At 41.8% G+C, this 284072-nt stretch overlaps 7 protein-coding genes and 2 non-coding genes across 16 annotated transcripts; 5 read left to right on the forward strand and 4 right to left on the reverse strand.

The window, feature by feature from the left end:
• Positions 1-4321: 4321 nt before the first annotated feature.
• HIRA (histone cell cycle regulator) lies at positions 4322-61833 on the reverse strand. Its single transcript, XM_048821487.2, has 25 exons — positions 61436-61833; positions 47111-47173; positions 45364-45474; positions 44464-44554; positions 43842-43936; positions 41709-41804; positions 40482-40642; positions 38567-38734; positions 35162-35275; positions 32657-32727; positions 25912-26017; positions 25069-25296; positions 24131-24216; positions 22713-22907; positions 21424-21594; positions 17253-17457; positions 16248-16352; positions 15175-15323; positions 13056-13217; positions 12101-12159; positions 10849-10954; positions 9184-9306; positions 7247-7410; positions 6276-6364; positions 4322-5295 (listed from the first exon to the last, which is right to left on the reverse strand). Exons 1-25 carry the CDS (start codon positions 61470-61472, stop codon positions 5179-5181), a joined length of 3072 nt encoding a protein of 1023 aa, XP_048677444.1. The 5' UTR covers positions 61473-61833; the 3' UTR covers positions 4322-5178.
• Positions 61834-70380: 8547 nt separating this feature from the next.
• On the forward strand, positions 70381-76599 carry MRPL40 (mitochondrial ribosomal protein L40). The gene is made up of 4 exons (XM_048821052.2): positions 70381-70538; positions 71744-71827; positions 73841-73996; positions 76145-76599. The coding sequence occupies exons 1-4, from the start codon at positions 70465-70467 to the stop codon at positions 76452-76454; spliced, it is 624 nt and encodes a 207-aa protein (XP_048677009.1). The 5' UTR covers positions 70381-70464; the 3' UTR covers positions 76455-76599.
• A 455-nt stretch (positions 76600-77054) lies between these two features.
• C15H22orf39 (chromosome 15 C22orf39 homolog) lies at positions 77055-81298 on the reverse strand. Of its 2 annotated transcripts, XM_048821054.2 has the most exons (4): positions 81149-81298; positions 80169-80336; positions 77938-78059; positions 77055-77092 (listed from the first exon to the last, which is right to left on the reverse strand). In XM_048821054.2, the coding sequence occupies exons 1-4, from the start codon at positions 81170-81172 to the stop codon at positions 77074-77076; spliced, it is 333 nt and encodes a 110-aa protein (XP_048677011.1). In that variant the 5' UTR covers positions 81173-81298; the 3' UTR covers positions 77055-77073. The 2 variants fall into 2 exon arrangements, with proteins under 2 accessions (XP_048677011.1, XP_048677012.1); XM_048821055.2 differs by lacking the exon at positions 77055-77092 and having other exon boundaries at positions 77209-78059.
• Positions 81299-85099: 3801 nt separating this feature from the next.
• LOC125623258 (U5 spliceosomal RNA) lies at positions 85100-85215 on the forward strand. The gene has a single exon (XR_007352942.1). It is a non-coding gene; the product is annotated as a U5 spliceosomal RNA (small nuclear RNA).
• Positions 85216-91595: 6380 nt separating this feature from the next.
• Positions 91596-91711, forward strand: LOC125623257 (U5 spliceosomal RNA). Its single transcript, XR_007352941.1, has one exon. It is a non-coding gene; the product is annotated as a U5 spliceosomal RNA (small nuclear RNA).
• A 3507-nt stretch (positions 91712-95218) lies between these two features.
• On the reverse strand, positions 95219-106942 carry UFD1 (ubiquitin recognition factor in ER associated degradation 1). Of its 3 annotated transcripts, XM_048821050.2 has the most exons (12): positions 106658-106942; positions 105435-105567; positions 104653-104685; positions 104107-104228; positions 103596-103726; positions 102814-102886; positions 101619-101687; positions 100807-100872; positions 100376-100423; positions 98269-98357; positions 96356-96437; positions 95219-95344 (listed from the first exon to the last, which is right to left on the reverse strand). In XM_048821050.2, the coding sequence occupies exons 1-12, from the start codon at positions 106658-106660 to the stop codon at positions 95270-95272; spliced, it is 924 nt and encodes a 307-aa protein (XP_048677007.1). In that variant the 5' UTR covers positions 106661-106942; the 3' UTR covers positions 95219-95269. The 3 variants fall into 3 exon arrangements, with proteins under 3 accessions (XP_048677007.1, XP_048677008.1, XP_074976070.1); XM_048821051.2 differs by lacking the exon at positions 105435-105567 and having other exon boundaries at positions 106658-106941; XM_075119969.1 differs by lacking the exon at positions 106658-106942 and having other exon boundaries at positions 105461-105567.
• Positions 106943-107422: 480 nt separating this feature from the next.
• Positions 107423-127682, forward strand: CDC45 (cell division cycle 45). Of its 2 annotated transcripts, none has more exons than XM_048821049.2 (19): positions 107423-107591; positions 110769-110828; positions 111196-111288; positions 111901-112038; positions 112759-112902; positions 113863-113918; positions 114550-114598; positions 115629-115690; positions 116166-116216; positions 117027-117146; positions 117633-117764; positions 118179-118277; positions 118806-118967; positions 119167-119305; positions 119756-119839; positions 121354-121472; positions 123233-123309; positions 124179-124245; positions 126251-127682. In XM_048821049.2, exons 1-18 carry the CDS (start codon positions 107541-107543, stop codon positions 124241-124243), a joined length of 1701 nt encoding a protein of 566 aa, XP_048677006.1. In that variant the 5' UTR covers positions 107423-107540; the 3' UTR covers positions 124244-124245; positions 126251-127682. The 2 variants fall into 2 exon arrangements, with proteins under 2 accessions (XP_048677006.1, XP_074976069.1); XM_075119968.1 differs by lacking the exon at positions 107423-107591 and adding an exon at positions 108172-108339.
• A 25668-nt stretch (positions 127683-153350) lies between these two features.
• LOC125623172 (septin-2) lies at positions 153351-246391 on the forward strand. 4 transcript variants are annotated; one of them, XM_048822099.2, is made up of 13 exons: positions 153351-153443; positions 193896-193947; positions 195748-195847; positions 198038-198124; positions 198835-198958; positions 208137-208271; positions 208743-208860; positions 214869-214970; positions 215916-216061; positions 218395-218478; positions 219888-219945; positions 230683-230775; positions 245505-246391. In XM_048822099.2, exons 2-12 carry the CDS (start codon positions 193921-193923, stop codon positions 230749-230751), a joined length of 1050 nt encoding a protein of 349 aa, XP_048678056.1. In that variant the 5' UTR covers positions 153351-153443; positions 193896-193920; the 3' UTR covers positions 230752-230775; positions 245505-246391. The 4 variants fall into 4 exon arrangements, with proteins under 4 accessions (XP_048678056.1, XP_048678055.1, XP_074976074.1 ...); XM_048822098.2 differs by lacking the exon at positions 153351-153443 and adding an exon at positions 185140-185268; XM_075119973.1 differs by lacking the exons at positions 153351-153443; positions 245505-246391 and adding exons at positions 185140-185268; positions 240644-241258.
• On the reverse strand, positions 156513-160460 carry CLDN5 (claudin 5). Its single transcript, XM_048822108.2, has one exon. The coding sequence runs from the start codon at positions 160259-160261 to the stop codon at positions 159605-159607; it is 657 nt and encodes a 218-aa protein (XP_048678065.1). The 5' UTR covers positions 160262-160460; the 3' UTR covers positions 156513-159604.
• Positions 246392-284072: the final 37681 nt, after the last annotated feature.

Raw genomic sequence — 284072 nt, forward strand, 5'->3', positions numbered from 1 at the left:
TGAATGCCTAACTTATACATGTTAGTCTACCCTATAGGTTATATGTACATCTCACAACATACAACTGAACATACTTACAGGATATTTACCCACCAAAATCCACATCATTACTATAATACTTTGCATTCCTTTCAAGATTAAATAGGCATTTAGAGACCAACCTGTATCGTCTTAGAAAAACATTGGAGATGCTCTACTCTAATTTTAGGTATTTCAGAAACATTCATACATTTATTTTATCTGGATACCGGTGAAGAAGATCCTCTATGTATTATTATTTTTACCCATGAGGAAATGAGGCCCAGAGGCTGTGACCTGTCTATAGCCTCACCATAAGTTTGGTGCAGAGCCAGGAACAGATCTCTGGTCTCCTTAATCCAGTTCTGTGTTTTTCCTCTATCTAATCAATTCATTCTTGCATAATTGCTGTATCTTGTTACTGAGTTTAATATTAAAGTGTTTGTGCTCTGTAATTTAGCGTTTTACCATTAATTGAATGTGTGATCTTTGATTGTTTTCAGACGAGTTTTCTTACATTTTATTAAGAAATGCTCAGAACTTTGTAACAAATTTCCTTCCAAAGTATTACAGCAGTATTGAAAGATAGGAGACTTCTACTTCTTTGAAGGAAACATCATTGTTTCCAGCTCAGCTCCTATAGTCTAGTTCAGAACAAAGTCAATCTGTACTTTTTACAAGATGGCTGCAGTCATTTGCCAGCCCACTTCTATAGCATATAGATTACTAGTGCTCATATCACCTTTGTCACATTTATTGTACTTTTATAGTTACATTCAGGGTTAAAAACAGTTTCTTGATTTCCCAAAAAATCTTTTGAATCTAAAAATTAAAATGTTTGACATTTTTGTACATAAATTTTAATTTTCAAACTACAGATTGTTTAACAAAAATTACAGCAAATTTCAGATAATCCCTGATCAGTGGTTGACTAACAGTACAAAATTGTGATCTAGTAAATTAAAAGGACACAGAGGCACTCTTAAAAGTTAGTTTAATTTTTATTCTGCATTATTGGAACTCTTAAAATTGAATTACTTCCTCTAATTTTCTTCTCCCACAGGTCCAATTCCGTTATTTCCTCATTAGTAGTCAGGGTGAGCATAGCTCTCAGAATTAAATACATTAGGTCCTACACAGCTGTAGGGTATTTTTTCCCCATTTTTCAAGCAAATAATGGATTAATAAAAGCTATTAAGCGTGATGATAAACCTCAGAAAACAGGCCTTAAAACATAAAAACTTGATTAGTTTTGGGCCCAAACTACTTGACAGTCTCTCAAGCTATGCCTCAAGAATTCGTCAAGGCTGCAGATGCTGGGCTCAGCAGTAAACCTGTCCTACATAGAGGTTCACCTTCACTCCTGAGTAAGACCTTTAGCATAGACAGGCCTAAGCCAACGGATAAAGATCTGGATCTTAAACACCCCAAAATTCAAAAGCTGTGTAGATCCAGGTTTGGTTTTGACAATATATAGCCTTTAAATTTCCTGTTTCTAAATCATTTCATATGCTGCCACAACACTTACCCTGTTCAGATTTTTCCACTTTGAAGACTATTGTCTTGATTCCTACACTCAAGTCCCAATAATGAGCATTCGGCACATACCTTAAAGGTGGATTAACACATTAACAAATAGGAGAAAATTAGCCATTTAATTTTCAGGTATATTAAGACATATTTATTAATTTCTTTACTGATTTCTACACAAGTCCAAGTTGTAATTTTGCACAAAAAGCTACTCTTATGGCTGCTGGGCTAATAGCCAGTAGCAACAACTACTAAGGTAAGCTCCAAAAGAATTTCTGCAGAGATCAGAGAGATTTCCAAAAGATGCAAAAATAGACAAAAGGAAATTTCCCATTTCAATGTATTTTTACATTGCTATAGGAAGTCACTGATGGAAGAACAACAGATATACAGTTACCTGCACATTTGTTCTGTGTTGATGTTAATCTGCAAACCCACCTTTTTCATTGAATTTGTGATGATGATTCCAGGCAAGGAAATTTTCCCAAGTAATCAGCCAGATCTGTGAATAGCAGTTCTCACTGGGCATAAAGCAGCCTTCAGAATTTCTAAAAGTGTGCAGTCAAAAAATAAAATTTAAAAAATGATCTGAAAATAATTAAACTATTTGAAGGAGTATGGGGCAGTGCATACCTTTCCTTCCTCACACACAAAAACTGCAGAGAGAGAAATCAAGACTGAGAATTGGGGCTGGTATTTGAGTGAATCCATGGGAAAATGCAGTGAGCATTTTAGAAAAAAAAAAACTGAATGTTACATCATATTTACAGAAAGCCACCCACTTCCTGCTCTTCAGGCCAGAATTATGGCCATTAAATATTGAGAGCTCAGTGAGCAATCTTACAAGCACAGTAGCAGAGTAGCAGTGGTTCAAAAAGTGGTTCCAGAATTGCTTTTTAAAGGAAACCTAAAAAGGGAAATAATGGTTTTACTCTGTTTTGAAAGTATATCATGTATAAATTAGGCCTGAAGGGTTTTATTCCCCACCATTCCCTGCTTGATTTTTTTTAAGCAAAAAAATATCAGGAATGTCAAATCTACTGTTCCTTTCAGGAGTCTGATTTGTCTTGCGTTTCCCCAAGTTTCACCTCACTTAAAAACTACTTGCTTTCAAAATCAGCACACTATTACTGAAAAATTACTTACTTTCTCGTTTTTACCACATAATTATAACATAAATCAATTGGAATATAAATATTGTACTTACATTTCAGTGTACAGTATATAGAGCAGTATAAACAAGTCATTGTCTGTATGAAATTTTAGTTTGTACTGACTTCGCTAGTGCTTTTTATGTACCCTGTTGTAAAACTAGGCCAATATCTAGATGAGTTGATGTACCCCCTGGAAGACCTGTGTGTACCCCCAGGGATACATGTACCCCTGGTTGAGAACCACTGCTTTAGAGGACCCAGAGAAATGGAGCAAGAGCTTTTTTACCTCTAAAATAGATGGTGTGGGGTGGGAAAATAAAAACTCAAGCCCCGAGCTGAGACAATACTTTTTCAATGGTCTTTTACCTGACAGGGAGTGCAGTAGCTGGAGTCTGCCAGATAGACTTGGCAGATTCTAATAGTGCTTCATTTATAGGGAGGGCTACCCGGGCTGACAATAGTGCATACAAGATGTCAAGCCATTTGTGCTGTGTCTCCTGCACTTCTTCTAATGGGATCTGAAGGGTGTCTGCTGCCCTCTTCATCAGATCTTGAAATTATTTGAAATCATCGTGAGATGGCGAAGGGGATGACAACTTCAACTGGGGAAGAAGAAGAAATATTAGAATATGGAGTAGCCTCCTCGACAGCTCTCCTTTCCTGGGCCTCAAATGTGTCCTCATTGGAGATTGTTTAGGAGAAACAGAAGGAGCTGAAGAATGCTCCCTGGGATGATCCACATGAGCAGCGTGCACTTCAGAAAACAGTTGCTGGTAAATAGCCCAGGGATCCATATGGGGAGAACCATATGGGAATGGTGGGCGCATCCAGGGTTAGTAGTACCAAGTGGATGTCTGGCGGGCTTCAATGGTAGAAGCCTGGAAATGTTCCTAAACAGTCATAGTTCTGGCTAAACAAATGTAGGTAGGCAGTCAGCAGAACCCTGCACAGAAATCTGGGAGTCTGAAGAACTCCCTTTCTTAGTCTGGTGGAGTGGGGGGATGGAGGAGTAATCAGCCGTCTTTCAGAAGGTGTCGAATACTGAGGAGGCAGGTGGTCCTGGAGAAAGGTGGAATAGTGGGGATAAAATTGGTTGTGGTACCAGAGGTCTTGAACTCAGAGGAGACTCAGCCTCCTAGGAAATAAGCAGGACTGCCTTGACCTGGTGAATCCCAGCCATAGAGGTGTGAGGTACCGAAGGCTGGAATCACTGTTTCAGTTGTACTGATGGTCTAGGTACCGATGAGGCAGTGGAAGACAAAGAGTGTACTGCCTTCTTAGTCAAGTGCTTAGAATTGGTAGTATCTTGCCTATATATCCTTGGTATGGGTCACAAGGATGCATATGGTGCATGCACAAGACGAACAGGTATTGCCACTGAAATCTTCCGAATGAAGGTGCACATGCACATGTCAAGTAGAGTTCCCATCAGGAAGTAGCAGTAGTTACAAAAACAAAGTTCTAGATCAATACAGTAAAATCAGTATTAAGATGTACTACTCTGGCACTTGGAGAGAAAAGATCACCCAGATAACATTAGTTCAATATGGATTTCTATACATGTTTAACATGATTCAACCTGTATTACTGTTTACTGCTGCTACAAGAAGACATGAATATCCAGAGCAAGACCATCTTTTTTTTTAATCCAATGCAGTGTTCATTTATTTTTGTACATACAAAAAGAGCCACCCTCTTTGATTCCCCCCACCCCCAAAAATCTCTCCTTTACAAACAGTTAAAAATTAAAAACCAGATGATGACAGGTTAATTTTGGTACAATTATTCAGCAACATAGCTGTCATAATTAGAGTTAAATTTCCTACAAGGTTACTTGTAGGGAAATCCTGATTATTGGCCAAATAAAATTCCATATTACAAGTTAGCAAATTCTAGTACAAAAATAGTCCTTGTGTTAGAACAGCCTTTTATAATTATATTCACAGGTTTGAGTCTATTGGCTGCATAATACCTTAATATTTTATGAAATTTCTTTTTATAGGCTCATTCATCTAATTCAATATAGTGTTGAGCCTCAATCAATCCTCAGGCAAAAAACCCTGAACAGGGTTAATATGCTGCTCAGCGTACTCTGAAGTACTGTGCTTTTCACAGGACAGCCAAAAAATCCCCAAACTGTTCTCAGCTAGTCTCCTTGATATCACAATGAGATCCAGACCCAAAAGGAACCCCTGAAGTACTGATCCACAACCTTCTGTAGGAACACAGGCCACAGCTTTGATGTTCATATTCCACTTGGAAAACAGGTCCAGCTCCTCCACGCAGTTCCACATATGCCTTTGTGAGCTTCTTTAGAAATTAAAGCTTATCACTCTTGAAACATGTGGGGCCATTCTGGTACTGCCCCTTTCAGGAGTGTCCCATTCTGGCCGGGCTCTCTCCTCTTCTGTCTCTGGTTAATGCTGTTCAGCAGTTTCCCTTAGACCAGGCCCTTCAGGGAAAATCTGGGGAAATACTATTTGTCTCTCAAGATGTCTAGCTGCTCTTGATATTCTGTGAAAAGCCTCTGGAAACGGAGGTTCTGTCCGATGACAGGAAGCAGTTCTTTCAGTAGCTCTCTCTTTCGTAAACCCTGCACAAAAACATCAAAAATCCTCAAATTTATTTTACATCATTAATACAGGCATTTGATACGGGATTCACTTAAAATTAGCATGGTCTCTCTTTATCTTAGAGAGCTGTTTATTTGGTGTCACCTCCTGTTATTTAGATGTCAACAGTAATAATAATAATAATAATTAAGTCTTTGGGAGTACATATTAAATGTTCTTGTTGCTGCTTCCATGTGGTGATAGAATGCGGAAGTGTTCCTTGAAGGGCACATGTTTCTTTGGCATATCAGCCCTTTCAAAGGTACATACCTGGTGAATGGAGAGCACTGAAGGTGTAACCTGTTCCATCTATTAGGTATGTTTGACAGCATCAGTGGAGATAATGGAATTGTTAAGTGTTTGTATACAGTGCCAGAGAGAATAAAGGAAGTTACTATTTAAGTAATGGAAAGGATGGATTAGGTATAGAATGGTTCCACAATGATTAAAGTCTTTGGAGATTACTTGCTTGCTACTCAATTTGAAGTATACTTGAGGTTAAAAGGGCTATCAACCTTCCCAACAGTTAAAAAGTTAGACAAATTAAGCAGACATTTCTTCTTCCTTAAGAAACAGTGGCTGGACAAGGCTTGGCTCATTCAATTTACTTCCTTCCTTGTGAATCAGCACCAGGCTGGCATAACTTAAATACTGTTTCTAAAGCTAAGTGAAAACTCCCTTAAAAAACCAAAACAAAAAACCATGGAACCCCAAAACAATTACAAGAAAGCCCTAGCAGTGAACTTGTAAAATAAAAACTGAAAATTACTTAACAGATGACACTTTTAAGGGTAGATCAAATTTTGGGTTCTCAACTTTGGCAGTGTTCTTTTAAATGTTACCAAAAGAAACTATGAGAGGAAATGTAAAGTACATTCAGCAATTTAAATTAAAACTGTCTGGTTTATACACAAAAGGAATGGCTCCCCTAATTTACTTAAAAACAAAAACCAGCACTTACCACAACTGTTGATTCCCACTGACTTCCAGCTGAGTAATGGACTGGACCCAGTAAATCCTTGCATAATTCTCGCAGGCGATATTCAAACCCTGAGAATTACCAGAAATAAAACAACATGCATAAACATAAAATTATACCCACTACACAATATAAATCACATATAATTTAAGACAGAGTTACAAGTATCTAGACAAGAACAACATAAGGACAAACCTATATGATTTCTGTAAAGGCAAATTATTCCTCCCTAACCAATAAGAATTATTTGAAACATTAAAATAGTGAATAAAGACAGGCTGATGGATTTATTCTAGAACTTCCAAAAACTTTTATCTACAGTTCTCCACAAAAAGGCTGTTAAAAGTGATCTACAAAGGAAAAACAATGGTATGATTATCACATTTTTTATTATAAATACAACTTGAAAGACACCCTTCCTTTCCCAACCTCTCCCCCCAAAAAAGTCAGCTTGCTTTTTATTGTTATACATGTCTTGTCTGCCCTGGTAGACTACGGTAACTGTTGAAATGATTACACACCACAAAAAAGTCAAAGAGTGAAAGTTGAGTAATTGAGAGGAGAATTACGTTTTTAGGAAGACTGTTTAAAATTTAGGGTTTTTGAACAACACATATTTAATGCCAATACCTAAAACAGCTTGGAAAAAGGCTGTCTTTGATAAAGACTCAACATCCCTGCCTGCTGTATTAAGGTGAGAGTATTTGCAATAATCATGTTTCCAGATCCTCTCTAAGAGAACCTTCAGCAAAACTAGGAAAGACCAGACTTGACATTCTTTATATTTATCAGATAAAAAACCAAGATGAAAACCTTTAAAAAATACACACAAAAACTTATCCAGCCAACTTTACATCAGAAAGTAGCAAAAAGGGCAGAAGCCCAATTTAAAAAAAACCAACCTTTTGCAAGAGCACTTAAGGTAAGAAATAACATTGCATACCATAGCTCACCTTCATTAACTAGGTACCGTGCATAGATAAGGAGCCAATGGCGGTATTCATGACTGGATTGTAACATAAGTGCCGCTGCTATCTGATTCTCCAGGTAAGCCAGTGTTGTTTCTTGTTGTACTAAATGAGGCATGGAGAACAGTCTTGCAGCTTGCCTTCCTGAACTATAAACCAAACGTGGTAAAAAGTCAGAGATCAATTAGAAAAAAATTCCCACAGTGCAGAAGCCATTCTTCTAGTCTTTCACATATCAAGGGTATTTGGTGCGTTCCCAGTTTGGACCTCTACTGTCAAAGGCCACTGCCTATAAATCTTCTGTACCCCTGACAAATGGAAAGACCCTTGGACCTGCCTACATTAGCACCAGACCCAGATTGAACCACCAGGGCACTAGGTTTGTCAATCCCCCAGTCCCTTCAGACTTTCCACATGGGGAGCAGTAACCAATAGGAGCCTCCACAGCCTCCTGAAATCATCATTCACTCAGCTTGGAAAATGGATTTTACTATATTGTCATTGATTACTTCTCTCTTATCACCCATCCCTCTCCTACCACTGCAACCTCTCAGGTGCCCTCTCTTGCCCACTGGGGTTCTCCACCACCTCCTTTCTCCTCCTCACTCCCATAACCCCTTCCTCTTGCCCACTTCAATCCTGCGTGTGCACCACTCCCCTCCACCATAGCAAAGTTCAGTTTATATAATTTCATTTATATTATAAAATCAAATATATAAGCAAATGAACAAAATGGAACTAACACAGTAAGTTCCTATCATCATCCTGATCACTTTGCTTGTATACTTTTCATCCTCCCTTCATCTGGTTTTTGTCTTTAACATTGTAAGCTCTTCAGGGTATGGGCTGTCTTCTTGTATGTTTATATAATCCTTTAGAACACTCCTGAACCCCCACCCACAAGCATGTGAAAGCCAGGCAACTAAATGAAGGCTAGTTTTATAAGTGGTCTTTGTAAAAGGTTGGAAATTCTTTTTTTGAAGTTAACTAAAATGTTTTAATAAAGTTACTTTTTGAAGTAACTAAAACATCTTTACAAACCTTAACTAATTTTTCCTGCGGATATTTTCTTTTTTAAAAAATAAATCCAAACTGTTATTTCCATTCTTTCTATTTTTAAATCCTAATTTTCCTGACTTTTTTTTTTTTTTTTTAAGGAAAGAAGGAAAATAAGTCCCATTACCCTACTTACAGCCACTCTCATTTGGGCATATACATTAGTAAAATAAAATCAAAGTTGGCTATGAGAGGGTATATAAATTAGAAGACAGGAATGTGAGTGGCAGGTGAAGATGAGCCACTGAGCTGTCTATGGACACTTCCACTGGCTCTTGCTATTCCCTGGTGGTATGATCAGAAGTTAAAAATGTGCAGCAAATGACTAATTAGACATCCAATCTTCCCTAAAATACTCAAAGATTCCACAGAATAAGCCAACTAAGGAAAATTGAATAAGACAAAGTTGAAGCTTGTAGACCAAGCCACTTTTGGGATGATGGTCCAATAAGTAAGTTATAAAATCACAATGCAAAATATAAGAAATCCAATTTAAATAAACAAAGTGATATTCTATAAACCTAAATGAAAAAACTGCACCATAGGTAAGGAAGAACTATAAAAGTAGAATTACTAAGCATAGAATGCAGCCACCTTCTTACTACCCAAATATTCTCTGAGCTAAACAGATACAAGGTTACAAAGGTGTAAGGTTTAAACATACTCTCTGTACAAATCTGATTGACAGATTAGCCCTCCAAGCCACTGATATTTCTGAAAATAACTAAGTAATTCAAACATTCAGTCATCTTGAAACTAGACGACACAACAGAAATTAACACCGGGCAATTTAGTTGACTGTATATGAAGCAGAAAGAGACCACTTGGCTGATCAGTAAACACAAATAAAATGCCTAAATACATACTTTGATGTTCGTCCCTGTATTATGGCTAAGGGTCCTGAACACAGCATGGCTTCTTGGGATGGTAAACTATTCCTGTAGTCTGCACATTGTGCTAAGGAGTCCTGTTTGTCAGAGACAAGATTCCTGGGGGGGGAAAAAAAAAAACAAGAACATATTAGAACACAGCGAATGGTGCATCAGGTGGCAGATGACTCTGTTCTATTCTGCTTTATACTCTATTTGCATTTTCACAATAAAAATTTTATTAAAGTTAATGTTAAAATTATATAATACACAGGTTAAGAAAAGAGTGTCTGTACATCTGGGTATAGTGCTTAAATTATCCAAAAGTACAAAGGTTGGTTCAAACATCATACAATACATATAGTACATATCAGCAATAACCCAAATTTAGATTAATACATTTAATGATACACACTGGTGCAATGTACAAGGCTTTGGGCCAAATCCTGCTCACTTTATTTACACAAATGGTCCCACTGAAGTCAATGGGATTAGTCACATAACCTAAACAGGATTTGGCTTGAGCTCTGAAAAGCATAAGAGAAAATCCACTGGCATATTTTACAAGTTGCCATACTTGGAACTTGCATATTGAAAACAAAAATTCACATCCACAGTAGGACCCAGGCTGTACGGAACCTAGGTAATTACTTTCTCATCATGAAACTAACTTTACCCTAAACCCCTCCACACATCAGACCCTGCTCTGAGACTGCTGATCAGCCACTCTGGAAGTTCTCTTACACTGAGGATATCATGCCACCTTCATACTGACAGGGGAGAGTTGACAGCTACAGCTCCCACTTCCCACACCTAATTAAGGCTATCATCTACAGGCTGGGGAATTGGTTGCTCAAATGAATGCCATATATATGCTTACCAGACAACTAAAGATACACAATGGCACAAATACTTACAGTAAACTTGCTTGTTTAATCATGGTTAATTTGAGCTGGTGACTAAGGGACTATTCTTTTATATAAATCTAAGGATGTGGCACAAACAGAAAAGTGACAGGAAATTCAGATTCCATCCTCCATTGGTTTAATTGTTGTGGAGAAAAAGACAGCAGCATTTAAGTGCAGGGTCAGCCTTAGCTGTGAATAATATCAAGGCCATTACAGACATGGACTAGACCCAGGCAGTAAAAATGAGATTTTCTCTGGGGTGTTTTTTATTTAAAGGAACCCATCATCTAAACACACAAACTACCATCTAAATATAAAAGAGCATCCAAGTTTCCTGGCAGCTGTTCCGGACTAATTTTTCCAAAGACTATTATCTTTTACATTCAGAAATCATGAACGTCTGAATGACCAAACCATTTTAAATCCATGTCAACTTTCAGGCAGTTACAAGCAACCCTATGACAACAAATCAGAGTATATATGTAACAGGTGGGGAAAGAACGGTAAGGAAACAAATTTCAGTCTAAGTTTTTAATTTACAAGGCTTATTTTAAACAATACTGAATCATAAAACATGAAAGGGACTGGCCCAGCCATCCATGTACTAGTATGTGGGGAGCAAAGTGGAAGACAAGCCCAGAGTGTGTTTCTGCTCTGGTTAGTTTTCAGAGCACAGAATTAAGGGGCAGTAAATCAGAACCGGCATGCTAACACAACCAACTTTATAAATGGTAAGAAAGAATGTGCAACTTACCACGTAGAAAGAGAAGGATTAAAACAATATGCCTTTCCATCAGACAGGCTCATTACTGGTATACCATGCTGAGTCAGCAAAATCTGAGAGACAGATGTATCGCTTCCTACAGATTAAATCAGATCTCATGATTTCCTCTGAAGTAATCATTACATAACATTTAAAACTCTACACATTTAAAGTGTTGTACAGCCATTAATTAATCCTCGCAAGAGCCCTACCGAAACAAGTTCTGGCAGGGAAGCTGAGGCAAAGAGGTGAAGTAACTCACTGAATGCACGTAAGCAAGTCAGTAGCAGAGCTGGACTTAGAAGCCAGGACTCTCAGCACTGAGCTCAATGCACTATTACATGTATCATTTCTTTGTAACTATCATTATATAATCTTGAGAAATTGCAAAATACATAAAGGGTTGGTTAAAAGGGAAATATTAGCAGTATCTCAGCGCAGAATATTCACCCCATTATTTTTCTGTCATCTTTAAAACTAAACCTTTCAGTTTACAGATATCTCCATGCCAATCTCCTAACAAACTACGCTTGGGAAGGTGTGGATAAACATGCTGTAATGCTCAGATATTAATTGTCTCCTGCTTACCAAAGTGTTCTGATTCTACAGTCCTTCAGAGCATGTTTTGAGCACAGGACCAATTAACCAGGGTTTGTGGCTGTCTGTCTGAGAAGACTTCTGCAGTCTGCTGGGTTCATACCACACACACATACAAATACTTCTCAAACTGCCTTTGATTAATACTAGTAAGATTAAATCCAGATAGGAGGCCAGTGTGTTTCCTGTAACACTGATTTTTTTTTTTTTTTTTTTTTGCCAGATACTGGTAAGGGCAGAAAACAGATTTGTTAAATTCAGATAATTTCTGATCAATTACGTTTTAAAATATCTGATTATATGCAAGATATGCATTGGGGATTGCGATAGTGTTACGGGATTTATACACCAGGTTAGAAAGTGATTCATGATAACTCTACAACACTGAATTTCCACATTTAAAAAACAAAACAAATTACAGGATCCTTAATAGTCTGCTATCTCCTTATATTTTTATCTTGATTGTTTCTGTGGTAATGAAACATTACCCAGTGATTTCCATTTAACACCCAACTACATACAGAAGAATACCTATTTATTTTTGCATTACAGGGGTAGGTAGAATTTTAGCACACTCGTTAATGGCTCAAAATATTACAGGAGGGCTGAAAGACTACGGTTGGCAGGTAAATGTGCCCTTTCATACCTGCTAATATTGTTTGCAGAGACTCGTCTTTGACAACCACTGACTGTTTATGAACATCCCTGAAGGGAGAGAAAAGAGGGGGTGGGGTGCGGGAAATCTATACATTAAAAAGAAATGAATACTCCAATCATATAACAAAACAGTTTCTAGAACGTTCCTGATTAAAATTTGTAATTTAATATTTTCTTCGTTATTTGACAACACAATTTTGGCAGGGCAGAGCCATATGCACCCCTGCTTCTGATAAAGATTATAAGAACTATTATTTGCACTTCTATGGCCCTTTCTGTTAGAGAATCTCATCACACTTTGCAAACATTAAGCCTCACAACACTTCTGTGAGATAGGTATGAATCATTTGCCCCATTTTACAGATAAGTAAACTAATGTAGAGAGAGAGGTTAAGTGAACTGTCCAGGGTCACAAAGTGAGTCAACAGCAGAGTTGGGAACTGAACCATGACTTCTGACTCCTAGGCCCATACTCTAACTGTTAGACAATACTCCTTCCAATGTCAATGTTGGTTTACTAAAAATGAAGATATGAATGATTTCTATGTTTCCTTCTTTCCCTTAATTCTACAGACTAAAATCACTCTGTCCTAGGAGGTGGCTCAAACAAATGACCCTTAGTTGGATAAATCATCCACTTTCTAGGGTGAAATTCACCCCGTGCAGAAGTCCACTTAAGCCTGCAAAAGAGAGTAGCCAGGACTCATGTCTTGCATGGTGGGCCCTCTATACAGGGGTGAATTTCACATCCACAAATAAGACTCAATCGAAAGGAAATCTGATTTGAACCAGAGCATCAGCAGGCACATACCAACCCAGCCACGAGAAAGAAAGAAAAAAAATCTATCAGCCCCAATCAAAGTCATTAACTGGAAGCAGTAAGGTAACCAGTCAATCATAGCCCATGCTTATTGGCAGTCATGACAGCATAATTTAGTACTCACCACACAGACAGCGTAGCAATAGTGGTGAGAGCCATGACGTAGGAACCTGTGCAATGTAAAGCGGAGATAGGCGAATGCAATATAATAGGTGGGAGAAGGCGACGACCACAAGCTGAAAATACAGATAAGGTCCTCTTCTCACAGGCTACACTCACCACATCACTGAAAATGATCAAAAGGAAACATTTAAGCTCAGTGAAAAGAAAGAGGCAAGAACTCTTGGGTTATCATACAACTTGAAGGAGGTCTCACTGGTAAATTGTGAGGATTCAGAAAACTTGGCTCCAGAAGGCAGAGGCAAAAAACAGAGAAGAATGTGGTTTTGAATCCTAAATTCAAGTCTCTCACTCTGCAGATGGTGGTGAATGCAACATATCATTGGGGAAGGAAAGGAGGAGTGCCTGGTCAGAATAAGTCTAGGCATATGAAGAAGAGGTTGGTTTTTTGAAACAAGACCGTTTCCACACACAGAAGAATGGTCTGTCAAGACAGTGGAATGATGATGCTCTCTTTGGAAGGCAGGGAGGAAGTTGTGCACTGTCAGGCAAGAGCATTGGAGAGGTGAAAGTAGGGAATTGCTAAATGACAAAATATAAAAGTACCTTTCATGGCGATGTGAGATTAAAGATTTGAATTACCTTGCAATCAAAGCCCTGGGTGCATGTTTCAAAGGTGGTGTTGGATAGCACTTCTGTCAGTGAGGAAGGCTTATACTGTAAAAGGAGCACTTCCTACCTCCTTCATTAAAGAGCATCAGAAATTTTGGCCCAAATTTTAACATACTTTTTATTTCTATCCTGCTCTAAGGTATGCTTTTAATCTAAACACTGAATAAGGTATGTGAATGATCAGGAGTTTGCAGTTTCCTGTTATGGATGACAGGGCACGGTGTGAAGGTGAGCTCTGATTACAGCTGTACGTAACTTTATAACCAACACTCTTCCTAACAAGCTTGAAACTCAGGCCAGACTAACCAAACCTTGTGGTGGACTTGGGCTGAAGTTTGAGTCAACTTGAGCCACTGTGAGTTTTTGCAAAACATTACAGCTCAAAACATAACAGCTTCCACAAAAAACATGTAAAACTTGTCAATTTCAGCTGTGATTTATTAATTTGTTCCAATCCAAAACTCAGCCTAACTCTTAAGGGTATAAAACCAGAAAAAGATTCAGATGAATTCCTGTGAACCAGACTTGTGGGTACTTATGTCACAGTTTGGACCTCAACAAGATCACACAGTTTAATTTAAACTTCTGATGCAAAAACTAAAAGCTGCTGTTGAGGAGGAGGAGAAACTGCAGGTATCTCTGAGGAAACATGTACCCCACAAAAATATTCTATTTAAAGTGTTCTTTTAAACCTTCAGTCATTGTGGCATTTGCTGTTTAAACAACTGTTGCTTCTAATCATTCAGTCCACTCTAATGGGGGAATTTAATGGAAGAATGCAATGTCTGGCAAAGGAAGTATTTTAATTGGCTAATGGGGACATGGGATGCTATAAAGCCTGTGGTTACGTCAAGACCCTAGGGGCTAATTCACTCGTGAGGTTGCCATCAGGTCTACATACAGTGCATATTATATTTATTCATCTAACATGGTTAATACCAAAGCATTGTGTACAGGTTACAAAAGAAGTAACGAAAAAACCAGCAAACCGCAATGACCAGCAAAGCCAATGCCCCCTGTTACTAATGCTATAGGAGGAGAAAAGAGAACATACATGTCCTAGAGTGGGATAGCAGGAAGAGGAAGAAGAGAAAGGTCTTAGGAAGATGTTTTGCACTATGAAGAATCACACAACTCCATAAAAATAAGGGATCCTGTCATGCACTGTAATAGTGAACTTAATTAAACATTTTGCAAAAATATGCCATGCATGGGGGGTTAAAATAATAAAGACAAATGGGTAGCAATATTCTCTGAAGCTATCAAAATTTGGTAAATTTTAAATACCTATATATTTTATTAATGTCATCAGAAGTTCTCAAAGGGAACCTTGAATAAGATTTCCACTAACAACTTGTTTAATAGTGTAACAATACAGCCCTAAATGCTTTCTCCTGCCCAAAAACTATCCTTTTCTGGAGGCTCCTACTTCTACAAGCAAATTCTCTTACCAGCTTCCAGCTGCAGTAAGAATTCGACTGGTGAGAACAGTCTCCCATTCTTTGCCTTCCCGATTACATTTTAACCTGCTCAGCTTGGAACCTCCCACTGTGGTCATCTCATTCTCCACCTCAATGTACATGGAGGGATCTGAACTTACCTGAAAAAAAGTAAAGGAAAATCTTTTTACACAGAGGAAAACTGCTCAGGGAAGTGTCAAGTAATGTAGGTCCAAAATAGGGCCCAGTTAAACCTTGGCGTCTGATAGAGAAAACACTCTGGAGTTTTTTCTTTAAAATTATCCTCAAAATACACCAAATTACTTCAAAAGGAAGAGATTCCAAAGGCAACTGGTCACTCAAGGCTACTCCCCATCAACAATTTCTGTGTATTTTGAGCCCACCAATTTATATTTTCAGTCATCTGTTCTTCTTAAGTCCTGGACATCAAATCTAGTTCAAACAAGGCTGCTGCTGCAGCCTTTCAGGATTCCTGCAGTCAAAGCCAGACTTCTATGGTAAAAGCACACAGACAAGGGATTACGCAGGTACATGAGTCAATGTTATGTTAGGCCCTCCAGGTGCTGAGCATGTCACTTTACCATGTGAAGAGACCTCAGAGGAAATGTCCAGTTTATATAGAGAGCTGGCTGTGGCGCATGTGTGAAGAGAAAGCATCAGCCCTGTCTGGAGCTGCTGCTGCCACCACTTCTCTTGTAACACCAAGGCTAAATAAAGGAAGAAGGGAGGGGGTGCCTAAGAGGAGAAAATATGTTTGGCTTTGAAGCCAAGTCAGGTGAGAAAAGAAGGAATGAACTGCTGAAATGGATTGCCTCTGCAGGTGAGGTAGGAAGTAAGGAGGCAGAAGCCAGAGGGTGCATGTGACTTACTTGGGTCCCGAAGCGAAGTCAGGCAGGGGAGGGGAAGAGGCAGTTGGGAGGCCTACAGAGGCAGGAAGGAGCCAAGTGAGAAAGTCTTAGAAGAAAGTGAGATGGGTAAAGCTCCTTCTTGGACAAGTCAAAGGGATTCTGCTCCAATCCCCCAAAATGCCTTTTAAGTAAACAATGTTGCTGTCACCCACTTACTTGCAATGTAAACGATTTCTGTGGGATTGGGGTTGGCAGTTTAAGTGCTAATGCTGGTGCAGAGATGCAAGTGGCATCCTTCTCAGAGGCCAGTGCAGCTGGGGACTGAAAAGCAAAAATTTCAACAACAGTAACAAACAGAGCAATTAAAAACAAAAAGAAAAAAAACTTATGAACAAATGGAAGAGTGCAGGGTTATCACTCACGAAAGCACCTCAGTACATATATACCGTAGTCCAGATTGTGTTGCCAAGAGGGAAACCTCAACAAATATGGATACACGCATCAGAAAAACCCTGTGCAAAAGCTTTTTTTTTTTTTAAATACATATTGCATAAATACTACTTCTTCGTTCTCTAAACTAGCTGCTAAGAATTTTCAGGAACAATATGTGGTCATTGAGGTCTGCATTAGGCCATCTTTGACACTTTCCATCTGTACTAACATAATGGAAGCTCCGGTATGTTTCAGGGCAAGGCCAGCTTTTGAATGTTGGTAATGAAAAGGGCTATTGCAACTGAAGGATGGGAAGTACTGCCATAATGTACTAGCTAGGTATGTACTCTACTGTCCTGTACTGAATGGAAGGTCATACCTGCTCAAATGCTTATAATTACTTCACCCTCTTGAATCATACTGCTGACAGCTGATGGAATTTATCATGTAGTTCAAGCAGCAGAAATCTGTGTTTTTTGAAGCCAAGTCCTGCATCTAACTCCAATACTACATACATACTGTTTAGCTAGTGACTGCAATATTTGTATGCGCACAGAATACAGATTTGTTACATTATGTGCACCTTCATTTTAAAACCTTAAGAATTAGGTAAAAAGCAAGCAAGAGGACTAGCTTCAAAATTTTGAGAAACCTTAGCACTCCTGGTTTCACTTGACCACCTTTTGTCTGATTTAATGCAAGGACGACATTTTGCTTTAGTAAATGAATAGTAGAAACCATAAATACTAATACTATGCACATTAATTAAATTATTGACATACTGATTACCTGAACAGTTAAAGTCACAGGTACGAGTCTGGAGTCCTTTCGAGGCCTGCCTTTTTTCTTCTTTTCTACTGTTTCTGCCTCAAGTTCTAGTTTACGCTTGGGCAGTGACAGCGGTTTAGTAGCTGGAATCTTCTCCTCACTGTCACTGCTGCTCTCCAGGATATCCTTGGGCTTATTCTCTTTAATTAAATTCTGATCTTTCAATCTGCATAAAAAGTAAACTATTTGTTTAATAATTTACATAAGCTGTACTCAAAGCTGCCACCCATCTACCCACTATTTGCTTTCAAGCTAAGCATCAGATGCATTCTTAGGCTTGTTTGAATATATCTGAAAAAGTGCAAAGGAAAAAAATTAAGGTAAGAAAAGGCTACCCAATCCTTTATGCAAGTGCAAATATGGAACATACAAAATGCAACTTCAAGTAAATTTTCTGCTTAAAAAGCAAATAGTAAACTAGGGTATGGTGGCTTGCACAAACACATTATTCAGCAATCCGAGATACTTTTTTAAAAAAAAACAAAACTTTTATTTTACCATTTAATGGATACTGTACCACATGAAGAGCAATTATAATATCCAAATCAGATGACACAACTAGAGTTTTGCTTAGAGAGACTGGTTTCCATTACAGCTAAAACGGAGCAATTCCATTAGGGGCAGGAGGATGGGCAAAGCGCTAGAGGTGGAAGAGAATAAACTGACAGTAGCAAGCTTGCAAATGAAAAGAACACAAGGGCTATAAATTAACATGTACAGCATGCTTGACATCTCTGAAGCAATGGCTTTCAATGCACATATATACACACATTATGATGAGCATCAGGAATCACAGTTATTGTTAAGGTTGTAATAAAAACCTTTTTTGCAGCCTCTCCCTACCTCCCAGCTTTCCAAGATGTTTACCTGGGAAGGGTGGGAGGAAGGGAATTTTTCATCTTGTGTTGATCTAAACATGCAAGGAATTTTAAGAGTAGTTCTCCTCTCTTTCTTCTCCACATAACAGAGAAATGAGTAAAAGATGGGGAGTGATTTCTATTCCCAGTTCCACTGCTGTTTGTCCATAATTCTTTGCATTTAAGTAGCACATAGGAAACATTAGATAGGCTTCACAACACCCCCTCAAGAGTAAATATTGTTATTCCCATTTTACTGGCTGGAAAGAGACTCAGAGAGGTTAAATGACTTTTGTCCGACATCATACAGAACATCAGTATCATGATGAGAACTTAGGTCTCCTGATACCCAGTCCTATGCCATGATAATAGATCACAGTGACTCTCAGATAAGTGACCACCTCGTTGTCCCTCAACCTTCCCAAGCTGTAAGTTGGGATACTACTGTTTACCACACTCACTCACAGGGGTACCCAACCAATGTCCCTTCTGACTTTGGGAAGTGGGCAGAAAAGACAATGTACCTCACACCATACATGTGGACCAGTTTGCCATGCAACTGACTCTCGGCAAATATACCCATTAAAGACACAGGAACTGCCCTACTGGATCAGACCCAAATTTTGCTAGTCCAGTGTCCTGTCTCTCACAATGGCCAGAACCAGGTGCTTCAGAGGAATGTTTAAGAACCCCACAGTATGCAGATGAGGGGTAATCTGCCCCCCATAGTATGTCATCCTGGTTTCTAGTAGTTAGAGATTGGCTCCAGGCCTAAAACATGAGGTTTAATAGCCTTTTCAAATTTTTGTTATTAATTTGAAAACTCTGGATACTCATGATATCAATACAAATGTTGACTCCCTTTTTGAATCTTGCTAAGTTCTTCGCCTCAAAAAAATCCTATAACAATGAGTTCCACAAGCTAATTACATATTGTGTGTTTACTCGTTTTGAATTTGCATTCTTTAATTTTCATTGCTTGTCCATTGCTCTTGTGTTAGGAGACAGGCAGAACAAGAGTTCCTGATCTACCTTCTCTAGACCATTCGTTATTTTATATACTTTTATTGTGTACCACTTATGCATCCCCTTTCTAAGACAAACAATCACATTCTTTTCAATCTCTCTTTATATGAGAATTTTTCCAAGCCCATGATCATTCTTGTTGCTTTCCTCCGATCCCCAGTTCCGCAATATCCCTTTTTGAGATAGCGTGACCAGTACTGCACACACTATTCCAAATGAGGCCACAGCATTGATGTATATAATTGCATGATCATAGTTTCTGTGTAATTGCATTATAACATCCTCCATATTATTCACAAGCCCATTCCTTAGGTACCCTAACATCTTGTTTGCTTTTTTGACCACAACATCACATAAAACAGGTCTTCAATGACTATGATGAAACCCAGGCCCCTTTCTTGAGTTGATACAGATAATTTAGAACCCTGGAAGGTGTCAGAGTAGTTTAATTATTTTCCTCCAATGTGCATTACACTTTGTATTTACTGACACTGAATTTCATTTACCACAATGTTGCCCATAGACTCAGCCTGTTTAGATCTCTCTGAAGGTCATCACAATCGTGTCTGGTCCTAAGTATCTGAAAATAACTATGGCTCACCTGCAAATTGTTCTACCTCATTACTCACCATACTTCTTTCCAGGTAATTAATACATATGTTAAACCAGTGATTCTCAACCAGGGATAAATGTACCCTTGGGAGTACGCAGAGGTCTTCCAGGGGATACATCATCTAGATATCTGCCTAGTTTTAAACTGGCTATATAAAAAGCACTAGTGAAGTCAGGACAAACTAAAATTTCATACAATGACTTGTTTATACTGCTCTGTATACTATACACTGAAATGTAAGTACAATATTTATATTCCAATTGATTGATTTCATAATTACGTGGTAGAAATGAGAGCGTGAACAACTGTTAAGTACTAGTCTGCTGGGACACTTTTGTACTTTTATGTCTGATTTTATAAGCAAGTAATTTTTAAGTGAGGTGAAACTTGGGGCACACAAGACAAATCAGACTCCTGAAAGGGGTACCCTAGTCTGGAAAGGTTGAGAGCCCATGCTAAACAACACAGGACCTAGTATGAAACTTGAGGCACCCACTTCAAACCTTTTGCTATGGATTACAATTGACCATTTAATCCTAATCTTTGTTTTCTGTCTTTTAGCCAGTTTTTGATCCCTGACAATACTTTGCCTCTCGCTCCATGACTAGTTAGCTTCTTTAGTAGCATCTTGCATGAAGGAACTTGTCCAAGGCCTATCAGCAGTCTAAATAAATTATATCCACTGATATTCCTTTATCCACTACTTTATTGACACATGCAAAGAATTTTAAGATTAGTGAGATACAATATTCCTTTGCAGAAACCATGCTGGTTAGACCCTATCATATAATGATCTTCCAGGTGTTTTATTATTCCAGGTGTTTAATTATTGTTTCAAGCAATTTGCCAGGTATAGATGTAAGGATTAGGTCTATAATTCCTCAGATCACTTCATGAGCCTTTTTTAAAATACAGGTACAAAATTTGCTACCTTCCAATCCTCCGGAATAGTGGGGGATTTTTTTGGGGTTTTTTTTTTGTTTGTTTGTTTTAAGCAAAAGGACAGTTTTATGGGAGGAAATATGGGACAGGAAAAAAACCGCTGTATTTATTGTAAATGAGGTGACTACATAGCTCGCTGGCAAGACACTGACCTTCCACACAATTTCTTAAGTGGTCTGTCTGTGCACACTCACATCACCAAACTGAAAGGTTTTCCTTTTCTCGACTCTGATCACGTGGCTCCACAGACAAATACTTGAAAAGAAAATGTATCGCCTGTACAAGGTTCTCAGCACAAAACTGAAATATGTCTGCAGCCATTGGGATCTATTTTCTATGTAATGTAATTTAGGTTGAGATGGAACTCCCTGGTACAGGCAGGCTAGATTTTATTGTCTTCCATGAAGACCTCACATGCAATGATTTTATCTTGAAACAAAAGTTTTAACTAAGGAAGATCTGAAGAGTTTTTTTGGTCCCATATGTTTCAGGCTGAAAACATAAATATGAGTATCCATGGATAATGTTACCTCAGAAAATCTTTCTTACTAGTAGCTCTTTTTCATTGCCCCCTTCTATAGAGATCTGAGTTAATCTCCAGAATCCCAGCACTGATGCATCCATACCTCAGAGAATCATATTGTTTTAACACTGTCTACTTGTGTGCCCTCTCCTGCCCTGTACCATCACTTACCTGTCTATGGCAGTCTGATTTGTATTTATTACAGCAGAAGTCCCTGAGGTGGCTTTGGATCGTTCTGTGAATCTCGAGTCAAACGCTTTCATTGGTTCAATCTTAGATGGAGTTGTTAGCACAGAGGAAGATGATACAGGGGGAGCAGCTGAAGCAGAGGTAGCATTTATACTATTAAAGGAGGAAAGAGAAAAACAAAGATTGAAAATATATTTAGAATTGTGTAGTACTCAAAAATACATCAGCATTTATCAAAACCTCCCACATGGACTACAAGTTTCATTAAATTGGCCACTCTTGGACGTGTGTGAATTAAAATACACCACATCCTTTCATGTGTCAATATCCTCTACTCTCAAAAATTGTTTATAATAGATCTGAGAGTTGAAATCTTAATGCTGCTGCATAAAGTCTTTTCATCTAGCTATATCCAACTGATTCATTCTTTATAATTCTCATTCCTTGATTAAAAATACATATTATCTGTAGTGTCCAAGTACAATAAATTAGCGATTATGTATATGCAGTGGAACAGCATGAAATGATCTGTAGGTCTCCACTGCAAATTTATTTTGCTGTAGCAGACTGAAAATTTTACACACAAGCCTAGCTGTTGCCTACACTATAGTTCAAACCACATAACCTGGTTCTTGCAAACACTCTTTGAACCACACAACAGAACCTTACATCACAAAAAATCATCTAAATAAGGTTTGCGGACTTTTAACATACTCAATTTAGAGTGAATAAAGATGTTTTAAGGAGGCTGCAATCTCGTACTAATAGCAGCTCAGTGTTTGTAAGGATGATTTAGTAGTTACTCCAGTGGATAACAACCAAAATACATCTTACTTCACTGGGGAAGAGCATTTCCAGTGCATGCCTAGGGATTTGTTCAGCCCTGGGAGGGTTAATTAAGTAAACTGCAGCGTTTTAAAGCTACTAGTTATATCCCAACTCAAAGTTCAATCCAACAATGGATGCATTTCCTCAAGGAAAACAGAAGCGTTCATGCTAGTTGACTTCTTAGTAAGTGCCGCATAGTGGTGCGCACTAGATGTTAACAAGGATAAACTGACTTCACAAAAAACATGGGTTTGGTATAATTAGTTCCCACCACTATTAAAAGAGTAACTGAATATTAATAAAATCCTGAAGTATGCAAGACAATATTAGATTCTCAATTAATATTTTCTGTCAGGAAATCACTTTAGCAACTGCTCATTTAGAGAAATATGAAGGAAAAGTCATAGAGGTTAAAAGAAATGAAACCTCTTGCAAATACTGACCCATCTTTATTGATTGTGTCATCTGTTGGTTTTATACTGGCTGCCAGTGGTTCTAGAGAAGGCTTTGAAGTGCAGAGGGAATTGGTTGCATTGGAATCTAATGACATCAGTTGCTGATTACTTTGAGAAGACATCATTGAGCCAGCCAGAGATCCAGATATCGGGATACTATTGAAGAATGCTGTTGAAAAATCCCTATATCAAAAAAAGATTAAAAGCAAGTACATACGATTTTTTTAAAATTAGTAGTTTTTAAAGAAGTATTTTAATTTAACTTTAATATCACTTGTGTGTGTATACATAGACACACTTAAAAACCCCTCCATTTTTTCAATATATTTTTCTCTCATCTCTACTGCAATGTAGGCCAGTGTGGTGCTTTGCAGTTTACCTCTGTTAATTAGTGAGGCAGACGGAATATGCATTGCTTTGGGGTAATATTTGTTTGTGTACAGCTGAAGAACAAACAAAGGGAGCTCTCCCATTTCTGGTGAAAACATGTTTTAAGTTAAAGAGTTTTTATAGTGTTAGTTGACAGATGCAAAACATTAGTTTAGTCCTGTTGAAGTTAACAGTACGAGCTGTTTTTTTTTTATGGGAGAAAACCTATGTCTTAAGACAAACCATTCCAGACTGGCTCTCAAATCTTACTATTAAGAGAACACTGGGATAAATGCAGATTTTCACAACTGTATGCAGGATATTTCCAGCAAAAGCCAGCTACCGAGTTCAAATCATGACTGGCATGATTACACAGGATGTAGACACATGCTTCAGAAATTGCTTTGGACGACAGAAGTATAACAAGTCCTTGGAAAAGGGAGTTTATTTTTCACTCGTGGCTCTGATTTTGGGATCTTTTTTCCATGACCTTCCCTCTTCCAAAAACAATAGCTAAAGCTGCTCATTCTGAGGACACAAATCCAGATAATCTAAAACACTGAAGGATTCAATACACAGTATATTCCTAGAAGAGGAAAAAACATTTTTTGGATGAGACAGGAAACCAAGGATGGGACCACTCAGTCATTCAAGATCCCATAGCTCTTGGAATGTGCTGGAACAAAATTGCAATCACATACCAGCCAAATTCCAAGTGGGATTATTACATTCTTCTCACCTAAATGTCTGTGTATTTAATTTGAAATGATTTTCACTTCTCTTTCTTTAAACTATTCTGCAGTATTATTTTCACAGAACCCAGCTGCCACTTTCTACCCTAGAAGTGGCTGCATTTTAATGGTAGGTAAAGTGATCATTTTAAAGCACTTTGAAATCAATTCATCTTAAAAGTTCTTAAATATAAGGTATTATAATATGCAATGGGTTTAAGATGGACCTAAATTTTGCCAGTGTGAACTGGAATAAGTAGATGAAAAGGTCAAGGGAGATAAGAAAAGTAAAACTTCGAAGTATACCCAGTGTCCAGCTGAGCTATGCAGAGAGGTGTGATCCGCCTCCGGCCATCTGCAGTCCGTGTTTCAACTTGTTTCTTTAAAAGATTCTGTTGGGGGAAGGGGAGAAAATAATGTTAAAATGAATGCTTTCTCCAGTTGACACAAGACTCTGGTTAGGTGCAATGAAATGAAAAATGGTCATCAATAATTATATCCTTTATTGTAGGGAAGATTTTTTTTTTTTCAACTGTATTTCTGAACCAAAGAGGCCCCAAATATTTGCACACACACTCACTCGATCTGCCTTCCTGTCATCACAAACAAATGGGGCTTTTAGGACCATAAACTCCATGGAGCAAGGATTGTCTTTTAATAAGAGTTTGTTTAATCTCTAACACGATGGAGCCCAGATCTGTGATTGGTGCTCTTAGACACCACCATAATACAAACAATAAATCAGAGCTAAATACAAGGTAGAACACTTTTCACAAAACCATCACTTCATATCTGACCTCTCAGTACTCAACCTCAAATGAAACCTGCACAACACTTTCAAAAGATGAGCCTGGGAGTTTACATTCATAACTTTGTTAGACACTAAAAGATCATGGCCTTAATAAAGACACTGGATTTATGGCTCATTACAACAATCTATAAGCCACTAACCCTCCTTTGTCCTAGGACTGCAGAGGTCATAACTGCTCATTTCACTGTGAATAGTCTCTTACACCATATTAACTTCATACGCTAAACAATCTGCTCCACCTTGTATTTAGCTGTGGCACTCTGAGTACCTTTCCCAGACCTGAAGAAGAGCTCTGTGTAAGCTCAAAAGCTTGTCTCTCTCACCAACAGAAGTTGGTCCAACAAAAGATATTACCTCACCCACCGTCTCTCTCTAATTAGATAATTATCAAATTTGTACTGGATACTCTAAAACCACCATTCAAAAGGCCTACCTTTCTAATGTCCTCCAAACTCTCACCATTAACCATGCTCGCCACTTTGGGAGCTGCTGTTGCAGTCCCTGCTGCTTCCCGTATTGCTGCATTCTTCTGCTCCATCTGCTGCTGTTGCTGTCTCTGTTGATACTTCAGCATCTCTGGATTCTCAATAATGGTAGTAGACAACTGAGCCTCAGTCATTATTGCTAAGCTTTTACCATAGGTGGACTGATGAATGTTGCTCTATGGGTGTTAAAAATGTAAAAACAAAACCTGATTACAACTGCTAGCAATACATCAGTGACTGTGCTATATAGACATTACACATTATCTATTAGCATCAATATGCAAGTGCCTTCAGTACTATTTACACATCATTCAAAAAAAATTCTCTCGTTATATTTTTTAGATAACATCCAACTCATTAACTAACTTAACTCGGGTAGCAAAACTTCTGTTGCTAGCAGCGATAAGGGGGAAAATCCAGCTGATAGCAAAGTACGTTAAAAAGACTTACATACAAGCTCATAAGAGTAATTTTAAACCATAATTTTGAAATCAGGAAGTCACTCCTTACTACTTAGGCCAGACAAATGTTTCAAATGTATAATGCAATGTAAGCAAATGGGTATTTGCCAAGACAGTTTCTACTCTGGAAAGGATACTTAATACCGCAAGTTGTTTCTGAACTTGATGGCTGACTTTACAAAAAAACTCCCTGGTTTTGGAAAGCAGACAAGACCACATTTTTCTATAATATGAAAATCAGTCAACTACAAGCTTCTATGAACACTTTTGAGAATATTATTGTAATGAAAAAGAATGGATGATCACATTTGTCCTGAGAGCTCATAGTACCTTCTCCTCCTCACTAAGTGGATCTCCAAGTTCATCCTGGGAAAAGTCCAAAAAGGCCACTGATCCGTCCATGGAACACACCAAGATCCCAAGTCCATTTAAGGTCCTGAAAGACAGTAAAGATCTTTGTTTTGAATCCATGAGTTTTAAAAAGTTTTCTTTGCTGCATTTATGCAATCCATAGATGTTTTACTGTAAAAATAAATGGTTAGCATAAAATTTATTACACCAGAAACTACTGAAGTGATCACAGAAGTGGGGCAACATGGGATAGTCAAGGGACTATGTTTGATAACCAGTGACTACATACATGCATGTGTTTTTGAACATGGTGCTCACCCACATTAATGACCAGGACTGTGAAAAACCAAGACTAGGGATAAAACTGGAAGAATTTAAAATGTTAAGTACTAAAGGTGAACCAAAAAGCAAGAATACAAATCTATTTGCTTCAGAAAGTATGTGCTAAATATGCCCACTAATTGGGCTAAGGGCAGCATTCAGCACATAAGCAACTAAAAAGCTTCTCTTTTTAGGCACTGAGAATCACAGTACTATGGTAATGTGTAGGATTCAATCAAGAATGGGGGCCACTATGTAAGGCAAACAGAGTGGTAGACAGTCACTGCCCCAAAGAGCTTACAATCTACATAGAAAAGACATACAGAGAGTGTGGGGGAGAAGATATACAAGCTGAATGATGACCAGCCATCTCTGCTCCATTGCGATTCCATCCCTCTGTGGTGTCAGCAATAATAGAAGCCAGATGGAGCCTGGAACTAGCGCAATAGTCTCTGGTTTAGGCCAGAGATTTTTGTTTTTCTCTTTAGTATACTGCACACAGAGGCCTCACTACTCTGGTACACAGCATATGCACTATACCAGCATTTTTCTGGGGGCCTCAACAGTGTCTGTAAAATATTTTTTTTTAAAAGCCCTTGTGGCCCTTATAAGGCAATAACCTTCCAAATGTGGCCCATTATTTAGAGACTTGGGGTTTTTTTTCCTAGAAGAGGCCTTGACCACTGATCCAGTAGCGTCTAAATTCAGTTTTCCCCCTAACAGGTAACAGAAACTTACAGATGATGCGCCACAGATTAAATGAAGACAGCAGAGCATTGATGGCAGAAGTCCTGCTGAGTCAGCCCAATTGCAAACAATTTTTTAAAACCATGTATCATGGCTGCATGAGAGACAAAGAAAAGTTTCTTTGTCTTTACCATAGGATCTGCAGTGCCACACCCAGTCATATTGTCCCAGATAGTAGGTAACTTAGATAACCCAAACTCCCAACTGGAAAGTGAGTCAAGTTTCTCCTAATAAGTTTTCTGCTTGCTGGACAGATAAAAAATTCTTGGATTCAGACAAACATTGGGATAGTGTAGATATCCACTGATGATGAAGATAGTCAGTGCCTCTGTCTGAGGGTACAATGCCAGATGAACATCAGGAAGGCACCAGTAAAACCATATGCAAGGATCCATCACTGGACATTGACAATGTTACTTTTTGTTCTGTGTTTGTACAGAACCTAGCAAACTTGGGCTCTTAAATGCTTCCACAATAAAATAATATAGACCAATGTCTTATCTCCCTTTTTGGAAAAGATTATGGAAAATGTAATGGTGCTCAGACAGAAGAGTGATAGGTACAAATTTACAACTCTAAAATAGAGAAAGCCCAGACAGTTCTGGCAGTATGTACATTTCAGATTTCCTTGATCCAAGTCAGTATGATTTTAGACCCGGGTACAAGACTGAAACTGCACTTCTGGGAATGGTTCCGTATTACTAAGATTTTAGCCAAACAAATTTGATTTTCTAAACAGGATATAAAGCAAGAAGCTTTCTGCTGATCACTTACTGTCTCTCTCAAATATCCCACAAGAACATTTACCCATACACTCAAAAATGTTAACTGGATATTGCTTCTAAAGACTTTATAACACTGAAAAAGGTGTAACTTGCAGATGAGGCAGCCTTTTCTTTGAATAGGTAACGAAACTACACAAAGCTGCTGTATACAGCAACACGAAAATCAAGGCTCTCCTTTATGCAATTATATTACTTAGTGCACCACTTAATTCATTAATGTAAGTAAAATGTTTTGAAGTCTTTTGATGGAAATCTCTACAGGAAATATTATTGAATTTGACAGTAAGATCCACGGAGAAGGCATACAGACACCTGACCAAACTGTACATATTCTGCTGCCTTAGTAAACAGCTTTCAGGTCTATTATAGGTATATCAGTATGGGTGCACAATTCCCAGTGGTCCTCTATACCATCTATTATGGGAATACTACTTATTACCTACTTTACAGGGGTGGTGGGAAACTGAACGAATGTCAGATATCCTCAAATGAAAGGCTCAATAGAACTGCAAGGTATAAAATATATTGCATTAAAAACTATCTTAAAAGAACATTAAGGTTGCAAAGTCAAGCACTCAGAAGTAACTATGATAGAATTAAGGTGGCCTGTCCAACCTTAATTCGGCCCTCTCGTTCATATGCATTACGATAGTCTTCAATTACATGTTCACATACTATTTTTTCCCCAGAGGACCTCCTGCCTCATTCAGTGCATAGATTGGACAGCGCTCACTGAATGGGTAGCTATTCAGTACTCCTTTTTATCCTCAACATTCAATATGTGGCCCCATGCTTATTTTATTATTACCGCTTACTATTCAAACCCTGCTCTGAAGACAAAATTATTATTACTATTATTATTAATTTCCTCATTTTTATGGCACTCATCACCATAGCATCTGAGTAGTCCACAATCATTAGCGGATTTATCCTCAGGATACCACCCTAGGGTGAGTTGGTATTAATATTTTCAATTTTACAGATGGGGGGCATTATTATAGCACTTTATATGTTCAAAGCACAGCTCCCAGTGACTTCAGGTGCAGCTGTAAGTGCTCAAAACTTCTGCAAATCAGGCTCAGTGTGCCTCAATTTGGGCACCCGAAAACTGGGAAATACATACTGGCCATCTGTGAAAGTTTTAGTTTAAGTGACTTGTCCAGCATCACATAGGAATGCTGTGGCAGAGGCAGGGATAGAATCCAGTTGTCTAGGGATTTAACCATGCGACCAACCTTTCTCTTGCCTCATTCACCACACACCTTCCAACTTCTGCAATAAATGAGACAAAGGTTCTAAAGACAACCACCTCATTCACTATACAACCCTGATACATGCCCAGAGCACCACCCATCCTATGAACTGAATGAGGCAGGGGTCCTGTGGAAAATATAGTAGGGGATCATGTAATTAAAGACTGCATCATAACACACAAGAAGGCTGAATTAAGGTTGTATTTGCAACTTCAATTCTGGTATCTCTTGACTTTGCAACCTTAACATTCTTTTAATGTAGTTTTTAAAATGTAATTTTCTAGGTTTAAAAAAACAAAACTAAAAAAAAAACAAATTCCATCATGTGGAAACATAATGATCCCCACACTGGTCATCAGCAGGGTTGAACCTCCAGGTTTACAGCACAGACCTTGACCACCTGAGCTAATGAAGTAGTTGATAGTAGCAGAATCTTTTATCCTCTGTAGGGGCCAGGCACTAGAGAAGAATGATATACATTTTGCCAGTGGGTTTCACAGATACTGCTGACAGCAGGATTTCTGTATCTCAGCACTCCTCTGGGTTCAATTCTAGGTTCTGAGGGGAGTGCCCTCTAATGGTTACAGACCCTGCTGCTCCTGTTCTTCACCATCCCCCCGCAAGCATGGCCCTTCCCTGCCCCCAATGTTTCTATCTCCCTCTGCTACTGCCCCCTGCAGCCAGTCCCATTCCCCCCCTTCTCCTATAACTGTAGCCTGCTGCCTCCAGTCTATCCCTGTGCCCGTCTGTTCCTCAACCCTTTGCTTTAGAGTCAGGCTACTTCTTCCTTTTCCTTCATGCTGCCTGGGCATCAGCAGGGGAAGACAAAGATGAGTGAGGATAGCTAGTAGCCGCCAGGGAGGGAGCCAGAGGCAGGAAGAGAGTTTGTTATGGAGAGAAGAGAGCTAGGGCTGTGGGGGGAAGGTGTTGAAGAAGCTGGAGGGGTGGGGTGGGCTGGGTTGCAGTCAGCAGCAGCCTAGGGACTTGTGATGCTGTCCAGCGGTGGAGGGAGCCTGCGTGAAGGAACCTGGGACAGCCTCCTCCATTCTGCCCCTGCCCCTTTTCCTCACCACCACCACACACCTCTTACTGCCTGCCGCAGCGAGGGCTGGGGCCGCTGGTGGCTGCTGCCATCTTGGCCTCTCTCCAACAGACAGCTAGAGGCTGGCTCACGTCTAACAGTGGAGAATTGCGAGCGCGTCTCCCTACCCCAGCTGTCGCACTACAGCAGCCCACGGTGGACGGGATGAATGATGGCAGGGCGGCAAGGTTGTCAGAAGACATAATGGCGCTGCTGAACGCAGGTCATTCCCAAGACCTAACATCGGGCAGCAGTGTGTGTGTGTGTGTGTGTGCACACGCGTGTGCGTGTGCTTTGTCACCACAGAGCAGGGGTGGGCAAACGTTTTGGCCCGAGGGCCACATCGGGGTTGCAAAACGGTATGGAGGGCCGGGTAGGGAAGGCTGTGCCTCCGGAAACAGCCTGGCCCCCACCCCCTATCTGCCCCTCCCACTTCCCGCCCCCCTCAGAACCTCCGACCCATCCACCGCCCCCTCCTGGGACCCCCACCCTTAACCGCCCCCACCGGGACCCCACCGCCTTTCCAACCACCCAACTGCCCGCCCCCTATCCACACCCCCGACCCCTGACAGGCCCCCCAGGACCCCTGATCCATCCACCCCCCCGCCCCACTCCTTGTCCCCTGACCGCCCCTTCCTAGGACCCCTGTCCCTAACTGCCCCCCAGGACTCCACGCCCTATCCAACCCGCCCCTCCACTGGAGTAAGGGAGGAGTCAGTGCTCATGAAATGGTCACAGCAGGATTTTTAGAATTGCCAACTTTCTAACTGCACAAAACCAAACACCCCTGCCTTGTGCTCCTCCCCGAGGCCCCGCCTCTTCTCTGATGCTCCACCCCCACTCACCGCTGTCCCCCTCCCTCCATTGCTCGCTCTCCCCCAGCTTCACTCACTTTCACTGGGCTGGGGCAGGAGGTTGGGGTGTAGGAGGGGGTGAGGGCTCTGGCTGGGGGTGCAGGCTCTCGGGGGCAGGAGGGGGCTTAGGGCTGGGGCAAAGGGTTGGATTGCGGGCTCTAGCAGGGAGTTTGGGGGCAGGAGGGGACTCAGAGCTGGGGCAAGGGGTTGGGGTGTGGGCTCCGGCCGGGCGGCACTTACCTCAGGTGGCTGCTGGTCTGCAGTGCAGCGGGGCTAAGGCAGGCTCCCTGCCTGCCCTGGCTCCGCCCTGCTCCCGGACATGCCCAGCATGTCCGGCCCCTAGGCGGAGGTGCGGCCAGGCAGCTCTGCAAGGTGCCCACACTCGCAGGCACTGCCCCCACAGCTCCCATTGGCTGCTGATCTCGGCCAATGGGAGCTGCAGAGCCGGCGCTCAGGGTGGGGCCAGCACACAGAGCCTCCCTGGCCCCAGTGCCTAGGGGCCACAGGGACATGTTGCCACTTCTGGGAGCTGCACAGAGTCAAGGAGCCTGCCTTAGCCCCGCTGACCAGAGCCTTCAGGGTCCCTTTTCAACCGGGTGTTCCAGTCAAAAACTGGATGCCTGGCAACCCTAAGGCTTCTTGCAGCAGGACAGGGAAGTGGGATCTGGGCTGGAAGATAGCTGAAAAGCATGATGTCCCACACAATATAGAACTCTGGACAAAACCCACACTAGACTACATGCCCTCGGGAAAAACACACCTGCTTGGAAGGTTGCTATGTTCTATGCTGTGATTGGTGGGCGGTGTTATAGTACTTTATAATTTCATTGTTTTCTGTTTGATACTTGCCTTGTGATTTGAAACTCTCTTAACTTGACCCTTCTGCTACACTCGGCCACAAAGGAATGCATACCTTCTTACATAGCACTGCAACACTTTTGATATAACTAAATTATTTATTAAAGAATAGAGCAGCTATGTCGAATTTTCTGAATGAAAAACTACCAGGAGGGTCAGATAGATAAGCAAATATGGACACTTAAAGAACTTCAAGTTAAAAAAAAAAGGGAACCATTTTGGAGATGGGAGCCATTGTGGATTTTTTGGGAGGGGAGAAGAGGCATTGAGATGACATACTGGAGTCTTCTCGCTTGCATCAGTGTAAATGAATAACTGTATATAAGTTACATATGTGTAAAATCCTTCAGGCCCATTAAGTTTTACAAAATAGTAGCAGCTTGCTCAAAAGAGGAAATTCTAACAAGCTGAACTTATTCTACAAATGTCTTTGTACATCATAACACTGTATTATGATTATATTTTATATCCTTTAGTTACAAAGACACTATTCTTCCCCTGCAAGGAGATACACATACACTCCAAACACATAAAATTTCAAATGTAAATAGTTTCCCTGTTCTGTAGTACATTTTCATCTCATCTAGAGACACTAAGGGCCTATTTGGTACACGGAATAATAGAGTTGAGTCAAAACTAATGGAGTTATCAAAGATATTGCTGCAACTTCAAAAACTCCAGGTCACACTGATGTGGTGCTCAAATTATGCTCAAAATGTGAGCAGTGTTGCAATGTACTAGAATAAAAACTTCCACTGAACAGATAAGTACAGAAGTAGACAATATTTTGTTTTAGCTTTTATACAAAAGAGAAAGCCATCTTACCATGAGATGTCCATGATAGACTTGTCAAACAGCTCATGTATGACAACTAAAGGTCGTTTCAGACATGTGAGCTTAAAATGGAAAAATACAGGAGACAGAAATTTAGAAATATTATACACAACCACATAATCCCATCCTCTTCCAGAATCTAATAGCATTTACCAAATCTTACCTCCTGCAGGAATGCTATCTGTATGGCTGATGATGTAAGATCTGGAGCGTACCTGGAGTTAGTCATTTCTCTATAGAGCACAACCCATTCCCTCAAAAGTTTGTATGACATTCAAGCCCCACTTTTTGAAACAGATTGACTCTTCTGACCAAAGTAGCCCTCTCTCTGTTGCAGATATAGAGCTCTCTACCAATTCAAAGTAATTCCAGACCCTGGAGAGAGCTTCTGTTCCAACCTTAACTAAGATAAGGAGGTTGCTCATTGGTAACATAAGAGAAAGGCAGAACATAGATCAGGGTAATGCGCTCACTTTCAGACTATCAATGTGTAAGTAAGGAAAGCCAGTCAACAACAAAGGGAAATTACCAATTGTTCCTAAAGAAGGGCAGCCAACCCTGTATTTATGGATCAACTTGATACGACAATAAAGAACTGAATAAGCAAAAGAATTTCCCATAACTTGTTCCAAAACAAAGAGGTGCAGTACCTCTAATTCTCAGCCAGTATACTTAGCATCCCAGATACCTGGCTCTAACAGAAGCTGAAGTAGGAGAAGGTAGTATGGTTTAGTGAATAATGAGGTTACCTGGGATTCAGTAGAGCTGGGTTCTAATTTTGGATCTACCACAGACCTGCTGTGTGACCCCCAAGCGAGTTATTTCACCTCTTTGTTTCTGTTTCCCCTTCCACCATCTATCGGTCTTGTCTATTCAGACTGTAAGGTCTTCAGGGCAAGCACTCTCTCTTACTATGTGTCTTTGCTGTGCCTAGCACGAGATCCCAATCTCTGCAAGGCCCATTAGGAGCTATAATGGGACATACTTAAGTGACACTTTGATTAACAAAACACCGGTTATTTGATATTTTTGCCAGAAAGATTCAGTGTTATACACCTAAGTGATTGATGGATAAATATCACACTTAGGCTGCTTAGAAAGGAAACAGGGAATTACAGGTAGCAACTGGCATGTTCTGGCATATGTCCCTCATTATGAACCCATACACTTTGTTTAAGCCGATTCGCTGCCTTATTACAGCTTCCAAACCAGTCAATCTTACATTAAAGTGGAGGAATAACCATTTTTATCCTCAGCCACAATTTGAAAATATAATTTTACTTTAGACTTTACAATAAAAGTCAAACCAGATGTTCGAAGACTTGGATTTTTTTTTCTTTTTTCTTTTCTTTTTTTTTTAAAAGTTCTTTCTACCCTGCCTCTATTTCCTGGCTGAAAGCAGAAGCTGGGGACTGAGGCCAGTACAAAGCAGGCAGGGGATCAGTCAATGCAGCAGCAGCTAGGCTGTGCTAACTATGTTCCTTGCATTCTGCAGAGCAAGCTCAGGGGAAGCCAGATTCCATGGTAGGGTATGCTGAATATGGGATAGGAGGAAGGCTATTCAATACTCCTTTTTAACCTCATCATTCAATATGAGGCCCCATGCTTATTTACTGCTTACTACTCAAACCCTGTTCTGAAGACAAAATTATTATTATTATTATTAATTTCCTCATTTTTATGGCACTTATCACCATAGCATCTGAGTAGTTCACAATCATTAGCAGATTTATCTTCAGGATACATCCCTAGGGTGAGCTGGTATTCATATTTTCAATTTTACAGATGGGAGGCATTATTTACAGCACTCTATATGTTCAAAGCACAGCTCCCCTTGACTTCAGTTGCAGCTGTCAAGTGCTCAGAACTTCTGCAAATCAGGCTCAGTGGGTCTCAATTTGGGCACCAGCTCCTCTTCTCTGACAACAGCAGCATATTCTATCACTGACTCTCTTAGTCCCTCATGTACCATTAGCCCTTGGAACTGGATTCCCTAGGCCCTTTGCTTCCCGAGTTAGTTTCACAGAGGGAGAGATAGCATAGATTTGTTAGTCTCTAAGGTGCCACAAGTACTCCTTTTCTTTTATCCACAACCTAGTTTCTTCTGGGTCTCTGTACTGCCTACCTTGTTCTGGGCCAAACATCAGCAGAGACCTCAGTCCCCAAAACTTGATCGAGAATAAATCAAAATGTAAATTACAAAAATCAACGGGAGATTTACCTGAATATACTAGAAATTGTGGCTAAGGATATAATCAACTCTTCCTATAATTTTTAAAAACGTTTCAGTGCTTATTTCTAAAACAATTCAGGATAATGAAAACAAACTTATTCCAGTGCAGTGTTTTCCTACAATCCCCTGACAACAGGCAGAGTGGCCAATAAAAACGCTATCTAAATGTAAGATCCTAATTCTGTACACCCTGATCTCTGTGCTAAGTCCTTTAGTTGTCCAAGTGATCACGTCAGCCAATGAAAGCAACAAAGGAAACTCACCCAAACAGAGAGGGACCGATCCTTACTGCCGACAGCACAGCAGCAATAGGGACAGCTTGGCTTGGTGGAGCTCCCATTCTTTTGTTTCTTTTTAAAGATTTTTGGATTGAATTTCTGAAAGGCAGAAAAAAAACAAGCCAAACATATTACAATCAATGAATTATTTTTAGGAGGTATTTGGAGTTTTTTAAGTTAATTTAATGCTCATAAATGACGTCAGGCTAACCTCTCTAGCCCGCATCACACGTTCAGCACAGACAAAAGCAATGTTGGTTTCCTCATACTGCCTACCCAATGTGTCTCAGCCTTGAGCTGGAAGGACACCTTCTATGGGTCAGAGTGTTTTTGTCTCCATAGTCAACTCAGTCTTTGACATCTCTGACAAATGCACCAACAGGAATACCACACTGTATTGGTTTTGTGATGTGAACATCAGCCTGTTTGGAACCAGACTGATTTCAAAGAAGCCACTGAAGAGGCTTCGGAAGGTAAACTTTTGGCCACTCCCGAAGTGGGCTGGATTTGAACTAGTGACCTAGCGTAGGGGTTCTCACAACAATTTTTCGGTGACAATTTTTCCTAAAATACTTAATTAACTTTAGGAAAAACAAATAAACATGCAAAATATACATGTCCAACTCATCGTAAGTTATTTATGCAGAGATTCTTTTTGCAGACTCAATAATAAATATAACGTAGAGTTGTCTCTATTCTTTACTGGATCTAAACAGAATAGAAACACAAATAAGGTGCTTTGCGCATTCTTGTCTTTTTTTGTTGTTTCTTTTGCTTTTTTGATTGCTTTTTTGGTTGCTTTTTGAAAAAAAGACTTGCTAGTTAGTAAGTCTGCTGCTGTGAAAAGTAATATTTGTTAACATCACTTTTCACAGGAGACTTACCAGCTAGCTGTGAGGCTGTGAAAAGTGTTATTAACAAACATACAAATATTAATTTTCACAGCAGACTTACTCAACCCTGGCAAGCCAGGGGACAAATTAAGCCCTCGATGGAGAGGTGGGTAGGCAGACAGCGGGGGCCAGGGGCAATGTGAGGGTGGGGGTGAGCCAAGGGCCAGCACCTGCTGCCACATGGCTGGGGTCCAGGGGTGGAGCGCAAAGCCCCTTGACTGAAGCCTGCCACCCCAGGGCTAAAGCCAGAAGCTGGAGCCTCACTGCCCCTGGGTAGGTGGGAACTCACTGGCTGCCTGCTCCTCCGGTGTTCATGGCTTCACAAGGGGTCAGGGTCCAACCCCTGATGGTGGCCCTAGGGGAGGGTCCACTGCTCCCTCCCACCACCCCTCAAGTCACTGCCCAGGAGGCTGTGGCCACAAGAAAAGCTCCTGGTGGCTGCATGCAGCCACTGTGGTCTCATTTGAGAAACGCTGGAGGGGGGTGAGGGTGGGGGGACAAAGGGGGCAATTGCCCAGGGGCCCAGGTGATTTTAAAGGGCCTGGGAGTCGCCAGTCACCACCACTGCAGCGCGGCCAGGAAATTTAAAAAAAAAGGAGGGGGGAGGGGTAAGGGGGGGGAGAAGAAGCCCTGCCTGTCCCCTCCCCCACCGCTTTCTGCTCTCAGCCCACCCGCTGGCCGACTGAGGGGCAAGAGGGCTTCTCTCCACACCCTGGGAGATCAACAAGGTAGGGGCTGGTATCGGGCAGTGGGTGCTGAGAGGGACTAGGAGCCGTGCAGATTAATGCACGGGCCAACAGCGCCCATGCCCAGGGTGCTCCCAGCCAATTTGGGGCCCCCCAAAAAATGGGCACTCCAGCAGGCAGACAGCCCAAGCCACGGGGCGGAAGAAGCCCCGAGCTCACCTGGGCGCCCTGACAGAAGCCACGCCGGGCAGACGGATGGGCAGGTGGGAGAAAGACCTGGCCCAGGCAGATGCTGTGGGGAGGGGTAGAGGGAAGCCCTGAGCCCCAGTAGAAGCCACGCTGGATGGGGAAGCCCCAGAGCTCCGGCAGAAGCTACAGGAAGAAACAGGTTCCATGACAAGTCCCACTGATTTCAAAGGAGATTTGGCCCTGAGTAAAGAATGCAGGCATGAGGGAAACGGATTAGTTCTAGCCTCTCTACCTTTTCTTTGGGTGGGGGAGGAAGGTGTTAAATATGAAACTAGAAGAGAGGTGATGAGGAAGAGATGGCAATTGTCAGTTCTCTCCTGTTTCTGCTTTCTAGCAATTGTACTAATAAGAATGTTAATAGAATTGGGTCCGAGGCTGTACCTGAAGTTAGCAAAGGATACGTGGGGAGTGTAGAAGTTCCACTTCTTTATGTGGGCAGCCCTTTTCTAAGAGCTCAGTTGTGAGCTGCCTACATTGTGCCCACAGTGAGAAGTAAGAGATGAGAAAGGCATCACCTTACAATTCTGCACATGGAGAGAGAGGAAGGGGGGTACAGGGAAGACAGCAGGTTTGGGGAAAGTAAGTTGTACCAGAAAAAGGGCTTGTGCAGCTTACTTCCCCTAGGGAGCAAGAGGGAGGGGAGGAAGAGACCAAATAGTGATTGAGTCACAATTCAGTAGCCGATATGAACAAGGGGAAGCACAACTATGTGTTGTCCCTCACTCAGGGTAAGTGAGGTGGTGTTATTAACTAAGCGACATTATTAATGTCATTGAGGTGCAAGTGTATGAAACCAAGACCTGCAGATCTTCCTCTGGAAAATATAGATAGTGCAAAGACCTAATAGGAAGCAGTTGTTTTAAGTTCAAGTCGGGGGTGGGGAGGCTGTGTGGCGTGGCCCCTAGGGAAGGGACATACAGGTGGGCCAGTGTGCGTCTGGCAGCTGCTGGTTTGTAAACAGTGCCCTCGCACTGGCCTGGGTGGAGTGGGGCTGGCCCCGCCATGCCATGCCCTGCCCCATTGCCCCTGGCCAGTCCCTCACTCCAGGTACTGACCTCCCCCTGCCATGCTCCACTGCCCCCATGGGGGACTCACAAATATGTTTGGTGCCAGGCCCACAAAAGGTTGATCCGGCCCTGGCCAGAAAAGTGCGCCCAGGAGCACAGCTGGCAGCTCACTGGGCACCAGCCAGTGCAGGCGCAGCACTGCCCAAATGTCAGGTGGACCGCATCCGTGCGGCTTGTGCGTGCATCAGCCGCCGCATGTGGTCCTGCTCCATGCTATCCCTTTCTAGGGGGCCCATTCACTGTTCTGCCCTGGGGCCCAGAATTGCTGTCAGCAGACCTGCTTCCAAATCCATGAAATAAAAAAATTGTATAGGTGAAAGTCTACACTTACCTTCAACTGACAGATTTTTAAACATCCACGTATCAATTAATAACTTTTATCATATTTACATCTACCTATATCAGCTGTTTCCCTCTGTTGCACATAAAATATCAAGAGAGCATATTTTCTCAAAGCTATACTTTAAGGAGACGTTACCCTTTAAATTTACTCACCACGACTGTCACTGCCTTGCGGTGCCCTACAAAATCCATGTTGGTTTTCCATCCATCTCTCTCAATGATCTGAGCAGTAGGTCCAGAATTATTCATGGCATGAGCAGAAACCAGATAGTGTCCATCAGGCGACCAGCTGAGACGCAGAACATGTGTTGTCCCTCCACACTGAGAAGAAAAAAAACACATTAGGCCTTTAAAGGGGTCTAGATTCATTGAACAGAGGCATTTATGACAACTTTTGAGGGTGCAGAAAAAGGAAAGTTAGATTTTACAAACTGTACGAGTGATTTCTTGTTTCTTTCAGGAGTATAACACAATTTCAGCAGTAACATTTCAGTACACTAAATTCTCAGAGCTTCATCCCTATCTACATTGTTGGTCTAATCTAAGTTCTGAAGCTGTAACCTAGGAGCTAGAAAGTGAATAAGAGTATCTGGTTATTGTCAGAAAAGATGCAAAAAAGGAGAATGACTGATATTGAAAAGAGGCTCTCCAGGACAATTTTTTACATGGAAAGAACACCTGAAAATACCATTCTTTATATTCTGCAAGAATGCAGAATTCTATAAAATACTGTACACCAAATATTCATCATCCTGGTTAGTGAAATGGCTGCAACACATCAGTTGCAAATTATGAGACCCAAGTTTGCAAACGCACTACCTCACAGACTCTAAATGGCTGAATGCAAATGAGTGACTATGAAGAACATTGCTAGCCACATCACAACAAACTTACTGCAAAACAATCTACTCATTAGCCCCAGACCTGGAGAGGTCTGATTGCCTTCCTAGCCAAAGTAAAGTAACCAGGCAAACAAAACAGATTTTGGTACTTGCCTTCATGTTTTTACAGCAGATATGCAAGTCTAGTCAAAGTCACTGTACTACATTTGCATCCTGCTCAGAGGCTAATAGACAAACTTACTACGTCTGCAATTCATAAAGCTATTAGCACCTGGCAGATCACTGACTGTGATTAACCTTCAAAAATATTCGATAAAGCTAAGACTACAGTATTTTGCATGTGAACCCTATTAAAATTAAAACTACAAAGGCATCAGTGCAATGAAAAACTGGGAAACAGCACCCCCACCTATTGTTGGCTTTTTATCTCAATTGCCTGGAGACACTTCTCACCCTCCAACCCCTAAAACAACACATCAAGCCACAACACAATGCCCTTGGCAATCATATTATAAAACGCTTAGTGCTGGTAAGGTGCAAATATTGCTCTTCAAAGCTAGGACTTTAACAAATACAAAGACTAAGTTTTGTTTGTTTATTTATCTACTCCTATATGGGCAGAGGGAAGGTATCCTGCCAGAGGGAAGACACCTGCTGCAAACAGGGGAGCAGGATTGATATGCTCCACAGGCAGCTCTATCCAGCCCTTGCAGCTGTGGCATAATGTGCCTCTTTACAGGGATATGGGAGGGCAGAAGCAATCATTTGGGTTAAGACACGCTATTCACAAAGGTTTGTTGATATGGTCTGAACTCAGTTATTTCATGTTCACAAATAGTTGAAACCCCCTTTTTGGGCAGAAAGTCACAGGAGAAGCAGAGAGCTAACTTGTACACATAGGTGGTACTAGCCCATTGGGGGCCATATGCAGGAATATTTTTGCATGCACGCACACACACGCATAAACACACCACAAAATAAAAAGCAAATGGGGGGCCCCTTGAGCTGCTCAGGGTCCTAAGCAATTGCTTAGTCTTCTTAGGCCTAGTGCCAGCTCTGCTTGTACAGTGGGGAACTCCAGGTGGGATAAGAGTAGGCACAAACCACACTGTAAGCATTTCAGTCCTGTTTCATTAGCTAATATTTGTACAGGGCTTTGAAGAGCAGAAGTATTATAACTGTTTTTTAATTTGTTCACTACGTGCTCCTTAACACACGACAGATACCTCATCAAATGGTTTTGTGATGCTGGTTTCTAACTGCCAGTCCATGGTCCGCCACACCTTCAAGCTTCGATCATCAGCCTGAGAGGCTATATATTTCCCAACAGGATCCCAGGTCAATCCCTTCACCAAGCCAGAGTGTCCCTTCAGAGTGGCAAGAATTTCTGCGTACAGCAAAAAGTTAAGAGATAACACTTGGATGCTACCATTCCCTTAAAAAGGTTATTTAACTATAGACAAAAAGTCTAGTGGAGATTTCTAGGGTCCATCTGAAGCACCATATTAAATGCAGCCTGACATTTTTGTTGGATGGTCAAACACCAATGTACCAATCAAGCTCAACCTATGTTCAAATTAAGCTTCTTGTACAAATGAAGCAAGAAACAAAAAGGGGGTATTCTGACAGCATAATGAATGCAAGTCATTGTGCAAGAGATCCAGACCAGCAAAAACCAGTTTATTATGAAACTTTTGTCAAGCACTGGAAAGTAAACAGCAGTTTAATTGGAACCTAGTTAAAATATGCACTTATTCCTCCCTCTGTTCTCACTAACCATCACAACAGCTTCAACGTGGTGCATTTGTGTACATGATCTATGTCCAGGTTACATATTAAATACTGTTTAAGCCTGACAGGCCCACTAACCTAGGGACAATGATATCTATACCACCCTGTTGGACAGTGTTCAACTGCCACTCCTGATCTCTTGCCTCTCAGATTGTTTAAGGGGAGGCTGGGAGCACTGTATAACAGCATTTTTAGCTTGGGAGGGTATCACCTCAGGTCAACTCTTCTAGCCATTTAAAAGTGAGGCTTTGATGGGCTTCCAAAGATGGTAGCTGCTATGTGGAACAGGCACAAAAGCAGAAAATAGGAAAAGAAGGAATTCTTAGAACATCTTCAGGATTTGAAAGATATATATATGTTTTAAAAACAAGCCAAAAGGGAAAATACTAGTAACGGTGATGTTTATGCAAAATCAGCAGCACAATCTGAACATAACCGCTCTTTATAGTGGTGGTGTGATCCACTTCTCATTTTCAACAGCTGTGACAACAGCTGAGCAGATTCCAAGGTATTAGTCACTATAGTAAGGGCAGGATGCCTGCTCTAAAATACACCCTATCTGTTCATAGTCAATGAAAGACACTGACACAAAAAGCAGTTATCAGTTTTTGTCACTGATAATTATATTTGTATATACATATCTGAATTAAAAAAGTTCCCACCTGGGAATTTGACAGCATTCCAGATGACAACGGTGTTATCCACACTGCAGGAGGCCAGCCAGGCATCATGAGGAGACCATGCCACATCCATGACATCTATTAAAAAAAAAGTCCTCTATCTATATGAAAAATTGCACTGGAGCTGCAAATTAATGGCCAAATAGATTTAACTGATTTCACCAATTAGTGCAGCCCGTTTCAGAGATGTACTTGCTATGCATGTTACATGAACACTATCTAATTTGAGACTCAAAAGTAAAACTATCACCACTATGGTCCATATAAAGCAAATGAACCAAGGGAGTGAAAAGGAAGCCTTCCTTTGACTGAGCCACACGCAGAAGGAGCTGTGCTAAGTCACAAACTAATATTCCCTTATATCACAACAAACTATTTATATTATTTCCATATTTAATATCCGATTACAAGATGGTTAATAAAAACCATAAGCTATTTCACCTGCAGAACCATTTTTTATTGTTCCATTCCCCTCAAGGTATTCTTTAGTCAAGGCTTATTTTTTAACTTTAGGACAGATCATTTAAATAAGCACAATCAAGTTATATTATATGTAGCTCTGTTACCATCTGGCAGTTGATAAAATACCTTTTTATTTTGCTTTTGACAAAAAGCAATAAATACAGAATCAGATTATAAATTCAGCCATAATAAGATTTCCCATTCTGGTGATTTTTCTTTATTGAAATTTGGTTTTTCCAGTTTCCTCTAATCTTTGTGTCATCTTTAATATGGGACCCAAAAGGAAAATAGAGACTTAGAAGCAGCTTTACTGCCATCTAAGAAAATGTGCCAGGTTGCAATCCATGCGGTGTGCCATGGATGCTGAGATCCTTCTACATACTGTTAGTGTGTCCCAGCTGGGCTGCCAGCATTTCCACAAGAACACTAAAGGCTGGTAGCCCTAGAACAGTTATATCTCCTTTCCCCCATATTTCACTAAAAGCCTCCAAATCCTTTAAAGACAAAGTTGTATTTTTTATTATTTCAAAATTGGTCACAACATACTGAAGGGGAGGAAAGGTGGTCTTGTGGTTAAGGCACAGGACTAGTTATCAAGACCTCTATTTGATAGCTTGTGCACCCTGCTCTAAAATCTTAGGGAAACTAATTACAGACATTCATTACTTGCAAGTTTTTCTGCTTCTACTTCAAAGCTTTTATGCAAACAGGAAGAATAGTCCAGTGGTTAGGGCATTAGCCCAGGATTTGGAAGATCTGGGTTCCAGTCCCTACTCCACCAGACTTCCTGTGTGACCCTGGGCAAGTCACATACTCTCTGCCTCAGTTCCCCATCTATTAAAAATTGAAATTATAGCACATCCCTACCTAACAAGGGTGTTGTGAGGATCAGTACATTAAAGATTGGGAGGCACTTGCAGTTATATGGCTTAATGGGGGGCTGTATAAGTACCTAAGATAGAGAGATATAGAAACATGATGGCCAAGGTGTTTACAGGAACCAGAATCTCCTCTGTCCAAAGGACTTGATTTGCACTTAGTGAAGCAGCAGCAGGAGATACCACAACACAATATTATTCCAACCCAGATGGAAAAAAATATCTCACTACCACAGTCCACTGTGAAACACTGATGGAAACCACACAGCCCCTTCGGACAACTACAAAATTAACACATGCTTGTCATTTTTTATAACCAACTTTTTATAATTCATGTCAAAATAACATCATTCCACTATAATAAGATAGTAAATAGAAGACACTGTTTAAGATAATACTAACAATAAAAAAGTATTATCCACATTTTACAGTTGAGCGCACAGCCTTGCAGAAGTTAAGTTATGTGCTCATCATCACAGAGCACAATGGTAAAGTCAGGAACAGCATCCAGGAATCCTGACACCCAGTCCCCTGTTCTAGCCATTAGACACATTGCCTCCCTTAAATAAAAGCCATCTTCTTCTCCCCCCTTTTAAGGCTCCTGACACTTGATGCTATTTCCTCATAACCAGTTTTAATAGTTAGTGATCTGCTGTGTAGTGAGGAGTTCTATGACCAACTGATTATATTGTGAACAAGAAAAATATCATGTTAATGTATACAAAATATTTTTCAATATACTCTATTCAGATTTATTCTACACCTTTTCACTTACCCCCTGAATGGCTTCTGAGAATTGAAACACATCTCCACTGTTCTACATTAGCAAGTTTACTACTGGAACCAAACACAGTGCTAGGTCCAATATACCTAGTTAAAAAAGGACCAGAAGAGTTATTCACAGAAACCACCTCAACAAGTTACTCATTAACTGTTTGTTTTAGAATATAGTATAGCTGTACAAGTCTACTTTCTGCTCAGATATTATCACAATGGAGAATGACACGAAAATAGCAATATTGTTTTATATGAAAGTGAAACTTATAATACCTTTAAAAGCTACATAAATATACTCTATACTACTATGCTTCCTAAAGCAAGTTGATAATGCTAAAACGTAAAATATCTCTTTGAAGAGTATAATAGTGAAGCTGTCTCCAAACCCAGGGAGAAAATGGCTCACCTCCTACCCAGAAAAGAGAACACACTAATGGAAACAGACTACTGTTCAAGACACAGGTTATCAGAACAAACTTCCAATGTTACTGATCTGCAACTGTGACTTCCTCCCTGCATGCTCTTAAGGCAAGGAGCTAGCACTGGGGGAAATTTTGTGAAAATAGACAGAGATAACTGTTAAAATTAAAATACAAGTTGAAAAGGAAAAACATGCTTACGCAGCTCGTTTCCACACCATGATCAGTTTGTCATCGCCCCCTGAAGCCAAATAAACCCCATTGTTTGACCACCGCACACAGTTCACACAGGCTGGAAAATAAAAAAAAAAAAAAAAGTTTATAAGATGAAAAGCCAAAAAAAACCCCATAGTTTCATAATGAGAGCAGATTTCATTTTAAGCAGAGTTTGGCAGTAGATGCTTGGAATTTGCTAAATATGCTCACTCCACTCAAAGCAGTTCCATTTATCTGAAGCAGATAAAGTATCGGCACTTATCTTTCAATACCAGATGAATAACTTATCTAAGTTTCAACAACAACCTATTCTGTCTAAAAAACATTTAACAAAAATATGGTTTAAAGGGGAAAAAGTAGCAGTTGTCTGACTAAGGAAACTGTTTGTGATAAATGAAATTGGATTAAATTACAAATGCAACCTGGAAACACTATATTTTCAAGAAAATCAAGGAGCATATTATTCAGATGAGCTCATTTCAAACATTTTGCATGCATGGTACAATATATTTTAAGACTATAATCAATATATTTTATTTGGCATCTCTTCTATCTTAATTCCTTCTCCTGCCCTTCTCTATAATCCAACTGGTTTTCAAAAATGATCTACAAGTTATTTTTTGGCCCCACCAAATTAGATGGAAGAGACTCATATGCAAGGGATCTCCAGATGTATCTGAAGAACTGTCCAAAACATATTCTATAGCTTGACAAGGTTTTCTGCTGAACATCTAAAAAAGGCATGTAGCTGAGGTCTGAGACCCTCTGCAGAACATCACATATTCTTTACTGCTGAACAGAGACTTATATTTTTTCATTACAGACAGACGTACTAACAGGTAATTTGCCAAGGCTCAAAGTCTACAGAGAACGCTTTTATGTTACCTAAGTGATTGTCCATCTGACAAAGCATCTTGGGAATATTTTCATTCTTTTCATCTTCCTCTTTGAGGACGGGAGCCATACTCCAGATCACCACCTTCCCAGAATCCTGTCCTGAAGACAAAGAAGAAATCAATATTTTATAGAGAACAAAAATTTGTCTGAACTTGTTTTCAATTTCATAGAAAATACTGGCTCTCTGATACTGCAGCAATAGGTGCCCTAGAAATCTTTAACACAAAGATATACTTTTAGAGTTCATATTCATTTGCTGGTACTCAAACCGTGCTTTTCTTTCATTTACCACAAAGCTATTAAGATGATCACATGTAATTTTTCATAAATAGTAAAAGTCATACTGTATATAAAAGTAATATTTTGACTGTGATTTGTCATGTACACAAAAATTAAATTTAAGTTCAAGGAAAGGGGGCATTTAAACTATTGTTAGCCAGTATTATATACAATATCAGTTTTATACAGAACACCAAAATTATACTTAATATCATATATTGTATTAATGTTTTGCATAACTATGAAGTGTATTAATGTTAAGCTTTTCTCAAAAGCCTGTATAATTATGCTAAGACAAAATGTACGATCCATACTTCCAGCATCCTTTGTACTTAAGCCAAGCCTCTTCTTGGTACTGTAGGGACAAAACGTGCTAAGGTACAGAATGCTAAGGATAGGTAGTATGGAAATATCTCAGAGTGATTAAAATGAACTCTTGTTGATTAAAAATTACAAATCAACTCTTGTTGATACCTACCCAGCATGCATCCTGTACCCAGGTATAGCTAGTATAAGATGCTATAAGTTTTGGTGACTTCTGGAAAACTGTGTTCAAAACTGACAAGAACTGGTGAGTAAGTCTTAGGTAATATTGTGAAAGTCATAACCCTCTGGGATATAAATAAAGCAGAAGTCAGCCCATGATTTCAGAGCAGGTTTGAAGACTCTGTGGAGCTTCTATCCAGACTTATGAGATATTAACCCTTGCCTTTGTGTATTGTGCTGATCTATCTTTGATTAATAAACTCTAATTGAGCCAAGTTACCTGAGGTTTTATTATTCAATAATTGAAACTGAACCCTAACACTACTAAATTCTATTTGTGTATATTAATATACAAAATATTTATGTTGTGTACAAATATATATATAATTTTATTAAAACGTTTAATCCCAATTTCCACCAGCTATCAATATAAAAGGCCAAACTGCATGTTTTACCTCTGTCTAAACAAGATTTCTGGCAAGTAATTTTGGGAAATTAAATACCAATATTAGTAGCAGCAGACACAATCAATGTTCCCTCTAATTTTTGAAAGGCCATGTGTACAAAAACAAAAATTTCTTCTGTGCAAACTGTTGTGCTTCTGTGCAAATTTTTGTGTGCACGGTGTTTCGCCGTGTGTGCGGGGTTTAGGATCCGTGTGCGTGCGCGCACAGCTTAGAGGGAACAATGGACACAATACAATTACTACAACTGCTATTCTCCACTGATGTCCAAGAGAACAAGCATATGGCCACGTCAGTAAGCATGAACTTGCCACCGTAAGCGTAAAAGTCTAGTTTATCCACTGCAGCATTTTTACATATGCATGTTCAGGGTCTTATATCTCCAGGGAATAGATAATTTTCCTAAATGATGAACTTAAAAGAAATGGATAAAATGAGAAAAATGTGGTGAGGGCATGAGATTATTATGGCCCAGAACTCCTTCGTCCATTAGTGTGCAAACATACCTTGTCCTCCAGTTGCAAACTTGGTCCCATCTGGGTGAATATCAACTGAAAATATTGGCTTTCCTGGACACAGAGAAAGAAAAACACACACACTGAGATGGACCCATGTTCCTGAGAATACAGTACTGCCAATTAAATCTCAAATGTTCTGTTTAGTCAAGTAGCAATTTTCTTCTTCTAAAAGTTCTAATCAGCATATAACAAATACAGATGACTAGAAAGTATAAAACATCCAAATCATAACAGAAACTACAGCTTACCCAGATTAAAAACCTCACAGGAATATAGGATTTCTCATGCCAGAACATATCATATCCTACCTCCGCAGTAGCATAATGCTTCAAAGGAAGATAACCTCCTTCACAATGCACCTGGCCAATTACGTAAAGCTTGGGAAATAACTTCTTTCTGACTCCTATCAAACTGATGACCTGAAGCAAGAGATTTGATTTCCCCCTATTTCAGCTTGTTTAACAACAAATATTATTGTTCATATGACTTAGTTCAATTTAAATCCTGCTTTAAATATATACAATCCTGTAACACCCAAAGGCTTATCAAGTTATTTATATGGCTTCTATCACCACAATAACAAAGCACCCCATTAGGATACAGAAGATTAGGAACTAACCAATTCAATCTTAAATACTTCAGTTAAGGTACCCTAACACATCTACTTTCAAAGACAATAATCCTAGTTTTTGTATCCTCTCCCAAGGTTGCCCAAATCACTGGCAGGGCTGGAAACAGAATTTGGGAAACCAACAGCTCCCAGTCGGCACTGCTCTGCCTGCATCCCTGCTGTAAGCACTAAACCACCCTCCTCCACCATACTATCAAACAGTTCTAATCACCTTTGCAGAGAATGTTTTTTAACTTGCAGCCTCCCATGAGGCCAATGAAACCAACAAGGATTAGCTGGAGGAAGCTGAATAGGAAGTGGAAATTCAAGCAGCAAAATTCAACAAAAACAAACAAGAGTAACAAAGGATTTATATAGTCAAACAAAACTTCATACAGCAACTGAAAGATATCTGAACTTTTTTAAAAACTAAAAATGCTGCCACATGTCAAAATCATCAGCATCCCAGTGGAAAGGAGGGCAATTATGTCATAACCACTCTGTAAACGCTAACCAAGAGTATTAGATTTGGACATCTGAGCAGTTTCCCATATTGGTGAAATGGTTATACTGTATCTTCATGATATGTAAAAACACAAAACGGAAAACTAGAGGGACTTGACTTATCTGTCTAAGGTATTTGAGTTATTACCCGACACCATAGTATTTGAGTGCCTTTCACATAAAAATGACAGCAACAGCAGAGCCCACAGTGGGTTTTGTGAAGTTTCTGATATTTCTGTTGTTGGGGTAAACACGTTGCTTGGGGTAGGGCTGTTTATTTGTGTTTGTTTATGATGATTTGTTTCAGGGTAATTTTTTTAATTATTTATTTTATTCTTATTGAAATGCTGACATGATCCCAGTAACATCCTACAGGCAGCGAAGCTGAAGTACAGTAGGATGGCACCCAACTTGCATTCTTTCAAGATCCAAGTCCCATAAAACACATGAGCTGTACTTTAAAAACTGTGGCTCTTCTTCAGAGGGGCGTGCTGCATCTGTCCTTTACTCTGCCAAACTTCACGTAAGTTTCAGAGATAACCCATATATTCTGGGAAGCAAAGGCAGCAAACAAACTTCTGTAAAAAAATTAAACAAAAAACGGATCTTCAAGGCTCTAAGATTAGAGAACTAGGAGACTAAACTATTTAGACCGTGCCCACATGAGAAAGTTGCAAAGGTTTAACTTAAGGTGTTAGTTAAACGGGTGCAAACCACTGAATGCTTATTTCAGTTAAAGGGGTTTGTACCCGTTTAACTAACCAAGTTTAAAAACTGATTAAGCTAAATTGATGCAACTCTCTCAGGTTTATAAGTTCCTATTCTATTAAACGAATTGTCAGCAACACTTCGCTTGCCTCTCAAACCTCCATCCCCTGCCCCCAACACGCCCCCAAACGAAGGATGGACACATGATAAGAAAATTAGAGTTACAGCCAAAGCAGACATTGAAAAGTTTTTTTGATTGGCAGTTGTGTTGCCTCCTTGTTTAGATAAAATGAATATGTTAGGCATTCTGGTGCATAATTATAATATCTACAATTGTGAAATAAGCTGTTATACCTCTTCCTTTGCTGAAATTACTGGCATCAATATATTTTATATTGTGCTACATAAAATTACCAGATAAAATGTGTTTCTCCTGAGGAGTATATATGTGAGAGTATGCATGAGCAGAGAAATGGTTTATCATGAAAAACTATCAACCTGCAGAGTGACCAGTTGTGGGATACAAAGTCAAGCTGCAGCCTGGAGACACTATTGCCCGTGAAAGGTAATTTTTTCAAACACAAAGGACAATAGTTTGAACTAAGCACTTTTTAAAAATGGAGGAAACAGGATACAATTCTCTCCTTTTCCTTCCCCTGTCCCCTTTGCTGCTACTTAAGCTATCTTAATGTTGCCAATTTCTGCTTTATCCTTAGAAGCAGGGTTTCTTAAGCAATAGCAGCCAGTTTGTGTGTTCAGGTACAGTTTTGCTGCCAAGCTCCACGCAGCTTCATGTGTGATGTTTATGCAAATTATTTAATGAGCTATTTTGCATATATGGAGCTATCTGCATATATCTAAACTTAAAAATGGTGTGAATTTCTTTCTGGTGAAAATCAGCAATGGTGTATGAAGTCATCAGTTTATCTACAAAGTAACAGCAGGCTCATCTCTGGTTTGGAGGAGAACTTCCTCAGTGACCAATAGGAGTAGTTCAGTCTCCACAGCCCATTTACTGTTGGCTTCTCTGCTGAGTCTGCCAGTTACTACAAAGCACGACAACGAGTTTGTGATGTGGGAAATGGAATGGAGACCCATGAATCTCATACAGGAACCAAACATCCATTAGTTAGTACAAATTAAAAGTTGTTCCCGAGTTAGCTGGCTTCAGATTGGTTACCTACAGGCAAAAGGCTGTGAAGCTCATTAGCAAGGTTTAGAGGCATCCAGCCTCCGAATAAGTGCTAACACACTTTCCAAAGTCAGGTTTGATTTATGGAAAGATGAGTTTATTTGATCAAGTTCTAGCGTTTTTGGAATTTACACAGGCAGATAGGCAAGAAGCAGACACCACCACCAACCACTGCTGTTGCACCAGAACAGAAGCAACCAGCTCACCGCTCACTGGACATAGTGGTCAGCAGCCAAAAGGGGGAGAGCTGAGGCTGCGTTCTTCACAGCACCCTGCCTGCGGGGCTAGGTGAGGAAGCATGGGATATGGGGAGAGGGGCAGACAGAGCAGGGCACACAGGGCTGCTGGGGAGTCATATAGACGGGGGCTCAGATGGGCTAGTGTGGGGGGGACAGACTGGAGCAGGGGTTGAATGGGAGTGGGGGTGCAGGGACACACTAGGCAGAGCAGATGTGCCTGACTGATTGGGAGAGGCTAGAGGTCAGCCAGGGTCTGCATGGGGGAGACTCTCCAACTTGCTAAAAATCCCCTTGCCCCCGCAAAAAAACCCCTGTTCCATACTACTCCCACCCACATCTAACAACCTCCCAGCTCCCTCCCAGCAATTACTTCCCTCTCCCTCAGCTCCTTGTTACCCCTGACTCCTCCAAGCCTTTGCATTGCTTCTGAGGAGTGCGGGAAATAAGTTTCTGTATTGCAGTTTAAATGAATTATTACTCAAGTTCTGTATTAATATGCCTAGTAAGGAATCTATTTGTTAAAAAACATTTCCTGAATCTTTTTTGTTGTCTGTATTGTTACAAACTTGTTGACAGGTATTTTGAAATAAATTACCAAAATAATTGAAACTGGTGTGATTATATTGTGTTATTTTGACAAAATATGGAGAATTTTGCAGAATTTTGATATTTTTGGTGCAGAATTCCCCCAGGAGTAGTTAATGCGTGTACAGCAGGAAGGACGTTACAGAAGTCAGGAGCAAATGTGTCACAAATTGCAGGCACAGGTATGAAGAGATGCTTGTCAATTGTGCTGGTAGTGGTGCCTGCTTCAATCCACTTTATCTGTGTGGTCAATTTTTGGAAAGTGGTGAACAGCAAGGACCAAAACATCTGTCGCAGGTGACCTAATGACTGTGGTCCCTTCGACACCAAGACACCCCAAAGCCGTGTTGGCACATGCAGCATGCAGAAGCATCTTTGTGTCCGTTTCCTCTTGAATATTGTACCAGTCTTGGGCTTCTTCAACTCCTCTACTGGTGATGGACTTTGCTACTTCACCTTTGGAAAAGCATCCAGTAAGGAGAAGTGTTTGTGTTGGGTGTGCTAATACACTCTCAGGTTCATTTTTAACCATATATTCACAGAGGAATTTTACAAGTGACTATTGGTTAGACGCTACATTTAGAAACTTTTTCCATGGAGGCACAGGGCATCCACCAATCACCTGGTGTTTCTTGCATCCAACCTTAGATCCTGTCCCATGCTATCTTTCTACAGTTTTCACAGAGTTACTCTCATCACATCTGCGTCAAAGACTTGGTTTATAGAATTAACTTTGTCAAATCCTTTTAGGACCTGCCTCAGGTACTCCGCAGCCAATTCTCTAAAAGTGTGGAATTTGTTGCCAGCTGTTATTTTATGACAGCCATGGTATCTCTGACGTATGCCATGGTTTCTTTGTTGCATGCTCTTAGCTCATGGATTCTTTCAGCTTGAGCTTCCAGCTGATGCCCTAATTCAGCTTTGTATGTTCTTCTCATCGTTCCATCAGCATGGAAGAGGAACATGGGGGCAGGTCCTATTAGGTGACTAAGAACAGTTTCCATTGAAACCTCATTTCTGCATCTTGACAAGGATCTGCGGGAAACAATTTCTGGACTAGTAGCTGCTGTGAGTGTCCTTCCCTCATACACTGCCCCATAGCATAAGGGAAGGTGCATTGCCTACAAGCCTAGAGTCCATCGGTTCTAATTCCAGCTCTTCTATGGACTGTTCTCAATATTTGTATGCACTTCATAGCCCTTATTAACCAAGGCCTCAGTCGCTTACTTTAGGGAGTCCGCTATTATTCACCCATTTTACAGGTAAGATAACAGAGGTTGGACAAGGCCACTGCAAGCAGAACTGGAAATAAAACCCAATTCTCTAATATGAGAAACCCAGTTTCATCCATTTTGCCATGCTACCTTTTGGAGGGAAGGGTCCAAATTATGTGCTATTTAATCCATGCTAACATGGTGGGTCTTTGTCCCTCTCTAGTCTAGACCACATATAAAGGTTTATAAGTCTTCGGCTGCCTCCCTGCTAACGTGCATGGTGTTTTAGCTCAAGTGGTAGAAGCTCATTATTTTTAAATCCAAAAATCGTAGTTTCTCGTACTCGCACACAAATTTATGACGCCTCACCAGGAATGCATAACACACATGAAAAATGCATGAGTGTCACATCAGGTCTGGACACAACTCTCAATTTTTTGCATGGCAGTCCTAGCAGCCCCTTTAAAGATCCACATAAGCACTACTATGGATTCTGGAGTGGCCATAGGGACTAAGCAGCTCCTATCACAAAGACTCAGTGAGGAACGTTCTTCCTGACATGTATGTTTTTTGTACTTCAGTGAACCATGAAAAAGTGAGTGCTCCTCGCAGCATAGGCCACCTCAGAGCTTCATAGAGTTGTTTAGTCACCTGACACTTTCTTAACCAACTGGACTATGTTTGGTAATTGAAGAGTATTAAATATACATAAAAAAGTCAGTTATGAATGCCATACAGAGTCTGCAGCAGCAAGCATTATACAGCGGCTGCAAAGCCACTTGCATTCTAAATCTCCCTTTTCACTTATTTGAACCGAAACAACAAATACTTAAACTCAGACCAATAGGTGAATTTTTTGGAACATTTCAGAAGAATTCATTCAGCTCTGAGTTAGGCCAGTGAGATGTGGAGGAAATATACCCCTTTTAACTTGGAAAAGCTGTTCCAATTTTTTTCCCAAAATAATCCCTTACAAAATGGTTGAATTTACTGTGGAAAAATGGTTCAAAAAATATGAGAGGCTGTGGGTACAGAAAAATTCACACACCAGTTACAAAGACAAATAGATACTTAGATGTTTAGTTCCCTTTTACATTCAAGACTTAAAGTACATTCACTTGCAAAAATAAAAATAAAATAAAACTAGCACACCTGCCCAATATTTTTAATATTACCATTTAATAGACATGCCTGGTCTGTTAAATATGTGTAATAAGAGATTTCATTTAATTTAATGAAATCATTAGACCCAACATGCCTTTGGTGTTGTAATGATGCTCACTCTGTAAGATGGTAACACTTTGTTAATCGGAGAAATCTGCTTACTATACTCCTGTATAATGTATCATTAAAAAAGAGCTCACTGTTGTAATGATTATTATTTTGCCATCTTTTTACATGGCAAAGAGTTGTAAACCTCTCAATACTTCCTAAATAAATAGTACTCAAAAAAAGGCTGACCTTTAAATATGAACTATGGCTAATCTTCAGTAAGGAGCCATCATTTTGGCAAGTTTAAAAAAGAAACACATTAAAGTTATAATTTATTACAGATTTTAATTGGCACGATATGAAATTACTGCTAAGATTTTAGTTGGATAGTCATATGCACAAGTACAGTTCGACAAAACAAACGTGCACCTTCGGAACTCCAAAACTAGAGGTTCAGGGTCAGCACGAGCAAGTGCTGTATTTCTGAAGCATTATAGAGAGATTTTCCTTATCAGCTCAGCAGCACAGTTCCAGGGCTATGCATGCTCACAACTGCCAGACTGTTACTATGTTATTCTTTGATGAAACTGGATAAAATCAGTACTAAAATTGCACACTGTGAATGTACATTAATTCCTTTACCAAACAGAGATCGCTTTTAGATAATGGTGTCTTATCTCTGTTCTGATGAGTTAGACCCAGTACACTTGGTTCTTCTCTATCCCTTAAAATATGGAACACTTCAACAATCATCAGATTCTCTATCTTCAGTTTTCCAAGCATTTCAAGAAGTACATCTGCTTCCAGTATTATGAAGTTACAGATGTAAAATGATTAAAAAAAAAGAAAAATGTATAAATGTAGTACAGGAAGGAAACTCAGCAAGACAGAGTTGTTACCATCACCATGCTCTATTTCTTTTGTCTGTTAAAGTTATTACTCACTTTAGTGGGCGCCATGAAACAAAGATTAAAGCATTTAAGAACTGCTTCACTGTATTTGTGAACAGTTTACAAACCACAGATATGACATTCATCTTGTATCATTTTGTCAAAATTACACAAAAAAAGAGCCATTATTAGATTTGATAGTAACTGCTTTCTTCCTGAATTCTCTCTGAATTATTTTGTTATATCCTGTTGGAATGAGCCAAAAGGTAAAGTTCCTGTTTGCAAGTGGATGAATGTTTTTCCTTTTGCCAGAAACTCAAGTAACTGGTGGGAAATTCAGGTCTTCTCCATTAATTAAGCAACAAACCAAAACACCAGGGACATATTAACACAGGGGAATATTTAAATTTGACAGACTAAGTTCCAGGATATTTTTTATACAGTTACAATGATCTCTAACAAACAGTTTAAACAATCAAAGTCCCAAAATCACATGGTGTTAAGAGCCAGACTAGGCTTAAATAAAAGATCTTTCCTAAGGATTTTTCTCAAAGGATAAGGAGTCCAAAACACGACAATACAACTTAGAAACTTCAAGAGTCAAAAGGAACTTGGAAAATCTTATCAAATAGATTTCAGTTTGCCCTGAACTTAAGGGAATTTAAATTACAGCCACCACAGCTGAAGAAAATACACTAAATTGTTTGCAAACATACATGTCTTTTTTGTTGATAAACTTTAAATGGGCATCTTTTTATTTGCTTATTGGTTAGCTTGAGGCACAAATAAGTGAAATTTAATGTTGTCAACATCCTCTGTGAGCTTGTACCATAATATGGGTGAGTTTACATTAATTTTGTTTCTCTCCAACCCTTTTAATATATAACATCCAATAAGACTCACAAATCTATTCAAATATTTACATTACGTATTTAAATTCAGTGAGGTGGCTTGAAGAGGTCATAAATTGTATGCCTAAATTGAACAAAAGTAGGGACTGGAGGAGGACGGAGATTATGAGCTCTGTTTTATGCATGTTGAATTTGAGCTGACAGCAAGACATCCACAAGGAGATGTTAGAGAAACAGGCTGAGATTTTAGTTTGGACAGAAGATGACAAGTCTGGAGTAGAGGGGTAGATCTGAGAGTTGTCAGCATAGAGATAGTAGTTGAATTTGTTTTTGTGGATAAGATTACCCAGAGGTAAAATGTAAAGGAAGAAGAGAAAGAAAAAGGGATCAAGGACAAAGCCCTGCAGAACCCTCACAAGGTTGTATGGGGGGGATGAAGAGTATTCTCCAAAGGACATGCTGATGGATCGATTAGAGAGAGGAAGAGGAGATTCCTGGTCTCTTGCTTCCCCAGCAACTGCTGTGGAAGGAGCTCTTCTGATGGTGGGGAGGAAAAGGTAAAAATAGGCATCTAACGTTTCTGATATATACAGCAGAAACAATTTATGCCTCCTATCCGACAAACACTGACACATGTGAGTAGTCCTGTTAAACTCACTGGGATTATTCACATGCCTCAGTGTTTGCAGGATCAGGGTCTTAAAATTATATTTAGGTTGTATAAGCTACATTTGTAATACTAACCTAGCAGAACTTTTTAAAAGGAAATCAAGCCAAGTATCTCAAATGATAATACTTTCACTTTCTTTCTGATCAACGTGATCTTTCATTTAGAGGATGTTTGCTCAGTCATTAACCATTTCAAGATGAAAGTAAATATTTTTAATGTACACTGATCAAAAGTTAACTTTATATTGCGGCTACACTCATGCAAACACTTATCCACATGCTTAATTTTACTACCATTTCCATTTACTTCAATGGACCACTCTCAGTACTGACATTACATAAGAATGTCCAGACTGGGTCAGAGTAATGGTCCATCAAGCCCAGTATCTGGTCTTCTAACAGTGGACTGTGCTAGATGCTTCAGAGGGAATGAACAGTACAGGGCAATGATCAAGTGATCCATCTCCTGTTGTCCAGTCCCAGCTTCTGGCAGACAGAAGTTTAGCGATACCCAAAGCAAGGGGCTCCATCCCTGAGCATCTTGTCTAATAACCATTAATGGATCTATCCCCCATAAACATATCTAATTATTTTTTGAACCCAGTTATACTTTTGGCCTTCACAACTTCCCCTGGCAATGAGTTCCACAGGGTGACTTCATTTGATTTGCTTCAAACCTACTGACTATTAATTTCACTGAGTGACACCTAGTTCTTGTGTTATGTGAAGGGGTAAATAACACTTCCTTATTCACTTTCTCCACACTACTCATGATTTTGTAGATCTTTATCATATTCCCCCTTAGTCGCCTCCTTTCCAAGTTGAACAATCCCAGTCTTCTTCATCTCTCTTCATATGAAAGCTATTCCATACCCCAACTCATTTCTTTTGCCCTTCGCAGTACTTTTTCAAGATGGGACGACCAGAACGGCATGCAGTATTCAAGGTGTGGGCATACAATGGATTTATATAGTGACAATATATTTTCTGTCTAATTATTTATCCCTTTCCTAAAGGTTCCTAACATTCTGTTAACTTTTTTGACTGCCACTGAACATTGAGCAAATATTTTCAGAGATGACGCAAAGATCGCTTTCTTGAGTGAAGGTAACTAGTTTAGACCCCATCATTTTGTATGTATAGTTGGGATTATGTTTTCCAATGTGCATTACTTTGCATTTATCAACAGTGAACTTAATTTACCATTTTGTTGCTCAGTCACCCACTTTTGTCAGATCCCTTTGTAACTCTTTGAAGTCTGCTTTGGACTTAACTACCTTGAGTAGTTTCGTATCATCTGAAAACTTCACCACCTCACTGTTTACTCCATTTTCCAAATCATTTCTCAATATGTTGAACCACCCTGGTCCTCACAGATCTTTGGGGGACCCCGCTATTTACCTCTCTCCACTGTGAAAACTGACCATTTATTCCTACCCTTTGTTTCCTGTCTTTTAACAAGTTATTGATCTATGAAAGGACCTTCCCTCTTATCCATGACTGCCCACTTTGCTTAACAGCCTTTGATGAGGGACCTTATCAAAGGCTTTCTGAAAGTCCAGGTACACTATGTCCACTGGATCACCCTTCTCCACATCTTTCTAGTCCCCCACAAAAGAATTCTAATAGATTGGTGACTCATGATTTCCCTTTACAAAAACTGTGTTGACTCTTCCAAAGTATTTTGTTCATTTATGTGTACGATAATTTTCATCTTTACTATAGCTTCAACCAATTTGCCTGGTACGGAAGTCAGACTTACTGGCCTGTAATTGCCACAATCGCCTCTAGAGGCTTTTTAAAAAAATCGTTATTACATTAGCTATCTGCCCTCATTTAATACAGAGGCTGATTTAAGCAGGAAGTTATATACCACAATTATTAGTTCTGAAATTTCATATCTGAGTTCCTTCAGAACTTCTGGGTGAATACCATCTGGTCCTGGTGACTTATTACTGTTTATCAATTTGTTCCAAAATCTGCTCTATTGATACCTCAATCTGGGACAGTTCCTCAGATGTGTCACCAGAAAGAATGGCTCACATGTGAGAATCTCTCTCACATCCTCTGCAGTGAAGACCCATGCAAAGAATTAATTTAGCTGCTCTGTAATGGCCTTGTCTTCCTAGAGTGTTCCTTTAGCACCTTGATCATCCAGTGACACTACTGATTGTTTGGTAGGCTTCCTGCTTATGATATACTTCAAAAAAATTGCTGTTAGCTTTTGTCTCTTAATAATTGCTCTTCACATTCATTTTTGGTCTGCCTAATTACACTTTACACTGGACTTGCCAGAGTTTATATTCCTTTCTATTTTCCTCCGTATGATTTGACTTCCAATCTGTAAAAGCTGTCTTTTTGTCTCTAAATACCTATTTTACTCTGTTGTTTAGCCATGGTTGCTTTTTTATTTTTCTTCCCATTTCTTCCTTTTTGTAGTTAAATGCTACTGTGGTGGGCTTCTTTGTTATTCTCCCTTTTCCTCCCCACCACAGGATGTTAAATTAATCACATTATGGTTGCTATTACCAAATGGTTCAGTTACAGTCACCTCTTGGACCAGATCCTGCGCACCACTTAGGACTAAATCAAAAATTGCCTCTCCGTTTGTGGGTTCCAGGACTAGCTGCTTCAAGAAGCAGTCATTAATGGTATCTAGAAATTTTATCTCTGCATCCCATCCTGAGGTGACATGTTCCCAGTCAATACAGGGTTAGTTGAAATCCCCCATTATTAATGGGTTTTCTGTTTTTATAACCTTTCTAATCACCCTGGGCATTTCACAATCACTGTCACCATCCTAGTCACGTGGTCGGTAGTATATTCCTACTGCTATACTCATATTATTCAAGCATGGAATATCTATCCAAGTTAAGCATGTGTGTAAGTGTTTGCAGGATTGAGGTCAAAATTAATCATAAAACCTACAATCTAACTACAGTTTTATGCTAACTTAGTTAAAAGACCAAAAGAGCTCTGTGTAGCTCAAAAGCTTGTCTCTCTCACCAACAGAAGTTGGCCCACTAAAAGATATTACCTCGCCTACTTGGTCTCTCTAATAAACCATACAATAAACCAGCTTTAAGAACCCCAAAATTGTCCAATCTGAACAATACTCAGCTTACTCTGGATATCAGTCACCTGCAAGAAATGAGTTCAAGTTTCTAAAAGTTTATATTCTGGTGTAAATTGCACTGTCAAAACAAAGGTATATGCAGAACAAATTATGAAAAAGTACCTGTATATGGGCAGAGTTTGAACATGCAAAATTAACTCTTTACATGACCAATACTTGTTCCACTCACTGTCACTGTGATGTAATAATTTAGACACCAAGTTGCTTGTTTGCTACTGATTGTACTCTGATAATACTCTGCACATTTAAAAAAATGTTGGTAAGAAATTACAACATTCCTCTGCAAATGTACATTAATTTATATCTCACTAGGAACACTTTATTCTTGAAGATCAAGATACATCATAACTCACAAACCACTATGATAAGTAATTACAGAAGTGGCAGACAAGACAGTATAAAAGCAATGACTTCCTAATCTTAGTATAGAATCTGATGTTACTGTTCATGTGCATATGCATTCTGAAAAATATATAGTGTGTGGGATAATATATTGGGATAATATTCTTCCACAACTGTGTATTATGGGCTGAATTACAGGAAGTATAATGGGCAAGTGCAGCAGCTCAACACATCTGGAGACATGAATATACAAAATAACTGATTCAAACAAAAATTATTTTGGTGGCCTCAGGTTAGTACCCATTTGCACAGAACTTCTATAAGTTCCAGCACAAGGCCCAGAATGGAATAGAGATAGGTGGAAATCTGCATCTCTCTTGCATGCTAATTCAAAGTATGCTTTGTTCAAGCTACTACTCTTTCCTTCATAAGCACTAAATTAACAAATATTTGTATTGAATAGTTATAAGCAGCTCAGGCTTCTTACAATGCAGCCACTGAATGACACCATTTCACTATCCAGTGTGAAAGCCAAGAAATCCACAATTTGGTGCCTTTATATTCTTTTCACTGTGTCAAAGGTTTCCCTGAAGAAAACTGCAACTATGTTTGTGAAACAAAATAGAGTTCTGCCCTAAGTGCATACGAGACAGCATTTGCCCAATGGTACTCACATTTATTTACTTTTCACACATCATTCTATTCTTTACAGCAGTGGTTCTCAACTAGGGGTCCGGGGCCCACTAGAGGGCCACAAGCAGGTTTCAGGTGGTCCGCCAAAATACAGAGAGGAGGGCTGGGTTAGACTTGCTGGAGCCCAGAGCAAAAAGCCGAAGCCCAAGCCCCACCCAGGGCTGAAAACCGAAGCCAGAGCAACTTAGGGTATGTCTACACTGCCCATGTTACAGCGCGGTTGCAGCAGCATTGTGATGTGGGCAGTGTAGACATGCTTTATCACTGCGGGAGAGCTCTCCCAGTGATTAAAAAGAACCACCCCGAATGAGGGGTGGTAGCTTTATGGCTGGGAGGTGCTGTTTATACTGGTGCTTTTCAGTGCTAAAACTTTTGTCGTTCGGGGGGGGGGGTCTTTTCTCACACCCCTGAAGGACTAAAGTTTTAGCACTGAAAGTGGCAGTGTAGACACAGCCTTAGCTTCAGGAGGCCCCCTGTGGTGTGGGGCCCTGGGCAATTGCCCTGCTTGCTACCACCTAACACCGGCCTTGGCTTTTAATCTACTGGATATGTAGAAAAAACGTTGTGGAACAGATGGGCTGTGGAATTTTTTTTTAGCATGTTAAGGGGCCTCAGAAAGAAAAAGGTCGAGAACCCCTGCTTGACAGGCCAGTTCACAGATCTCCTGGCAGACATTTTTGCGAAGCAGAGTTGCAAGCCAACGTCTGTATTTTGGAAACTATGCTTCTCTAGCAAACAGTTTCATTTTATTTTCATTCCATTTACTTTTGCAAACTATCTGTACCGTATTTCTCTTTGCCTTCCCAACATATAAAAATCCACAATGAGCCAAGAAAGGCAGATTTCCAGACACTTTAGGCATGCTAAAGAATGTATCCTTATCTTCTTATTTGGAAACAAGTTATACCACGTCTCTTCATATCTGCTACAGTGTTGCAGTTGCTAAAACCAGACGTGGTTAGGGATTAGTTTACTCTCAGTAACGGCTACATTTCATTCGCTTTGGAGGAAAAACAAAATCACAAACCCCATGGGCTGTTAAAGGTACAAAACGCTTGTCAGCGTTTAACTTTAACTAAGAGTCACAAGAAAGGAGCTTCAAATCTGCCCCGTGCATTCGTCTTTGCACACGTACACCCTCGCGAGCAAAGGCTGGCATGCCCCGAAAGCACGAAGTTCCCATCACAAGAGCTTTCCCCACCACACCCAATTGTCCCTCATCCTCCGAGGAGCGCGTCCCCCTCGGGCGCAGGGCAGTGGGGCGGGAGTCAAGGGCGCTGCTTTGGGACACCGGGGGGGGGGGTTACTTTCAGCAGGGTCACTGCGAAGTTCACGCGCGCAGAGCCCTCCCCGGGCCCGGTGCCCAACGCGCCCCCCTCCCCCAGCTCACACCCACCGGACTCGACCCTTGGGGCGCCCCGGCTCCGGCTCCGCCCCCCGCACAGGGGCGCCCGGGCCCCGCACTCACCATTGTGATTGACCCAGGTCGGCTTCAGGAGCTTCATTGTCCCCCGGCCCGGGGCCCCCGCCGGCCCGTGCCCCCGGGACCCCCGGGCGGGCTCCGGGCTGCTCCGAGAGGCGGCGGCTCGGCTCGGCTCAGCAGCCGCCGCCAGCAGCCATGGGCTCGCCCCGCTCCCGCTCTCCGCGCTGCCCGGCCCCTGCCCCGGCCGGAGCCGCCTCAGCGCCGCGCCATCCCCCGGCCACGGCCCCGGCCCTGCCCCAGCCACCTCCTCCGGGCCGCATCCCCCGCTCGGCTCCCAGCGGCTCCCCGGCAACGCCGGAAGTCTGCACCGGGCAACCGCCTAACCGGCCCGGCGGGAAACAGCCGCCCCGAGCCCGGCTGTCCCCGCCCGCAGAGGGCGGGAGAAACCAGCGGCCCCCGGCCGCCGCTGCTCCCGCGTGGGGCCAGGGGTCGGTCTGCGGGAGCTCGGCCCAGTGCCCCGCCGAGCAGAGATAGGGCGGGTCCGGGTTGAGGGACCCCCTCCCCCAGCAGAGATGGGGCGGGTCTGGCTTGAGTCACCCCCCGGCAGAGATGAGGGAAGGGCTGCGTTGAGTTGAACACACACAGACCCAGAGATGGGGGAAGATCTGGGTTCAGTGACATCCCTCTCCCCCTGCAGAGATGGGAAAAGGTGTCGATTGACTGACACACACATCCCCAGGCAGAGATGAGGGAAGATCTGGGTTGCATGACCCACCCCTAGGCAGAGATGGGGTGTGCGGAGGTCTGGGTTGAGCGACTCCCCCGGTAGAGTTGGGGGAGGATCTGGGTTGAGTGACCATTGCATTGTGGGGATTGTTAGTGACAACCTGTAAGTGAAACTGACTAATCTATTTTCACTGCCTACGTTGAGAGAAATGCAAAAAGTAAACCAACAACATGAACAGGAAAATAACATTTAGATACTAAACGGGAAATAACTTTCAATAACCTGGACTCCAGTTCTGCAAACGCTACACTCCTTCAGTTCACTGGGACCACAGGTGTGCAAGTGTTTGTAGGATCAGGGCAATAGGTGAGGTATATGTTGTATTTTTAATTATGTAAAACAGTGTCCCTTTATGGGTCTCTAACTAGGTAATTTAACAGCACTAGGTAAATATCCCTGTAATGGGACATTCAGTACCCAATGTGAAACTTTATGCTACCACATACATCATTATGTAACTGTATCCAGAACATAATAAACTTGCCAGTACAAACTCTATGTCTAGACACAAGATATATTTTATTACCTTTGTAGTTGATGCTCATATAATTTACTTTCCTACAATGTCATTTTCTCTACAGTTATTTCATAAACAAAAATATTTGTTAGATGAATAACTACGCTTTGCATTTACTGTTCTTTTTACATAAGCTAGGGCAATTCTACTTCCTTTAGGGAAACTTTGTGATTGTCTATAAATTTTTCATAGTTCTAAGCATCAAAAAATCATAGAAATCGGAGATTAAAACACCCAGTAGATCATCTAGTCTACCCTCCTCTGCTTGCCTCTCTCTTCCCCTACAAATAATGTACAATGCTGTGAAGTTGGAAGAGTCAGGTTGTTTACTTTTTCATGAGTGGCCTAAGTAGCATATTAATCACACTCACTTTTAACTCTTTTATAGCATATTCCCATTAATGTGTTACCCTGTTTTTGTATGATAAAAACTTTGGAATCGTGCAAAAATGTACATCATGTGATAAGATTCTAGATTTATCTCCCTTAAAGTCCTGCATGAATAGGTATGTATGCTGTATTTATTGGTAACTGTCCAGTACTAGGTACTGGTATTGGAATTCAGGGGTGAAATTGAAGTCCCCATTGAAGTCAGTGGTAAAACTTCCATTGATTTACACGAAGCCATGATTTAACTCCAGGAATAGGATTGGTCAGACACATACCAGATTAGTGGTTCAGGGGTTCTCAAACTTCATTGCACCTTCATCACCTCCTTTCTGACAACAAAAATTACTACATGATCCCAGGAGGGGGGACCCAAGCCTGAGACCAGCCAAGCCCCACACCACAGGGAGTGGGGGCCCAAAGCCCAAGGGCTTCAGCCCCAGGCAGGGGGCCTGTAACCTGTGCCCTGATTCCCTGGGCTGAAGTCCTTAGGCTTCGGCTTCAGCCCTGGGAGGTGGGGCTTGGGCTTTGGCCCAGCAAGTCTAAGCCAGTCCTGGTGACCCCATTAAAATGGGATTTTGACCCACTTCGGGGTCCCAAGCCACAGTTGGAGAACCATGCGCTGACTAGTTTAGTGTGTGATCTCTCACATTGGCCAGTACCAGATGCTTCATCAAAAGGAGCCAGGAACCATTTAGCAGATAACGAAATTACCTGACTATAGGTGAAATGTTCCCCTAACCACCAGTTATTGGCTGGTGTATGCTCCAAAGCGTGTGCATGTGTAATTGATACTGCCTTCTTAACATATTATTTTTCTTTCCACAAATTTTACATGGACACACAATTCCATTGGCATTTCAAAGTATTTATATTAACATTATAATATCCAAAGGACAACAGTTCAAACACAGTCACTTACAGAAGGAATGTCAATTATTTCAGCCATAGCAAATACATTAACCTAGAATACTCAACTATGGTCAACATTTGCCCTCACCTTGAATAGCTGATTTTTGTTTAATAACATAGGAGTCACAGAGACACAATTTAAACTTATGCTCCAAATTCTGTATTTTCAGTTATCTCCATTTCAGCTAAAGAATCCTGCACAATGAGTTTCCATGAAGTATTTTGAATTCTTCCTTTTTATATTTAAAAAGGAGATGGCATTAAAGCTGAGAGCATTGTGTGGAGGAGGAAGGGAAGTGGAATTTGAATACTTATACATCATCATCCAAATGGTAGGAATGAAGTGGGGGTGTTGGAAGGTAATATGTCCAGCTACAGGATTAAAGAATTTGTGTGTCAGCCAAATCAAAGGGAATGGAGGATTATATATAGCACCCCAGCATTCAATTCTCTAAACACAGATGCATGTAAGTGATTATGTATACACTTAAATGCTTGCTGGGTCAGGCCCTATATTTGGTAACCAGTAGCTCAAATTTGATCCCTTCACTGGCTTACTTCCAGAAAGCCAGTTTGAAAACTGCTAACTAATTTCAGAAAGACCTTCAATGAAGGACTTGAATTGTTTGAATATTTTGGAAGACCAGTTGAAGGAAAACGTTCTTTTTATTTTGATATTTAGGATAAATTAGTGGCCCTATCGACATTACTGTCAAAACTCCCATTTACTTGAAAGGGGTCAGGATTTCATCTTCGGGAGTCTAATCTAAGCATCTTTCATAGTCAGCTATTTAATTAAGAGTTTTTCCATGCAAATGTATTAATCCTCTTGATTTTTTTTTAACTCATTCCACCTCCCTCAATCTTTCTGCACTTTTCAGATTGTCATCTGATTCCCCACCCACACCCCCTCCTTGGACTACAAGGGTAAGACAGGCTATATCCTACTCTCAGATGGGGCAGCTACAGGCTTCAGGAGTTGTAGGGTGTTGTAGCAACCAGGCAAGGTACTAACAAACTTCAACAGGACTTTATTTTTAAAGTGGAAACCTCTTTACCAAGCTGCTGCTGCACCCTTGGTAGCTCTCTCTCAGCCTCCTCAACTCCTCCCCCCACCCCGGCCCCGCTTCCTGTTTCCTGTCTTTTCAGACTCCCAACAGTCATTGCTCCCAGTTCTAATAATTACAAGTAGCATCTAAACACCGCATTCCCTCCTCTCTTAAAAAACTCTCCCAATTAAAATAAACATTGTTATTCTAACCACAGGAACAAATATGAAACAAGACACTATACTGTTGGCAGAAATATTACACTGAAAGCACTGTAGATACTACATAACATAGTCTCTAGTCCAGACAGGTGGTCGTCTGGGTCTGACAGGCCGTCTCTCAAGCTCCGGTTCCAGTGCAATGTCTTGTTGTGTTGATACTATAGTGAAGTCATCCAATGCAGACTGGGGGTTGGCATAATCTCCTCTTGGTGCATAGACAGATGCAAGATAAGAAGCATTCCATACCCGCCCATCAGAAAGTCGACAGGTGTAAGGTCCCTTCTTCTCTATGATTTTAAGAGGAGCTGTGAATTTATGGTCCCCTTTGCGTAAAATTCCAGGTTTTCATATTCTAACGAAAGAACCACACTCAAAACTTTGGTTCCTTAGCACCCTGCCGCTTGTCTGTGAAAGCCTTATACTTTGCTTGGTTCTGTTCAACTGTTTTTCTCACATCATCCTGGGTTGGGGCATCAGGTCATGCCTTTAACAATCCAGCAATTTTCAGTTTAGTATTCAACTGTTTCCCATGCAGTAACTCTGTGGGTGATCTTTGCGTTGTGGCATGTCGTGTAGCCCGGTATTCTTGCAAGAAATCAGTAGTGAAGGTTATCCACAATCACCCTTCCAGTTTATCCGTTTGCAAACTCCCTTTCAAACTTCTGTTAAACTGTTCGATTTCCCTATTGGCTTGAGGGTAATATAGGGATGATCTTCTGTGTAAAATGTTCCTCTCTGCTAGAAAGGTTTCAAACTCCAGGGGGTAAATTGACTAACATTACCTGAAACCAGTTCTTTGGGGTTACCCTCCCTGCTAAAGACTGAAGAGAGGAACTTAATTACTGTAGCAGAAGAGATTTACGATGTAAACAGGCCTGATGTAAACAGGCCATTTACTGAAATAGTCTATTAAAGTGATGGCATAACGGCAGACACCTGGAGCAGTATCAAAGGGTCCTACAATGTCAGTCACCACTTTTTCCCATGCAGATTCAGAAAAAGGAACAGGCTGCAATGGAAGGGTACAGGTCACTGCAATCTTATGCATTTGGCAAGTGACACAGGATTTTATGGGTTTCAGAGTAACAGCCGCGTTAGTCTGTCTTTGCAAAAAGAAAAGGAGTACTTGTGGCACCTTAGAGACTAACCAATTTATTTGAGCATGAGCTTTCATGAGTTACAGCTCACTTCATCGGATGCATACCGTGGAAACTGCAATAGACAATATATACACACAGAGACCATGAAACAATACCCCCTCCCACCCCACTGTCCTGCTGGTGATAGCTTATCTAAAGTGATCATCAAGTTGGGCCATTTCCAGCACAAATCCAGGTTTTCTCACCCTCCGCCCCCCCCCACCACACACAAACTCACTCTCCTGCTGGTAATAGCCCATCCAAAGTGACCACTCTCTTCACAATGTGTATGATAATCAAGGTGGGTCATTTCCAGCACAAATCCAGGTTCTCTCACTCCCTCACCCCCCTCCAAAAACCACACACACAAACTCCCAGTGCTTCAGTTTGAGAGTCCATCCCTGGCCACCAAAACAGATCCCATAGTCGTTGTTTGGTTCTGACAATTCCTTGATGAGTATTGTGTGCCAGGTGTATGGGTTTTGACTGTAATTCTTCTGGCACAAGTAGCCGGTGTGTACCTCATAGCACACAGCCATCAAGCAAAGAAAGTTCATCCCGAACTCTAAAATAAGGCAGCAAAACTGGGTCAAAGTTTTTAGGGTTACTGGGCCATCTTTTTGTCAGAAATTCCCGTAGTTTTTGTTGAATTGGACACGCTGAACAAGCAGCTTGAAATTGTTCTTTTGTAACTGCAGTAAGAGTGCTTGTAATAAGCGCAACTACTACATCCTCATCCTCCGGTGGACCATGCTGGTGAAGGCAAAGGCAGGCAAGAAAGGCTATCAGTGACCACATTTTGGTTTCCAGGCTTATATTCCATTTCATAATTGAAAGAGAGTAGTCTTGAAGACCATTTAGCAATACGATATCCTGCTCTTCCCAGTCCTTTTGTGGTGAGCAACGTCGTCAAAGGGCTGTGGTCTGTGCCCAACTTGAACATGCAGCCCCACAGGTAAGTTCACCATTTTTCAGTAGCCCAGACACAAACAAGTGCTTCTTTTTTGACTGTAGAATATTTCTCTCAGCATTACTTAGTGTCCTTGAAGCAAATGCAACAGTCCTTTCTTTGTTGTCCTCATGAAGTTGTGTGAGGACAGCCCCAAGTCCATAATCAGAAGCATCAGTAGTTACAATTGTGGGCAATGCAGGACTGAATAGTGCAAGTACTGGACTATGTACAATGAAGTCTTTCACCATTTCAAAACTAGCTTGTGCATCCATTGTCCACACTAAGGTTGAACTTCTCCGTAGTAATTCTCATAATGGTTCAATGACAGAAGCATAATTGGGAATGAATTTTGCATACCAGGAGGTAAGATCCAAGAAGGAACGTAAGGTTTGCAAATCTGTTGGAGGAGGAGCATTTGAAATTGCCAGGATATGAGCCAGATTTTAGTCCAGCCTGTGAAATTGTATGCCCCAGAAAGGAGAGTTAAGTTTGTCTAAATTTGCATTTGGACCTATTGAGCTTGAGGCCTGTTTTGCTGATGCAGTTTAGTACAGACTGCAGGTTATTGTCATGCTCCTCAGAAGTATTTCCAAACACGATAATATCATCCAGATAGCACTGAACTCCATGTTGATTCTTCAGAATCAATGACATCATTTTTTGGAAGGCACTTGGGGCAGATGTGAGACCGTATGGAACACGTTTAAAATGAAATAGTCCCTCATATGTAGTAAATGCTGTGAGGTCTCTGCTATCTTCATGCAACATAACCAAGTAGTATGCGCTCTGCAAATCAAGAGTAGAAAACATTTTTGCTCCACGGAGTTCTGCAAATACTTCTTCTATGTGAGGAAGAGGATGGCTGTCAATCACAATAGCTTTATTTGGGTCCCTTAAGTCCACTCAAAGGTGAATGCCTCCATCCTTCTTCTTCGTCACTACTATAAGTGAAACCCATTCTGAGGACTTAATCTCTTCAATAATGTCCTCTTGAACAAGTTTTCTAAGTTCCTCTGAAACAGCTTCCCTGACTGAAAATGGTAAGCGCCGTAACTTCTGTCGTACAGACATCACATTATTCCACATTTTAACTTTATGCAGAAACCCATAAGCACAACCGAGTTTCTCCTCAACCTGGTGTTGGGTCCCAGCTGAAACTGGTGCGTGTTTACTGCAAGAGTGCTTTGATGTGGAAGATCAATTCATCCATTATCTACCCTGAGATTTAAAGCAGCCAATAAATCTCTGCCAAGGAAAGGAGTGCCTTTGTGGACAATGTAGAACTCTGCAGTTACACAGCAATCGCCAAAAGTAACTATTGCTGGCAGGCAGCCGTGTACTGGAATATGGTTTTTCAAATAGCACACAAAGTGAAGTTTGGGTTCAGTAAGAGGCACATCTTTAAAGTAATGCAAATAGATGGAATCAGATAGTATAGATACTGCTGAGCTAGTGTGCAACATTAACTGAATAGAGTGTGATTTGCCTGAGACTATGGCGGAAACGTTGATAGTGCACTTCATTTGTTCTGGAATAAGTGCAGTAGTGATTTTGTCCACGCTCAGCACAGTAACATCTGGTATTGTAACTGCATGCACCTGTTGATTGAATTGGCTGCTACGACATTTTACTTTAGCAAAATGCCCAATCTTTTTGCAATGATTGCACTGAGCTACTTTGGCCGGACATCCTGTGTAGCTTGCAAGGTGTTGTGGGGATCCACAGTGAAAGCATGCTTTTACTGTATTTTGAATTTGCTGATTCGGTGGCTTTTCATTAGTTTTCCTCTTGTAATCATTTGTCTGCAGCGATAGTGAACTTTTCTGCAAAAGAGTCAGAGCCTGGACTGTTCCTCCTGTATCCATGCTCATTATTTGGCTTCAGCTGTAGCTGACTCAATCTGAGTAGCAATGGTTATTGCTTTTTCTAGTGTAAGTTGTGGTTCTAGAAGTAAGCATTCTCTTACATGAAGCACGGTTGTTTTCTCAATGAGCTGGTCTCTAATCATCTCATCTGCCATATTCCCAAAGTCACAAGTTATAATCAGACTCCTCAGGGAAGCAATATACTGCATTATAGTCTCCCGTTTTCTGCTCACGCTGGCAAAGTCTGTAGCAATTAGCTATTACATTCACTTTTGGCACAAAAAAGTTCTTTAATGTAGTGAGTGCAGTCTCATATTTATCATCTGCAAGGGGAAAAGTGTAAAATATATGCGGCCCTTCTGTTCCAAGGCAGTGGATTAGCAGAGCATGCTTTCTTACTTCAGAAATCTCTGTAGCACCGATTGCAAGCAGATAAATCTCAAACATATGGATCCAGGCAATAAAAGCAATTGGAGGCTCATGTGGGCTTTGCAGAAAGGGTGCAAGTGGGTTCAGAGGCAGGAGAGCCATCCTCATCGCCAAACTGTTCTAGCAACCAGGCAAGGTACTAACAAACTTCAACAGAACTTTATTTTTAAAGTTGAAACCTCTTTTCCAAGCTGCTGCTACACCCTCGGTAGCTCTCACTCAGCCTCCTCAACTCCCCCCTTCCCCATTTCCTATCCTTTCAGACTCCCAACAACCAGCGCTCCCAGTTCTAATAATTACAAGCAGCATCTAAACACCACATAGGGAGCCAAGTATTTGGTGATTACTCCAGCGGGACTGGGTTGAAGAGGCTTTCTGGACTCCCAGGCTGCAAGGGCTGGCCAGGCTCTAGGGTTCACGTGTTTGGGATGAAGGGCTGCAGGCGGGTCAGGGACCAGTCACCGGAGGAGTTGAGAGGATTCTCGGCTGGCAGGAGCCAGGGGTTCCGCATGAGACTCGCGCGTCGTTTCTCCTGGAGCGCCCCCGTCACTCCCATGTGAGTGGCAGCCCTGCGGTCAATGCAAAGCGCCTCTTTCCCCTGCCTAAAGCCTCTCGCCCGCCTCCGGCACTGAGCGAGTCCGGCGCGAGCGTCCCTGGCGTCCCACGCCGCTCCGCGCGCGGGGCCGGATTCCTCGCGAGGCGGAACCAGGGGCGGCGGGGAGCAGGTTTGCAGCCGGCCGCAATTGCGGGCGCACCACACCGGCGGGGACCTGAGAGGAGGCGCTGCTGCTGCTGCTGAGGCGTCCCGCAAAAGCCATGCTAGCGGCAGCCCGCGGGGCGGTGCGCCTGCTCCCCGGAGTCCGGGGCGGAGCGGGGAGCTCCCTGCTCAGGTAGGGCCAGGGATAGCCTGGCCTGGGGCTCGCCGGTCGGTCCCCCGCCCCCAGCCGGCGCGTGTGGCCCCTGGGACCCCACCTCCTGCCGGGCCCGTGGCAGGGCCCTTCCGCTGCACGCGCTGTCCTCGCGCGAGGAACGTCGGGCGCGTGCGCCCCCCCCCCCATCCCCGTGATACGTGGTGCCGGCCGCTCCCCGCACGCGGTTCCCCCCTTGGGCGGAGTGGCCACGCCCATGGGGAATGCAAAGGCGTAGTAGCCACTTGGCCCCTGCGTGGCATGCTCTGATCCAGCAGCCCGTGCCCTGCCCTGTTCTGGGGTCCTTTGCCATAGGTGCCTTCCACCAGCGTGGCCCTTGTTGAAATTTCCTGGTCTTTCACGTGTTGCGCCATCTTGATCTGCCTGGCTACCCTCACTGCCAATTGTGGGTGCTGCCCTCCTGGAAGCAGCAGGTCCCAGCATGTGATACATGTTCCTTGGCATCGGGATGGAGTTTTGCAAAAAAGTTGGATTGAGATGGAGTATTACATGCAAGCGTTGTGGTACCAGCAGGCTTAGTCCGGGCTCTAGCAAAAGGGCATGGACAAGTTGGTGGCTCAGACTTTGACAGATTGTATTTCTTCTGTAGCAGACTTCATAGACCCTGAGAAACTGTATCACCCTGTTCCTAAAAGTGAAGCTGCAAATGCTCCCTAGTCCACAGAATCAGTTATTTTTACTTTTCAAATACATGGTCATTTGAATTTGAGACATAATTAATTTGTGGAGTTTTTTTTAAAGTGATTTTTCCCCCTTGCGGATTCAAACTTTCAAACAGTGCAAAATTTGGACTGTTATTGGGCTGAAAAGGTTCATATTTGTTACAGTTGAATTAGTGCCAGGCACCACTACTCGCTCAAACAGTTGAGGATGGACTGAAGATTATTCATTATAATATCAGGGGGTAGCTGTGTTAGTCTGTATCCACAAAAACAACGAGGAGTCCCGTGGCACCTTAAAGACTAACAGATCTATTTGGGCATAAGCTTTTGTGGATAAAAAACCCACTTCTTTTACCCACGAAAGCTTATGCCCCAAATAAATCTGTTATTCATTATAATGTATTTATGCAAATGAAATCATTAATAAAAGGCAGTCTACAAAAGCTATATATTAACATAATTGAATTTGATTCTTCTCATGCTTTGTATTCCTTTTTTCTTTAGTTCTCAGCTGTCCTGGACCATTCATTTTCGGGGAAACCACTGGCAGACTTCTATGCTGGCATTTCAGGCGTCCCTCCCCATGAGGTAAAATACAATTTATATTGTATTTCATAGAATAGTTTTCAGATGTTCAAATCCTCTTTACAGGAAGTTAGGAAAAATTTAAATTATTCAAATGAATAGGCGCACATATATATTTCTACATTATGAGGCATAGATATAAAATCAGGTAGAACTATTAGACTCTAGCGTAGTGTTTAATTCCCATATATGTAGCTGGTGTTCTGAATAAAATTTTAGTGTTAATGGTTAGTTGTATTTACTCATAATTCCTCAGTTATGAAGGCATGTAACGTAAGGGTGTAAATGTTTGGAGATATTCTGGTTTAAACAACTTCCTAGTTTTTCCTTTTGAACAGTAGTTGAAGTGTAGCACTAGCTGCACTAAAAATACTTGAATGTACTTTTTCTACATTTATAGATGTATAGTATCAGTTTGCATGCCACCCTTTTCTTAATACAGCTTGGTTAAAATGACTCCATAGTTAGTAACTAAAATACTGTACGACTTCTGTTTCAAGCCAACATCCAAATATAAAACCTGTCTGCCTGTACTGTATTGTGTATGTAGTATAAGGAAGCAGCCTGGCTTGGTGGACTGAATGCCAACCAGGAACACCAGAGTTTTAAACCTGACTGCCATTGACTTATTCTGTAGCATTATGCAAGTCACTGATCCACTTGCCTTGGTTTCCCTATCTGTAAAATGGGCATAATACTTCAGAGTGTTGAATTAAAAGTAATAATTAATATATTGATGCTTTGGGGAAAGTATGATCCAGTACAGACCCCGGATTTGGCTTGTATTATTAGAAAGAAATATGTGTCTCAGCCTGCTTAGTTTGTGCTAATTGAAGCAGGCCTGTTAGTTTGCAAGATCTGTGTTAATTGTAGAAAAACATCCAGAGACAAAGAGTCTGTTCTAAAAGTAATAAGATAACATGTTACAAATGTTTTTTTGAACTTAGGAACAAAATTTGTTGTTTGTTTACTTTTACATTCCTATTTTGCTTGTTTTTTTTTTTAGTGTATAACAGGTGGCATGGATAGATTAATTGGAGTCTGTCATGCCCCAATGATGTGAGAATAGTTATGTTAAAGAATGCATAGGTAATAAAATGTAGGAGGTATGTTAAGTAAAATAAAGTATGATTGCGGATGTATGTTTGAATGAGTAATAAAAGATTGAAGTGCCAGCCTAATAAATAACACTACATCTAGAGGAAAAACCAATAGGCCAAAGAATGAGAATGCATTGGGTAAGATAACTGGATTACCCTGAGGGCAAGCCAGAATCCACCCCGCAACTGCCCCAAGGATAGGGGGGCCAAAGGCCAAGATAACAACAAGCCATCATTGCTGTGCCATCTGTGTGATTGACTGTAATTTCAAACGTGAGAACAGTGATTGATTATCACTTCAAACATAAAAATAGAGCATGACAAAGCAAACCCTATAGATTTGAATGAGGATGAATCCCTATAAAGATAGACTCTAAAAACTGGGAACTTTGAGTCTGGTTCTGCAATCACCCTTCAGGAGCATCGGATGCGCTTCTGACAAGACTCGGCTCCACATGTCCTGGCCACTTGGCTAGTGACTTGGCACGAGCAACTTTAAGGTTGGTAACTATAACAACCACCTTGCAGAACTTGTGTGAGTGAATAGCATGTTATAGCTGTAACTGATTAATTCTTTCTGTATTCACAGTAAACACAGCATATTGCCTTATCCCCTAAATAAGATCCTGCTGGTTTTCATTTTCTAAGTATAACAGAAGTGCTGTAAGGACTCATTAGTTAATGTTTGTAAAGTGCTAAGTATTCTTCTGTGTACAGATTGATATAAGAAAATGTACTATATTACAGTTTATATTGATTTGCTGCAAGAATGCTTCTCAAATTCCCAGTATGTATAGATAAATATTCCCTATTAGACACACCGTTTTATGCTAGGATGGGTTTACTATAGAAACAAAAAGTATTATTACATGGGTATACACAGATACAAAATTTTTAAATTAATTTCCTCCGCTAGAGCAGAACCGCGGAAGAAAAAGAAGGCAGATCCAAGGAGAGAACAAGCACAAAAGGACCGTATGAAGAAAAAGATAAAAAAGCTGGAAAAAGCTGCCCTGGAAATGATTCCCATTGAGGATTTTGTAACACCATTCAAGTTTTTGGATGCTTCAAGGTATGGAGAACTGCTAGCTTTTACTTTGGGGTTGATTATGAACTGAAGAAGCGCAAATAACAGTGAAATACCCTCTACCTACTAATACTACCCTGTTGCCCATAAGCTGCCTTGTGCTAGATACAAGGGAGTCAGTTTTGAGATAAATAGTTAAAGGATCAAGAAATTTGTGACTTCTGCAACTCCAGAATTTTTTTTCTTGAGTTGTTTCTCCTACAAATTGCTTTTGAAACAGTGTTTTGTGTTTGTAATGAAAAATTGTAATTCTGGGTGTGGGATACAGAGTTTTTTAAAAAATCTTTTGATAAATCAGATGGGATCAGTCTAAGACTTTATCTCCAATTCCAAGTGCTGAGATGGACTTTGCAGGAGTTTCTGGAGGGCTCAACAATCTATCATGAGAGGAGGGGCAGCAGATCCTTCTCTCTGATTTTGGAATGTTCTGCTTCGCACATGCGAAAACATATCAATGTAATTTGTTTGGTGTGACTTTTGTTCCCATTTTAGATTCATTCGTATCCCTGTTCTGGCACCTGGTAAGGGGAGTGTTGTTTACTGGTTGGAACAAGAATTTTAGAATTATAAGTCCTAGGTTCTACTCCCTACCTACTCTGCCACTGACTTTTGGCAATGTACTAGTTGTGGCTGTGTCGGTCCCAAGATATGAGAGACGAGGTACGTGAGGAAATATCTTTTATTGGTCCAACTTCTGGTGGTGAGACACAAGCTTTTGAAAAAAGAAAAGAAGTACTTGTGGCACTAACCAATTTATTTGAGCATGAGCTTTCGTGAGCTACAGCTTGAGATGCCCAGAACTGTTCTTCAGGTCTGGGAAAGGAATTCCCCGTGTCACAGCAAAATGCAAAGTGTTTAATAGCCCATTGCCCTGCTTGTTACCCCTAACAAAGGCCCTGGCTTCTTTATGCAGAAAGCTCCTTATTGTGCCACAGGTGGGCCATGGAGTTTTTATAGCATGTTGGGTGGGCCTCAGAAAGAAAAAGGGTGAGAACCCCTCTTGTAAGGGACCATTCAAGATAGAGTGGCCGATTAACACCTCTGCAGTCAGAGAACAAAAATATGGGGTTAGTGTAGCAGGCAGCCTGCAGGCCCAGTGCGTGCTAAAAAAAATTCAAAATTTGCCACTCTGGTCTGAAAGGGGGCAGAGCTGGCTGAGGGGGAGACACCATCTGGCAGCCTGCTGGAGCACTCCTGCTAGCAGGGGGCTGGTGAGTGCCACAGGGGGGCAGGGTGAAGGAGAGTGGGTCTCTGGGCAGGTTTGTGGGGTGAGAAGGCACTCTGGGCAGTGAGGGGGCACTTTGAACTAGGAATTTGTGGGGATGCTGCAGCAAGTTTTAGGCTGCTCAGCCCCGCGTTGTGGCATGTGGGTGCCACCTGCCCACTTCTGGCCCCGCTCTGTGGAGGGGTCTCGGGGCGCTGGGCATAGGGGACTTTGGGGGGGGAGGGGCACTGTGGTTCTCAACCTGCATTGGCCTACAGTGATAAATAGGTTGAGAACCACTGGGTTAGTGGGTTACAGATTATTGTAATGAGCCATAAATCCATTATTTGTAGTGTCTAGCAGAGTAATAAATTTAAGCTCCCATACATTATGCGCTAACTACTTATGCTAAACAATCTGTTTCACCTTGCATTTTTCTGTGCCCTGGGAGTTCCTTTCCCAGATCTGAAGAAAAGCTCTATGTGGCTCAAAAGCTTGTATTACCTCACCCACCTGGTCTCTCTAATTACCTTGGGCAAGTCTTTAAGCTCCTGTTCTCTTACCTTTAAAAAAGATAATTACCTCAGGTGTATTGAGGAATGTTTGTAAAGGAATCTTGCAAAATTGCCACAAAACGCATCAGCTTGGGTACAAAATCTTCTCCCCCACTCTCCCTGTGGTGGCAATAGAGAGAACATGAATGATCTTTTACTTGTTTGTTTAGAAACAAACAGATGAATGGGCAAGTGGAATTTGCTGTTAGATAGTGCAGTAGTGTCCTCCCATGAAAGACCCTACATAAAGGCAATCCAGAGTATTGTGTGTTTGGGCCAACTTGCCTCTTTGTATCTCACTGTAGTTTTTGTTAGATGCTTGCTCTTTGGGATGTCAGCAGCTTCTGTGTTAAAATGTTCTTTCACGTTTGCCAGAGTGCGAGATATCTCCCCGCTGTCCTTTGAGGAGAGTGAAAGGCGAGCCCTGCTCTTGAAGAAGTGGGCCCTGTACAAGCAGAAAGAGCATGAGGCAGAGATGGAAACACTGAAGTCTCTTATGGCAGCTCAGCAGGAGGCACTAGAGGAATTGCGTCTCGAATCAGAAGAACTTTACCAAGCAGCAATAAGACGAGACGATGACCTGTTTCCCTTTGAGAAGGAGGGGCCTACTTACACACCACAGGTTCCTGGCTATGAGGCTCCTGAAGGGAAGTGCATCGACGTTACCAAAGTGTACACTCAGTGAGATCAGAAGATTGTGCCACGCAGCTGCATTAAAGGGCATGAGAGGAGGACACAATGGGATGCGACTAGACTATTTCTTTCGCTTTTTCAAACATCCCTATGCAGGTGGCTGTCAAAAGAAAATAAAAACACCACCTGTCCTTGTTCCCTTTCTTTTTATAACTGGCCATCTTGACAATAAAACCAAAATACTTTAGAACCCCGTTTATCCAACCCTCCCTTAGCCAGTTCTCTGCATTTACCGTGACTCCAGGGCCAGAAGCGGGCAATCTCTCCTGTAGCCATTAGATGGTGCTGTGGCATAGCATTTTCCCATTCCGTGATTTATTCAGAGTTTTGATTATCTGATCTGGCCCTGGTCCCAATTAGACCAGATAAACAGGGTACTACTCTACTGTATTTTTATGCCACAAACTGAAGCATGGTCCCATGTAGGGACATTTTTCACTTATGGAATATTTTTCCCCTTTCATTTATTCCTGAGTAACAATTCCTCACTCTGGACAAACCATAGTTCCTGAGGGTATAATTATGCCATGAAGAAAAATTGTTAAAGCGATCGTATGTCAGTCTGCTGTAGTGGAAAGATAATAACTGCCAATTTCTCCTTTAGCTCCAATTCAGGTTTTGCTGAGGTGCCTGTGTACAAATCAAGGGGAAAACAGATTCACAACAAAGTAAATACAGCTATTTATACTGCATGGCTAATGTGATAAGACATTCCATTTTAACTAATTTGCTTAAAGCCATAAGACTTATCTTTGAAAGTCACTGAAGTCTTTATTTTTGTGATAACTTTTAATGCTTTCACAAACATATTTTAAGAACAAAAACTGCTTGAGAATAATTTTGCAGGGGCAAACAGCTGGCATAGGTCAACTTTATTTTCTGTCTGCTGCCCCCTGGCACACTATTAAGGATGACAATAGTGCATCTGTACAAACTGGTTAGGTTTTGTTTTTTTTCCAAATACTAGCTGCTTGGGCTGTCCTGATTACTCTAATCTCTGTTGCCAATGGAGAGGGATATCTTAGTTTTTTAATTCCTCACCTGGCCAGCCTGGTCTTGGGCATACCAAAATGGCAGCAGACTTAGCCCATGTGAAGGAAGGGGGGCGGCTCTACTAGCAAGAGCAGCCAGGCTACATGAATGTGTGCTGTTTCAAAGCAGCAGGCATTGTCCTTGTCTGGATGGATGGTAAAGGGAATGAAAAAGGCAGAGGACTGTAGCAGACAAGAATCAAACTGAGCACCCGAACTATCCTTTTAAAATATTTACATCTCAATAAGATGTTTCTTAAACACCACTAAATGTACCCCAAAATAGGCATTAATGAGGTGCGTGGCTGCTGTGAGCAGAAGTATAAGCTGAGAAGTCTCTCTCCTTTAGAGGCTACAGTCTTATTTCAGAATCACATGGCAAAAAAATAGCATGGCTCTCACATCTGGTATATGAGGGCCAAATATGGTAGGTAGTCTTATTACTTTGGTTTATCTTGACCAAGAGGAAGGTACCAGTCCCTTGGTGGGCTTTTCCTGAGCTTCCACACTGGATCATACTTTTGTTTTTCCAGAATCCGGGCTCTTTCACTCTTGCATAGGGATTCCTGCAATGCATGACAATACGATACTCAACACTCAAACACAGTGTGCTGCATTTTCAAAGCACATTATAGACATTAACTACTCACACAACAACTCAAAAAGAAAAGGGAGTACTTTTGGCACCTTAGAGACTAACAAATTTATTTGAACAAAAGTTTTTGTGAGCTACAGCTCACTTCATCGGATGCATGCAGTGGAAAATACAGTGGGGAGATTTTATATACACAGAGAACGTGAAACAATGGGTGTTACCATATACACTGTAAGGAGAGTGATCAGGTAAGGTGAGCTATTACCTGGGGGGGGGGGCCGCAGAACCCTTTTGTAGTGATAATCAAGGTGGGCCATTTCCAGCAGTTGACAAGAACATGTGAGGAACAGTAGAGGGAAAATAAACATGGGGAAATTAGTTTTACTTTGTGTAATGACACATCCACTCCCAGTCTTTATTCAAGCCTAATTTAATGGTGTCCAGGTTGCAAATTAATTCCAATTCAGCAGTCTCTCGTTGGAGTCCATTTTTGAAGTTTTTTGTTGAAGAATTGCGACTTTTAGGTCTAATCGAGTGACCAGAGAGATTGAAGTGTTCTCCGACTGGTTTTTGAATGTTATAATTCTTGACGTCTGATTTGTATACATTTATTTTTTTACATAGAGACTGTCCAGTTTGACCAATGTACATGGCAGAGGGGCATTGCTGGCATGTGATGGCATATATCACATTGGTAGATGTGCAGGTGAACGAGCCTCTGATAGTGTGGCTGATGTGATTAGGCCCTATGATGGTGTCCCCAGAATAGAAAGACTCCAATGAGAGACTGCTGAATTGGAATTAATTTGCAAACTGAACACCATTAAATTAGGCTTGAATAAAGACTGGGAGTGGATGTGTATATTCCTGTACAAATAATTATCTTTTCAAAAGATCATTACTTTTTAGGGCAAAAACCTAAACCATAAGGCCTACATTTTCAAAAGTAGCTATTGGTTTTGAATGCCTCAATTTTGGGGCGTTCAGTGTTGAGATGCTTTCAAAGGGCCTTGTTTTCAGACAGTGCTGGACATCCACCCTCTTAAAATCAGGCCTCTCTATTGTCTCAAGTTGGGAACACAAGTGTTACTTTGAAAATTTAGGCTTAATGATCCTGATAAACAAAGCTTTAATAATAGTAGCACTAACACCACTATGATATTTATTTCTGCCTCAATGGTATTCTATTAAGTTGGGTTGTGTTTTTTCAAATTCTCCTTTTATTGGCAAGACAGCACAATTGAGGTTTCTAGGAGAGATTTGAATGAGGCAAGGAATATAGAGAACTGGCGTGAGGTTGTGGGCATAGGTGACAGAAGCATAAAAAGGCAGGCATTGGAGAAGGAAATGGGAAAATTAAGGCTGACATTGTTCATGGAGTGGAAGGGAGAAGGCGGAGAACATGAAAGGTGGCAAAGTCAGAGCCATATACTGTGCTGAATGACGGATGTTGGCTCTTAAAAGCAATGACAAAGCTTGAACGTGAAATAAGATAATGGGGAGCTAGTGGGGAGAGCTGAAGAAGGGATGATACAGTCAAAACAACAGGAGAGGAAGATGATTTTAGTGACAACATTTTGTATGGATTAGCGTGGTGAAAAAAGCAAGACATTTTTCCCTCTACAGTTTTGAAGAAAAGGTTGTGGATTGAAAAGGACAGTGGCAGGCAATTTAGGCTCAACATTTAGTTATTTTTAAAGGATTTGTAAAATCTTATAATGTTGCAGTTGTTAGTCCCCTCTGCCAGAAACAAAACACACCCAAGAGTTAAACGTATTGGAAAATTATCCAACAACATCTACATAGTGCCTCACAGACATAGAAAAGGCCTGTTCTCATCACTGACATAACTATTGTTCAATATACATTACACCAGCCTTGTGACAGGCTTGCCCACTCAATTGTGGAAGTACTTTATATTGATACATTAGAAAAATCTACTTGTTTTTTTTTATTGTGGTATGGGTGGCTGAGTAGATTTTTTGTGGGGGAAGGTTAATGCTGATGACCATGGTGCATGAATGATGCACAATTTATTTTTTAAACCATTCTTAATACTATCTTCAGTTTGGCATCATACCTTAGCATCTGGACTTTTGCTTTTTTCCCACTTTCTGCAATTGCCATAGTCTATTTTCCACTGTTCACAGGAGGGCGCTTCCCCATATGTATAATAGTTATGGAATAAATTACGGACGCCCTTACAGTGTTTCCATTCAGACCAATAATCCTCACATGTTCGTGGAGGCTGGTAAAATAGCAAAAAAATACGTTAAGAAGACACTTGCAGGAGAAGAATCATATTTGGACTCAGCAGTAAGGAACAAGATGTTTCCGAGTTTAAAAATGCCCAGTCTATGTTGTCACGGTGGGAAATCAAACCTGTCCCATTCATTTCAGCTGTCTTGATGGGGGTATTTTCCCCACATGCTGTCTCAGTGTATTGTGTTTTGAGATTAAGTACTGTGCTATTGTTATTCCTTTACTCCTCTGTCAGGAACCAAGTGTGCAACTGTCGATGTTACTTTGCTGTACAGAGGCTGGGACAAAGAGGCTCTGTCTCGTGGGGGCGGGCCACAGGAACTATTGCATTATGAACAAGTAATCCAGAGATAAACAGCTCAGGGTAAGACTCAATTTTTAAGGACTAGAGTTTGGCTACTAATATTCTTCTACCTGATCAGTTTCATCCTGAAACACACAACAGGGCGTTTTCCGACTGCTCAGAGCAACTGAGCCAGTAGCCGGAGTGCTGGGCCCTGCTCTCAGCCTTGGCCACCGGCTCACGGTGGGAGCCTGGGCCCACCCCTTATCCCGGGAGTGTCAATTACACCCTCAGCACACGGGGGCAATGGTCCTCCCCTCGCAGCTTGGGGCGGGCGGTTTGGCAGCCCGCAGGGAGGGGGGTCAGGCGCCCGGAGAGCCCGGCCGCAGGCCACCGCGCACAGCTGGGCCGCTAGGAGACGGACGGGGATGGCCCGGCCTGTCATGGCCTCGACGGGCCCCAGGCTGCCCGCCTCACTCCCAGCCGAGCCCGCGCGCGCCCGCTCACTCACTCACCCTCCACACGCCGCCGTCAGCCATGCTGCTGCCCGGCGCCGTGAGCCCAGCCCCACGCTGAGCTCATCGAACCAATCGGACAAGGGTGTATGACGGACTGCTCCATCCCAGCCAATCGCTACGTTTTCCGGCCGCGTGAGCCGGAGGGGCCGGAAGGCCGAAGGTGAGCCAGGTGTTGCCACGGCTACCTGTGCTCCGCCCCTGGCTGGGGAAAGCCAATGACGAGACAAGAACTGGTCTGAGCGACGCAGCGCTGAGCCACTCAGCATTCGCCTGCCTCCGGCGCGCAGCAAGCGGGAAATTGGGCAACCCGGGACGAGGCAGAAGGGTGCGAAGTGCGTGGGCGCGCGCTGCGCCAGGGCCAGATGCCACGTGCCGCTCTCAGCAGCGCGCGCCCGCGTCGCCGACACAGTGCCCGCGGCGGGCGACGCAGTGCGCTGTCCTCCCTGTCGCGCGGGAGCCGCCGAGATGGGGGAGGGGTGTCAGGCTGCTAGCGCTGGGAGAACTCTGCCTGCGGGAATGGAGAGTCCCCCGTGAGCAGGCTCTGCGCGAGAGCGGGCCCTAAATGGGGACGCCTTCCTTCCCAGGGGGGGCTGCACAGCCCACAAGGCAGCTGGGCCCCCCTGTTCCCTCCCGGCCCGTGTTTTGGGCGCAGAATGCCCTCCGCAGTACTGGATGGATTGCAGCTGTCATGCTGCTTCCTACTCCGACTGCTATGGTTAAGGTTCCCGATAACCTGTTGCGTTCGCCCACTGCTCCCTTTCTAAGCTTTCCCCCTTGGAGCTAACATTGTCTGTGATGGGCATCGCTTGAAAAATCGGGAATTTTTCAGAAAAGGGAAAGCTAGATCTCTTCAGATGTTTTTGAAGTCTGGAAAAAAACAAATGCTTTTGCCATTGTGAAAGGGAACCCCTCACTACAATCAGGTTTCAGAGGAACAGCCGTGTTAGTCTGTATTCGCAAAAAGAAAAGGAGTACTTGTGGCACCTTAGAGACTAACCAATTTATTTGAGCATGAGCTTTCGTGAGCTACAGCTCACTTCATCAGATGCATACCGTGGAAACTGCAGCAGACTTTATATACACACAGAGAATATGAAACAATACCTCCTCCCACCCCACTGTCCTGCTGGTAATAGCTTATCTAAAGTGATCAACAGGTGGGCCATTTCCAGCACAAATCCAGGTTTTTGTGTGGGGGGGTGGAAGGTGAGAAAACCTGGATTTGTGCTGGAAATGGCCCACCTGTTGATCACTTTAGATAAGCTATTACCAGCAGGACAGTGGGGTGGGAGGAGGTATTGTTTCATATTCTCTGTGTGTATATAAAGTCTGCTGCAGTTTCCACGGTATGCATCTGATGAAGTGAGCTGTAGCTCACGAAAGCTCATGCTCAAATAAATTGGTTAGTCTCTAAGGTGCCACAAGTACTCCTTTTCACTACAATCAGTGACAGATACTCAAGATGTGAACAACTTTCTTAGCAGTGAGAGGAGCGTGAGGGAATCTGTGAAGCGATACTCAGTATGCACCATCTGCCTCATGGGGCCAGACTCTTTGTTGGTGTAAATGCATGTAGTTCCATTTACACCAGCAGAGCTTTGCCCTTCTATGCCAGGAGAGAATTTGGCCCATTCTATTTTAAAATCAGTGTAATAGCTACTGATTAACTCACAAGAATGAAGATTACTCCCCACCTCTGTCTCAATTAGGGACAGTTTTTGATTCTTTTTGGATTTCAATAAAATTACCAAATTACTGTTTAACCTCAGATGTGTAACCACTTGGGCTTTCCAACCACACAACTCAAGTGAATCTTCTTATACACAGGTGTGCAACCAATAGCTGAGTTTTTTGCCAATTCCAAGTCAGAAGAGACTCAAGAACAAGTGCAAATTCTGTTGGATTCTTTAGGCCATGGCAATCTCAAGTATCAGAACCAAGTACACAAAGGCCTGATTCCTTTGCTGACATGCACTCCCACAAAGCCGAATAGCTGTCTCTGCAGACACTCGGGACTGTGCAGGTGAGCAGAAAGAGATGTAATCAAACTTCAGCTCATTCTTTAGTTTTATCAGAACCATCTGTTTCATAATGAATCTATCATAATCTGGAGGCTAAAGGTGAGTGGATATCCCACTACAGTTCTTGTGTTATTAAGGAGCCCAGAGAAGAGCTTATTGCAGCCACAAGCACACCCAGTATATACTCAGCTGATGTTCCTAACATGGGGATACCTGTCTAAGGATGCATACCCTGTATAGATAAACCAGTCCAATCTGAAAGTTCCTTGTTGAGATAGTACTGGATAAGAGAATTCTGAAGCAAGGATCCTTTTGTGCTCAGTTGCATGTCATGAGCACAGAGTATGCTCTTCAAGTTCCCCAGCAGTTCCTGTGTCTGAGCTCTGAGATCACACTGAAAAGGAATGAGGTGCACAGAGGTGTTTTCTGTCTGACTGGAATAATAAAATCATGAACAATTCTCCCCTTAGACTTTTCCCTCTCAGTAACACAGATGCTAAATTCCTAGGCTGTGTGTGAGCAAGTGCTGCATGTATAAAGGCTGCTACTTTTGTCTATACAGTCCCTGCTCCATCAGGATCTAATCTGCTGCTTTTAAATAAATTGAATATGAAAGTTATTTTATAATTCCCCTTCTCCTCCAGTGTGTTACCCATTATGAAAGCCTGGTATGAAAATATATGACCTCAGCTGTAGGAGAGGACATGCCTCTAAAGACATGTCTTGCCTTTACTCTGGGGAACTTCAAAGGGAATGGCCTGCAGGATTAACTATATGGTCTTTAGTGCTACTGTTTGAAATCCTGTATTTTGGTTGTGCTGCTCTTTTTTAATTGAGGGAATGGGGCTGTGGTCTTCTCACCCCCCTTAAATTTTCCCTGGCCTGGAAAAACGCACTTACAAAAAAAAAAATTCTAGCAGTATGTTAATTACCCAGACCAAGATAGAGCTAAGTAGTGAGGTAGGTAGCAACTCTGGTGCAATCTGATGCACATGAATTTAATTCCAACAATTTGAATTCCAATTTAATTCCTCCCATTTGAAATTTCAGTCTCTTGTCATCAAGGAAGAGTGGGGGTTGCCACACACACACCCCAAATCTGCAGCACCATGGGTCCTTGACCTTTGAACATAAAATGTATGTCTTTATCTCTTCTGTTACATACCACATAAGAGAGAGATAGAGCACAAAGCTGATCTAGTGCCTCAGTTAGCTGGAGATCAATGAACCTCATGCTCAGGTATTAAGAGTCTTGAGTGGAGAGGATTTTATGGGGATTTTGAAGAGATTTTTGTTTCCCTTTTCCCCACACTTTGTATACCACTTATCTTCTTTCACTGTAAGCTCTTCAGGGCAGGGAACTTTTCTACCTTTTTGTCTAGTCCCAGAGCAGTGGGGCGGGAGCCCCTGCAGACTCCGGGCAGTGGCCGCTCCGGCCCCACCAGCTCGGCCGGGGCGGCTCAGCGGCCCTTGCACCGGCCCTTTCTCGCGGGCAAACGGGAGCGACCAGCGCCCCGAGCCCGACTGCACCGCACCTGCCCCCCGCAGGCTCCCGGCCCGGGGGCGTCTCGCGCGTGGCTCCGGGTAACTCGTGGGCTGCGGGGAGCCCGCGCGCCAGCGCCCCGCCCAGAGCCGCGTTCCAGGGGCCGCAGCCGCAGCTCGGAGGCCGGGGCTCCCCCGCCCTCCCCGATCTACCCGGGAATGCTAATTTTCATCCCCGTGATGCATTGCGCACCCTGAGCCGCGTCCCTGATCCATGGGCTGGGGTTGCTCGCAGGGACCGTGGTTCCGAGGAGCAAACGCGCGCTTTAATCGGGCCCGTGCAACAGGCTGTAAAAACGGGGGGTTTAGCCACCCGTCAGGAGAGTCACCGTGAGGTAGTGAAGTGTTGCTGTTGCCCTGGGAGCCCTTCTGCAAAGCGTTGAGTATACTCTGGTTTCTCTTCAGATCGTATAAATCTTTCGCCTTTTACTAAAGATTTCCGTGGAGAGGAACATTTATGAGTTTCTATCTAATTTTTTGAGGCTTCACTTCGGTGAAGCTATCTAATGGTGTGAAAAAAACAGAACAAGTTGTGTGTGCGAGAAAATTTGTGTTTGTTTTGTAAAATTGTTCAGTTGTAACTTATGGTGCTGGGAGGGACGTGCTATTTTTCCTTTTTGTGTATGATGGGTTCTGTTGAGTAACTTTTTAAGGGTGGGTGTGTTTTGTGACCCATCTTGCTCTCCAGGTTGGACAGGGTTGCTTAGTATTACTGTCTTGTCTGGACAATAATTGTATAATGTAAACCATAACTTGCAGATTATTTTAAATTGTCATTTTCTTTGTGCATGGTTTCATTTCCAAATTAAGGATTTAGAATATTAATTAATCCCCATGCCCTATGCACAGAATTTAGCTCTAGCTGCATGTTTTGTTATTTAATGGTGCAAAAAGAGGGTACTCATGTTGGCTTAAATGATGTTATGCAGAAGTCACAATTAATTCTTTGACCCCAGGTTTTCCCATAGGAACATCAGAACTGCCATACTGGGTCACACCAATGGTTGATCTATCTCGGGTTTCAGCGTAACAGCCGTATTAGTCTGTATTCACAAAAAGAAAAGGAGTACTTGTGGCACCTTAGAGACTAGCCAATTTATTTGAGCATAAGCTTTCGTGAGCTGCATCTGATGAAATGAGCTGTAGCTCACGAAAGCTTACGCTCAAATAAATTGGTTAGTCTCTAAGGTGCCACAAGTCCTCCTTTTCTTTTTGATCTCTCTCAGTATCCTATCTCTGAGAGTGGTCAATACCAGAGCTTCAGAGGGAGTGTAGAGAACAGGGCAGTTGCAGTGTTCCCTGTCTTCCCCCTCCCAGTCTCTGTAGTCAGAGGTTCAGGGTTGCCTCAAGCATGGTGTTGCATCCCTGACCATCTTGGCTAATAGCCTATCCTCAATTTTCTTATCTAGTTCTTTTCTGAACCCAGCTATACTTTTGGCCATCGGGACATACCATGGCAGTGAGTTCCACAGGTCAATTTAATCGAGTGAAGGCCCCTCTCCCTCTGTTTTGTTTCTTTGTATTGTGGGAAAGGGAAAATATTATGTCTCTATCCACTTTTTCTACACCTTTCATCATTTTATAGACCTCTATCAGATCCCTCTGTAGTTGCCTCTTCTCTTAAACTGAACAGGACTAATGTTTTTAGTCTTTCCTCATACGGAAGCCATTCCATGCTCTTCGTCATTATTGTCCCCCTGCTCTGCTACTATATTGTTTTTCATATGGGGCCACCAGAACTGGACACGGTATTCAAGGTATGGGTGCACCAAGGATTATATAGTGGCATTATGATCGTTTCTCTTATTTTCCTATCCCTTTACTGATAGTTACTAACATTCTGTTAGTCTCTTTGACTGCTGCTATGCATTGAGCTGACGTTTTCAGAGCATTATCCATGGTGACTCCAAAGTCTCTTTCTTGAGTGGTTAACAGCTAATTTAGAACACATCATTTTGTATGTGTAGGTGGGATTATTTTTTTCCAGTGTGCATGACTTTGCATTTCTCAAAATTGAATTTCATCAGCCAGTTTATTGCCAAGTCACCCGCATTTGTGACATCCCCTGCAATGCTCTGCAGTCAGCTTCTCAGCTCCTTGGAGCTCAGATCAAGTGTTAGTAGACCCTCGGTCTATCAAATGCTGTGATCGTCTTGATGTTTTTGGTCTTTTGGCCCTGAGATGAAAACCTTGTCTGTATCTCTTGGACCGTGAAGTAAAAACATTATCTAAGTTATATCTGCTATGTCCTTTATTTGAGAACGGTATATGAAATTTGATATGAGAGGTAGAAGAGCAGCTTTCCCTGTCCACCCTGTGCATCAACCTGATATTGCAGTACTTCCAAGAATGGCGTATCTCTTTTGGGGAGAATATTTTGGTTAGAAAAATAGAAAGAGTTTCACTGTGTTGTTGTATGGCTTCTTTGAAGTAGATCTTTACAGTAGTTGAAATGCATTGGTTTGTTTATGATGAAATATAGTTAAAGTTTCTTGTAGTGTTCTGTGAGTCTATATATGTGAGTTTCTTTGTTTTACTGGAGAATTGTTTAAAAAGCTGGGGTTTTACTTTCTGCTGTGATTGCTTTTGACAATATGAGGAATTAATGTTTTCCAGACTTGTGGGTCTGTGGGGGAGACTTTTTTCTTTAATTTTGTGTTTTGTAATATTGAAAGTCTCAGGTAGATCAATGACTGCCTGAGTTACACAGACTTCTCCCCACCCAGCATATGCTCCCAGTATCTTGGTTTGTAAAATCCAGTGAAGGTACTAGGCGTCATGCTGCTCCCAGGGGTGCCAGTCCCGATGAGGTTTTTTTCAAACCTAATGTAATGTAAATTCTAAATAATAATCCTTATCAGTGTTGCCAACCCTCACCACTGGAAATCATGAGTAAAACTCCCGGAAATCATGGGATTGGCTTAAAAATAATGAGAATTTTTTTTTTTAATGTCATGTGGGTTCTCTTTCTTTCCCTTTCAGTTTCTGAGCCTTTAAGGGGCTCTCAGGTCCCATTTTAAACATTTCCTCTGCAACCGAGCAAGCTAGAAACTTATCTTTCTAGGACAGCCCCAGCCCCAGAGAGCAGGAGCCCCGGGCACCTGGGGCTGGCAGACAGCGGGGTTCCTGGTGGTTATATATTCTATACTTAGATTTCACCAGTCAAGTATCAAGTGTGAACTCTTCAGACACTAAAACAGCCTTAACTTGGGGTCACAGACAGTCCCCTTGGGCACGCTGGTCTATCTTGCCAGCCAGGTGAGCTCGCCTTTGTGATAGATGGTGCCTTACACTAAAAACCACAACAGTATTCAGGTCATTCCCGGTCACTCGCCCGGGTAAATTGCAACTCAGACCGAAGACAACGCTCATAGGCAATCCTATAATAAACTAACTAAATATTTATTCACTAGGAAAAGAAATAAGAAACTTATTTGCCAGGTTAAAGCAGGTAAACATACACACAAATGAAGCCTTATTTTGATGAGGCTGCTTTTTGATGTAAAAAAATAGAATGATTTCAGGAGTTTTATCATAAGTTAACGAGGTTTACTGTCTGTGCAGAAAATGAAAGGAACTAAGTTTGTGCTTGAAGGTTTCCCTTGTTAACAGCTGAGTTTTTAGGAAGTTACGTAGCATAACTCTGATGATGCTGAAAGGCCTTGCTCAACAACTATTTATTTTTGAATGAGATTGTACATTATAGATAATATCTGACATTAGTTCTAGAATTCATGACTGAGAAATTCTGGGCAAACAGCTTGGTGGGTGGATTCAAACCGAAGCACTGATATTGCAGAGCCTTCCATTTCTGCCAAAGTGATAGCCACAGCAGCTCATCTACTTGCCTAGTGTAGCAACTTTGTGAAGGCCCAGAGTTACTCCATTTATCTTTTACTCCTGGGGGAATTCTGCGCGTGTGCATAATTAATGAACCATGCATATTTTAAATTTTTTTGCACAGAAAAAAGCTTCTGCCAAAATGTTGCTGCAGTTCTGCCTTTTGCCCACGAGAGGGCGCTGTGGCGATCAAAGAAAGCAGCAGCTCTGGGCCAGCTAAGGAAGAGAAAGCCTGGCTTCTTCACATCGCCTGTTAGGCCAGCTCAGGAGACAGGCAGCGTGGGGTGCTCGGGTGTGTGTGTGTGTCAGACAGGGGCTCAAAAAGGGCTAGTGGGGGAGGACAGACTGGGGTGGGGTTGAATAGGAGTTGAGGCACAGGGCCACAGGGGGGAGGGAGGTGCAGGGCCGCACGGTGATGGGGGAGGGGTGCAGAGCTACGTAGGTGGCTGGGTGCGGGCACAGACACATGGGGCCAGGGGTAGTGGGTGTCTGAGTGGGGGTGGAGGGATACTTGTGGACAGGGGGTTCAAGGACACATGGGGTACAGGAACATATGGGGAGAGGGGCAGATGTGCCTGACTCAATGGGAAAGACTAGGGGTCAGCCAGGGTCTGCATGGGGGAATCACTCTAATAATCCCTCCCCACCCCCCCAAAAAACCTGTTCCATACTTTTTCCACCCATACCCAACAATCCTCCAAGTTCACACCCAGTCTCCTTCCTAACAATTTACTTCCCTCTCCCTTAGCTCCTCTATTACCCCTGACTCCTCCAAGCCTTTGCACTGCTTCTGAGGAGTGTGGGAAATACGGTTCTGTATTGAGTTTAAAGGAATTATTACTCAGAGTTCTGTATTAATATGCCTAGTAAGGAATCTATTTGTCAAAAAATATTTTCTGAGTCTTTTTGGTTGTCTGTATTGTTACAGACATACTTGCTGACAGGTATTTTTAAATAAATGTCCAAATTTTGACAATTAAAATATGAAGAATTTTAAAATATTGTGTGCAGAATTTTTATCTCTTTGGTGCAGAATTGTTAATTTATTGGCACAGAATTCCCCCAGGAATAAGTTCTGTTTCATGCAGGTGCAGTGGCACGTTTTCAGTGGAGCCCTAGTTAGATTGAAGTTTGGCTGCTCCTGTATTTTTATGCAGCACCCATTGTTATGGCCTCTGGCACTCCAGGCTGGCTGGGGTCGCCTTCCTTCCCAGAGGGGGCTACACAGCCCACAAGTCAGCTGCGGCCCCCATGTTCCCTCCTAGCCCGTGTTTTGGGCGCAGAATGCCCTCCGCAGTACTGGATGGATTGCAGCTGTCATGCTGCTTCCTACTGCAACTGCTATGGTTAAGGTTCCATGATAACCTGTTGTGTTCACCCACTGCTACCTTTCTAAGCTTTCCCCCTTGGAGCTAACATTTTCTATGATTGGCATCTCTTGAAAAATCAGGAATTTTTCAGAAAAGGGAAAGCTAGATCTCTTCAGATGTTTTTGAAGTCTGGAAAAAAACAAATGCTTTTGCCATTGTGAAAGGGAACCCCTCACTACAATCAGTGACAGATACTCAAGATGTGAACAACTTTCTTAGCAGTGAGATGAGCATGATGGAATCTGTAAAGCGATACTCAGGGGTACCATTTGCCTCATGGGGCCAGACTCTTTGTTGGTGTAAATGCATGTAATTCCATTTACACCAGCAGAGCTTTGCCTTTCTTATGCCAGGAGAGAATTTGGCCCATTCTATTATAAAATCAATGTAATAGCTACTGAAAAACTCACAAGAATGAAGATTACTCCCCATCTCTCTCTCTCTCAATTAGGGACAGATTTTGATTCTTTCTGGATTTCAATAAAATTACCAAATTACTGTTTAACCTCAGATGTGTAACCACTTGGGCTTTCCAACCATGCAACTCAAGTGAATCTTCTTATACACAGGTGTGTGACCAATAACTGAGTTTTTAGCCAGGAGAGGATTTGATAGGGATTTTGAAAACATTTTGTCTCTCTTTTCTCCACACTTTGTATAACACTTGTCTTCTTTCACTGTAAGCTCTTCAGGGCAGGGAACTTTTCTACCTTTTTGTCTAGTCCCAGAGCAGTGGGGCCCTGATCCTGATCGGAGCCTCTGGGTGCTGCCATATTAAAAATATTAAATAACAGTAATTAATAATCTGCTGCCCCAATAACTGCAGTCCTGAGTCTGAGAACCCTGGGGTCACACTGGGCAGCCATTACTTTGGTGAGCACTTACGTGAGGAGCCCTATTCGAGACTAAGTGCTCACTGACTAACCTGAGTAAGGGCTCCAGCATCAGCCCCAAGAGACCATTTCCCCGAGTCTCTCGGAGCACAGTGCTGTGCAGTTCTCTGTATCCCGAGGATCCAACACGTGTGAACATTTCAGTGGGCTGCAGATGCGAGAGGAGTAACAGCCCCCTTGTTCCTTGCGCGGCCTGCAGAGGGGGCGGCGGAGGCTGGGACGGAGCCGGCCGATCTCTGCTGCCCCGGGGCGGGAGCCCCTGCAGACTCCGGGCAGTGGCCGCTCCGGCCCCACCAGCTCGGCCGGGGCGGCTCAGCGGCCCTTGCACCGGCCCTTTCTCGCGGGCAAACGGGAGCGACCAGCGCCCCGAGCCCGACTGCACCGCACCTGCCCCCGCAGGCTCCCGGCCCGGGGGCGTCTCGCGCGTGGCTCTGGGTAACTCGTGGGCTGCGGGGAGCCCGCGCGCCAGCGCCCCGCCCAGAGCCGCGTTCCAGGGGCCGCAGCCGCAGCTCGGAGGCCGGGGCTCCCCCGCCCTCCCCGATCTACCCGGGAATGCTAATTTTCATCCCCGTGATGCATTGCGCACCCTGAGCCGCGTCCCTGATCCATGGGCTGGGGTTGCTCGCAGGGACCGTGGTTCCGAGGAGCAAACGCGCGCTTTAATCGGGCCCGTGCAACAGGCTGCAAAAACGGGGGGTTTAGCCACCCGTCAGGAGAGTCACCGTGAGGTAGTGAAGTGTTGCTGTTGCCCTGGGAGCCCTTCTGCAAAGCGTTGAGTATACTCTGGTTTCTCTTCAGATCGTATAAATCTTTCGCCTTTTACTAAAGATTTCCGTGGAGAGGAACATTTATGAGTTTCTATCTAATTTTTTGAGGCTTCACTTCGGTGAAGCTATCTAATGGTGTGAAAAAAACAGAACAAGTTGTGTGTGCGAGAAAATTTGTGTTTGTTTTGTAAAACTGTTCAGTTGTAACTTATGGTGCTGGGAGGGACGTGCTATTTTTCCTTTTTGTGTATGATGGGTTCTGTTGAGTAACTTTTTAAGGGTGGGTGTGTTTTGTGATCCACCTTGTTCTCAGGTTGGACAGGGTTGCTTAGTGGACAATAATTGTATAATGTAAATCATAACTTGCAGATTATTTTTATTTGTCATTTTCTTTGGGCATGGTTTCATTTCCAAATTAAGGATTTAGAATATTAATTAATCCCCATGCCCTATGCACAGAATTTAGCTCTAGCTGCATGTTTTCTGTTATTTAATGGTGCAAAAAGAGGGTACTCATGTTGGCTTAAATGATGTTATGCAGAAGTCACAATTAATTCTTTGACCCCAGGTTTTCCCATAGGAACATCAGAACTGCCATACTGGGTCACACCAATGGTTGATCTATCTCGGTATCCTGTCTCTGAGAGTGGCCAGTACCAGAGCTTCAAAGGGAGTGTAGAGAGTGCAGTGTTCCCCTGGCTTCCCCCTCCCAGTCTCTGTAGTCAGAGGTTTAGGGTTGCCTCAAGCATGGTGTTGCATCCCTGACCATCTTGACTAATAGTCTATCCTCAGTTTTCTTATCTAGTTCTTTTCTGAACCCAGCTATACTTTTGGCCATTGGGATATACCATGGCAGTGAGTTCCACAGGTCAATTTAATCAAGTGAAGGCCCCCTCCCTGTTTTGTTTCTTTGTATTGTGGGAAAGGGAAAATAATACGTCTCTATCCACTTTCTACATCTTTCATAATTTTATAGACCTCTATCAGATCCCTCTTTAGTTGCCTCTTCTCTAAACTGAACAGGACTAATGTTTTTAGTCTCTCCCCATACGGAAGCCATTCCATACTCTTTGTCATCATCGTCCCCCTGCTTTGAATGTTTTCCAGTTGCACTATATTCTTTTTCAGATGAGACCACCAGAACTGGACACGGTATTCAAGGTGTGGGTGCACCAAGGATTATATAGTGGCATGATGATCGTTTCTCTTATTTTTCTATCCCTTTCCTGATAGTTACTAACATTCTGTTAGCCTCTTTGACTGCTGCTATGCATTGAGCTGAAGTTTTCAGAGCATTATCCATGGTGACTCCAAGGTCTCTTTCTTGAGTGGTTAACAGCTAATTTAGAACACATCATTTTGTATGTGTAGTTGGGATTATTTTTTCCCAACGTGCATTACTTGCATTTCTCAAAATTGAATTTAATCGGCCAGTTTATTGCCCAGTCACCCACATTTGTGACATCCCCTGCAGTGCTCTGCAGTCAGCTTTGGATATTACTGTTTTGAATAACTTTGTGTCATCTGCAAACTTTTCCTCTTCACTGTTCACTCCCGTTACCAGGTCGTTTATTAATATGTTGAACAGCACAGGTCCCAGTACAGGTACCAGTGATCCACCTCCACAGCTTGGGAAACAGTATTGCCAAACAGAAGAACAGGAAGAGCAGTTAGGAGATGTCATCTCCAACAGGACTTCAGACTAAGAAATAGGGGATAATGCTTTGGCCACAAGACCAATGAGGAGCAATAACCCTAGAGATGAGAGGGCCCACGTGACTGCATAGCTCTATTCACACCAGGGAAGATTAAATAAATGTTATACAGCTCATTGCATGATTGCTCTTTTCAACAAAATTCTTCAGATTTTATATAATAGGGAAGGGCCCTGCTACCTTCTCCCCCCACCCCAGACACCTGTTTTCCCCAGTGCACACATTCAACATCCGCTGCTCAGGGATGTTACATTCACCTCACACGGAAAGACCTACTACAAAGCAATTCTAGTTGAAATAAAATAACTTGTTATAATGTTTATTATATATGCTTAATTATAAATTATGTTAGCAAAATCTATAATTAAAATGAAGTTTCTCATGAACCACACACTAGTTGCAAACCTTTGACTGTATGGTCACCTTTGGTAAGAGTAAAACTGCCTTACTAAGGAGATTTGAGAAGTCTTATAAATGCAACAGACATGGCGGATAGAGATGAGCCGAAAGCAAACACATCCCCCCCCTCCCAACTCCAGCTGTCACTGTACTCCAGGGTACTTCAGACTTGAACTGTGTAAATGAGAGCCATTGCTATGGGTACCAATACTCTTACTCATCAAGTAAGAGTCACTAGGAGGAGATAAATGTTGTTTTGCTTTTGACATAATAGATCCATCCAATTTCTATTATGTGACTAAGGAAGTTGTTGTAGACAGCTATGAATGATCATTCACTGTTGTCTACTGTATATTTCTAGATGGTCAGTTCTGGCAGATAGCAGAGGATCATGCCATTCTTGTTTGATTCACTTCTGGAGCAATAAAAGGTAGTAGCCCACCTCCCATAGGCCAGCAGATGTGGAATGGTTTTTATGTAAAAACACAGTTGCCTTCAAAATGCATGTTTTTCTATCAGCCTTCTCTTGGTGTAGGTCACATTGTAGGGAAATAGTGTTTTGGCTTTAGAGATGGGCAGGATGCAGTGGATTTTTCTGATGTAGCATTTTTTAAAATGTCTATTGCTTTATTTGCGAGTAATCAAACATGGACAGCCCCTGAGCCCTGCCTTAAGCCAGGCTTGAGGAGGAGGTATAGCTGAGTAAAGAAAAGTTATGCCATTTTTAGGGAGGCTGCACAAACTAGATCATGTCAATGTAAAAGGAAGAGGAAAAGAAGATTAAAGACCCTGTGTCAGATGAGGGAAACACACCACTCTTCTAAAAGAAGAGGGAGCTGGACATTTGTACTCAGTTATCCAGCACAACTCACAAGAAGTCATGTCCTTACCATCCCTATCTATGCTGCTGATTGACTTGTAATTGCTGGATATTAAGCTGACCTATTGTATCTTAACTATTAGAAAGGTATGAAGCCATATATTTAATTACAACTGACAAGGAAAGTATTTGGTTCTCCGTCAGAGCTTGGGACTTCTTGTTTTCTTAGGCGTTAAGTAAGAAACCAGCCTAAAGATCAGATAAAGTCCTCCCATGGAGGGCTTATGCCACCTAAACACGTGCCTTGGTTTGTGGAGAACATGGCACCGGAAAGGTGGTTTGAAAGTGTGGTAAACAAATGTACAAGGAAAATTAACAAGCTCAGAGCAACATGATACCATCATCATGGGGGATATCAAAGAAAGTAGTATCTAGACTTCAGAATTGAGCCAGCAGAAAAACATTGATCCTTTGAATAAGGTACAGCTTGGTGGATTGGTTTCTTAGGTTTCTCTAACAACTTCCCCTCTTTCCAGCAAACAAAAAAACCACTGCAAGCTCCTGGAGCTTAGTTTTCAATTGAAAAATAAGAATTCCTAAATTGTTAACTCCACTTTAAAGTAAAATCAAAACCAAAGTGTCCATGTGTTATATATGACCAATAGCCTCCCTTCTCTCAAACCCAATAACTAAGATCCAATGCACTGCAATGTTATTTTATTCTCCCCAATTGGCCAAAAGATTCCATAATTTATGGTTTTCTTCCCTTCTTGCGCAGGGACTGGCCTTCTCCTGAAAATGCAATGAACCGGCTGCCAGAGTCATCCTGGATGTAGGAGGGAGAAGAGATTTGTTTAGGTTCAGCTTTTGTTATTATTGAACAAAGAGAAGACCTGCTTCAGACAACATTCCATCATAAAAGCACTACTCCACTGGCTACTGACATTTCACATCCATAAATTTACACAGAAAACAGGTTCCTTCCCCAAAAGTTGCTAGTGTTTCAGTGACCTTTTGTAGATTTAATTCAAAATCCCTTTGCATCACTTCCATTTTATATTTCCTCCTCCAAGCTTATACAAGGCAAACCTTTTTATGTTAGCTAACATAAGAACATCAGAGCTTTCTGTCCTGTAGATAATATTCAATATCATTGAGTAGTTTTAAAATTTAAGGTCTCCATGAGCAATCACAGGCTGTGAATTGGCAAAGCCAGGGAGTCTAAACAATGGATCTGATCATGCTCAGCAAGAAGCTCTTAATTTTTACTGCCAGTAACCCCCCACACACCGTTATTCACCATTTCAGAGATAAAAGAGATTAAGGCTCATCGCACTAAAATGCTAACATACAGACTTTTAGTGGCAAAGCTGGTTGACCGCACAATAGTTACTGTGCTACAAACAGGGGCCCAATTTTCCCCACAGGGGACAAATAACTCCCACTGCTTTGAATAGGAGTTACACCCTATGGTGGAAGAAAAGGCCCTGCACTGTTGAAGATTTATCATGAGATAAGTGATCACATGCTGATCTGAAGCCACACATCAAGGACCACAATATTCCCTAAAAAAGCCTTCCATGAAGGGAACTTTGCTCATGTCATTAAAAAAATTATTTAAACTAGGTTTCAGTGATTTATAACACTTATAATTAGCATATTTTTTTTCTTAATTGTTCTGACCTAAGATGGGTCTGCATAATCAGTCAACAAGTCATAGTATTTGAGCAGGTTTGCTGGAGTTGGGGCCCACTAGCAATGCAGACCCCTTCAACAACTGTTAGTTCCACTGTATTAAGTTCTCTACAAATATGGCAAGGTACAGAGGTTTACTCACCTCTTCAACTTTCTTGACTAGTGGTCGTGAATTTCTAATAAATGTGATCCTACCGATTTTGAAGTCATAATTGGGTATTCCTCTGGGAAAGGAAGATTGAGATATTAAGGTACTGAATAAACCTTTAGACTCTTGTCATAGGAATAAATGTGACAAACAATAGCCAGGACTATTCTCTACAGTTTTTGTTGGTTTTTTGTTTTGTTTTTCTTGAGTATCATCCTAACCATTCCTTCTGAAGAGCTGTCATTAGGATTATTATGGTCTGAGTCCGATGTGCTCGCAAAGATTTATTTATTAGAGCTGAGCAAATGTTGTAAAGAAATATCTGTGATGATTCACTTTAGTTAAGTTGTCTGCAGCCATGTACATGCATCATGTCTGCACTTTCCAAGAGGGATCAAATTTTACTGGTCCAAGCATATGTGGAAAACTAAGGTAGAAGCTGGATGCACACATCTTCATAGGACCATTACTATAGTGAGTATTAATTCAGAAGCAGGGTGGAGGGAAATTGATTTTTTAAAATTTCAGTTGGATATTTTTTATTTAAAATAAATACAGCTTAAAAATAAATCTAATTTTGAAATTTGATAACATAGAATAAGGCCTAAATTAACTTTAATCTACTAAAACAATTTAAATTAAATACAAAAAATAATATTAAGTAGCACGTTTGTTGCCAAGTTTTAAAGAAAGTCAAACCACTGAGTTGGTGGTAATCACTGGCTAAGCATCTGGAACCAGAGTTTGTTGAAGTGCTAAACCAGCTTTTGACAGCACTGGCCTGTTCTGCAGGTGCAAAGAGGATATTTTCTTAATTTCAGTTTATTCAACTAATTCAATCACATCAGTTCATTCAAAGTTGAGAGACGAATTGGGAGTTGAAAAGCAAGAAAGCTTGTTTTCGTGTTCCAATCTATGAATAAAATTAGGTGAGAGAGAGTAAGATCTACTAGTTCTAACATTTTGAAGGAAATATGACCAGAAAGAAGCATGCCAATTCCTTACCTACACACAATATTTTCTTTGGTTAATAAATGTATTAGTTTTAAATGAAAAATATGTTTTGATAAGCCTTCTGATGATCTTTCTTCTTATGTATCCATCACTTTTAAGGTAGTTTTTTTAATAAAAAAATTAAAATGCTGTTTTTGTGCATTTTTAATCGAGTTTGAATTTCCATGCAAATAGAACATGATACAAATTAAAAGGAAAAAAAAATCTAGTACATAAGAAATGCATCATTCACAGTTTTCTAAAATAATAAAAACTGTAAAGATTAAGAATCTGAATGTAAATTAAGCCATAGCTTCCTGGTTAGCAAGAAGAACCAAATTTAGTGTAAAGGCTATATTTAATTGCAAATCAACGTGTTTTAATGGTTACTATTCTATGAGAATCAACTTTTCTTTAGGAAAATAACTAAAAGTACAGATGCAAACAATTAAAATTGATGATTTAAATCAAGGTTTCCTGCTTGCTCATTTAAATCCTGATTAAAATTGGTGATTTACATTGCTTTGAGTTAAATCAATCTGCCCTGTTTAGAAATGCTTTTGCAGTTATCCTGTCAGGAAACAAAACAAGACCATGGCCAAGTTTTGTAAAAGTATTTATACTGATAGTTAATGGGATTTATACTCAAGTGCCTAAATGCCTTTTGAAAATGAAATATAGGCTCCTAGTCAGTTAGGCGTTCATTGCAATGCTGAGAGCAGCAACATCTAAATACCTTTACAGATCTGAGTCCATGTGATTATCTGACCACTCTCAAAGCAACGTATATTAAATACATTTGGGGAAATCAGGTTCTCACTGATATTACAGAAGCAGACAAACACATCAAGAATGATTCATTTTGTTCAAACATTAACCTTCCACCTGTAGAAATCGGAATGAAATGGGCTAACCTTCGAATGTCTCCTGGTTTAATTGGCGAGGGACTAGGCTCGACACCTTTCTTCTTGCCATCTAGCCTGTTCCCAGAGCCAGAGAATGCCTACAGGTATAAAGCAGAAAGTCATTTCTACACGTTCCACCTTCTTGTTAAAGAAGAGCACTGCAAGCATGTATTTTTGTTTTTTAAAAAGGCTAAAATGGGCACAGGGCCTGATTCAAGATTGGTGCTGATCTAGTGGACTAGTGTTAGTATTCTGCACTGCCATGCAAGAGATTAGACTGGTATTTCAGTTCCCATCTCTTGGCTCCTCAGGAACAGTAGAGAGCACCCACCATCACTGGCCAGCACCTCTCCTGCCAATCAAATAGCATTGACTGCTTAGAGAATTGTAGGACTGGAAGGGACCTCAAGAGGTCTTCTAATTCAGTCCCCTGCACTTAAGTGAGGACTAAGTATTATCTAGACCATCCCTGACAGGTGTTTGTCTAGCCTGCTCTTAAAAATCTCCAATGATGGAGATTCCACAATCTCCCTGGGCAATTTATTCTAGCGCTTAACCACTCTGGACAGTTAGGAAGTTTTTCCTAATGTCCAACCTAAACTGCTCTTGCTACAAGAAAGAATTTACCTCTGGTCTTCCTTGACTGAAAGGACAGTGACTATAGTACAGGGTCTAGACAACTGGACTGGGACAGAGACTGAAGGCCCAGGGGCAGTGATTTTTCCTAGGGCTGTGATTTGTGCCCTAGCTTAGAACACTGGAACTACTCCCACACCATTAATTGCATGTAATTTGCAAGAGTACCTCTGTAGAAGTATATATGGGGGTCTGTTGTACAATGTGCACAGATCCCTGCACACTACTGGATGGAATGTCAGACTGGCTTAAAGATGTACGTGGCTGAATCTCAGAACGGCTAAACACATGAATACTACACAAGCATGATTGTTTCACAAGTCAGTTCATCATTTTATGACATTTACAATAGAAGAAACTTTTACTCTAAATCTTAGTTATTGATAATACAAGCCTCTTGGACAGCTGTGCCAGTGCTAAGCAAATGTCCAGAGGGGACGCCTTGTTTGTGCTCCCAGTAACAGTTTATAAACAAAATTCACTTCCTTCAGGTACTGTTAGATACTTAAGTGTTACTTCCATTACACACAAGCCATCAGAGTCTTGAGTGGTAATATTTACTATGGATTCAGAACACAAGTTACTGCTGTATTTATATATCAGAAGCTCCTGAGAAAATGCCTTGCAGGGAGAACCTATTACACAGAATCTTATACACTTCTTTTGGGAGGTGTAACAAGTTGATTAGCACCCTGTGATTTTTTTTTTTAAATACATTAAGGTTTTGTTTTGTTTTATTTTTTTTAATAGGTTTGTATTATTTCGTTTTATCCACGCTGGAGTGGGAGATAACATGTTTTCCCCTGGAGGGGTTGGGAGGTCCTGAGGCGGGGACAGGGGGTTGCAGAGCGAGCCCACCTTGCACTCACCCTGCAGCAGTGGCTCCTGTCCCACAGGGCTGGGCCCAGCTCCCCGCTCTGGGGATGACATGATGACGGAAGGGTGAACAGGCCAAACCTGAGCATGGAACCAGACCCTGCCCTGTGGGAGAGAAGCCACAGGCACAGCAGCTCCAGGATGAGGTTTTCATTTTATTTTGTGGTGTTATTTCACATTTGTGAAAAGCACAGGACTCTAGTGTTGGTCCTAGGGTGTATGTGCACATCTCAGTGTTCCAAGGCCAGGCTGTTGTGTGATTACATGTTGTAAGCAGCATCTGCTATAAATAGAGGCAGCCTAGCCTCAGGAAAGGACAGCCCAAGCCCAGGAAAGGGGCCTGTCACACCTGGAAGTCCTGAGAAGGAAACACCTGCAGCAAGCAGGAGCTGGCTGGGGGAAGCCTCAGCCGGGAAAGGCGAGACGAGGACTAAGACAAACCTTTGTGAGGTGGCGAGACTGGGTTGCTTTGCATCTTTGTTTCTAAGTAAAAGAAAAGCCCTGAGCAAAGGAACTGGATTTGTGCAGTTGCAGGGAATATGTTTTCACCTTCCCAGCTGATAGATTTGCCCACAACACTACCAGACCGAAAGAAGATACTTACACGAAATCCTAGGTCGCTCACATAGCCACTGTGGTCTGCTTCAACGTCCTAGGAAGGAGAGGAGAAACAAGCTGTTTCATTACATTTATGCTGTGTTATGCAAAATTAACATGAATTGTTTCATGGATTTCCTACAGAATGAAACTTTTACAGGTATTTTATAAACTCACTGAACATGAATTCTTTTGACAAAGTTTTTGTCCTGGAAATAGGTTGCTCTACATGAACAATCTCCATAGGGTGGGGTGAGGAAGGAAAAGAAGTGTAGGCAAGAGCATCTTGGAAATAAAATGTATGGCTGAACTATCTGATCTCAAGACCTTTTCAGAAAGAGGCGTCCATTAGTGATCTTTGCTCCATAACAGCCACAGTAAGAAAAGAAGGCAACTAGAGAGAATGCACTGTAGAGAACAAGAATGAACTTAACTTACTGTGCTCTCCTCATGCTGTGTGTGTCTTTCTGGTTCTTTGTATCCCAAAGGTGCATCAAAATCCACCTGTTTTTATAGCAAGAAATGTTGTTGTTTTTTTAAACAGAGCCACATTTTTTTTAATCATCACCATATGCCATCCCTAAAATCGCTACAAACTCGACCATTCTATTCTGAACTAGAGGGAATGGATCTTTTAAAAAAGCTCAATTAGCAAAAATGTTACAATTGGAATGTGGGAGACTCATTTCTAAAAGATGCTTCTTCAGCACATAGTTGTAATATACTGGCAGGGCAGCATGGAACATCACGCTGCAGCTGTTCTAACTTTCCAGTCTCCAGGCTGTCAAATGGACCTGCATCTTTCATAAGTACATAAAACAAAATGCCCAAGAGAATAATTTGCAAATAAGGCTCTACAAGAATTATAGGCACTTCAGCCACCTACGGGCATATGATAGGGTTGCCAACCCTCCAGGATTGGCCTGGAATTGCTGGACTCCTGGTGATTATTGAAAGCAATCCAGGAAATTTTAATAGGATATTTTAAGAACCTGACATTACGTCATATGGGGGGGGGGAGGGGAAGGAATCTCCCGGAATAGCTTCAGGCAGAGTTGGCAACCCTAGTATATGACCTGTGGCCTTCATCTTGCAACTCACTTATGGTTACAGGATCTGTATTACTGAATGCTCACCTTCCCACAGCATAGCTATATTTCTGTAATGCAGCATTATCATGATCAGATGCCCCTTCTCAAAAGAATAATTTAAGTGAAAATAAAGATCCTGCCACAAAGACTTCAACTTACATTCATATCACACTCTATGATGGACACAGCTTTATCAGGTTTGGTCTCCATTACCCGAAGCTCGTAGATCTGAAACAGGAGCATGCATAATATAAAGCTGTTCCTCTTAGTGTGCAAATTAATGATTAAAGAAACTTGGGCAAAATTCTCACATCAGAGAGCATTCATTTCAATGAACCATAAGCTCTTCAGATCAGAGACTGTGTCTACCTCTAATTTTGTACATCATGTAGCACAACAAGACTTCCAATCAGATCAGGGCCTCTGGGTGCCCCCATCATGACTATATTTCAAAATGGAAGACTTCTTCTACATTAGAGATTTCCATTGCCCCTCAATAGAGCTGGAGGGATTTATTTGGCCAGAGGCGAGCTATCTGGCTCAGAATCTCCTAATTTCCAGTTGCCAAAAAAACAGCTCCAAGTTAGGTGAGGTAGGATATCTGCACTGTCTTGTACTCATTTATGTTAAAATGGTCCTCTATAGTTTTACTGCTGATAAGAAGCCCTTTTGCTCCTAATAATCCTTTGTCTGAAATGGATTATGATTTACCCACAAGTTATCCAAACTGAGCTGAAACCTGGCAAATAAGTACTTTGCCCAGAAGCAAAATTTGAAAATATAAAAGTTGTTCAGTAATCAAAGGTGTCAGAAGTCAGAATTTAATATTAAGACCAGCACCAAGGCTCCTGAACGGATTGCATTATTCATTCTCAGAATTCAATAATGACCTTTAAAAAAAAAAAAAAAAAAGTAGGTGAAGCTACTATAGACTTTTGCATTTGTAGGTCCTGAAAATCTGGGTCCCACTTGCCATGGGGTCCACAAGGCCCTGGGTAAGGTCCCACCTATGAACCTGCCTCCCTGAGATGTCCAAAGTCCCTCTGGGGCTGTTTTCGGAACTCTTACGTCTTTCCTGTTTGGGTCTATTTGCTCCTGACATTTAGCTCCCAAAGTGTCCATTTACGCATATGTGCGGAAAAATGGATGGACCAGGGTAGTGGTTTAAGCTGAACACATGGCGTGTCCCGTGTTCAGCTACTACTGACACTCAAATGTGAGTATCTGTAAATTATGTGATTCTATAAATGTCTTTTTAGGGTTCCATGCGAACCATATGCAGAGTCAGGATTTATGTTTCCTGGGACTGTACACAGGTTTAGTTAGATAGTGTTATTTACACTAGATACCGTACCTTCTCATTGTAGTTGATGGCAATAACATCCCCAGTGGTTAGACAAGCAAAGTTTCTCAAAGCATTTTCTAATCTTTGAATTATGTTAAGAAGAACTGTATGGTTGTTTTCAGTGCAATATTCAAGTTATACATCAACAAATTCATATTTTCTGGTTCCAGGTCTGTCTTACATATGACTTAAAATATAAGTACCATGGACAGTTTAACAAGCATTAGGCATTCAACATCCCTTATAGTTGTTCTTAGGGAAACCCAATAAAGTTCTCTAGACAGTAAAACAAGGCATGTGCTTCAGACCACAATTTACCTATTCAGACTGTCTGGAAAATAAAAGCCAAGAATTTAAAAAAAAAAAAGTTTCTACAGTTAGGCTCCTGAACCAGTGGCCTCATTTTTTAGATGTGCCAAGTACCTAGCAGCTCTCATTAAGTAATTTTAAGGAAAAATCCTTTATTCCCTACTTTAGGCTTTTATTCTTTGGTGCAAAGAATATTTGCCTGAGCAAGGACTACAGGATTTGGCCCATTTCATTAGGCCTTTATTTAGAAGAATGCTACACTTTTTGCAGGGAATTCACATCTCTCCACACTTGCTCTGGCTCCTACCAGATTCCATTCTCTTACCTCTTAGCTTTCAGAGGTGGCATTAGTAACAGTAAGCTGGTATTGGACGTATATGAACAATGCTTGAAAAGCTGCCCCAGCCTTTCCTCCCCTGTTTAGGGTAAGCTAGTGCCAAAGCCCCTTCTTTTGCTTCCTCTGGGATGAAGTGAAAGGATACACAGCTTTGGGATTGGTGATGTCAAGGAAATCTGGACTTTGTGGTTGAAATTTTGAATAAGTAGCCACTTGAAGATTAACACTCTCTACCTGCACCAGGCCTCCTTCCTCCAGAAGCAAGTTCTGCATCATCTGCAAAAAATCATTGGTGACAAAGACAGGACACTATACCAGTATCTATGCAACAGAAACAGGTAACTTTTAGATGGAATTTCCCTTGAGAATATGTAAAATATATTGGGTCATATTCTGCCCTGAATTCTGTGGGTTTGCATTGGGTATAATTACAGGAAAAAACTTGTTCTTGATCCTTTATGTCTCAGTAACAACGTAGTACATGCAGCAAATTACTTTGATTAACTCAGAGGAAAGCTTTAGCTGTGACTGAAACACTAAAAGGTGCTGACTGTGCAAGTGAAATGCAATTACAGCAAATATTCTACTGCAATATTCACCAACACCACATTCATCCTATACTTTAAATTCTGACAGTTTGGTGGAAGGCCACTTACCCAATGTGGAAGGTAACAAATGCCTTCATCAGCCACAAATTCTAGCACACCACAATGCGTCATTCGATCTGAATTTTTATTAGTCAGCTTAAACAACATAGGGTACGTAATGTTAAGTCGACCTGGCAGAAGGGGAAAAAGATACAATTTGTTATAAAGCTCATGGCAGATTTATAAAGTTGCAGAGACTGAACATTAGCAAGAGAATGAGCCAATATCCTGGAAAACACACCAAATTATTTGCAAAAAAAAGGACGCTCATTTCATTAATGGAAGTGTGATATGGTGTCAAGCCGCTGTTAGAAAGCTGACACTGTCGGCCTAGCGTTTGAACTATGTGTAGATAAGGGAACACCAAACCCTTTGACAAAAAAAATATGTTAAAAAAACCCATATGATTTTTACCCTCAATATGGATTTTCCTGGTATATCTTGATTTAAATCACATCTTCTTAATGGATACATAAAGCAGTTTTTGGTGTTTGCCTACACAGACATACAACACAATATTTCTAGCGTTCTTACAGTAGAATAAACATTACTTACTGAGTTGATCCAAGGCAGATGGTGGCATAATTACTGCAGAAATTAATCAGAAAGTTACAATAAGATTAGGAATAGCATGGCTACAGAAAGCAACTGCAGTGTACAGTTTTATCATTCCTTCTTAGGAGACAGCATTTTACCCAGGTTCCGACTTTGTGAGCTACAAATTCTATTGGAATCAATCTAGACAAACAATAACTGGTAGTTTTAATCCAAAATGTAGATTCTGAGTGGGGCAAATGGGAGAAGTTAGAAAGTTTTACAAAAGCTTATACACTAACAAAAATATTTCCCAAAAGTAATTTTATTTGGTTAAACAACCCAAGTGCTGACAACTCAAACACAGCATTTGACTAACATATGGGAGCCTGAAAGTGGAGCTGACAAATCTATTCTCCTTATTGAAGCTCAGTGAAGCCAAAAGAGGAAGCAAAAAACATATATGGCAAAGACAACAGATTTTTAAATCTTATTTGCTTAAATGGCTTCTTTTATTAGTGACAACTAAAAACATTTGTTTTTAAAAATAATGGGCCTTCTAATTTACATGGAGTTAAATCAGGAACTCCAACATCAATTAAATGATATTAACATGAGAAGAGATTATTTATTTAACCTGCAAGTGCCCCTTTAATTCAAGTCACAAAGCCATCAATATGTTTCCATGCTTATTATGTTTGTGGCCTTATACTGTTTCTGCAACTGCCTGCCATAAACAATACTACTGAACATTCACATATAGCATTCATCAGTCTATTATTCAAAATAAAACATGCACATACTCTTCCCGCCTTTCTCCACATCTGACCTGTCATTAGGTCCTGCAAGCATGGATACTGAGAAGCAACGATACTGGGTTGAAAAGCGGTTCTGGAAAACCCGGGGGATTGGATGATCAAACATATTAAAAGAAAACTGGGGGATGAAAAATGACAGTGTGTTAGCAAACATCGATCCACTTTACTAAGACACCAGCAGACTAAGATTTTCAGGAGGTTGTTCTCCATTGCAGTCATCTTAACCAATGCTGTGTGCTTATTTTTCCTAATATAAATATGGTTTAGACATATGTATGTACCAATGAAACACAAAATAAGAAAGTGAAAAATTCATCTGTAATTTATGACCACAATCAATTTTGATTGATTCTACAAACTGTAGAACAGACATGGACTTCAATTTGAAATAAGCATACACATCCTAAAAACCATTTATTTGTTCAGTGCTACAGCAAGTGTACAGTGCAAACTATTAATTTAAATTGAACAAGGAATACAAGTGATTGTCATTTCTTTAACTCTTCAGCACAGGACAAGAGATATTCAACATAGGTGTGGCAGAAGGATATTTTTGTACCCTTGCACTTTTATTTTAATGATTAAAGAGATGACAGTGCATACAGCCTATGGATAAACACAGGCTGAAGTCTTCATCATCGCGGAGAGAGAATCATTCCTAGGTATCCAGTGGGGTAGCATCCTCACTTGTAAACCAAAGGGAGGGGAGAACACTGAGTCAGCACCTCCCAGGAAATGCCCAGGATCACACAGATTGCAAACTCTTTAAGATTACTCCAAATATTACTACTCTAAAAAGCCATCCATACCCCACCCTGTAACCGTATGGGAGTGAGTGGGGACACTAAATTGGGGGTGCTTTATTAAGCAATTCTCTGCTCTTGGGAGCAAAGATTTTGCGGCGGGGGGGGGGGAAGTTTCCAGAGAGGGCTTTAAAAATCTCTCCTGTCCCAGCTGGCTCTCTCTGAGAGGAAGGCCGGGGGGGTTACATATGTCCCAGACAGACACCCTGAAGGGTCCCCCTCACTGCCCTAGAGCCAGGGGGACAAAGCCCGACCCTCTCGCAGAGCAGGGGGGCGTTTGGCGGGTACACGCTCCCCTAGCGCCTCCCTGCCTGCGTAAACAATCCAGCCAGGGTGACTCCGCAGCTTCCGCCGTCTCTCCCCCAGCTCTCAGACACCCACACAAGAGCCCCTGCAGGCACTTACCATCCTGGCGGCGGCGGCTGCTCCTGCCCCTTTTCTCGGAGATCTCACCGAGGGACACCGCAGAAGCGCCTTTAGACAGCTCGGGGAAGGATCAATGCAGTGGCTGCTTCCCCTCCCCCACAGGAAATCGGCTGGCTGAGGGAAATGGTGGGCAGGGAGGGGGAAATCCCTTAGCCCAGCCCCTCTCCTCTTAGGGTGACTTTTAATTTCTACAGGCGTGGCGCTATTTTAACAGCGCTGAAGGCAATCAGCAAAACTGAGCACTTTCATCGCAAAGGGGCGAAAAATGTTTGGAGGTTGTGGCCCACTGTCCCCACAAAACTACATTTCCCAGAATGCAACGTGTTGACACTAGCAGCCATTGAGGCAGTCAAGAGACTTCCGCTGCGGCCATTTTGGGAAAGGGCGGAAGGCGGAACTTCACAGGTGTCAACATAGTTTTTTCTGTAAATAATTTATTTGCCTATTCACTCCTGAAACAGTTATATTTTTATATCCAGTGGTTTGTTTATAGCTTATATGGGGGGGAGCTGATGGGGAAACTTGCCCATATCAAACATGGCGCTGTACACGGACAAACAAAATGGCGGTTCCAGGAGGACTTCGTGCGGATTGGCCCATTGCCCGGTTCGGTGATCACCCTAATCGCAATGTGGTTGGTGGAGGGCTGAGACGATCGGAAAGATAGTCCAATCAGCACTGCAGAGATACAAAGTAGTGGAATTCTATTGGGTGGTGGCCAGGAAGCTGAGACCAATGGGAAAGGACGCGATTTGGCGCCTGCTTTGACTGTGGCGGAGAACGGAGCAGTCGCCCGTGCTGCAGCCATCCCGCCACTGTTCCCAGCTCCCTGTAGCGCGGCGGTAGCGGCCCGGTCTCGGCTATGTTCCTCTCCGACTTCCGCAAGGAGTTCTACGAGGTGATCGTGACCCAGGTGAGCGTTGTCCGGGCGGGGGAGGGTGAAGCCCGAACCGGGGGGGCGCGCGAAACTTGAGCGGGGCCTGCTAACCCCTTGGCCATGAGGAGCCGGGCTCCAGTAGCCCCGGGGCTGGGCATGCCGAGCCTGTCTGTCTCCCCGCCTGGGGGCGCTTGGGGGGCGGTGAGCTCGCGAAGGGGGTGGAGGGGGGCGCCTGGCTAGATTGTGGAGGATCCCGCGGCTCCCTGGTGCTCCAGCCCCGCGCCTTCCTCCTCACAGCGCTTTGCCACGGCGCCCCTGGGGTGGGGATGGATCTTCGCTCCGCACGGGCCAGACAGGGCGGGACTGTGTCACCCAGGGAGCTGGGCATTGCCCTGCTGTCAGCTTCCTGGCCAAGATGTGGTACGCGCTGCCTCCCCGCCCCCGGTGCTGGTTTCACACCGAACTCCACAGAGCTGGTCGCGTTTGCATTGAACATCTGGCTCCGCAGCTCTCGGTGGGGTAGTGGAGTAGGAGTCCCCAGCCGGGCACATGACAACTCAGAGTGTGCTTTGCTTTGTTGCCTGGGTTTCTTGTAGTGCCCCCGGAGCAGTCAGAGGCTCTAAAAGTGGCAGAATCTGCAACAAGGAGTTGGGATGTTTGGAGTTGGTGATATGGACATCGCGATCTCGAGAAGACAAGGAGCTGTAGCTGTTACCTGAGTGTAGCTAGTTGAGATAAACCCCATGTGGGGAGTGTAAGATTGAACACAACTAGCTATATGGAGGTAAAAGCCTTGTGTCCACTAGGATTTTATATTGAGTTTTACATCGAGTTAGCTGTCTTGATGTAAAAATACATCTTTGTTTTCAGTGAAGACATAGCCTACACTACAGGGTTAGCTCCATGTAAGCTGCCTTGCATTGACTTCGCTGTACAAATGTCTTCACTTAAATTTGGCTCCTGGCACTCACTGAAGTCAATGCTTCTCTATGCCAATTTCATAATACCACCTCCCTAAGTGTCAGGCATAGAGTCACAGTTGATGTAATTAGATCAATACAGTGTCACTGCATTGCTTACATAGATCGTTATGGCCATCCCACAGAGCCCCACGCTGACAATACAATACAATCAATACAAGCGCTCCTGGTGATGATGCGCACCACTGATACAAGGAGCCAAGTGTGCACACACACAAGTGATTTTATAACTACAGTGGCTGTATGCCAACGTGAGTCACATAATTTTGTAATGTAGACATGGCCAAAGTCTGATTGCCCTGAGATATCTTCAGTGCTATAAAATGACACTAACTAGTTCATGTCTAAGCACTAGTTCATGACAGCATTAAGCACTGTCAAGGGTTATCCTTTTTGTTGTAGAATATCGTGTTACATTAAATTAGGATTAGAAATTACTTATTTGAAAGCTATGCTTGGATTGCAAAAAGTTTAAAGAATAATCTTGTAATAAAATTAATTTACAATGGTCATAAGATTACCAGCTTCTGATAAATGCTTAACATAATTTCAGACTAGTGAATGCTGAAAACATTGACATGTTAATCTTTACATTTGGAGATACAGATTTAAAGATACAGAAACAGATTTATTAACTGTCTGTGATAACAGAAGGATTCCAACTAGAAACTGGGAAGCCTTTTCACAGTGGAGACCTTTTTTATGAGTTATTTAGAGCTTCTTGTTAAATCTTTCTTGCAAAAACATGATATTGCTAGAACTTTTTTGAAAATCACTGTAGCATTGGTTGCACAGACTTTTAATTCTATATTCCATCTCTGTTGGCCTTTATCTTGCAGTCAGCCTTCCATGATGATAGGTTTAGTGTAGATGGGCTTCCAGCGTTTTTAGTATCAGTTTGTCAAACTGATCAGAGTACGTCTAGATGAAAACATTACTGGGCAGCCTACATTAGTTCTCCCACCAGTGAAGCTGTGCTGGTGATTGTCCGACATTGGAAGAATTTAAGAAAAAGTTCATTGTGGCCAACACTGAAAAGAACAGTGATGATGTTTGAACTAAACCGTGTTCATCTTGAATATTGTCTCAAGCCCTATTTATGCTACCAATTTCCCCAAGTACTGACACTCTAGTCAAGATCTTACTGGAAACTAGGGTTTCTTACACCATTGTGGGTATATTATATATACATTACATTAAATATGGATAAAAACTGTTCTAGGATTGAACGGTTTTGAACTTTCAAAAATTATGACCATGCCACATAGGCCAACCTAACCATGTTTCCTGAAATGGTTAACAGGAAGAGATCCTGGGCATGGGTTCATGATATGACAATTTTGTAGGAGAGACAAGGTCTTTGTGGTGTAACTTTTACCTTACTGTGAGGTGGACTACTTAAATCTTTTTGTGTTGCTCTGAAATTTAAAGGGACAGTGTCAGCTTGAAATTTACAAAAAATATTTTTTTAAACAATTATGTTTCTGATAGAGCCTAGTTTATGTGACTATTCTTGGAATTGGAAAAACTGGCTAAACACAAGAAAACTAAGTGTTGTGGGAAATGTCCTCACTTCTCTAACTGGTCTTAAATGTTAATTGTACTAGAAGGAGCAATGTTTTCACATGGATAATATGACTCTTCAAGCTGTTAGTGTTCCTTCAAAAACAGTGCTGATTTAGTTCCCAATGCTGCCATGATCTCTGTCCAGACAGACCCTCACTGATTTAAAGGGGCTGTGTGCATGCATTTGCCTGCATAGAGCTCATTGCTAGATAAGCCTTTACTGAGCAACCCAGTACAATCAAACAAGACAAGATGACATGTTTGAACCAACATGTGTGCACAGGTTTGTTTACACTTTGCAATCTGTTGTGTGATTCTCGTAGGCTATGCTAACAGGCTAGATTAAGCAGAAAGAAATCTGTCTTTGGAGACATTAATATGAAACGTACCATGTGAAACAATTGTCAGATATGGGAGATCAACGGTAGATCCCTTTTTAAAAAATTAGTCTCCACTTGTTTAATTGAGTACCTTATATAAATAACAATAATATGATGCTCTCATCTGTACTTTATTTCTTTTGTATTGTTTGTTGCATTGAAAGATTTTAAATTTTGCTGGTGGAAAGCGATGCTTTTGAAAATGACCTAATATGTCTACGTTTCTATGCAATAGCAAGCCATATGAACTAATTAATATATTAATACTGTCTTCAATTTTTTTTCAGCGTGTTCTTCTTCTTGTTGCTTCAGATGTAGATGCATTATGTGCTTGTAAAATACTCCAAGTAAGTTTACGTTCATTATAATTATATACTACAACTGAAGGGGGGCTGAATGTGTGTGATGTGGGGGGGAGAATCACATTTAAAAGATTTATACTGGAATATGTAGAAAGAAAAGTGAAAGGGAAATTTTTATAAAATTAGTTCAGTTTTAAATGTTGTAATTTTTTATTTTCCTGACTATTTAACTAATATTTTTCCTAACATGATACTGAGACTTGATAATTCATACATAAATATCTATATAGACATATATTTTAGGATACTTTCAATGTACCTCTAAAGAGCAATAGGAGGACGTGGATGAGCCAGAGTTATAGTAGTTGCTGCTGTTCTTTCTCATTTGTTTAAAGCCTTGCTTTCTTTATAGGCTTTGTTTCAATGTGATCAAGTACAATATACACTAGTCCCGGTATCTGGGTGGCAAGAACTTGAAACTGCATTTCTTGAACATAAAGATCAGGTAAAAAAAGCATAGTGGGAGCTTTCTATGTGATCCTGCTATATAGTTGTAATTTTTAAGCACACTTTTTTTCTCAGCTGCAGATCTAAGTTTTAGGTTGAGATTTTAGTGGTTACCCAAATAACATTGATAAAGTTAGATGTACAAATCTTTGGCAAGTCCCCACGCCTTGTTCTGCTAATGTGCCATAATCCTGGTTTAGCAAATATTTCTGCTATTTTAGATATGGATCACTTCTAAAGAGAACTGCCAAATGCATCAAACAGTGTGGTGGTTTTATGAGGTGGGCCGAGATAACACAAGTAAACTGATTTCACTTTTGATCTATATAAACTAAATTTAAACCCTCTTCAACTGTGAAAAGTTAGATCATTAGCTCTTTTAGCAGTCTGCACACCCCAAAACCCCAGCACGTTATCCTTGTATGCAAAACTTGTTTCTGTTTTCTCTGAGGTGTTGTAGATTGGGAGTCTAATGTAAATGGGTACAAGACAAAATGCTTTGTAGGCAGAATAGTTTACAAAGCTTTATTTATTTGTTTGGGGCGGGTTGTTAGTGTGGTAAACAAACTATTGGCTAATTTAGGTACGATATGATGTTTTTCTTTCACAGTTCCAGTATTTTGTTCTTATAAACTGTGGTGCCAACGTTGACCTGCTGGAGATCCTGCAGCCTGAGGAAGATATGTTTTTCTTTATCTGTGACACCCACAGGCCTATCAATGTAGTGAATGTTTACAATGAGACGCAGGTAAATCAAGCTGTTCAACAGAATACGCAATATCCTGTCCTGAGCTAGGTGACCTACCACTCTTCTATCCCTTTCAACATAGGTAACTTCCACAATGCTAACAGGAAAGCAGAAAACAAATGAATAATAACTTGCAGTAGTAGTTTGTATGGTCAAAAGGGGGAAAATAGGCTTTCCCCCAGGAAAAGGTTATACCATGGGTGCCTGTGGTAGCTGTTATGAGATTCACAGAGATGAATGTAAGTTCTGTACCGTTGAAGAGAACATATTACTGTTAGGTTGACTTCTTTTAGGATGTATAATTTATTATCTCAGTAACTAGTGATAACATCTTAAATGAAGAATGCTGACATTTTGTTTATAGTCTAAAATTACTTGGCGATGTTCCTTAACAGATATGATTTGTTTTTACATTGAAAATCATTATAATTCCAGTTTGTTTTGCAGTGCTACACTTACCCTGTGTTGATACAGAAGAATAAACATATTTATCTTAAGTCATATGGATACAGTGCCATTGTTCTAGCCTGTGTAAATAGATTAATCACCTAATTCTAATAGAGTAACATTTTGATGTTCTAGTATGAGTAGATCAAAGCAAGAGTGACTGGATTAGCCTGTTATACTAAAAGGGACAAGTGATGTACATTTGTGGGTTGAACAATTATTTCAGTTGTTAAAATGAGCTATTTTATTTAAAATACACTTTGTTGTTGTTAGATTAAGCTGTTGGTGAAGCAGGATGATGACCTTGAAATTCCTGCCTATGATGATATCTTCAGAGATGAAGAGGAGGATGAAGATGACTCTGGGAATGAAAGTGATGGATCAGAGCCTTCAGGGAAGCGCAAACGATTTGAAGAGGTGTTTTTCTTAAAACTTTGTTGTGAAAAGGGGGAAAAAATCATATCCATATCCTGTTGTAGTTCAGCAAATATGATCACGCCATTTAGGTTTTAAGGGCAAATGAAGCCTATACAAAAGTCATTGCTCCATTAGAAGATCAAAAGGCCTAGACACAAGTTTAAAAAATAAAAAAGTTGAAAGGATACTCTAGCATATCTCCAGACAAAAAACTTTAATGTGAAGTTCAGGTTTAGGGTATATCTCAATAATTTAAGGATAAAAATCTTTACAAAAACTTCATAGTTAAACAAATATAAGTTTAAAAAACAGGACATTTAGAGTTAATATTAAACTCTCAAGAATCCAAACATTTGAATATATAGAAATTCATATATTAGATAAATTATTTTTAATTTTGCCCTTGTAACAATGCCCTAAGAAAAGTTAAAAAAAACAAAACCTCAGACTACCGCATCCCTTAATGTGGGAGGGTTGTTTTTTTGTTTGGTTCTTTTTTTTTTAAACCTTAGGACCTCAAAACTCAACACACATGCTTTACTGTTAATTGCTCAGTGAGGGTTCTGTCTTTGACCACCTTTATGGTCAGGGTGATGGACTCTTGATCAGACAATATCTCTAAAGCACCTTCATGGGGCCAGGTCATGTGAAAAGGTGAGGGCACTTGGCACCTTGCAGGATCTGGTCCTTAATTCCAAATGCCAGCCGGTTTTCAAAATATCATTTAAAACCTTCCAGCTTACAAAATTATAATATAAATAACAATATAGAAAGGTGTCATTTTTTTAATCTTGTTTCTGTGGAAATGTTTGGAAAATACTTCTTGTTCTATTAGGTTTACTAAATGTTTATTTTGACAAAGCCTAAGTTGTGGGCCTAAACTGACTGGATTGTCACTTACCTTTGAGTAATTCTTTTCCTTGACCATCTTATGTTTTGGAATCTTAAACCTGTCTGCAGGATATTATGGAAAGAACAATGAAAAGAAGACAGAGGAGAGAGTGGGAGGCACATAGGTATGTGTTAGTACTCTTGATGTTGCTTATACCTTTCTTCTCCTGTCCCTCCCCTTTTGGTAGTAATCTTCACATTGAGACCACAAAAGTCTATTCTTTACTGCTAGACCTGCAATATTGCTGCAGTTCACATTTCATTCAGAAATTGGAAGGTAAAAGTTGTGTAAGTCATATCTAGCAAGTCATCTTGCTATTTTGTAGTATAGCTGTAGGTTTATTTTATTAAAAATTTAATAATTTGTAAACTTGCACACCACTGAGTGCAATGGTTGGCCATTAACTGATTGTATGTACTCTTTATTTCATCTATCATATGATAGAATCCTGCCCTGATTTGCTCCCTGTGCAATCCTATGTATAAGTTGCTAATCAGGGAAAAATTTGGAAGACGGAATTTGATAAGATTGCTTTTAAAATAGAAGCTACATTGCAGTCTCCTAAATTTCAATGTTACTAACGCGTAACTCTCTTACAAAAAAAAAAAAAAGCTTGGTTTAGCCTCTGAGTTTGATTTCATATTTGCAATATACTAATTTTAAAACAATGTAAGTGCTACTCTACTTTACTTCTTTATGTAAGGAACTTGAAGCAAATCTTGCTATTTAACCAAACACTTTTTTCCGCCTTTTAGACGAGAAATTCTCTTTGATTATGAGCAATATGAATACCATGGGACCTCGGTAAGTATCAAGTGCTGCTTGCCGTAAATGCTAAACTACCACAAAGAAAGTGTCCTCCTGCAACAGGAATATCTCCAATATGTTGTACAAAGTTCTTTGACTTATTTATCCTGCATTAATTTGTTGTTGTGTTATGTTCCATTGATTTACTGCAAGGTGTAACAAATAGTATCTATGGCATATTTTCCTACCTATGCCTTTATTAATCAGTTCTGATTTCTGGGATTTCTGAAGTACGCTTTGGCATTTATAGATGTAAACCAGAAACTCTGTGGCACAGCCATCAGTGCCACTGCTTGCCAATAGTGGGTTTCCATGAGTTCCCATCTTTACACCACTAGTGAGTGTCACCTTACTGCATAACAATCTTAATGTTAAAATACAAAAATTGCATCCCAAAGTGCTTCACAAATTATATGTACAGCGGTGAAGTGCAGCCACCTTTGGGTTGGGAGCCAGCAACCCAACTGATGCATAGCATGCCGCACAATAGAGAAGAATGGGAAATTTTGGCTGACAACAGGTCAAAGAAATCCCTAATATTAAGCTTACTTTTGTATGGAATCTTTAATGTTCATTTAAAAAAAAAAAACAACATACAGGGCCACCTCCTTTATTTGAAGGTCTAATCTGAAATACCCACACATACATGGAACTGTTTATTTTTCAGAAAGAGAAATAAGGGTTGATATGACCTTGCTTGGATTTATTCCTCTATTTCCAAAGAAAGTAGGTATTTCAAACCCAAAGTTTAGATTACTGAGCTGTTTCTTCTCATAACTAGCATATTATCTATCAAATTATTTTAAATCTTGTTGTTAAATGCAATTTATATATAAACATAGAAGGATAATTGAGTTATGAAAGGCACTTTTTGCCCCTCTTCCCAGTTCAGATTCGAACCTGTCTGTCCTGCAGAAGCTCTGCTACTAAGCTGGTGCACGAGATATTTTTCAAAAGTGTTCTGATATTTTTTTTCCTAATTGTCAGATTTGTTATGGCAATTCATCAGTCCTCTTTTCTCTTGTAGTCTGCCATGGTGATGTTTGACTTGGCATGGATAATGTCTAAAGACTTGAATGACATGTTGTGGTATGTAGTCCAGTTGTAGTTTCAACGTTCATTATTTATAGTAATAGTACCGGCTAATTCCATAGCAAAATGAGGCAATAGTGTACAAAAATCCTCAATAGTATTTATATCTAATGTGCGTGCGTGACTTTTTAATTTTATATTGGGGAAAAATATTATCTTAAGCTTGGAGAAAGGTACCTCCACTACAAACTGAGCTGTTGTATTTCAGAAATTTGCTGTGTGGGGCCATGAAATTATTTCTGTGGCTATGTATGTAAAGTATGTTGTCATGTAAAAATACAGCTGCTTTCTCATGTGAACATGTTCTGTGATTAATTTTAGTTCAGAAGTGTTTGTATACCTGCTGCACACAGTCCTCTTCTAAATGTCATAGATGTCTGTTTTTCTTATATTTACAGTCTTAACCTTTCTACATTGCACTAGATTCTTGTCTTACCTGACTTTTTTTCCCTCCCCACCCCCATTTTTTTAGGTGGGCTATTGTTGGGCTTACAGACCAGTGGGTTCAAGATAAAATCACACAGTAAGCAAGCTGTTCATCTATTCTTATTTAATAGCTAATATGCATCAGGGAATCTGCATGTTAATGTACGCAGCAATACATGAGTCAGGCTATTGTGTTAGTGAGTGAATGTGGTGTACGTATTATTCAAACAAATTGCATTTTTAATTGAAAAAAACAAACAGAAAAAATTTCTAATGGACTTTATTTTCTTCCAGATTATTCATTTTATAAAATGATCCTTGCTAATACTCCATAGAAAAGCAGTGCTTAATTATGGCTAATGTAAAGATGTCTGTTTTACAGTAGCTTCATTAAGGGAAAAATCTCAGTATAGCCTATATTTTTAAAAATTCTGTTGCTTGTTTCACTTTTTAAAAGCTTGAAACATTTTTCTCTAATTCATCGTTTTTTTTCCCCCTTTTTTTAAGACATAGTGGCTATCGAGAGATAAATCTATCAGTTTCTGTATCTTGCATTGTACAAAATTTTGATATGTATGATAGATTCCAGTTTGTGTATTCTGCTCTCCCTACACCTACCTACATTAATCTCTCTCTTGTGAGGTTGAGGGTAAATTTAGTAACTACTTTCATTTTTGTATGTGTTACTACTGCAATAAAATATTAGTTTTGATTTACTTTGTATACTACCAAGTGGGGTAGGAGGGAGAGCTGATGGCTAGGCAGTGCCAAATTTAAAAAAAAAATATGTTTTCATAGTAAGGTTTCATTTTTGTGAAAGGTGTAAGCCTTAGGAAAGAATTTTGTAGTCAACAAGAATTCAAGTACCAAGGGAAAGAGAAATTAAATTTTTTTTTTTCTTTTAAAGAATGAAGTATGTGACAGATATTGGAACTTTACAGCGTCATGTGTCCCGGCATAACCACCGCAATGAAGATGACGAGAACTCCGTTTCTATTGATTGCATGAGAATAGCATTTGAGTATGAGTATCCTTATGTCTGATCTATAAATATTAAGGGGTTAAAAAAACCACCCTAATTTGACAGACTGAAGACCTAATCTAGGAAAAGGAAGTTTATAAGGTTCCCTATGAGCTAGGAATTGAATTGGAAGAAACAGATATTTGAATGACTTACTGCAGGTGAATCTTTGTTCCAATATTTGAGCATAACTCCAGCAACACAATCTAACCTTCCAGAACTACGGAACTGGAGTACACATGCAAACCCAGGAAAAATAGAAGGGGGGAAAATGACAGCTACATCAGTTAGTCTTCACTGTGATGATGCTCTTATGCACATCTGGAAATCTTTATTCCAGTGAGGTGCAGTTAATGTAGATTTAAATAGTACGTGTGGTGAGGGTGGGGAAGGAATAGTAATAAACAATTGTAAAGTTCATTACTAATTTGTAAATGTGAATATATATGCTCTAAACTACTATTTTTCCCTAATTCCTGTTAATGTCCTCAGTCTGCGCCTGGCTCTTTATCAACATTGGTCCCTATTTGAAAGCCTCTGTAACACTTGTTATACTTCTGCCAGTCTCAAACTTTGGTCTGTACAAGGACAGAAGAGGCTTCAGGAGTTTTTTGCTGACATGGGGTGAGTTATAAAGATTCGTCGGGAAAAGGAGACACTACATTGTACTTTTCAATAAGGAAGCATATGAAAAATATTCAGGATATAACATAGTAAAGATTAGAATTTTGAGGTGGGCACTTATATTAAATATGGAAATATTGTTATGGGCACATAGTAGATTGCCCTTCCACTGCATTACTTCTGCTCTGCTGACACTACTGTACTCATTAGTTTTAAGATATGTGCTTTTATTGGACAGTAGATATATGAAGTGACTCTTGCACATCTGCTCATCAGTGTTTCAGGTAGATGAATATGAAGCTGTAAATTAGAATTAACCTGTTGAATGCATTCACTTATAGGGCAATCTCCTTTCCATTCGATGAAGACATGTTTAACTGCATGTTTAAAAAATGACCTGTTCCCATTTTGTAGTTTGCCCTTGAAGCAGGTGAAACAAAAGTTTAATTCCATGGACATTTCCTTAAAGGAGAACCTGCAGGAAATGATTGAAGAATCTGCCAGCAAGTTTGGGTAAAATCCTATTTCTGTTAATTAAATTTCTGTTAACTACTATCGTGTATTAGAAATATTACAAAGCTTCACAACACCCATATATATTAGATTATCATACTGATTGTACAGACTGGTAAACTGAGGCAGAGAAGCTGAGGATCTGACTTTACAAGATGCTTAGGCCCCTTACTTCATTTGACCAATTTATAGAAGCTCAGCATCTCTCAGAATTGGGCTTTGAGAGACTTCCTGATGCTGCCACATCAGGCATAAACCCAGAACTTCTGACTCCTAGTGCTGTGCTCTAACTATTAACATGCAGTTTAGTAATTTACTAGCAGTTAAAGAGGATGTCACAACTTGTTTAAAAAGACATAACAGTAATGCTAGATAGGAATAAGACTAGTCAGAAAAGTTAATGTGAGATTTACCCTTGTGCTTCTAATTGCAAACTTCTTAATGGGTGGCAATAACTGTTAATGGTATCATTTAGATTATAAGAAGTGTGTCATAACTTCTCTCCATTGATTTGGTCCACTTTTACAGAATGAAAAACTTAAGAGTACAGACCTTCAGCATTCACTTTGGTTTTAAGAACAAGTTCTTAGCAAGTGACATAGTCTATGCAACAGCTTCTCTAATGGAGAATATAGAGAAAGATGAACCTGGAACTGATAATTTTATCAAGGCGTTGGACAGTCTTTCCAGGTATTGTGCATATGCTCTCTCCCCTCTCACAATTTTGTTTTCTTAACATGGTTTTATAACTAATGATTAAGTTGATGAAAATGCTTCTCTCAGAAGATTCAAAACAAATATCCTTATGATTAGTATTTAGAAATAACTCCATTTAACAAGAATTTTCTTTTTATGTGAAAGTATTTCTCTTCTCCTTGTTCCATTATAGGAGTAACCTGGACAAACTGCATCAAGGGCTGGAACTCGCCAAAAAACAACTACGTGCCATTCAGCAGACTGTAGCCAGCTGTATTTGCACCAATCTTGTAATCTCTCAGGGGCCTTTTCTCTATTGCTGTCTAATGGAGGTCAGAATTATGTACTTGTTCCTCCTCATTTGACTTCCTATACTGTAACTGTCATCATTGGTATGTCAAGTAGATATGAAAGCTTGATCAGAAAGCCTGGAAGAGCTTAGCTTTCTGTATTGCACTGATTTCAAATCAGCCTATATTGACACCCTTTCTCCCCCTGATTTTCCCCATTTTAAGAATCAGTCTTGTCATGGTACTAGATTTGATATTCAAGTCAGCAAGGCGATCAATCCTTCTGGAGTTTTGCCTTGTAAAAATTAAGGCAGGTTCCTTAGGGTTTTTTATATGCAAATGAAGAGCACTTTTTAAGTAGAAACAATTTATTATTTTTTTTTGGTTTGGTTTGGTTTTTTTGTTTTAAACTGCCGTTCACCCTAAAAATGAGCTAAGGATGTTACTACCTCCTCTTTAGGTATAACTGAGTTAACTTTTTTCTTTTCCCAGGGCACTCCAGATGTGAAACTGTTCTCCAAACCAGTATCTCTGTGCCTGCTCAGTAAATATTTACTCAAGTCTTTTGTTTTCTCTGTAAGTAAATCAAAGGCTTACAACTGGCTAACTATTGCTCTGAATACATAGTTATAATTCTTCAGTGGATTATTTGAGAAATGGATCACTGGATAAAGTATATACAAGTTACTTTTTCAGCTAAATGAACGGTTAGGTACTATGGCACCAATGTACAAATGATGCAGTGTGGAAGATTCCAGTTTGCAGACCTGCTTAACACTGGAGAGAGCTTCCATTTGAGATGCTGACATCCAAAAACAGAGGGAGATCATAGTAATTAAATTTAAAATTGTTATACCTTTTGTAACAAACTTACTGTGGCAGAGAAATTAGCTTAAGTTTGTAACACTGAATACAATAGAAAATGCAGAATTCGTTAAGTTATCCAAACACCTGGAACATTTTAATTTGTTTCTGTAAATATATATTTAAAACAGTAAACCTCTATTCCCAACAAACCAAATTGAATTTTAAGCAGTATTTACTAAAATGGTCATCTTTTAAACTATATAAAAGTAGTACTCAATTCAGCTAAAACACAGGGCTTAGTATTAGATTAACATATCACCCAGTCAGTGAACATTCTTCTACTGTACAAATAACATTTTCGTGAGCAATCTTCACTATGTTCATATGTTACTTCTCTTCTGAAAATTAGACTAAGGTCCCTACCCTCCCATGTGTTCCATGTGGGCTGACACCTCTATGGAGCTAGTTGCAGGACTGGAGCTTTAATACAAAGCTCTTTTCCTAAGGGGTTGTCTTTCTAATTTCTTTAGGTCCCTAGCTGTCAACCAAGGTGACTGTTATGCCCAGAGTTATCAGTGCGACAGGATGGCAATCTCAAAGTTAGCTGCAAAAGAATTATGTCTAGGCATTTATGCCACGCTGAACACTTGACCTACTGGAATAGACATTCCTGCAAAATCCTTAAATCACTCCCTGACTTTGAAGAGCTTATTTAAAGATGGGAAGGTTATCAAAGTGCTAACCTGATAAAAGCGGCAGTTTTATCTTTGATAAATACAGATCAGATAACTTTCCCAGGAGCTCTCTACTACTACAGACCTGTGGAAGGGTGAAGGAATACTACACTAATGAGGAAGGGAATGTATTTAGTGGAGTCGAACTTACTTTTCAAGCTTAGTTTCTCTTGTATTATTAGAAAATTGTGCAAAATTTTTCACTTATGCACAGCACACGTTTTACATACCAAGGTGACAATGCATGCGCTAATGAAAAAAGGCAGCATTCTTCCTTACTGGAAAGGATGTCCATAGCTTCATATCTGATCCATGTTAAAATTGAATGTAGGATTGAAAGAGGATTGAATTTTCTTTAGGTCACTTACTACTATGACTAAAGTCACTAGACTTGTGACAGGGAGATCAAATAAAGAAACCACTCTGTTTGTCTGGACTAGAGTTGACATTTTAAGTCAACATCTTTAGTAATACTTGGCATGCAGAACTGAAGCTTGATTGTATCATCTTTGAGCTCTTTGTCTAACTGAGGGACTTTCTGTCTTCCAGACAAAAAACAAGCGCTGTAAGCTGCTGCCACTGATAGTAGCAGCGCCGATGGATATTGAACAGGGTACAGTGAGCATGGTGGGAATTCCTCCAGAGACAGAAAGCTCCGACAAAAAGAAGTGAGGGTGTTTTTTGTTTAGTATCCTTTCTAAATGACATCAATAGATTTATATCAGGAAAGAGGCTAAGCTTATCTAAGATATATTTTTGACGCCAAATTTTTTGATCCCAATGTTTTAATGATCAATTGTATGCGTTTTAAGTATTTTGCTATGGGTATTTAGCTGTGACAGTGAAGTGCCTTTCACAGACCTGAGGAAGAGCTCTCTATAGCTCAAAAGCTTGTCTCTCTCACCAACAGAAGTTGGTCCAATAAAAGATATTCCCTCACCCACCTTGTCTCTTGCTATGGATATGAAATAGGCACACATTTCCCCAATTCCTCCTCCTCCTTTTTTTTTCTGATTGGTTTGTTCATTTACCTTTGAACAATAAATACCTTTTCAGTAATGTTTAAATATAATAATCCCAACTATCCATATAAAGTTATGAGGTCTAAATTAGCTGTTACCACTCAAGACCGAGATCTTGGAGTCATTGTGGCTCGTTTTCTGAAAACATCCACTCAATGTGCAGTGGCAATCAAAAAAGCTAACAGAATGCTGGGAATCATTAAGAAAGGGATAGATAATAAGACAGAAAATATCATATTGCCTCTATATAAATCCATGGTATGCCCACATCTTGAATACTGCATGCAGATGTGGTCGCCCCATCTCAAAAAAGATATAGTGGCATTGGAAAAGGTACAGAAAAGGGCAACAAAAATGATTAGGGGTATGGAACAGCTTCCATATGAGGAGAGATTAATAAGACTGGGACTTTTCAGCTTGGAAAAGAGACGACCTAAGGAGGGATATGACAGAGGTCTATAAAATCATGACTGGCGTGGAGAAAGTAAATCAGTGTTTACTCCTTCTCATAACACAAGAACTAGGGATTGCAAAATGAAATTAATAGGCAGCAGGTTTAAAACAAACGAAATGGTATTTCTTCACACAACGCACAGTTAACCTGTGGAACTCTGCCAGAGGATGTTGTGAAGGCCAAGACACTAACAGGTTCAAAAAAGAACTAGATAAATTCATGGAGGATAGGTCCATCAATGGCTATTAGCCAGGATGGGCAGGAATGGTGTCCCTAACCTCTGCCAGAAGCCAGGAATGGGCAACAGGGGATAGATCACTTGATGATTACCTCTTCTGTTCATTCCCTCAGAAGCAGCTGGCATTGGCCACTGTTGGAAGACAGGATAACTGGACTAGAAGGACCTTTAGTCTGACCCAGTATGGCCGTTCTTATTAATATTTGTCACACTGCTAAAAAATAAAAATAGTGGTCATTTTTTGTGGCTATACTTTTTGTGTAGGTCCTGACTTTTTTTCATTGTGCTTGTAAATCATGTTCAGGCTGCTCAGTCACAGGGCTATTTGCGGATCCTTTTTTAAAAATTGCTGTCACGGGCAATAGAATTATATCCTGCTAAAGCTCAGTGTTTGCATGGGAGGATTTGTTATATTCATATGGAAGGAGTTTTAATCTTGACTACTTTAGAGGTTTGCCCCTAATTTAAATTTTTAATCCACTTCCTGGGAGACAAAGCGGGTGTTTGGCCACAGTGACTAATTGGAGCCCATGCACTCTGGCCTGTTGTGACTGCATGCTTGTAGGATATAATGTGCCTGGTCCAGGAAGAATAGGGTGGAAAGGGAAGGATATTTTGTCATCTCTATAACATTTGGAGTGTTAGAAAAATGAATAAGTGTGCTGCTAATTTAATGAGGTGATATTCCTAATATGTGGGTTTTTTTTTTAAAAGCTTTTTTGGGAGAGCATTTGAAAAAGCTGCAGAAAGCACCAATTCTAGGACTTTACATAACCACTTTGACATGTCTAGTAAGTAACTTTTTATCTTTCCATAGCCACATGTTGCACTTGACAGGCAAATCCTTTAGGGGTCAGTGTTTCTATTGTTTTAGACAGGAGACTCCCTAAATGATTACTGCCATTCTACAAACAGGCAGTTCTTGTAATTTTAATATATACATAAATGATGAGCATCTATCTGGTGTGCTTCACAAGCAGTCTGTAATATAACACAATCCAGATTTTAGTAGCGGGGCACTTTTTCAGTTGGCGTCTTGGTACACTGAAAGTATAAAAACCGCTAGCTGTAAGCGAGCAAAGCTCTTCATCATTATTGAAAAAGTTGAAATATATTTTGCCTGGAATGACAATTTTTACCTGAAATGACTTGGAGCTCTCAAATGTAACCATAAACAGGTATAGTTATGTGCTAGTTATGATGTAGGCTTATCTGCATTAACATTTGTTTTGAAATACATTGTGTACAGCCATTTGAAAGGGACATCAGCACAAAAAGACTTCACACCTCCTTTTTTTATCTAACAGAAAAAGGAAAAGTATTCTGGAAGGGTTTGTCTGTGTCTTTGCAAAGAAGGCAAAATTTAAACTCTGAAAATTATGATGTGGGTATTTGCTCTGCAACATCTAATGTAAACCTAGAATCTGTCAAGCCCACTGAATTAAAAATGGAGACCATATTTAAAGGGTGAAAATCTGGAATTCTTAATTTGCTCAGATCTCCCTTTTAACAGCACAGTAAACCTACATACTACTATATTACCCAGACTTCAAAAAACCTAGAGAAATAATTTGATTAAAAATACTAGTACATAATCCCAGTCTGAGACTTGATATGTCTGCAGTTGTCTCCTATACTAATAAATCTTTCATTATTTTAGTAATTGAACTGAAAATGGAAGATCGGAGCAAATTTCTGGATGCACTTATTTCTCTCTTGTCCTAATGGTAAGTGTGTGTGAAAGGAGAATTAATTCTTGAACATGGTTTATTGGTAGGATGTTCTCAGATGATGCAGCAAATTTTAGTGCAAGTATAAATTGTAGATAAGATACAATTTCAAACAAAGCCAACTTATTTTCCTTTCAAGTCTGGGGTCTATTTACCCTTAAAAAGATACTATAAATTGAAACTTGCCATGGAATGCAGGGGTCAGAAATAGTACTTCTTAAAATTTATTTAGTTGTGTTTTTAAATTGTACAAGTCCAAATGAATGAATGATTTTAGTTTAGACCTGTTGTTTTTAAAAGTTATTTTGTACTTACTATAGTCTAACTGCTTTTACACATGTATGTGAAGTGCCTTAAAACACACACAATAGGTTGCTCTGTCAGATAAATAATATGCCTTCTGAAAACATTAACAAATCAGTTTTAATCCAGAAGGAACACACAAGCTGTATGTGTGTTTATTTTGTACATAGTAGCAATATTTCCCCAAAAGACTAACTTAAGCTCTTCCCATCTGTTAAATAGCATTTTATCTTTCATTAGTTTATTTTGTGGATTTTTTTTGTTTTAAACTAAGAAAGTGAACAGACAGTTTAAGTTTTGAAACACTGACAGAAGCCAGGATATTCAAAATGAAGGTTAATACTCTGTCCTTGACTCATACTTTTTAAAAATTCTCTTTAATCATCACAGCAGCTTTGAGTTCAAGACAGAATCTTGGCCCTAACAGTGAATTTCCTGGCTTTGAAAGTTTGTGTAACCTTATTTATTATTTAAACAAAGTTTGCATTTATTGTGGCCTGTATCCATGATATTTAGGTGGTTGTCTAGAACAAAGTTGGGACAATTTAATACTTCACAGGGGGTCATTATGAAGCTGTTGTCTAGCAGTCTTTTTAATATACCAAAATAAGATAGGATATTTGTAAATAAACAACATACTCATTTCATATTTTTTAAATAATCACCTAAGAAGTCTGCCCTGTAGCTCTCTCTGCACTAGCAATCTGTATTTCATTCCATTGTTGTTTTTGTTTCAGTTTAGACAGATAATGTCCATTTTAGTTTTCAGTTAAGGCCGGGCCTACACTGTTACATTTTCTGTCTCCTAAATCTAGCTTTCAGGAACTTGCCTTTAACCATTCTGGGTAACGTTGTGACAGCTGGTATGGCTGGGGCAAACCTAAACCCTTGCTCTCCCTTGTAATCTTTTTTGGTAATGCTTTCTCCCCGTCCATATTGGCCTCTACTGGACAGTGCAACAGTGTTAGCCACAAAACAGTTGAAAATCAGTTGTTGAATTGTTTCGAGGCAGGCCAAATTTAATAGTGAATTGTTGCTACCTCTACTTTTTGAACAGCCACAATTCTTCAGTATTCTGAACCCCCTTTATAAGAGTTTTCTGTGTACCTTTGTACTGGTGTGAGTCTAACCTTCTTGAGATAAATTTTATTAGGTGTGCTAAGTGGTTTTGGAATACACATTTGGAAGTATGTTGTTAGTTGGATCTCTAGAAGTGTTTAAAAAGGACCTTGGAAAACTTTAACACCAAGAATTGATCCTTATTACACAACTGTGAGGTAACCAAGTATTATCCCCATTTTATATATGTGGAAACTGAGGCACGAAGTTAAGACTTGTCCAAGGTGTTAGTGACAGGAAGGGTCATTCATTGTCAGGAAGGACTTCTGGGTTTTATTCACACATCTGTCAGCCTGAGTGTCCTTCAACAAGTACCAGAAGCACTAATAATTTCCTACTTGTTCAAAACTTTGGACCAGCAGGTTACTAGCTGCTGTTGGGGACCTGTAAAGCAGAGTGACCAATTGCTGGCCTCCCAGACTGCTTTTCCTGCCCTGCTGCACTTTGCAGACAGGCAAAAAATATCACTGAAGTCCCAAATGTTGTCTTCATTCATGGTGTTGCAATTGTGATGCTCCATCTTGCTGTCCTTCACGACCTACTGCAACAGGCGTGGACTTAAATCTTCTTTCTCTCATAGGCAGACAGAAGAATGTCGCCCTTGGCACGTGGTTGCTGAGCACTCTCTTTGTAAAGACCCTAGCCTCTTGATCTAGGAACTAGTTGGACCCCACTGGTCCAGATCGGTATACGAGTAGGAGCAGAAAGACTACCTGTAAACTGCGTTTCTATGACCAAGCATTTGACAATCTGGAACTCTCCTATGCCTTTCTGTGTTGATACAGATAATAAGTTTAGGCTTTTCTAAAAATTCACATTCTACAGAACTACTGTTGTTCAATTGACCTTTTTTCCTAAGTGCCTTTTTAAAAGCTAAGGAAGTATTCATCTGAATAAAATGTATATAGAGGGAGTTTAGTTTCGTGGGGAGAAAAAATCTTGCATCCAGGAATTGGTCTCTGCCTAGCAATTTCGAGTAGCAAACGAAAAGCTATTGGTCCAGATTGTTAAATGCTTGTTGCAGAAACCTGATTTGCAAGCATGGGAAAAACCTCCCTTTTGAATTTCTAGTCTATACCACTCTGAAATCAACTCCTAATACATGTCACCAGAAGTAGCTCTGTATAGTTTTAATTTCTAAAAATAGCTGTCCTGTGAGGCATGGATTTAATATTGTAGGTCTCTTAAAATCCAAATACTGATCAACCACAAGTACTGAAAGAGAACCTGTACAAGCAGTATAGAACGATTGTTCTTTGACAACATTCCTGTTAATAGCATCTCCTAAAGTGGCAATTCCTGTATCAACACCATGTCCTTAGCCAGTCCCTTTGATACTGCAGTATCACTTGTAAAGTGTCTTTTGGAGTGGCTGTGCTATTATGCATGGACTATAGTATTTTAGATATGGACAAGTTAGATCAAACCCATCCCCCTGTCAAGGCAGGATCTGATTTCTCAAATAGGGAAGGTTTCAGTTCTCCTATAGAACTGATGCTGCACTTGATCTTAGTCACACAAAATGGTTGTCAAATCAACTAAACTCCCCCTTTGCAGTCCTCAACAGTGTATTGTTACTTTAATTTCTAAGCAGCGAATGGATTGTGAAGATATGGACAGTGTCTCATGATGTCCCATATATTCAGATCATCTGATATAGTCCTGAATAAAACTCCAAACTCTTGTTTTACAAAAAGTACCACTTTATTAGATGTATTCTGTGTGTTTCCATGTTGTGTTTAGGTTATTGTACATTTTTTAAAAGGGTGAGTTTTTTTCCCCCTTTTGCAGTGTCTGCCTGGATTCCTTACACATGTAATTTTATTTGTCTTTGTGTATTATATTGACTCTGTAAATGTTTTTTCTTACCTGGATTTTACCATATGTTGTATAGATTTTATATAGATTAATTTTAAACTAATGGGATTTTAAATGTAGCCAATGCAGAATGTACCCAATACAAAATTTTTATTGTATATTTCTGCTCAAATAAAATAACCCCTTTTATTTTATTCAATAGTCTTGTTTGGTCAATATGATCCATGTGCCAAATTGTAATAGAGCACTTGACTGCATAACATCAAATGCACCTTTTTTCTCTTGCATATTTTAATAGGTTACACTGTGCCATGAATATAGTGTTTCCCTTTCCCTCACCCCCACCCCCCACCCCACCCCAGCATACTTCAGGTGATGCCTGTGATGTAATGCAGTGCTTAACAGTATACAGTCACTTCATTAACCAGTTAATTTTTACAGTACCTCTGAAGTAGATATCCTCACTTGAAGCATGGGGAAACTGAAACACACAGAGGTTGTGACTTGTTGCTATGTAAATCAGTATTGGAGCCAAGATTAGAACACTGAATTCTTGGATCCTAGTGTTATGCTTTAGCCACTGGACCATATCTCTTGGTATTTATAATGCATTTTGAAGATGAAAGGCACTAAATGTTATCATAACTGATTGCCAAAAACTATGTTAAATTTGAGAATTTATTAACCCAAGTTTAAATTATTGTCACAGTACTTATAATTCAGCAGTTGTAATTCTGGTCTCAGATATACAATATCAAGCTCTTACAGCGCTTTTTCATTTGAAGGTCTCAAAACAATTTACAAAGGAAGTCCATATCATTATCCCCATTTGATGGGGATGCTGAGGCACAGGGAGTATGTTGTATTACGGTGTCTGGGATTAGTTTTAATGCCTTACTATATATGCACGATATCTGACACAATGACAAAAAACTGTGGGAACCTTAACTAGATTTCCTGACTTGTTTGCTTAAGATTTCAACTTTACTACATTAATGTAATTTTTTTGGATTTAATGACTTTTTGGTATTGCATATTCAAATAAATTCTTACAGTAAAATTGCACATTATTTGAATTTTTAAAAAAATCTGTTGGATGCATACCCAGATATACACCTGCCTATATCTGACGTTTCATAGTTCAGAGCATGGTTACTGTTAAGGGAAATAATATAGTGTCACAACATATCACCATGCAGTAATGACCACACAGAGAGCTGGAGACTCTGCAAAGTTCCCTTCAGTTTCTATTTTGTTCTTCCATCCCGGGTGAGGATTGAGAGAAGGTGAGGAGAGTGGAAATGGAAGCATGGTTCATCAGTGGTACACTCCCTGGTATCAGAAATGACCCCATGTATTTTCATTAAACTTTTCTGAAACTACGATTTGCACAGAGAACAAGCATGAGAAATTTAGCCTGAAGAGCTACTTTTTCAGGAAGTTTTAGACATGCTTAACAAGCTTCTGATGCTTTCTCTGTTGAAATTGATGTAGTGGTAACATGGCACTATAATAGAAATTCTTCTGACAATGAGAGTCTGACTGCTGCCTGCACTGAATCTTTCTGGGCTGTGGAACTTGTAGACTAATGTGGTGTTAACCTAGTCAGTTACTTGCTCCACAGCCCATGTTTAGGAAAGGCAGTAAAAATGTGTACCCCTCCAGTGAGTCTACATAAACTCTTAATGGCAGTAAATTGGTGCCATGATGTGTAGCAACCACTAATGTGAAATCACCTGCTGTGTAGTTCAATCAAAAATGTTAAGAACCACCATGATGTTGCAGGTTTAACCCCTTACCAGTGAATGCTGGGTACAGGATGTGTGCCAAGAACTCTTGACTTCCCTTTGTTAAGGGATTAATATGCTTTCGGCTTATTTGACCAAATAGAAAATTTTGGCTACAAGAGTTAGTTATTTTAAAATACAATGGTTAAGGCACTAACTAATCGGCTTACCCTATTTATGTATGGTAACATTCCATTTTAGCTGGGCCTGAATGCAAATAGAAATATTCCCTAAGGATTATATTTGAGCTGCAGCAACCTTTTTCCCCTCCAGTGCACTCATTTAACGTAATAGCACCGGGACAAAACAGTTTCTGTTTATCTGCTTGTTCCTTATTCATTTCAGAGAACAATTCTTTAAAAATAGAGAATAGCAAAAATTCCTCAAGGTGCGTTCACGTACATTTTTCTTAAGAGGATAAAATACAGTGGAAATTATTAAATAATAAAAATAGTTAGTTGGCAAAGCAAGATAACTGAATTAATTACTGCTGTACAGTGACTCATTAGCTTGGCAAGAAATCCTATTTCCTGTACCCACTTTTTTGCTGGGTGAGCAAAGTTGCACGTAATTTAAACAAAATCTTACAGACCTCATTGGAATTGAAGTGGCTTGCCAGCCCAGAAGGATCCCAATAATTGAAAAGACCTATGCTGCACCTAACTGGGGCACTCTGTGGTAACAGAGCCTGAGAAAAGGAGTTGAGTCTGACTTATCTTGTTGCCATTGCTTCGCTAAGTCCTGAAATATATTAAAACGTTCTCGAACGAATGAAAACGAAAGATCTAAATCAGCTGGCTCTGTGTTTGCCCAATGCTTATTTTTCATAAATCACAAACGACAATGGTATGAGTCCTGAGGAACTGAAAAATCGGAGGGAAGTGCCAGAAAAAACATCTTGGCTCTTTTGAAGGCCTGTATGAAATAGATGTTGATGCACTGGGTGCTGATGGTGATGAAGCCCGTAAAGTCTCTGGTCACTAGATGACATACTATGGCTAAAATCTTAGAAACATCTGTAATGGTAGAATAAATGTTGCAAAAGCAAACCCCTGGGGTAGGATGATCAACAGTAAAGTAAACATCCCAAAAGACTGCTGATTCTTTCTTTATCCCTATGAGAGAAGGCAAAAGCCCTGTACAGTGTTTTGGGGGTTTTGTGCCAGCCCTTTTACAGATATTTAATACCCGTTCTTATCAGCTTCTGTAAAGCTTTACTGTATCTAAAGGATGGTAACAATTCCTGGTCTCTCTTATCTAATCTTTACTTAGCCTGTTTTTTATACTGCAATGTTTAAATTCTACTGTGATTGTCAATACAATCCTGGACCCTTAAAATTCCAACTCACTTGCAGGGAGTTGTCATTTGTTTAATACATAAACTCAGTACTGTTCAGTAGAATTCACTCTGGAGAGTTCCTGCAGGACAAATGGAATTTTATAGGCTCTAGGATAGTAAACCCAGAAGTCCTGAAGCCTAACAGAGGTGCCAGGTAGAACACTTGAGGCTAAATTGCATATTACAATAAATTGCAAATTGCACATAAATTGCATCCAGTCACATAGTTTGGGAGGGTGAACACACAGTACTGTGAAGTGTGGCTAAAGAATATGCTATGAGGTTGGTGGTTTTCTGAAATTTGGCTACCTAGAATTGATTGGCATGTTTGTTCCTTCTGTCGGTATGGGACTTACTCTAAAAATAAGTCAATTATCCAAAAAATCAGGTTTTCAGAATCTGTATAAAACTTATTGTCTGTTTTTATATCTTTTTAGTTTTTTATCTATCCATATATGGGTAGATTAAAAAGCTATCTTATGGTGAAAAAGAGACACACTGGCTCTGGGACACTTTCAGGGTTTGTTCTCCCTTGCCCTCAGATGGCCACAGTTACTGGAGAGATAAAGTGCTCCTTCTTTCTAAGAAGGGGATGAAATTAACACTGGCCTGGAGTGTGCTGGTTTTTGAAGACAGGGAAGAGAGTACTTAAAATCAGCTTCCTACCTAAGGGGTTTGTACTATGAAGGTGATGTCCCCTTGGGGTGAGTGGAGAGACGAAAAGGAGATAGGGATGTTCAGAGCATGATGTAATTGCAGAAAAGAATGCCACTAGAGTAGCCACACAAAAAGGGGGTAAAGTAGGTAATAGAAAAATGGCAACTGAGCAGGAAGAGGAGGGTGAAAACACCAATTCTATCCTTTCAGTAGTCAATATCACCCCTTTATTCAAGGGTTCCCAGGATGCATCTGTTGTAGAGAGTTTGATTTCCATACATTAGGTACCCTGGTTAGTTTTGGAGAAATTTGGATTCTTATTCTAAATGGAATTCTGCTGTCACCTTCACTGTTATGGGGAACCTGCCCCCCACCTCCAAACCATGTTAATCTGTGAAGAGCACTAAGAGACCCTTCTTTCCAGACCCCAGGAAATCCCCATACGGCTGAATTGGGTATGGCCAAGAGGGGAAAACAACAGCAAGATGTTTATTTTTGCTAAATGGAAAATTTGGAAGAAAGAGTTCCCATTGGTAATTGTTGATCACTTGTTGATTTCAAGGTGGTACAGAAAGTTCTACTTGGACCAAATTCAAGGACTAAGAAAAATGCTGCTCAAGGGTGGAGTCATAAAGCACAGTGCCACCTTAAAACACTTAAGGTTTTGGAAATAAACAGTTTCTCAGCAGGAAACATTAAGCAACATTCAGTATAAAAGGACAATGTGGATTAAAAAAACCCAAACAATCTTTCCCTTGATTTCAGGCTGGGCTCCAGTCCTCTACAAATGTTTAGGTTCTATAATTGTCTTTCATAATTTGGCAGTAGAAGAAGTGAGACATCAAATACAGCAGCTGGATTAATGTCCCAAAATGCCTTTTACTCAACCATACACAACTGCATATAGTTTTTTGGCTCCCGCAGAGAGCAAGGAATATAAGCTTCCCTATCGCTGGTGTCATGTGGGCGAAAACCAGAACTTCCTAAACTAGAATGAGGCCAGAATTAGATCTGAATTAAATGGTTGTAAGGGTGAAATGTTTAATTACAATATTTTTATTATTTTTACACCCTTTTCATGGATAGAGAGGTAAGCATTTTTTAAAATTGCTTAACAGTCCTTCAGTGAGCTTATCCAGATGCACAAAACATTTAACTGGTCTTAATTTTTATTATAGACCAGACTAACTAGGGACTTAACTCTAGGTTGGACTTTAAAGGTCTGGAATGTATTGCCTCTATTCACAGGCTACATTCTATCAAAGTGTAATAGCTCTTTGATCTGGGATGACTTTGGAAATCAAATGATAAAACTCCCAAACCATAACTAGCTGTCTAAAATATTTGCCTTAAAGCAGAATTTTTCATTTGAAGCAAATTTGAAAAGAGGATGTTCACATAAAAGATATGTGCCTGGCCGGAATTTCCATGTTTCTTTTTGCTATTGATTATATTTTTGTGTGTGAAAGCTTTCTTCTCTCACAACCAGCTACACTTGCATGATCCTGCATAGGAGTTATACTTCTGTATTTATGCAATCAAACTTCTGTGAAGGCATCTTAATATTTTTGAGAACTAGCGCAAACAACAATCTGGAAAAAAGTCTGAAGGTGTGCGGGGAAGTGGATTTATTTTGGGGACATTCAATTTGTCCTGTATTGACGTTTGCAGGGTTAAGATCATATGGTTGCTGCAACCAACACGAGACCTGTATCTCTGTGTGTGTCAAATTGGAGACCAAGAAAATCTTTAAGGCCCCAATCCAGCAGAGGACTTTACCATGTGCTTAACTTTAAGCGTGTGATTTAGGCCCATTTTTGCTGGTTCAAGACCTACATTTTTCCTATATGAAGGTCCTTTAAGACCTAAGGTCCAAATTCTGTGTTCCTCAATGGTTGAAGTCAATGGGTGTTTAACCTGATTAAGAACTGCAGAATGTTGCCCTGAGTGTTTAATGGTGTAAGCTAAGTAGTCCATTTTAAATATAATCTTCTAGACTTTTATTTTCTATTATAACTAGTTTTTATTTAGGTAATACTCCTATTCAACTTTATATGTGCTGCACTTTTTTTTTTAAATAAAGCTAGGCAGAAACTCATTTAGAATCTTCCCTTCTAGCTGGCACAGCTTGTGTGTTTTCACAGTTCCCATGGTGTTTAAGTTGGTGGAATTTACTTTCATTTAATCAGCCATTCGCAGCATGTCAATGGAAAATCGGAGACACCTGCCATTAGGTTGGAAAGAATTCATAGGGACATTCGGCTTCTGGTATGTTTTTCATTTGCTGAAAAAGTCACCAAATGGCTGCAGAAATAATTATGCCACTGAAAGTTATCTCCCGTGTGCTCTGAGAATCTAGACAGAACACTGGCATTTAAAGGAGATGACAAAGGGAACAAAATAACTTTTATTTAAATGTTTTTGTGATTATCCTAGTATTTAAATAGTGTTCAAATGGAACCAATAATTAGATTGCAAAATAGTCGCTTCTCATGCCTTCATGTGACAGTCGTTTGCAGCTTGGCGATTTGCCTGAAGATTTAAAATTTGTAGCTGTTTTCTGAAGGAGCATTTGTGCTGCATACATGAGTACCTGGGATGAACAAATGAGTCCTTGCTCCAAAGAACAGACAGTTTATAAGCTTGATACAAAACAAACACAAAGGGGAAGATGGGTGCATAACTGCCTCTTGTGCCTTTGAAATTCTCCCTTTGGATGTGTTACAGCTTTATAGCGGAGTCCTTTGTGAACCTGGGGATCCTCAGGGTTTTTTGTTTTGAAAGAGGTCGATATCAAACATTTAGGGGTTGTTCCATTCATAAGTATATTTGAGATACCTGGGTTTTATGTTTTCAAAGCCATTAAATCCATGAAGTTTACTAATCACAGGTTGATTTTTTTTATTGAGCTAGTGTTTTGCCACAGAATGTTTTCCTGCTTCAGAGATAAATAGCAATAGTTCTGCTTCACAAGAGAATGTTAGAGCAAGCACCAGTGATTTTTAAAATACTGATGCACTGTACCTACCATTACAGCTGTTGTCAGAAAAAGAGGGCATTCAGAAGGACTGCTGGGCTAGCTTGTAGGACAACTGCCCAATGAGGACAGAAAAGGTCCTTCAAGTATGTATCAGTGTGGATCCCAGTGGAGGGGCACACGCACCTCCTGTGTGAGAGATTGGATTTTCTTTACATAACTGTGTCATTTGGGGCCATGCATTGCCCCTTGCGCTCCCATGTGAAGGCACAAAGGGTGAAGCAGCTGTGATCCTCCCTCAGCTCCCTCTTACCGCTCATGGCAGTAGGTGGTTTGACCCACTACTCTCTTCAGACACCTTTAACCGGTTCTTTCAAATGATTTGGTGAAGGAATTCTACCCTCACATTTTTTCTTTAAAGAGGGTTTCTTTCTTTTTTTTTTTTAAAAAAAATGGGGGTGGAGGAGTAGGACCATCGATTTCTCTGTGCACTCACTCCTCACTCTTTCCCCTCCACTACAGTAGTGAGGCAATTCATGCTAACTGCCATGCCTCATGGTGGACTTCAGATCCTCAGGTTCAAATCCTGCCCATCCTGTGATGGAGGGACTCATCACTGATCCCAATACTGATGACTGTGATGGAGCCTAGTGAGGACCTCAGATATGCTTTAGAGGCATCTCTATCACACTCGGAGACATTCCCGGTACCAAACAGGATTGCCGTTACTGGCCCTGTACTATCCCCTGGCATCGGCATTCAATGAAGAAAGAAATTCCTTCTCTCCATTGCCAATGTATTCATTCTCAACAGCATCCAACAGTTAATAATGCAAAATGACTAGCCTTTAAAGTACATTTACTCTTAAGGAAAACATTTTGTATCTACTGCCTCACAAATACTAAAATACTAAAACTCCATTGCTGTTTTTATTTTGTTTATTAAATCCAAGTTAAATCATTTTAATAAATCTGCATTCCATATGGGTACCTTAAATTCCGGAAGAGTTACAGATCTGCCTTAAACAAAACCGAGTGAAAAGAGTTTTGCACAGAATAAATCAGACCTGCATTTTGCCTCATACATGGGTGTATTAAGCAATTTTACACTCCTTTAAGTGAGGCTTTGTGTGTTTCATATAAAATAATGCTGAGAAACAAGTATGAATGTGTGTGTGAAAGGAGGGGGATTTATCTATAAAATAATATAAAACTTGTTTATTTGTATTCTTAAGGTGGTTTATCTATAGAATAGCATACAATTTTCCTTGAATGAATACTTTATTGTTTTGGGAAGGAGGAGGTGGATGTGGTGCAGACGGGAGGGTAATGTATTCCCTTGCATGTTTACCCTTGCTGCCTGTCCTTCAGAAAGTGATGAATGTTTTTTCTCTCTATTTTACACAAATTATGTAAGTCTGTTGTCTAGAGCCACAGGTGCTGACGCTGCCCTGAGGATTTCAGGGGGAAATACCTTTTTCTTCTTGGCCCTTTTCTTAGTCGTTTGGGACAGTTTAAACAGGGTTTCTCTGCAATTCTGTTTTGATTTGTTAGCAGCCAAAACTGAGCGCCTTTGCGTGGGTGAATGTATGCTTAATTGTTTTGGAAAGGAGGAGTGGGTGCTGGTGCTCTGTGTGTCTGGTGGTGTATGTTTTGCTGAGACATTTTTTAATTGCTGTACTTCAAACATGTTACTAAAATTAAGAGGCCTTTCATACAGTTTAAGCTAATAGGAGCTGGCTACCAGTAAATATAAAAGGTTATGAAGAAACACATTACTTTAAATCAATGGAATAAGGGAAATTGCAATACAGGTTTGGCATGTAATGCCATTAGGATGTGTCTACCACTTTTTAAAGACAAATAGTAAAGGAATTGCGTAGAAAGAGGAAATTTTATTTCTAGTCCAGAATTATAAAAAACAAACAAAAAAACAAATAATGCTATTTGCTAAACTAACATTTTGTAAAAAAAAAAAAATCTAACATTCATGTTCTTTTTCTCTAAAAATGAGGGTGATTATATATTAACACTTCTCCTTTATTCCTCTGTCATTAAGATTTAGTACAATTCTAAATAAAATCTTAAATATTTATACAAACTGCATAAAATCATATTTCCCTCTTTAAAAAGGAACAGGCATAAAATCTATTAATTTATTGTTAATGCTTCCAGTAAATAGAGACATTTTTTGAAAAAATCTAATTTTTTAAATCGCAGATGGCACCAAAAATGCAAATGTCCAAAAAAGATTCTGACGGGTGCTGAAAAGGATGGGAAAGTAGGAAGGAATTCCAAAATGCTATGGCCAGCTCACTGGTCAGAAAGGGAGCGAGAAAAAAGGAAGGGCATGTGGAAACCTGTCAAAAAGACACTAAGAAAGGTATACAGTTATTACTAACAGAGCTTCCTCTCCCCAGTCATTGGAGAAGGATGCCAAAGAGGATATCAGGGATCCCTCCGTTCAGAGCACAGGCATGAGTGGCACTTGGCCAGCCAGCCCCAACTTGGTCAATACCTGTGCAAAATGCCACCTTGGTTCTCAGTAAGGTCAGTGTGGCCATCCTCCCATATGTTAAGGAGCAGGTCACCCTCAAATGCATTTTTAAAAAGGAGGATATCGCACTTCGAGATGGCTTTGCTGTCTAGGCCACCCACACCGGAACTGGATGTGGGCCCATAGGAACAAGAGGTGACAGAGGGACATCAGCAAACCTTGGTATCCCTCTAATAAATACTACCCATTACTGGACAAGGCAGTAACAGTAGCATCCACCCCAGCAACAGATGACTTTAAAACCTTCCAGGACTTCCTGTCCCAAATTACGGAGACCCTGGTCAACTGAGACTATGTTTGTACAAGTAAAGTCTCATAAGCTCTTTGATGTCCTGAGTGTGATGACACAAGTCAGAATCTCTCTCCCTATTAATGAAGGGATCCTAGATCCAGCCAATGGGCTATGACAGACCCATCCTCTCTTCCTCCCACCTCCAAGTGTGTGGAGACAAGGTATCAAAGTGCCGACAAAAAGTTTTGAGCACTTTTACGCCCAGACGAATCCAGGGTCCTTGCTCATTTCTGCTTGCTTGCGCTTATGCCTCTATATTCCATGTGGAAAATAAGACCTTCACCACTGCCTTCCATCTTTGACAGTCACTTGCTGCAGTTTTAACTTCTTGCCATGTAATTTTAATAAGTTTCTTGCTTCTCTTGTGTGTTTCCATGTTGTCCTTGGTCTAACTCATTGCTTCTTGCAACACGAGAAATTGAAGCCTAATGAAGGCACTCCTAAGGACAAGGACCCTCAGAAGTTAGACCTGCTTGGGCAAAAGGCATATTCATCAGCCTCATTGCCGCTCTGGGTGGTGAACTACCAAGCCCTGTTCACCAAATACAATTACCTAATGTGATAGGGAGTCATCCTCTTCCTTTAAAAAAAAAAATCCTGTGGGATGGCAGAGAGGAAATGAAATACATCTTCAAGGAGGGGCAGATAGTCATGAGAACATTGTGGCCATGGATGCCTGTGATAGGCATATACATACATTGCCTCAGATGCAGGATGGCAACATTTGCCCTCCATTATTCCATCTCTCGAAGCTTAAGACTGGTTCATGGATCTCAACCAACAGGATGTGAACTTCCATATGTCCATCCATGTGGCCCACAGGAAGTACCAATGATTCACAGTGGGACTCAACTAATCTTAATTGTGGGGGATAAACCTCAACATGCGTACAAAAAATGGATTATGCAAATTGTAATAATTTATCAATGTTAGGTTTGTAAAAACTTTTTCTGCATGTTGGTAAATTTTAAGAAATATTTACAATTATTTTCGTATACATTATGCTTGGTGACTATAATATACATACTTGTGCTCTAATTGTTTGTTTAATTATATGAAAGATTTAAGGTAGCTAAGGTAATTTCTAGGAGGAATTCTGTTTTCTTCAACATGAGAAGCCTCAAGAGTTAATGGAGATAACACCCACTCATTACACAGGCTCCAAATGCATTTATAATGTCTATTTTGCTTTAACATTTTATAGTATTTTCTTTTTATATTATGTTTTGAAAGATGGATATAAGTGTTATAATTGTGCTATTAATAGAATATTTGATGGAAGTCTTTTATTGCAAGTTGTGAATGTAATGCAAATGGCAGGTTGCAAATCCAACAATTTGGGCAAAAGGCAAATAAGCCACAAGATTTGTCTCATCAAAGAACAGGACACATCTTGTATAAGATACCAGCTGGTATCGATATGGTCTTAGGAGGTTTTCTAAACCAGATCTTACAAAGTTTGTTTCTGAGTTAACTTCAAAAGAATGGAAGAATGCTCTCTAGTCAGGATACTTCAAAGAGGAGTGGTCCATAAGAGATGTTATCAGAGCTTAGGGCTTCTTCACCCTCTTGAAAGAGGGAGAGAGCTTGATTTCAATCAAACACACACACACACACAGAGAATTATAAAAATATTGACACTCTAAAGTCATCATTTAATTTTAAGGAAAACATGTATAGTAGGGCTCTCAAGTGATTAAAAAAAATTAATCACGATTAATTGCGCAATAAAAAATTGATTGTGATTAATCATGTGATTAATTGCACTGTTAAACAATAATGGAATACCATTTATTTAAATATTTGTGGATGTTTTCTTCATTTTCAAATATATTGATTTTAATTACAACACAGAATACCAAATGTACACTGCTCACTTTATATTTATTTTTGATTACAAATATTTGCACTGTAGAAAAACAAAAGAAATAGTATTTTTCCATTCACTCATTACAAGTACTGTATTGCAATCTCTTTATCATGAAAGTTGAATTTACAAATATAGAATTATGTACAAAAAACCTGCATTCAAAGATAGAAGTATTTAAAACTTTAGAGCCTACAATTCCACACAGTCCTACTTCTTGTTCAGCCAATCGCTCAGACAAACAAGTTTGTTTACATTTGCAGGAGATAATGCTGCCCACTTCTTGTGTACAATGTTACCTCAATGTGAGAACAGGTGTTCGCATGGCACTTTTGTAACCGGCATTACAAGGTATTTACGTGCCAGATATGCTAAACATTCATATGCCCCTTCATGCTTTGGCCGCCATTCCAGAAAACATGCTTCCATGCTGATGACACTCGTTAAAAAAAATTATGCAAAAATCAAATTTGAGACTGAACTCCTTAGGGGAGAATTGTATGCCTCCTGCTCTGTTATACCTGCATTCTGCCATATATTTTGTTATGGCAGTCTTGGATGATGACCCAGCACATGTTCATTTTAAGAACACTTTCACTGCAGATTTGACAAAATGCAAAGAAGGTACCAATCTGAGATTTCTAAAGATAGATACAGCACTCGACCCAAGGTTTAAGAATCTGAAGTGCCTTCCAGAATCTCAGAGGGACGAGGTGTGGAGCGTGCTTTCAGAAGCCTTAAAAGAGCAACACTCCAGTGCGGAAATTACAGAACCCAAACCATCAAAAAAGAAAATTTATCTTCTGCTGGTGGCATCTGACTCAGATGATGAAAATGAACATGCTTTGGATCATTATTGAGCAGAACCCATCATCAGCATGGACACATGTCCTCTGGAATGGTGGTTGAAGCATGAAGGGACATATGAACCTTTAGCGCATCTGTCACGTAAATATCTTGCGATGACGGCTACGACAGTGCCATGCAAATGCCTGTTCTCACTTTCAGATGACACTGTAAACAAGAAGTGGACAGCATTATCTCCTGCAAATGTAAACAGACTTGTTTGTCTGAGCGATTGGGTGAACAAGAAGTAGGACTGCGTGGACTTGTAGGCTCTAAAGTTTTACATCTTTTTGAGTGCATTTATGTAACAAAAAAAAATCTAAAATTGATAGTTGCACTTTCATGATAAAGAGATTGCACTACAGTACTTGTATGAGGTGAACTGAAAAATACTATTTCTTTTGTTTATCATTTTTACAGTGCAAATACTTGTAATAAAAAAATAAAGTGAGCACTGTACACTTTATATTCGGTGTTATAACTGAAATCCATATTTTTGAAAATGTAGAAAAACATCCAAAAATATCTAATAAACTTCAATTAGGATTCTATTGTTTAACAGTGCAATTAAAACTGCGATTAATTGCAAGTAATTTTTTGAGTTAATAGCGTGAGTTAACTATGATTAATCAACAGCCCTAATGTATAGCTGGGAAATGTTTTTGGGTTAAGTCTAATTCATGTTTCCTCTCAGTTGTGAAAACCTAGCTATTCCTTATTAAAGATGCCAGAAGCTTTTTTTGAGAAGCATATTTGCAAATATTTTGCATGTAAATGCAAGCCTTTATGCTACCACTGTATATGTAGATCGCATATTCATGAGCTAAAGCTGTTACTAAAGACCTGCCCATGAAGGCACTGAACCATTGAAAGGATAACAGCTAATTTTTGAATCTAGCTAAGCCTTGAAATAGGTGTGCCTTCCTCCTCCAGTGAAACTAGGGAAGAAGCATATGAAATCTCCCTAAGAAACCAACAGTGCACACCGCTCCCATTCCTCAACTTTACAGCACTCATCAGTGCTCACTCTGTTCATCTAACCTATACAAGAAAACGGCAGCAACAACCAGACAGTGGAGGAGGAGGAAGGAAAAAACCATCAGAACAAAAATAAGCCATAACATAGCATCATAGAGTAGCAACCTTCCAGTTCAGCACTGTTTCTGCAGCATCACTGGTGAGCTGACGTTTGCAAAAGCACTGCCAAAGAATTAGATTTAAATTTTTCTTGTGATAATTTTAATGGAATAGGAAAATGCTACTATTTAGAGTGTGTGTTCCTGGAAAGGTTTCAGAGTAACAGCCGTGTTAGTCTGTATTCACAAAAAGAAAAGGAGTACTTGTGGCACCTTAGAGACTAACCAATTTATTTGAGCATAAGCTTTTGTGAGCTACAGTTCACTTCATCGCTGTAGCTCACAAAAGCTTATGCTCAAATAAATTGGTTAGTCTCTAAAGTGCCACAAGTACTCCTTTTCTTTTTGTTCCTGGAAAGGAGACACAAGTTAACCTGGGCAAATAGAGAGAAAGGGTAGGATTTAGTTTGGATTTACGATTCTTAGTAGTTATTAATTGGTTGTCTCAAGACTGCTGCTTGAATGGCTTCTTTTAAGTAATTGATTTTATTATTTTCTTAGGTTTCATGGCACCTAGTTAAGATTGCTCACCTTGTTATTTATAAAATGTTTAACCATGATAAACTGAACGGGACTCACTACCCTTCAAGGACAAGTCCTTTGCCCATCTATATACTGTTTATTTATGATACACTGAGACAGGACTCATTACTGACTTGGGGAATAATGTACTTCGGTCGAAAACCCTTTTGAGCCCCACACGATACAAGGTTCTGCCATTTGGTCTCTCAGCAACACTGACAATCTTTATGAGATGCATAGTGGTGGTAGCAGTGCATTTCAGAAGAAAAGGCATTCACATCTACCCTCATCTGGACCATTGGCTGATGGGGCAGATCCCAGCAGGAATCTGCAGCATACCTAAAGTACACCCTCTTCCCTGATCTCTCAGCTGAGTCTCTTATCTCATCACAGATAACTGAGTTCATAGAGGTCCTGTTTATCTGCTTTGCAAATGCAATGGATGTCTCTGCCAGTCAGTTTGTCCCATTCTGTGACCAGCACTATTATATTGATTATAATGTATACTTTAGTGTAAGGAAAATAGTAGTGTTATTTCAACAAGTTTTTCCCTGTGAACTCTCTGTTTAAGTGGATTACCTTGTATTAGCATTAAGTGTAGAGTAGCTGGGACAATACTTTAATAAACAGAGGGCAGAGGGCATCCTCATTATAAGGTTCTTCCTGCTAAAGCTACTTAATCCTGACTCTCAATCCTGCTGGCTTCTATTGTTAGTGGCCCTTTAGCAAACTCACTAAGCATAGCATGCACAGTGTAAGAAAAGTTTGCAAGCTGTTGGACACACAGCTGGAAAGAGAACCTGAAAAGGACTGAAAATGACAAGGTGAAATACAAAAATAGAAAATGAAAGCACTAACAGGAAAAAAGAGAATGAGTAACAACAGAGCGTGAGTGATCAATCTGGTTTGGTTTTCTGGGCTCAGGAAGACGGTATCTTGGAATCTGTGTTTGAGGGCACCTCCTGGGCGGTCACCAAAGCTCTTTTCAGTGTGTGAAATGAAATGGAAAACAATAGTTCTGCAGCAATTGCTTTTATCTCTTCTGATCAAGTGTTTCCTGAATTTGTCAGCAAGATGCCTGGCTCTAGCAGCGTAAACAGTCTGGCATTTCCTGAAATGACAGCACTATGTGGCATTATTCAAAAGGCAAAGTGAAAGGTTCCACTATGAATAAGGGAGGAAAGGAAAGAGATGGAACTATGTTCCACTTCATGGCCTCCACAAGGAAAGAGAGAACACAAATTTTAATGCAGCTGTAGAGTATTCCTAACCCTGGTGATCCAGTTCCTGGTGATCATCTACTTATTTAAAAGGCAGTGATTATGGGAATTCTGTCTTCAGTCATTTGCATCAACAGCAAAGAGATGAGTATTTGGTTCTAAAAACCCTAGCATAGAAAGACATGAAAATCATGAACTTATGTACTCAAATGAATACCATGAACAGGTAGATCTTTTCCGTTCCATGCTGCACTGTGTCCTTCATAGTCACTACATTTCTGGGTAAAAGACAAAGCCAACATTTTTTCTTCATCTTTTTTCTTCCCTCATTATATTAGCAAAATAGTTAAGGAATTGCTGAGCCATGCACTTCCTGATTAGTCCTTTTTTAGTCACTGAATTTTTTAAATCTCTCTTACTCCTGGCAGATTTTGTATGTTTGTGTTTGTCTGATTACTCATCTTTTCCACCCTACCCTAATAACTAGTCTGCTGTTCCTTATTAGCAAGAGTGCCTTGTAGAAATCTCTTGAAAGCTAGCAATACTTATCTCCAAGAGCATAGCATTGATCTTCTCTCAGAAAACCTGTGTGTCTCATAGCTAAGGAGTGCTGCTCCTCCTTCTCCTCCTCCTCCTTTATTTTAGTGTTTAGGGGAAAAATGTGATGATCTACTCACTTTTTTGTTTTCCAGCACATTTTTGTGGTCCTTTTTTCATTAAATCTTAAACTGTTTTTATTTCCTCCTGCACTCATCATGACTCTTCTGCAGGGAGTATGTAAGGAAAAGCTTCTCTGATTCAAAATGCCGGGCAGATCCATGGCACATTAGTGAATGTTGTGAATTAGCAAGTAGGTGAACAGACCATAAAAACCCAAACTAGAGCATCACAAAATGGACTTGGCTTATTTATTTTTGACAACTGTTTAGTTTTTAATTATATGATACTTATGCTACAGCATTATTAGTATATGTCTAGTAACAAAAATAGAAGTTAAACAATATGAAACCTTAATACAGCTCTGTTGATTTTTCTAATAAGAAGGGTGAGAACACCACTTTTTAATTCATAAAAATAAGTGCCCAGAGTTGTTAGATTCTACTGTATACTTGTATATTTATACAAACATACTGACTTCTGACACGCACATAAATAGGTTAATGTTTATTTCTTGGTTAGATTGAAAGATGTAATTCTTTGTTATTGTCTGTGGAGTTACTGCTATATTTTTTACGAACACTTTTAGGTTACATGTCCTGAACTGTCTTTGAGTTTTTGTCAAACTGCATCACTCTCTTTCCCTCTTTCAGTTTTGGTTAACTAAATATCCAGAAAGTCCCTGCTTCACGCTTACGTGTTACTGGAGTTTCCACAGGAGAGTATCTAGCATGGTTTTATAACATAGCTATAAGAAAAAAAGAATTCCTCTCGACACTGGATGGGAGAAGCTGCTGGATCTCTGCTAGCAACTAATAAGTTTAAACATGTAGCTATCACATTGCTGATCCCAGTGTGGACAGGACGTTACACTTTTAAGTCTTTTTTAGCATATGAGCATTTTCTTCTACAACTTTTTTTAAACCCTAAGAATGGAGGAACTGATGAAGTTTTAGGTTAGAGCAGGGGTAGGCAACCTATGGCACGCATGCCAAAGGCAGCACGCGAGCTGATTTTCAGTGGCGCTCACACTGCCCGGGTCCTGGCCACCGGTTTAATTTTAAATGAAGCTTCTTAAACATTTTAAAAACCTTATTTACTTTACATATGGCAATAGTTTAGTTATATATTATAGACTTATAGAAAGAGACCTTCTAAAAACGTTAAAATGTATTACTGGCACGCAAAACCTTATATTAGAGTGAATAAATGAAGACTCGGCACACCACTTCTTAGAGCATTTAGGCCACAATTCTCCAAGACATGTAAGTAGATGTGTAATTCCATTGACCTGACTGGAACTTTTGGGACTAAAAGTCAGGCACATACTTAAGTACCTTGCTGAATTAGAACCTCATTATTCATGACAGTCATTGTGTCCTATCCTATTGTTACAGTTCCCAGACACCTCTGAACCCATATCCACACTCAATACTAATTCCAGTACACTGAAAATAGCATACTCTATTATCCTTTTGAGTCTGGAGGTCAAAATTAGGTCTTCAAAGCTGACAGTCCATTCCAGTGGTCCCCAACATGGTGCCCACGGGCGCCATGGCGCCTGCCGGGGCATTTATGTGCGCCCATCGACTGACAAGGGAGCGCTTCCACCAGACAATCTGCCGCCAAGGAGCTCAGCTGCCGGACAACCCAAGAAGAATCGGCGGCATTTCGGCGGCGGCGATTCTTGGCGGCATTTTGGCAGCTGATCATCCGGCACCTGCCACACTCTTCTGGGAACATGAATATGTCTATTGCAACAGAAAGGTTGGGGACCACTGGTCCATTCAGACCACACCTCTGCTGAAGCATGTTCTCTCACTCCAGGAGATGGGCATACTGTTATTTTAATGAATATGCAAGAGAGGTGTGGAAATTTGTAAACTGAGCAATGTCTTCTCTTCCACTCGTGCCTCCAAGGCAGAAAGGGATTTCATCAGTAATTCATTGTTCCGGTATCTGTTTGGAGTTAGTCATAATGTGTGCAAGTACATGGAACAGTTGGCACAGTGAGAGAATATGTAAATATAGCCCTGTGACATTCATTAGTGCTCTAAGTACTGATGGGAGGAAAGGGCCTGCCCATCAGTAACATACTATGTTAGAGATGGATTATAATAGTAAGATGCTGAGTCACTCCCCTCTTGTGAAAATACCTGAGGAAAGGACCTAAGTGGAGGAAAGTCCATGAGAATGTTTTTGCAGAGTTCACCCTCCTGGAGTGATTTTAGGGAAGTTTGTCTCATGACCCCCTCTCTATGTACACAATGAGCTACAGGTATGTTCCCAAACCCAGCAGAACTGTGGGGATCTGCAGGAGTCAGAGACATCTCCACTGAGGCCCTGTGCTTCTATGCTAGTTCTGGGGTCCCCCTATCTCTGGCATTGCTTATGAAAAAGGTGGGAGCCCAGGTGGGAGGGATTAATGAGAGGAACTGGTCTCCTTACCACCTGGATAACGTCATAAAAACAGGACAAAGTTGTGCTGTTGGTAAATGATACTGGGGCTCAAAAATGGATTCCGGACTAGATGTTTAAATTTCACTGTTGCATTTAAAAATTAAAAATAAATGTTGTAACAAACAAATGAAGTCATAAACAAACCCAGCAGCATGTACAAGAAAGTATTATGTTGCTTTGAATCTTGGCAGTAGCTTCCATAGAAATAATAGCAGGAAATTATGGAGGGAAAAAATGGTGAAATCACTCAGCATTGCTTATTCATTGTAGTCTTCTGTGCTGAGATAACGATTGGGTTTATTTGTATTATAAAATAAAAGATTGCTCTTATAATTGGAAACCGTTCTAGCTGTGTAGCTAAGGGTAAAGGTTATACTGGTTATTGCAACAGATATCCTAATTCTAACAAAAGATACTCAGCGAAGACAGAACATTTAACAACTGGACCACCTAGCCTAAAAGTATCCATGAAGCAAGAATTTTCAGTGTTGGGTATTTTGTTGGAGCTGACAAGAAATCTCAGATTTTTCCAGTGATTTTTCTTTTCATTCCTTCACATGGGGCAAGGTTCTCCTGGGAAGCTGTGTGCAGACAGAGGTGCACCATTTTGAGGTTTCACGTGTGCTCCCACCATGGAGTACTTTATTTTTCTTTCTCAGATGGATTATTTTGTGCCCCAACCTGCACTCATTTGAGACCTATTCTCCCCCGATGTGTGCACACTAGAACGGCCATTAGTGTTAATGAGTTATGCGTGTACACATCAGGGGGAGAATAGGCCTTATTGTTGAGTTTGTTTGAAAGCCGGAGTAGAATCCACAGGTACCTACACAGAGGGAGATTAACTGACACGGTAGTTGGAAAGAGTTCAAGAGAAATACCAGTCAGCGCTCAATCAGCTAACCATTCTGAGTAATGTTGGTTGGCTGAAACTTAAGAAAAATACACTGTTAATACATAAGAACATAAAGAATAAGCAGAGCCCTGCAGGGATACAAAATTCATATCCACGGATGTAAATTGGTATCTGCAGAGCTGCAGGACTCTGCTGGGAACTGCAGTGGGGAAAGCAGCAGCATGTCAGGCCAATGCTCCCAGGAGCCAGCGCCCAACGCCAGCAGCTCCTCTTGCCTGGCTGTTCTGCCCAGCCACACCCCCAGCCCTGCTAACTGCCGTGGCACCATGCCCGCCAGCAGCTGTCCCTGGTTGTGCTAATGTGTGCAAGTGGCTCACACACTTCCAGACAGGCTTCCCTTCCACACAGCGGTCTGTGTCTCCTGTCCGGGAGCATGCGAGCCGTTTGCATACATTAGCACAGCCAGGGACAGCTACCGGTGAGCCTGGTGCCTGCCCCGGTGCGCGGGGCTGGGAGCAGTACAGACACGCCGGAGGAGCTGCCCGCGTGGGGCGCTGGCTCCTCAGAGTGGCGGCCCGACATGCTGCTGCTTTCCCTGTGGCAGTTCCCAGCAGAGCCCTGCAGCTTCGCAGATAGCAATTTATATCTGCGGATATAAATTTTGTATCCACCCAGGGCCCTAAGAATAAGGCTCCTGATGTAATCCTGGCAATTATAGGCTATTTAGCCTGATTTCAGTACCAGGCAAATTGATTGAAACTATAATAAAGAACAGAAAGGTCAAACACCTAGATGAACACACAGTGTTGGGGAAGAGTCAACACAACTTTTGTAAAGGGGAATCGTGCCTCATCAATCTATTCTTTGAGGGTGTCAGCAAATACATAGTCAAGGGTGATCTAGTTGATACAGTGTACTTGGACTTTCAGAAAGCCTTTGACCAGGTCCCTCACCAAAGGCTCTTAAGCAAACTAATCAGTCATAGGGAAAGAAGGAAGGTCAACTCATGGATCAGTAACTGGTTGAAAGATAGGAAACAAAGGGTAGGAATAAATGGTCATTTCACAGTGGAGAGAGGTAAATAGCAGGGTCCTCAGGGATCCGTACTGGGACCAGTGCTGTTCAACATATTCATAAATCATCTGGAAAAAGGGGTAAACAGTGAGGTGGCAAAGTCTGTAGACAATACAAAATTACTTAAGATAGTTAAGCACGCTACACAGAGTTACAAAGAGATCTCACAAAATTGGGTGACTGGGCAACAAAATGGCAGATGAAATTCAATGTTGATAATTGCAGAGTAATGCACATTGGAAAACATAATCCCACCCTACATGCACAAAATAATGGGAGTCTAAATTAGCTGTTACCACTCAAGGAAGAGCTCTTGGAGTCATCATGGATAGTTCTCTGAAAACATCTGCTCAATGTGCAGCAACAGTCAAAAAAGCGAACAGAATGCTGGGAACCATTAGGAGGAGGATAGATAATAAGACAGAAAATATCATAATGCCACTCTATAAATCCATGGAATACCTGCACCTTGAATACTCTGTGCAGTTCCAGTTGCCCATCTCAAAAAAGATACGTTAGAATGGGTAAAAGTACAGTGAAGGGCAACGAAAATGAGTAGGGATTGGGAACAGCTTTCATATGAGGAGAGAGCTAGCACTGTTCCATTTAGAAAAGAGATGACTAAGGAGTGATATGAAAGAGGTCTATAAATCATGACTGGTGTGGAGAAAGTGAATAAGGAAGTGTTATTTACCCCTTCACATAACACAAGAACCAGGGGTCAACCAATGAAATTAGTAGGCAGCAAGTTTAAAACAAACATTAGGAAGTACTTCACGTAATGCACAGTCAACCTATGGAACTCATTGTCAGGGGATGTTGTGAAGGTTAAAAGGATAACTGTATTCAAAACAGAGTTAGATAAGTTCATAGAGGATAGGCCCACCAATGGCTATTAGCCAAGATGGTCAGAGATGCAATCCCATGCTCTGGGTTTCCCTATACCTCTGATACCTATACCTTCCCTATACCAGCCAGAAGCTGAGTCTGGATGATAGGAGATGAATCACTTGATAATTGCCCTGTTCTGTTCATTCCCTCTGAAGCACCTGGCACCAGCCACTATTTGAAGCCAGGATGCTGCACTAGATGGACTATTGGTCTGATCTAGTATGGGCGTTCTTACGTTTTTATATCTAAAAATGCATTTAATGTTACAACCCATTTTTTTTACTGGGTAACATAATGGGGTCCATTTTCCTTGGCCTTTTTAACTGTACCTGCAATATTTATGTTGTCATAAATAGAAAGGGAAGGGTAACCACCTTTCTGTATACAGTGCTATAAAATCCTTCCTGGTCAGAGGCAAAACCCTTTCACCTGTAAAGGGTTAAGAAGCTAAGATAACCTCACTGGCACCTGATCCAAAATAACCAATGAGGGGACAAGATACTTTCAAATCTGGAGGGGGGGGGAACAAAGGGTTCTATCTGTCTGTGTGATGCTTTTGCCGGGAATAGATCAGCAATGCAAGCCTTCCAACTCCTGTTAAGTTAGTAAGTAATCTAGCTAGAAAATGCGTTAGATTTTCTTTTGTTTAATGGCTGGTAAAATAAGCTGTGCTGGAGGGAATGTATATTCCTGTTTTTGTGTCTTTTTGTAACTTAAGGTTTTGCCTAGAGGGATTCTCTATGTTTTGAATCTGATTACCCTGGAAGGTATTTACCATCCTGATTTTACAGAGGTGATTCTTTTACCTTTTCTTTAATTAAAATTCTTCTTTTAAGAGCCTGATTGATTTTTCACTGTTCTTAAGATCAAAGAGTTTGGGTCTGTGTTCACCTGTACCAATTGGTGAGGATTATTATCAAGCCTTCCCCAGGAAAGGGGGTGTAGGGCTTGGGGGATATTTTGAGGGAAGACATCTCCAAGTGGGCTCTTTCCCTGTTCTTTGTTTGACATGGTTGGTGGTGGCAGCATACGGTTCAAGGACACGGCAAAGTTTGTACCTTGGGGAAGTTTTTAACCTAAATTGGTAAGCTTAAGCTTAGGGGGTCTTTCATGTGGGTCCCCACATCTGTACCCTAGAGTTCAGAGTGGGGAAGGAACCTTGACATATGTTCTTATGAGTTTTGCTCATATAAAAAAGAGACACCTGAAAATTAAGGAGCCCAGCTGAAAATTTGGCCTGTGTTGTTTAAAATCAGCATACATAATTTTATTTAACACAAGCATGCATTCCAAGCCTGACAGCAAACCTGAGAGTGACTGTTACAGTGTCTGCATTTTTTACATTGTATTTATTTTTCTGTAGTATGTTATTTTCACAAGACTCAACAGAGGCCAGATTTTTCATTGCATGTGCGTGGGCAGACCCTTGCACCCATGCAGAACCCCAGCAGAGTTCTTGGGAAGCAAGTTGGAGGATCAAGGCCAAATGCATAACATCCCATTAGGCTATGCAATAAGCAATGTGTGAAAAGTGGACTAGATGTGGTGCAGAACTCAGCAAAAACAAACCCAAAGCATACCGTCTACACTATGTAGTATTATTTAGCTACTAACACGCTGCATTTAAATGCTTATAAATTATAGAAATTCTTTCTAACGTTTTGTTTGCCCTCAACTACTCCAAGTACTGCGAATAGCAGTAAGAATGTGAAATATTAGCTTGCATTGGATATATTAGATTGCATTTAATATATTTGCAGTATTTTAAATGATACAATAGGGTTACAATTCTGCTTGCCTAAAACCGCAAGTGATTTTCCCATAGCTAAAGGTCCTGATCCTGCAAGGTGCTAAGAGCCTAAAATTCCCATTAATGTCACTTAGCACCTTGCAGGATTGGGCTCAAAATCAGCAATGTGCAGCAGTGTGATAACAGCTGGCACAGAATTCAAAGATTGCTGATGTGATCAAGGCTGGTTTTGAGAGGGTTAACCACTGTTTACATTTAAAAATCAACCATTTTAAACATTTACTTTTGTCCTACAGTGTGAATAAACAAACTGATTTCCATTTAAACGAAATGTATTGCTTTTTGTTGGTACCCAACTGAAAGGTGGCCATAAATGTGCACGATGTTTTATTGACCATATATGTAAATTGACCATACATGGAAACCCTAAAATCTTTTTCCCCCCCTGCACCTTAAAATCTGTTTAGATCAATATGATAAAGAAATTAATCAGATTATATTGTTCTGCCTTTTAATTATATTAGCCATTCATTAGCAAGTTTATAAATTAATCCTTTAAAAACTTGTCTCTGTTTCATTAAGGCCAGGGCAGCATCTGGCTGCTTCTTGTAATTTGGATCCATTTCATTTTGGACGGGGTCCCCCCATTCCATAAATGCCCTGTATCCACCAGTCTCCCAGCTGTCCAGAAGCAGTTAATGCAGGGTTGACAGGTCTTTGGGACAGTGAGAAATCAGAAATTTTTAGTTCTCTTTTCTTTGTTATTAGATCTTAATGATCTAAGCAAAAGTCTAAAAATACTTGAACACCCTGGACCCACAGGTTCAAATCCCATCAGGTTTAGCTCCAGCCATCATCTTTCTGAGGTAGGTACACTGAATTCTTGGCAGTTTAAGATAGATGGGTCTTTCAGATAAGACGTTAAACCCAGGTTTTTTCTGCTGTCTATGGACATTAAAGAATAGAGGTTTGCTCCAGTGTCTTTAGTCATTTCCTCTCCCTGAAGTGTTGTGCAGATGGCTGTTTGCTGATTTGCTACCATCCACATTCCCCATACAAGTACTAGCTGTGTTTCAGTAGTGATGTATGTAAATTGAGGCAACATCTGTGCCACACAACCCCTGAGGAAGCTGGTGATGCATGGGGGACACAGTAGGCATTAGAAGGGAGAGATCCTCCCTGACTCCGAACCGTAGGTTGGGTGGAGAATGGCTCCACAACCATTGCTACAGCCGACTGAGGTACTCAGAACGGACTGTAGTGTTCTCTAAGTGCACACACCCTCACAAGATCCACATAGGCCTCGTCTAAAATAGGGAACCTAGTCAAAAAATTCCTATGTTCCCAATACCAGTTCATAGGTAGTTCATACCAATAGCTCCATCAGTGTTCATAACTCTGGGAGCCTTGCTGTAGACAGCATGCCAGCGACTGCCACCATTTTAAGCACCATGTCCATTAGAGCCACTCTGAAAAGGGTCCGAAGGCATGATGTATCTATGTCTGCCCAGTGTTCTAGTCAATCTAGATCACTTTATATATTCTGTCCTGGCTGGTGTTTACAACTCCTTTTAGGTTCCTCTACAAATGTTTTGAACATGCAGCTTGTTGTTCATGGTTCTATTACCCTGTAGCTGGTTTGTGGTTTTTTTCCCCTCTCTTCATAATTGTCCCATTATTTGACTGTGGTTTGAAATTAGAATTACTGGATAATTGCAAGGATCTTTCTTCTTTCAATTTATAAAAAGTTGTACCACATTTGCTTTTCTCCAGCCTCTATATCTCTGTAGTTCTCTATCACTAAAAAAAAAAAAATGTCAGTGATTCAGTTCATTTAATTAATTTTTAGACTCCATGTCATCCAGGCCTATGGACAGGGGTGTGTGTGTGTATAATATAAATATTTTAAATATACCTGTAAGCCTGCCTTTTGTTAATAGCTATTTCCCCCCAGGTCTTTGTGATGTCCTAAACCTAAGAAATGCTGAGGCCTGATTCTCCACTGTCTTTCACCTTGTGTAGTCATTTTACACCTGTGGATGTGAATGTAAAATGTGGCCAATTCAGTTATTTTGAAGAACTGTAAATAATGATACAAGGTGCATAGGAAAGGCAAATCTTTTTTTTATTTTATTTTATTTTTCTGAGATTTTAAAAAGGAATTCAGTATCCAACAACCCCCCCCCCCCAAAAAAAAATCAGTGTATGTGCAATATCTCCATTCTTTATGATAGATAGATTGTGTATCTATGTGTACAAGACCATGATACTGAAGCAGGAGAAGCCACGGGTCATATAACCAGATCTGTGGCAATTCCTTTGCAATTTCTAAATCACAAACAGCACACTTTCTTGGCCTGAACTGATGAAGGCAGTTTTGCAGCCTAAAATTTGAATTCAGCTGAGGGTACTCTTCAGTGTGGCAAACACAACATCCCATAACAGCCTATGATGGGCTAAGGAAAAGTAGGAAACCCATGTAATGAGAAGATTGGTTAAGACCTGGGTGGAATGCATCAGCATGCCTTTCACATAATATGTATGTTTTCAACCATTTAGGTTAATTCACATCACTTATGACCTTTTCCTGCCATAACTTTGGTTTGAAGCTGTGTAACATGCACGAAGGATTATGGGAGAGAAAAAAGCTCAATGTTGTAAACAAACTTCTAAAATGCCAAAGACAAAGCAAGTTGTTAAAGTGATTCATGGCAGACTCTCTCAATCTGTTTAAGAAAAAGAAAAGGTAAAGCAAGGCTTGAGTAGCCAAGCAACCTCAAAGCCTGACCACTGTTGCCATGGGAAGCTTTATCAATGACGCAGTGGCTGAAATTGTCCTTTTCTTGTAATTGAGGGCTACAGTTAGAAGAAAAGGGAGTTTTCCAGACAGGCAGCCCCCTCCTGCAGAGAATCAGCAAGGAGCAGACTGGAATTAAGTCTCATTCACACACACACAAAGGTCTGATCAAAATGGGATTGACAAAAACTAGTCACTTTCAAAACATAAATCTGAGTCCTTTTGAGGCTCTGTCTTCGAAAGGATTTGCCTTACCACAACCAGACTACAGGTAAGTTGAATGCAATTCTTGACCTGAAGACAGAATGTACTTGCTGTAGTGTTTCCTGATTTGTTTAATCTGGCAGAAGTATTTGCTACATTTGACCAAGCAGAGTTACAAAAGCAAACCCTGACACCCAAGAGATGTACCTATTAGTGATGATTTGCATACAAAGTTAAAGTAGAGGGCTCTTCATTTCACTTCAGTGATGCATTGTGGGTCCAATCTGAAACTGAATCTTGCATCTTTCAGCATTTCCCAAGTAAAGAGAACAGTCAGGAGACTGATTTAATGTTTAGGATGCTGTAACGGGTCTCAGCTTGTTTAGAGCAAGGTGGGTTTTAAAGACAAATTAGACTGGAGAATAAAGTAGGGTGCACTACTTACTTGCTCTTGGGACTTTAGAGATGGACAAAAAAAACCAAGGACAAACTATGTAACATTCAGTGGTCAGGTTTTAACATGAGAATAGCTGTATAAAGAAAACTGTGGGCATGAACTAATTCCTCCCTTGGAGTGTAAAAGGCTTCAGTACATCCCGAAGAACAGATGCATGACAAATATATCTTTGTGCAGGAAAGGGAAATATTTCTTAAACATCCTATAGCAAACGTGACTGACTGAGTTTCCCTTTCCTCCTGCCTGGTGCATTTCCCCTCTTTGCACAGATGGGTTCTAACTACATTTGCAGGGTATGAACTGTAGCTGACATTCAGATTCATAGCTCTAGTAGTTCATTTAGCACTGTGGTTCTCAAACTGTGGGTCGGGACCCCAAAATGGGTTGTGACACCATTTTAATGAGGTCACCAGGGCTGGCATTAGACTTGCTGGGGCCAAAGCCAAAACCTGAGCCCCATCCCCCAGGGTCAAAACTGGAGCCCCACTGTCCAGGGCTGAAGCCAAAGCCTGAGGGCTTCAGTGCTGGGTCGTGGGGCTCAGGTTACAGGCCCCCCACCTGGGGCTGAAGCCCTTGGGCTTTGGCCTCCCCTGCCTGGGGTAGTAGGGCTGGGCTTTGGCAGGACTTGGGTGGGCTCAGGCTTCGGTCTCCCCCTCCTGGGGTCGTGTAGTAATTTTTGTTGTCAGAAGGGGGCCGTGGTGCAATAAAGTTTGAGAACCCCTGATTTAGCAGACAAAGGCCAAGCAGGGAGACACCTTTTCTCCAGCCCAGCATGTGGAAGGCAATGAGAGGGTGGTGAGGAGTTTTTGTTAATCTCAACATAGCTGGCATGAATGCTGAAAAATGCAGTCTTTGAAGATGTTTTCTTTTATAAGCAACAGCCTGTCCAAACAATGGGATTATTTGACGAAGTCTGTAAAGTATTGAATGAACTCCCTGACAAGGCTAGAACCTGGGCAAGGTCCCTGCTAGTCACAAGAATGTAGAGTTTCATTGAACATTCATTTCTTTTGTATGTTTGTGTTGACAGCATTTGCGAAATGTCCTTTTTTCAGCTCAGATACACTTAGTAGAAACTGAGTGGCAAAGAGGATAGGTAATAGTGTCCCACTCTTAAGGTACCAGCTCATCCTGGGCCTGATCCAAAGCTCATGGAAGTCAATGGGAATGTTTCCATAGACTTCATAGGCTTTGGATCAGGTCCACTGAGCCTGGTTTCGAAGTTGTTACAGTGAGTTGAAGTTGAAGTTGAAGTTTGAAGTTGTTACAACCTGATGGCTGTTCAGGGGCCTGTGTGAAATGACTTGGCGGCTCTTGATCCATTTCCTAAGGTGCTTCTGTCACAAAACCTACAACGACCACTACTCATTTTGTTAGCAGTTCCAGCAGCGAGGCTAAGAACTGAACAGTCCATAGAGAAGAAACTGCCCACTTTCCACTAGGAGTGATCCATCTGTGATCTGTCTCAGCCATGGAGGTGCAATTTAAATGCATCTTGCATTGCTGCTGCCCGTGTCATGCCTGTTCTCTGAGGTCAAATAGCTGAGTGCTTGTCAGAAACACAAATTTAATCGGAATTTTTTTTTCAAAAACAAAGGCCCCAGCCCTAAACTTTGGGAGCTGGAAGTGCTCAGTCAGCCCTTGGCAGGATCAGGCCCAAACCTCATTCTGATTAAAGCAGGACTTTCTAATGTCTTCAGTTATTTCTCCAGTGCTCAGTTATGATTTTTATTTTGTTTGTGACTCTATGTAGAAATAAAAAGCATCCAAACCTCAGGCTTTTATCCTGATTCCGGCTCCAGTGATGTTACTGTTAGTGTTCTTCCAGGTTATTTTATAAAGGCTGGCATAGGAAAGCCCATCAAGGGACGTAGAGCCATGAGATTCAGAATAAAGAAACTTTCAGAAGAAGTGGGCCAATTTTTTTTGTTAGTGTAAAAGGGCTCAGCTCCAGTCTTTCAGGAGAATTTTGTCCACTCACATAAGCAGAGCATGTGGCCCATTATTGGCAGAATGATGCTATTTTTAGTGAGAGACATGCACAGAAGTAAGGCTTTTTTCATATAAGAGGTCTGGCTACAGTAATTGTTTCAGATGTTGCTTTTAAGTGGATGCAGCCCTATGGTGGTGTACAGCTAGCTATGCTTCTAGAAGGTTGCTCTTTTAAAGCAAGTTTCCCTATAAGGTGTTGATTTTTTATAGGATTGGTTCAAGGGGAAAACACAAACCATTTGATACTTAACGCCAGTACCAAAAATGGTTGTTCAAAATATTGCTGGTCAGAGTGCAAATCTTGTTTTGTTTATTTAGGCCTCAAGTCCACAAACACTTTCACATGGACACAGCTTTACCCTCATTAGTGGGACTGCTCACATGATAAAGCTAGATACGGGCGTGTTTGCAGGATTGGGGCTTTATTCCTGGCTCAGGGAAAATTCCCATTGGAGTCAATGAGGTTTTGCCTGAGGAAAATGAGTAAGGACTGCAGGTCTGTTAACTCCTTTCGTTACCCACAGGGGATCAACCATAGTTAGATTAATTAGAGTGACAGTGTAGTGCGAGGGGAAATGATAACAACAGGCCCAGATATACCCTCATTGCCTTTTCTGGAGTTAGTATGAGGATTCGTATTCTCATTTTTTGTTTTTTATAAAGGACACAAATAAGACACCACACAAATTACAAGCCAGTGTTGGTAGATTTCTTGCAAAATGTACACATTTAAATACATTTACAGTTTATAAGGTTACAATGTTTACAAACAAAAGTTGCAAAGATGAAACACAGAATATTTCACTCTTGTACCAAAATCACATATTATGTCACAATAACAGTATTGTAGCTCTCATTTAAGACACTGACAGTTTAAGAACTGCACCTTTTTACTGAGGAAACAATTCTACACATATGGAGTTTGCTTAATGATCACATAGGCTCAGATCCTGCAAACATGCTTGTGTTTAAGCATGAAGTTTTATCTCCAGTGGGACTAATCATGTGCTTAACGTTAACCACATACATAAGTGTTTGCAGGATCAAGGTCCTAGTTTCTCAAGCCTCTGTGTATTGACACCACTACTTTTTTATGTTTACTAAGCAAAGCAAGAACAATATGGATGAAGCCCTATTGCAAAACTACAGATCCAGTTAAATCACAAGTCTCAGCAACAATGGCAAATATTCAGAGTTGACATACCCATGTATATTATACGTTTGTGATGGAACCATTAGGCTGTAATTAAGGTTTAGTGTTATACTACGAGGGAGACTAATGTGTAGAGTGTTTCCTTATTAGTTGGAGGCAGAAAGTAGTTCCTTATGGAGTCCATCAGGGTCGGCAGAAGTGTGCTGAGTTGGTATAAGAGTACTGTTACATGGCCTCGAACTTTTGTCATTGTTTTTAGGGTTTGCATTAGGAACTGTCACACTTACTCAGTCCCTAATCCCTTGTTTCACATACATCTAAGTCAGGAAATCCCAAGTTGTGGAGCAAAAATTAGTCATCCTTCCTCCCCTGGTGATAAAAGTTATGGTGGCTATGGGAGCCATAACCTAGCATTTCTTGATTATTGCATGTAAAGTCTCAGCCATAATATCAGGTTAAGAATTTTTTGCATTTCTTTGTTTGCTTTTAAAATAAAGAATGGTGTTAGTAAATTTAACTGCTGTTGCAAAACCAAACATGCATTTTCACATTAAATTGTGCCCCTGCTGAGCACACAAAATTTGATATTGGCAGCAAGACGGACTCAGTAAGATGGCAATCAAGACCTTGCTGAGTCCTTTACATTACTTGTAAAGTGACATTGGAAGAAGCCTACTTGGCCCAACCATATTCTATTCACCATTAATGCTTCCAATTTCAAATTGTGCATGCAAAGCATGGGCCAGAGCAAGTACACATTGTATGCTATAATGATTTCATATTCAAGTAAACATAGACTAGGAATGGATTAAGGAGGAGGGATGCTTGGCTGGCCTGAGAGTACAGAGCAATCAAGGTTAAAACTCATCTTACATTGTATTTGAATGCACAGTGCTTCAGGTGCAGATGGATCAGTGCCTATACCTGAAGGACTGTCCCAATTAGAGGAAAATCAAAGATCCCAGTCCATGATTGTTCTAAACCAATTTTCTTCAAACATAGCCGGGCAGAGGTTAATTGTCTAAACTGAGGAATTAAGACCAAGGTTAGTTTGAATCTTTAAAAAGAACTTAAATTTTATTTCAGACAAATTGAAAATTTTTTTTAAATAATGAAAAAACAAATAAACCCACCACTGTTACAATAAGCCAGATGCAGGTATTTTCTTTACAAGAAAATAAATAAAAGACATTTCAACCCAAAGGGTCTGGTTTTTTTTAAGAAAATGTGAAAGGACTGAAAATGTTTTATGAGGAAAGTTAGTGTAATAGTGGCACAATTCATTATCATCACACAGATCAGTTGATAAGAGACATAAAAATGTGAAGTCTTGTAAAAGAATCCATTAAAAAAGCCAAATCGCACCCATGACGTTCAAATTTGAAGGAGGTGATGACAAAGTCCTACTGGGGGAATGTTCAGGGCACCTGCCCCTAGGCAAAGATGTTTGATAGCACAAGCCATTTGATGCACTAACAGATGCAAACTCCTCTCTTATTTTTGCAGATACATTATACTATAAACTCCTATGCACTAAGGGTTGTTCTCGACCCAAAATGGGAGAACAATTTGTTAGCTGTGCATGATGCCCCAGCATACCCCCTCTCCTTCCAAAGTTTGTCTCAAACAACCAGACACTGGTTGTTAATTACCAAATTGCAGTACTGAGCTGTCACCTATTCCTGCCCCAAATAGTTCCGACATCTTTACAATAACAAAACATGCAGCCAGAATATAAAAATATACATATAAAATATAGACAATCTTGTTTGTTTTTATTTAAAAACCAGGGTTAACAAATAAGGAGTGTTGAGTTCTGAAATAGTTCTGTAAAATCCTGTACCAGAATCGTCCTAACTGCTTAGACTGATGGCCCGCAGAGTTTAGGTTAGTTAATTTCATTAGCCATGTGCTCACTCGGGTCTGTACAGCGGCAAGGCAGCACATTACAACAGCAGAATTAAGCTTTTTAAATTAAAAAAAAAAATACAGGAAGGGAAGGATGATTCCTCCTGCTGCTATGGCTAGGGAGATGAAGTCGCTGCTTAAGAGGTTTTGTTTTAAGGGAGTTCTCATTTCTCCACCATCGGATGGAGACTTTATCTCATTCTCTAATGCTATCTAACCAATCCCGTAGGTCATTTTTGGGGCAGCAATAACAATCAAAATTAAATAAGCAGGTGCGGGTTTGTAACTAGCCACGAACTAGTTTTAAACCCCCCCGAGCCCCTGCTCTGTGGTCCACATTCCTGCAGTAACAGGTTAACTCGCGTTCAGGTTACACAGCATACATCTCAAAACAAACCAGGCACTGGATGACCGGCCGATTTACCGCTCATCCCGGAGGAGGCAGAAGGGCCGGGAAGAGAGACGGAATTCATGCCGGTGGTCCTTTTTGTTTGACGCTTGTCAAAGGCTCAAACAGGGGCGAGCTCCTGGCGCGTCCAGGCGCGCAGCGGGGCTGGTCTTGTCCCAACGAGAGCGGGCCCTGCGCACAGTCCACTTCGGAGCTCGCCTCCCCGGAGCCATTTCAAGCACCCCCGGGGAGGGAACCGGGCACAGGGCAGGGTCCAGCGGCTGCTCTGGGTCCGGCGGGGAGCTGCAGCCCGGCTCGGTCCCTGGCCCCTCAGACGTAGTTCTTCTTGTCGTACTCCCCGTTGGAGGCGGGCCGCCGGGTGGAGGCCGAGTACTTGACGGGGAAGGCGTTCTCGCCGTCCCCGGAGCAGGAGCAGGAGCAGCAAATCAGGCTGCCCCCGAGGAGCAGCAGAGCCGTGGCCGCCCAGCCGATGTAGAGGGCCGCCCCCATCTCCCGCTTCCTGGACTTGGGCACGTTGGGGTCGTAGAAGCCGCTGATGATGATGTTGGCGAACCAGCAGACGGGGATGAGGACCAGCACCCCGCAGAGGATGTACAGGACCCCGCCGGCCATGACGATCCAGGACTTGGCCTTGCCGGCTCGGACGCAGGTGGTGCACTGGGCCCCCACCACGGTCACCATCAGCGCCACCAGCCCCAGCAGGGCCACCAGGACGGTGAGCGCCCGGCCCGCCTGCACCTCGGGGTCCAGCGCCAGGATGGAGTCGTAGACTTTGCACTGCATCTGCCCGGTGCTCTGCACCACGCAGTTCATCCACAGCCCTTCCCAGGTGGTCTGCGCCACCACGATGTGGCCGTCGGCGAAGGCGGACACCTGCCACATGGGCAAGCCGCAGGCCAGGATGACCCCCACCCAGCCCAGGATGCCCAGCCCCAGCCCCAGGATCTCCCGCGCTGCCGAGCTCATGCTGCTCCCCCGGGTTCCCCAGCGGCTCCGCGCTCACCGGCCAGTGGCTTCGCGCTGCCTCGGGAGCGGGCTTGGGTGGCGATTGCCAGCCTGGGGCCGGCTATTTGAAGCCGCAGGGCGGGCCCCTCCCACCTCCGGCCAGTCCCAGGCAGCGAGGGGCTGCGTGGAAGGAAGCCGGAGCGCGTGTGAATGACAAATGCTTGGAAGGAGGTTTTTTTTGGGGGGGGGGGCGGCAGGACAAGAGGCTGGAAAGGAGCCAGCTGCAGACGCTGCAGCTTCGTCTTCCCCTTCCAGGGGCTGATCCGCGGCATGGGGGGGGGGGTCCCCTGTGTGGTTAAGGGTGGGGCTCCATGGGTGGGTGGGAGCCTACGCCGGCTCTTGCATTGTGACAGTGAGGCAGGATGCGGACAGAATGGGCCCCACATGATGGAGAGGGAAGTGACAGTCACAGTGGAAGATGAAGTCACTTCAGTTACCCCTTCTGTGCTTCACTTTTCTGGCACGGGGGGGAAGGGGAACCTGACGTCTCCTTTCCCTTGTCTGCGCGCCTGGACTTCACCCTCGGCTGTTATTAGTGAGTCGCTTTCCCGCACTACTGCAAGGGGTTTGTGTGGAAGAGGCTCCGCAGACATTGGATTAGTTTGGCTGGGCGTCAGCCGTGAACTGTTTGCAAATCGTCCCTTTCACAACTGACCCTTGCTGAAACCGCTGCTGTTATCTCGGCCTGGTCGTCCAGAAAGCACAGAGATGCTGTCGCAGCTGTTACTGATTATGGACAACATGTGGGGTGCTGTGTTGTAGCCCATTTGGTCCCAGGATAGTAGAGGGACAAGGTGGGTGAGGTAATGTCTTTTAATGGACCAACTTCTGTTGGTGAGAGAAGAGAGGAGCTTTCCACTGCACAGAGCTCTTCTTTGGGTCCTTGGACAAAAGGCCATTCTTGGTTGGATCATTCTAATTGCTCCTGAAAACCTTAGATCTTCCTAAATGACTAAAGGGTAGTATTCAGAGTAGCCGCCCTGTTAGTCTGTATTCGCAAAAAGAACAGGAGGACTTGTGGCACCTTAGAGACTAACCAATTTATTGGAGCATCAGCTTTCCTGAGCTACAGCTCACTTCATCCTTGCAAAGAAATTCTCTCATGCATCCGATGAAGCCAGCTGTAGCTCAGGAAAGCTGATGCTCCAATAAATTGGTTAGTCTCTAAGGTGCCACAAGTCCTCCTTTTCTTTTTGCGAAGGGTAGTAGTTGTTCAACACGATGATAACCTTAACAAGCAACAGGAAGGATTTCAAAGAAGGCTGAGAGAAATAATGAGGGGACGGGATGTTTTTTATTGACAAAGCCTATGGTGGCAAGTTCAAAGAGAGGCCGCTGAGCTCTCCCTGGGCAGAAGCACAACAGCCTGTGCTATGTGACTAATAGTGCAGAATTGTTCATTTCCTCAGTCGAAGAACTAAATGCATTTGCCAAAAAAGGCATAACATTGAATACACATTGCGTACAGCACAAAAGTCTAAGCAAATTCCATGCCGACATGTAGTTATGAGAAACCTTCTCCAAGAACAATGCACTATACGTTATACATGGAATCTTCTCATCCTGTTTCTTTACCCAGTGATTACTTTAATATTCTAGCTAAAATACTGGTGAAGAGACTTCTGCATTCATGAAGATCAATCTGTTTTATACTGGGGAGGACAACAGGAAAGGAAAGATGCCCATTGTCCAGTGATGACCTACATGTTTGAAGGAGACACATTTGACTGATTACTCACTTGATCATTTTTGTTATGTGAGTGTCAACAGTGAGCTCAGTGCACAAAAAGAGTTTGACTGGGTTAAGTTGGGGGTATTCACAGGAGATTTCACCAGCAATGCAACCATTAATCCAATGGACAAGAACTTTGACGTTTTAGTTCTAATGCATTAATTAAAACCAATGATATGATTTCTGATTTATCCATAGAGCCTTTGGCTTATGTGTTAAGATAACTGATGTTAGCTGATTGGAAGGAATCCATCTAGGTATATGATTTCATGATTTGCTGTTGCCACTTTGATTTATATGGCTTATTAGATGGAACTAGTGTCAAGACACCTAAATACTTGGGGAAATTTATCTTGTGAATATTCTGGTTTAAGAATTAATTGGGGAAAGCTTGTTGCAGCATAGGGCTCCTTGAATAAGCTTCCACTGACATGGAATATTGATGTGATCAAATTGTTAGGAATATAGAAGTGGAATCAAAGTGGCAGAGATACAGGTGAGAGGCAATGTCTTTAAAGAGTTGGTTTATGTGTTTTGTAACTAGCTGATTCATAAACTATGAGACAAAAATGGAGGTTGGACTCTTTGACTACCAGAACTATTATCCTTGCAAATAAATTCTCTTGTATAATCCCTGCAATCAGTGCGTTAATTGGCTCACACATTCTTTGTAAACTGCCTGCAAAATCCCTTGGCGAGGAACTCAGATGCAGTGAGTAGGATATGGCTCGACAGCATTCATCACCATATATTTTTTGACAAGAATCCATGCCCAATTTTGGGCTTAAATACCGCCCTCTGTTCTTGTTTCTATTGGTGTCAAGGTTAGGCGCCGTCAGCCATTTTGAATTTTTTTTAAAATTATTTTTTATGTTTGAATAGGGGGAATGTTGCATGCTTGTGCCTTGATACAGTTAGTTGATTGTTTAGAGAAAAAGGTTGAAAGAATAGAGTCAGATTTATTAGGCGCATAACTGTAAGTAGCAACAGCTGTCACGGCATTAATGATCATTTGTTAATTCATCATTGAACTGTAAGAACATCATGAGTTTTAACAAAAAGGAACTCAGATGCTTGTTTGCAAAGACATGGTTTATAAATAGTAATTTTATGACTTAACATCCCCCATGAAACATCAAACTGATCTGTGCTTCCTTTTAGGCAATCACAGCCCTTTTCTCCTCTGGTTGTTGAAATTAATTCCGTTCTGTGTGCAGCGGCTTTAGTAGGCGTTCCAAGGTATAGGACAGAGCACAAGAGATCCCCAAACTTTACAGCAACTATGCCCTTTTATTTGCCTAAATCTTCAACTAGACCGGCCAGCGCCCAGCAACTCCCACTCAACTGTATATGCTCAAACCTGCGGGAAAGCTTGTGCAGCTTCTCACAGCCTTGAGGCTGAGGACTGGAGGAACCAAAGATCTCTTGAGGGTTTGAGCACATGCAACCGTTTGGGAGGTAGGCCACAAGGATACATCAGGGCCCAGCACACAAACTCACCCAGGGACGGAGAGGAAGCCTAATCTGTACCCATCACAAAAGCCTGAAGTAACAGTACTCATATGAAATACCAATGGCTGGAACCAGTATGTAGCACAGCAGCTGTGCTAAACTTGCCACTGATTCTCATCAAATTGTAACCAATTTGTTTTATACTGTGCTTGCTAAGATCATAAAATCATAGAATATCAGGGTGGGAAGGGACCTCAGGAGGTATCTAGTTGAACCCCCTGCTCAAAGCAGGACCAGTCCCCAACTAAATCATCCCAGACAGGGCTTTGTCAAGCCTGACCTTAAAAATCTCTAAGGAAGGAGATTCCACCGCCTCCCTAGGTAACCCATTCCAGTGCTTCATCACCCTCTTAGTGAAAACGTTTTTCCTAATATCCAACCTAAATCTCCCCCACTGCAACTTGAGACCATTACTCCTTGTTCTGTCATCTGCTCCCACTGGGAACAGTCTAGAGCCATCCTCTTTGGAACCCCCTTTCAGGTAGTTGAAAGCAGCTACCAAATCCTTCCTCATTCTTCTCTTCTGCAGACTAAATAATCCCAGTTCCCTCAGCCTCTCCTCGAAAGTCATTTGCTCTAGTCCCCTAATAATTTTTGTTGCCCTCTGCTGGACTCTTTCCAATTTTTCCACATCCTTCTTGTAGTGTGGGGCCAAAACTGGACACAGTACTCCAGATGAGGCCTCACCAATGCTGAATAGAGGGGAATGATCATGTCCCTTGATGTGCTGGCAATGCTCCTACTTACACAGTCCAAAATGCTTTTAGCCTTTTTGGCAACAAGGGCACACTGTTGACTCATATCCAGCTTCTCGTCCACTATAACCCCTAGGTCCTTTTCTGCAGAACTGCTGCCTAGCTACTCAGTCCCTAGTCTGTAGCAGTGCATGGGATTTTTCCATCCTAAGTGCAGGACTCTGCACTTGTCCTTGTTGAACCTCATCAGATTTCATTTGGTCCAATCCTCTAATTTGTCTAGATGCCTCTGTATCCTATCTCTACCCTCCAGCGTATTTACCTCTCCTCCCAGTTTAGTGTCATCTGGAAACTTGCTGAGGGTGCAATCCACGCCATCATCCAGATCATTAATAAAGATATTGAACAAAACCGGCCACAGGAGTGATCTTGGGGTACTCTGCTTGATACCGGCTGCCAAATAAGCATAGAGTCATTGACCGCTACCCTTTGAGCCCGATGATCTAGCCAGCTTTCTATCCACCTTATAATCCATTCATCCAGCCCATACTTCTTTAACTTGCTGGCAAGAATACTGTGGGAGACCGTATCAAAAGCTTTGCTAAAGTCAAGGAATAACACGTCCACTGCTTTCCCCTCATCCACAGAGCCAGTTATCTCATCATAGAAGGCAATTAGGTTAGTCAGGCATGACTTGCCCTTGGTGAATCCATGCTGACTGTTCCTGATCACTTTCCTCTCCTTGAAGTGCTTCAAAATTGATTCCTTGAGGACCTCCTCCATGATTTTTTCCAGGGACTGAGGTGAGGCTGACTGTCCTGTAGTTCCCCGGATTCTCCTTCTTCCCTTTTTTAAAAATGGGCACTACATTAGCTTTTTTCCAGTCATCTGGGACCTCCCCTGATCACCATGAGTTTTCAAAGATAATGGCCAATGGCTCTGCAAACATATCCACCAACTCCTTTAGCATCCTCAGATGCAGTGCATCCAACCCCATGGACTTGTGCTCATCCAGCTTTTCTAAACAGTCTTGAACCACTTCTTTCTCCACAGAGAGCTGGTCACCTCCTCCCCATACTGTGCTGCCCAGTGCAGTAGTCTGGGAGCTGACCTTGTTTGTGAATACAGAGGCAAAAAAAGCATTGAGTAAATTAGCTTTTTCCACATCCTCTATCACTAGGTTGCCTCCCCCATTCAGTAAGGGACCCACACTTTCCCTGACCTTCTTCTTGTTGCTAACATACCTGCAGAAACCCTTCTTGTTACTCTTAACATCCCTTGCTAGCTGCAACTCCAAGTGTGATTTGGCCTTCCTGATTTCACTCCTGCATGCCTGAGCAATATTTTTATATTCCTCCCTGGTCATTTGTCCAAGCTTCCACTTCTTGTAAGCTTCTTTTTTGTGTTTAAGATCAGCAAGGATTTCACTGTTAAGACAAGCTGGTCGCCTGCCATATTTTCTATTCTTTCTACACATTGGGATGGTTTGTTCCTGCAACCCCAATAAGGTTTCCTTAAAATACAGCCAGCTGTCCTGGACTCCTTTCCCTCTCATGTTATTCTCCCAGGGGATCCTGCCCATCAGTTCCCTGAGGGAGTCAAAATCTGCTTTTCTGAAGTCCAGGGTCCGTATTCTGCTGCTCTCCTTTCTTCCTTTTGTCAGGATCCTGAACTTGACCATCTCATGGTCACTGCTTCCCAGGTTCCCATCCACTTTTGCTTCCCCTACTAATTCTTCCTTGTTTGTGAACAGCAGGTCAAGAAGAGGTCTGCCCCTAGTTGGTTCCTCCAGCACTTGCACCTGGAAATTGTCCCCTACATTTTCCACTGGATTGTCTGTGCACTGCTGTATTGTTCTCCCAGCAGATATCGGGGTGATTGAAGTCCCCCATGAGAACAAGGGCCTGTGATCTAGTAACTTCTGTTAGTTGCCTGAAGAAAGCCTCGTCCACCTCATCCCCCTGCTCTGGTGGTCTATAGCAGACTCCCACCACGACATCATCGTTGTTGCTCACACTCCTAAATTTAATCCAGAGACTCTCAGGTTTTTCTGCAGTTTCATACTGAAGCTCTGAGCAGTCATACTGCTCTCTTACATACAATACAACTCCCCCATCTTTTCTGCCCTGCCTGTCCTTCCTGAACAGCTTATATCCATCCGTGACAGTACTCCAGTCATGTGAGTTATCCCACCAAGTCTCTGTTATTCCAATCACATCCATAATTCCAAGAGCAGAGATAAGAAGTTTGTTTCTTTCCCCACTTTTTAACAAATACAAGTGAAATTATATTAAGTTTTGTAAAGGAATAAACACTTTAAAAGACAAGCCTATCTGAAGAAACATTCCTTCATTTCAGAGTAGCAGCCGTGTTAGTCTGTATCCGCAAAAAGAAAAGGAGTACTTGTGACACCTTAGAGACTAACTAACAAACAAACAAACAAATAAATAAATAAAATAAATTTGTTAGTCTCTAAGGTGCCACAAGTACTCCATTCCTTCATTTAGCACTTTTGCATATGCGTTTCCATAAAAAATTGGCATGCAGAATCATCCCAGGGTTAAAATCACGGACAAACTGTTTAAAAAAGTAATTTATAGTGATAAAAAAGTTTCCCCCCTATGTTTTAGATTAACATTGGTAATTTTTTAGTGAGGACAATCTGAAGCAGCATGCTTTTGCAGCAAAGCCACTGTTAGCAAAAACAGCGTCTGTGAGGTAGTGGATCAGAGATAAGAAGACTGCTTTCCCCCCCACTTTTTAACAAATTATTAAGTTTTGTCAAGGAATAAACACTTTAAAAGACAAATCTATATGAAGACAGAGCCCTTTATTTAACACTTTTACATGTGTGTTTCAATAATAATAAAAAATGAGTATGCAGAAACACCCCAGAGATCAAACCACAGAACCTTAGTAACTGTAGTAACTTTTTATTTCTGATCCACTGGCTCACAGATGCTGTTTTTGCTGCAGCTTCAAGTTGTCCTCACTAAAAGCATAGGGAAAAGCTTTTAAAAACTTTTTGTTACTAAGGGTTTGTGTGTTTAACCCTGGGGTGCTTCTGAATGCTCATTTTTTATTGGAACACACATGTAAAAGTGTTAAATGGAGGGATGTTTCTTCAGATAGGCATGTCTTTCAAAGTGGTCTTCTTCTTTTCTTATCCACTAACTTAAAAAGGCTGCTTCAAATTGTTATCACTAAAAAATAACCAATGTTAGCAAAAGCATAGGGGAAAACTTTTTTTATTACTATAAATTACTTTGATAAACTGGTTTTGTCTGTGGTTTTAATCCTGGGGTGTTTCTGCATGCTCGCTTTTTGTTAAAACACCTGTAAATAAAAGGCTGTTTCTTCAAATAGGCTTGTCTTTTCAAGTAATTATAAAATAGAGCTTTATTCTTTTACAAAACTTAATATAACTTTTAATTGCTTTTGTTTAAAAAGAAACAAACTTCTTATCTCTATGTTCTGGACATCTAACAGCCTTCTTTAGCTCTAATTCACTGGCTAACAAAGCTGCTTTTGCAGCAGCTTCAAATTGTGCTCACCAAAAGCATAGGGAAAAACTTTTAAAAACTGTTTGTTACTAAGGGCTTATGGTTTTAACATTTATTAAAGCACCTATATAAAAGTGCTACATGGCGAGAAAGATGCTTGGGGTCTGTTTTTTTAAACAAGAATAAGGCAGTTAAAGGGGAGGAGCGGGGAGGGTAGAAAGGGGAGGGGAGAGGAAGGGAAGGAGATGGCTCTTGTTTAAAAATCTTGGGACTATAGGATTGGTTCAGGAAAATGTATGCTGTGACACACCTGTAGAACAGCACCTGATTGGTCCGATCCAAGGGCATAGATAACTAGCCTGAGGGGTTGTGAGCCTTGGCAGCTCCCTCTTTCCCCAGGGACAGTCACAAGGGTAAGATCTCTCTCTCTCTGACTTGACCACGTGATGCCTATCTTTGCCCTTTGCAAAGGGGCTTTCTTTTCCCTTTTCCTGCCATGTTCTCTCTTTTAACCTAACTTTATATTTTTCTATTTTATTTAACTCTTTTTAAATGCTCTTTTCTTAACCTGCCTTTATATTTAATAAACTTTTTAAATTTATCTCAACATTTTTTATTCTTTAATAACTTGCCAAACTAGTCCTTTAAAAACACCCCTCCTTACCAAACACCTTTCTTTTCTTTAATAACTTGCCTCTATTCTTTCAAGGTAAGCCTTTAAAAACAAAAATCTTTAATTTCTCTCTTTCTATTCTTTAATAACATGCCAAACTAGGCCTCTAAAATCATCTCTCCTTACTAAACCTAACCAAACAATCTTTCTTCTTTTTAATAACCGTTCTTTCCTTTTTTCCTCTAAGCCTAATCAAAGCTTTCTTTTTTTGAAAAAAACCCTCCTTTCCTTTAAGCTCTCTCTCTATTCTTTCAACCTTTTTCTTTAAACAATCAACCAAATGTATCAAAGCCGAAGCATGCAACATTCCACCTATTCAAACATAAAAAATAATAAAATGTTTTTCAAAATGGCTGATGGCACCAAACCTCAACACCAAAGGAAACGGGAATAGAGGGCGGGACATAAACCCAAAATGGGGCATGGAAACCTGTCAAAAAATACATGGTGATGAATGCTATTGAGCCATCTACTGTGAGTGAATGCCAGCAGCTGCTCTAAATACTTGAAGGCAGTTGTAGCGCAGCCAAGTTCCATTGCGCACATGGCAGTGGGCACAAGGCCGTGTGGAGACTTCTGTTTTCATTCAAACCAGGCTTGTTTTGGGTTTCATTTAAATCAATTACAAATTGGATTCAACTAAACCAAAATAAATGTTCACACTGGGGTTTGCACCAGTTTATCTCAGTTGGTTTAAAAATTAATTTAAGTTAAACAAATGCAACTTTCTTGTGTAGAGGAGACCATAGAATTCAGAGTCCCTGGCTATAGTCACTGCCTCTGATCCAGTCAGGTGTCAGCCTGCAACCCAGCATGGTCACTTAGGCCCAGATCCACAAACGTATTAAGGATAAATGCAAAGTAAAGCACACTGGAAAACATAATCCCAACTGTACGTATAAAATGATGGGGTCTATATTAGCTGTTACCACTCAAGAAAGAGATCTTAGAGTCACTGTGGATAGTTCTCTGAAAACATCCACTCAATGTACAGTGGCAGTCAAAAAAAGCAAATAGAATGCTGGGAATCATTAAGAAAGGGATAGATAATAAGACAGAAAATATCATATTGCCTCTATATAAATCCATGGTATGCCCACATCTTGAATACTGCGTGCAGATGTGGTTGCCCCATCTCAAAAAAGATATATTGGAATTGGAAAAGGTTCAGAAAAGGGCAACAAAAATGATTAGAGGTATGGAGTGTCTGCCATATGAGGAGAGATTAATAAGGCTGGGACTTTTCAGCTTGGAAAAAAGATGACTAAGGGGGGATATGATAGAGGTCTATAAAATCATGACTGGAATGGAGAAAGTAAATAAGGAAGTGTTATTTACTCCTTCTCATAACACAAGAACTAGGGGTCACCAAATGAAATTAATAGGCAGCAGGTTTAAAACAAACAAAATAAAGTATTTTTTCACACAACGCACAGTCAACCTGTGGAACTCCTTGCCAGAGGATGTGAAGGCCAAGACTATAACCGGGTTCAAAAAAGAACTAGATAAATTCATGGAGGATAGGTCCATCAATGGCTATTAGCCAGGATGGGCAGCAATGGTGTACCTAGTCTCTGTTTGCCAGAAGCTGGGAATGAATGACAGGAGATGGATCACTTGATGATTACCTGTTTTGTTCATTCCCTCTGGGGCACCTGGCATTGGGCTTGCCCCTTGCCCCCAGTGCAGCAGTACCTGCTGTGTGATTTACATCTTCCTGGTAATCAGCATCTCTGTCCTAACTACCTAGAGGGTACAAATTAGATACTTAACAAGCAGGCATGCCAACAGATTATCCCATTACAATTCTAGCAGATGAAACAGTGGCCAGCACACATCTTCACGATATTCTTCCTCCCATCCCCATTGTTTGGAGACTGAGCACATGGTCTCTGCTACTTTTCCAGGACTGATCCATCCCAGTTTGTAAAAGCCATTATTTCTGTGCCCATTTTCAACACATATAATATAGTCATGCTAACTTAGGGCAGCTGCAGCCTCAAATTGATTTTCTCTCTCTCTCTCAAAAAGAAAAGGAGTACTTGTGGCACCTTAGAGACTAACCAATTTATTTGAGCATGAGCTTTCGTGAGCTACAGCTCACTTCATCGGATGCATACCGTGGAAACTGCAGCAGACTTTAAGAGTTATCACTTTGGATGGGCTATCACCAGCAGGAGAGTGAATTTGTGTGGGGGGGTGGAGGGTGAGAAAACCTGGATTTGTGCTGGAAATGGCCCAACCTGATGATCACTTTAGATAAGCTATTACCAGCAGGACAGTGGGGTGGGAGGAGGTATTGTTTCATATTCTCTGTGTATATATAAAGTCTGCTGCAGTTTCCACGGTATGCATCCGATGAAGTGAGCTGTAGCTCACAAAAGCTCATGCTCAAATAAATTGGTTAGTCTCTAAGGTGCCACAAGTACTCCTTTTCTTTTTGCAAATACAGACTAACACGGCTGTTACTCTGAAATCTCTCTCTCTCAGCAGCCGTAAACATTTCCGGTGTGAGAAGTGTCTTCCTAACAGAGGCTGCCTGGGAGAGCCAGTTGAGAGGACCTATCACTTCTCCCCAGCCATTTTTGAAATATACACAGTTTACTTAAATTATTTTCAGGAGTAAATCCCATAATACAAGTAATGAAATTTGACCCCGGATATTGCTCCAGACTGTCAAGCTGAGACCACTGTTGTTAAATCAGAAAGATCCCAGGTATCAGGGAGAGAAGTGAGAGAGAACCAAGCAGACAAAGGTAGCGAGCACAGGGTGAACAGGAAAAAAACCAGAACATAGGCTGAAATTGAATATTTGTATTGATTAAAAAATCCCATCACCAGAACAATAATATAAAGGGGGAAGGAAAGCCAGATACCTCCGACTGCAAGCACAGGAAGGCCACCACCCTTGCCACTTGACGGAAAGCACAGAACTCCTAATTTCCCCAGATATGTAACTTGGAATGGAAACAGACACATGGGCAACACATGCAACCTCTGAGGTTTCCTTTGCTAAGAAAGCAAGGTCACTGTATGGCTAGAATACCACTGTGCCCTCCTCCCTATCCACCTGTCCCTTACCAACCTATTCTCACTAATTGCCCTATCCCAGACAATCAAAGCTACATAGGAATGTATGCTTAACAAGCACAGTATGAAACAAACTCTCTGGTTATAATTTGATGAGAATTAGTGGCAAGTTTAGCACAGCTGCTGTGCTACATACTGGTTCCAGCCATTGGTATTTCATATGAGTACTGTTACTTCAGGCTTTTGTGATGGGTACAGATTAGGCTTCCTCTCCGTCCCTGGGTGAGTCTGCGTGCTGGGCCCTGATGTATCCTTGTGGCCTACCTCCCAAACGGTTGCATGTGCTCAAACCCTCAAGAGATCTTTGGTTCCTCCAGTCCTCAGCCTCAAGGCTGTGAGAAGCTGCACAAGCTTTCCCGCAGGTTTGAGCATATACAGTTGAGTGGGAGTTGCTGGGCGCTGGCTGGTCTAGTTGAAGTTTTAGGCAAATAAAAGGGCACAGTTGCTGTAAAGTTTGGGGATCTCTTGTGCTCTGTCCTATACCTTGGAATGCCTACTAAAGCCATTGCACACAGAACGGAATTAATTTCAACAGCCAGAGGAGAAAAGGGCTGTGATTGCCTAAAAGGAAGCACAGATCAATTTGATGTTTCATGGGGGATGTTAAGTCATAAAATTACTATTTATAAACCATGTCTTTGCAGGCAAGCATCTGAGTTCCTTTTTGTTAAAACTCATGATGTTCTTACAGTTCAACGATTCATTAACAAATGATCATTAATGCCGTGACAGCTGTTGCTACTACAGTTATGCACCTAATAAATCATCCTAAAGGGAATGCATAAGGGGCTTTGCAACCCGTGAACAGTGGGCGGATGTAGCATTCAAGCTGAAAACAATGACACAGAAGTCATGCTGGACTGAGAGGAGCTCAGGGATTAGAAATGATTGTGTTCTCACTCTTTTCTTGCAGCAAGCAGGAAGAGCACCTCACTGGCCAGGTTTAGATGGACTTGCCTTTTGGACAGAGGAAATATGACCTGGGGCTCACACTGCATTTAAAATTTTCTGAGTTTCACGTACCTAACTACATCTGTTCCCTCCCACCCACTGAACTCTTGAGCATTTGAAGGCAGGAATGAAATATCAGAGTCAGTAAAAAGTTTATACTTGAAGCCCCTATAATTCCCTTGAATAACAGACACTGGAGACTAGAGGCCTGATGCAAAGGACATTGAACTCAATGGGAGTTCCTCTGCCTTCAATGGGTTTTGGATCAGGCACTAAAAAAAGCGAGGAGTGATAAGTTTAGCATCCAGTTTGGATGGATTGTGTGCAATTTTCTTCTTTTAATTAGCGCCTAAGTGGGAGTGCATTAGGAGCACTGATAAATTAGTGAAGAACGGCTCTTTATTTAAAGATCCTGATGCTTTCCAGTCAGAACCACTTTTTCTGATGCCGCTGTAAAGATGCCATTGTCTTTTCCAAGAGATGAATTTGAATGGGACCCTATTTTGGCTTCAATATAACAGTACAAATGGGATTTGCACCCTAAACACAAACCACTGCCCTCGTGAGTCCTGTGTGTAACCAGTGCAGACGCTCGTGTGGTGGTGAAAAAAAGAAGTGGGTAAACTAATCTAAACTCTATATTCTCCACATGGAAGTGGATAAACTGTGTTTACCCTTAACACATGACTGAGTGCAGACACGTCCTCACTCAGTCCAGGGCAACCTTCAAGGAGATTAACGCAAGAGAATGAGCAGGTCATTGCAAAATGGACGGGAAGATATATTTAATCACAGGGTTCAGCCCAGGGTTATCTCTACTTGGAGCTGGGTTGAGTGAGTGTGCACCAAAAGCTTAGTGTCGTTTCCTCCGTCACGTCATCTTTCGGCTTCCCAAAACACATGAAATAGCATCAAGATTTTGTAATGGTGCCTAACTGGGCCCTAATTACTTCATCTCTTCCCTTTTATAATGTCAGTAACTGACCAACTTCCAGGAGCAGGGAAGGGTCACCAGGTTTGCCTTTTCTGCTCTGTGCTGGTGCTTCCAGGGGGAGGGGATGTCAGAGCAGTTCAGGAGAGCGTGGGGAGGAAAGGGGTCAGAGCTGTGCCAGGGGGATGTAGTAGAGGGACTTCAGCTCTGACCCTCTGCCTTGTCCATATTCATCCTTCTCATTTTTGTCCTCCCCACCTTCAAAACATGTGCACACTGACTCCATGTCAGCCCCTGCACTATTCTTGCATCCCCTGCTCAGTTCCTCACCTGGGGGCCCTCACCAATGCCTGCCCTTCGTTGGGGAGGAGGGCTGAGGATGGAAGATAGGGTTGTGCTGGATAGGCCGAGAGATGGGAGATAAGGAGATGATGTAGGGGCAGTGAAGGAACTAAGGTTGTCTTGTATGACTGGTTTAATCATTGCCAAGGAGCCAGAGGCAGTGGAGGCAGAAAGCTGGGTTATGGAACATGTCCCAAAGAGCTTACAATCTGATTTCCATGGGGGCAAATCCTGAAGTGCTTAGTTATGGCCTGATCTCCCACACACCCAGGGTCACTCTGTGTGTGTGTATCTGGATCCTGCCACATGGCAGGTAGTTCAGCTGTCTCCTGGACGCTGTTTCCCCTTTCTATGAACCCTGAAGAGATCTCACAAAGAAGGTACTGGGTCTGCACACAGGGAGGGAGTGGGCCCTGGGGGATGCACATTGTCTCTCTCAAGCCCTGCAGGGAATATGGACAAAAGGATAATATAGCCCCCGGTTGTATTAGTTTTTGCATGTAGCCTACCCTACACCTAGCGGCCAGTTGGTAGATCCCTTACAGTCCTGTTTTCGTTCTGTCCCGTATGAAAGTCAGTCTCCTGCTCCAGATTGCTGTGTATTATTATTATGATTCTCTTTGACCCCTTTCCTACCTCAGATTTGGAAAATCACCTCAAATATCATTTGTAATTAATACTCTTAATGAGAACACATGAGATAGCTTTGTAATGTCCATTGCAGAGGTTTGAACAACTAAGGAAAGAATCTGGCCAAAAAGTTAACTGCAGATCCTGTGGGGGCCAGGGAGGGAGGGACGAGTCACTTACACGAATCATGACTCCTAAAGATGAATTTGTTTACAAAAAACTAGAGGCTTGAAATTCCTGCGCTGGCTGTGACACTGACTAATTCTCAGCAATGTTCTCTCTATTGTTAACAGGATCAACACAGTACAAAGAGGTTTATAAAGACTGACAGACATCATCTGTTTGGTTAGTCCTAATTCCACTCCCTAAAAGTGAGGTTGATTGAAAGAGTAGGGGGAGAAAATTTCCCTTTCTACTCAGAATAAAACCAGGGTGCCGCAATGGCTTCTCTTTTGGGTAATTATGAAGGGGAAACATCTCTGTGACTACAAAAAAATATAAATGGGCAAAGGTGAAATTATTTAGCAAGTAACCAATGCCAGTTCCTTAGTGATTTTTATTACAATGCAAAACATTGCTGTTCCTGGAAGAGGAGTGCAAAATAAATCCTATCTCTGAGACATTTTGTAGGTAGAAGGTAAAGGAAATCCGCTGATTCTTCTCCATTGTCATAATCAGTGCTTTCAAGAGATGAGTTTGTGTGTGCTGGTGTATGAAAAGTAACAATCTCATATATTCAAGATTGCTGTGATATACAGTACATCAAATCCATTAATCTGGGAGTTTTGGTGCATCACTGAAAAACATGCAAGATTCTCCTCTTCTAGCCAGCCAGGGAATGTATTTATTACTTGTAGATTTTCCTATGGGTTGCTAAATAGATGTTGACATTGTAGCTTGTAGCAATAAATCCAAGTACATTCACCGGCGCTGACTTAATGCTCTTATATTAACAGACTTCCAGCAGTCTAAAGGCTTGTGCAATTGACCAACTTCCAGCAGTGCTGGGGTTCTTGGTTTACAATACAGTGGCCTGAGAGGAACGCATCATTACAGTTATTTACCTGTCTGAAACTTTGAGATCTTTGTGTGGCTTTCCTCCATAACAGATTTCACAAATAAATCTTTGCTTGGGAGAGGTACACATTTCACTGTGGTCAAATCATTAACTGTAAATGCTGGGAGAGAACGGATGGAAAGAGAAGTCCCCATGTGAAATATTTATCAATGAAGCACTGACTATCATTTCACTCAAATGTCTAGAAAATGCCCAGTGCATCTAATCTAGTCTGTATACTTTTCATGTTGTTATTGTCCCATGTAGAGGATTTATCCCCAATCCCTTAATGTCCACAGGATGAAGCTTCTGTCTATTGACTGCTGAAGGACTTGTTCCTGCAGCCTAAGATTCTGATTCAGCAAAGCACTTAAGCACATTCTTAACTTTAAGCACATGTATAAGTCTCAATGAAGTGAATGGGATTCAAGCACATGCTCAAGAGTGGTTTGTTAAATCCAGTACATAGTACTTAGTACAGCCGTAGTGCTCTCCCCTCCCATTGACTTCAGTGGGACTTAATGATGCTCAGCATCTTGCAATATTGGTCCAATATCTCCAGGAGCAGTTCCTGTAACACAAAATAGCTGCTGCTAATTCAGCCATTACAAAAACAATACATTAATCTTTACTTCGTCTCATATCCCGTATATTTGCCCATATCAGGAACAGATTTACAGCCCAATGGGAAAGCAAGTTAAACAGGTTCCCACTAACTGAACAAAAAACAGCTTTATTTCATCTCAAGTGTTTGTCTAACGCAGCTGGTGTTCTGACCACATATTCTGTATTGTGCTAATTTAATGGAAAGGATGCTATGCAGTGTGAGATTGATTTAGCTACATAATCTCAAATTATGGTTCCATGAATATAGTAGTATTTATTTAAAATCATATTAAATCATTTCTTTAAAATCAGTTTTAACATTGCTTCCCACAGAAAACAACAACAACAGATACAAAGTGTTTTTCTGGACACAAAATTGCTTCCAACTTGACAAGATGTGACTCCAGACAGAATGCAAGATCAGAATGAAAGGAAGGGCTTTAATTGTATTGTCAACAATGAAAACTGAGGTCTGTCAGTGACCTTTATAAAAGGCATTAGGAGTACTTTGATGGAAGAACAGAATCAACATTCACTCAAAAATCAACATCATGGTAGTGTGTGGTTCAGAAGTAAGTAAGGCTGCCATTCACCATAGCAAGCTCTCGCTTACACTTGGGATGTCCTGAAATAGAGGACCCAGTTCAAGTCCCCATTCAGGGTGACATTTAAAATATGCTCAAGTCCCACAGGCATCAATGAAACTTAAGCACATGCTTAAATATGTGCTGAAGTTCTGTCCTGAATAGGTATGGACTTAAGGCCTTGCTTAACAGCATACGTTCCTGAATCAGTGCCTGTAAACAGAATTTGACCCACTCTGACGTTGCACTACAGATTATTCAGACATGTGCGTGATATGTACTGCAATAACTGCATTACATACCATAGACTGCTATAGTATGGCACGGTGGAGCACATTTAAGAGGATACAACAGACTTAACTCTGCATTCCCTTGCTTTTTTCAGTAAAAACTGAACTTGTAACTGAGTTGAATTTTATGTATAATCTTTTACAGTTGACAGTTGATTACCTTAACCAGAAGGCAGTTATAGTTATACGAGATAAATAGTTCACCACTGTTTGCTTCCAAACTGAACCACATAGTTTCCCCATCACCTCGCTCCAGGGCATATTGTGAACAAATGCCTGCTGCCCAAGAAAAAAAGATGATAGTTATGTCCTGAGGGGAAATTTTTTCTGCTTCAGAAGGATTTTCACTTCACAGATGAGAGGGGAAGACTTTATCCTAGACAAAACAAGTTATCTGCTTCAGACTGTTCATAATCTCATGTCAGCTGATTGAGTCATGGACATAATTGACAGACATGCAAATGTAATACATTTTAGTATAAGGATAGTCTAAAGCACATGTCTGGGGCGGGGGGAAGAGTTTGCAAAAAGGGTCCTCTCCTGCACTCCTTACTCACCCAGGATTTCTATTGAAGTGATGTAAGTAAGACGATGTGGCCTGAGCAGGAGTGCATGATCACGATAGGATCAGCCTGTTCTAGAAACAACCCTACTATTGCAAATTGCAAAGATACAAACAGACTAATACAGGGCCACTCAAAATTTGTCCTGCTGATTTATAGCTTGTTAGGAGTCCAAGGGCTCCCTTTATTTGCTTAAAATGAAGGAGAAAACTGCCACCATTATCTTTAACAAGGTGGCGTGACCCATAGAGACTACAGGCTTGATCACCAGGCTTCTGTGGAACTTTTGGGTCCCCCGTCAGCATGACAGGGCTGATAACCCTGGACAGCTGGCAGATTCTTGGGTAGTATGGAGGCTCCACATCCCACTGATGGTACCAACACATGAATGTGGCCAGGAGAAAATGGAAACTGGACACAGTGTTTCTTTGCAAAGGTTATTACTGGCTGCTGGAATAGCTCCTTGTCAGCAGTGTTGGAAAGTATAGCTGTCCTAAGACGACTCTAACTTACACTGGAGGCTGAATTGGTCCCTGGCCCACCTCAGAATTGAGGAGCCACAAAGGTGGTATAAAGTTAATGGTCTCTGTCCAAATATGGTAAACAGACATCGCCATCCCTGTTTGTATTTATTGAAATCCTGGCTGACAGTCCAACACAGAGTCCAAGGAAATGAACTGGCCGTGAAGACTGACCTACCCTTTCATCCCTTCGAGGAAATATATCCATCTCAAATCTGATAACCTGGTGCAGGCACACTGGTAAACAAGGGTGGAGGTAGCTTGCATTACAACGTGCCTCTTGTGTTGCTCTCACTATGTGGTGGCTAAATGGACTTCATTTTCCATTGCTGTTGATATGGAATCTTTATCATTATAACGGGGTAAATTCTGCCCTGATCTATGTTGATGTCAGGGGGTTGAGATGCATGTTGCCCAGGACTGTGAAAAATATGGCTCTGTGCTTGTTTAGAAATTTAGAAAAAGAAATATACTAAAAAATGAAAAAGCGTTGCTGATAAAAATGGAAACAGACTGTCTAGTGCTAACGGGACCAGTGAGAGCTGCTGCAGAGCATAGGGGTGGATCCCATGGGCAATCTGAAAGCTCAAAGGTATTTGGATGAGAAATATGACTCAGGCAATCTGGTGAGGGGATATTTGAAGCAGAATGAGTTTAGCCTGCACTGCATTGTTCAAGATTAACTTGTGTGTGCAGATATACAGGCGACAGCTAGACTGTTTGCACAAGTGAGAACCAAAGTGCCAGGCTTGCAGAATATGAAGTCAGTGGAGCAAAAGAGATTTGCATATTTTCTGAAGAGTTACTTAACTTAAGACTGGCTGTCACTTCATTTCAACTGGACCTAGGCAGTGTAGCTCAAAAGCATGTCTCTCTCAGCAGCAGAAGTTGGTCCAGTAAAGGATATTACCTCACCCACTTTGTCACTGTGAGGGGTGATGTTTTGGGACTTGGGCCCTGTGTGATAGGTGTTTCTTCAAGGTGCTGAGCACACTGTTTCCACTGAACTCAATGGGAGTTGAGGAGGCTCTATGTCTCAGAGGGGGCCATTGGCGAAAAGGACCTACTTGTTCACCCATGATGACGATGGTTCAGGATGGAGTTTGAATCAGTTGTTTCAGCATTTTTTCAGAATCATAGAATATCAGGGTTGGAAGGAACCTGAGGAGGTCATCTAGTCCAATCCCCTGCTCAATGCAAGACCAATCCCCAATTTTTGCCCCAGATCCCTAAATGGCCCCCTCAAGGATTGAACTCACAGCCATGGGTTTAGCAGGCCAATGCTCAAACCACTGAGTTATCCCTCCCCCTTTGGAATCTTAGAGAAGGTTTCCCAAGAGTAAGGATTATAGTGCCAAGCCACAAAGACACTATCCCATCTTTGGCAAATGAAGAGTTAATAACATGGGCTCACACAGGTGCTGCATGAACTATGAAGGCAGCTGCCCTAGGAACTAGAGGACAGCCTGGGAGAAGGCAGGCCTCTGAATCAAGAGGTGAATCTGGGTTGGTTCCCCATATTTGGGTTTCTTATTTGTTCCATATCCGATCTTTTAACTGTTGTCCCATGGCTGAGCTATAAAGTTCTCCCACAGAAAAAGACACAAGTTCTGTGTTTTGTGTGCTTAGTCACTTTGCCAGCCTGCAGTGTAGATAACAAAACTATGTTTCCTTTTGACAATGCCGTTTTGAAAATAGGCATCAATTCAGCCTTTTCCATAACCAAGATTATGATCCCCACAAAAAATTCTGACCACTCTGCATATAGGGAAAGTTTAAAACAAACAAACAATATAAGACATAGACACCAAAAATATAATGGGGAAAGTTCACATATTAACATGTAAACAAAGAGAAAGCTGTTCTTTGTACAGAAAAGGGGAGGCATGAAAATGGAATAAGAGTTCTATTAATCAGAGCCTGAAAACAGAATCAGCCAGTGGTGGCTCCAGCTATTACACAGTGTCCTGTAGTTGCACAATATTTTTCCTTTTGAATTATGGGGTTTTAGGTTTTTGGAAGTGCTAGAGTTATCCCGACCTTTTTAGCTCATAACACTTCCATTACACTGCAGGAGCACACCCAATTCTCCTCCTATTAGATATGAATAATGATAAAGTTACTGTGAGTTAGTCACATCCTGCTGGGGAGAACTGTGCCTTGGACCTGCAGTTCTGCAGAAAAGGACCTAGGGGTTACAGTGGACTAGAAGCTGGATATGAGTCAACAGTGTGCCCTTGTTGCCAAGAAAGCTAACAGCATTTTGGGCTGTTTAAGTAGGAGCATTGCCAGCAGATCGAGGGACATGATCATTCCCCTCTATTCGGCATTGGTGAGGCCTCATCTGGAATACTGTGTCCAGTTTTGGGCCCCACACTACAAGAAGGATGTGGAAAAATTGGAAGGAGTCCAGCGGAGGGCAACAAAAATGATTAGGGGGTTGGAGCACATGACTTATGAGGAGAGGCTGAGGGAGCTGGGATTGTTTAGTCTGCAGAAAACAAGAATGAGGGGGGATTTGATAGCTGCTTTCAACTACCTGAAAGGGGGTTCCAAAGAGGATGGATCTAGACTGTTCTCAGTGGTAGCAGATGACAGAACAAAGAGTAATGGTCTCAAGTTGCAGTGATGGAAGTTAGGCTGGATATTAGGAAAAACTTTTTCACAAGAATGGTGGTGAAGCACTGGAATGGGTTACCTAGGGAGGTGGTGGAATCTCCTTCCTTAGAGATTTTTAAGGTCAGGCTTGACAAAGCCCTGGCTGGGATGATTTAGTTGGGGATTGGTCCTGCTTTGAGCAGGGGGTTGGACTAGATGACCTCCTGAGGTCCCTTCCAACCCTGATATTTTATGATTCTATGATGTTGGAAATTACATTTTCCCCATCAAGTTATGGTTGGGAAAGTTGCAAAGTCAGGACAAAATCCTGCCTTTATTGCTTTAAGGTGTGCAAGGGAGGAGCTGATGGGTGCTGGCTAGAGGGAGTGTCCCCCAGAGTCATTTTGGCAGCATAGCACATGATGGCACAGAGCAGGTGGGAACACATAACGTTACTGCTTCTCTGAAAAGGAGTAGTCTGTGCTCCAGCTACTCATGCTCATGAGTATGTCTGTGCAGGATTGGGGAATAGAGAATAAAACTAACATTCCATAGCCACTGAATGTTTTTCTAGTACTAATTAGCAATATAGGACCAGACTGTTCCCATAAAATACACAGGAGAAGACTAAGAAGGAATAAAAATCCCAGGAAGATTTCCTCATGGCGGTCCCCCCACTTCCACTGGAGACGGGATTTACCTCTTCCTAGAACAGCTGTGATTCTGCCATCATGGCCCATGTGTCCACTGCACTGGCTCTATGGATGGGTCTCGGGAATCATCTGGCAAACATGGTTTTAAGATTGCAATATAATTATTTGGACTTTACATTGAGCCTGATCCTGTATAAGTTGTGACCCAAAGTAGGAACATTAAAGCACGTTGTAAGTATTGTATGGTGGAGTACTGGATTTACAAAAGCTCCATTGTAGCAACTCAGATAGGCATATGTATTAGCTGGTGACAACAAAAATCTGTCAGATACTCTTCTTCTGGTCAAAACTTGCGGGCTTATTTGTATTTTCTAATACATTGAATGTCAGCCATACAATATCAGCTCTGAATGTTAGTGTGTAACTGGTAAATTAAATTAGGCTGCAGAGTGAACAGTTCATGAATAGGAGACTTCCATACCTCTTTTAAGGCTATTGTTTCAGTAGTCTGGCCGCATGCAGACACCAAAGGACAATACTGCAGAAGTTTACATTTTGAAGGTTATCTCTGCAACCAGAAAGGCTGGAAACTTCATTGTAAAACATGAAAGCAGCATGTTTTACAATCCCATCTACACTACAAAATAGAGGTGGTAAAAAAAACCAGGAAAAAATCAGACATTTTTGCAGTAATTTTTGTTTCATGTTGCAATGTACTTTTTCAAATCAAAATCTGTAATTGAAATAGTTCATTGATCAATTATAGGTAAGGATATGATTCTGTCATGGAGGTCACAGATTCTGTGATTTTTCTGGGGCTTCCGTGCCTTCTTCTGGGCCCCAGACAGCGGTCCCAGGGTGTAAGCAGCGGCAGAGGTTGGGTCAGCATCCCTGGGACTGGAGCAGCGGCAGTCAAACCCTGCTGCAACAGCAGCCGCAGGGCTGGAGCAGCTGCCAGCAGTCAGCCCCCACCCCAGGCCACCTGAACAGCGGCCGGCGGCCAGCACTGGTGCTGCCAGAGAAGCGGCTGGTGCCCAGCCCTGGAGCTGCTGGAACAGTTGAGAGGTGGTGAGCTCCAGGGCTGAGAGAGGAATGGTCCCAGCGTCACAGGAACAGCGTCTGGCAGCCAGCGCTGGGGCTGCCAGAACAGCTGCCCAGCAGTAAGCTCTCGGGCTGCTGGAGCAGTGGCCCCTGGGCTGCTGGAACAGCAGCTGGCAACCAGCCCTAGGACCACCAGACCAGTGGCCGGTGGCCAGTCCCGGGGTCACCAGAGCAGCATCCAGTCCTGGGTCCATCTGAACAGCTGACTAGCAGTCAGCCCCAGGGCTGCTGGAACAGCTGACCAGCGGTGAGCCCTGGGGCCAATGGAGCAGCAGTCCTGAGAACAGTGACCAGTGGCCAGCCCTGGGGCCGCCAGAGCAGTGGTCCTCTGGCCTGGCAGAGCAGCGGCTGGGGTTGGGTCAGCCCTCTGGGGCTGGAGCAGTTGTAAGCCCCCAGCATCACTCTATTTGTCCCCCCAACCCACGGGCATTTTTAGTAAAAGTCAGGGGCAGGTTGTGGGCTTCTGTGAATTTTTGTTTATTACCCATGACCTGTTCCTGACTTTTCCTGTTCCTGACCTTAAAATACCTGTGACAGAATATTAACCTTCATTATAGCTTTCCACTTCTGAAATAAGATTTTCTTTTTAATTAGTTTTTGGGTCAGCTTAATTATGTGAGGGGATTTTAAAAAATGTTTATAAATTAAAACAAAACAATTTTCAGATATTTCTTGTTTTGAAAATAGAAAATGATAAAAAGTTTCCATAGAAATAAAGACATTTTTCAAGAAAAAATATTTTCAATCTGAAAAATGTTGATCAGCTCTACTACAAAGTCAACTGTGCTGAGAGATCTAGTTACAAAGTGGTTAGAGCCTGTTTGCATTTTGTAGTGCAGACATACATGTTGATAATGTGCAACTCTCCTATCCTGATGGCAGTGGTGTAGGTGGCTTCTTCTTGCACACATACAAAATGGGAAATGACTGCCCAGGAAGGAGTACTGCAGAAAGGGATCTGGGGGTCATAGTGGATCACAAGCTAAATATGAGTCAACGGTGTAACGCTGTTCCAAAAAAAGCAAACATCATTCTGAGATGTATTAGCAGGAGTATTGTAAGCAAGACACGAGAAGTAATTCTTCCGCTCTACTCCACGCTGATTAGGCCTCAACTGGAGTATTGTGTCCAGTTCTGGGTGCCACATTTCAGGAAAGATTTGGACAAACTGGAGAAAGTACAGAGAAGAGCAACAAAAATGGTCTAGAAAACATGACCTATGAGGAAAGATTGATAAAATTGGGTTTGTTTAATCTGGAGAAGAGAAGGGGCCACTGCTCCAGCAGCCCGAGAGCTTACTGCTGAGAGTGGACATGATAAGTTTTCAAATACATAAAAGGTTGTTACAAGGAGGAGGGAGAAAAATTGTTCTTCTTAACCTCTGAGGATAGGACAAGAAAGAATGGGCTTAAATTGCAGCAAGGGTGGTTTAGGTTGGAAATTAGGAAAAACTTCCTGTCAGAGTGGTTAAGCACTGGAATAAATTACCTGTGGAGGTTGTGGAATCTCCATCATTGGGGATTTTTAAGAGAAGGTTGGACAAACACCTGTCAGAGATGGTCTAGATAATACTTAGTCCTGCCTTGAGTGCAGGGGACTGGACTAGATGACCTCTCGAGGTCCCTATGATTCTTCACTTGGGAGGGAAGACATCAAAATCTGTGATGGTGTTTTTCACATATATGATTAGGCCATATTTCAGATAGTAGTGGCAGCTAGTTGTGAGGTTGTAACCATGGATACGGTAGCGGCTAGCCTGTTGGTCATCAGAGATGTGATTTCTTCGAGCATAAGGATGTCATTGTCTTCAACATGTTTGCAAGATACTTGTACTTTGCCTGGGAAAGTCCCTCAGTGGTTATGTTGGAGGATCCTTGTTCCAGAACCTATCTGGCCTGAAGAGGGCCATTATGGTGGCTTGAGTTGTTGCTCTGAAGACTGGAGATCACTGATCGATGTTTGATCACAGGGTTGAGGGTATTAGATGTGATTTCTCACTTAACAGAGTGGGCCACGTGAAGGCTGCCATCTTCCACTCATGGACAACCCTCAACTGCATCTGCACAAACCATGGCAGATACGGATACTTGCTGCAAAAATGGAAAATTAAAAACTCTCCAGTCTGTCACTGGTCACCCAGAAGACTATGGAACATGTAACAACGCAATGTCCAATTCACAAATACGAAAAAGGCATCGGAGCAATACACTCTGCTACTCCAGATGCAATTATCCGGCTTTACCATCTGAACATAAAATTATAGGTGTTGCTCTACAGTTACATCGGCCACATGAAGAAATGCAGACATGAGCTGACTTGTTGCAATCAGGGCCTTAGGTTGTAAACTCTTTGGGGCAGGGATTATCTTTTTGTTCTGTGTTTGTACAGCGCCTAGCACAACGGGGGCCCTGCTCTGTGGCTCCAGCTCCTAGGTGCCAGGGTAACACAAATAACAGAAAAGCGCAATTTAAAAATCTTTTGCAGCAGCCCTAGTGATCGGCGCCCAGAGGGTATTCGTGGGCTCCAAAACCACCTGGGGCTTTGCAGCCCGCCTCCCACGAGGCCATCACAGTGGGGATGTCATGGGGCGACGTCATGTCGCTGCCCTCGCGCCGCAGGATGGTGTGTCACGCTGCCAGCCGTGCCCCCGAGCCCAGCGGCCTGGCCCACAGCTCGGCCCCGCCCCCGGCTGCCGGCTTTCCGGGCGGCAGGAGAGAGAGAGACACTCTAGCCTCCTTCTCCACTGTCCCTGACACCGCCCTCCCCTCCCCACCGCGTGAGCGGCACAACCATAGAGACGAGAGGCCTGAAGGAGAGCCACCGCGGTGCCGTGTGGGATGCCGGAGGAGCAGGGAGTGGGCGGTTCCGGTCCGGAGAGCGGCCTGGCAGCTGGGCGAGCGCGGAGGCGGCGAAGGCTCTCGGGGGGTTGGGCCCAGGTAAGCACCGGGCGGAGAGCGGGGCGCCGAGTGCAGCCCGCTGTCGGCGCGGGGGTGTCTCTGCAGCCGGAGCCTCCCCCAGCCGTGAGGGAAAGGGGGTGTCTGCGGCCGGAGCCCTGTGCGCCCGGGCCGGCCCTGCCCTCCCCTCCTCCCTTCGCGTGTAGCCGCTGGGCAGCCCCCCTGTGGGGCACTTGCTACTGGCGTGGGGCTGGCTCTGCATCGGGCCGCCTCTGTCCACCCCCGCGCCGCTCTGCGCCCTGGGTCCGGCGCCTGGGCGGGGTGTCTGTAATGGGGGGACCTGCCCGGAGCGGGGTGTCCAGGGCTGCCCGAGAAGAGCCCGTGTCAGGCAGCTCGTCCCTCTTTCCCCCTCTGGCTCCCTGGCGGGTGTGAGAGCCTGAAGCGAGTAAAAGCCCCTCTCCAGTAGCCATGCCTTTTCTTTCTCTCTCCCTCCCGCTCCCCGCAGCGCCCCTCCAGGCTTTCTGGGGTTTTGGGCCGTGTCTAGGTCGCTAATCGTGTGATTTTAATTAAAGATATCTGTGTGATTTAATAAGGTTTAATTTTTAAGTGTGCAGCACTGATGCCTTTTTAATGTCACAAGCCCAAAGCACGTTGGAGGCTCCAGGGGAGGGAGTGTGTCTGACTGGAACTCAGAAAATGGCAGGGCTTCTTTTGTAGTCTGTTTATTGAAGACTGTTTTACAAGATACACAAAATACTTTGAAAAACAAACAAACAAGGAACGGGTAGATCTTTTTGGAAGGGGACTAAGGCCTGGCTGTTGCTTGTTGGGCTCTGCACTGCATAGTTTAATCAGAAGTGCTGGGTGTGAATGGAGCCAAGAAGTTCCAGATCCATTTGGCATTCCTAAAATGCTTTCAAAATTACAGTATCAAGCATAATCTGAGGTTAGAAGCAAGGGAAAATGGGGACGTGGAAGTTGAAATGTAGAGCCCACAGCTGGACAATAAGACTTAGTACTTGATTTGGTAGCTGATGACACATGCCTTTTAAAGTTATTTTATAGGTCTTAAATTATTTCTCAGCATGTAGGAGAGAATCTAAACAGCATCATGGCAGTTACATTAATATTTGCAATCCTTTTCAGAACATTTTTATTTTTGTGGATGCAGATTCTCTTGCATAGAACAACATAATGTAGTCTTTTGCCTTTTCCCCCCACCACTTTTAAAGCTGTCTTGCAGAATTGTCACTAACCTTTACCAGCCCATGCACAGTATCTGCTCACCTGCCCTGTATTATGATGACTTATGGTGAATAAAATATGATTAGTTTTTTTTCCATCAAAATTATTTTTCTTTGACAGTGGATGATCAAACTTCTACAAGACCATTTGAAGATATGTTTTCGCAATACAATAACTCTTTGAAAATGTTACCAGTAGTTGCTTGCTTAGGAAGGAAACACATTTATGACTTAATATACATTATGTCTTTGAGTTAGCTAACCAGCTCTATAAGACTTATTTCTCAGTGACTGTATGGTGAAATGATGGCAAGAAAGCGTCTAGAATACTGTTGGTGCTGTACAAATAATATTAGGAGAAGATAAAGCTGGATTTAAAATGAGTAGGGTCAGAACTTTAGATTTGTTCATACATTATTTATACATGCTGTTCTAAAAATCAGAGCTTTACATTTTTAATATAACGGAATTATTTGTCTTAATACCACATGGAGAAAGTGTTGAATATTAACCGTATAAATAAATGGGTCCTGGCAGTGGAAATGCCTTCGATCAGGTGTAGTACTTATTACTGCAAGTGATATTGTTGGCTTCAGTGAAATGGCTACTTGTATAAGTGGTATGGCTAGTAAATATTGGTAGGATCAGACCCATTCTGTTCTAGTGTAAGCCACTGTTTTCTGGTATTCATAATCAATGTAAATACTACAGTAACAATATACTCTCTGTTAAAATTTAAATATTCTGCTAATTTTAAACTTTCTGCTTTTTGATTCAATGTGATTGTAATTTAGAATATTTTTTAGGTGAGTTTAGTGTTCCTAATTGAAATAAAATATTTTTAAAAAATAGCCCTTGGACATAAAACTGCTCAACTTTAACTTCACACTGTGAGTGTGGTATATTTCATTATGTGATACAATGGAATTCATACCTGCAGAAAGGAGAAGAGAGAACTAAGCACTTCTGTGGTACTGTGGAAAGATGCCAAACCCATGACAATTTTTCACCAGTGTTTTGTAATGTAACACCAGAATTGCATCGATGCTGGAGTGTGTGGTGTGATTTATGTGTAAGTAAAGTAAGGCAGATTGTGTGGGGGAGAAGGGAAACTTATTTCCCAACTGAAAATAACTTGGTGAAAAATGTTGAGGGGTTCCTGAGCAAACATCCACTTTCTAAGATGTATCTATCAATTGAATAGTCAAAAAACATCAAACCTTTCTTCATTAACTTTTCCAAGTCACTAATATTTAAAGACAAAAAACCCTTGTAGTCAATAAATTTGTATTAAAGGTAAATAGAATTGTTGACATTACAAATTTCTTAAGTAATGAGGGTGATAAGTACAAAAGATAAGGGAATAGAGCAACAGTGAAGCATTATATATTGAATTACAGAATGTATACATTGTTTTTATAAGTTATATCAATGAGTATTTAAATCTATTCATCCTATTTGGCCCATCTTTTCTTATTTCCTTATGTTCCAGTAGTTCAAGATCTCAGAGGTACTGTAATTGATACTTTTATTTAAACTGATCTGCATCTAAAATGGGTGTATGTACGTACATAAGCCTTTTTTATAATACAGAAAGGTTTCAGAGTAGCAGCCCTGTTAGTCTGTATTCGCAAAAAGAAAAGGAGTACTTGTGGCACCTTAGAGACTAACCAATTTATTTGAGCATAAGCTTTCGTGAACTACAGCTCACTTCATCGGATGCATAAAACCGATGCATCCGATGAAGTGAGCTGTAGCTCAGGAAAGCTTATGCTCAAATAAATTGGTTAGTCTCTAAGGTGCCACAAGTACGCCTTTTCTTTTTTTTGATAATACAGAAAGTAAATTAAGGACATTGCATTTCCTCTGTTAAAGAATAGAAGCCATAAAATTATATCAAAAAGGTTGATAACACTGAATACAAGGTATTAAACTATTGGTTTATCTTGACTTGGCCTGTCTGCCAATGCTGTAGCAGTAGCAGGTTTGTTTTTGGAAACAACAGTTAAATCCCTGCATTCTAGGTTGGTGGAAGTGACTTGCTTAGTTTCCTACGAGAAGGAAGTCAGTGTACTTCTGCATTACTCTGAGCCATGGACGTGTAAAATAACATTCTTCAATCAGTGACAGCTATTTCCGTTCTAAATGAATCAGCAGCATAGCCAGCCTTTTGATATGGAGGCAGCTGTTGCCGCCCCTTACTAGGAATGGCCTAGAATTAAAATTTCTCTGTACTTTGATATTCCCTCACCCTACCCATCTTAAGAGTATGTCTGGAGAAGAATGTAATCCTCTTCTCCACCAAACTCCCATATTTCTTGGTATGCAAGAGGTATTCTAAACAGTCTTCCTTATGACATGCTTGAGTAGTTGCATTGGACTTCATTTGTCACAGGCCATTATGATAACAAAGAAATCATTCTGCAGTATTTAGTTAAAATGTTCTTGTTGGCTTACTGGTGGTCCACACTCTTGAAGACTGGGAGCATATGTGATCACATAGTGCTGATAAGACCAAGTCCAGCATACACACCCCTACCACAGTTTTCACTTCTCCTGTGGTTCCTTCTTAACTTACCAAAGGATCACATATGCTGTTAAGTATTGATTTCAGAAAAGAGGAATCCTTGCACAGTCTCCTGGATCTGTTTAAAGAATTGGTTATTGCTGTCACTCAAGAATTGTTTAAAATAGTATTTATAATCCTGTATAGAAGACTTCCTTGTACATTTTCCATAGCATTTTTCTTCTTGTTACCATTAGGAAAATCCCATACTGCCTATTGCTAACAGTTTATGTCTTACATCCTGAAAGGAACAAAGGAAATGACCTGGTTTCCTTCCTCTCTGCCTCACTGGATGGTTTTTTTCATGGTAGAAGATGGTGGGGTGACATGCTTGTGGCGTCTGTGTTTGCAGAAGCACAGGCTGTAACTGAAATTGGTATTTGTCTAGTCCTTGGACTCTAGCACAGAGACCTGTTTAAGATGGGATTCCTGTGAGATCGGAAATAGGCATTAGTACAGAACATGCAGTTCAGAAAGCATACTTGCTGAGTGAAAATACATTTATTTATGTAATGTAGCTCAATATACCTATGCACAGAGGAAATTACTTTCAAAAGTCCATCTTGCTTTTGTAAAATGAAACCTTGTAAATGAAATTCAGTTGTATTCAATTTCTGTTGTGCTAGAAGGGTAAAAAATGTAAAAGCAGGAGTTAGACTGCTTAATGTGTCTTATTAATTCAAGTGTACTTATCTTTATAATTTCCTTCATTTGTACATGTTGCTTTGCTTGTCTTCTGACACTTGAGGTGGGTCTTTGAATGCCTTCTGCCATAATATGATATGTTTGCTTTGAATTAAAATTGTTTTCACTAATTTTATTACCAAGTGTTGGTGAAAGTTCATACTGTAGTGTTTCTATACATGGCACGGTTTCCCACCTGATCAAACTGATTTCTTTTAGTCATATTTTATTGTGCGACTCAGGTGAGTGCATGCAGATAATAGTAGTTTGTTAGTCATTATTATTTACTACAGTCTGTCCCATCTTTATTACTAATCTACTCTGACACAGTGCTTCAGTACTACTGTGATTTGGTGCTATAAAGAAATGTGAAAGACTTTCTCCTAATCCATTCTTCTCTCTAGTTTTCGTTACTATTAACTTAATGTTCAAACAGTTTTAAACTGGTTTCTTTTTAGTTTTGCTTTGCAGTAATGGGGCAAAGGATCCAATAATATTTCTGAAAGCCTATTGATGTCCAGCTAATTGTCATTGGATTGAATTAATTTCTAGATGACCATACCATTCAGGCAATGTTATGATCCACAAGGTCAAAAGCTGAAATTACTTTAACCATCGTAGAGTAATAATTTCCTAGAAATATGTCTGGAGTGATTTTTTTTTTAATATGGTAAAATAGTATTTTAAATGACAATACCTCAGTGGCAATGTGGATAGAATGTTAGGGACCTTTAAAGTTAATTTGTATCATGTGACTAATAAAGTTGTTTGCTTTTGGGTATTTTGTTGGCATATTAAGGGATTCTTTTAAATCACTTGGGTTTGATAAGTTTTGTAAAGTCATTGATTCATTGGTTTATAACTGGAATCCAAATTCTTCCTGAAACATTCTTCATTGCAAAAGTGTTCATCTTATGTTGCATACTATAAACAATTATAAACTATTATTGAAGAATTGTGCATGTGATAAGGAATAGAACTTGTTTAATTATTCCTCCTTTCATATGCTAGGTATAGCAAAATACTAGAGAAAGTAACTGACTAGATATTAGTGTTGTCAAGACTGTTAAGCAAACTCTTAAGATGTGATCAGCAGTTGTTCTTTCACAGACTCGGATATTATGAGCTTTTGATCAGAGTAGGGTGCAAGGCAAATATTAGTTGTATAATAGGATCTAATGGAAAGTACAAACGTATCAGTAATTTGAATAGCTAAGGTAGCTTTGCTTCAAAACTGCACCACTTTTTTGGGGAAATTGTGCTTATCGTGTATTACAAGAATTTTCTTCATTATAAATGGGAACAAAAATTGTAAGCTATAGGAATATTAACTCAGAAGTATACAGTGTACTGTTTATGAACTGCAGTGACTGAAATGGGTATCTCCAGATTAAAACTTAAAAAGTAATAAGGGAATTTTAGTGCGGGTAAAAGGGGCTTGCCTATTCAACAGCCCCAGAGATTGTTTTTAATGTGCAGTAGGTAGAGTATAGTAGGCCTCAGTGTCAGTCATTATCTGGAGAGATCATTTCAAAGAGTGAAGGAATAGAGGGTGTTCTATCTTCATTCCTATTCAACCCAGACTTCTCTGCTTAGACTTCTACTTGGCTGACTTTTGAGACATGCGTGTTTGGCCCCTAAGAAGTGAACTGAGACCACCAACTCAATTCCGATACAGTAGAACCTCAGAGTTATGAATACCTTGGGAGTAGAGGTTGTTCCTAAATTTGAACAAAACGTTTTGGTGGTTCCTTCAAAAGTTTACAACTGAACATTGACTTAATACAGCTTTGAAACTTTACTATGCAGAAGAAAAATGCTGCTTTTAATCATCTTAATTTAAATGAAACAAGTACAGAAACAGTATCCTTGCCTTGTCAAATGTGTTTTTTTAAACCTTCCCTTTTTTTAGTAGTTTACATTTAACTCAGCAGTGTACTGTATGTTGTTTATTTCTTGTCTCTGCTGCTGCCTGATTGTGTACTTCTGGCTCCAAATGAGGTGTGTGGTTGACTGGTCAGTTCATAACTCTGAGGCTCTACTGTAGAGTCATTCTTCCTGAGCCTTTCAGTCACTATGAAGTTAGGTTGGGTTTGAACTGAAAATCAGGAGGTAATACGCTCACTGTCCTATTACCAATCCCTGGAGACATCCAGCTCCCTGTTGAGAGAGTTAAAATTTCAGAGGACTGGGGAAAGGCAGAAAAAGAAAAACACCAGTGTGTTCCCTTTTTCAGGAAAATTATTATTTATTGTAAACCTTGTTCTGTGAGAAGCTAGTTTCTGTGAGCCAGATGTACACGTGCAGGGGAGCGTAATAATTTTAGCTCCTCCGTTTTCCAAACTAGTAATTTTGGCTTGTACTAAAATGTCACTTGTAACAGTGGCGGTGTTCTAGTCCACTTTAATTATGAAGTACGTTGTTAGTTTCAAGGGAAAGATGACAACAGACATTTCCAAATATAGAAACAAAACTTGGGCAAGCAGTTGCATCTGTAGGTTAAGTTGTGACTAGGGAATGAAATCTTTATCAATGCGATCTTTGCGGATCCATAATATTGGCTGGCTGGAAACCCAACTCCTAGTGTGTTGAGTCATAAAAACAAACTCCACTGCTACAAAATCATACTTAAAACAACTTGGGAATCACAATGTGGGGATGCCTAGTTAGAGACACTCAGAAGTGTCATAGAAACAAGACTAATATTTCTTAACCAATGGCTGTGCCAGACAAACAAACTGGATACATAAGGAGGTTGGTGGAGGAGGGAAGACGCTGAGCTGACCTTGCTTACAGGTTGGCTGTAGTCTATACAGCCAGCAGGAAATTTGAAACTTTTGCTTCTGGACAAACTAAAAACGACATCGGCTGTGAATACATTTTCCTCTAAACTCCAAGTTGCAATTACTGTTAACTTGTATTTGCAGAGCTAAGTGACCAAGTTTTTATATTAGGATTTGGCTGAGCAGTTGCATCTAAAGTTGTGCCACATCCTGCTGGCTAGAGTAGCTACTACTAAGCATTAGGGAAGCATCTGTTTTCTGAGTGCACAGGTGTCTGCATAGGTCACTTCCCCCCTTTCTCAGCCAAGAGCTGTGTTGTCAACAAGTCAAGCTGTGAAGTATTCCTTCCCCCCTCCATTTCCTTTCAGTGTTATGTAGCTGTTCTGAATAAAATGGACCGTTAGTCTGTATAACACAGCTAGTATTTTTCAAATGTGGAGATGTGTGAGGGCACTGAAAGAGAGGGCTCTTCCAGATAGCTAGCTGGTGTTGAAATGCAGATACTTTTGACATACACATTAACATTGTGGTGAATTTTCATTTCCAGTGGGTATTAACCAAATTCCAGGCTTCTCTTGCATTCAGTGTGGTGTTAGTGTTTAGAGATGACATTTACGTTTAGAATACTATTTTCAGTCACTTCTGTCACCCTCAGAGTCTGTGGGTATTTTGGTTTTCTGGAGAAACTTCTGTGCGCTTTCAGATGAGAAGTTTGGGAATTTTGTAATGAAAATTCACTAAAATCCATTTGGCTATATGTAAATTACTCCTGTGAGGTGAGGAAGGCATTTTTCAGCTGTGAGAAGAAAAAGGGGAGGAAATGATTCATGGCGGGGTAAGGAGGGAAAGTGTATGGGAGTGTCAGGGCATTATTAGAAAACTGTTGAACCAAAACAAACTAAAAATTACGTCTGTACTGTACTGGCACTGTACGTCCTCAGATTCAGTAAGATGCATCTGTCCCCTACTTAAAGAAGCAAAAGTAATGTAAGGATACAGAGATCTAATTAACTAGATTTAAAAAATTTCGTGTGTTCAAATCTTAATTTACAATTGCTTATTCATAACATTTAAAGTGAAGGATTTTGTTTTGTGATGATTTTAACATTTAAAGTGAAGGATTTTGTTTTGTGATGATTTTAACCCCGTTATTTGAATAGCTTCATTTGGTAAACTGTATTATCCTTATTGCAGCTACTAAGTGACTAAATCTACAGAATCATATACAGAATAATTCATTACTAGACTGCTCCCTATATGTTGAGGAAAACCATGTTAATTTTCCTTTGGCATATTATAATAAATATGTGATAGGTAACCATTCTTGGTCATGTGCTTAAACTTGTGATGAATCTAATCTATAGTACTGCTAACAAAGGTCTTGTTTTCTAGGTTCTGAATCTTGCAGTGACGGAACATGTCTCAGTCAGGTGAAAAAGTAAAGGTAAAGAGAAGCCTGCATAATACAAATGTGGTATATAATTCTTTTGAACCTTTGAAAATACTCATGTTTTCACTGAAGTAGTTAAACATTCCAACTAAATTTATTAGCTCAAATATATTTCTTAAATTTACTGAAAAACAAATTTGTATGTAATCCTAGTAATATAGTTTCAATAGGTTAGCCAGTCTTCCTTTATCTGGTATTCTTGTATTTATGTACTTCATGCAAAATTCTTAATTGGGTATAAGTTACAATTTAAGATTTTTCCCATCTGGGTGAGTTGTAAAAGGCTTGTTTGCAAGTAAAATAACTGCCCTTTGGTGAGTGATTTTAGTTCAGGAGTATTTGCGGTATATCATTTTATTAAAAGTCTATCTTTCATGTTAAACTCCTGTGTCTGTCTTGAATAAATGTTTGTTGCTATCAGTAAGCTCAGAGAGCCCAGAATTCAAGTGGCTGCAATTCTTGTTTAGGCCTAAAATAGATATTGGGTCAGTTCATAACAGAATGAAGTAGACTGTTATTTTTATGGCCCAAATCTATCAGATACTTTTTCAGGTACATTTCTGTATCTTCCTTTTGTGTCAAAGATTTAGCACTGTGAACTTTGGAGCTTTATGTTCAGCTGTATTACTAACTTGTTCACTTATGTGACTGTAGTTGCATCTTGGGAGGTGATGATAAACTCAATACTCTGTGCATTACTACCGAGTGTGCTTGTGTTTCTACATATATTTACAGAAATGTTTTTCCTCTGCATGTGTACACAGGCATTCTTAGGTGCTGAAATTCACTATATTTAGCCTATATCAGGAGAGCCTATTTCTAATAACTTTTCAATTTGTAAATGTCAGTGATTTTAAGATTGCTTATGATTTAAATCTTTCATTAACTTTTTAACATACCTCAATGAAAGAGTCACCTTTAACTCTGTCATTGCCACATGGGGACTGCCCCTGCAAAAAAAAAAAAGAGGAGCAGAGTCCAATGTACTTGGGCTGATTGCCTGCTGTGAAATTGGGCTTAAGGGCAGGGGCTTGAGCCTTATACAGGGCGAGACAGCTGCTGGTGGGTTTGGCAGATGCTTGTAGGCATTGTGGGGAATTCGAAGGCCCTTGAAGGGCCCTGAGTCCATAGGCCCTCCGCCTTCTGAGAAAACAAAACCTCCAGGCAAGAGGTGCTGGGAAATCAGGAAGACAGATCCTCAGGTAGGAAGGGCTGTGCCCAGTTTGGGACTGAGGTGAAAGAAATTAACTTCAAAGGAGGACTGACCCTTCAGAAGAAGGGTCTGGGCCCAGCTCAAACTGGGATGAAGATTTTGTAGATTGGAGGTCTATTTTGATTGACTTTGTTCAGGACCTAATACACTGGACTCCAGAAAGGGAATGTTTTGAATATCTGGGTACTGTGGGTTTTTAAAGGGATCTGAAGTGAAGGGGATAGTGAAGCAGGCCTTAGCAGAGCCATGCTTGGCCAGCAGGGGGTCCCTGAGGGCAGGCAAGCCCATTGACAGTCTCAAACAGGGCTACCTGTTGCTTCTTATGGTCTCATGTTAATGGCAGTGTTTTCTTGCGGGCATACGGTCAATGTTGTCCAGGAAGAGCCTTTTGCTCAAGTATGTACCGCAGCACCTATGGAATCTTTACTTCTCTCAAAGACTTCTTGGGGAAGGAAGGGTTGGGAGGGGTTGTTCCAAGGGCTGTCTTGCTACGCTGCCAGGTAACTGGTTGATTCTCTATCTTTCTTTGTGCAGTTTATTTGTATTTTTTTACTTGTATTCAATTTTGTTTTTCTTTCCAGTTTTCTGACTCAGCAGGCTATGTGGGATTTGCTAATCTGCCCAACCAGGTCCACAGGAAGTCTGTAAAGAAGGGCTTTGAATTCACTCTAATGGTGGTTGGTAGGTGGTTTTCTTTAATTGCTTGAGTGTTAAAATATATTGTCTTGCACATCAGGGGCTTGTCTACAGCAACATCTAGTTTGCTGCAAGCTGAGGTGTAAATCTACCTCACAATAAAGCTAGCCACTCACTCTAGGTAGCCATGTTGACCCTGCTGACACATACTAACAGTTTCTTGGTGTGCTTTGATTTACTCCTGTTTCAAAGCGGGGTAGATCAAAGCATGCTAAGGAACTGCTAGAACCAGTCAGCAGGGTCCTCACTGACACTTAGCATCTGGCCAAGGTAGTGTGGGGGGTAGATTTATACCCCAACTTGCTGCGCACTAACTGTTCATTTAGACAAGCCCTAAGTATGCACCTGTTCTTAATTAACTACTGTATTTGGTGTACTGAAGAACAAAGACTTTAACTAGTGTATGCTGTCAAATTAAATTCTGCCTATTTTGTGAAGTTGTTTGGGAGGGAGCATGCTGAAGTGGTTAGAGCATGGCTCAGCGCCAAGGATTCAGGTTTCTGTTCCTGCCTCTTCTAGTGTTTCTACCCCCAACTCATTGTTTGACGTTAGTGGTAGTCACTTAACCGGCTTTGACCCGTTTCCCCATCTGAAAATGGGGATGTGCGTGCACAGTGATGTCTCGCCGTTGAAATGGGGATTCTATTCCTAGCTCTTCTCTTGCTTCCGCCCTGACTCACTGTGTGACGTTAAGGGTAATGTCTCTGATTAAATTTCCCCATATGAAATTGGTGTTGTCTAAGTGGAAGGAACTTTTAAGTGCAAAGTAATTTAAAAGTGGCTTGTTGAGTTATATTGGTATTTTCACCTTTTAGTTAAGCAAAAACCCTACAATTGCTTTTATAAAACCCAAATTACTCTCCTTTCGTTAAGAAGCTTTTTGAGATACTTGCCTTAATATTACATATTATTGAGAAATTAGTAGGAGAAAGGAAATCGCATCTTTATCACGAAGTACCATATGTAACGTCTTAAAACAGCCTGTGTGCTGACAGCTGTAGCATTGACCAAAGATTATACAATAAATTAGTTTCAGCAGTTGTCTCCTACTTGTGGTTGTTGATCACTGTAGAACTTCTTATGTCTTGTAGTTCTTGATGACAAATACAAGATTTGCTCATCTAAAACTAGGTTAGCAACATCAACTGAAGCGTAGACAGCTTATGTTAGGGTTTTCTTTTTCTTAAATGTTAAATGTTTATTGGTATATAATATACATGACCATTACAGATCACTTTAGCTTCCTGAAACAATTTATGTAGCAAAGATGAACTTGCAAACTCCACATGCCAGTTTTAGGGAGTTTCAGGTAAATTAAAGTGATCGTAAACTTTTAGAATTATAAAACTTTCCAAGTGAAGATTAAAAGATTCTCAGTGGCTTTCTTTAGTTCTTGCTATGTAGAATAAATATAGTCTGAATGCAAGGATGCTAAACTTGGTTGCCAGTTGTGCTTAACCTGGGCCTGGTCTACACTAAAAAGTTAGGTTGACTTAGCTACATGGCTCAAGGGTTGAAAAATCCTGTTTCCTTCCCTGAGTGGTGTAGTTAAGCCAACCTAATCCTCAGTGTAGACAGTGCTAGGATGATGAAAGAATTCTTACATCGACCAGCTACCACCTCTTTAGGAGACAGATTATCTACGCTGATGGGAGAACCACTCCCATCAGCGAAATGTAGTGTCTACATTGAAGTGCTACAGCGGTTTTAAAAAATAAAGCTGATTTACATCTCTAGCTTAAGAAAACCTCAAAACTTACAAAAACGTGAATTCGAATGTCATGGCTTCTGATTTCATAAGTAAAAGAGAAAAGGTTTGAAGACTTTGCCACTGTTTTGATTCAAGACTTGGAAGTGCTGTGATGTAAAGGGGGTATTTTTATATATGTGATCATTGCAGTTGTGACATTTTTGCTTGCACTGTTAAATGTAATCGAGTACATTTAGAATTTTCATGCGTTCGTATATGTAAGCAAACACCAAAGATTTGTTTTTTCTTTTTTCTTTTTTCTTTAGCATTGCTTAGCTGAGTCTCTGATCTTTTTATCTTAAAAGATAGGGTGGACCCTGGCTGAACAAATTATTTTTACTCCACTACATAGGCTTGTAGGGGTTACAGGGAGGCTGATAAGGAAGATGAAGGTATTTAATTACTTGAAATGATCTTGTTTGCAGGAGAATCTGGTTTGGGAAAATCCACCTTAATTAACAGTTTATTCCTGACTGATCTTTATCCAGAACGTTACATTCCTGGAGCTGCAGGTAAATTTGACTGTGTTCTTATTTAAGGCCCTACATCATTCAGTCCAAGCACACACCTCCAACCTTGTTTCCTTTCACATCCTCCCCACCATTATTCCTCCATTCTGACAATGACTTCAGCCATGAAGCCCACTTCGTTTTGCTTCCATGCCATTGATGCATGGAACAGCACTCCGAATCACTGTTGGTTAAGCCACTCTGTTCTCATAATTTAAGGTTTGATGTCTCCCTCCTACAAACTCACTTCTGCTGTTACTACGAGTATAAACAAACCCCCAAACTCCATAAGATGTCTATATGCCTAAACTGACCATGTGATTCTACTGTAATCCCCACTTCCTCCAGCTGATTGTTACCTTGCAGTGGTCATGTCTAAAATCTAGATTATAAACGCCTTAGGACAAAGAACTCCCTGTCTGTAAAGAACCTAGCACACTTCTTAAAGTTATAAAAATAAAACATTAAAAAATGATAATCACAGCATAATTACATGTGTGTTTCTCCACTCATTATATTCTGGGTATTTCAGTTAATCATAGATTGTAGTTGCACTTCTATTAGTTTATTTGGCATGTTTTTCTGAAGGATTCTGCATTACGTAGCGGTGGAGGTGTAACTGGTTACAATACACTTTAAATAAATCTGGTACATGGGCATCTGTGGGGTTGAACAAGAGAAATACTAATGTTTAAAACATTATTTTATTATAGAGAAAATAGAGAGAACAGTCCAAATCGAAGCTTCTACAGTAGAGATTGAGGAGCGAGGGGTGAAACTCCGTTTAACAGTAGTTGATACACCAGGATATGGCGATGCCATTAACAGCCAGGACTGGTATGTCTGTTTTAGCCACCGGGATGAATCTTTAAATCCATCTCTGCTTATGGTGTTATATGTATATGTTAATCCTAGTGTTTTGTTCTCTCCTTTTTATATGTGTCTTGGTGATTCAGTGGATGGGAGTGGTCTTTGGAGAACAGTGTGTATTATTCCTGTATTTTGTGACATGCAAAGGGAAGCAACCACTTCATTGTTGTTTTTTTTTAATAGCAATATATTGTTATCTAGGTATCACAGTAGAGATTGTCTTCCTACTCCGTCCATATTTATTTGGAAAGAAAATACTTATAAAAATAGTCCGTAAATTTCTCATACTTTGTTCTTTTTCATAGGAATCTTCTTCCAGATAGTTTCTCTGATGTTTGGCAAATACAGAATCTGAAGTGTGGGAATGGTGGGACAGGGGAAAGGTGACAAATGTGGGGGGGTTGTAGAAGGAGGGTCAAGGGCTCCCTACATTGAGAGAGGTGCTAGAAGGGAGCTGTAGCCATGTGGTTGAAACTGGTTTAGTTAATCAGCATTTAGCTTAGTTTTGGATTCTTATTTACCCAAATAACTTCAATAGCACCGGATTCAAGTATAAATCAAGTTTGAGTAGAATATTTGTCCTTTATTTCCTGCCTCCCCACTGCAAAAACATTCCATAATAGATTAAAAAAAAATCTCTGAATTATGGACCAAATTCTTCCCTGATGTGACTCCAAATGAAGTTGGTTGGAATTACACAGTCAAATTAATCTCTAGGATATAAATACAGTCATTTTGTAGTGATGGAAGTCTTTCTGTACAGCTTGCTAATTTAGACTTATGCATAGGATCCTACAAAATTCACGGTCCATTTTGTTCAATTTCATGACCATAGGATTTTAAAAATTGTAAATTTCATGATTTCAGCTATTTAAATCTGAAATTTCGCTGTGTTGTAATTGTAGGGATCCTGACCCAAAAAGGAATTGTGGGAGGGGTCGCAAGGTTATTGTAGCGGGGGTTGTGGTACTGCTACCCTTACTTCTGCAGCTGCAGCAGCACAGAAGTAAGGGAGGCAATACCGTACTATGCCATCCTTACTTCTGCGCTGCAGGTGGTGGAAGTTCTGCCTTCATAGCTGGGCTTCAAGCCACCAGCCACCACTCTCCTGTGCTGCCTTCAGAGCTGGGCAGCTGAAGTAAGGGTGGCAATATTTCAACCCCCTAAAATACCCTTGTGACCCCCTCCTTCAACTCCCTTTTGGGTCGGGACCCCCAATTTGAGAAATGCTGGTCTCCCCCGTGAAATCTGTATAGTATAACGTAAAAGCACACACAAGACCAGATTTCATGTGGGGAGACCGGATTTCACATCCGTGATGCATTTTTCATGGCTGTGAATTTGGTAGGGCGCTACTTACGCATTTTGATTAAGAAAGGAAGGATAGCTCCATTCTATTTTTAAAGAAGGAAGACTACCCCTGTGGTAGCTGGGTTTTAAATGAAAATGCAATATACTGGCACTGGTGAGCGGCGTGCCAACTGGGGACTCTCGATTATTTATACATCCTATACAACTGGAGGCTAAGAATCCCTGGTAAAATTCATTTCTCTCAGCTATTTGTTTTTATTGTAAGGAAGCAGCACTAAACAGAGAAAAGAAACCTTAAATAAGCAGATGACTTATTTACATATTATGCCACTGGAAATAAATAGTCATAAAATCAAGCTTTTGTGCAGGGGATAAACAGCTGATATAACTACAATTAACAAACACCACATTTCAAAATCTTGTGGTGTACATCGGACAAAATTTGAGATAATGGTGAAGAATATTGTTGGCAAATGGGTTTATTTTTTCCTGTCTATGGAGTGCTTTGCAAGAAGACCACTCTGAAATGGGAGTGATTAGCTTCTTTTACCATGTCTCTTACACGTGCTTGAAATTCCCTGGATGAAGGGTCAAAAGTGTGGTGGTAGCGGTAATTGTATCTTCAGCTTCCTTGTCCTCAGTCTGTGTTGTTAAACTAATTAAAACAGAAACTTCTGAATAACTGTAAAATATCTTTTTGGACTGCAGTTCAGTCTTGCTCATTGTCAGTAATGTTGATTTGAGCTTCCTTTCGCTGGAATTAAGAGCTGTTAAGCCAGTGTATTGTGTTACAATGAGACCTTCCTGTTGATTGTGTTCTAATGCCCTTGTTTATTCTATTAAGATGTTTCTGGGAGACCTACATGTTCAGATTCTCCCCCGCCCCTCCTTTTCTCAGTGCAGGCTTTTTAAGCAAGCTAGTTCCATGGGGAGTCAGACACATCTGAATAACTTAGTATAAAATTCTGTACTAGGTTTCCAGTGTAAATTCTCAGAACACAAGCAGTGACTTCAGAGTATATGATAGAAACAATTTTCCTGCAAAATAGCACTTGTGTATCTTTTGGAAGATGTACACAGTGAATTCTCATGTCTAATTTTTTTCCCTGTCCCCCATCCCTCCATAGTAAATTTTTAAAAATCTGTCTTGTCCTATCTAGGGAGCGAGTGGCAAGGCAGCAGTTCTGCAGAAAAGGACCTAGGGGTTACAGTGGATGAGAAGCTGGATATGTGTCAACAGTGTGCCCTTGTTGCCAAGAAGGCTAACGGCATTTTGGGCTGTTTAAGTAGGAGCATTGCCAGCAGATCAAGGGACGTGATCATTCCCCTCTATTCGGCATTGGTGAGGCCTCATCTGGAGTACTGTGTCCAGTTTTGGGTCCCACATGCAAGAAGGATGTGGAAAAATTGGAGAGTGTCCAGCAGAGGGCAACAAAAATGATTAGGGGGCTGGAGCACATGATTTATGAGGAGAGGCTGAGGGTACTGGGATTATTTAGACTGCAGAAGAGAAGAATGAGGGGGGATTTGATAACTGCTTTCAACTACCTGAAAGGGGGTTCCAAAGAGGATGGATCTAGACTGTTCTCTGTGGTAGCAGATAACAGAACAAGGAGTAATGGTTTCAAGTTGCAGTGGGGGAGGTTTAGGTTGGATATTAGGAAAACCTTTTCCACTAGGAGGGTGGTGAAGCACTGGAATCGGTTACCTAAGGAGGTGGTGGAATCTCCTTCCTTAGAGATTTTTAAGGTCAGGCTTGACAAAGCCCTGGCTGGGATGATTTAGTTGGGGATTGGTCCTGCTTTGAGCAGGGGGTTGGACTAGATGACCTACTGGGGTCCCTTCCAACCCTGATATTCTATGATTCTAAGTACAGAATCTTTATAAATGGTTGTGCACACACACAAGGAAACAGTATCCTTTGTAGAAATAGCTCACCAACCACTTTGGCCATTAAAACTTGTTTCATTGTGACAGAAGGAATGGTAGTCAGAGCACACAGGATGTCCTTTGGCCTTTTCAGAAAGTCTTCACTAGGGCAGCTAGTATTGAATGGTTGTATGAGATGCAATGAAAGTCAGCAAAGTAGCATGAGATTTCTGCCACATGGGTAATATTAACATTCTAGCAATAATACACTGTATCTTCTTGACTAGGTATCCCACCCAACTGCCTCTGCTTTCTGCCCTTGGATTCACTGAAGGGACAAATTCAAGAGTTTGTATTTCAAAGAGCAAGACTGGGACATGTTATATGTGTTTCCCATCCTAGGAGGAACAATGACAATTAGTGGGAGTTGGGAGGAGGTAGTCAGTAGCAGCCTGTGGACAGGAAAGGGCAGCCCTAGGAGGTGGGGGAAATGAATAAGAAAATAGATATTCTCCCACTTCTATAAATTTATTTCTGAAATGTGCATGTTAGTGGTGTTTGCAAAGCATTTTTAAACAGCTGTAAGAGGAGATTGGATCTCCTGTAGGGTGGCATTCTTTTAGTCTAATGTAACCCTGTAGTTGGATGTGAATGACCATTCTGGTTCTGGAGTGTGGCATTGTTGTGGCTGCTGCTGCTACCAGTGGCTTGATTGAGGCATATCTGGATGATAACATGGGTCTTAGCGATGGAAGGTCAGGAATGCACAGCAGATTTGCTATGCCAAAGTGCGTGGGAGATGTGGAGGAAACATGTAGCATCCCTCATCATAGAGGACATATGGGATTTTTGTAAGGAATATGAAGAGGATTTGGTGACACTTTATACAAAGGCTACATTTATAAAACGTTAATGTTTTAATAAATGACTAATTGTTACAGATTTAGTCCAATTGGTGCTTATAAAGTTGATTTATAACCATGTGTAGCACCTTCGACTAAAGTCCTTTTAACATCTATAATGCATGCTATTCATGCTTATGACATCTACTGTCACTTTGTAAACTATTGTAGGCGAAGTTGGTAGCACCACCTATACTTAAGGTTGCCTGACACTTCCTATTGTAAGTCCCTGTTTTCAGTTGCTTATAACTTCGCCGAATTGTAACCTTTCAGGCTGAGATTTTTCATTCCAGGTGTATGACTTAGGTTGAAGGCTTTGGAAAGTTTCAGCAAAAAGGGTTCATCCCTTTCCGAGAGCCAGATTAGGAAAAAATACATTGTTTTGCCCATGTTAAAAAAAACAAAAAAACAGCTGTAATAATTATTTTTGTTGTGAATCCATAGTGTCCTCCATACTTTTGAGCAGGGGCTTGAAATTTAGCAAGGGGGGTTGCTTTTTGTTGTTTCTGTGGGAAAAATTGCCCAAATTAGAAGTTACAAGCCTTTGAAAAATCGCAATCTGGGGAGGGAGATGGGTGTTGTAAGACAGAGTCTGGGAGAAGACTGGGTCTTGGACTGGGAGCCAGATATTAAGTGTGTTGGGGAAGAGAAGGGAAATAATGTTGGGTTGAGGAGCTGGAGGAGGAGAAGAGACAAGACTGGGACTGGATTTGCACAGGTTGGAGAGGACAAGACAGAGGTGGTCAGGCTTGGGGGTTACAGAGTATAAGGGTTTGCAACTACTAGAGATCACTTTCCTCCAGAACCTGGGATGGAACCCAAGATTTCTGATTCTGGTGTCGTCAAATGTCTGTGAAGCCCTCTGGCAAAGCATATATCTCACCTTCATCTAGTTACTGGTCTACACAGAGGATGCCACTCTACTACTGCTGCTAGTTACTCCATTAGCTCAAGTGGCAGAGGTCTGTGCTGTGGATCTAAAAGCTCCAACTCTGGTGATGACCCATGTGATCATATGATGGAGTGTATTTTCTTTAGTTTGCTATTTTAGAAACCTTGGGAGGTACATACAAAAAACTTTGTTGGAAGAACATTAAGATTGGAAAGTCAAGCTCTCAAAAGTTAGGAAGGGCCAGGATTAACACCTGTGAAACCTTAATCTAACTCTGTTGTACAAATTCATTGATAGTCTTTGATCACATTCTGGTTTAATTTATATGAACTTTAATGATATATGCACACACAAATGAGGATAAAACAAACTACTGAACAGCTGTGCATTCAGTGAGCACAATCCATCCTGTGCACTCAATGCAGTAGGCCCCTGGTGGGAAAAAACTGTGATAATGCATATGCTCTAGGGGAGTGAATGAAGGTTGTAGACAGTCTTAATTCTGGCACTTCCTAACTTTTGAGTGCTTCACTTTGGAACCTTAAGACTCTTTTAACATTGTTTTTTGTGTGTAATTTATAAATATATCCTTAATCTGAAGTGTGACGGAGGATTCTTTATGGCAGTTTCAGAATCCTGACAAGACAAGGGTGCTCTAGTTCCTAAACATAACTAAATGCAGCCTTTGCAGCTTATTGCACTGCATGCAGTCTCCCTCAGTCCTGGCTTTGACTAGACAGTCATCAAAGGGGCTGCTGACAACAATACAGCAACCCAACTCACTTGTTAGATACAGGTATTCAGTATATTTTCTTTGTTTCATCTTTGTCCCAATGTGATAGGTCACTTTTCAGTAGAGCTTACTGGTTTGCTGATAGTTATCAGTTCTGTTGTTCCTGGCTTTTGTGAGGCTGAATTTGTGGTTTTTGGCAGCTCAGGTTTATTTTTCATTTTTCCCGAATGAACTCTTTAATGTAATAATTTCGTTGTTTGCGGTTATGGTACATAGTACAGGATATGCTGTCTTCTAAGTAAAATGATATCATAGTGGTGCAAAGCCAGGTGTTTCCCGGAAATCAGAAGGTGCCATACACTAATGCCACGTTTATAGGAAAAATTACAGCAGTTAGGACTATAAAACTGCACGTAAATGAATTACATTGCCAGAGACACTTGTAACCAGGGGTGTTTTCCCATTGTTTATACTGTACTTGGTTTCTGTTCTAATATTCATGTCTCTTCAATCTCATTATCTTTCACCAGCTAAAGGGAGTTTTGTTTAAAAGATCAACAGCAACATAAAATGTATTGTCCTCTTTCAACATGTCTGGGTACTACAAATGCTAGAATTTAAAAATGAGTTTTAGCAAGAAAATACTGAAGTTTCACAAAAGTAATTTTTTAAGACACTCCTCTGCTCTTTTAAGGTCAGGCTTGAGAAAGCCGTGGCTGGGATGATTTAGTTGGGGATTGGTCCTGCTTTGAGCAGGGGATTGGGCTAGATGACCTCCTGAGGTGCCTTCCAACCCTGATATTCTATGATTCTGTTCGTTCGTTCTTTCGTTCGTTCTTTCCCTACAACAAAATATATAACCAGTGAAGTACAAATGAGAGAGACAATAGAAATATGCATGTTAATTCTGTTACAAATATGACTGACCTAAAGAAGGTATCAGTTTACAGATGGGTTCTCCGTGGATTGTGCAAGAAAGGAGACGCCTACATCTTCCATGTATTTCCAGGTCACTGTAGTTTCAGTTTTGAAGGCGTACCACAGTATATTGGAGGCGTCTCTTCTGCTTGCATTTCAATACAAACCTGAAACTCCTATTGTAACCTAGGTTTTACAGTAACATAAATAATAAGACATTCAAGAAATGCCCATCAAATGCCAGGTAAACAGATATGTATGAGAGTTAACCAGTAAATCAAAAAGCTTAAAACTTGCTGCTAATTCTATTTCTGTGTGTATAAAAATGTGACTGAGCTGGTGTGGGGGAGAATGCTCTCAATGAGAAGTCTGTCTTGGCCCTGGTTACTTCCAGTCCCTCATATCATGTTTTAGGTTGTTATAATGATATTTTCAGGCTTAAGGTTAGATGTCATTCTCCAACAATTCAGTAAACTTTTTCTGTGGATGTTAGTTCTATCCTGGGACGTAAATACCGTTTAAAAATTTAACCATTTAAACAATTACAAATATATCATTTAAATGGTTAATTGATTAAGTGGTTGGGGTCGATCCCACTGGCCGGTGCGGCTGAGGCTGATGGGACTGGGACTGCTCCAGCTGGGCCCACTCCAGCCCGGAGTTAAGGGTTAAGGTGGGTTAATGGATAAGACTGTTGCTTACCAGTTAACCTTTTACATCCCTAATTATATCCCTTATGCTTGTTTGTTATAGCTAAGACATGTAGACTGAGATAATCTTTTCTGCTTCTGTGAGCAAAAGGGAATAAAAATGTTTGGGTGATAGTTGAGGACAGCACCATCTTGACAGTGTCATTCTGTCCCTCTTTCTCCGAAGTCAGAGTTGAAGCTCTATATGAGGGTAAGGCAGACAGTGAAAGGGGATATGCCCTGGGGCTATTCTTCTGGATGACCTGAATGAAGTTAGAATCCCTTTGTACCAACACTTGCACAGCTATAACAGATTTGCCAATGGTAGCAAAATGTCCTTCCAAGAGGTGGAACGGGCTAAGAGGGCTGTGTACAAGGGCTATACCTCACCATACTGTGCCTATACTGTGCCTTCAGTCTGATCAGATGCTCAGGATCCTTAGGGTTGAAAGTAAGAAAACCTCCCTGTTACAGTCTACATTTGCAACAGGCAATGATTGTCTAACCCCCACTCTTTTGCCCTCCGCCAACTTGCTGTCCACCTTCATTCTCCTTATACTTAACTTCTCCCTCCCTTTGTCTCCCCCTGCTTTCTCACTGTTGTCTTCCTTTCTAACTCCTCGAACCCCACCTCCATTCCCCCTTCAACAACAGAAAAATCACATTTAAAGTTAATCGAAGTGGGGAAAAAGTGAATGGTAAATTGTACCCATGACACAAAGTATCTGCTTAATCTTATGTTTGTATCCTATGGGCTCCCTTGCCTCTCTCCCCTCTCTTCATTGTTTGTTGCTGTCTCACCAAACTTATTTAAATTGTTAACACTTAGGGGCAAGGAATGTGTCTTTTTTTTTTTTTTTTTAATTTTTTGTGGGGCATCTAGTACACATTGGGGTGTTCAAAAACAATAAATCTGCTTGGTAGTACATGCATTTTTTTTAAAAAAAGCCATAATTTTATTTTTCACCCACTGTTTGTGGTATCAGTTAACATATCAGACGTAGGTTGACATTCCATTACTTCCTTCCAATGCATATTTTAAATTGCCTTGAGATAAGTATGAATTTGCCAACATAAGGATGGTGGCAAAAATAGCTTAATAAATCACATGATGTTTGAGCACATGTCTTTCAAATATATTCAGACTGAATTCAAGCAGACTAAAATACCAGAATTTTTATAGGTAACTATAGAAACCTGATTCTAAGGTCAGGGTTGTCAAACTGCTAATCAAGAGGATATCCTGGCTATGCCATTTGTCAGCGGGCTTAAAACAAACAAACAAAAAAACCCACCCTATGTTCCTGTCTTTGTCTTGTCTCACCATTGAGTTTGTCTCTGAACTTGCCGTTAACCTTTTCACCCAACAGAAGTGAATTTAAAGTTGCTCCAGAGATAAGTAGTTAGGGGGCAGGCTGTTGTGTATCACACACACTGAACAGTTCTTAAAATTCATCGTCAAAGTGCTCCACAAGAGACAGTATTAGGAAACTTTTTTCAGAATAGCAGCCGTGTTGGTCTGTATTCGCAAAAAGAAAAGGAGTACTTGTGGCACCTTAGAGACTAACCAATTTATTTGAGCATAAGCTTTCGTGAGCTACATGCATCCGATGAAGTGAGCTGTAGCTCACGAAAGCTTATGCTCAAATAAATTGGTTAGTCTCTAAGGTGCCACAAGTCCTCCTTTTCTTATTAGGAAACTGAATCCTTCTATTCAGAAGGGTTAATCAGAGCACACATTCCTTCTTTGCTCCTCCCTTCGCTGTCACAAATTATTAAAAACCAAAAACATAGAGCCTGTATAAGAAGCCTTTGTTTCTTCCTACCACAGCTTCAAAACAATCATCCATTATATTGACAATCAGTTTGAAAGATACCTTCACGACGAGAGTGGTCTGAACAGGCGCCACATTATAGACAACAGAGTCCACTGCTGTTTTTACTTCATATCACCCTTTGGGCATGGGTAAGAAAATAAATACTTATATTTTAGGGTGTTTTATCCTTAGCATGCATTTGGTAACTTCCCTGTCTTGGAGACTAACCTTCATGTTAATGGAGTTACTTCCCAAGTTGTCAGTTAGCCAACTCAATTAAAACAGGCTTTGGGTTTAATGACCTCCTCCTGCTTTGTCTTATTCCGGTAGGAATTTAATACGGAGGAGTAAATATTCTCAGAAACACACAAGCTGGTAATATGCATATTATTGAGATGGAAACTTAATTACAATTCAACCCTTACATGAGCAGCTCAATAGATAAGTGCGCCAAGTCCTTTAAAGATACAAGACAGATTGTTTACATAGATACCTTGAATTAAGGGCTACTTATGTATTGTTAGTACAAGTGCAATAATCCTGATACCTGCCACTTAATATGTATGTTTAATAGTCCTTAGGTTTAATTTGTTTTTGTTGCATTTTTTTCCTTCTTGTAGGCTGAAGCCTTTAGATGTAGAGTTCATGAAAGCTCTTCATGGAAAAGTCAACATTGTCCCTGTGATTGCCAAGGCTGACACTCTGACACTGAAGGAGAGAGAGAGGCTGAAGAGAAGGGTAAATATAACACCCAAGTGTCAGAAAAATGTGGACCAGCACAGGGCTGGAGCCAGATAAAAATAAACCCAGGTTGAACACCATTAGCTGAATCACAGAACATTTCAGACATAGGACCGAACTGTCACCTAGTGTAAATCAGCTCCACTGAAGTCATTGGCACTACACTAAATTACCCCAGATGAGCATCTGGCCCACAGTGTAGAAATGATCAAGGGGAAGTGTGTGTCCCCCAAAAGATTATTGCAGCACTTCCCTGTGATTTTTAAGTGTGTTATCAAGATGTGTTCTCTAACCTCATTGCTATTAAAAGAAGTATGTCTCCCTGCATCAGTTTTTAATAGGACACTTATTTGTTTGCATGAATGTCAGGATGTACTTAGGGCTGTACTGGAGAAGGAAGTTTTCCAGACAGAGCTGATAATGTAAATCTTTCAGTGTTCAAAGATTTACCTACCTTATTTAATACTGTTTGCCAAGACTTTCCAAGAGTTGATTTTCCAGCCAGTAGGCTGCTAGGGTCGGTTTTACAGTGCCATAGTTTGAGTAGAAAGCTCCTAAAAACATACAAAAAAATTCAGGAGAATTTTTGCTCCTTGTGTAGTTGGGAACACTGGCATTTTGAGCATCTACGTGAATGTTTTCCAGGACTCCTTCAGAATGGGTTCTGGATCTTTTTTTCCAGGTGTTTTAGTTTGTCCAGGTGTTTTCTCTGTAAGATGGACCAAGGGTTTGTCTTGACTAGGAAAAGTGGTTAAGTTTAGGTCAGGCTTAACTAGCACATGTTAGCTAAATCCAACCACTATTCCTTGTCACTACAAACCCCAAACCGTTGATGGGGAGAGAGAGAGAGACTCACAAAATGGCCTGTCATAGCACTGTACTCTCCATAAATCTAGGTAGCCAGATTTGCTTTTAATTAAAGTAAAAGGGAAACTTGTGGGGAGAAGTCTTGTCTAAGCCTTTGGACTTTTAAATACTGTAGTTTTGTAGAAAAAAAACAAACCAACCCTCTAAGACATATCTGGTTGTACGACTTACACCAGCGTTAGCCCTGCTTGTGTGCACTAAGGGTGGCTGGTGAGTGAGAGGAGTTTATCATCTGTTTAGTATGTTCCTTTGGGAGCTACCTTTTTATGTAAACGATATTTGATCTTTAAACTAATTTGACTTTTCAGCATGTTTACCCTGGCCCATTAGATGAGCTCTGTGGAGCCAATTTTCGGGCATTGTCACTTGAGTTAAAGTTTCCAGTTCTGCATTTGGCAGCAGGCTGAGTGCTTAAGGAGTTAAAATTTGGGTGCCCAAATACAGATTTGGGTGTGTAATGTTAAAGTATTCCTTGAAATTACAAGGTAGATTCAATGCTAAAATGATTATTCTGCTCCCATTTATATTTCAACTGAAATTTAAACTGACATAAAAGCAGAGGTTCTGCATGCATGCCCCTTTCTCCAAAAGCAACAACTCTCTTTTTAAACATAGCTGGATGTATGCCAACCAAGTTTCAGTAGTTGCTAGGACTGTCATTCAGTCATTGCTGTCAGTATCCTGGATTGAACATCCTCTCTTTATAGCACTCCTTTCCTCTACTGTTTGGTGATCTCCCTTTAGTGTCGAGCATCACATAGCATGCATGTGATGTGGCATTCATTATGAGGTACTGGCAGAGAGGGTATTACCAGCAGCAGTTGCAGTGAAATATAGACAGCAAGCAAACCTATTTCCTGATCTTCCTTCAATTGGATTGCATGGCTTTCAGCATAACCCCTAAGTGACGTTAGATTGAGGTTTCGCGGTAAATATATATTTTATTGCAATACTGGCAAATAGAGGCAAGTCCTAGCACAACTATTCTATAATGAATGGATGTAAATTGATGAAACCTCACTTCATCATATTCCTTTCACATCAATCTAAATTTTAATTCAACCTTCCCAGTTTGTCGCATAACATAGTTTTAATAAACAAATCTTATAAAATACCCTTGATTTATATTGAAGGGCATTGTTATTACAGCAATGTCTGGTCTTACCATAAAAACATAAGAGGCACCTAAACTGTTGCCAGTTATGGTGTGGTTAAGAAGATAAACAACTTTTAATTATTTTTGGTCTACTGGCAAAGGTCAGTACAAATGGTTTAACTAAGTAAAATGTGTAATGTGGTTCCAAAGCTTTGAAAGTCTAGCTAGTGTATATTGTTCTAACTAAAAGCATCTCAGTTACAAAATCTCTTATCAGGAATAAGAATCAAAATTTGCCTTTGCTGGAGCTTTGATATTGTTTTAGATGTCTCTGCCATTTGGCGATTAATCTAAGGTAGTGTTTTTGTTTTGCTTCTTTGAACCAAGCTAAAAGATCAGTTGTGGTCCTTGTGAAGGAAACCCAGCTTGGAGTAATTCCTGTTTTGTCTTGCTGGAATTCAAAGTTGTGGTTTTTTTTTTTTTTTTTTTTTTTAAGAAACTCTTGAGTGGGAAGAACTGCAAGGCGGTTTCACAAGCTGTGCCATGCAAAGCCACTAAGGAAACCTGCTCAGAAGAATGATTTCATGAGAGGGGAACTAGTATTTTGACTTTTTAAATTTCCCATGGGAATGCTAATCTGTAGGAACACAGAACCCCCTGAGGCCAATAAAACTGAGATTTCAAGACGCAAAATGCTGTTTCATTGTTGAAACCATAAAATACAGTTTGTTTTTATTGCAATTCTTTTTCCTCCCAGGAAAGCACTAGGTTTAACAGCTGTAATATATTCTAGCACCCCTTGTTGCTGGCTTTCCCTCTATTGTTTCAGCTGCATTTTTATCTCTCAAATCTCACTCAGGCTAAATGTGCTTTCTTTTTCCGTGCATCTACGTAGAAGCAACAAACTGCAGTACTGCTTCACCTATACCAGCTGTTCATGTCTCATCGTTAGGGGATACTGTAAACTCCAATAAATTGTTGGGTTGCATTCTGCAAAACAGTACTAACCTCTAGATTGATATGGCTCCAAGCTAGTATCCCTTGCTGTTATATATATATATTGTCTTCAGTTGAAATGGGGTTAACGTTTCCCCATCAAAATGTTTTTCCTCTTAACTAGTTGCTCTGTTGTTGTGGACTTGAGTTAGTTTTGATTCTTAAAATGAAATTTACTTAAAATCCCCCTTTCTAATAAAAAAATAATAAAATAATTGAAAGCTGTACTTCAATTTTTCTAAACTGACCTTACTTCCAAATTTGAAACCCAAGACATAACCCTTTAGATATTCAGATTCTGTTATTAAAATGTGGCATATAGTTTATTTGGCATATTTTTCTCTTCTAAAAGTGTAGAAGGTTGCAGGTATGGGGACCTTCATGTAGGTACTGCAGAGCTGCTGTGACTTCAGGTTCATTATATTTTACATTGAAAATGATGGTTTACACTCTGCAAAGGAAGAAAAGATCCTAGGAATAGGGATGGTACATACACAAGGGTCACGCTTGTACGTGTTCCCTTAGCCCCCACCCTGGATTAACAAAAGGCTTAAAAGTCATTTCAACTTGGATTATAAAAACTGTAGAATGGGAGAGTTTCTCCTATAACAGATTTATTGGGTACCATTATAACAGAAACTCATAGGAACAAATGATATTGATGCAGGCTCCATAGCAAGCTCTCTTGTGGACTCAGTAGCTGCATCTATACTAGCTAATTTTGTACCTATTTCAACACTGGTGCAGTTACATCAGTGCTAATTAAAGTGTAAACACTTATGTGGACAGGACTTCAGTGGCTTTACTACTGTGTTGTGAAAACTTGCTTTCTTGACGTGGAGGCCTTAGCCTGGTCTACACTAGGGCTTTAACCATTGGAGTTGCACTGCTATTTTAAACAGACACTGACTTGCTAGTGTAGCTGCAGCCACTGGAATACCAGAGGGGTGGTTTCTACAGTCACAGTTCCTGGGTTGTCTGGAGCATCCAAGATAACTTTGAAGTTGGAATGCTGACTTTCCACCGAAGAGCTAAATGTTCTTTCCAGTGATGCTAAGAACAGCCACACTTTCTTTTATCTGAACAGAATCTCCTCAATGTTATAGAAGGAGGAAATTCTCATTTTAGGCTTTTTTTTTTTAATAGTTTATAGGATCACAGTGGAAGTGTTCTCCTCTGTTTTGAAGGGAAAATTAAATAATATCACCTTTTGACACTGCCAGAGGTCTAGAGTTAAACTAGCTGTTTACCCCTGCAGTGATTTCATTAGGAAAAGTATGTATACAGAAGTACAGATTAGTGTTTGTTAATCCCAGACATTAGTTACAATAAGGAGAATTGTGTGAGGATATCTTTCACTGTTAAAATGGAGAAAGAAAGTAATTCAAAATCCTCTAAGTGGGACATGGACTTAATTACAGTTACAGATTAGGTGATATAAAACTTAATTTAGCATTTGTTCCATTTTTGAATATATAGCATATAAAATATATAATGGATGCGCACACATGATCTGTGCTTGCTATTTTTTGAAGCTGTAAGTAATGAATATCTCCTCAAAATCCACTTCTGGTCCTTGCTTTTTACCATTGACTGTTACTTGTGTGTTGTCTGCTCCTGCTTCCCAGACAGAGGCAGGGCAGTACATATACATTCCAACTGTGTTAATGATTTGCTTGTTCTATAGGTAATATTATTTTTAACTTCTTGCTGTCTCTTCAATACCCCTGTTCTTTGTTGGTGTTTAAGACCTATGTTTATCTTTGATTGTAAACTCTCTGGGGCAGGTGCCATGCCTCTCTTAATCTCGGTAAAGATGTGTGCAAGAATATAGTGCTATTTTTTGTTAATAAGGTTAATATCCATAGCAAGTGATGAGTTCCAACTTTAGTATGTTAATAAACTGAATTATTTGAAGTTAAGTTCAAATCCATTGATTAATCGCCTGGTAACAGCAGGATTTTTTTTTTTTAATTAAAACTTTGAATTCAGTGAACTGTCACCATATAAACTACTGAATTTAGAAGCTATTTGAATCAGCTTGTTTACATTTAAGCTTAATTATTTTATTTGGGTGCCAGCATGATATAAACATACAGTAAAATGAGTTTGAGAATATCTCACCATGCACTTTGATGTCCCAAATCTAGATCCCCTTGAGTAATGGGGACATAGGTGGCAGAGCTGTCATTCATATTTAACCATTTGTAATTTTGTAGCCCTTGGCTTTTTAAAATTGTAAATAATTCAGTGAAAGCTAATTTCAGAAACTCTTTTTTTCAGTTTATTTCTGACACTCTGCATCAGTGTGTGTTTCCTACCCTGCTCAAAAAGAGAACCTACATTAATTAACAAAGCCCTTCAGTGCTTTCAAGTATGGAGACATAATTTTGTCAGACTAAAATGAAATTTGTGTGAAAAAGTCCTACAAAGCCTAATTTGGATTTCCTCCAGCCTTCTCAAGTTTGTGTAATTATTTCCCAATTGTTAGTTTCCTATACCTCAAGCTACTGCTCTCTAAATGGACACTTACCTATTTTTGTGCCGTCCTTCTTAAGCTATTTGTGGACTGAAAGTCCAGGTAGCCTCCATTTAGTGACGGGAGATAAAATGTGAATATATAGTTCTAAGGTAGAGACTAGGTGGGTGAGGATATTACCTCACCCCCCTTGTCTCTCTTAATATCCTGGGACCACGGCTGCAACAACACTGTATCACAATGGAAGTTTTAAGGTAGAAGCAGATTCCCAATGAAGCTAAAACAGTTTCAGGTAATAACCAGGTGGGTAAGTATACAAAACCAAAGACCAAATGTAAATTGTTTTAATGACTTACTTTGTTGCTTGGTCAAGCTATTTAAGAGTAGGAAACATACTCTGGATTTCCTATTCTGGGGATAAGAGAATTTGGATGGCAGACCTGTACATCAAAGATATCTACTTAAAACCTATAGTGGATCTCTGGCCAGATAGAAACTTGATTGTTATCTTTCTCTTTCCAATTTGTGCACCTCCTGTGGGGGCTCCCCCCCTCCCCAATTCTTCAGGTTCTGGATGAGATTGCTGAGCATGGCATTAGGATTTACCAGTTGCCTGATGCAGATTCTGATGAAGATGAGGAGTTCAAAGAACAGACCAGGGTTCTGAAGGTGAGTTCTTCACTTGATATTTGAAAAGACTGATCATTTTATTTTAACTAGTTTTTATAAAGCTACAGGATTCTTACAGATATTATATTCAGTTATAATGTATTTGTTGAAAATTTGTGACTTTATTCTCTCAGAACTGAATGATAGTCCTCCTTAGAACCAAATATTACATGAACTGCTTCCATGCAGCTGTAGTAAAGCACTTCAGTCTTGACCTTGCAAGTACTCCCTTTGATTCTAGTCTTGGATTCTCTGAAGTCCAATGGTGCTCGATTTTGACTTTTTAAAATGTAGGCAGATGTCCACTAGATGCTAGAATGAGATGCCAATCCTCTGACTTAATCCAGAATTTGAAATAAGATCAGAGGAGAGCGAGGCAAAGGTATCTGACTGTCATACTTCACTTCTTGCCTCTCACAAAACTAAATCAGTAATGAAGATCTTAATTTATTTCAGTCACTCATGTTTGTGCTACAGGTATCATTGCATAAACACTTTACAGTGTGTGCCTTAAACTGTGAATGTCTCTAGCTATCTGTTATCCATCATCCTAACTCTCTATTCTGTTTTTCTACTGTAACTGGCAAGTTTCCATGGGCTATTTATGTCAGATGACAGGCCACACGTGACCTGTGCTTCAACAAAAGCAAAAAGCTCCTAAAACAATAAGAGTTCTAACTGAAAACAAAAAAACCAACAACCTGTAAATAATTTTCCTTTACACAGGTGTGAAGACAAAATTGATCACAACAAGGTTACAGTTATTAATACTGAGGAGTTATGTACAGCATAGGGTATAGGATTAGGCAATGTTCTGTTCTCTGATGCTAACGGGTTTAGTCACATTGGTTTGGTAACTTTTTTTTGCCTTTTCCCTTCAATACTGAAATGTATTTCTATGCTTCTCGAGAACTTATGTTGCTTTTGCTCGGTTGTCTCGTCTAGGCTAGCATTCCCTTTGCTGTTATTGGGTCCAACCAACTTATTGAGGTGAAAGGAAAAAAAATCCGAGGTCGCCTTTACCCTTGGGGAGTGGTTGAGGTTGAGAATCCAGAGCACAATGACTTCCTTAAATTGCGCACAATGCTGGTGTAAGTAAAGGCATGTGTTTAATCTTTGGCATTACGTATCTGTTGAATCAGGAGGTGCCTTTGATGGATTTTTTTTCATTTATGTACACAGACTTCATTTCATTCTAGCCATATTGCTTTTGCTTTCTCTATTTTTGGATTCATTTGCCCATAGCAAGGAACAATGATGTACAAAATGCAGCCTGTACATTTAACTGTGTGATGATTACAAGTAAGTATATGTGATGACTTCTTTGCCGCTTACTTCCCTGTGATGGGTTTTTAACAAAATGCTGTTTGTATTAACTTTAAGAGTTGATTGGTTATCTGTAGCATCCTTGCTTGGCCTAATTAAGCTATTAGTAAAATTTGGAGCATAAAGAAAATTTTCCACAGGTCAAGACGGCTTATAGTATACCATGGAGTTTAAGTCTACTTAGACTGACGTTTCACTTTTTTTTGCTTCTTTCCATGCAGTGTAGTTTAAGGATGTTTTAAGATGTTCATTGGCATCTTTATAATACCTAAAGATTCCTGTAGCAGACGTAGACCATTGTCCTGCACATGGCTCCTTGGGTGTGCAAGTGGCCACCTGTGCAGAAGAGCTAGTGGGACTGAGGCCTAAGGGCCTCCAGGCTTTATCTCAGTACAAATTACAAATACTAATCATAGCCCATGACAGTGCGTTTGGATTTATCATTGTTAATATTGTCATTTTATAAAGGAATTGTTGCATCTGTTTAATTCAGATAGCATAACAATAGTATAACCACCCCCTCACCTCACTCCATGAATTATATGTCGCCAAATGCTTTTTCACAAAGACTCTTGGCGTAAGAGATTCTCTTATTTGATCATATTGTCATCATCTTAGATGGGCACTTGTGGGGCTAAGGTCAATCCAAATTCATATTGGACATGACTAGCACTCTCTGCTCAGTGGAGGTCCAGTAATGGAACAGCGCAGGGCTATTGAAGGTATGGATCAAGTTGCTTTGGCATAGTTGCACATAAGGGGGAGTTTGCACATCACCTGCACTAGACAGGTCTGAAGCCAGTGTTGTTCTTCCCTTGCTTTCAGTGCTAAATTTGGTCAGAAAGCTTTTAAGTGTTTATTATCTTCAGCGAGAGAGTGGTCTACAGTTTGACTCACATTAGGCTGACAGCTATGCTGTTACATCTTTGTGATGAATGATGGCAGTGTGCTTTAAAATTAACCTGTTACAACTTCTTCCTTGTTTGGTAGCACTTACTTAGGAGTGTACTCATGGAGAATCATTCTCTCCTTTCTTCCCGTTCACTGATCTGTACTGCTGTGCTTAGTTTACTTCCACACTCTCAAAAACTCACCCTTGTTTGCTGTGATTCACATTGTATAGTGTTCACTTGTACCACTCTGTCTTTTTATATCCCTCATGCGCTGATGGGTCAGAGTGTAACTTGTAAGTTTGAGGGTTTCTTTTAAGTAGAGTGTTGCAGCAGGAAGACGAAACTTTTCTCATTGATTTGTATTTTTAAAATACGCTAAAGATAGAGGTCAGGATAGACTAAGTCTTAAGCCCTGACAATCTAGAAAGTGCCACTTAAATACAGTAAACCCGATTTAGGACTATACCTTGTATGTATAATTTAGCTATGTAACTTTTTTAAATGAAAGTTTATTATGGTAACTTTTCTGTTACTGGTTTCAGAGGAACAGCCGTGTTAGTCTGTATTCGCAAAAAGAAAAGGAGTACTTGTGGCACCTTAGAGACTAACCAATTTCATGCTCAAATAAATTGGTTAGTCTCTAAGGTGCCACAAGTACTCCTTTTCTTTTTTCTGTTACTGGAAATTCAGTGCGGAGTCCTAGTGCAGTAAGTAGAGCCTCCGCTGGTCAGAGATCGCCCTCTGGTGGTCAGCTTCGATGTATGTTGTTCCGAGAGCTGAAAGTTCTCAGAGGTTGCTAAGGAGCTCTACCTAGTCTGAAGTTATAAACTGTATTTTAGGACATAGTTTCTAAAATATCTTTTGAATACTAAACATAAGGCAAAAGCAAGGGTTACTACAATTTGGAGATTACTGCAAACATCTCCTCTGAAGTAGTGGACAATGATGGACAGCAGAATTTTTCTTGTTTTTGAAGGTAATTATCAGGAAGAGAGAAATTTAAGCCCCATTTAAAACAAACAAACAAACCATGGTGTGGGTATTAATGTTCCAGTTACTCTGTGGGTGGAGGACTTGGCCTTTGTTTCTATCTAGGATTTAGTCCCAAATAAATACAGTGATTTATGTAATAGAAACCGTGAATTGAAGAGGGTGATTAACGGTTTGGCAAAAAATGTAAAATATTATTCTTTTACCTGTTCCAGAACACACATGCAGGACCTGCAGGAAGTGACTCAAGATTTGCACTATGAGAACTTCCGATCGGAGAGATTAAAACGCACGGGCAAGTGAGTATGAGCTCCTTTGGGCTTTGCTTCTGTTGATTCTGTCATTTTTCACTTGTGCTATTGGACAGATTCTCTTTCCCTGCCATTCTCTCCCTTTAGATCACCATTCTTTTCTGAGATGCAGCACTGAAGTGCACCATTAGAGAATTTCTGGAAATAACTTTAACAGGGATCATTTAATAAAGAATGACAGCTAGGTAAATACCACAGCTACAAATTACTGGCTTGGTTGGTTCCATTTGCATACCCTTTCTCCTTCCTCCTCCCCTCATTTTTAATCTAAAAATGCATAGAGAAATAGTGGATAGTAAATATGGTGGGGGTTTCCCCCCTTTAATAGTCCCTATAAAAATAATAAGCGTAAGGAACTGGGCTATTAAACGGAGACCCAGCCTGTGAAGCTCAGGATGGATGGTGTTTCACTTTTTAAGTGTAAGACTGACACATTGGCCAAGGGTTTGTGGAATATATTTTCTTTAAGCTTTCTATTTTACTTTGCCTTGTTCAGTAATAATTGGATATACAGCTAGATAGACATCCTTTCCACATTTCCTTATTTCAGTTTAGCATGTTTCATTACCGTTCTTTAATTAAACCCATTTGATGTCACTTTCTTTATTTGTCATAAATTTTTGTGCCCTTCACAAGCTTCGTTTCTTTCTAGTATGAGGAACATATCTGTTGGCGTCGCATCTTCCTGATGACAGACAACCTATTCCTCTCCCAGCTTTACTTTGAAATGCTTATTAATTACCAACCATTATTTTCAAAAAGAAAGAAAATTGACATCATTTTGTATCTATGCCATAGCTTTGTTTTATTACTGCAGTGGTACCATGGAGGGATGATAAAGAAAATGTCTCAATTGCAGTAAATGAAAGAACAAGGCATGAGAGTGCAGGAAATATCTTGTATGAAACAATAGGAGAAAGAGAAGATGGGAAGAAATTTGAAGGAGCTAGACAATATAATGTGCTGCTTAGTATAGCTTCTTAAAGCAACAAGACTTTCTCATCCATTCCCTTGTAAGAAAGCATGCAGTCAATCTTGTTCTCTCTGTATAGCCCAAACTGTGAGCCTTGAATCTGTTCTCAGAGACTGTGTGTACTTTTTCTCTTCCATGTCTGTCTTATGCTTTCCTTTTCCATGCCTACACTGTATGATGTGTAAAAAGGAGAGGACGACTTGTGGCACCTTAGAGACTAACAAATTTATTTGAGCATAAGCCTTTGTGAGCTACAGCTCACTTCAGAATGCATCCGATGAAGTGAGCTGTAGCTCACGAAAGCTTATGCTCAAATAAATTTGTTAGTCTCTAAGGTGCCACAAGTTGTCCTCTCCTTTTTGCGGATACAGACTAACACGGCTGCTACTCTGAAACCTGTATGATGTATGTTTGTGTTTGGTAGGCCTGTTGAAGAAGAAGTTGTAGACAAGGATAGAATCCTCCAGCAGAAAGAGGCTGAGGTAAGGATGCATTGTAACAAATTTCTCTTTTGATTCATTACAAAACCTGTAATTAAATGATATATCAGTAGAGATCTCCTACTGTAGGAAAAAATAGTATTTGTGCAGTAAAACAGTGAAATTGAATATTTAGACTGGCTGCAGAATAGTTTTCTCTCCTGATTTCTGCACTTCAGGTCATCTAATGGTCATGGGCAAAAGACTTTAAGGGTTTAGTTTTGAAGAATGTGGGGGACCTAAATGCAAATTAATTGCATTTTGCGCATTTACTTGTATATTGTGTGTGCTGTGTACACAATTCCTTGCTTGCAGGTGCATATCTTGCATTTGCAACTGAAGTGTTTGTTTTCTTAAAATATGATCCCTGCTTTTTGGTTAAACAGTCACTCATTTACTTGTGATAGCTCTGTTGGTTTCTTTCAAATAAGACTTCAGGATAGATAGTTCACAGTTAAGATTGCTATTCTAAATGAGATGCATGTTATCGCAGAGTGTGTGGTCTGTACAAAATATTTAAAATAAATGCACCCCTTGTACCTTCTGTAATGCTGACTGCAATGACTTGAGAGCATGAGTACCAACCTCCGGGCAGAATGTTAGGTACCATGGCACAAATCCCAACTTGGCTATGAAATCTATGCGTAGATTTCACTAACCAATTATTAAGGGTAAGCTCCTCAGGCACTATAATAACCTAAACACGGAGTATGCAATGTTGTTGTAGCCATGTTAGTTCCAGGATATGAGAGACAAGGTGGGTGAAGTAATATCTTTTATTGGACCAATTTCTGTTGGTGAGAGAGACAAGCTTTAAAAGAGCTCTTCTTCAAACTCGAAAGTTGGTCTCTCTCACCAAGAGAAGCTGGTCCAATAAAAGATATTACCTCATGCACTTCATCTCTCTAAACATGGAGTCTCACAGTCTCCTTGGGTCTGTCTTGCCACCCAGGTGAACATACCTTTGTGATAGTTGGTCCCTTACACCAAGGAACACAGCAATATTCTTGTTACTTTCAGGTTACTCCCAGTCCCAAAGGACTAGTCTCTTGTTCCAGGTCAGTTGCACCTTAGATCTCAGACCAAAGACCACTTCTGTGGCCAATCCTATAATAAACTATATAAAGATTTAATAAATAGGGAAAGGAAATTTGTTATTTGCAAGGGTAAAGCAGGTAAACATTAGTACACAAATGACTTACAATCTTAAATTTCATAAGGTGATATAGAGTTTATGGATAATAAAAGCTTCTATGACCTTTAGGGCTTACCCAAGTAAAGGAGCTGGGGATCTCTTGCTTATGCCTAGAAAAACCTTGCTCCCTGGAGCTCAGGCAGCATAGAGATAGCAAATTCCTTTTGTTTGGGGTTTTTATCCCCCTCTTGCCATGTACTCTGACCTGCAAATTCAGCTGATGGGAAGAATCCACTTTCATGACTTAGCTTCATGGGGGGCAGAGCAACAAATGTCTTTTGTCCCCTTTAACATCCTACAATAGCCTGTCTGGTGCTGATGAACCTTTCCTGCTGGGAAGGACGTAACATCTTCTGTTGAAGATCAGCCCTTCGTACTCATTAATGTCTTTCTCCTGTCTGGTGATTTACACAGTCACAGAGGCCTACAATACAACCACTCAAATATTACCTTACAATATGGGCTACAGATGTTATAAATGAGATTAATGCATGCAGCAACTCACAAGCATTCAATAAAATCTAAATAGTAAACACAATAATTCTAATTCTAATGCCTATTTTAATATTAATGTGTAGGTGAGCCAGACTGATGCCAGCTATGTATTTGTCAGAGTTCAGTTGAGACACAGGGACCTTGGCATAAGCAGACACCTGGTCTGCCAATGTCAGACCTTGTTGCTTCACACAGAATAATTATTATTGATCTTAGATCTTACATTATAATATAAAAATCATTTCTAAAAGAGTGCGGGAGAAAAGACCATCGGTCAAGGCTTAGCAACTCTGAGGAAAGATGGAGATGCCTACTTTACCTGAACACACCTGGATGAGTCAGGGAAAGTGTCATATAGGCTGTACCCATCAGTTTCCATACTCCTACAGTTTGGTCTCTCATCCCTTACTTTTATGTCTTCCATTTTTACTCTTGTTAAGCTTGACCTTAAAAAAATCACATATGCAACTATATTGCTGGTTATTTTCTTTTGTTCCAGTCACTTCAGAGGATGAGTGTTGAATCAGTAATTGTTGTTTTGGTGTGAAATTGATGTTTGTTTATTTAGGTCTTAAAATTTTCAGCATATAGATGTAGCATTGAATCAGAACTCTTGACACCAGAGACTGTTGGCACAGTATTTCAGTTCAAGTACTACAGCCATATAATTGGTCATTTTATTGGGACATGGAGGTGTTTCACTGTCAATCTTTCATTGAGCAGCATTCATTTACTCAATGCAGTTTGGCCCCAGGTCACAGTGTGTGAATGGAAGAAAGTCGTGATTAAAAGGGAGCAGAGCTAATAGAGACTAGTTTCAGGCCAGATTAAAGATAGCAACTCTATAAATGGTTGGATGCATATTTCTGCGACCAGAGGCAGTCTCAGGACTTCTACATGCAGCCGGAAGTCCATGAAATGCTAATATTTCAGTCTCCATGTTTCCATCTTTCTTTATAGCATGCCTGTTAAGACTGAATCCTGTTACCTGCCTTACTGTCTTCTCTGGCTGTTTAAAGACTTCCTTTCGGGAGAAATCTCCCATGGTTCCACTACCAATAGTGGTGGTGGTAGTGGGAACACTGCTGAAGATGGGACTCCAATGTTTTTTCCACAATGTTATTTCAGTATGGTGTTAAAAACATCATTATGAACCTGTGTTCTGTCAGTGCTAGCCCTTTCACTGGTGGAGCTGCACTGGTGATGGTAACATTTCTCCAAGAACAATGTACATAAATTAAATGCATCCTGTTTACTGATTACCAGACTAAGGAACAATAGGCTAACATGGTGACTGCTTTGAAAGTATCAAGAACATCATTTGACAGTGTTTTTCCTATTACGTTTAGAGGTTTAGATTTAGAGAGAGGTTAAGTGACTAGTATTTCTACTTGTTTGCCTGTATGTATGTGGCCAAAGAGATGATGAAGACTTTGAAGTTCTTGGAGGACAATCTCTAAAAGTTCTCAGTGGGACTAATAACCTCTACATAACTACTGTTAAGGTTGTGAAGGATTAGGTTGAAACTTGAAAAAACAAATAGATTTAAACGTCTACTGTCTACTGTCCCTTAAAACAGTGGTTTTCAAACTGTGGGTCGTGACCCAGTAGTGGGTCGCGGAATGTAAGGTGCTGGGTTGCGGCAACTTTGGTCAGTACTGCCGACCGGACTGTTAAAAGTCCTGTTGGTGGTGCTGCCCGGCTAAGGCAGACTAGTCCCTACCTGTTCTGACACTGTGCTGCGCCCTGGAAGCGTCCAGCAGCAAGTCCGGCTCCTAGGCGAGGGGGCCACGGGGCTCTGCGTGCTTCACCCGCCCCGAGCACTGGTTCCACACTCCCATTGTCTGGGGCGGTGCTTGTGGGTGAGAGCCTCGGGGAGCCTCTTGTTGTGCCTCCGCCTAGGAGCCGGACTTATTGCTGGCTGCTTCCGGGGCGCAGTCTGGTCCGCGGTGCAAGGGCAGGCAGGAAGTGTGCCTTAACACCCCTGCTGTGCCGCTGACTGGGAGCCCCTGGGGTAACCCTGCGCCCCAAATCCCCAGCTCTGAACCCCCCCCAAACCCAGAGCCCCTTCCTGCATCCCAAATGCCTCATCCCTAGCCCCACCCCAGAGCTCTGACCCCTCCTGCACCCCTGCCCCAGCCCTGAGCCCCCACAAACCCGGAGCCCGCTCCTGTACCCCAAACCCCTCATACCTGGCCCCACCCCGCAGCCCTCACCCCCGGACCCCAACCCTCTGCCCCAGCTCTGAGCCCCTCCCACACGCCAAATCCCTCATCCCCAGCTCCACTGGGTGTGGGCATCAACAATTTTCTTCAACTGGGTCGCCAGAAAAAAAGTTTGAAAACCCCTGCCGTAAAAGATCAAGAGGCTTTGCTGAGTCTTCTGTAGATAAGCTGGTATGAAATCTCTTCTTCATCGCCAAGGCAGTCTGAGATTCAGGTTGGGGAGGACTGGGCGGGGAAAGAGGTGCAGAGGAAATGGGCTTACATTCCTTGGCCTTTGCTGAGAAAACAAACAGTCATTTCCCCTTCTGTTTTGCATTCCGATCAGTAACTGTGCTTGAAGTTCTGTTTACAGTTCTGCAGGGTTTACATAACCCCAGAGGGAATGACGGTTTGGGGATGTGCCAGGATCATCATTATCAAGGCATGATTTTTGCTAAATAATGATCCTTAATTATATCAGAAGACATGTTCCTCGGCCAATTTGAGTCATTAATCTCTAAAATAGATTCTTCAGCCAAATTACAAGACCATTTTTGACATGTATAGATTTAATTTTGCTTTTCTGCAGACAGTTGAGTTGTTTTTTCTGTCAGTCTCCAAGTGTTAATGAACTGGTTTTATGAGGGAAGGGAGTGGAGAGAAGAAAGTAACGGTGTTTGCTTTCCTTTCTGTAAATTTATTACAGTACAAATTATTTGTTGTGACTTTTTGCTATTAACAGCCCCAATAGCTTTTCCAATAAAAGTGTGGTGGAGACTACTTGGAGCAACTTATCCTGTTATGTCACATTCTGAAATGATTCCCTTGTTAATGAGAATGACAAGCATAAAGGGTAAAACTTTCAAAAATATCTGAGGCACTTTTGAAAATGACACTTAGGCCCTGTTCATTGAGGCATCAGGGGGCATGGATTCTATCCCTAATTCTGCAACTAACTCATCATAAGACTTTAGGCAGTTCACTTTGCTTCTCTCTGCCTTAGTTTGAAATCCTTAGGTGAAAGATGGTATGCGAATGTAAATTACTTATTCAAAGTCATGCTGGCCTGCAGTAAATTGAACACCCTGTAATACTTAACACTCACAATTGTTCTTCTTTTGTTTTCCCCTATTGGCCTCGCCTAGCTTTCTGATTTGTCTCTGTTCCTTGATCTCCCAGTGTGTCATCAGATAATAGGGGTACAGTGTGAGAAATATACCACAAAGGGGCAGTCTTCTCCATTGTCTTGGCCCCATTCTGACAGACATCCCAGTGCTTGATAACTCTATGTAAACTCATTTTACCATATTTATATATTCAGTAAGATGCAAGTATTTTGGGAAGTATTTAATGTTTGCATGAAAAGGCTAACATGACAGTTGATGAAGGTCTAAAGACCATAGATAAAAGTATCCTTAAAGTGTGATACCTTTTTCTTTGGTAAGCTATAGTCCTTCTGCAGTGGTAAGAGGAAGTAGTACTAAATTCAGTCTTACACTTTCCTCTGTGGAGTGAAATAGCTTTTATCCTTGGAGAACAGGATGAAAATAAAACCATTGGGGAAAAAAAAAACCTTATTAGCAGTGCCAGTCCTGTGGAGAATAGAATGATGATGTTGACATAATCTTTGAACAATATATTTTGCCTTTTAAAAAGTTACTTGTTGAAACCAGTTTAACAGTCATAGTTCCAAGTAAGAAATGATACTCGCTGCCCGTAAAGTGCAGTGGCTGTGAACACAGTGACTTGTCTTATTTTATAAATGTAGTATTTATAATTCCAGAGAGTCCCATAAGCAAAACATTTCTCTTGTTGGAAATCCTTTTTTGCAATATAATTATTTGAGTGGAGCATATTTTTCTTGGCCTTACTTAACAGGATTAGTTGCACTCTTTGGTATTGAAGGTATTTTTAACAAACACAGCGAATATCGTGGGAACATCTTGAAGCTACTGAAGGTCCACAGTCTTAAGTTCTATTTCTTCATATTATTTTCTTCCTACAGCCCCCTTCTCATCTGAATTTTATTGTTAAGAGGGACCTGGCTATTTGTTTGAAAAATGAACTGTCGTACTGGAAAGTGAACGTTGCTGAGTTCTTACCATTTCTTTTTCTCTTCCATCTGTGGGGCTGTTGCCTAAGCATTACTCAAGCAAGAGTCTGCACTGTGCAAGGCTCTGGCTGGTTTTGTGTTCTAGCCAAAACATGCAGTAATGGGAATAATCAACCATGTAATACAAAGTTGTATCAATGTCTATACTCTCTTAACTCTCATGTGAAATGTCTGATTCCTCTCCATGTTATTGTTGCACTGCCATCAAGAATAATGTGACACTTTGAGCTAATTTCAGCCATAGTGTGAGGAGCTCTTTCTCAAGTAAAGTAGATGGAGTTTACACAAAGGCTAAGTTTGGTCCTTTGACTTCTGCTTTTTGGGCATTGTCAGGAACTGTGTTTCTAGAGGATTTCCAAACATGTTCCTCCTTTTTGCCTTTTTTTGCCCTTGATTTGCCTCTCCTCTTTGGGGTTTAGTGTTACAGCATCCGTTCTTCTCTTGGGGGTGAATGTGTGCGCCCTGCATAGCATGTCAATGCTGCTTCTGCATCAGCAAGAGATTTGCTGCAACGTCAAATGAGATCAGAGTATGCTGCCTCTCACTCCATGCCAAGATAGGGAGCAACAGACTAGATATGAAGCTTGAACTGTGGTGTCTTGAGTGCTCTCACCTTGGAGCAACAGGAGGAAAAGTGTGTGTGTTGTATACACAATACACTGGTTGCTCATTTACTTTCCCTCTCCTCATAAGAATGAAAAGAAGTCCACTTAAAACTGTACCATTCAGGAGTGGTTCTTTCATTCTCGCCTCACTCATAAAGATAAATGGCGTAAGAGACTGAGCATCACTTATTTGTGTATAATATAGGTCAGCTCATTCTCCCTGAATCTTATGTGCTGTGTTATTGCTAAATTAATGGATTGAAATGATCTTGTCAGCTTCCAGACAATGGTGCAAATGGACACCACTCTCTCCAGTGATTGCAACCTGCTTGAAAGGGTGTATTAAATGTACCGTAATCCCCTGTCCATAACATAAAAACTGCCTTTATATAATCAATCATTTAAAAAAAAATACATTATGCCTGGAAGAAATTATTTGCTACATCTCTGCAATCTTTTTTTCCCTAATGCAGCTATCCTAGAGATGAGGAATAGTATGAATTGTTGGTAACCTGGAGTCATTATTGGATTTTGGAAAGTGATCAGTATATGTAAATATGATTCTGTTTTAGTTAATAGAAAAGTCTACTTGAGCTATATTTCCATACTGAAAAATATCCTTATATATGGAACTCCTCATCAGGAGTGTAATATTTAGCAGCATTTTAAGCAACAATTAACTGTTCCCCACACACTAATACCCTTGCTCCTGTCCTTCCACACACTCTCCTACTTATCCACCCCCCAGGGTAGTTCAGCTATTAGATCTCTTTTCAGCGAGTATTTATACAGCCAGATTTCAGGTCTCGATAGCCATCAGTGCTCCATTAAAATATTGTATGTTCTTCATGTAGAAAGTGCTGTAGTACATCAGATACTTGTCATTTTGGTCAGAGTCTGTAACTTTTGCAGGGAGGAGGAATCTCTTATACCACAGTCTCAGAAAAGGAAGTTAGTCTGCAGACCAAGAAGCAGCTCTCCAAGAAGAGCAGAGCTGTGCTTTCTAAATACAGTTGCACTGGCTGCATTTGGTGGTGTCTTACCCTTATTTTTGTGTTTGGCCAGTTTGTTTCAGCAAAAGGAAATTGCCCACTTATCTTCACACTATACTAACTGGTGTAGGACGCACAATTATATAGAATCATAGAATATCAGGGTTGGAAGGGACCTCAGGAGGTCATCTAGTCCAACCCTCTGCTCAAAGCAGGACCAATCCCCAGTTTTTGTCCCAGATCCCTAAATGGCCCCCTCAAGGATTGAACTCACAACCTTGGGTTTAGCAGGCCAATGCTCAAACCACTGAGCTATCCCTCCCCCCATATGGTTAACTTAATGGGCATTGAATGCCAAGGAAGCTCCTAATGTTAAATAACACTAATGTGGCTTTGCAACCTTGCCATTAGTTAATCTGTGCATCTATCTAGTATGTGGGGTAGTACCTCATCTCTAGAAAATGCATTACTGTACTTAATCTCTAGATCTCAAAATACTTTATGAAAGTGCGTGAGGAAAATCCTTCTCTTAGGGAAACTGAGGCAAAAGAGGTTAAGCAAAGAGGTTAAGGTTTAAATCTTTGGAAGAACTTTAAAAAACAAAAATCCATTTCTGTGCTGAGCCTTGGCATGCCAAATCTGTCACCATTGTTATACTGCCTTACTCATGCTGGCAAGGTTCTGGGGTGAATGAGAAGGAATTATCTGCTTTGTGAGGTTTATGAAGTAATATAGAAAGTGTGTCTTCAAAAGCTTTATTTTGAGGCCTTGGGCGGGATAGTTTGGTTCAATCAATCTTTAAGCATTTTGTCTTCCCTTTTCTACCAACTCTTTTGGGTTTTTATTTTGTTATAGTGGCTACTTCTCTCTCATCCATTAGGCTTATCCCAATTTTAATTATTGTCCTTCAGGTTCTATAGCACCCAGGTACCTAATGATAGATGTTATGTATAAAAAAAAACCAAACAAACCCAAGCCTGCTGATGCTACTGTAAAGACAGCAGTAAAGATTTAGGACTATTTGTGCTAACTTGCATGTGCCTGTCTCTATTGGTGTTGATGGCTTCAAGCAAACAGCTGGCAAAAACAAAATAAAATTAACTTACTCAATTACATATTTGTTTATTCAAGAAAAAGGTAACTTTTTTAAAAAATCATGTTTTTCACGACAAGTTGGTGGTAACACTGTATTTTCAGCATTTTCTTGACTCATCTGTGTTGAGAATCTCTGATCAAAGGTGTATATACGTGTGAAGTATTATTACAGTTCTAAATGTTTGACTAGGTAATGTAGGTAGATATGAGATATATTCATCTATTACAGAATTTCATCACTGACTTCACATTTCTTCTCATTTCACACCTGAATGTGCTTTAATGCTGTACAGTTCAGATGGGAAACGCCTTTTCTTAGGTTACCTCAGCTATATTCCTTCATTTTCTTTCCATAGTCCTCTGTCCCCTATCTAAGGTCAGACAAAATAAAGTAATATGTGTCTCTGGAACTGTAACTCTTTTCTGATCTGGTTACCTGCTTTGTGTAGACAAATAGAATCCATTATTGCTCAGCCCCAAATGCTGAGGATCAAGTGGGTATTTATAGAACCTCCCACGTATGATTCACTCATTCGTGTAAAATAACTGTTCTCTAGTTAATGTTTTGCTTTTGTATTCATGCTAGACATTTTTTAATGTTTCATTTTTTCAGACTGCATTACATTATTTTAAATTAAAATATGATTAATAACCAATGAAACTTTTTTTTTACATTATCCCTTAATATTGTAACTATAACATTCCTACAAAGTAATCAGTAAAGAACAAAAGCATGACTACTTTTTGGGGAGGGAGAGATGGTTAGAACATAACTTTCTTTTCTTTCCCACAAAATAAATTAAACCCATATTCTCAGATTAGCGTTCTTAAATTAAAATAGTATCTGGCGACAGTGCATTATCATTGTTGCCGTTGTTTAATGGAACATTGGTGTTCTGCCTAACATAGCAAAAAAATAAGACTACTGCTCTAAAATCTAATTTGTTTGGTTTATAAGCACTCTGTGGCTTCAAGTTTACAATAAATCTAGGTATAACTTACATGCAAATTGTAAAAGGCCTGATTTTTTTCAAAATTATAAGAGCACAAAATGCATATACAATTGTATGCCCCATTTGTATATGCTATTTTCATGACTGCATATACAAATGTGCAACTGGCCATTTGTGAGTTCAGATAGCAGATTTGTGGGTACAGTTGTAATTGTATGCAATTTTTGAAAATCAGGCTCATAAGGTCTGTTCCTTGTATTAAAATTAATGTTAAAAAGAAAAATAAACAGGATTTAAAAAGAAATGATCTTACATAATAGATTGCCAACTTGCTTTTTCATGGGATAGAAACTACAAATCAGTGTCTCTAAAAAGATGAAAACATTCAAAACAAACTAGTTATTTCCAAGAAAATGTTGAATACATAAAATTAAAACATTGGTGGCTAATATGTCTAGGCTTTCCTTTTCTTTCTCTATAGATTTCATTGAGCATCTTTTTATTTTGCACTTGAAACAATTTTTTCAGCAGGGTTGGCTAATGCTCCTCAAATTTTGGGGTGTTATCCAATTAATCAAACCAAACAGCAACTTCAAAATCACCACTGCCTTTCTGGCATTATGGGCTAAGTATTTGTATTGGAACAAACAAAGCTGATTTACCAGAAATGCACCTCTATACACAAAAAGGAAAGGAGGGTGTTTTCCTCTATTTTGTTATATCTGTGTGCTAATTTGCAAGTCTGCGAATGTGCTTCTGAAAGATCTTGGTTTCCACGCTCTCATGGTCAAGATTCTCATGTAGCTTGCTGACCTGAAATGTGTCTCTGATATGATCTTGACTTCACACTCTGGGCCAAAAGGATCTTTGACTGGGATACATCAGTAAGAAATGGACCATGTAATTAAACACTAAATTGTAATATAGGGTGGGAAAGAAACTGGGTCCCTTTCTCCACCAAGGAAGGAAAGGATTCACAACTTTCTGTATATCTGGGTATTTTCCCCATTAGTTTCAGGGAAAGAATGAGCCTGAGCTGTCCAAAGTCTGCGAGTAAAAGGTGGTGTTTTCTTTTTTTTTCTTCACAGCTGCGTCGCATGCAGGAAATGATTGCACAGATGCAGGCCCAGATGAGGATGAAGCCTGGGGATGAGTGAGATGCTGAACATGTGGCTAACAAGGTACATTTTTTGTTTTGTTTTTTATGTAGCTATTATTCTCTTCGTTAAAATCCTGTACCATGCTTCATTGATTTGCTAGAAAGTGAAATCTTTGGTAACTTCCTCAAATTGACTTTAGTAAACACGGGGCTTTGTATTTGCCTTTACAAGGAGTCTGTTTCTACAGCTCCTGGCACATTGTGGGTGTTGTCAGAAACAAATTAATAACCAGCAAAGAGCTTCAGTTACCGAACTGAAGAAGAGGTGTAATGAACGGTTTGGGCTGATATAACTGATTTGCATACTGGTTGTCCAGCTACTATAATGCGCCATCCTGATAATCACTACAAAAGGTTTTTTTTCTCCTGCTGATAATAGCCCACCTTAACTGATTACTCTCGTTATAGTGGGTATGGCAACACCCATTTTTTCATGTTCTCTCTCTCTGTGTGTGTGTGTGTATATATATATATATCTCTTCCTACTGTATTTTCTACTGCATGCATCCGATGAAGTGGGTTTTAGCCCACGAAAGCTTATGCTCAAATAAATTTGTTAGTCTCTAAGCTGCCACAAATACTCCTCATTCTTTTTGCTGATACAGACTAACATGGCTACCCCTCTGAAACCTGCCTCTATAGTTAGTCTAGATCATTTAACTTCCTGTTTTGGGCTATTATCTATAAGAAATTAAATTGCATACAGCCCTTTTTTCATTTTCACTGTAAAGAGTGAATGGTGTCTGTCAGATTGGTCCACTGAACTGAGTAAGTCATTTAGTGGAATCCAGTCACGTGAATTTTTCTGGGATCTCCCTCCTCTCAGATGGTGGTTTCTGATTCTGATAATATCGCCTCTGAAACTCCAGGGCTCCTTTCAACAGTCTGTATATATATTGTGCTGCCTTTGCCTTCAAATCAAAACTAAATCTTTTCAAGGTGTGTCAGTAAATGAAGAAAAGTATGTATATCAATGTGAGATTCACTTCTAGATTTGCTAAATATTATACGGAAACCACCCATTAATCACAGCAGAGAATACACAAATTATCCAGCAGCTCATTTTATCTGAGACACTTTGCTGCTTGCTCTAGAAGGCTAGTCTGTGAATTAGATTTGCCTCTTGGCTGACATGATCTCTTCACCCGTTACATCTCTTCACTGCAATGCCTGCTGGTGTGCACAATAGCCAGTAGGGAGGCTTTTTCCCACCATACAGCAGTAGCATGAAGTGTTTCAGTCCTGTTCTCTTCAAACGATAAAACCTCAGAGGGCCATAGCTTGTTTCCAGCCCTCTGCTCTATTCTGGTTGCATATATCCGTCTTCAGCAGGAGTAGCTGATTTGGCTTCAGTTTGCCCTCCGTTCAGGTGTCTGTAGTTTCCTGTGGCATTTCCCCCGCTTGTCTCTCTCAAATATTATAATTGTTTGAAGTGTTGTAGCCATGTTGGTCCCAGGATATGAGAGAGAGACAAGGTAGGTGAGGTAATATTTTTTATTGGACCAGAAGTTGGTTCAATAAAAGATATTACCTCACCTACCTTGTCTCTCAAGTATTATAATGCAAGACTTTACTGAGGTAAGTCAAGATTGCAGACACTTACCAGTATGAGTGCATATTTCCTTTCAAGAATGCTACTGGCTGATACTTTAACATCACTTTCAGGAGTAAGTAGAGTTAATAACTGTGGTAACTTGCTTATATGGAAAAGTAAGTATAGCCATCATCCTGTATAAGCAGTCTGCTTAATAAACTGACAGTGTTTGCAAAGTGTTAGAGGAAAAAATAGTGGACAAATCAAACTTGTTTATTGGATGTGTACTTTCTTGATGTCAGAGTCTACATATGGTATATTAGTCCCTGGGGCCAGCATTCAAAACTTGCAAGCGCTCAAGGGGAATCACTTTTTATTGTAAATCCCTGTGTTTTCTTCAGGATGCAGAAGGCATAGTTCTTATATTTTCTTAAATACAAGAATAAAAAATAGAAACATATGAGGAGCCTTGTTCCTGTTGTTTGATACTTCAGTTTAAAGTTTAAAGTTTAACTGGGAATTGGTCCTGCTTCAAGCAGGGGGTTGGACTAGACGACCTTCTGGGGTCCCTTCCAACCCTTATATTCTATGATTCTATGAATGCTCCAGTTTTGATTTGCTGGAATGTAAAGCCTGAATAAAATGGATTATATTATCCCTTCTGACCTTGTGACAGCTGCCAACATTCCAGGCCTAAAATAAGGAGATTTTTGTTGCCTTTACTTGAACCTTCACTTTTCCTGTTTACGTTTAAAAAAACCCAACAACCCTAGAACTTTTTAAAGTTAAGCCTCGAAAAGGAGTAAACTTGTCCACTGGGCCCCTATTAAAGAAGACAAAGTTCTACTGGTATATACACCATGTTCCCTGATGAAAGCCATATTAAAAAAAAAAAGGTAAATTAAAAAAAAAATCAAACTCAGGTCTTTTTCACCCTGTCACAATTCCAAATTCCCAACAAATGGATAAGCCTTCACAACTGAGACCAGACTGACCGTGTCTCCTCACCTCTATAATAAAATACATAGTCCCAGAATTGAAAGACTAAACACTAAGGAAATTTCTTGTGGTTGACCATACTGTGTATACAGTAGCAATGACTCACTATTAGTCTTCTGCATACATAGACAGTAGCTGGTAACTTTATGGGGTTTTTTAAATGCTGTAGTTTGAATCAAAGGTGGTTCTGAGGTCCTGGGAAATTAATGGTAGCCCTTTTTTTGGTATGTCCAAACCCTTTGATTTTTTATTTTTTTAAATGAGACAGCTATTTTCATAGGAAATATTTTGAAAGTACTACTACTCACCTTGCCAAAGAACCCAATCCTTGTTGATAATTGCAGATTACATATTTACACAGTCTCCTATAGAAATCACTATATAAAATCACACTCAGAATCTAGCAAAATTCTTTCCTAATTGTTGCCTGCAAAGCACACTTGAACACTGTGTGCACACAAGAATATCCAAACATTTTACTTTGATCCCAGTGCTCAGACACTGGCCCAGCTATGAAATTCAGTAGCTGAGAGCTGGCAGAATGCAATACTCTGAACACTGGTTGTCTAATAACGGGACTAAGTTCTCTCTGGTTCAGAAATCCCATATCCAGCTCTGCCATAAGTAGCTTTTTAAAAATTGGAGCAGGGTTTATCCCAGGTCAAGTTTGCAACCATGGACACATGGGCAAACAAAGGTCTGGACATGATGGTATGTGTCTGGGTACAAAGTGTTTTTGTGGGTGCTTTGCATTACTCACTGAAATATAGCCTCCCCTAAGTATCTGAATTACTCACAGACCAAAGGACTAATGCTGTGAACTCTCATATCTCACATCATTTTCATTTTGATGCAGAATAAAAACCTGAGAACTAGACCATTTCAGTTTCCTCCTATAAATGTCATCCCAGCAATACCTGTAAAATAGATTAGTTGTAGGAAAGGATAGTTTCTAATGAAATATTTGTATAAACATGCTAAATCTATCCTAAAACATTTGAAAACCACATGTAGGCTGGAAATACTGGGATTGAACACATTTTGAGAAATGGATTTGGCTGAGAAATGCTGTGGCTGTGAGGTGCATGTTATCTATAGGTCTCACCATTTCTTAAGCCTCTGTCTAGACAGGGGACTTGTCAAAACCAGATCACCAGTCATACCATGTTCTGAATAGAATTTTGACGATTCCTCAGTTTTTCCCTTCAAGATGCTCATACTATTCTTCCATATGGAACAGATCCTCAGCTAGTGTAAATTGTCATAGCTCTGTTGACTAAACCAGACCACTGACATGGGATCCTGTTGTCACTTTGGAGAGGGCACAAGAGCTTGGGCCCGTCCCTCTCCTCAGAGGTTGAACATTCATTTACTCCTCAGGAGTACTTGCACCAATAACTCCCAGAACGGCCCCCAGTGTATCTTTAAATGGAACAAAGCATATTCAAAATTGATAGAGAATAATTGAAAACAAAGGTGGAGCTTCAAAGCTGTGTAACTAGGTCTAAGGTTTCTTATCAGTTGAACAGAATTTCTTGTATTATAGGTGAAGATCTTACATCCTGAGCTTAGCCACGTGTTTTTCTTTGGTTTTGCTGAGGTAATGAATCTCTACAAAGCCAGGCTTTATTGCAGAGGTGGGGAGGGCACTTAACAAACACTAACTGGAAGACTTTTGAAAATATATGGAATGAAGGGGACACGGAATAGGTGGAGATTATAGACAGGAAGGAATGAACTGTGTAGAGCCTTGAAAGAGGATGGGTAGATCAAGTTTGATATGGAAGAGTGGAAATCTGTGAAGAGATTGGAAAGGAGGTGATGGTGGAGGAGACATAATCAGCAATGAAAGAGGAAGACGTTCTTGAAAGCAGTGATAACCAATACGTGCACATTTCATGATCTGTTCCAGATCTGTGGGAACTGTTGTTTTTTCTGCTCTCCTCTGATGATTAAAGGGTCTTAGAGAGAGCAGCCCCACCAAATGTACGTGGGCTGCTTTGTGCACATGCCGGGCTGCTGCCTTTTCACTTTCAGCTTTGCTGTTGCAGCTATAGTAAATGCCTTCTTGCGGGTTCAGGCGAAGTATGTGTATGTGAGCACCTTCCTACTCACAGAACTGTGCCTAAGTGGTGGTGACAGGCTAATGGATGAGTCCAGTGCAACTGGCCATGAACAAAACAGTTACCCTCATGAGTGTAGTCAAATATACAAAGTATATAAACTGGAAACGTATTTTCTCTTAATTTCTGTTACAGTTGGTGTTTGTATGTGAAGTACGTACAAAATTTTCAAGCAAAAATAATTTTCCTTCTAAAATACAGGAAAATATGGTGTCACTTTAAATACAAAAGCTGTCTTCATTCTTGTGTTTTGAGGATTTAAGCAAGAGATTTGGAGTGTGAGAATAATTAACCAAAAAACTAAACCAGACTTAGCTTTCTTTGGCAGGTTAGCAGGCACAATGTATGTATTTGCAAAGTTTCTCCTAACCTGTTAGATTAGAAGGTATACTATCAGAGTTAGTGCCAGTCTCTAAATCTGCCTTTCTCAGATGAATAACTTGTACAAGATGATGAGGTTTTTTTTTAGCTGAAAATGATTGCGGGTAGGTGGTGGAATTTTTTTCTCCTTAAAGCAGAGAACTCAGCTCTCTGTCTGTTTTCCCCCTTCTCATTCCTGCAGATCTGGATTGCCATTATCTTTCACTCCATTGTCCTGGATAGCTTCAGGGTGGTGTTGGGACAAAGGCAGTATAAAATAAATATAGAGAGATGGAAGTATATTCAGTAAGACCGACATCTTGTTCCTATAACATCTGTAGAAAATGTTGAAAAGTTTTTAGCATAGCTGGCCATTTCCATGATTGCATAGAGAGTTGTTAACAAAGTTGCATGTTTTGTGTTTACACTGTTCATGTTCCTGACAAGCGTAATACAAAAGAAAGGAAATAAGTAGCTAGTTCCTAATGGATAACATGATGATTAAAAAAAAAAAAAAAAGCTCTGTACTGTCATAGCAACCAGCCTTATAAAGTGGTATTGTCAGATGCCAAATTGATGTGATGAGAAATGTCATCTGAGGAAGAATGTAGCATGCTGTAGTTTTTGGCAGATGAAATGTGAACCTCAGGGAATGTAAAGCTTAGGCAAATTTTTAGTTTTTGGAACAACCACCTGGCACAGCTTGTGGATGTGTTTTTTAGCTAGAATAGATGGGCTGCAACATTCTCCCATTTCTTTGGCTTTTCTAGATTCTGAGTGTCAAGTCAGTCTGTCAGCACCACAGCTTCTGTTCAGCGTGTTGCACTTTTTTTTGCAGAGGGGAGGCTGCAGCTTAAAACTTTCATTCTCCCCTTACCAGTGAGAGAAAAGCTGTCACTCCGAAACACTGAACTCTATGCTGGTGTTCATATTAGTCTCTAAGGTGCCACAAGTACTCGCTTTCCTTAGAGGCACTGTAGATGGTGGATGGACCTTGCCGCTAGCTTGCATAGAAAGGTCTTGTCAGTGATCTTAAAAACTTTAGCCAAGGGTATGGAGGCTGGTGTGCTTTCACTAGTTTATAATGCGCAGTAACTCACGGTGTTCAAATGAGACAGTGTGATCAAGTGATTAGAGCAGGGTTGGGGTAGGGGACTTCTGTCATTGCCTTACTCTGACGTTGGGCAAATCATTTACTCTCTGCCTTATTTTACCCACTGTGTTTACCTTGCCAAGGCTGTTAAGGCTAGTGTTTGTAAAATGGTAAACTTCTTGTATGAAAAGGCAGTCTATGCATGGAAAGTGCTATAATTCTTGAAATAGTGCTCTGTTCAGCCAAAATATGAATAGTGCCCCATAGCCCCTTATCCATCCAGAAGGCCCTGGATTGATAGATTGTCTCTTGAATGTTGTTAGGAATATAGTCTAAGCACCACTTATCCTTTTTATTCTAATCCTGGTTCTTCCACAGTCTCCTTTATGGTATGTCAACCCAGCAAAGAAAAACCTGCAGCTGGCCTGTGCCAGCCTGCTTGGGGATGTTTTATTGCTGTGTAGACTTCTGGGACCTCCAGAGTGCTAGAGTCTGGTTCAGCCCAAGCCCAGAAATCTACACAGTAATAAAACAGCCCCACAGGCCAAGATCTGCAAGCCCAAGTTGGTTGGCACGGGCCAGCCATGGTCTTTTTTGCTGTGTAGACATGCCCTTAGTGGCCTTGAGTGAATCACTTAGCTTCTGTCAGTTTTCCCCTGGGAGTAATGCAACACCTTGTAAAGGTGGTGGTTTTCAAAGCACTGTATATAAAAATTATTCTTCACTAAGTGCTAAGAAAGTCATTTTTGACTGGTGTCTTTCCTCTTGTTCTGTAGAACTTTATTTGGCTTTTAATCCACTCCTTCTGTATGCTGAGTTCCCAGGAATTCAGTGCTTCTTCAGGGCCTGCTTCTGTGGGGAATTCTGCAACAGCAAAGGGCATTCTACAGTTCCCTACACTATATTGTGTACCAGGAGTTATACGACTCCAAGATCCCTCGCTCTTCAAAATTCCATTCCTGTCAAATCTTATCTGTCAGTGCTGTTATGGCTAAACAGTAGGGGTAGAAATGGAAAAACACAGTACGTGACAACTCTAAATGTTATCTGTCTAATGTAGTGTTTCATTTTTATTTTTTAAAAAGTAGAGGATTCAATTAACCATTTGGAAAACTTCTGTAGGCTGACCGAAAAAGTTTCATACTGGTTGGTGGTATAAAACAAAATGCCTAAGACACAACTCTGCAAGACAGGAGGTTTTGAAGTGCTGGACTTATTTCTTTGAGTGAAAATAAGCTCAGCATGATGAGTGAAATGTCTGGAATGATGATGAAAAATGATGGGATAAATTCCCAACAGTGCAGATGCATTCCTATGTAATCATTTCATATGACACACCCTGTACCTAAGCATCAGCTGTTCTGTCAGTTAACACATAAATGAAAGTTGGCTTGGTTCGCTAAGTGATCCCACAGCAGAAAGACTATCCATTGTATCAGATAATTTTTGTGTGTTACAAAGGCAGATTATTTTATCTTAAACATTGGGTTGTGTTTTTCATTAGTTCCTTTTGAGAAATCTTGACAGATTTTGTGTATGTGCATGATATTATAAATTTGAATTAAAATAACTAGGGCTGTCAAGCGATTGGGGAAAAAAAATCGTGATCAATTGCACTGCTAAACAATAATAGAATATCATTTATTTAAATATTTTGGATGTTTTCTACATTTTCAAATATATTGATTTTCAGTTATAACACAGAATACAAAGTGTACAGTGCTTACTTTATATTTATTTTTGATTACAAGTATTTGCACTGTAAAAAAAAAAGTAATAGTATTTTTCAATTCATCTAATACAAGTACTGTAGTGCAATCTCTTTATCATGAAAGTTGAACTTACAAATGTAGAATTATGTAAAAAACAACGACCTGCATTCAGAAATAAAACAATGTAAAACTTTAGAGCCTACAAGTCCACTCAGTCCTATTTCTTGTTGAGCCAGTCGCTTAGACAAACAAGTTTTTTTGCATTTGCAGGATTCTGCCTCCCGCTTCTTGTTTACAATGTCACCTGAAAGTGAGAACAGGTGTTCACATGGTACTATTTTAGCCGACGTTGCAAGATATTTACATGCCAGATGCGCTAAAGATTCATATGTCCCTTCATGCTTCAACCACCATTCCAGAGGACAGCTGATGATGGGTTCTGCTCGATAACAGTCCAAAGCAGTGCGGACCGATGCATGTTTGTTTTCATCGTCTGAGTCAAATGCCACCAGCAGAAGGTTGATTTTCTTTTTTTGGTGGTTCGGGTTCTGTAGTTTCCGCATTGGAGTGTTGCTCTTTTAAGACTTCTGAAAGCATGCTCCACACCTCGTCCCTCTCAGATTTTGGAAGGCACTTCAGATTCTTAAACCTTGGGTTGAGTGCTGTATCGATCTTTAGAAATCTCAGATTGTACCTTCTTTGCGCTTTGTCAAATCTGCAGTGAAAGTGTTCTTAAAATGAACAACATGTGCTCAGTCATCATCTGAGACTACTATAGCATGAAATATATGGCAGCATGTGAGTAAAATAGAGCCGGAGACCTACAATTCTCTCCCAAGGAGTTCAGCCACAAATTTAATTGACGCATTATTTTTTTAACAAGCATCATCAGCCTGGAAGCATGTCCTCTGGAATGGGTAGCTGAAGCATGAAGGTGCATACGAATGTTTGGCATATCTGTCATGTAGATACCTTGCAATGCTGGCTACAAAAGTCCCACGTGAATGTCTGTTCCCACTTTCTGATGACGTAAATAAGAAGTTGGCAGCATTATCTCCCGTAAATGTAAACAAACTTGTTTGTCTTAGCAGTTGGCTGAAAGAGAAGTAGAACTGAGTGGACCTGTAGGCACTAAAGTTTTGCATTGTTTTGTTTGAGTGCAGTCCTGTTACCAAAAAAAATTCTAAATTTGTAAGTTGCACTTTCACAATAAAGAGATTGCACTACAGTACTTGTATGAGATGAATTGAAAAATACTGTTTTTTATCATTTTTTCAGTGCAAATATTTGTAATAAAAATAATATAAAGTGAGCAGTGTACACTTTATATTATGTGTTGTAATTGAAATCAATATATTTGAAAATGTAGAAAAACATCCAAAATATTTAATAAATTCATTAACAGTGCGATTAAAACTGCGATTAATCGTGATTAATGTTTTTGAGTTAATCATGTGAGTTAACTGCGATTAATCAACAGCCCTAAAAAAATCCCTTATGACAATTATTAAGCTGTATCTAAATTGCGTGTTTTGAAATGTTAAGAGTTCCTAATAGCTGTCTGCAATACTCCCATTTAACAGGAATGATGTTAGGAGCATCGGGAAATACATTATTTGTATTTTTGTAACTTTCAGTGCCCTCCATTGTGATCAGAGTTCCATTGTCCTAGTCACTGTATGTACACCTAGAAAGAGCCCTCTAAAAGGAGTAGTCACATTCTTTCCTAAGTCAGGCAAGGGGAATGGTGCCTCCTGTTGACCCTATTTACTGCCTCTGAAATAAGAGGCTCAACTATCCTGTGATGAAACATTGTAAGCATCTTCCAGTATTACTTTTTCCTCCAGTAGACGGCGCTGCTTTTAACACAGCTGGTTAAATACATAGGGTGTGGCAGGATAGAGAGAGGACACTTACTACTTCAATTCCATGAGTATCAAGCAAGCCTATGGTGTAATTTGTGAAAGCCTGTCAAGTTTTTAAAATGACAACTAGGAGTTAGAGCAAAATTGTGGGTTGTTAAATGCTTTTAACTAGTTTTTTGTTAAATAAGCTTTTTTGGATTGTAGTTCCAGAGCTCATTGCTCTCCATACGTGACTTCAATGGGTAAACCAGCTATAAGCAAATGAACTGAAAAAAACAAAAGAATTTCAAAGCTATCTGAACCGGCTTCGTCACTTGACGTACACCTGGCAAATGAAATTTTAAAAGGAGAAGGAAAAAAAATGCTGCTGATCAACAGAAGGGAAGATGAAATGAAACTAATTTGAAGCAGAGAAGTCAACTATAAGAATGTCTGAAATAACAGGAACGTCTCTAAAAATATATGTGGGGGGGGGGGAGGAGGAAGGAGGAGAGGAGCAGGAATGAGTCAAAACTGGCTAGTAAAATGCCAAGTATGGAAGAAAGTACTTTTTCAGAATTGCAGCAAAGTTTTCCTAATACAGTGCATCCTAATACGAGTCACTGTATGATTAAATTTGAATTCACAAGCTTTGCAAAAAAAGATGCATCTGTCTGTACCACTGCGAATGGCTCAGTGATACGAATGCTGTATTTATACCATAAAATGTATGGCATTTGAAGAAAAGCCAGTTTGGGTGTTGAGAGGAAAGGGCTTTGATTATAAAAGCACACTTCTCACCTTTAGGAGTAAAAAGGGGGAAAAAAACCCCCCAAAAAACAGAAACTTGAACTGTATCTGGGGAAGAATGCCGTCTTAGCTGTCACACCCTCTGGTTGTCCCTGAACGGAATTGTGGGCGGAAATTCTTGATGAACCACATACTAGCTCCTTACTTTGCCATCAGTGAAATATTTCAGGTGAGGCTGCTCCCAATCCTGATCCAGCGCAAGGACCGAGCCTGCCCCAGAAACACCCCAGGACCCTGCCCCTCCATGTGGGCAGGCAGGCTCAGCAAGGCGGGATCCAGGTGTGGGTTGAGAGGGTTCTGTGCGGGGCAGTCTAGGTGCGAGGGGGATCTGAATGCTCAGTGGATTGTTGGGGGGGGGTTCTGGGTGCAATGGTAATGGGACTCTTCGGGGGTCCAGGTGAAGGTGGTTGAGGTTCAGCGGGGGTGGGGTCTTGGTATGGGGGGAATAGAGCTGGCAGGGAAGTCTGAGTATAGGGTGCTCAGTGGGGGCTCCAGATGCTGGGAGAGTGGGGCTCAGTTGGGTGGGGATCCAGGTGCAGCTGGTTGGGGCTCAGTGGGGTGGGAATCCGGGTGTGGGTGGCTCGTCGTGGTGGTCCAGGTGAAGTGGGAGTGGGGCTCATGGGGGGGGGGGGTTCCGAGTGTGTGTGGGGGTGAGTCTCAGCGGGAGGTTATGAGTATGAGGGGGACTGAATCTACGGGGGTTGGGCGGATGGGGGAGCAGCTCCTTATACAAGGATCCCTCCCCCTGCAGCTGAGGAGCAATGGGTGCAGGAAGCAGGGGTGGGGTGGGGGGTGAGGGGGTGGAGTTTGCAGAGCTTCCTGCAGCTGGGGGAGAAATCTGGGGGTGGGTCTGACCTGGCCCTGGATGCGGTGCAGGGAAAGAGGAAGTCCCGTCACCCCCAGCCGGGACTAGCAGCTGAGCCTAGCTCAGGGTAGGAGCCACCAGCCGGGTCTTCCAAGTCCCACCATGATTTACCTCTCTGCTGGTTGCTCTGTGGACCCAGAACATACTGCTGGGGCGGGGGTCGCATGACTCTTGTGACTTCCCTTTGCTTCCCTGTCAGAAAGTTATTTTTCTGCGGGGAAGCAAAGAAAATTTGTAGGGGACATAAATTCTGTGCATGTGCAGTGTTGCAGAATTCTCCCAGGAGTAAATGGATTAACTACCAAAAAAGATAAGCAGTTCTTTGCTGAATTCCCAAATGCCTTCTGCCTAAAGTGGCCTCTACACTTGAGAAGCATTTAGTCAGTGTCCCACTGTAGTGCTAGGAGGCATTGTGTTGCTGGGTGTGTGCTGTATTTCAGATCAAACTTAAAACCTGGTAATTACAAATTCCATGGAACTTTTATGAAAAATGTAGGGGTGTTAACTTGTGTATGGTGGCTAAATTCCAGTCATGGAATGGTAAGGTAATCAGAACATAAGTGTCTGTATGGGTGTGCACTAGAGGTTACCAAGCAATCTTCTAGCTAAAATTTGCTAGGAAGCTTTGTTTTAATGGCATAACACTGGAAAAATATAGGTTTCAGAGTAGCAGCCATGTTAACTGTATTCGCAAAAAGAAAAGGAGTACTTGTGGCACCTTAGAGACTAAATAAATTTTAGTCTCTAAGGTGCCACAAGTACTCCTTTTCTTTTTGGAAAAATATAGTGTAACTATATTTAAGTAATGATATGAACTTGTGTTGCAGATACAGGTATACAAGTTATCTGTGGGCTATTGGATCAAATTCAGGGAAATATGGGTGACACTATTACTTTTAATAAGTATAGCAAAACTAGGAAGATAAATTCATAAAAGGAACAGTGAGGATATAGTGGATCCCAAGAATAAAATGTTTTTTCTCCCTGGGAGAAAGAAGGAAACGCTAGTTAACAGAATTCATATCAAGAGAGCATGGTGATTTCTGACTCTCTCTAAATAAGGCTTGTACTTGTAAAATGAACAATGAAAATTAGGTTGTTATAAATATTAGCAATTTTAGTGCACATAATTGTGCAAAATAAACAGATCTATTTTTTTATTTGAAACTCCAGCTTTTTTCCCTAATTTGCAATCCCAAAGGCTTTTGGGATTGTTGATGGACACATTTCTCTTGCACCTGCCAGACAGCTGTGCAGCTGCAGAAGTTTACAAATTTATTTCCTAGTTGGAACAGAAATGTAGCATAATAGCCTGTGTTTACAGTCAGCTGCCCTTGGACTCAGACTTATTTAGAGCTTCAGTGATGGCTTGCTTATTCTGTTTGGTTGTTTTTTATTATGTGAAATGAATTTAATATATTAGATGATTGGCATGCTGCACAAAATCTGCATTGTGAGAACCACAAGGAGCATAGGACCTTGCCTAAATCGGCTTTGTTAAAGCTTTTTTCCTACAGTGTAATAGTCACTGGGAATCCTAATCTGGATAAATGAAGTTATACCATATTCTGTGTGTTTTTACTTGAGATGGTAACTTCAGTGTTTCCTAGAATTTCCTTATTATATGCTCAGATAAGTGATAAGAGAAAACAAACTTATATCTTGCTATGGACCAGCGGCCTACTGAATCTGAGTGCTTCAGTTTTTGAGTGTCCAGCTTGAGAGATCTTTTAAAGGAGCCTGATTTTCAGAAAGTGCTGAGCATCCACCCTCTGAAAATCAGGCCCTTTAAATGTATTACATGTTGGGTCATCCAAAACTGAAGGCACCCAAAATCACTAGTTATTTTTGAAATTGTAGGCCAGTATCTCTTGATTTAACTGTGAATGCCTCTGGACGAATTCTCAGAACAATCTAGCCATTTTCTTGCTAAGCTTAGGCAGTATTATAAGAGACAGCTTTGATAACACAAAGCTCATTTCTTATTAGCCTTAATTAGATGGAATCATTGCATTTATTTTCCTTGATAGAAATAAAATTGTACATTTCTGCTTAACAGACTGACTGGCCTTCAGGATGAGACAAGCTTCTTACATTCAGCACTAATCAGCTGAGCCACACCGTGGCCTTTGCCTTCTCTCAGACTGAAGAGAATATGGGCATGTGAGAAAATACATGTAACAACTAAAAATAGTTTCCTTCCTCTGCTCTTATTAGAGATTTGAATCCATTAAACATTTGGGGCCAAACTCACCCCAGGAGTAAGTGGACATGATACCCACTGACTTCAGTGAGTTACTCTTGTTCACTCCAGTGCTGACTTAGGTCCATGTTGCGTGGAAACATAAGGGTTTTGTTCCCAGGGTCTATGTTTATCAATGATTTGGATAATGGCATAGAGAGTACACTTATAAAGTTTGTGGACGATACCAAGCTGGGAGGGGTTGCAAGTGCTTTGGAGGATAGGATTAAAATTCAAAATGATCGGGACAAACTGGAGAAATGCTCTGAAGTAAACAGAATGAAATTCAATAAGGACAAATGTGAAGTACTCCATTTAGGAAGGAGCAATCAGTTGCACACATACAAAATGGGAAATGACTGCCTAGGAAGGAGTATTGTGGAAAGGGATCTGGGGGGTCATAGTGGATCACAAGCTAAATATGGGTCAACAGTGTAATGCTGTTGCAAAAAAAAGCGAACATTATTCTGGGATGTGTTAGCAGGAGTGTTGTAAGCAAATCACAAGAAGTAATTCTTCTGCTCTACTCTGTGCTGATTAGGCCTCAACTGGAGTATTGTGTCCAAGTTCTGGGTGCCAAATTTCAGGAAGGATGTAGACAAATTGGAGAGAGTCCAGAAAAGAGCAACAAAAATGATCAGAGGTCTAGAAAACATGACCTATGAGGGAAGGTTGAAAACATTGGATTTGTTTAGTCTGGAAAAGAAAAGACTGAGGGGGACATGATAAGTTTTCAAGGATGTGTAAAAGGTTTGTTACAAGCAGGAGGGAGAAAATTGTTTTTCTTAACCTCTGAGGATCGGACAAGAAGCAACAGGCTTAAATTGCAGCAAGGGAGGTTTAGGTTGGACATTAGCAAAAACTTCCTAACTGTCAGGGTGGTTAAGCACTGGAATAAATTGCGTAGGGAGATTTTGGAATCTCGATCACTGGAGATTTTTAAGAGCAGGTAAGAAACACCTGTCAGGAATGGTCTAGATAATACTTAGTCCTGCCATGAGTGCAGGGGACTGGACTAGATGACCGCTCAAGGTCCCTTCCAGTTTTGATTCTGTGATTTTATGTTATACTCTTTGCTGTGATGAGTGATTCAAGAGTAAAACAGCTTTGTCATTTGAGTTATTCTGTTGTTGTTTTCCATAATAAACTGTTTTCTTTTTCATTCATAGTGATACACGGTTCTCTTAAAAATGGATCAGTGCTTTATTCTGTTTGATGATGCTATTGAACACCAGTAACAACACTCAGATACGATGCTGGATGCAGCAAGACCTTGGGGAAAAAAGCAAGACCTTGGGGGGGGAAAAGTCTTGAAGATCGTGTTGTGAAACCATTTTTTTTTTTTATATATCCAACCTTAATCATGTTATATGTATCTTTTTTTGATCCTCTTGGTAATTATGTCTTCATGCTTATAATGTAGGTTTCTTATCCTTTCTATATCTTTTTATACAAAAACTAGTACACCACGCTGTTTGTTCTAGTCATTGTGAGTGGGTTTAACATGATGTATCACATTTCAGCTAGCTTATTCTTGACAATTTTGTGATAAAATACTTAAAAAAAAAAAAAAAATCTTGTGAACCGTTTACAGTAAATGTGTGTGTGTGCACAGCATTCTAGCTTTCATTTGCTTTGTCTTAGTGGAAGCATTATATAACTTGTTACTAGTTTAATCATAACTTTTCTCATATATAATATTAAAAAAAAAAAACGACACTCTTTGTAGGTTGTGCTTTTGTTTACTGTGGCAGGTGTATTTGCATAATGAAAAACAAAGGGTACAAAATGCTAATGCTACACCAGAGGTGACAGAGAAGCTGAGTTTCCTAAACCATTGTGCCTTAAGCCATGTGTTCACCCTGCATGCCAAATATCTTTCATGGATGCCTATGAAGACTTGTCTTCAGTTCTCAAATATTGCTTGCAAAAATTTCTATCAAAGGCATTTTTATCCTACAGCCAACTGAGTGATGGCATGTACTGAGCTTTTTATATATCATGACACTAACTTCCCTTGGAGTTTTGTAATAAATTGAATGAACATGGAAAAAAAGTTGCGTGTGTTATCCTTTAATTTTAAATCACCTGGGCAGGTTAATAACCAAATCCATGTACAGCACTCTTTATTTTTTTTTTTAGGGGCTCGAGTGTTTATCATGAAGATGGAGCCTTTTTCTTAGGGCTTGTCTAAACACACAAGTTACACCAAGTTAGCTGAAATTAGTTTTGGTACCTGATTTCAGTGGGAGTTCAGCGCCCCCCACTTCGGTGCCTTTGAATATCCTGCTTATCTGCGTCTTTACAGGCCTAAATACTTTTGAAAATCTGCCCCCCAGACCTTGTTATGAACAAGTGAGTGTTGTGATGTTTGTGTTTATCGAATGTGTGGGCTTCACTTGCACTTCTTGTTATCCCGTGTGCACACACAGGAGCGTGTTTAGTACATGTGGCATGTAGACCATTTAATACAGGAAAGCGTTCTGTGCTTAACTGGGACATCTCTTGGGAAATTGATTTACTCTAATGCGAGTGAATGGTAATGATTACTGCTTTATCAGGACAGTGTTGACAAACAATTTGCTTCATGGGGATCTGTATTTTGGCTGTATTAAGCAATGTTAAACTGGGAAATGGTAAGCTCCAGTGTTAATAGAGAAGCTGCCAAAGTGAAGTTAAAGGGAGAAATGCCATGAATGACTTTGTTCCTGTATTTAAACCTCTCTAATTGGAATTCTAGACCTGTCTACTGAGATCCCAAGTGATGGGGGTTTTACTGTAAGCTTGTCTCTGACAAGTTGAGGGGATGAACATTCAACTAGGTGAACCTATGGATTCTTCCTATGTCATATTTCTAAAGTGCTATTGCAGTACTGCATGTTCTACAACTATCCTAAATTTCTACACCACCTATTTGTGCTCATGGAAATCAGGAGACTACTAAGGCCTTCACCTCTAATCTAAGGATAGCTGCATGCCATGGGAGGTAATATGAAAGGTGTCTCTGTCAGAGCAAATGGAGGCCAGACTTCCAGAAGTATCTAGTGATTTTTGGGTGCCCAAATAGATATATTTTTAAAAGGCCTGATTTTCCAGAAAGTGGCGAGCATCCTCCTTCTGAAAAATCAGGCCTCTTTCATGTTTTAATTTGGGCAACCAAAAATTGAGGCATCCAAAATATTCAGTCACAACTGTGCTTTTTGGGTGGGAACTCCAATTGACCAAGCTTCATAAGCAAATAACTAGTGGCTGATGCTTCTGACTGTATCATTTTTGGAGTCTCATCAGGGACACTCCAGATTAAGAAATTGGAATTGAATAAGGGTCCAGTGATACTCCGTCCCATGCCTGATGACCTTTAGTTGAATCCCTTCAGTGTTTAAATTCATAATATTTTGAAGTATTGTTTCATTTTAGTATGATATCTTTCTTCCCTGGCAACATCTACAATGATTCTTCAACTACATTTAGAAGTTTTCCTTTATTCAAACCCTCACAGTTTATCAAGAGGAACATATATTCATTAAACCAATTTTTGTTGTTGCAAGATGCCTGTTAGAGTAACTCTCTTGAGCTGCAGATTTTGATCCTGTTTTTCCACTATGCTGTCACTCCTGGCAGGGCAGTGTTAGTGTCAAGTACTGAATAAAGTCCATTTTCCTTTGTGGACTCCACACAGGTTTTATCGGAGCAGATGTGAAGCTTTCTAGTATTGTGGGACAAAAAGCCTGCATATGTCTGTTTTAAAGGCTGTCTTTAGCAGGATCTGAGAGAGCATGATTACAATCTGTTCAATCTGCATTGCATTTAAAATTCTGTGGCAGACTAACAATTTATGAAGCTGATGATTGGATTGTTGGTGCCTTTTGCTGTGTGGTGAAGACTAATGGCTTGTGGTTGTCTAGCATCCTTAAAGGAGCAAATATGGAAACAATTACTGTACTTTGAAAGATTTTTTTCTGATGGTTGAATCAATGAATGAAAATGAATTTGGGATGATTTCATAGGGGTTTTTAAAACATGTGTATGAGATGGCCAACCTCCAACTTTACAAGTCTTTCTGTGTTTTGATATGGGGTGGGTTGAGATGACAGAATAGCTGAAGTAATGGCCACAACAAGAACTTGAAGCCAGTACTATAGTATGTGTGCCAGGTTTGGTCCAACATATGGAACATCTATGTAATTATTAGTGCAAGTACATCTATCACTATACAAAATGCTTGTGTATTGTGCCCAAGAATCATGTATTATAGTACACACAGAGGAAGGCCACATACCTAAAGTCAGGCTTCAACAATGGGAAAACTGATTGAACTGTACGTAAACCTATCCTGCTCTTATATACAGTCTGTTTATCAATAGCTGGTATGAACTCATGGTGTATTCTTTTGTGAAGGAGTTAGTAATCTTAAAGGTTTCAGAGTAACAGCCGTGTTAGTCTGTATTCGCAAAAAGAAAAGGAATACTTGTGGCACCTTAGAGACTAACCAATTTATTTGAGCATAAGCTTTTGTGAGCTACAGCTCACTTCATTGGATACATCCGATGAAGTGAGCTGTAGCTCACGAAAGCTTATGCTCAAATAAATTGGTTAGTCTCTAAGGTGCCACAAGTACTCCTTTTCTTTTAGTAATCTTAAAGTACCCCATAGGTAATAGCCCTTGTCTGCTATAAGATTTTTGGGGACTGATGTTTTTTCTTCACAGGTACTGTGGCTTGGAAGTCAATGAGAACTGCTTCTTTAGAAATCAGGTCTCTAGAGACTCCCATGTGTGTCCCTTACCATTAATATGCTGTATATTTACTCTCTAGTACTGTCCCTAAATTACAGTCTAGTTCTGCTTGCCTGTAGAGGGTTTTGAATTCATCTAGGCTCATGATATGACAGTCCTGTCTCCTTATAAAACACTGCACTTCAATTGGCAGAGTTTTCAATCACAATACCACCTCTTAAAGTTGAGTAATGGAAACATGGCAAATTGCTACCCTGTACAGTGTTTTTGTAGGGAGGGAAAGCTTGACTCATATTGTATCTCGAGGTAATATGTTAAATCGCAGAGCATGTATTTTCTAATTGATCCAGTTAAAAAGACAGCCATCTCAATGGGGTTTCCTCTCTCTAATTTCTGTGGTTCTGCTCATTATTAACAACTGTTTCTTGCAATGGGTTATTGACAACTGTACTGCATGTCATAGACTCTGATCCTGCAAATACTTACACCTGTACATAACTTTATGCAGATGTGTCCCAGTGACTTTAGTGAGAGTAGTCATGTACATAAAGTTAAGCATGAGTGTAAGTATTTGCAGGATCAATGATATTGAACACAATTTTCATGTTGGTACTAACACTTCCTTTTCCACTCATTAACATTACACTTCAAAGGCTGCATTACTGTAATGGTAAGGTAGCACAGTTAAAATCACAGTCAGGAAATGCAAAAGTTAAGGTTCCAGCAACAAGATAATTAATCTGTGATTACACATGTGCTTTCTACTCACCTTGCTAAATGAATGAATTTACAAGACTGTAGGTTCTTTGGAGTAGGTTCTTTGTCTTTACTTACGTCTCTACTGTGTGTAGCACAATAGGGCTTTGACCTGACTGGGTCTCTGCATAATATAAAAGTTTTACAAAATGAATGGGTCAATTAAAAACTTTAAATGTGAAAAAATCCTCATGAAGGCAATACTTTCATAGATCCATAGGTTCTAAGGCCAGAAGCACCCATTGTGATCATCTAGTCCAGTGGTTCTCAACATATTTACCATTGTGGGCTGCATATGCAGCTCTCTGTGTTATCTGGGCCGCATCCACATAATGTATATACAGACGCTCCACGGGTTACGCAAGACCCGACTTACGCAAATTCGCACTTACGGAAAAAGTTCCGTAAGCTAGAAATAGGAGGTGGGTGTTTTTTTGTGCAATGTTTGGGTATACATTTCTGACTTGTGCAAAATTTGAGTTACGCAAGGCTTTCCCGAAGGGAACGACTGTGTAAGTCGGAGAGCGTCTGTACTACCTGTATGGCCTGGAAGTTGTCACATGGGCCACAGCTGTGTGCTGATTGGGCTGCAAGCAGCCCTCGGGCTGCAGGTTGGGAACCACTGATCAAGTCTGTAATACGAGCCATAGAATTTACCCAAAATAATTCTTAGAGCATGTCTTTCAGAAAAACATCCACTCTAGATTTAAAAATTTGGCAGTGATAGAGAATCCACCCTTACCCTTGGTAAGTTATTTCAATAGTTAATTATTCTCACGGTTAAAAAGTTATGCTTCATTTATGGTCTGAATTTGTCTAGCTTTCACTTCCAGCCATTGGATTGTGTTAGCCCTTTCTCTAAGGTTGCACAGCTGTAGAATCTGTGGGAAAAGTTAAGCTATGTTAAAGGTATATCATAAAGCAACCAGGAAACCCTTGTGTGGTAAAAGAATAGTCTTTCTTTTCTAAATTGGTTCTTATACTGTGACCATTACCATAGTTTGCCTTAAAGAGGTTACTGTCTTGTAAATTAATGGGTCTACTTTTCTTCCTTACCCAATGTGTTTTTCCATGTGCATCCCTTGCACAGTAAAACACTGTTAAATTGTAACATCTGCAAGGGTAGTAGAGGTCTCAAATGACCTAACTGTATTAACTGTTGGCAATTGAAGAAACCTAGTAACGGTCCTTAGTGAGGATAACTTACGGTGGAGACTTGATGTTCCAAATGCAGTCTTTGGATGCTTTTTAAACCAGCCTGGGAAAACTCACAGAAGTTGGAAATAGTCGGCTCCCTTTTATGTTAATTCACCAACGATTCCACTGACCCTTAAATTTTAGTAGTTCCACTGTAGGGAGCAGTCAAACATCTATCATTTCAGCTAACAATATTTTTATTTTAAAGTAATGAGTAACTCAAGCAGTGTACTCAACTAAAATAACCTTCCCTGTGCTAAGAAGCAAATGTCCTGTGTCCAGGAAAAGGTGGGGGTATGGGTGGGGCTGGTTGCATGAAATTGGGGTGTAACTCCTCCACCCTTCCCCTGTGATATTTAACAGGCCTAGCAGAAGTAGGGTGCCCAGAGCGCAAGTATGAAAAATCAGGACACAGTTTTGGGAGGGGGGGGAAGGAGAGGGTAGAGTTGCATATAGAATAATATTGGGATAGTCCCACTAATAGTAGAGAATCATAGAATCATAGAATATAAGGGTTGGAAGGGACCCCAGAAGGTCATCTAGTCCAACCCCCTGCTCGAAGCAGGACCAATTCCCAGTTAAATCATCCCAGCCAGGGCTTTGTCAAGCCTGACCTTAAAAACCTCTAAGGAAGGAGATTCTACCACCTCCCTAGGTAACGCATTCCAGTGTTTCACCACCCTCTTAGTGAAAAAGTTTTTCCTAATATCCAATCTAAACCTCCCCCACTGCAGCTTGAGACCATTACTCCTCGTTCTGTCATCTGATACCATTGAGAACAGTCTAGAGCCATCCTCTTTGGAACCCCCTTTCAGGTAGTTGAAAGCAGCTATCAAATCCCCCCTCATTCTTCTCTTCTGCAGGCTAAACAATCCCAGCTCCCTCAGCCTCTCCTCATAACTCATGTGTTCCAGACCCCTAATCATTTTTGTTGCCCTTCGCTGGACTCTCTCCAATTTATCCACATCCTTCTTGAAGTGTGGGGCCCAAAACTGGACACAGTACTCCAGATGAGGCCTCACCAATGTCGAATAGAGGGGAACGATCACGTCCCTCGATCTGCTCGCTATGCCCCTACTTATACATCCCAAAATGCCATTGGCCTTCTTGGCAACAAGGGCACACAGCTGACTCATATCCAGCTTCTCGTCCACTGTCACCCCTAGGTCCTTTTCCGCAGAACTGCTGCCTAGCCATTCGGTCCCTAGTCTGTATCTGTGCATTGGGTTCTTCCGTCCTAAGTGCAGGACCCTGCACTTATCCTTATTGAACCTCATCAGATTTCTTTTGGCCCAATCCTCCAATTTGTCTAGGTCCTTCTGTATCCTATCCCTCCCCTCCAGCTTATCTACCACTCCTCCCAGTTTAGTATCATCCGCAAATTTGCTGAGAGTGCAATCCACACCATCCTCCAGATCATTTATAAAGATATTGAACAAAACCGGCCCCAGGACCGACCCTTGGGGCACTCCACTTGATACCGGCTGCCAACTAGACATGGAGCCATTGATAACTACCCATTGAGCCCGACAATCTAGCCAGCTTTCTACCCACCTTGTAGTGCATTCATCCAGCCCATACTTCCTTAACTTGCTGACAAGAATACTGTGGGAGACCATGTCAAAAGCTTTGCTAAAGTCAAGAAACAATACATCCACTGCTTTCCCTTCATCCACAGAACCAGTAATCTCATCATAGAAGGCGATTAGATTAGTCAGGCATGACCTTCCCTTGGTGAATCCATGCTGGCTGTTCCTGATCACTTTCCTCTCATGCAAGTGCTTCAGGATTGATTCTTTGAGGACCTGCTCCATGATTTTTCCAGGGACTGAAGTGAGGCTGACTGGCCTGTAGTTCCCAGGATCCTCCTTCTTCCCTTTTTTAAAGATTAGCACTACATTAGCCTTTTTCCAGTCATCCGGGACTTCCCCGGTTCGCCACGAGTTTTCAAAGATAATGGCTAATGGCTCTGCAATCACAGCCGCCAGTTCCTTCAGCACTCTCGGATGCAACTCGTCCGGCCCCATGGACTTGTGCACGTCCAGCTTTTCTAAATAGTCCCTAACCACCTCTATCTCCACAGAGGGCTGTCCATCTCTTCCCCATTTTGTGATGCCCAGCGTAGCAGTCTGGGAGCTCACCTTGTTAGTGAAAACAGAGGCAAAAAAAGCATTGAGTACATTAGCTTTTTCCACATCCTCTGTCACTAGTTTGCCTCCCTCATTCATTAAGGGGCCCACACATTCCTTGGCTTTCTTCTTGTTGCCAACATACCTGAAAAAACCCTTCTTGTTACTCTTGACATCTCTGGCTAGCTGCAGCTCCAGGTGCGATTTGGCCCTCCTGATAACATTCCTACATGCCCGAGCAATATTTTTATACTCTTCCCTGGTCATATGTCCAACCTTCCACTTCTTGTAAGCTTCTTTTTTATGTTTAAGATCCGCTAGGATTTCACCATTAAGCCAAGCTGGTCGCCTGTCATATTTACTATTCTTTCGACTCATCGGGATGGTTTGTCCCTGTAACCTCAACAGGGATTCCTTGAAATACAGCCAGCTCTCCTGGACTCCTTTCCCCTTCAAGAGGTCGGGTCCAAGTTTAAAAATCCCTTTACATCTCCCCCTTGGTAGGGTGGGTGATGATTTAAATCTTATTTGCAACGAGCATCCATTGTGCACCTTGGAGAAACCCACCCCCAGGGGCTGCTGCGGCGGCTTGTGCACGGGGGGGGGGGCGGGTAGGGGGATGCCTCTCTGCTGGAGGGAGAGGGTTGGCTGCGGGATGGGTTTTTAACGCGTGGGTGGGGGCAGCCGCCGCCCAGGCCCTGCAGGCTGCGGAGGTGGGGGGGCGGCGGAAGGGCCGAGCGCGGGCGCTGATTGGCTGCGGGCTGGGCCGGGCCGGGCGGCACGAGCGCTCCCGGGGGCCAGCCCAGCTCAGCCATGCAGCGGCGCGAGCTGACACGCGCACGCGGAGAGCGCTCTTGGCTGCGGGGCGCCCGGCGAGCCGCTGTCTCTGCAAAGCCGGCGCCGTGAGCACCCGCCGCCCCCGCCCCCCGCGCAGGATGAGCACCGGCCTGAGGTACAAGAGCAAGCTGGTCAACCCAGGTGAGCGGGGTCTTGGGGGGCTGCGTGGGGACGGGGGGCGCCGGGGCTGGGCTGGGCTGGGCTCTGCCTCCCTGGCTCACGCCGTGTCTTCTCGCTTTCTCCCCCTCTGCCGGGTTCCCCGATGGGCGCCGCCGCCGCCTCCTCCTCCTCCTCCGCTGCGGCGCGAACACGGATCGCCTTGCAGAAGAAAAACAGGTAGGTGGGGCTTGGTCCTCCCCTGCCTCCCGCCCCCAGACACCCTGCCCCGGGGCTGGCAGGAGCGACCCCGGCCCGGCCGCATTGCTGCGGTGGGGGGTGGGCGATCTGCCGTGGGGTCCCCCTGGCCCGCCCATGCAGCGAGCGGGGGGCGGGGGCGCTACCTGTCTAGCCCGGGATCGCTGGGTTTGTTTCTTCTTTGGCTGCATCCAGTGCAATAGACCGTTAGCCCCCGTCCCCCTGGGCGTGCGGAGCGGGCTGGGATGCAGCGGGGAGCTCGGGATCCGAAGCAGACATTGCAGTATTCGGAGCACGTCCCCCTGTCAAACCCCTTCCCCACACCCCGTCTATGCACAACCCTTCCCCCCCCCCCTTATTATTCCGCTTGATCCTCGCTTCCAGCCGCAGAAATGGGCACGCTGGGGACATCGGCTTCGATTCGCTCTTGGGAGACGTGCGGGGATCGGGAGGGTGATGTAATCAGATGACATCAGCAGGTTTTTGGTTCTCTGTTTGGTCTTTGAGAGGATTTAGGGTGGTTTTATGGGAAGAGGCATTTGCTCTCCAGTAAGCATGACTTCTTGGGTAGGGAGTGAGCAGCAGGGTCCTCCGGTGTGTGCTTGAACACCCACCATCATGGACAACCTTTGATGGGAGATAGAGGCAGGGCCTGCCTGTCTGCAGTGGATGGAGCTAAACTGTATTCCATGAGGACCCAGGTAGGCAGTAGGAGGAGACAGTTAACACAGGGGGATGCTACTAAAGATTCTGTCAGCATTAATGCCCCTGTTCCCACCCTTCATCCTCCTGCCAGTTGCATTTTGGATGTTCCCTCTTGATTAGTCCTTCCGGTCCCAACGGGATTCTAATTCACTAGACAGACCCGCACACCCTATAGCTTTCTGCCTGTTGAGGGATCCTGTAACACTGTACAGCCTTGTGCTCCATAAAAATGCAACTTGTTGGACGGCAACCCAGGAGTTACCTAGTCCTTGCAAAAAAAAAACAATTTTTATGTAGCACAGTCAAGCACTGTTAAAAAGCTCTTTTGCATTTCTTGTAGCTGATGATCGTTTGAAAGGGTGGGGAAATAAAATAAATCCAGTGATAGTGTGGTGATGGAAGCTTGGTAAATGTGTTTTTTCCAAACCTGAAGTGTATCACCAACATTTTCCCCTTCCATTTTATTTTGAGGCTTGTTTCCCCCTCTCCCTTGCCCTTATCTTGAAACATACAAGTTCTGCAATTGTAGTAAAGCTGGATCAAGCTGAAAATCAGCAAGAGAATTGCGAATCTTAGCTTGGAGAGATCAATTATAAAAATGTGTGTAGATTTCTGTTTTTTTGTTTTTTTTAAAGGGAACATTTCTGTGTAAGCCTCTTTTCTGCTCACTCCCAGTGAAAAAAGTAAGGCAGGGATGATGATGATTAATTAGTTATGATTATAGTGTGTAGAAGCCCCTATCATGCTGCATAAAAATAGTTCGATATAGTCCATGCCCCAGAGAGCTTACAGTCTAAATAGGTAAGTCAGACAAAGGGTGGGAAGGCAAATAGGTATGGGGAAGTGAAGTGACTTGCCCAGCATTACACAGGAGGTGAGTAGTAGAACACAGGTTCCCTGACTCCCAGGCTAATGTTCTATCTACTAGACCACATTTTATATTTCAACATGTCACTCTGCAGCAGAGAGTGGTTTTCCGCTGTAGAAAAGCTGGCCTGGCCTCATATATACACAGATACTTGCATATATATCCCTGTGTTTATATGGAGAATATAGCATGGGCCTTGGGTGGAAGAGCACGCTTAATTATGAGTTTGTGCCAGCTGCATTACTCATGAGTGGTGGAGTGAAACAAGCTGTGAAAACAAAGCAATCTGCTGAAATGAGGGTAAACATCTAAATATGTATCAGTCAGTTAATATCCTTATTTAACCAGGTTAAATCCTTCCAGAACAGGTTTTCATTTACAGTGCTGACCCGTTTAAGATAGAATCACACATGCCGGCAGATAACAAAAAAATGTACCCAGGCTGTACTTTTATGCCACTATACTGGCTCCTCAAATTTAATACAAAAGCCAATTCTATAAATACCCTCATAGAATAACAGTCTTCAGAGAAGGCAATAAGAAATCACATTACAAGTATGGTATCATTCAATAAAAATCTTATATAAAATGTTATCTTAATGCCAATGTCAGGTGCATCATACAACTGATCTAATCTAGGTCTGAGAAATCAAACAGAATGATTTCAGAGGATATTGTACTATATTTGGTTTAGACCCGTGCTATCTTAGGACACTGGTCAGGGAAGTAGTTGGTGGTTATACAGTGCCTAGCATAATGGGGCCTAGATCCATGAATGGAGTCCCTAGGTGCTACCATAATACTGCTAATAAATCACAGTAGACTTCCTTTCTTGGAGAGGATATGAGTGCTTTCCAAGGAACCTCCTGTTAATTGCTAAGTTTGGGCCTGAGCCTGTGCCACTGAAGCCATTAATTTCAATGGGCGTGGGATCAAATCGTTTGAGAGGAAGGATGGTGGGTTAAGGCAGTGAACTGGGACTCGGGAGATCAGAGTTCAATTTCCAGCCTCGCTGCACTTTCCTACGTTACCTTGATTTAAGTCATTTAATCTCCCTCATTTTGCCAACTGTGAAATGGAGGTACCACTACTTTCCTGCAGCGGGGTGTTATGAAGGTAAATCCATAAGTACTTGGGGGGGGGGCAATCTTGGATGATGAGCTATCCTGTAAGTATCTAGATAGAAGGTATTGCCTTCTCACCGGGAGGGAGATCAGGTAGAGGTGGTAACATGGCTAATGAGACACAAGCCCTTGTGCAGAAGGGAAGATCTCTGGTGTAAACATTCCTACACGAGAAATGAAGCAATTTGTATAAAGAATGTGTTGAGCAGTGAGCCAAGAAGCACAAGTGCACCTGATGGAGACTCTCTGCCAAAGCCTGAGGGCTCACTGTGGGTGGAATGCAGGTGAAACTGAGCACCTGGCTGAGTGGAGCGGATTGGCAGGCTCCCTCTGAACCTGCCTCTCTGACTTTGTTTGGGGTGGTTCCTTGTTGTGTCCCTGGAGGTTGGCTTCTGATGACTCAAGGCTGTTGTGTAGCCCAGTGCTCTTTGAAGTGATGGTGGTGTGTTTAAAAGTCTGTTAATGTGGGCAATGTCCTTTTTAAACTGGGAGGGTGAGAACCTGTTCTTACAGTTTCTCTCTCACCCACATGAAATTGCTGAGTTGTTTGGGAGTGGAAGTATGGATTAGCTAGTGGATCCAGTTCTCTTAACGTGGTTGAAAGTACAGTTTGTGCCTTCACATCCAGCTCTGTCCCTTTCCTTCCACTGCCGCAATCAAAGGGTGACTCTTGGAAATGGGTCTGTACTGATCATTAAAAGTATATGTTTGGGTAAAGTGTGTATGAAGGATGCTGTACAAAAGACAGCACCTGAATGTGTGTAGAGGGGTGGTTTGAACATAAGTCTTGGCATCAGGAATTGTTATATTCAGTGTAATGAATCAGTTCTCCCCAAAGTAATGATTGGCCTGAAAATCATGAGATTTGAAATGCATTTGAAAATAATGCATTATTGGGTTGGGTTTTCATTTACTTTCTGGTTCTTGAATCTTTAGGTTTCACGTTTTCAAGCTATTATCTGAAATCAGGATGGCTGGAAACTTAAAATGGAAATAAGGTGTAAAGAAAACCCTCAGAGATCAGAAGTGTAGGTGACATTGTCACTGACTCCCTCACAATCAAGCGCGAATAAGTGTCCCTGTCTGTAAAATGGGGATAAAACTATTCACTTCATTCTGGTGTTGTGAACATGGATTAGCTGATGTTTGTGAAAAGGGCAGTATAAATGCTAAGGCCTCCAATCCTGCAAGCAGCTTCTCGTGGGCAGATTCTTGCTTGTGCAGAGTCCTGTTGAAACCCATGTCCGAACAGCTTGCAGGACTGGGACCTGTTCATATGCATCTTTCAGTGTCGCCAACTCTCATGATGAATTGGTGTTTTTCTGAGAGCTCCAGCTCCTAGTGGGGTCACATGATTTTGTGAGACTGTGAGCTTTCATTAAGAAAAAAAGAGTTTCTAGCCCTAATGTTAGTGGAGGAAAGCTTCAAAATGTGGCCCGAGTCCCAGGTGCAGAAACCACAAGACAGGTAAACAGAACCCTACATCTCTTTGGCTTAAAAAATCAGGAGAGATTTAAAAAAATAATCTCATGATTATGTAGGGCCCCACTCATAATTTCTTGAATGGTTGGCAATACAGAGTTGTATTCAGACACACGGTGTGTTAGTTTTTCATTTCAAATATGTTGGAAGATTTTTAATTTTTTTTTTTTTTTTGCTGAAGATGGGGTTTTATTTGCAGTTTGGTAAATGGTGGGTTTTTTTGGTTTTTTTTTTTGGCCAGAGTTTTACAGTTTTTCATCGGTGTGTGGGTTAGTTTGTCCCTTATACACGGTTGCTTAACTTAGACTCCGACTGTATTGACATCTGTTCCAACCTATTAATTCTCACACTTGGCTCCACTTCCTTGGCTTCCAAGAACAAGCTGCTGGAACGGGAGCAATGAATTGATCAGAGTCCTGAGGTAAACGCTGGAAATGGTCTGAAAGCAGCACCTCTTTGCTTATTGGTTTTCTACTGTCTGTGTAGCTTGGCCGGAGGTAGCAGAGGGGTGGAAGATTTGCACCTCACGTCTCTGTCAGCTGTGGTGTGTATGCTGTGATTTTCTTTGGTTCAACTAAAAAGGCAGCTTGCTGCATAGCCTCCCAAAGCAGACAACAGTTCAGTGCTAAGCATGGCTGTGTCAGGGGCTGGAATAGGGTGGGGGCTACAGTGTGTCAAGAGGTTCAGCCCTTGCCTGGATCGCCTTCTGTCATGCATCTGTCCATACAGTTTTATTGCGGGGGCCCCCTGCCATGCACAGATGGTCTATTCTGGGCAGGGAAAGCCTGGCCCATGCAAGACTTACTGTAGTGGCATCTGATGTTTTCTTGCATGACTTCTGAAGCAGGGGTAGCAAAATGAGGTCCGTGTACAGGTGGCTTGATCATACTGGTCCAAGCTGCTTGAAATCTGGGCACAGATCCTGTCGAATGGAATGATGCTGCCGTTCTTATTTCAACTCGTCAGTTATTCATGCTACAAATGGATAAAGTGGCCTGCAGGGAGGGCAGAGAAGGGGTTGAGCCGTTGGGGCACGTACTGAGTCGTACAAGTACAGCCCAGCAGTTTATGAAAAGGAGAAGTAAGAATTTTCTGACTGGATTTTCTCCTGCCAACTTCCACAAACCACTCAGCCACATGTGCACGTGTCAGATATGTAGCGGGAGGCTTCCAGGGCATGCTGCTGGGGCTTGTAGATGCTGTGGAGGAGAATTACAGGGACATTGTCCAGACTTTTAGATGCTGAAGAGCATGTTTAGGGCCTGATCCTGCCCTCACTGAAGTCAATAAAGCAGGATCCAAGCCTTGTTTAGGTCCTGTAGGTGGTCTAGAGCAGCGTTTCTGAACCGGTGGGTCACAAGAGGCAGTGCGGGGTTGCGAGACATTGGAAGTGTTGTTACAATCTAAAGCAAAGCAAATCTCGCTCTCCCCGCTTTTCACACCGCGTTGTCCTTCCAAGTCAAGTGTTCTCTGTCAACCTCTCGAAATGCATGCACAAATACATTAGCTAGGGTTAGCACGGATCCTGTTAGTTACAGTAGAACCTCTGAGTTCTGAACACCAGAGTTACAGACTGTCCAGTTAACTACACACCTCATTTGGAACTGGATGTACACCATCAGCCAGGAGCAGAGACTCAACAACAACAACAACGCAAACAAAGTACAGTGCTGTGTTAAACGTAAACTGCTAAAAAAAAAAAAAAAAAAAAAAAAGGGAAAGTAGCATTTTTCTTCTGCCTGGTAAAGTTTCAAAGCTGTAGTAAGTCAATTTTCAGTTTTTGAAAGAACAACCAGAATATTTTGTTCAGAGTTACAAACATTGGAGTTACGAACAACCTCCATTTCCGAGTTGCTTGTAACTCTGACGTTCTGCTGTACTCTTATGGTAAATGTAAAGGGATCACACAATTTTTTGATCTTGAATAAGGAATTGCCAAGCTGAAAAGGCTGAGAAAATGTTCCAGAGAGAAAAGCAAATGTATCAGTTCACTATGTTCTGGATAGTTTTTGTCATCCAACTTCTTCTTTAGTCGCCTAATGGATTGTATTTTTAAATATTTGGAAATCCTATAAATCAGACAAAAGGCATATTCAGCCAGCTAATCTCCCTGCCGCCCCCCGACAGTACATGATTGTACCCTACCATATATTTCTTACTGCTTTGCCCAGTTTCATTTTAAATATTCCAAGCAGCGGGGCTTCCGCTGCTTTCTTGGGGACATGCTCACAATTTTCATTAGACTAAATTCTCCTTTACTTACCTTCATTCTCTTGCACCTAGTGATTCCACGAGTACCATGCCAGTTCAGCAACGCATTTAAGCATGTGCTTAGTGCTTTGCTGACTCAAAGCCTAGATAATTCCTCTCTGTCCTTAATGTTTCTACATTTTGTAGTCAGTCTTCATGTCTCCCAGTGTAGATCCCACTTAGCCAAGTCATGGTATCAGGGGAATCTTGTCTTTCCTCATATGTCAGTCCCTCCAGTTAATGCATTTGTGTTGCTCTTATCTGAGCTCCAGTATGCAAGTAGCGGGGATGCTCACATGGTCAACACCTGTACTTTGCAAACATTCTGCCCCAGGAGCTGAGATTTCTGTAGCATCATGTTATCTCAAGCCCTTTGAGAAAAGGAAATCCTAAGTCTTGGTGCTAAAGGGTTAACGAGCAGAAGCCAGTGTCCTCTTGAACTGTATTGCTTCACTAGGCCTGGTGATTGAGTTATTGTAGCAGCAAAAGGTGGTGTACAGGAAAACCACAACGAATAATTATTCAATACTTACAGACCAAATACAAGAGGTGTTTTGAATACATACTAAATGGAGAAAATCTAAGTACTGTGTGCATGTTGGCAGGAAGTTTCTTGGTACATGGAATAATTCTCATGTGAGCAGGTTTGTGTGTGTCTGTGTCTGCAGTGTGGTTAGCCTTGAAGCGTAGGAAAAAAGACGTCTGTTTTCTGTCACACATTCCTCTTGTATGGTGAGTTGTGCAATGTTCCTAGGCTGTAGAGCGGTTCACACCGTTTGTCTTCATGGAGAATGTGCTGCATATCTGTGATCGAGCATGATATGCTGCATGGCTGCAGTGGGGAATAGGGTCCCAAAATGTACGTACCCACCCTGTTAGTACATGGATTACTGTTATTCCAAGGCTGCTCTACCCCACGCATTTAAATTAAACAAAAAATAAAATAGTGGATGGTATCGTATACTGACAAGTTGCATTTGTGCGTCATGTCACCCTCTAGTAGCTAGGCTATAGACAGACTAAAGGACATACTATTACCACTGCTCAAGTGGGGAAGATCTGTACTTTTGGGGTGCAAAGTCCAGGTTGCTAGGTTCCAGCTTGTTAGGAATGTGTGAGAGATTGTGTCTGCAGCCTCTGAATTGCTTCTAGTTTGACTTTCTGTCATTCAAAACTAGATCCCATCTTGCCCCTTCTCAGGGATAATCAGGGCCTCTCACTCCCAAAGCTAACCTGTGAGACTCTGTTCATTTCTGGATACCTCCATGCCAGAACGATGTCAACAAATTGGAGGGAGTTCAGAGAAGAGCAATGACAATGATTAAGGGAGAGGAGGAGCTGGCTGACTGAGGAAAGCATGGCCAAATGCTAGCCAGGGGATACGGAGAGGAAGTGAAACCGTGCACAAGTAACTGAAAGGGAGTGACCCCTTCCACCAAGGAGGGAGGAGAATAGTTGTGGGGTGAACGGGTTTGGTAGAACTTGCCAGGCATGAAATTAAACAAAGAGAAATTGTGGCTGATGTATCAGATGTTTTCCAAAGGTGGAATCACAGATTGTGGAGCAGCATCCATAGGGACATAGATGGGAGCTGGGGTGTTTAAAACTCAGCTGGCCTGGATGCTGTAGGGAACAATCCCACACTGGCAGAGGGAAAGGCTATGGGAACCTCCAAGATCTTTCCATCTCTAATTTCTGATTCAGCGAGCTTGGGGCTTTCACTCCCCTTTTCATTATGAGCTGTTCTTTTGTCCCTGTGCAGTAATCTCTTTCCTCCTTCCACCCGCAAAGCATCATCTGTGTACAGCTGGTGCTGCTGTCTGAGCTTGAGCGGCTTCCTCTGACGCTGTAGTGTTGACCCTATGCTAGCCACAAGGGGGTGCAAAAGCGCATTGATGGTCGCACCCTTCCCTTCCTGCCTGGCTGCTGAGCACTTGGCTGCACCAAACTGAGAAGCCCGAGGACCTGGGTCCCTCCTGGCTGCAGCTGTACTGCTCAGCTGCTTTTTGTGCCGTTTCCTGAAATGTTGGGAATGACTTATTATGCTTTTGCTTTTATCGACTACATGTGGTTGTGTGGATGTGGAGTTGGAATGCCCTGCCTGAGCTGGTGGAGTTTGTGCTGCTCTCCCAGAGTGATTGCTGGCAGGGGTTTCAGAAAATAAACCACAGAATCCCATGTGGGAGCTGTGGGAGACTAGACACAAACAGTGAACCCGTCCCACTGGCCTCTGGACATTCTTGGTTTGTAAATAAGAGCGAAAAAATGATCCACTAAAGCAGGACTATGGGACAAGAGGCTCTGTGATTTAATCTCTCCCTCCTGCTTTCTGCAACGGGAAAGCCATGTTCTCACAGGAATGGTTTAGGCACCAGAATCTTTTGGTTGCTGCATTTCATTTGTTTGTTGCACTAGCAATCCGAGGTCCCAGTCAGGAGCAGTGTGTTGTGCAAACACAAGAATACAATCTGATAGTTTGACTATTGAATGGTGCCTCACAGGTCTTTTTAAAATCAGCTCCCATGTAAGTCACTTTGCTTTCAACTGTTCAAATGTTTGTGTAGCCTATTAGCTATTTTCTCAGTGTGGGAACTTTTCTACTCATGCTTCTCACCCCATGTGCTATACATACACATGGAGAGTATATTTTCCCATTCAACTCCAACTGCAGCCTTTGATGATGATCTCTTATTTTAGGATTAATTAGATAGCCAGGTGCAACCCAGGACACTGCTCAGTTGGGTTCCTCTACATACCGTCCACTGTGACAAATTGCCGGCACTACTATGATGGGTCCCGTGCTTTCTCTTCTTGGGGGAGTTGGGGGTTCAGGGCATGGTTTCTTGCCCCTGAACTGGGTGCCTCACTAGTGCCCTAGAGGATGGGAGTGGAGAGGGAGGGACCCGGGCCTGCCCTCTACTCCGGGTTCCGGGTCCCAGCCCAGGGGCCCTAGGGATAGCAGTAAACCACTAGAACTAGCGGTTCCTTCTCTTGCCCTTCAGCTTGTGGGACTTCCTGCCCTCCCTCTGCACAAACCAGGTGTCCCTTTACCTAGGGTCTTGGTCTTCTTAGCCCACTGCAGCACTTCTCAAACTCTCCTCTGCTTCCCTCCAAACTGCTCTCTGCTCCAACACCAATCCACTATGTTTCAACTTCTCCAAACTGCTCTCTGCTCCAACACCAATCCACTCTGCTTCAACTCCTTCTCTTGTCTGATTGAAGCAGGGGGGTTTTATCATGTGACTGGCTTCAGGTGCTTTAATTAATTGATAGCGAACTTTCTTCCCTCTACAGGGAATAAGGCTCCCTTCTAACACTCTCCTGCTGCCCTCTGGCCATGCTGTATCACATCATCTATATGGTATTTACGTGGGCCGCATCCCAGTAGTAGTCAAGCGCTTACAGCATCTAATGTCTCCTAACCCCCCTGTGAGGTAGGGCAGTGCTATTCTCTCCTTTCACAGCTGGGGAACCGAGGCGCAGAGAGACTAGGTGACTTGCTCAGGCTCACACGGGAAGTCTTGGTTGCAGCAGGGAATTGTACCTGGATCTCCCAAGTCCCACTGGACCATCCTTCCTTTCTCATAAATACTCTTCTTAGTCCCTAGCTAGTCACAGTTTGGCGCTCCGTTACAGTTTCAAAGGGTCTACAGCCTGTCCCTTTTGGGGGGTGTTAGCAGGTACTGGAAGTGCCAGTGAGCAGTTCTGGAAATAGCCCATCTGTTCCAATAATAATATTCCTCTAACTCCTTCCACTGGAAGATCTCAGAGCTCTTTGCACATGTTAAGAGTTCAATCCTACAAAGGGCTGAGTGCCTCCAGCTCCTACCGAAGCCGATGGGAATGGAGGATGCTCAGCACCCTGTAGGATCAGGCACTAATGACCTAAGCCTCACAGTGCTGGTGGAGGGAAGTGTTTGCACCATTTTACAGGCAGTGGGGCAACTTGAGGTCCAGCGCAGTTAAGCTCCAATTCACATGGCAAGTTAAGCTCATTCCACAGGCTGATGAGGACCTGATAGGTTCATTGCTCATTTGAAGAGGTTCCCCCGCCCTCCAAGGGAGCTCTTGGCAGTGTGTGTATTTATTACGAGAGAGGCAGGTTTTCAGGGAGAACAGTAATTAAACGCGTGGTGCTTGTTCACCTGCTATGTTCTGGGAGGTAAAATCAGGCATGTGCTTGGGAACAGATCCAGCTCGATGCCTGGCGCTCTGTATCCACTGGTTCATACGCTACTTTACTAGCAGGGCCGGGGTTCACAGGGACGCCCTGTTCTGTCAAAGCCAAGTCACAGCCGGGCTCAGAACATCCTCAGTTACTGAGCTGTTTGTTCTGGTACCAATGGCTGCGTTTGAGACGCACCTAACTTCACCTCAGTAATTCTTCAGACCAGCGTAAGTAACCCAGTCTGTCACAGCTCAAGCTAAGTGCTCCCTGGCTCTCTCTGCACTTGCAAGGTTCACAGGATCTGAAGTGACATCTCACAATGATTTTAATAAACAAAACGAACTGGGAAAGGATCCCAAGGTTTCCTCTGTCTCTCCTCTGTTCTGTGGCTCTATCTCTGGCACTTGAATAGAAAGGCCGCATGCCATCTGATTGCTCTGTGACTGTATTATTTTTAGAAGCCCCTTATACGACTTGTGAAAAGCCTTCCTGTTTGTTGTGGTAGGACCAGCCTTTGGCAGCTGCTCCTAGGCTCCAGCCAGTGCCAGGACCTTTGCTGTCTAGTTTGAATTGCTGCTCGCATCTGAGCATCTCTCTGGTTCCCCGTGGTTATGCTGTCATGGGCAGATGTCAGTCAATAGCGGGATTGTTTTCTTGGTAAACAAACATTAGTGTGTGTGGAAGGCACAGAGAGCTGTATGGACCGGTGGGACTGATAACTTGTATGTGGAGCACACAGTCCCTGTCACGGCATGGTACACGAGGCTGGCTGGCCTGAAATTGGATCTGATCTAGTTTTTCTGTTTACAAAGTGCGTGTGACTTTTTGTAGTTGTATTTCATATGTGGAACTTTTCAAGCCAAAGAGCTTCTCAAGCATATGCCGTGTCCATCCAGGGGTGCTGGAGTGCAGCAACCTATGGGCTGGAGGGTAACACGCATCCTGTGCACAGCAGTGATGGGGGAGGAAATTTCGGCCAAGAACACCAAACCTGTGTGCTTATAACTGGTATCAAAGAAATGTCAATGTCCGGGTGGAACTGGCAGGCGGGATCTCTGTTTTCAGTTCCTAATGCGAAAGAGAGACACCCAGTGCATTTCATGGCGCTTGGTTTGTCAGCCTCAGAAGGGTGAAGGGTAGTGCTGACCTTGTGGGGATTGGATCTGGTAGAATCTATTGGTATTTTAAACCTGATGCTTACAGCTTAGAACCCTGTCCTTTGGGATTTCATTTCCCCCCCCCCCCCCCTTCGCCCCTCTTTAAAATAAATCCTTCAGTCTTTTTTCTTTTTCTTTATTTTCTTTAAGAAACCATAGGAGCAGCCAAGCCTTCATCAGCAACCCTACAATAATAAGCCAGTGTTTGTTTGCCTTGAAGAAAAACAGATCTCAGCTTTGCGCTCCCAAGGCGGTCGTTGTTTCTCCCTTCGTGCTCGTTTGAGTTTTATAATTATGGCAAAAATACCTTGATGGAGTATCCTGCAAAAAAGTTCCCTAAATGCAGGCCATGAAGTCAGCCTGGACCTGTTGATTAGATAATGTACCATGGGAACACCCAGTGCCAAAGAAAAGAGTGCAAGAAAGACGTGTTACGTGGTTGGATCACCTGAAATACTAGTCAGGAGCAGATTGTGTGTGTGTGTGTATGTATGTATCTATATTCTCTCTCTCTTTATTTTGTGTCTATACAGAACAAGACACTTGTCATTGTTAGATACATGTGGGCATGCATACAGTAACAAGTGACTTGGGCTGGGCCCTTCCCCACCCCAGTTCTTTCTGCTCTGTTTGTCAGAAATACCAGCGTTACAACTCAGAAGCCATATTCTAACCCAGTCTTCCTGCCTGACATGTCCCTGGACTGTAGAATTTTCTCAGTCCCTACGTGGTGGGGAATGTCCCAGGCTACAGGGACCCTTGTAGCCAATTCCTAGATTCCAAGGCCTGAAGGGACCGTTGTGATCGTCTAGTCTGACCTCCTGCATAACAGAGGCCAGGGAACTTTACCATGCGCATCAACTCTGCGCTGGAACTGGGGAAGTGTTCTGATTAAACCTTCCTTGGCCACCAGGGTGTGTCTGTGATATGGGTCATTCAGGGTGTACCTGTGTGGGAGATTTGAATCTGTGACAGGGCCAGGGGGTGACAGTGGGGCAAAATGGAAGATTAAAGGGAAATACTCTTTTAGAAGAATTTTCGTGGTGTAAAAATACATCCAAATGTAGACAAAAGTGTGGCTAGAATGCTGGACTTGGACTCGGGAGATCTGGCTTCCAGACTGAGCTGCGTGACCTTGAGCAGGTCCCTTCTCAGCTCTCTGCCACAGTTTCCCCTTCCACGCTTTTGTGTATCTTGTCTATTTAGGCTGTTTGTACAATGTCTCACAACATGGGGCTCTCCTCTTGGTTGGGGCCTTGAGGTGCTGCTGTCTAGGGCTTGTACACACTATCACTTGTGTCAGTAAAACTTACTTTGCTCAGGGGTGTGAATAAGCTTTAACCGGAGTGACGTTACACTGACCTAAGCGCCAGTGTGGACAACGCTATGTCGGTGCGTCTCACAGAGATGTGTTTATTATGCTGATGGGAGAGCCGTCATGCATCTAGTGTAGACTAGCCCTTATAAATGAAATAATACAATTTCCATCCTCTTTCGTAGGAGTCATATATCAAGGACAAAACAAGCTCTGACATGCACAAAGTTCTGGGCACGTTATATACCATACCTGCGCCTGGGGTTCACTTGGAGACATTTAGCCCTAAATTCCTTCAAAACATTCTGGTTTGACTTAGGTCTGCATCACAGGCTCCAAAAGTTATTGGAGGGGATCTAATCTGCTGTTGTACCTAATTCTGATTCAAGAGGCTATGCGTGGTGGGTTAGCCTCTTGTGGTTACCAGTGCTCTGTTGTTGTTGTCACTTGCATGTACCATCTCTGGGCAGGGTGTGTGCGCGGGTGTGTGTGCATTTCCCTCTCTGTGAGGTATATGTGGGGCTTGTTCTCCGTTAACCCATCCTACAAGCATCATAAGGCTGTCCTTTTAGCAGTGTGGCCGTTTCCATTTATTTTTGGGTTGCCTCTTAGCAAAACAGTTTAGTGAACACAATTTTTCCACTACATTTCTTCCAAATTCTCCGTAACAATAGGTACTGTTGTGCCTTGAGCTTCAAACAGCCACAGCATTTACACTCAAATGATTTCCTGTCTTGTTTAATATCTTTTTTTTTTTTTATTATTACTCCATTTCTTTTGACTTTTGAAAATCCTCTGTAGCCATTTCAGAGGTGGCACTTGCATGAACTCTGTTGTGCTGGTGTCTGCTTCCTTAGAATCTAATGCCGTTCACTTTTTGTAAATTTTCACGAGCGTTCATTTTGGAGGCAACACAAAAAGTCAGTGAAATCAACAGTGATGCAGAAAGATATGCACAGTGGTGGGAAGGATTTGCAATTCCTCCAAAGCAATGTTTTATCAATGGGCCGTCATTAACAATTTTGCCACAGGGCAAATGGGGATTATACCAATGATTTTGATTGAATCAGCTTTAAATTATCATGGAAAAGATGACGGAAACAGCAGCAAGACCAAAGACAAAAATATCAGCAAAGAACAGAGACTGTACCAAGAGCCTGAGCCATTATCTCATACCATGCAGTGATGTTGTCTGGTGTTTTATCACTGCTTCAGGCGGGAATCTGACCCTCCGGATACATCGACAGTGGAAAAAACAAAACCGAACCTGCGGCAGCCAGTTTCAAAGCCTGGATCAGCTGAGTTTGGCTCGCACTGAAGGGCTAAAAATAGCAGTGTAGACTTGAGACTCGGGCTGGAGCCCAGGCTCCGAGACCTGTCCTTGTCACTGGGTTTTGGAGCCCAGGCTCCAGCCTGAGTATGAAGGTCTACACTGCTATTTTGATCCCCTTGTGCCTGACTTACTTGACGCGAGCTCTGAGTTGTTTCGGTGGGTCTTTTGTTGCAGCGTAGATGTACCCTGGATGATCTTTCTTGACTCGGTTTTGGTTTTAATCATTGGCTCCAAATACTGTTATGGTATCAGTGATGAAATTTACCAGTGTTACAGGACTAGGTTTTGAACGCTCTGTTTTTATGTTAAGATCTTGTGCCTCTACTGATCCCATTCCTAAACACAAGCATAATGGGACCTCTGGGCATTCCAGCAATAATATGATGATTTCTATTATTATTTATCTATCTTGAGGCAGTATCCCCGTTGTGGACCCAGAACCACATTGCGCTCGGCGCGGCCCAAACAGAATGAAAAGACAGTTCCTGCCCTGGAAAGTTTATAATCTACATCATGTTACCAAATAATAATGAGAACCAACTTCTTCCATACTGCCCAGAGAGCTGACACTGGGCAGAGGAAGTGGGGACCTAGAGATGAAAAGCACCACTCTGAGAGTTCAGTGCTTCTGGAAATGCTCACTGCAGAGTGTGGCCATTTTCTAGGCCAGTTCATTTATTCAAGCCCTGCCACTGGCCTGAGCTAATACTGGGTCCACGTGCCGTATTGCAATATTGCATCTTCCCTGTCTCCCCCCACCATGTAACTCAGCTACGTTCTAGTCAGCGTAAAAGGGTCTGTTGCAAAACTTCTGACATCTCCCATGAATGGGCCTCTGCTGAGTAGTTTACACACCTAGTGCCATGAGCATAGTTGGCTTTTATGTGCTGTGGCCCATGGATTAGGCATGGCTGCATCTAAGAAGGGGAAGAGAATTTAAGTTAGGAAAATACTGTGGGCGGGAGGTCCAGAGCTGCTCTGAATGGCCTTTTCATCTCAAGGCTGTAAAATTCCGTAAGAGACGTCGATCTGTGAGCGGCTTCAAAGGGCTCTGGCTCCCCCAGTAGTTTTTATACCTCTGGAGCCGGGAAAAACCCATTTATTTGGCACGGCTCTGTTGGACTGTTTGCAGGAAACTTTCCAAGCCTCTTCATGTTTGCACAGGAAGCTTCCTTGCTGAAGCAGTGGTGTGTGAGCAGAGCTTGTATGGGACCTAGCACCAGGCCAGCCATACATCCTGGGGAGATGGTGCTTAGCCGGCCTAAGCAGAAGTAATAGCACCGTTGTAAGGATCTTATTCATCTCCTTTACGTTTAAACCAATAATTGTATCTGGGGCTGGTGGGAGATTCTGGACTGAGCACTGAGGGTATCCGGGTATTCTCTCACACCACCAATGCCGTAGCTGTGACCTGGAGGGGCCGTCTTCCGAGACTGGGGTCTCCCCGTGTGTCCACTTCTTGGACACTCCACTGAGAGTCCTGCTTGTACCGGCAGTTTGTGTGAGCTGGGCTTCTCTTCCCTGGGAGCTTGGTGGAAAGTGGTTTCCTGTTGCGTGCCAGACAAGCGCCTTTGTGTGACTTCTCCTGCAGCCCCTTATGTAGTAGACGAGGCTGTCGGTAAAAATCCCCCGGGGCCGCATCATTGTCCTCCTTAAAACTGCCCTCTGCAGTGGCACCTACAAAGCCTTGACAGCAGTTTAGACCGCTGGGGTGCTGCTGCGGATCCCCGCTGTCTCGTCGTTGCCACACATGTTCCTCCCTTGCTTTTGTCTTACACTTAGATTATGAGCTTCTTGGGACAGGAATTGTGTCTGTGCCTAACACACTGGGGCCTTGATCTCTGACTGGGGCCCCTAGGAGCTACCGCAATACCAACAGTGGTCAGACTGGAATGCTTTGGGGTCGTTGCTGACCTAGGCTGGGTTTGAACCTGGGAACTCCGAGGCTAACTGGTTCTGTGTCCTTGTACCTGTCTCCTGAGGCATTCAACAGGCTTCAAAGCCAGCACAAACCTCTTTATTTAAACCCCTCTCCCCACTTGCCTTTTGCTGCGTGGATAATCTGAAGGTGGTGTTGCATTGTTTGCTGTGGGGTAGCTGGATGTAGGATTGAAATACAAAGAATAATGAGGCAAAGGTTCAGCAGGAAATACAACTACTCTACAGAGCTTAACAGCTGTTTGTAATGGTGAGGATGCTGAGTGCAGGATGGCTTCCCCTGCATTTCTGTGCTGCAGATGCTTCACCTTTAAGCATGGCTCCCGGGCTTCTGGGTAAATGGTGAAATATGATTTGTCACAAGACACATTTGTAATAGTCAGTCCTGACTAGCTCTGGGAAAGGAAAATGAATCCCTCGCCATCCCTATCTCTGCCCGGGGGCTAATATCGTCATTCCTCAAGTGTCTGTGGAGTTTGCAAGCCCATTTGTGCCTGGAAAGAGACAAAGATTTTCTGGAAATAGGTTGATGACTTTCTGCTGCGTTCAGAACAGTTTGAGTTCACAGCACCTATGCTAGGTCGTTGTTTCGTGTTGTTGTGTCGCCCCCCCTCCCCCCCGCGAGGCTGCTGTTCAGAAAATGCAGTGGACATAGCTGGTTGGACCTTGCTGCCTTTAGCCTTGGTTGAGATGGGTTGCATATTTGAGCATGTCGTTACATACATCTTTACTGTGTGTTCATGTAACACGACACAGTCTGATTCGTGGTAAGTTTCCATAGGCAACGAGCTGAACACATAATTCCAGGCTGAGTGACTTTTTCTTTTAAGGAAAACCACGAAAAGGAACATAAGTAAAGTCTTCATCAACAAACTGTGTGTTTCTCCTTGGTTGCGTGCTGCAGCGGGTCTGAGAACAAAATAGCTGTTGATTCCTACACTCGGAGAGAATGCTGAGAAAGCTGAAGGTGGGAAGGTCACGCGAAGCAAGAGGTCTGGCTGCCTTTCAGCTGCACACACAATATTTCCACTGGGCCGGTCATGGCATGTTGGGAGAACGTGGTAGCTATACCTGGTTCCCCAGGTTAGATACCTCCACAGAGCAGAGAACATTTCTCTCTCTCATCAAAAACCCTGTGCTTTTAGAGCCCCTTCCATCCAAGGATCTCCAAACACTCCGCAAACAAGGATAAATTAAGCCACACTTACTATTACCACTTTATAGATGGAGAAACTGAGGCATGGAACACACACACATTTGTGTGCCCAACTCACGCTCCCCTGGGCCATGATTTTTAGAAGTGTTGAGCAGCTGCAGTCCCCTTGGAAGGTGCTCAGCACCTCTGACTGTCAGTCCCCAAGGCTCTCAAGTTTAGCACCCCAAAACGGGAGCGCTCAACGCTAGCGTTGAGATGCTAAACCAACAACGTGGGTCTATGCGCCGCCCCGTGCTCAGCTCTAGCCAGCAGGCCTGTGCGCACATTCTCTCGTGGCCATGCTAAGATGCGAGGCACCGTGTGTAAAATTCATCCCTGCTGTAACTCTCCTGAGTGACCGATGAGCAGCAGCCGTGTGTGGGTGAGTTTGGGCCTAATCTCTGCCACCAAAGTCTTCAGTAAGTTGGGTGTTTGCTGCCTCACAGAGATGTCTCTGTCGATGGGTTCTCCTGGCACTGTTGTACTGTGTGGCTGAAGGGGCCATGCCACAGTGGACAGGAAGAGGATGCCAGGAATTAACCAGGTGGAAAGAGCCCGCTGCCGCCTCCACAGAAATGTGTCACCCGCAGAGTGTGTTTGTTCCTAGGCTGTCAGGAAGAGAAACCTCTTGTATAGACCTGCTCCCTCTGACTGGAGCAGAGGGGGTGGAGAGGAGAGGACTCTGGGGCTTATCCCAGAGTAGGGGGGAGTTGGACTCAGGGCAGTTCTAATGCTCCTGGCTGGGTTACTCATTTGCTTCTCTATGTGGCTGGCAGTGTCCACCGCCCCTGTCTCAGGCATTGAAATGAGGCTACAGAACGAAATGCTCCCGAGGAGAAGCTGGCAGCAGGGTGCAGCTTCTCTTTAATCCTCCCACTGTTAATCTTCCTGTGCCAGGGAGGCTGCGTGGCATGGAAAGCTGAATGCCGGCTGGGAGCCAGACAGCCCTGAGGGTCTGACCTTGCATAGGGCCTGAAATGAGTTCTAGGTAAATAAGGACCCATTTCATCCTTCTGCACTGCTTGCATGCACAGACACACCTCTTTCTGCATGGGGCATCTCGTTTCTCTGATCTCAGGCTTTTGCACCGCACCCATCGCTGTGCTGTCCACGTATCCGCTGTCCCTGGAGCTGCCTTGGCTGGTCAAAGCTCTGGTGCTTGCCTGACATACAGAGAGGCTTTCACCCTTTGACAGCATTGCAGGCTGCAGCCATTTTCTCAGTCAGCTTAGTGCTGCTTCTGATGCCACCGTGGGGGTAGGTGCTCAGGCGTAGGTAGGGGGCTTTACGCTCCAGCCTGGCCAGCCCAGCGCTTGCCACTGAATACACACACAGAAAATCAGAGCAAGAGAGAAAAGGTGACTCTGTGCAGTGCCTGTAGGGCCATCCGTACCAGCTGGGCAAGGGCTGCATGCATCAAACCCTCATGGTAGCCCGATGTAGGGTCTGTGTGTCCGGCTCCCTGCTCTGCCTTGGGAGTTAGGGAGAGGAGGGTCAAGCAGGGTCCACGCTACTCGCATCCATGGTGCCAGTTCTACTCTGTTAGCTCAAAGCAGCTCCTGCTGGATGGTCCTCGGAGATTGCCCGAGGGTGGGAGTCCTGGGCTGAGGCTGGCGGCCTGGGGGGTGAGCCAGGATTAATGAAGTGTTGAGCTTTTAATGGGGAACATCCTCTGTTGGCTTTGGGTCATTTTCCCTCCTCTCTTTTTGCTCCGAGGCAAAGTCTCTGAGCAGTTTGAGAAAGGAAGTGAGTTCAGACGAGGGGTGACTTCATCTGTCTGCAGCTCCAAGGTGGGGCCGTGTCTGGAGGTATGGTCGCTCCAAGCTCTGCTCTTCCAACTCAGCAGGCTACGGCTGTGAATGCAGAGCTGTCTGTTCCCTGCTGCAGCAGGCCCTGTCTGCCAGAGCCATGTCCGGGGCGGTGTCTATCCCTGAGTTCTGGGTGTCTCCCATACACTGCAAGGCACCTCGTCCTCAGCCATGGGGCCTGGGATATTAGTGTGTGCCCAGCCTTCGGTGCCATGCGCTGCCTGGCATTACTACCTCTCCCTGGCTGCCCGGCTCCTGGGGCCGCTTGGGGCCGCCTGCTGCCTCTGCCCGGCTCCTGGGGCCGCCTGCCGCCTCTGCCCGGCTCCTGGGGCCGCCTGCCCGGTGTCTCTCCCTGGGCTCTGGCTATCCACTTCCCAGCGGAGCAAATGCAAAATGTTCTGACTTGGGTTGAGCTCCTTGTGCTTCATGTGGTTATGGTGAAGGGTCTGTCCTTCCATCTCCCTCAGCATCTTTTCCTAGGAAAGTCAGCGACTTTGCTCCTGTGGTGTCAGCCTGCACTGCATTGAATGTGCGGGTGCCCCACAGGGCCCAGGCCCCACTCTGTCCGTGGGACTGTGCCTGCCGTGTGCTCACGGCTCTGTCCTTTTACAAAACAAACCCCTCGCTCCAATCTGAGCAGCATCCTAGCGCTGTCTCGCAGACCACGGGCGCCTGACACCAGCTGCTTTTCTGCCCATGCCGCCTGGAGCCTTGAGAGGAATGCAGCCTTGGAAGGCATCAGGCTGTGCTGGGCCATTGCGTTTAAAATACCCCTTCAAACCTGAGTCCTTTCTAAAGCAGCCAGTCCCGGTCGCTGTGCTGCTGCTCCGGGAGCTACTGTCCCCAGCAGGTGATCGAATAGGTACTGAGATAGCAGCTTCTGTGGTATGTCTTCCTCTTTGGCCTCTATCCCCTGTGGTATCTGGTTTCCTCTTTGGAAATAAACACCCAGCAGCAGTGGGGGTGGCAATCGTCCTTTGTGGGATTCAGCAAGAAAACCTTCTTCTGTCCAGCAGCCTGTCCACACCACCTCCCCTGGGACTAAGCGCTCTTGGCGTTGGGAGGATGCAGCTGGGAGATGGAGCACTCCCTGTTCTGCATGGGGAGGCCTTGTCCGTGGCTGAGGAGACCTCGATACAAGGATTGACAGACAGGGAAACCCCGCTCAGATCTACTCTCCCCTCCCCGCCCCCATCCCATCCACAGCTCTGCCCAAACTCAGTGCAATGGCATGGGAAGGCAGCAGAGCAGGAGGGCGGAGACGCACCTGCCCGCAGGAGAAAGAGGAGGGTTGGGCCAGCGAGGACCTGGGGGAAGTTGGGTTCCTGTCTGTGCTGAAGGGAGGTTGGAGCTGCCAGACCTGTAGGGATCGGCCTCTGAGCAGTGCTGTGCCATCCGTGGCCACGTGTCTTGTAGCTCCACCAGGGTCCCAGAAAGGTGCCATTGAGCCCACAGCCCTGCGTGTCGCTGGTGTCAGTCAGGCCCAACAAAGGACGTGTGTTCGGGTTGTAGCCTGGGACGATCTCATGTGTTGGGAACAAACCAGCCTTTCTGTCACTAGGTCTGTCAGCGTGAAGCTTCTCAGTGAGGCTTCTGCAGAGTGCTCAGACCAACCTCACCCCGCTGGCTTAGGGCCTGATTCCCAGTCCACTGAAATCAGTGGCCACTTCTCAGGGCACGTAGGTCCCTAGTGCCCAAGCACCTGGGCTCCAGTGGTGGTAGGCAGAGCGCTCCTGAGCCACATGTGTCCTGCATGACCTCTGCCATGCTCCATAGGCCTTCCTTTCTCATGGACTCCCACCAAACCATCCCCCAAGGACCAGCGTTTGGAGCTGGCTGTGTATAGCATGTGGCTGCTCCCCAGTGCCCATCACGCTGGGCCCCCCCGTGATTCAGAAAAATCTGGAACTGGGCAAAGCAGACAAAGCCATACGGTTCTAGATGCCAGGTGGGACGAGGACCTGAAGAGCGTGGAAATGGATCTGTTGGGCTGTTCTCATCAGCTCCCTGTGGAGCTGCAGCCCTGGAGATGTCCCCGAAGCCAAGTGCAAAAACTGCTGCTGCTAAGGGTTGTCTTTACAAAGTAGAGGTGTGAAATTTGGTGCTCTGTACAACCCCAAAGTGTGACACAGCCCTCCCAATGCACCGTCCTGCTGACCTGCAGCATCCAGGGCCTTCCTGGAGCAGAGATTGTCAATCATGCGGTCGTTGCTAATCGGTTGTCCCCTTGGCAGAAGCATGACCTCCCCATACTCCCCTTCACTCATGACCTATGTCAGGACTTTAACACAGGTCTCTGAAAGCTGGTAGATGGCACCGTTCTGGCCCAGGCGCTCATGGCTGTTTCTCCAGCTCCTCTTCCCACCAGCTTACTGCTCACTCAAGCCCTTGTTGTGGCTGGTTTGGGCAGCACAACACAAGTTTTCAAGGCCACTTTGGGGGGACTCCCAACCTAAACCCAAGTTAATGAGGGAGGCTACACGGCTCAGCATTAATCCTGAGCACACATCTGTGGTGCTGCCCGTTTTGCTAGCTTTGCCAAAGCTTCCCTAGGGGAAGAGAGACCTGGATCTTCCCCAGCAGGAGCAGAAAGAATCAAAGAGCTAAATTGGGAATAGCTTGGCTAAGCGACGGCGAAGCGGGGATGGAGCCATCTGTGTGTGTCACCAGGGGTGAAGAGGTTTTATGGGGTGAGGCGTTAAGGGGGTATAACTAGGAGGAATGAGGTGCATTCAAGAACAAATATTAGGAAACTTCCTTACATTGTGAAGAAATGCTGGATAGTGGAATAGTGCCCTGAGGGTAATGGTGGAAGCTCCTGTGTGAGACATTTTGCATTACACCGAGCAGAAAGCAGGCAGTTGTACAGCAGGGAACAGTCCTGCATGGCTCTCAAGAATGGATGAGACAGACTGCTTTTTAGGGCATTTCTGTGTCTCGTTGCTATGTTGGAGCAGAGAACTAAGCATTCTTGTCCACTCGTAGCTAGCGTCAGGGCTTCGTTTGCTACAGGGCAAGAGGGGGCTGTTGCCCTCTTCCTACATTGGTCCCCCCCCCCCAGCTCTCCATAGTTCTGTATGTGCCCCTTTTTGCTGCTCCCCCAGACTTCACAGGGTATAATAAAATCACACATCCTGTTTTATATGTTGACAAAATTTCCCAGCCCATGTCAGAATTTCTCTGAACTGTTGCCCCTGGCTAGCATGACTGTAGTCTGCAGATGGGACTTATCTAGTAACCAGCGGATGAGCAGTGCTGGTCAGGAGCACTGCATTTGATTACAGGGTCAGCTGGGCGACTTGCCTGCTGAGAAGGTGAGCAGGGAGTTGGTACATGAAGGCCAGGGTCCTTGCTGTGGATTGCACGGCGGTGGGAGCTGCCCCTCCTTGGCGTGGGGTGGGATGTTCCAGAGCGTTTGGTTTCAGGACTGGTGTCTCGAGCTGCCCACTGCCCACCCGGTTTCATGGCGTGCTGTTGCCACGTTTCCCAGTTCCTTGAACCGAACTGTGGTTTTCTCTGGGAAGATTGGGTTCAGCTGAGAACAAACCCCCTGCGCTGGCTCAGAGCGAAACTGGGGGGCTTCTAGGGAAGACGCAGTATGCAGTTCTACCTCCCTCTACCATCCATCCCAGCTCACCCCGGACCATGCTCTGTGGCACACATCATTGCTTCCTCCTGTTGTTTTTCAGACAGTAGTTTGTTTTTAATGAGAGAGCTGTCCCCTGAGGGACTTCCCGGCCTGAGCAACTCCAAAGGCCTTCAGCACCTCCTTGAATTAGATTTCCCTCTCTCTGCAGCTGGAAATTTCCCAAGTGACCCTGTTCCCTTTGGGTTAAGCTGCCTTTAATGATTTCCACTTGTCTAGACCCGGGCCATCTATCTATTTTTAAATATTTATCATTAAATTGAGATCTTTCTCAACCATCTAGCACTTCCTTATTCACTGTAGCTCACCCTTGAGTAGCCCATGGTGCTGCCGAAGCTGAGTGGAAGAGGGAAGGGCAGATTGGCAGACAAAGGGAGGGAAGAATAGGTCCACAGGCCTTGTCCTCATAGAACTCCTGGCCTTGAAGGCTTCAGGCCGTGAAGGATAATTTCCCCCACTGGCAGCAGTCCCTGGGGGAAATGTGAGGGTCCAGGAGTTCAGGCTTAGATGCTCATAACGGTCACTTCAGGTCTCAGAAATCTAAGATTGTGCTGAAAGAGGAACAGGCAACCACAGGAAAAGGGTAGGTGCTGAAACTCCGCTGCAGAGAGTTGAGCAACTCATTTCAACTTATGAGAGCCGTTGTTGAGCAAGATTGGCTTCCCTTTAGAAGGTGCAGCAAGTGAAACGGGGAGGTGAAGTCGCCCCCCAGTTCTTTTGGCAAACACAGCTAGTCTTCCTCTCTCCACACGACGCGTTTTCCACTTCTTCCATTCTTCCTGCGGTTCTTGCTGCGATTGCAGAAGCAGCATGTCCCAGATTGCATAACTGTAGATGTGCCCAAGCTGCCAGCTTTGTTCATTCATTTTGGGTAATGTGCTGCATTGGCACCGTTTGCACATACACCGTCACGCCGTTGGGCATGCAAAGACTGCAGTGCCCCAAGCTGCCTGTGCAAACAAAGGTGGATGAGCAAATTCAGAGTCTTGTTTGTGAGCACTCTCCAAAACATAGCCCTTAAAGTGAGTGGTAGCGGGGGGTAGGGAAAGGAGGAGTGGTTCTCAAAGGTGTTGGTGGGATGTCCTAGCTCTGCAAGGGAAGATCTTTCCGCTTTGTGGTGGGGACTGGACTCTCTTGCTTCCCCTTCTTAGCTCCAGAGGACATGGGAGTGTTGAGCGCAGCGTGTAGTCTGGCTGTAGCGTCATCCCATACAACATAGTGCTAGGCAGAACTGTCGTTGATTCACTTCGCAGTCCAGCGTGGAGTTGCGACTTTTGTTGGGAGCTCACCTTCTCCCCACCAGTGATCCCAGCCGTGGGGAAGGCTGGCGTGTGCTCTGCAGTGTGCTGTCAGAAGAGAAATCCAAGAGTCCTGGTCCGAGTACATCATGCCTTCTGTGTCTTTCTCCTGTGTGTAGCAGATGGTCCTGGCGGGCCACACCTTTGGGCAGAGTGACTTCAAACGTCACCTGCTCAGCCGGGGGGCTGTGTGTTCAGCCCCCGCTTGCTGAGAGAGTGGCTCTCCAGAATCAGTTGTTCAATAGTGGCTCCTGTGAGCCGGCGGGTCAGTGGGAACCGATGGCGTCATCTCTGAAGTGGTTTGTGTGAGTCCTTCGCTATCTTGAAACCGTTAATTAAGTTTTGTGGCAGGACAGAAACATGCTGAGGTTCCCTGGGCTGGTGGGGCACATTTGCTCCTGACTCTTACCGTGTTGCAATGGCAGATTAACCCCTGCCCGCCCCACTCCTCTTCCTCTCCCGACTCTGAGACGCTTCCCATCTCCCTCATCTCCCATGGCAATCCCTGCTGAGTGACGGGGTACCCCTGCTTCCCGCAAGGGTTGATGACCTCAGATTCTCTGCCTGTTACTTCCCCCTGCCCCTGGCCTCAGCCCTTGGAACGACCGACCTCCTTGCTGCTGGCTCCTGCGCTGGGAGGAGTCGAGAACAGGATGTAGGGGAGGTGGATTGTGCAGGCCGGGTGAGGAGCAGGGGGTCAGAACTTGCTCCACCCTTTGAGTCCAAAACTAGCCCTGCCTTCCAGAAGACCTTTCTCCTCCTTGGCACAGGCTGTGTCCTAGTGGCCACCCATCCCCCTGCTCTTGTCGGGGAACTATTGAATTCCTTGGCCAGATCAGCGTGGGGATTAGCAGTTCCCTTAGAGTAGTGGTGCACAAACTTTTCCAGCAATGGAATCCGTCTCCACCCTCCCCCCACCCCCCCATTACTACACAGTCATGGCTTCCTCAGCCATGGAGCTTGGACTGAAGGAGGAGATGGGGGCAGAATGGGGATGGGGGAGGAGCTGAGGCTAGCTGCAGAGCTGGGCTGGGGGCATAGAGGGAATGGGGGTAGAGTGGGGGTGGGGGTGGAGCAGGACTGGGGGCTGAATGGGCCTGGGGGCAGAGCTGGGCTGGGGGTGGAGCAGGGCTGGAGGCATGGCACTCCCTCCCCATCCCCCATGGGGGCTGGCCCAGGCCTGCTTGTATGTCTTCCCCCCTCCACCTGAAACATTCCTCTGCATCACCCTGGGGGGGGGGCGGGAGATAGTTTGTGGGACCACTGCCTTAGATGTTAAACAATGCTAGGGGTTGTCTAGTCTGGGGAGTCCATGGCTTGAATGGAGCCCCAGAATAATTTCTCCTCCTCCTCTGTGAAGAGTTGAGTTGTGGGTCTGAGTTTGTTTGTTTGATCGAGACCTGAGCCCCTAAACATCTGGGGTTTGTGCACCTTCTCCCAGCCCTGAGGTCATCCCCTGCAGCTACTGAGAGAGACAACGCCATTCTCCTACCCTGGAGCGGGGCTGGTAGACACTCCTGGCCATGGTTTCCAGCCCAATTCTCCACACAAGGAGAAACTACAGAATATGACCTTTATCTCTATTAGGCTTTGTCTACTAAAAATTCCTGCCATTCCTGCCGCTGGCTCAGCTCCATTGGTGGAGGAACCGTGGGAGCCCTGGTCTAGATAGGGCACAGATGGCCACCCAGGCCCTTAACTATATTAGTCATCTCTGTTGCTCCCATCAGTGGAGCTGAACTGGTCTCGGCAGTGGTGGGAAACGTTAGGGAGGAAAGCAGAGTGTGCCAGCAATGGAGTGTGAAGAAGGGGGGGATGGCAATGGAGCTAGTGATGACGAATGCTTTGTGTTCTTTGTATGGCCTCTGGGCCGGAGAGGCTACTAAAGATCTGGGTCTTGGGTCTGCTGGCTGATAAGACTGACGGCCAGAGTCAGGCTAGGTGTACGTTCCCAGTAGCTGAAATGCTAAGGGAAGCGCCGTGCGTATGGAAGGCACAATACGTCTAACAGCTGTGGTGGTTAGTGTCCCTTGTAAAGAAAGAACATACGGGGGGGTGTGAGGCACAAACCAGAGGGGGATCTTTGCAGCCATGATGTCGAGTGCAGGGCAGTTTGTCAGGGGTGAGTGAATTCAGAAGGGAGCGAGGGTTGGTAAACTGGGGGGTGCGAAGAGCCTGGCCCGTCCAGCAGGCTGTAGGCTGGGAGATTGTCACACAGCAAATTAGGAGGAGGGAGGGGGTAATCTGAGCTGGCTTGACCTTGAGTGGCTTAGTAGTGTCCTCTGTACAGATCAGTCTCAGGCTGACGAGGCGACCTCTTGCTCCATGCAGTGGAGCGCTCTGGCAGTTGAACTTGCTGTGTCTCCCAAAGGCTGGCCCATGAAGTGTGCTCAGTCTGTTCCATGGCTGCCTATCACCTTGGGGCTATACTATGTGGTGGCGATAGGCAGTACCGGTTGTGTTACTTGGGGAGCTGGAGAGCCAGTGAAAACCACAGGGTCGGTCGGTCTGTCCATTAGCCTTGCTAAAGAATTCCCGTGACATCTGAGTCCTGTCCCTTCTGTACCACAGGAGAGGCTGTGGGTTGGTGATTGCCTGATGCGATCATTGCTCACGAATGCCCACTCCTTGGCAGACGTGCTGCCTGGCACAGTTGTATTAAGCTGTAGCAACAACACAGCATCCTTTCCTTACAGAATTATTATTGTAGCTGTGTGACTGGGGCCAGACCAAATAAGAATGCTTGGCTGCTGGCAATCTGAATTGGCTGCCACTGATTTTCTTGGAGAGAGGGGGGGGGTCTGAGCACAGGACTGGGAGCCAGGAACTTCCATATTCTTACTCACTCTGTGACCTTGAGCAAGTTACCACCTTAGGTCCTACTCTGCCTCGGTTTCCCCATTCACAAAATGGTAATGAGACTCCTTAACTCCCCTCTGAGGATGAATTGGTAATTTTAGTAGATGGCTTTGATGATGAGGAGCAGTAGGTAAGTGCTGCGTATCGTTGTTGGTCCCACTCAGGCTTGGAAGGGTTTGGTTTTTTTTAATGAACCTTGATAGATAATATAATTTAGCATTTAAAAAGCCAACAGCCCTGGCAGGGTGTCGAGAAGGGGGGTTTCCTGCATGAATGATCATTTTCGGTAATTGTATATGTGGGAAAGGAGGCACCAGCTAACCAGAATTGCAGCATCTCTGGTCATCTTCTTCAGTTCCCCATTTCACTTTGATTATTACAATGGAATCCGTCCCAGTCGCATACAGTCAGTCTCCACACACGCGGAGATACTGAGGTAGGTATGTCTGGCGCGTACACCAAGGAGTCCAGCTAAGAAACAGGAAGCCTAATGTTATGGTTCTTGGCTGCTCTCCGGCCTGTGTGTGTCAGGGTGTGACAGCCGTGCCGCCATATGAAATCAGTGGGAGATAAATGTGCAATGGTCTTTGGTCTTTAAAGTGTGTGACTAGCTCAGCGTTAGTGCTGTTTGCTGGCCTAGAGGGGAGGGTGCTGGAGGGGTGAGGGGGGTCTCTTGTTTGTGTCTGCCACGCGATGTATTAGCCGGGCCAGACCAAAAGTCACATAGTGGCACTGCGGGACTGCCATGTTTATGTCTCCAGGCTTCACCCCTGAGATGCTATTGCATCCTCGCAGCATGACGCTGCAGGGTTGTCACGTTGCAGTCCTGCATTGTGATGCCGCATAAGGCCTGATGCAAAGTCAGCCTTGCCAGATGAGGGCTGGACCCTGGAAAATCCAGCCAGCGCCGTGAGTTTTGGAATGGGCAGCAGCTCCCGCACCAGCCCGTCAAGAGCTGCAGTGTCTGAACCCTTCTCGTTTGCGTGTTGCCAGCCGTACAGCTGTGCAGTAGCTGTTGTCAGATCCAGCACCCAGGAGGATGGCCAGCAACTCTGGCACTGAACTCTGGGGAGGAAGCTGGCACCAGCATCCCCCTGACTTCAAAAGACCTCTCAGCCCAGCTTTCCGCAGGGAGCCAGCAGTGTTTTTGTAGCGAGAGGAGATACAGCCATGACCCAGTGAGTAACGCAGAGCTGCTAAAAGTCTCTCCGCATGAAAGCTTCCAGTGGGGTAGGATCTGCAGCCCTGCCTGGGGCTCTGGGAAGCAGGACACCACCAGCCCTCTCCTGGCCAGAGATGACTTGGTGTCTGTACTGGAGAACCCAGTACGTGAGAGCAAGTGGCAGGGTGAAAGGGTCAGCATGCTGGAGGTGGGAGCGCCTGTCTTTTAAAGACTCGGACTCAGGAATGCGTAGAGGCCTACGCTTGAGCGGATGAATCAGTGGGCTGGGGTGTGTGGAATGGGGGAGCAGTAACTCCCCAGCTCGCTCTTTCTTCCACTGAGCCCCCAGGGAGCCCCATTGGCCCTAGGCCAGGGTCGGGGGAGGCATGTTTGGGGTCCTCTGCAGTGTGCTTCCCTCCAGACCCTGCGGGTGTCCTTGCAGGGTTAAGGCTGTTTGCATCAGCACTGAGCGGGTGGAGGCTCCCAAGGGAGCTGCTTGTGCTAGCGTGGGAGAAGGCCAGGTCCCACTGCAGAAGCCCCTGCATCCGGAGGGCTGGGATCAGAGTTCTTTGCGGATACCTGTGCTGTGTGGATTTCAAGGCTCCCATCTCAAGACACCGCCCCCCAAGCCCCTTCCCTCCTCAGAGAGGAGCATTAGGAGGAAACTGTACAGTGATCCTCAGAGTTTCCTGACCCCTATGCCCCCATATCAGAAGTTTTTCTACGGGAGAGTGTGATGTCGCCCCACTCTGGTCTTGGGGAGACCTATCGCTCCATTGCTGATAAGAGGTTCTGATTTTGTAGGCCCTACATAAACAGACTCTTGCTTCAGCAGTTACTTAAGAAGTGTGTACCTACCATAGCTGTGGTTCTGCTACATCCACACGGGTCTAGGCCTGGTGAGTTGTTAGCCCCCTTGCTGCTGCTAAACCCGAATACAGGCCTGTTCCTGGCACCACCGCTCAGAAGAGAGGGAGGGGGAATGGCCGTATGCCAGACTGAAAAGGACAAACGTGTCTGCTGCAGCAACCCCAAACTGCTGAAATGCTCTGAAAAGTGTCTCTGCTCAGCCGGCCTCCTCTGGTCACCTTGAACCGAGAGCAGCATCCCGGAGATGGAGAGAAGTGAACGCTCCTGCTGACGGATGCCGTCAGATTTCCTGGGGCTACCAGCAAATTGCCAGGCCTAGAAACCATCAGGAGGAAACATTACATGGAAAGGGAATCTAATTACCCTTCTGGTGAGGGCGGCGTTCGTCCTCTCTAAGGGCCAGTCTGGGAGGTTTCATGTGATGGGCCACCTGGACTCCTGCTGAAAGCTGGTAGATTTGGCGTAAATCAGGGGATGTGCCCTGTTGGGAAAGTTAGCAAGAGTCTCAGGCCTGGAGGGTAAGAAGAACAGACGCCCCCTGCCCCAAGCAT

Source organism: Caretta caretta, chromosome 15, assembly GCF_965140235.1.
Source record: "Caretta caretta isolate rCarCar2 chromosome 15, rCarCar1.hap1, whole genome shotgun sequence".
NCBI lineage: Eukaryota > Metazoa > Chordata > Testudines > Cheloniidae > Caretta > Caretta caretta.

Bases quoted from the DNA above. Each gene is read 5' to 3' on its own strand.
- HIRA (XM_048821487.2), bottom strand. From the start codon at position 61,472: ATGAAGCTCCTGAAGCCGACCTGGGTCAATCACAATG. The intron at 47,174-61,435 runs GTGAGTGCGGGG...CTCTGTGTCCAG, and splicing joins GACCTGGGTCAATCACAATG to GAAAGCCAATATTTTCAGTT. The intron at 5,296-6,275 runs GTAAGTGCTGGT...GTTTTTGTGCAG, and splicing joins AGTGGGAATCAACAGTTGTG to GGTTTACGAAAGAGAGAGCT.
- MRPL40 (XM_048821052.2), top strand. From the start codon at position 70,465: ATGCTAGCGGCAGCCCGCGGGGCGGTGCGCCTGCTCCCCGGAGTCCGG. The intron at 70,539-71,743 runs GTAGGGCCAGGG...TTTTTTCTTTAG, and splicing joins GCGGGGAGCTCCCTGCTCAG to TTCTCAGCTGTCCTGGACCA. The intron at 73,997-76,144 runs GTATGGAGAACT...CACGTTTGCCAG, and splicing joins AAGTTTTTGGATGCTTCAAG to AGTGCGAGATATCTCCCCGC.
- CDC45 (XM_048821049.2), top strand. From the start codon at position 107,541: ATGTTCCTCTCCGACTTCCGCAAGGAGTTCTACGAGGTGATCGTGACC. The intron at 110,829-111,195 runs GTAAGTTTACGT...CTTTCTTTATAG, and splicing joins GTGCTTGTAAAATACTCCAA to GCTTTGTTTCAATGTGATCA. The intron at 113,919-114,549 runs GTATGTGTTAGT...TCCGCCTTTTAG, and splicing joins AGAGAGTGGGAGGCACATAG to ACGAGAAATTCTCTTTGATT.
- UFD1 (XM_048821050.2), bottom strand. The intron at 104,229-104,652 runs GTAAGTAATGTT...CCCTTCTGCCAG, and splicing joins ATCTGCCTTGGATCAACTCA to GTCGACTTAACATTACGTAC. The intron at 102,887-103,595 runs GTATCCTTTCAC...CATAATTCAAAG, and splicing joins ATCACCAATCCCAAAGCTGT to ATTAGAAAATGCTTTGAGAA.
- CLDN5 (XM_048822108.2), bottom strand. From the start codon at position 160,261: ATGAGCTCGGCAGCGCGGGAGATCCTGGGGCTGGGGCTGGGCATCCTG.
- LOC125623172 (XM_048822099.2), top strand. From the start codon at position 193,921: ATGTCTCAGTCAGGTGAAAAAGTAAAG. The intron at 193,948-195,747 runs GTAAAGAGAAGC...TTTTCTTTCCAG, and splicing joins AGTCAGGTGAAAAAGTAAAG to TTTTCTGACTCAGCAGGCTA. The intron at 198,959-208,136 runs GTATGTCTGTTT...TTCCTACCACAG, and splicing joins GCCATTAACAGCCAGGACTG to CTTCAAAACAATCATCCATT.
- C15H22orf39 (XM_048821054.2), bottom strand. From the start codon at position 81,172: ATGGCTGACGGCGGCGTGTGGAGG. The intron at 80,337-81,148 runs GTGAGTGAGTGA...CTATTTTACCAG, and splicing joins CTGACGGCGGCGTGTGGAGG to CCTCCACGAACATGTGAGGA. The intron at 78,060-80,168 runs GTATGATGCCAA...CATGCATTGCAG, and splicing joins GCAAAAGTCCAGATGCTAAG to GAATCCCTATGCAAGAGTGA.